Source organism: Plecotus auritus (assembly GCF_963455305.1).
Source record: "Plecotus auritus genome assembly, chromosome: 1".
NCBI lineage: Eukaryota > Metazoa > Chordata > Mammalia > Chiroptera > Vespertilionidae > Plecotus > Plecotus auritus.
Window position 1 is genome coordinate 123811927 of NC_137770.1, and position 288358 is coordinate 124100284.

Below are 288358 nucleotides of genomic sequence, written 5' to 3' on the forward strand. Positions count from 1 at the left end.
TAACAAATAATTATTGAGCACCTAATCTGCGCTTTGATTTCCTGTAAGGTCTTTCAAAGTCTGTCCTTTATTGTCCTTCTACACAACCTGCACCTTATTCCTAGAGGCTGTTTGTAGAGTCTTTGATGCGTGTGGTTGTTTCCAGATACTGGGATTTATGTAGTAAAACATCATCAGAAGGAAGGAAGTTTCTCTTGAAAGCTAGTGTGTGTACAGGTAACCTGGAATCCTTTCTGGGACCAGGAGGAAGGGCAGGAAGGGAACTTGGGGAAGAAGCACGTGGGTGGGAAGAGGAGGGGAGTCCTCAAAGAGGAGAGAGGGCGTAGGCTGGACTGCACACTCACTGCAGACCTGAGGCTCCACCACCCAGGTAGCCGGGCGCCGGTGGTCTGGAGCCTGGCGGGTCTCCCCACGCCGCTAGCCGCCCATCTTCACGGCTCCCCCAGCTGAAGTTCCAAACTTTTCCTCCAGCAGGGAGAGGAAGGGTGTTAAGTGAGTAAGGGAAGTCCCGCCCCCTTCCAGGATTCCGATTGGCCAAGGCCAACGAGACCCCCGGCGGGGCCGCCGGCCGATTGGCTGCGGGCTGCGGGGCGCCGCCGCTGGCAAGGGGCGGCCGGGCGCCGGGGGCCCTCAGGTGGCAGGTGGGGCCGGGACCGCCTGCTCCTCCGCGCGCTCTGATCCTTCAGACTTTAAAGTTGGCTGGCGGAGCCGGCGCGCCGCGCTTGCGGGGAGCGGGACTGCCCAGCCTTGGCCATGAAGAGCCTCAAGTCCCGCCTGAGGAGACAGGACGCGCCCGGCCCCTTGTTGTCCGGCGCCGCCACGAGCGCGGTGAGTCCCGCCGCCCGCGCGTGTCCCGGCCTCCCGGTTCTCCCCTCCGTGAGTCCTCCCGGCTCCGAAGCGCGCGCTCCTCCCTTGGCTTTCCCTCAGCGCGCCCTCTCCGTCGGCCCGGCGACTCCTCCTCCTCCAGGCCGGGGCTCCGCGTTGGCCCTGAGACCCTGGGGACCCTTCCCACCCGACGGGCCCTTTCCCGCTTCTCTTCCCCAGGTCTCTGAGCTCCTGGCGCTTCGGGATCAAATCGCCCCCTTTTCCTCAATCCGGCGTTTCTGGGTGGCCTCCACCCCGGCCCTTCCTCGGCGACCCTCGGGGCTTGCCCGGCGCCCCTCGCGCACTATCTCGGCCCGGCTCCGCGGGCTTCTTGGCGGGCACCCCTCGGTCCCGGGGGTTCGCGCCCCATATCCAGGTGGTCAGGGCAGCGGACCGCGCCTGCCCGCCCGGACTCCGCACCTTCTGTGAGTCAGTCCAAGAGGATTGAGCGCTGCTTGGCTGGGTGGATTTTGTTCTGGCCGCTGTCTCCTGTCACTGGGAAAGTTGGATTTCTGACTGAGGCAGATGTAATCGCCAGTAGTTGGGAAGACATTGCGCCAGTGGGTGATAACTCTGGAAGTGGTGATGAAACTGGGAAGGTGGTTATCTGTTGGGCCGTGTCTCACCCGTGGGACAGACCTCCATTCGGTGTGGACAGGCAGCCTGCCCTCAGTGCATACGCTAGGAAGTACTCAGGGCCTCTCTTTAGTTGGCAGGAGAACAGAAATCTTGAGAAACAGCCTGTCTGCAGATGTTGGGGTTTAGATAATTTGGCAAATTCGAAGAATGGCTATAGCATCAAAATTTTATATTATTGAAATAAACATTTAAAAACCTTGAAGAGTTAGAAACGAAAAGATGTGCTCGAACTGTTTAGTTGCTCATCTGAAGTAATTAAAACAGACTTATATTTTACATAGATTCTTACCAAATGATTATATGCTTTTTATGAGAGCTATTTTAATTAAAATGCTTTTGCTTTTGAGTTAAATTAGAATTGTGCCTTTCTCTCCACCTATTTATAGGATGGTTTTTCTTGGACTTAAAGGAAATTATGGTGAAACTAGGCTCTTTAATTCCCAATTTTTACAAAAGGAATAACTTCAGGTGGTATATTTGATGTTTTTTTTTTTTTTTTAATATATTTTATTGAGTTTTTACAGAGAGGAAGGAAGAGTGATAGATAGTCAGAAACATCGATGAGAGAGAAACATCGACCAGCTGCCTCCTGCACACCTCCCACTGGGGATGTGCCCGCAACCAAGTTACATGCCCTTGACCGGAATCGAACCCGGGACCCTTCAGTCCGCAGGCTGATGCTCTATCCACTGAGCCAAACCGGTTTTGGCATATTTGATGTTTTGATGTTGTTTATTAAAGCATGAATTTGTTTTATAAGGGCATAAAAAGAGATTACTTTGTTTCACATTTTTTAAAATAATTGGAAGAAATGTCATTTAGTGATTTCACAAGTCACTATAGTTGAGTTAAAGATTCAACTTCTTTGTAGTACAGGTTGTGTTTTCAGTTTTAGAGATGTATTCTTCTAGGTTTATTTGCTATATTTCCCATTTTAACTTCACTAAGGATTCACATCCGACTTGGAGGTTTATACACCTTAATTGTGTCTTTTTTTTCCTACTAGAAATTCAGAGTAGTTATTGGTCTTATCAGCATGCCAGTTTGCATTTTATACATTTGAAACATGAAGTGCATCTCTTTGAGCCTAAATCTTTAGCACTTGCTAAACTGAGCATTTTATTATTTTTCTTAAAATAACAGCATAAAGATAAATACATGGTATGAAAAACAACCTATCTGATTAGGAAAGTGAACATCTCTCAGTTTAAGTTAAATATTTTGTAAAGTATTGAATGAAAATAAATGAGTGTGAAGACTAATAAAATCAAACCATTGATAGAAAAATAAATAAATGTACAGGAGAATAAGTTCCTTTCTGCTTTTTAGTCTATAAATTATAATCACTGTTGTCAGGTTTAGTCACATACATGCATATTGTTGTGATGGAGCATTTTTTTTCATTTTTCTTCCAAAAATATTTAAACTTTTATTTATTTGCTTTGAATAGATAATATAGCATATGGCTTAATATTTGAAAGAAACAAAAATATAGATAACAAATGGTGCTTTTTTTCACCCCTGTCCTTCAATTACCTGTCCCCTTTCTTCAGGGGCTACTGGTGTCAGTTGCTTGCATGTCACTCCAGAGAATGTTTAGCAGTTACAAGCAAATATAAATATTTCTATATATTCTTTATAGAAATGGTAGCACACTGTACTCACTATTCCATATCTTTTTTTAAAACTGTAAATATGTAGGCCCATTCATAGCATCCCCATTCAAATCTTTTGCTGTAATATACAATGCTGTGATGAATAAGCCTGTATGTATTTCAAGTGTGTGTGTATGTACACTTGTAGGGTCAATTCCTAAAAGTGGAATTGCTGGGTTAAAGAATACGTGCATTTGTATAGAATGCTGTTGAATTTCCTTTCATGCATCACGTACCCAATGGGTGAGAAATTTTTTTTTTTCATGCTTCTGTTTAGAGTCTGTATAGATTTTTTGATCTGTGTGAGCCAGATAGGTGAATGTGGTATCTCAGGATAGTTTGTATTTCTCTTTTTTGACAGTTTTAAGGTCCCTTATGTTTTTTTCTGAGAACAATTTATCCTTTCAATTTTTCTATTGGGTTGTTGTTTTTTTCCTATTCATTTATATATACTTTATTTATATTAGAGAAATTAGTCCTATTAATCTGAATAATCTTTTTGTCTTAATTGTCTTATGACTTTGTTTATGGTGGCATTTGCTATGCAGAAGGTGGTTATTTTTATACAATTGAATTTATCAATCTTTTATTTTGTGACTTTTAGGTTTATATTATATGTTGATCTTTCCACTCTGGAATATTAAGCAAAAAAGAAAGCCCCCCTTTCAATTGTTTTCTTTCAATTGTTTCATTGTTGTTTGTTTTTTTAACATTTAAAGTTTTTCTCCATCTAGAATTCTGGTATAAGGTAAGAGGTATACATCTTTCTTTCTTTCTTTCTTTTTTTTTTTTTTTCTCTCTTTGCTCCATTGCTACCTGATTGATATCTTAGAACATTTAATTGTCATGGAAATGAGCACAATATGTTCTATACAACTTTGATTTGAGAAAAATATTTAAAATACCTATTTTATAAATATTTTTATTTAATCTTTTTTTTTTTTTTAATATATTTTATTGATATTTTACAGAGAGGAAGGGAGAGGGATAGAGAGCTAGAAACATCGATGAGAGAGAAACATCGATGAGCTGCCTCCTGCACACCTCCCACTGGGGATGTGCCCGCAACCAATGTACATGCCCTTGACCGGAATCGAACCCGGGACCCCTCAGTCCGCAGGCCGACGCTCTATCCACTGAGCCAAACCGGTTTTGGCATAATTTTTTTTTTTTTTTTAATATATTTTATTGATATTTTACAGAGAGGAAGGGAGAGGGATAGAGAGCTAGAAACATCGATGAGAGAGAAACATCGATGAGCTATTTTTATTTAATCTTTTTATCTGGAGACAAATTAGAAATAGATTGAGGTATGTGAATATTTTATGACATTATAGTCTGTGAAATATAGTATGTTAGTTTAACAGGTAAATTATAATTATATGCAGACTATGTACAGAAAAAAGATATTTAAAATATCCAGAATAGTACCATGGTTATAAAAAACTAGAGGCCCGGTGCATGAATTCATGCACGGGTGGGGTCCCTTGGCCTGCAGCGATCTGGGCCTATTGGGGCTGTCTCGCCCCAATCAGGGCTGATCAGGGCCGGCTAGCCTGGGGGAGGGGTTGCGGGAGGTTGGCCAGCCGCAGGAGGTTGGCTGTGGGAGCGCACTGACTACCATGGGGAAGCTCCTGCATTGAGCTTCTTCCCCTGGTGGTCAGTGCATATCATAGTGACTGGTCGACCGGTTGTTTGGTCGACTGGGCGTAATAGTCGCTTAGGCTTTTATATATATAGATGCCAGTGGGTTGAAAGCTTACTAAATGGATGTGTGTTTGTACACATATAAATAAACTAGAGGCCCAGTGCATGAAATTCATACATGGGTAGGGTCCTTAGGCCTGGCCAGTGATCAGGGCTGATCAGGTCCCCACCTCCCTGCCTCCCCACCTCCTCCTTCCCTCACGGCCCACCTGCACGCTGCCACCACATGGTTACTGCCCCCCTCCCCCGTCTCCCCGCCTCCCTGCCTCCTTCCCCTGCTCCCTCAGCAGCCGCTGCCGCTGATCGCCCGCCACATTCCATGCCCCCCCCAGTGGTCAGTGCATGTCATAGCAAGCAATCGACTCACGATCTCCCTGTCGAACTCCCGAAGGGACACTTTGCATATTAGCCTTTTACATATATAGATCACAATTACCATTTGTGGGTAAATACATTTGAGAGTCCTTTACTAACCTCATCTGGAGAAAACTCATCTGGAGATAGCTGCATATTTTAATCCTAAAATAAGACAATTTTTGCTTTTATATTTTTTTAAATTACTAACTGGAGCTTTAGAGTTCTGAAAGGGATAATTAAGTGACTGTAAATGCTATTTTAGATCTAGTCAATTATAGATACAGTCATAAAAAGTATAATTATGTTTATAATTGAAGTATAGTGAGAATAGGCGTGTTCCATTTTTGCCTAGTTCAGATTAGGAAATTTGAGTAATTAAAATTAAGGGACTCTAATTCCAGAACTAGTAGTAATACTGCAAACCAATATTGTAAGCAGACATTTTGGAAGAGTTTCCCCTTTAAATTGTACCTATGCTGAACATTTGTAGCTGAGAAAATAATTGCTTTAAAGTAGTCTATGACCTGGGATGTTCTGTAATGATTATTTTGCTGCTCTTTCTCTAGATTACTTCAAAATAGTGTAATAAATTTTTTAAATGAAAAACCAAATATGTTCTGAAGTATCTTATTAATGTCTCAGTACCTTGAAAAAATGTTGGTAATTCAAAAGGCACTTAGAGTTACAAATATTGCAACTGAAAAAGATCTTTAAAAAAACTTATTTTGGTTCCTACTAAGCACAGAGGTTTGAGATATTTAGAAAGCATACAAGATTAAATTTGATTTTGTTTCAGTTGTGATTTGGTGAATAAGGATTTTGTTTTCCACTCAGGAATTCAGTTGTGTTTTAAAAGATGCTAATGTCATTATTATTATAATGATTTTAGGGTAATGTGAATAATTAAGATCACAAATTGTTGTGTTTAAAGTCATGATACTTTGGCCCTGGCCAGGTAGTTCAGTTGGTTGGAGCGTGTCCAGATGCTCCAAGGTTGCTGTGGGTCCCTGCTTTGAAAGCATGCAGGAATCAACCAATGAATGCGTGGGTGGGTGGGGCAACAGATCTATTTTTCTCTCTTTCTCTCCCTCTCTCTCTCTCTCTAAAATTCAATTTAAAAAAATCTCATGATACTTAATTGAGACTGTTTACTTATTTATATTGAAGATGCCAACCTTTAATTTAAAATGATTACCTTAACTTAAAACTTTATTCAGACAGTTTCTTAGGTTTATCCCTACATTGTATTTCTTGTAGTTCTTGAAAGATCACAGTCAAGAGGCCCTCTTTTTATACTTTTGGATTTCAGCCCAGCCAGAGTTTCGCTAAGGTCTTCATGCTGATTTGAATTGCTAAATCTATAATAATAAAAGCATAATATGCTAATTAGACCAGATGTCCTTCTGGATGACTTTCTGGACAAAGCCAGGGCTGCGAGGACCAAGGCAGCCACCGCAGCTGCAAGGGCCCAACCCCTTGCACGAATTTCATGCATCGGGCCTCTACTTTTATTATAATACTAAAACGAAAGGGTTGAGTTGCTTTGGTATGTCTTTTGGTACATGATGAGTCCTACAATTTAGATGATGAGTAATTAAGGATATTAATTACTTCTTTTAATATTAGTAAGAGTGGAGTAATGATTATGTGTCTTTATTTATTGTGCACATACGCATTTTTCAAATTTAAAATTATTCAAGAATTGGACCTGGCTCAGCAGTGGTCTTACTTAGTTTGAAAAACACTTAGGGAACACATAAGTTAGGTTTAAGAATCTTATATAATAAAAGCCTAATATGCAGGTTGTCCCTTTGGGTGGTCATTCAACTGCGAGTTCAACCACTCGCTATGACGTGCGCTGACCACCAGGGGGGCGGCATGGAACATGGCGGGCATCAGCGATGTGGCGCTAGCAGCGTGTGGCAGTGGAGGCGCTGCTGGCCCCGATGGGCTCCGATGAGAGCGGGACCACGGCAAGATGGTGGAGCAGGTGAGCGGGTGGCGCCAGGCCAAGATGAGTGCGAGTGGGTGCCCAATTGCCCCACCAATCACTCCGCAGACGGTGACCAGCGGCGGTGGCTGGGGGTCGGGGGCCCGGCCCCGATTGATCATCCCGCAGGTAGGATGGTGGAACAGGTGAGGGGGTGGCACCAGGTCACAATGGAGTGCCAAGCAGGGCTGTGGGGCTGTGAGGCTGGGGCTATGAGCCTGGGGGCACAAGCTGGGGCTTGATCTCCACAGGCCACCCCTAGGGACCCGTGCATGAATTCGTGCACTGGGCCTCTAGTGAATTAATAAGGTCATCTTTGAAGAAATGGATAATTCCACATTGGGAACAGAAAATGTGCAAGATAGGTTTGGAATCCTTCGTCAGCTAGAAAGCAAGGAGGGTATAAAAGATTAGGACTTGGGGATCACTTGAAGCAGCTCCCACTTGATCATTGGTGGGATAGTTTGATTACCAGTAAAGATAATACAATAGGAGACTGAAATATTTAAATCACAATTTCATAATAATGATTACCAAAAAGAAGAAAGAAAGAAAATTGTCATTTTTTGAGAATGTTAGGGAACTGATGTACTTTTTAAAAAATATATTTTTATTGATTTTTCACATAGAGGAAGTGAGAGGGATAGAGAGTTAGAAACATCGATGAGAGAGAAACATTGATCAGCTGCCTCCTGCACACCCCCTACTGGGGATGTTCCTGCAACCAAGTGATGTACTTTTAATATTCAGAAAATCAAGAGAAAGAGTAAACATCATGCTTTTTCTCAGGTTAGCCAAATACTCAATTAGGCGAAGTTTCTCTTTTATAAAAGCTATTGTATCCTAGCTAATATATGAAGATGGGATGATATAATTAGTATGTCACAGTTTTGCAACTCCTAATGATTAAATGGATCTGGAGTCTAGACAGTGATTATTAGTGGCTACTAATCTCTCAAAAAGAAAACCAGACATAATTTATCTCCTGATGGAAATTTCATTATTATTTACAGTCTTGACCAAAGTACCAAGCCTGAATATGATAGGCCTCTAGATCTAACCACCATTTTACAGAAAATACAGGGGATAGAGTAATGTGGGATGCAATGAGCAAAATTCTGATCTTAGGAAACTCTATAAAACAAATGGCCTGTATTTTTTGTTTTTTTCTTTAAAAAAAAAAAAAAACTTAAAAGAAGGAGAAGAAAAGGAGGCAAACCATTTAAGAGACTACCAGTTGCAATGATAGACTTCTTTCAGACCCTGATTAATGGTAAAAAATAAACATTTAAAAACCAATTGAAGAAATGTAAATACTAATTTAGATACATGGTGATATTATAGAATTATTATTTTGAAAGATTTAAATGTGACAATGGTAGTTATGTTGGTTAAGTTTATAAAATGTTTTGTGTTTCAGAGAAATTTTAGAAGTATACTATTTTCAGGTGAAATGATGTGAAGTCTGGGGTTTACTTCAGAATAATCTGTGGGTAGGAAAAGTAAGTGGGGAGTATAGTTGAAATAGATTGGTCATGAGTTAATAATTGTTGTAGGTATTGTATTTACTTTTGTGATACTATTGTATTTTTCATATGTTCTAAAATCCTATGTAGTAAAAGCCTAATATGCTAAGTGTCCAATTGTCCATTCAACCAATCAAAGCATAATATGCTAAGGCCGCTCAACTGCTTGCTATGATGTGCACTGACCACCGGAGGCAGACAGTCAACCGGTTGACCAGTCGCTATGATGTGCACTGACCACCAGGGGGCAGACGCTCTGACCAGTAGGTTAGCTTGCTGCTGGGGTCCGGCCGATTGGGACTGAGCGAGACAGGCCGGTCATGCCCTGGAGCCCTCCCGCCGTCCTGCCCCGGCTGGCCAACCTTCTGCGTCTCTCCCCAGCCCCGATCATGCACCAGTGGGGTCCCTTGGCCTGGCCTGCGCCCTCTCACAATCTGGGACCCCTCAGGGAATGTTGGAGAGCCGGTTTTGGCCTGATCCCGCAGGCATAAAAGGCTAATATGCAAATTGACCAAACGGCAGAATGACTGGTTGCTATGATGTGTACGGACCACCAGGGAACAGACGCTCAATGCAGGAGCTGACCTCCGGTGGGAGCGCCACTCAGCCAGAAGCCGGGCTCATGGCTGGCGAGCGCAGAGGCAGTGGTGGGAGCCTCTCCCACATCTGCTGCAGCACTAAGGATGTCTCGGGGCAGTGGGCCTAAGCTGGCATTTGGACATCCCCCAAGGGCTCCTGGACTGCGAGAGGGTGGTGCAGGCTGGGCTGAGGGACCCCCGCCCCCTACACACAAGTGCACGAATTTCATGCATTGGGCCTCTAGTTTATATAATAAGAAAGATCAAGTCATAGCCTTCAAGAATTTTAGTATTAACATACATTACCTCACTTAGTAAATAATTTTTTAATTTTAAAAAAAGAACTTTAGGAGAGCTGGACATTAAATAACAATAATACAATACTTTAAGAGCCATAATAGAGGTGTGTATAAATTGCTATGGGAGCATGGATGGGATTGGGGAAAAAGAAAGGTAAAGCTTGAACCTGGCCAGAAAGACTGTAGGGCTTTCTACACAAAAGCACAGCAAGTACAATGGTGTGGAGCTATGAAATTATATAGCCCAGGAAGGGAGCACCAGGTTTGGGAAGGAAGTTTAGTGTTATGGTAGTGGATGTCACAGGTGAGGTATGGCAAAGTGACAGTAAGAAGTTAGAGGGTGGCAGTTGGGGGGTATGGTCAAAGCAAGGTTTTTCTTTCTTTTTTGTTATTTTTTTAACTTGAATTAAAATTTTGAAATCCTTTACAAGTTTAAACCATTGCTTAGAGAGATCACTGGCTGGAGCTATAAAGTTTCTTCTTAAGAAATTATCCTGTTAGTGAGTTAACAAGCTCATCCTTCTTTTCCCTTTCCTGCCAGAATTAGCTAATAGTCAACAAAATTTTGTTCTCATTAGCTCTGTTTAACTTAATTGTATCCTTGGTGAAGAAATCTAGGTCCAATGATATTAGATTTAAATATTATAACTCATGTTTTCTCTGTCATTTCTATCATATGGAAGCCTTTACCATCCTGTTATAGATTGCACAAACATTTGTCTGTCCTGAAAACCTAAGGGATATAATAAAAAATTGTTGAAAATTTCTACCTGCATGAGCTTATTCATGCAAGGGAAGTCAAATTGATTTCTATAGGGAACTTGCCTAAAAATGGATGGTTGAAATGTACTTCCTGAAATTATAAATGGAATGATAGGATAGTATGTGCCTGTTACCTCATTTTCCTAAATCATAAAACAATTGAAAGCATTATTTGCTTTTCTCTTCTAGGTTTAACAATATATCACAAAAATACAAGAATAAATTCACGTGTTTGTAGTTATAAAACAGTTTTGTCTTTTGGACTTCTTATTCTTAGGAATCCTGAATATTGTTGACCGTGATTAATTTATATTCAAATGGTATAGTCTCTGAAATGATGTGCAAAAGATGAACTGATATAGTTGTATAACCAAAGCTCTGGAAAAGGATGGGATATGATGAACTGGCAAGTGCCCTTTGGAGACAGTAGTGCATGACTGAACCAGTTAAGAGAAATGGCTGCCTATTGTTTTAAAAATCTTTTTCCCCCCATTAAAGGCATGCAAGCGTATTGTAGAAAAGAAAATATAGTTGAAGATAAAGAATAAAACAAGTACCCTAATGCTATTTCTCATGCCATAAACCACTGGTTATGTTCATTTTAAAGATTGCATACTGCCTCTTTGTTATTCAATTAGCATGTAATTACCTTGATGCCACACTAAATGATACATGTATAATTTTTTGAGTCATTTTATGCTAATAAACTTTGTACTTAAGATGATAAGTAATTTGAAATGATTTGAGCAAATACAAATGTCCCTTTAGGAATACTCAGTAAATGGTAGTGAATTACTTAAAAAGGAATTACTTATGAGAAATCCAAATACCAGCAGCCAATTTTTATTAAGCATATATGTCATAGACATTGTTCTAAATGCTTTACATTAACTCAGTCCTCATAGCAACCCTAACAGTGGGTACTATTGTCATCATTTTGCCGATGAAGGTAATAATTTCCTTGTCCAAGTTGCCATAACTGATGTGTGGAGAGCCAGGTAGCCTTACTATAGAATCCATGTCCTTAACCATTGTGATCTGATATAATTTAAAATTTAAAGCTATGGAATTTGTACCTTAAGCTATATGCCAAAAAATTCGGAGAGAGGGGTGTTTGGGGGGAAGGAAGGCTTTTTTCTGTCAGTCTGAAAACCAATTTGTGTTCCTTCCAGCTATGCATAAAATTATTGCATTCCCTTATATTCAATTTGATGGATACTATTATTTAAAACATATTTGTCAACCTGATAGAAAAAAATTATTGCTTTAGTCCATTGTTTTTTATTTCTGGGGATATGAACATATTTCCATGCTTATTGCTACTTTCACTTCTTGTTTTAGGAATTACCTGTTCATGTTCTGTGACCATTATTTCTATTGATGCCTCCTAGTGATTTTTAAGAGCTTTACATGTTTATTTTTACTGCTTGGACAATTGTAAATAAAAGAGTATTGGGTGGCCCTGGCCGGTTTGGCTCAGTGAATAGAGCATTGGTTTGTGGACTAAGGGGTTCCGGGTTCGATTCCAGTCAAGGACACATGTCCTGGTTGCGGGCTCAATCCCCAGTAGGGGGCACAAGAAGCAGCCAATCAATGATTTTCTCTCATTATTGATGTTTCTGTCTCTCCCTTCCTCTCTGAAATCAATAAAAATAAAAAAATTTATTAAAAATACACAAAAAAGTAGTGTGTGTGTGTGTCTCACTATAGTTGTGTTTCTGTCACCTCTTATATTTCAAATCGTTTTTTGATGTACTTAATTTTGTGATAATTGGCACATTAAGGTTCATGTCTGTTTTATATTTACTGTAGAATCTAATGGTATAAAAGTCTCTGATTTGTCTCATAACTTTTGTCTTGAATTCTATAGTGTTTCTCATATTATCTGTCATATTATCCCTTTTGCCTTCTTGCTTTTGTGTGATTGTGTACTTTTGGTACCCATTTGAGATACAAATACACTGAGTGGCCAGATTATTATGTGTTCAGAGATCATAATCTGGCCACTCAGTGTATATATATATATAAATATATATATATATATATGTGTGTGTGTGTGTGTGTGTGTGTGTGTGTATATATATATATATATATATATATATATATATATATATATATTTCTTGTTAATCCTCACCTGAGGATGTTTTTTTAAATTGATTTTTTTTTAGATACAGTGGAAGGGAGGGAGGGAGGGAAGGGGAAGGAGGGAGGGGGAGAGAGAGAGAGAGAGAGAGCGCGAGCAAGCGCGTGCAATGTGAGAGAAATGCATTGATTGACTGCCTCCTGAATGCCTTCCAGATTGGGGCCAGGGATCAAACCTGCAACCATGACTTGCCCCTGACTGGGAATTGAACCTGCCACCCTTTGGTACGCGGGTCGATGGTCCAACCACTGAGCAATACCAGGCAGGGCACAAATATATATATTTTTAATTTCAGAGACTTTTGGTTAATTTTTTTACCAACTCGCCACGCATCAGGTTGTACCATTATTAAAGAGAGAGAAAAGGGGGATTGGAAAGAGGAGGAAATATACATCCATCATGCTTGCTAAACTAAAAAAGCCAGTGTGTAATATTTCTTCCAGTGTGTTTTTGTTACTCTGTGTTTTTCTCATCTGCAGGGTACTTACCTGTGCAGAGGTTGGTGTACTATGAAAATGAGTCTCCATTGGGGAAGCCATGTGGGTATGGTTCTAGTGAGGCTAGCACATTCTGATCTTTTGAGCTGTGTGCTAAGGAGTAGTCCACAAACACTTGCTGATTTAGTGTTTTTAATGGGAGAGCTTTTTTTTTTTTTTTTTTCTCACCTGAGGATATGGTCTTCTTTTAAATTTGATTTTGGAGAGGAAGGGAGAGAGAGAGAAACATCAATTGCAACCTGGGTATGTGCTGTGACTGGAAATCGAACCCACAACCTTATTGTGTATGGATGATGCTCCAACCAACTGAACCACACCAGTCAAGGCAATGGGAGAGCTTTGTAAGGAGAGAATTTTTAAATGGGAGATCTTTTTTATGATTCATCTCTATAAAAAAAATTTTGTATTTTTAAAAAGTACTTTATGATATATAGACAGCATTCATGGCAATGGATAAGTAGACAAATGTGGGAAAGGAGTGTTTTTTCAGCCTTGGAAAAGGCAAGTTGTGGGCCAAAGAATGTCCATTCACAGCTTTTGAGCAATATGAAGGGGCAGGGTGAAATCTTAAGTGTTACAGGGTCAAGCTTGCAGTCTAGGTGACTTGGATATAAATCTTGCTGCTCCCAGTAATCAGCCTCGTGAACCTAGGCAAGTTACTTAAGTATATTTGTTTCCCCATTTGGAAAAAGGTAAAGTAGTTAAGAACTCAATAAATGTTATTATTAGTAACTGAAAACCTCACCAAAAGTCATTTCATTTTTGTTCTTTATAACCAGATAAACTGCAGTCTTTCCTGATCTTTTCCTTTCTTATTAATATACTAGTAGCCCTGCGCACGAATCTGTGCGCCGGTAGCTCGCCAGTAGCTTGCCGCTCCCCTCTTGTAGCTCTCTGCCCACTGCCCTGCCCTCCTGTAGCTCCCTTCTCCCCCCGCCACCCCCCTATAGATTGCTGCCCTGCCCCCGCCTATAGCTCTCTCCTGCCCGCTTGTAGCTCGCTGCCTCACCTTCCTGCTGATCCATGATCCGGTCGTTATGCAGTCGGTCATTACGCTTCTTGGCGTAACAACCATTTGCATATTCCATCTTTATTATATAGGATACCCTCGTAGGCTTTTATATAATAGATCTTCAAAACTTCATCTGCTCTAGCCTCCTGCCCCAAGGGAGATAAGTGGTATTTCTATTTTTCACTTATTTAGAAAAACATTTCTTGAGGGCCTAGACCCATGGTCAGCAAACTGTGGCTTGCAAGCCACACGTGGCTCTTTGGCCCCTTGAGTGTGGCTCTTACACAAAATACCACGGCCTGGGCGAGTCTATTTTAAAGAAGTGGCATTAGAAGAAGTTTAAGTTTAAAAAACTTGGCTCTCAAAAGAAATTTTAATCGTTGTACTGCTGATATTTGGCTCTGTTGACTAATGAGTTTGCTGACCACTGGCCTAGACTAAGCACTTGGGGATGAGAAGATGAGGAAGATAAGAGGTTCAAAGTATTATGGGGAAACTCTATAAAACAATATAAAGTAATAACTGCTGTGATAGCAATGTGCAAGGTGCTGATTCAGTCTGCTGCTGCTGCTGCTGTAGCTGCTTTTTGAAAAATTGAAGTGAAATTCATACAACATAAAATTAATCCTTTTAAAGTGAGTAATTCGGTGGCATCCTATCTAATAAAGAGGGAATATGCTAATTGACCCTCACACCGTTACAAAGATGTCAAGGGAGCTATGGGACAACATGAAACGAAGCAACATATGAATAATAGGGGTGCCAGAACAACAGGAAGAGGAACAAGGGTTAGAAGACCTATTTGAAGAAATAATGTCAGAAAACTTCCCTGATGTGAAGAAAAAAGTCACACAAGCACAAAAAGTCCCAAATAGGAAGAACCCGAAAAGACCCACACCAAAACACATCATAATTACGATGGCAAATATTCAGGACAAAGAGAGAATCTTAAAGGCTGCAAGAGAGAGAAAGAAAGTTACATACAAGGGAGCTCCCATTAGATTATCAAATGATTTCTCAACAGAAACACACCAGGCCAGAAAAGAGTGGAAGGAAATTTACAAAGTGATGCAAACCAAGGGACTGAATCCAAGAATACTCTATCCAGCAAGGCTATCATTCAAAATTGAAGGGTAAATAAGGAGCTTCACAGACAAAAAAAAGGCTAAGGGAGTTTATCACTACCAAGCCAGCAATGCAAGAAATGCTAAATGGACTGGTGTAAAAATAAGAAATAAAAAGGTAAGAAGGAACACAAGCACAAAAAATAAAAATGGCTACAAACAATTACCTTTCAATAATAACTTTAAACGTAAACAGACTAAATGCTCCAATCAAAAGACATCGAGTGGCTGAATGGATAAAAAAACACAACTCACAACAGACCCACCTCAGAACAAGGGACTCACACAGACTGAAAGTGAAGGGATGGAAAAACATCTTTCAGGCAAATGGAAATGAAAAAAAAGCTGGGGTAGCAGTACTTATATCTGACAAAATAAACCTCAAAGTAAAGGCCATAAGAAGAGATAAGAAAGGCCACTTCATAATAATAAAGGGATCAATACAACAAGAGGATATAACTCTGGTAAACATATATGCACCCAATGCAGGAGCACCCAAATACATAAAAAATCTCCTGGAAGATATCAAGGGAGGGATCGACAACAATACAATTATAGTAGGGGACTTTAATACACCACTGACATCACTGGATAAATCCTCTAGACAAAAAATCAGTAAAGAAACAGCAATTCTAAATGACTCACTAGATCAGATGGACCTAATTGATATCTTCAGGGCATTTCACCCCAAAGCCATGGAATATACATTCTTTTCAAGTGCACATGGGACATTTTCAAAAATAGACCACATATTAGGTCATAAGCAAAGTCTCCCCAAATTCAAGAAGATTGAAATCATATCAAGCATTTTGTCAGACCACAATGGCATAATATTAGAAATAAACTACAATAAAAACATTGCAAAAAATTCAAACACTTGGAAGCTGAATAGCATGCTTTTAAACAATGATTGGGTTACCCATGAGATCAAAGAAGAAATTAAAAACATCCTGGAGACTAATGACAATAAAAACACAACAATGCAAATACTATGGGACACAATGAAAGCAGTCCTGAGAGGGAAGTTTATAGCTCTATAGGCCTACCTCAAAAAAACAAGAAAAAATGGTAATAAATCATCTAACTCTACAACTCGAAGAATTAGAAAGAGAGCAACAAGAAAAGCCCACAGTGAGCAGAAGGAAGGAAATAATAAAGATCAGAGCAGAAATGAATGACATAGAGACCAGAAAAACAATACAAAAGATCAATGAAACCAAGAGCTGATTCTTTGAAAGTGTAAACAAGATTGATGAACCTCTAGCCAGGCTCACCAAGAAGCAAAGAGAGAGGACCCAAATAAACAAAATCAGAAATGAAAGTGGCAAATTAACAACTGACCCCACAGAAATACAAAGGATTGTTAAGGAGGGAATATGCTAATTGACTGCCCTGCCCTCAAAGATGGTGGCACCCACAGCCACAAGATGACGGTGCCCAGTCCTCTCAGCCCTGCTTGGGTGGCAGGCGCATGGCAAGGTGGACCCGGCCGCTCCGCGCACCTGCCTCCAGAGTCCCCCAGTCTCCTCAGCCCCCTAGCCACCCAGGCCTGACCTGAGGTGCAGGCAAGCCTAGGATGGCGGCTGCCTAGCCTCTCAGGGCCACCCGAGGCTCAGTATAACCAGGACCATCCAAGGCTTGTGCTGCCGGCAGTGGCAGCAGCAAAGATATGATGCGGCGTTGCCTTCCCCTGATTGCCGGGTTTCCTCCCGCTTCTGAGGGCTCCGGACTGTGAGAGGGGGCAGGCAGGGCTGAGGGATGCCCCCTCCAGTGCATGAATTTTCATGCACCGGGCCTCTAGTATAGTATATTCATAATGTTGTATAACCACCATCTCTATCTAGTTCCCAAACGTTTTCATCAACCTCAAAGGAAACTCTGTGCCCATTAAGCAGTTGCTTCCCAGCTCCCCTTCTTCTAACCCCTGGCAACCACCAATCTGCAGGCTTGGGAGTGATCACTAAAGGATGAAGTTTCAGAGGGAAGAGCAAGAACAAAGGCATGCAGCTGAGAAATGTCACAGAGTTGGGGGCAAGGGCACCTCAGCTCTGGTGGATTCTAGAATAATAGGCAAGGGGATTGGATGGGAGATAGGCAGGAGAGGGAAGGGTGGGGCTAAATCTTGGGGTGGCTTACATTTTTCCCTGTTTTAAGAGTGTTGGACTTTGTTCTGTGTATCCAGAAGTGGGGAATTGCATGGTCTGATGTGTTTTATTAGATGAGTTACTATGGTAGCTCTGTTTGGATAGACTTGAGTGAGGTCAGGTCTGGGGGTGGGTAGATCAATTTATAATACTGCTGCAATCAATAGTAGAGGCAAAGAGTATTGAATGCTGGAAGGATGGAGAAGAGGACACATGTTAGAGAAACATGAGTCACCTGAGACCCAGAGAAGTGATTTGTGAAAGTAACACAGTCAACAGACAAATTGTCAGAGCCTTTGCCTGTTAGCCCTGAGTGATTCCCACTAAGGCCCCTGGGCTTGATATAGAGTGTGGAATCTCAGTCCCTGAATGGAGGTAATTATGTTCTAAGTGTGAGAGAGAAAACACTGTCTCCCTCTATAAGCTAGAAACTTATTGTTGCTGTAAAGGGCATCTATAATCAATTTGTATGAATAGCTCATTGTCCTGATGATGGTGGTAGAAAAAATACTTTTGAAAGTTTAACTCACTATACTAATCCTATATAATAAAACCCTAATATGCAAATCGACTGAATGGAGGAACGACCGGTCACTATGACATGCACTGACCATCAGGGTGCAGATACTCAACACAGGAGCTGTCCCCTGGTGGTCAGTGTGCTCCCCCTGTGGGCTGGGCTCATGGTTGGCGAGCACAGTGGCAGTGGCGGGAGCCTCTCCCGCCTCCACAGTAGTGCTAAGGACCCCTCGGGGGATGTCCGCCTGCCAGCTTAGGCTCGCATGGGGAGCGGGCCTAAGCTGGCAGGTGGACATCCCCCGAGGGGTCCTGGACTGTGAGAGGGTGCAGGCTGGGCTGAGGGACCTCCCCCCCCCCCCCCAGTGCACAAATGTCATGCACCGGGCCTCTAGTAATCATTTTAATCACAGACATCAGACATTAAACAGATACCTCATTTCTTTTATTATAAAAAATGGAAACATAAATTGAGAAAGAATAGTGCAATGAACTAGGATCCATCTGCTCACTACTTAGATTCAAGAGTTAGCATTCTGCTGTATTTGTTCTACATGTGTATACACATTTTCACTGAATTTTTTGAAAGTAAGTTGCAGACTTTATGTTTTACCTTTAAGTACTATAGCATCCTTCACATAAGAATAAGACATCTTTTTACTTTCCTATAATATAATAGTGATATTTTAAACTAAAACTTGGATTTATAGGTGAGGAAACTTAAGTGTTATATGACTTATGAAGGTGAAATGGGGTTGGGAGAAATAATATTTTCTAGTTCTTCAGATTGCTGCATCTTATATTATACATGATAATACTATCTCTCAGACTTCAGTAATATTGATGTATTATCTTAATGATTTCTGTTATATTCATGGAACACTGCACTATTAATATATTTTTTAAATGACTTACTTAAAAACACTTAAATGTCAATATTTATTTAGAAAAACCTGTATGAAGAACAGGAAGAGAAAGGGGTCCTAGTAGTCTTTTGAGCTGCAGAAGTGATCTCTTTGAGATTAGCATCTCTATGGAAGAGGCAGTGGTAAAGGGGTGGGGGCAGGTGGGAGGAAGAGGCTGGTATGCAGTCATGTGGCTGCAGGCTCTATGTGAGTATTTGCATTCTGCTGGCCCTATCACGTGGTTGAGCCGTGGACCAGGACTTTGGTGCTGACTTATGTTGGGCATTTTCCGTTTATTTCTCACTTCATGTTCCTGGCCCCACTGTTGTACTTATCCGTGCTGCAGGCTGATATTAAATGATCTGGAACCTTCTCAGGGGCTGCCAGTAGACTGTGTCACCCACATTTGTCCTGTGCCAGTGAGGTCTATACATCTGCATAGTGTTGTATAAACCACACTTTGAGAAATGCTCAATTTCAATATTCTGCTATTAAGTAAATACTTTCTGTGTGTGGATCGATAAAAGTCAGCACTTATTCTTTAGGTACTGTATGCCAGGTACTGTGTTGCCTAGTGAATGTCAACAACAACAAAAAAAAGTGTATATTCAAGATTATTAGAAGCTTATTTTTCTTCGATTTCCTTTTTTTATATACACTTAGAATCACCTGGAATCGTATTTAAGTATATAGCGACACCATTTTTGAATAGCATTTATGTTGTTAAATATCCAAAATAGCTTATATGATGTGGAAATTATTGTGTCCAATATTTTTATTTGACTACTAAATAAATATTCTAGTTTAGAATATTAGATACATTACCATTTTTATTTTCCTTTATTGGTTTATTTTATTAGGAATTTTATAAAATCAGTGATTTTCTGTAACATAAACTGTTATTTTACTTTTTCCTGTATAAATAGAAGGAAAAACATGGTACAATTTTAAAAGTTTTTTTTTTTTTTTTTTTTTTCATTTTTGTGCCAATACCATTTAAGTAGGCAAAACAGGCAAAAAGATCAGGAATATCAAGATGTCAGAAAATCTGGTTTGAGTCCAGGCACTTTCCGTTGAAAAGCTCTGTGACCTTGCGCAAATCACGTTATCTCAATAAATTTCAGTTCTTCCTCTTGGAAGATGATGGTACCAGAGATTTTAGGTACTAAAAAGAATGAAAACATTTTAGAAGCTGTAGAACAATATAAGTAGACATTGAAGCAATGATCTTTGTTTATCAATTAAACCGTTAAATTAGTTTTTATTAGGTGTGCCTAAAGTTGTACTGATCCAGTCCTGAAAATATAGAAAATGTTTCACATCTGTAATACTATCAGTAATAAAGATATATATATATATATATATATATATATATTAAAAAAGAAAATGTTTATGAGGTAAAGAATAAAGTTTATTGTTTATATGTAGAATGAAAATATTCTGAATTGTAATTTGAATTGCTTTTTATATTGATTGCATGAGTGGGGAATAAGAAAAGTACAACTTTTGTTTTTGTACAAAGGAGTTATGAATTGGTTAGCTAAATATAGTACAGTTGGGATGAAAAAATCCTTTGTAAGGTGACAAAATACATATTTTTCCCCACTGAGTTTTCACCACAGAAGAAAGCAATGAATGAGGAAGAGTGTTTTGCAAGCTGTGGAAAACATTGTGCTTATGCATTTGATAAAGTGTTAAAGCTGTGTTAGTGTTTTATAGTTATGGCTTTTATGAGCTTCTTTATTCCATGGTGTCATCCATAGCTGTCAATGTACTCTTTCTACTTACTGGTTAATACCAATAGGCAGAATCCTGGCTTATTTTCTTGGGAACAAGTTGAGTTCGGTTGAGGGACACTTCTATCTTTGTCATTGTAGAAGTTGTAATTACTAAAAATTTCAGTAAAATTCAGTTCCACTAATATATGGCAGATTTTTTTTTTCCTTTTTTCTTAACATTTTCTTCTGTGACTCCTAGGAACTGTTATCCAGCCCCCTTGTAAACTGCCCACCTTGGATTCAGTGTCTCCCTATTGGCAGGTTGTTGGTAGTTTTTAGCCCATTGGTAGCTGAGATTTATAAAGAGTTCTCTTCTTCGTTTGGGGGGATGGGGGGAGTTCCTGAAGGTTAACATTTATGGTCTATTACATTTTATTTAAATTCAACAAATATTTATGTGGCACCTACTATATGACTTTTTTCTTCATGAGAGGTTATGACTAGAAAATTGCCCCCTCCCCCCTAAAAAAAGGTGACAATTTTGCAAAAACACGTTTTTGTTTAACTAGGAGAAAATTAAGCTCCCTTTTTGATTTAACTAATTTTTAAATTCATATAGTTTTATATTCTATCCAAGTTTTAAAAAAATCTTACATTTTATTTCTTTTGTGTTTAAATATTAGATTTTTAGCATTTTAAGATTTGAAAGGGCCTTACAATTTTTTAGTCCAGTGGCTAGATGACTAAAACTTTTGACTACCACCCAATTAGAAATACAGTTTCCACTGTGATGCAGAGGTGTAATAGGTAGAATTCTAAAAATGCACCCCCCTCCATGATTTCCCACCCTAGTCCCTAGGACTTTGAATATGATGAGAAAATATGCCCAGGATTATGTTATACTACATGGTAAATGAGATTTTATGGATGTAATTAAGGTTACAAATTGAGTTAGCCATAAAAGGGAGGTTGTCCAAGTTGACCTATTCTAATTGCGCAAACTGTTAAAAACAGATTTCTCTGGCTTGCTGTGGAATGGGAATAGCCAGAGAGATTTGAAGGACAAGAAGGACTTGGGTTGTTGTTGCTGGCTTGAGAATGGATGGGGCCAAGTGAGAAGGAATTCGAGTAGCCTTAAGGAGCTGAGAGAGAGAGAGGCTCTGCTCTGACAGCCACCAAGGAAACAGGGACAGGACCTCAGTCCTATAGTTGCAGGGAACTGAATTCTACCAACCACCTGAATGAGGTTGGAAGCAAATTCTTCCCAGATAAGAGCCCAGCCTGGCCGGCACCATAATTTTGGTCTTGAGAGACCATAAGCAAAGAACCCAATCCACTCCACTTGAACTAATGACCTACAGAACTGTAAACTGTTATCCAGCCCGGTTGGTTTTAAGCCTCTAAGTTTGTCGTAATTTTTTACATAGTAATAGAACACTAATATGCAAGACTGTTTTGCAACCATATGAAGAACTTCTGTGGAAGAAATGGAACTCTTATAAGTGAAAAAATCAATTAAAAATATAGATATAACCTATATTTATGTAGTCATATAAAACACTCAAATGGGAAAAAACCAGCAGGGGATATACAAAGATAATCATAGTTATGAAGTTTTTATTGTCTATTTCTTTATTTTGTTACCTTTCATAATTAAAATAGATTTATATTAATATAATTTGTAAAAGTATAATTTAAATTAAGAACTTTATTACTGGAAGCATGCATATTCATAGTCCTGAAAGACTGCTGGCAAGTGTTACACATGAAAAACTTACGAATGTTTTCCCTAAGATTGCTTAACATATTATTTAGATAATTGGTATCAAGAACCTGTAGGTAATAAACTAAAAATCCTATATTCCTTAACACACCAATTCCCTAATTTGCTGAGGAAATAGCTTTTGCTGTTCTGTGTTGAGGAGAATGCACAGGCCTGCATGTTTTTTTTGTGTTATTGTTGATGGTTTTTTTTTTTTTTTAAAGCTCTGTGTAAAGGTCTAGGAGTGGCTGTTGGAAAGATAGATTTAAAGTTTCTTACTTATGGCCTTTAAAATAAAGATGCCAAAGGACTTGTGCCTATTATTTTTGTCTTCAATAATAAGACACTTTATTTAAGTTGGCCTTCTTAAAGAGCTTTTTGCAAAGATCAGGTTAAGCTTTATTAATCACACATTGAGGAAATAGAACAGCAGGTTTCCTAATTGCTTAGATGTAGTTGCATTCCTGCTGTTTAACTGTTTTGATAGCTTGGGAAAGGGTGAGTCACAAAGGAGGAAGGAACTACACTTATGACACATTATAAACACTTTTGGGTGTGGTGGTGTTTTTGCGTGAACTCTGAAGACAAATGAAGTGTCTCATTTAAAGCAATGAGGCTATCTCTAGGTTTTATTTTTTTAAATTGTTGTTGATATTAAGCTATAGGATAAACTTTTCCTGTGTCTTCTCCTGACTGCTTAGCATTAAATATACACCTTAAAGAGGACCATTAAGTAGGGAAGATATAAACTTGTATTGTGAAGCTGAAACCCTATCCTGCTGTCATTTTTGTATGAAACTGAATTATTAAAACTAACATTCCTAACCACATAGTATACTATTGCTATTCAGCATTCCTGGGTGATAACATTGATTCAGTTAAATAGCAATAATTAGAAGATTGGCTAGAATAACATTCCCATTAAAAGTGTGAATCCGCACACTTCAACATTATAAACCATTTTAAAACACTTTCAACTTTTTAAAGGGCAAGAGTTTTGGAGTTCCTAGAATTCCCATGTTTCCACTGTCACAATTTTAAAACTTTCATGCAGCCCAGTTGTATACCTGTAGTGACCCTTTCTTTCTGCTGGGCTCCCCATTCCCTGTTTGGTACCATCACTCTAGCAGGCTAGGCAGGCCCTGTGTTTCTTTAAGGGGACATAGAGATGATGATGAGTAAGGTGTAAGTGCCGAGGCTTAGTATAGGACAGGCCTTGTGGATGTGAAAATCTGGGTGCTGTTTTCTGCTGTGAAGTGCAATTCCTGCTGGATTGGAGATGGGATTAAAACAGCTGGCTTCTTGCCTCATATTTTGGCCCATTGCCCAGCCCTGAGCATGAGTCCTTCCTTAAATTTGGTGACCTAAGCACTTTACTCCTCTTACCCTGGTCCCAGCTCTGCTTGTTGGTACAACACTGGGTTAACAAATTATCCCATTTCCTTTTATTTTCTCTGAAGGAGAAATTATTATTTTTCATCCACAGGATCCATGAAGAGGGTCTTTAAATAGGTCCTTGTATATATTACTTTACTTGGCTAGTGCTATTACAGATTTATACATTATTATAACCTAGAAAATATTTAGTTTACAAAGTTTCTCAAGATTTCCTATGCATTTGAAGTTATATGTAGCATTTAAGAACGTAAGTATTATGAAAACAGTTTAGATCAATCAGTATTTCATGACTATGACTGCCAGGTTTTCCCATGTTTCCTAGTTTTCTTAATACTCTGATTTGTTGTTTTCCTCCTTTTAAAAAACAAATTAATGCTTTATACTCCTGCAATTTAGTACAGAGGCTTTCTGAGGTATCGTTTACATTTATGATTGTTGTCAGAGTTAGAGGTGAAATTGGGAGGTCATTGCCATTATCATGAAATGGGAAGAGAGGAGGATTGGACATGAACTATAGTTTTGAGACAGTTTTATATTTGGAGGTTGCAAGAGAAACATTATTGATATTTACTTATGTACTTATTTATTTCTTTAAAACAGACCAATTTGGGGCTTACATATGCACCACCTACCAAATTCTAGAGCCAATCGTATTAATTTAGTTTAACTTTTGATACAATTATCTTTTTTTATATTGAATTCAAAATGTAATATTTTTGGTTAAATTATATAATTATATATTGAGGAAGCATCTTAGGTCCCCATTGATATATGAATGGATAAAGATGATGTGGTTTGTGTGTATGTAATATTACTCAGCCATAAAAAAGAATGAAATCTTGCCACTTGGGACAACATGGATGGTATTATGCTAAGTGAAAGAAGTCAGACAGAGAAAGACAAATACCATATGATTTCACTTATATGTGGAATCTAAAACAAAACAAAATAAAAGAAATGAATAAATAGAATAAAACAGAAACAGACCCATAAATATAGAGAACAAGCTGATGGTTGCTAAAGGGGAGAGGGAATATGGGATGGGTGAAAAGAAAAAAATATATTTTATTTAATATATATTGTTGACTCATTAACAAAAAGTATATGAATTAGCAGAAATCTAAATTGTCATTTGTAATTTTGAATTTTTAATACGTTAACTGCTAAGAATTTGGTATACATCTTACATATATAAAGTTTTCATTTTAGAATTACTTGAACAGCCTTTTAAAGTGAAATTAGTTTATATTGGCAGGAATAAGATCAAGTTGTCTTTACGTTAATTCATTCCTAGCAGTGGTTCTCAACTATGGGTGATTTTGTTCCCTAGAGAACATTTGGAAATGGCTGGAGATGTTTTTGGTTTTCACAACTTGGGGGGTACAACTGGCATCTAACCAGGCAGGGATGCTGCTAAACATTCTGCAATGCACAGAATTCCAACAAAGAATGATCTGTCCTGAATATCAGTAGTGCTAAGGTTGAGAAACCCTGCCTTAAAATTCATAACAAAGTATAGTTTATGCTACCCTTTGTGCTTTTTTATTTTTCTCTCGTTAGATGAATCATCATTCTAAATGTTCTTATCATGTTATATGGTAGATTGATTACAAAAATGGCCTAATTATCTACCCTTCCTATCCATATCTTTGCAATGTGACTGTGTATTTTCTAGCTTCTTCATTCTAGGTTGTACTTGTGCCTTACTTTGGACAATAAGGATGTGTTGGAAATGATGTTGAGCCTAGGTCTTATAAGGTCTTTCCTGCTTCTGTTATGAACAAGCCCATACTACCCTGGCTAGCCTTCTGGTTACCAATTGCCCCTGTTGCCTCAGCTGACTACTAGCCAATCATAAGACATGGGAAAGAGGCCATCCTAGACCAGCCTGCCCCCAAACAACTTGGCTATTTCACTGTTGACACATACCAGGGTTTAACACAGATCACTCAGTCTGGCCCAGCACAGCAGAACTGCCCAGTTGACCCATAGACTCATGAACAGTAATAAATGGTAGCTGTTTTAAATCACTATATTTTGGTTTTGCAGCAATAGAAAATAGAAACATTATGATACTAGAAGCCCGATGCACGAAGATTCGTGCCAGAATGGGCCTTCCTTTCCCTGACGGCTGGCACTGCTTTCGCTTTGGTCCGGAGCCGCCTTTCTACCTTCCTACGCTGCCCAGAGGCCCAGAGCGTCCGCATATGCAAATTAACTGCCATCTTTGTTGGTTACTCCTGATTGGCTGTGGGCATCGCGAAGGTACGGTCAGTTAGCATGTTTGTCCATTATTAGGTAAGATAATAATGCTTTTTTGAGGGAAGGACATACCTGCTTTTTCCTATAAAGAGTTCAGTAGGCCAGTTTTTTGTTTATTTTTGATAGAACATCCCACAAATTTGGTTTGTTTGATTGCTTCTTTATTATTTATTTATGGCAAGAATACTAGCTACTAGAGAGTTAGAAGCAAGGGAGTGACATGATATGACTAATGTTTTAAAAAGTATTCTTACTGCTGTGTGGAGAATAAACTGTAGTGGGGGAAAGGGGTAGAAGTGGGGAGACCAATTAGTAGATTATCATAATGGTCCAGGATACAGGAACAGGAAAAAAAATAAATTAAATAGTTCTTTTTGCCATTGATTAATATAAAATATTTTTATTGTAGGCTATTTTTAAAACATTCTTTTGCATTTTTCATATATTCTCTTGATAAATAATGAAATTTTTAAAAATTAGTCTTTTAAAATAATACACATATGGATCTATTTAAAAACTCAATTTCCCCAAAAACATTAATAAGTTCAGGAGAGATGTGAGAAAGGAATAACAAATTACAAAATGTGTGAGGATGTGTTACATCTATATTACTAGAAAAGTATAAGCAGATTATTTATTTATAGGCATGGACCTCTAAATGTGGCTTGATTTCTGTTTAAGTACTATGGCTGATGCTGTTCTTTAAATTTTTTTTTTCGCCCTGACCGGTTTGGCTCAGTGGATAGAGCGTCGGCCTGCGGACTGAAGGGTCTCAGGTTCGATTCCAGTCAAGGGCATGTGCCTTGGTTGCGGGCACATCCCCAGTAGCGGGTGTGCAGGAGGCAGCTGATCGATGTTTCTCATCGATGTTTCTAACTCTCTATCCCTCTCCCTTCCTCTCTGTAATAAATCAATAAAATTTATTAAAATTTTTTTTTCATTCATTTTAAGTAAAAGGTTGAGGTTGAAATATAAAATGTATTCCTTAAAAATCAAAATGTATACAACAAAATATTTATATTGTATAAATACATGTAAGCAAATAGATAAACGTAATTTTAAATATAGGGATAAAACTGCAAATTTAAAACTGAATAAAACTTATTAGAAAGAATCTAACATAAATTTTAAGATTTTGACCTCAAGATAAATAACAGGTTTTTTTTTTCTTTATTGTATACATTTATTCTGGATTAAATATCTCACTCTTCTTAATTTTTTCACAGTATAGGAGTGGTTCTCAAAGAGGGTACTGCTACACCCAAAAGGGATTAAAAAACTTCCAAGACATTTTGCCCCACACTCTCAGCTCTGATAGCCACCTATTTAAATTGTCTACAACAAGCATGTCAATCTCAAAGGCTAACACAGGCCAAATAAATAAGATTTAAGTTTATGTGGGCCGCAAAAAAACAAAAGCTTCAATTTTCATAGAAACGTAGGTTTATTTCAGTAGAGACATGTTGAATACAAAGGGCTGAAATAAATGAGTAATGGTTAACATAAAATAATAGAACATTTTAGTACAAATTAATATTTTTTTCTTGAACATGAACTTACCAGACACTGAATAACTGCACAAATTAATAAGCACAATGCAAATAAACCTATTTTTCTTGTTCTCCAAAAGCGAAATATTTCCTGTTGCACACACCAAACAAGTCAGTCCAAGACTAATGACGTGGCAATCGGCTGCTAAAATATTCACTGCTAGCATTAGTGGAGAGAAATGGTGCTCCTGCGCATAAGGCGCGGTAAGGGAAATGAATGCAATACAGTTATAGTAATCAGTTACTAGCGAACATTGTAGTTCTTTATTAAAAATTAGTATAACAGGATATTGCAAAAATGAAATTACAATTTTTTTGTTAAAACGTTTGTTACATACCGTTATATTGGCTGGGCCACAAAAATGTTTGTTGTGAGCAGCATGTGGCCCGCGGACCATGAGTTTGACATGCTTGGTCTATAAGCTCAGAACAGTAATGATTTTAAAGCTCCACAATTGTTCTAGATCTCACATCTGCTCATTATTGAATATTTTCTACATCTTTGAATTTTAGAAGAATAATATGATGGATAAGCGATACCCCTTTATTTCTCACAATACTTAAGTGTACCACTAGTTAACATTTGAGAACAAGTGAGTTGAAACTTGTTACCCACAAAGCCTGGCTCTGCTCTGTCACTACCAGCAAGACGTTGCAAGCATAAGAATTTATTAACTATGATTAGAATAATCACCTCAATACAAATAACTATAATCCCCTGTTAAGATGATTATAAAAATATTGAACTTTAAGCTCCATAATTTCTCAAGTACAGAAAGTATTATTTGAAAGCATGTTGAATATGTCAGCATTCTATTAAAATCAATACAAAATATTTTAATTCCAATCATATAGTAAAATATAAATTTTTATAGTAGCTGACTATAAAAATATAATAGTTAAAGCATATTATTAATATGGAAACTACTTACATGCCATATTCAATTTATTCTTCATATACAGCTACTTGACTGATATAAAATATAATGTGAAACATTCAAAATTATTTTTAATAATCATTAAATATTTTTAAAACATGAAAGGTAATTTAATTAACCAGTTTATAAGTCTGGCAATTAATTTCCAAACCCCAAACCAAGGGTGTTTCTCATAAAGGTATCTATGAGTGCAATATTCATATTATTATCCCCAACATTTAATTTTAAAATCAATTGAGAGTACACAAAGTGACAAAAATGGCAAAACTAAAATATTTGTTATTTATCCCTTAAAAATCTGTTTTCTCTGATTATAGAAAATTATAAATTTTTAGAAATTATTTAGAATGTGAAAATTTTTCGTATTTACATACATGTGACATGTCAAGATTTAAGTTTATGTCCAAGAAATATTTGTGATGTGAAAAAGCTAGTTGGAGGACAGTTTATTAGTATAATGCCGCTTCATTAGTGGAATGTTTTACAAAATTTATCCTTACCGATGATATGCTCTTACTGATTTGAGAGCGAGAGAGAAAAACTTCCATGTGAGAGAGCAACATTGATTGGTTGCCTCTGGTACATTCCCTACTATGTCCCCTGACTGGGAATCAATCCTGCAACACTTGGTGCATGGGATGACGCTCCAACTGACTCACCCTGCCAGAACAGTGGAGAATTTTTCTTAATTGGAAAAATATACACCAAATTCTTCACCAAACTCTTAAAAATAATTTCCTAAGTGTAAGGGCTCCAGAAATATGGGGTTCTCAGACATTCCTGGACCATACTTTAAGAGATGGTTTTAGAAGACTGAATGTGATGTCAATTTGCATTTTGAATAAACACACTCGCCAGGTCATTTTGATGTAAATGGTTGCTTAATACCTTCTGTCTGAAGGGACCCTACCCTCAATAGAGCAGCTCCTCTTTGTTCATTTCAAAGAAAAGTAATGACTTCTGCCCCACCTGCTTGGCTCAGTGGTTGAGCTTCAACCCATGAACCAGGAGGTTGTGGTTGGATTCCAGGTCAGGGCACATACCCGAGTTGCAGGCTCCATCCCCACTATGGGGTGTGCAGGAGACAGCTGATCAATGATTCACTCTCATCATTGATGTTTCTATCTCTCCCTCTCTGTAACCAATAAAAATACATTTTTTAAAAAAGAAAAGTAATGACTTCTTTGAAAAAAATGTTGAAATGAAAATGGTTTGAAAACTATCATCTGAGATAACTGTCTGTAACAAGTAGAAGTTCTAGGACAGTTTGACAACTTTAAACATCAATACCAGGAGCACCAGGCCGGAAGGAGGCAGCGGAGGGAGGGGAGGGCAGGAGGAAGGATCGACCAGAGCTGCTGGGCCAGAGCGGCAGAACCGCCATGTCAGACAGCTAGAAGCTCAACCTGGACTCTATCATTAGGCACCTGTTGGAAGTGCAGGGCTCAAAGCCTGGAAAGAATGTACAGATGACAGAGAATGAAATCTGTGGTCTGTGCCTTAAATCCTGGGAGATTTTACTGAGCCAGCCCATTCTTCTGGAGCTGCAGGCACCCCTCAAGATCTGTAATGACATCCATGGCCAGTACTATGACCTGTGGCTGTTGAAATACAGGGGCTTCCCTCCAGAGAGCAACTACGTCTTCCTGGGGGACTATGTAGACCGGGGCAAGTAGTCGCTGGAGACCATCTGCCTGCTGCTGGCCTATAAGATCCAGTACCACGAGAACTTTCTGCTACGTGGGAACTGCAAGTGTGCCAGCATCCACCACATCTATGGCTTTTGTGATGAGGGCAAGAGACGCTACAACATTAAACTGTGGAAGTTGTTCACCAACTGCTTCAACTGTCTGCCCATAGCAGCCATCATGGACAAGAAGATCTCTGTCCAGACCTATAGTCCATGGAGCAGATTTAGCTCATCCCACGCAGCCTGCAGATGTGCCTGACCAGGACACGCAGGGCTGGGGCAAGAACAACCGTGGTAACACCTTTACCTTAGGGGCTGAGGTGGTGGCCAAGTTCCTGCACAAGCATGACTTGGGCCTCATCTGCCAGGCACACCAGGTGGTAGAAGATGGCTATGAGTTCTTTGCCAAGCAGCAGCTGGTGACACTCTTCTCAGCTCCCAACTACTGTGGCGAGTTTGACAATGCAGGCATCATGAGTGTGGACGAGATGCTCATGTGCTCCTTTCAGATCCTCAAGCCTGCAGACAAGAACAAGGGGAAATATGGGCAGTTCGGTGGCCTGAACCCTGGTGGCCGGCCCATGACCCCACCCCATAACTCCACCAAAGCCAAGAAATAGCCTCCGTGTGCCCACCCTCTGCCCTAGATGGTGGATTGTACAGAAATCACACAGCCATGGGGGTCACGCTGGCCTAGGCCTGATTGTCACGGGGAACATGGAGCCTTGGTGTATTTTTCTTTTTTTTAATGAATCAGTAGTAGTGTCCATTCCCCAGGGCTCCCTCTGCATGTGCCTCAGTGGCTGCAAGCAGGATCCTGGGGCTGAGGCTGCAGCTCAGGGCAAAGCAGGGCCAGATTGTGGGTCTCCAGCCTTACTTGGCCTCAGGGCTGGCAGCTGGATCCTGGGCAACCTATCTGGTCTCTTGAATAAAGGTCAAAGGTGGAAAAACTCACACACACACAAAAGAGCCCCCGTCAGTACCTTATGTATATTTGGTGGTTTTAAATTTTTGTTGTTAATCCTCACAGAGGATATTTTATACTTTGCTTTTTATTTATTACTAGAGGCCCAATGCATGAAGTTCATGCAAGAGTAGGCCTTAGCAGCTGCAGGCCGCTGCCTAAATCTTTCCCTCACAGCCATGGTGGCTGCAGCCCCGGTTTAGTCCGGAAGGATGTCTGGAAGGACATCCAGTATAATTAGCATGTTACACTTTTATTATTATAGACTAAAGGCCTGGTGCACAAATTTGTGCATGGGTGGGGTCCCTCGGGGTGGCCTGCGGGGATCGGCCCCTAACTCACGCCCCCAGGCTTGCAGTCCAAGCTCATGCCCCCAGCCTTGCAGCCTGGCAGCCCCGCCTAGCACCCCACCATGGCCTGGCGCCACCCCCTCACCTGCTCCATCATCCTGTGATCGATCAGGGCTAGGCCCCCCACCCGGCTCCCTTAGCGCCTGGGAACCGGGCAGTGGCCCTGCCCCCTGCTGCCGCCACTGGTTGCTGTCTGCGGGGTGACTGGTGGGGCGATTGGGCCCCTGCTTGCACCTGCCTTGGCCTGGTGTCGCCCGCTCACCCTCTTCACCATCCTGCCGTGGTCCTGCTCTTGTCGGGGCCAATCGAGGCTGGCAGCACCTCCACTGCTGCCCACTGCCAGTGCAGTGTGGCTGACGCCTGCCATGTTCCGCGCCGCCCCCTGATGGTCAGCCCACATCATAGCAAGTGGTCAAACTCCTGGTTGAACAATTTGCATATTAAACTTTTATTATATAGGATTTTATTTATTTTTAAAGTATATTTTTATTTATTTCAGAGAGGAAGGGAGAGGGAGAGAGATAGAAACATCAATGATGAGAGAGAATCATTGATTGGCTGCCTCCTGCACGCCCCCTAGTGGGGATCAAGCTGGCACCCTTGATCCGGAATAGAACCTGGGATCCTTCAGTCTGTAGGCTGACACTCTATCCCCTGAGCTAGTTGCTTTTTAGAGAGAGTGAAAGGAAGGAAAGGAGGGACAGAGAGAGAAACATTGATAGGAGAGAGACATATCAGCTGATTGCCCCCAGGCTTACACCCTGATCAGGGGATGGGGAGCAAACCTGCAATCCATCACTCACTAGTCCTTGACCAGAAATTGAACCCAAGACCCTTCCCTACTAGGGCATTGCTCTAACCACTGAGAACACCATCCAGGCCCGGTTTTAGTTTTTGAGAATGCTTTCTTAGTTATTTTTATTTTAGCCAATCTAACCTGAGGAGGATAAATGAAAAGTATAGTAGTAATTAAAATATTTCTACCATGACAGAGTATTTCAAATAATTTATAAATAGATTAGAGGCCCAGTGCACGAATTTGTGCACCAGTGGGGTCTCTTGGCCTGGCCTGCAGGATTGGGCCAAAACCGGCTCTCTGACATCCCCGAGGGGTCCTGGATTGCGAGAGGGTGCAGGCCAGGCCAAGGGACCCCACCGGTGCATGATCAGGGCTGGGGAGGGACACAGGAGGTTGGCCAGCTGGGGAGGAACCACAGGAGGGCTCCAGGGCATGTCTGCCTGTCTTGCTCAGTCCCGATTGGCCAGACCCCAGCAGCAAGATAATCTACCGATAGGAGCGTCTGCCCCCTGGTGTTTAGTGCACATCATAGTGACTGGTCGACCAGTCGACTGTCTACCCCCTGGTGGTCAGTGCCCATCATAGCGAGCAGTTGAGCGGCCTTAGCATATCATTAGCACATTATGCTTTGATTGGTTGAATGGCTGACCAGACACTTAGCATATTAGTTCTGAATTTATCTGCTCTGTGGACAGTAAAGTTCAGGAAAATGTCTATTTAAACTGGAATCAACCAGTTAGAGTGCTTCATATTATTTCTATGTGATAAGATATCAAATAATTTTAAAGTATTCTATTTGTTTTATGTCCATTTTCTAGGCTTACATAAAAATTATCTGGGTAATAAAGAAAAACTTTATAGATATTGTGCTTTGTTAAGTAATAGATCTATGGTTTTTAGAAACATAAATAACATATTTTCCTTTCATAGATTACTTCTCCCCACCCCCCACCCCCCCCCCGAAAAATGCCAGGTAAGAAGAGGGAGACTTTCCCTTTTTATATATCCTTCTCTGTACTGTTTGACCTTTTACCATGCATATGTATTCAATTTGAAAATGTAAAATTCAGTCCTTAAGCAAAAGCTGCCTGGCTCTAGCTGGTTTGGCTCAGTGGATAGAGTGGTGGCCTGGGGACTGAAAGGTCCCAGGTTCAACTCTGATCAAGGGCACATGCCTGGGTTGCAGGCTTGATCCCCAGTAGGGGCGTGCAGGAGGCAGCCAGTCAATGAATCTCTCTCATCGTTGATGTTTCTCTCTCTCTTTCCCTTTCTCTTCCTCTCTGAAGTCAATAAAAATATACTTAAAAAAAAATATATATATATATATATATATATATATATATATATATATATATATATATATATATATAAAGCTGCCTGTTTTCTTAACCTCAGCCATATACTTAAAGTGGAAGAAGTTTGGAGTGGAAGAAGCAAAAAAAGAACATTTATAGCTGGTTATGATAGTGGAAGGATGTAGATCAAGCATGTCAGACTTGTGGCCCACAGTGAATATTTTTGTGGCCCAGCCAATATAACAGTATGTAAGAAACGTTTTGATAAAATTTTCGTAACTTAATTTTCATAATATCCTGTTATACATAATCTATTTATATAAAAGCCAAGTGACTGGAAGGACCAGTTGCCATGACGCGCACTGCAGTGGCCAACCTACCCGATCCGGGCCCCGATCAGCCCCACCCCAACCTCCCTCGGCTCCTCTCCCCGGCTGGCCCCCCTGGTTGACCCCCCGACCCCAATTGGGGGTGGGGCCAGCTGGCCAACCTCCCGTGACCCACCCCTGCCCCCGATTGGCCCCCCCCCACCCTGATGGGGACGGGACTGGCCGACCAACCTCCTGCATTCCTTCCCTCCCGCCAGCCCCGCCCCCAATCAGCCCCCATTGGGGCGGGTGGCTGGACCCCACCCATGCATGATTTTGTGCTCCGGGCCTCTAATTATTAATAACGAACTACAGCATTCACTAATGACTGATTACTATAATCGTGTTGCATTCATTTCCCTTACATGCCTTACATGCCTTATGGGCAGGCACACCATATCTTTTTTTTAAATATATTTTTATTGATTTTAGAGAGGAAGGGAGAGGGAGAGAGAGATAGAAACATCAATGATGAAAGAGAATCATTGATTGGCTGCCTCCTGCACGCCCCCTACTGGGGATCGACCCTGCAATCCCAGGCATGTGCTCTTGGCTGAAATCGAACCTGGGACTCTTTAGTCTACAGGCCGGCGCTCTATCCACTGAGCCAAACCGGCTAGGGCGGCACACCATTTCTTTCCACTAATACTAGCAATGAATATTTTAACAGTCAATTGCCACATCATTGGACTGACCTGTTTGGTGTATGCAACAGGAAATATTTCGCTTTTGGAGAACAAGAAAAATAGGTTTATTTACGTTATGCTTATTAATTTGTGCAGTTATTCAGTGTCTGGTAAGTTCATGTTCAAGGAAAAATATTAATTTGTATTAAAATGTTCTATTATTTTATGTTAACCATTACTCATTTATTTCAGCCCTTTGTATTCAGCATGTCTCTACCAAAATAAACCTACGTTTCTATGAAAATTGAAGCTTTTGTTTTTTTGCGGCCCACATAAACTTAAATCTTGTTTTATTTGGCTCATGTTAGCCTTTGAGTTTGACACGTTTGATGTAGATGGACTAGATGTGAGAAGTGTATCAGGCAGAGCACTGGCAGGCAGCTCTCCTTCTACTCTCTTCATGGGGTTCCTAGAACATAATTGACTCCAGGGACACCCTCTTGCTCCAGAGTTTGTAGGGATCAATTCAATTGTGGTCCTATTACTTGATTTCTGTGAGATTTTCCTAGTGGCACATTGTATAGTTCTATGATAAATATGTTTGTTTTTAAGGCAACTTGAAGGATATTTGTTTCTTGCAAGAAGCTTGAACAGAACAATATTCATTGTAGAAAATTTAGAAAACATTGAAAGTATAAAGAATACAAGGCTTTTCTAATCCCACATTCCATAGCTGTTAACTCTTTATTTCCTTCCATTATTTTTCTTAATTTTTTTTCCTTAAAATTGTCATCTTACAAACTTGGTAAATATTTAATATTTGCATGTCTTTTTTTTTTTTTTTTTTACATTTTAGAAGTTTGTTTATTGATCTATTTACAGAAAAATATACAAAGTTGAGCACTTATACATATTTTATATAACTTTGTTTTTGTTCTGCCCTTTTTTTTTATTGTCTAAAGTTTTACATATATCTCCGATTTCCCTGATTCACCCCCCTTCCGGGCCATTCCCACACCCGAGGGCAAGCCCCCTCTGCCCCAGTGTCTGTGTCCATTCGTTATGCTAATATGCACGCATACAAGTCCTTTGGTTGATCTCTAACCCTCCCACCTCCTCTGCCATTTGTGTCTGGATCTATTTTTGTTCATCAGTTTATGTTGATCATTATATCCCACATATGATTGAGATCATGTGATATTTATCTTGCTCCGACTGGCTTATTTCGCTTAGCATAATGCTGTCTAGTTCCATCCATGCTGTTGCAAATGGTAAAAGTTCCTTCTTTTTTATAGCAGCTTAGTATTCCTTTGTGTAGATGTATCACAGTTTTCTGATCCACTCAACTGCTGATGGGCATTTATGTTGTTTCCAAATGTTAGCCATTGTAAATTGTACTGCTATGAACATAGGGGTGCATATATCCTTTTTGATTGGTGTTTCTGTTTTCCTGGGATATATTCCTAGAAGTGGGATTACTGGGTCAAATGGAAGTTCCATTTTTAAGTTTTTGAGGAAATGCCATGCTGTTCTCCACAGTGGTTGCACAGTCTGCATTCCCACCAGCAATACATGCGGGTTCCTTTTTCTCCGAATCTTCTCCTGCACTTGTCCTTTGTTGATTTGTTAATGATAACCATTCTGACGGGTGTGAGATGGTATCTCATTGTTGTTTTGATTTGCATTTCTCGGATGATTAGTGACTTTGAGCATGTTTTCATATGTCTCTCGGCCTTCTGTATGTACTCTTTCGAAAAGTGTCTGTTTAGGTCCTTTGACCATTTTTTGATTGGATTGTTTATCTTTCTTTTGTTAAGTTGTATGAGTTCTCTGTAATTTTTGGAGATTAAACCCCTATCTAAAATAGCATTGGCAAATATGTACTCCCATTCAATGGGCTTTCTTGTTGTTTTGTTGATCGTTTCTTTTGCTATGCAGAAGCGTTTTATTTTTATGTAGTCCCATTTGTTTATTTTCTCCTTAGTCCCCATTGCCCTAGGAGATGTGTTGGTAAAGATATTGCTACAACACATGTCTGCTATTTTGCTGTCTATGGAGGCTTGTAGAATTTTTATGGCTTCCCATCTTACATTTAAGTCCTTTAGCCATTTTGAGTTTGTTTTTGTGTATGGTGTAAGTTGCATGTATCTGACCAAATTTCCAAGCACCATTTATTGAAGAGACTGTCTTTACTCCATTGTGTGCTCTTGCCTCCTTTGTCAAATATTAATTGAACATAATGGCTTGGGTTGATTTCTGGGTTCTCTGTTTTGTTCCATTGTTCTATATGTCTATTCTTGTGCCAGTACCAGGCAGTTTTGAGAACCATGGCTTTGTAATATAGCTTAATATCTGGTATTGTATTCCCTCCAACTTTGTTCTTATTTCTCAGGATTACTGTGGCTCTTCAGGGTCTTTTTTTTTTTATTCCAGATGAATTTTTGGAGAGTTTGTTCTAAATCTTTGAAGTATGCCATTGGTATTTTAATGGGGATTGCATTGAATCTGTAGATTGCTTTGGGTAGTATGGACATTTTAATGATGTTGATTCTACCAGTCCATGAACATGGTATGTTCTTCCATTTGTTTATGTGTCTTCCTCTATCTCTTTTTTCAATGTCCTGTAGTTTTCCAAGTACAGGTCTTTTACCTCCTTAGTTAAGTTTATTCCTAAGAATCTTAATTTTTTTGGTGCAATGAGATTTTTTTTTTTTTAGTTTCTCTTTCTGTGGTTTCATTATTGGTGCATAAAAAGACCATAGATTTCTGGGTGTTAATTTTGTATCCTGCTACATTGCCAAATTCATTTATTAGGTCTAGTAGTTTTTTTATGGCGTCTTTGGGGTTTTCTATGTACAGTATGATGTCATCTGCGAATAAGGACAGTTTTACTTCTTCTTTTCCAATTTGGAGGCCTTTTATTTCTTCTTCTTCTCTGATCGCTATGGCTAGCATTTCTAGTACTATATCAAACAGGAGTAGTGAAAGTGGACATCCCTGTCTTGTTCCCGTTCTCAGGGGAAATGAGTTTAGTTTTTGCCCATTGAATATGATGTTGGCTGTAGGTTTGTCATATAAGGCTTTTATTTTGTTGAGGTATGATCCCTCTATTCCCACTTTGATGGGAGTTTATATAAAGAAAGGGTGTTGGATTTTGTCAAATGCTTTTTCTGCATCAATTGATATGATTCTGTGATTTTTGTCTCTCAATTTGTTTATGCGATGTATCACATTTATTGATTTGCGGATATTGTACCATCCTTGCATTCCCGGAATACATCCCACTTGGTCATGGTGTATTATCTTTCTAATGTAATGCTGGATCCGATTTGCTAGAATTTTGTTGAGGAATTTAGCATCTATGTTCATCAAGGATATTGGCCTGTAGTTCTCTTTTTTTGTGGTGTCTTTATCTGGTTTTGTGACTAGGGTAATGCTGGTTTCATAGAAAGAGGTTGTAAGTGTGCCTTCCTCTTGAATTTTTTGGAATAGTCTGAGGAGGATAGGTTTTAGTTCTTTGAATGCTTGTTAGAACTCCCCTGTAAAGCCATCCGAACCATGGCTTTTTTTTACTGGATGATTTTTGATTACTGCTTAAATTTCTTCCATAGTTATTAGCCTATTCAGGTTTTTTTATTCTTTCTGATTGAGTTTTTGGAGCTTGTATTTTTCTGTGAATATGTGCATTTCATCTAGGTTGTCCATTTTGTTGGAATAGTGATGTTAATGGTATTTTTTCATAATCCTTTGTATATCTGTGGGATCTGTTGTTACTTCACCTCTTTCATTTCTGATTTTGTTTATTTGGGTCCTCTCTCTTTGCTTCTTGGTAAGCCTGGCTAGACGTTCATCAATCTTGTTTATCCTTTCAAAGAACCAGCTCTTGCTTTTGTTGATCTTTTGTATTGTTTTTTGGTCTCTATGTCATTTATTTCCACTCTGATCTTTATTATTTCCTTCCTTTTATTCACGCTGGGCTTTTCTTGTTGCTCTCCTTGTAACTCTTAGAGTTTTAGGGTTAGATCATTTATTACCATTTTTTCTTATTTTTTGAGGTAGGCCTGTTGAGCTATGAACTTCCCTCTCAGGACTGCTTTCACCGTATCCCATAGATTTTGGATTTTTGTGTTTTCATTGTCTTTTGTTACCAGGATGCTTTTTATTTCTTCTTTGATCTCTTCGGTAACCCAATCATTGTTTAATAGCATGTTATTTAGCCTCCGAGTATTTGATTTTTTCATTGTTTTTATTGTTGTTGATTTCTAATTTTATGCCATTGTGCACTGAGAAGATGCTTGATATGATTTCTATCTTGTTGAATTTGAAGAAACTTTGTGTCTCAATATGTGTTCTGTCTTCGAAAATGTCCCATGTGCACTTGAGAAGAATGTATATGCTGTGGCTTTGGGGTGAAATGTTCTGAAGATGTCAATTAGTTCTATCTGACTTAGTGAGTCATTTAGGATTGCTGTTTATTTGTTGATTTCTTGGTTAGAGGATTTATCCAGTGGTGTTAGTGGGGTATTAAAGTCCCCTACTATGACTGTATTGCTGTCAATCTCTCCCTTGATATCTTCCAGAAGTTTTATTATGTATTTGGGTGCTCCTATATTGGGTGCATATATGTTTACCAGAGTTATATTTTCTTGTTGAATTGCTCCCTTTAGTATTATGAAGTGGCTTTCCTTATCTTTTGTTATGGCCTTCACTTTGAGTTCTTATTTGTCAGATATAAGTATTGCTACCCCAGCTTTTTTTTTTTTTTTTCCATTCGCCTGAAAATATTTTTTCTATACCTTCACTATCAGTCTGTGTGAGTCCTTTTTTCTGGGGTGGGTCTCCTGTTGACAGAAGATATATGAGTCATGTTTTCTTATCCACTAAGCTACCCTATATCTTTTGATTGGGGCATTTAATCCATTTACATTTAAAGTTATTATTGATAGGTAATTGTTTGTTGCCATTTTTATTCTTCATGCCTGTGTTCCTTCTTCCCTTCCTATTTCTTCTTTTTGCATCAGTCCCTTTAGCATTTCTTGCATTGCTGGTTTGGTGGTAATATACTTTCTTAGTCCTTTTGTTGTCTGTGAAGCTCCTGATTTCACCTTCAATTTTGAGTGATAGCCTTGCTGGGTATAGTATTCTTGGATTCAGACCCTTCTTTGCATGACTTTGTATAGTTCATTCCATTCCCTTCTGGCCTGATGTGTTTCTGTTGAGAAATCAGTTGATGGTCTGATGGGAGATCACTTATAGGTAACTTTCTGTCTCTCTCTGGCCACCTAATTATGATGTGTCTTGGTGTTGGTCTTTTTGGGTTCATTTTGTTTGGGGCTCTGTGAGCTTCTTGGACTAGTGTGAGTTTTTCCTAATATCAGGGCAGTTTTCTGTCATTATTTCTTCAAACAGGTTTTCTATTTCTTGTTCCCCTTCCTCTCCTTCTGGCACACCTATTATGTGGATGCTGTTTCGTTTTGCATTGTCCCAAAGCTCCCTTTGGCTCTCCTCCTGTTTTTCAAGTATTTTAAGTTTTTTTTTTTTTTTTTCCAGTTGCTGCTCACTTAGGTATTTTTTCCTACCTGTGTTCTAGTTCACTGCTGTGGTTCTCAGTTTCTTCTGTTCTACTGTTGATGCTTTCTATTGTGTTCTTTATTGCTGCTATGTCATTCTTCATTTCTTCTTGGTTCTTCTGCATTTCCTCTTGGTTCTTACACATGTTGTTGAATTTGTCTTCCATCCTTTTCACCATCCTTATGACCATTGCTCTGAATTCTTTCTCTGACAAATTGCTTGCCTCCATTTTATTTACTTTCTTTTCTGGTGATTCCTCCTTTTCTATCATATGGGGAATTTTTCTTTGTCTCCCCATGTTCGCTTCTCTCAGGGTGTCCAGTTATATAGGTCACTCTCTACCCCTTTGACTTAAAGGCACAAAATACAACATGACAAGACACAATGCAGAGGACACCAAACATGACTGTATTCATGAAACCAATAACCCCAAATAAAGGTGACCTCCAGAGAAAAGAGAATTTGGGGAGAGAAAAGAGTGCAAAAATGATATTGAGAAAAGGAAAAAAGGTAAGAGAGAAAAGAAAAGAGAGAAAAAAAGAAGGGGAACAAAATCTATGTATATGGGGAGAAAACTCCACAAAACCAACAACTAATCCAAAAAATGCAAAAACAAACACCCAGAAAAGAAGGAGGAAATCTGAATCTGAAGAGGCAGAGGTTATTTCCAGAAGGTAAGGTCAAGGAATTGAATGAATGGGGAAATGGCCATGACTCAGTATAGAGGAGGATTCAGACCCTCCAAGTGAATGAGTGTATAAGAAGAAAAGTAAAAATAAAATACTAAAAAATAAAAATAAATGTAATTGAAAAATATATATTAAAATATATATAAAAGAAAATTTATACGTATATAAATTTTTCCCTTTCTTTAATCTATCTATCTATGTATTCATCTATTTTTGGAAAAGGAGAATAGAGAGCAGATAGGCCTGAGTTGGTTTTTGAAACTAATTAAGCTATTAGTAGAAGAAGAGAACAAGCGAGGAATAGGAAAAACAGAAGCTTAAGAACACACACAAAAAAAACCTATTAAACAGTGAAACAAACAACAAGAAGAAAGAAAAAGTGAAGTAGTGAAGTTCATTCGCTTCAGTGGAGCTTCAGTGACCCATGGGGGCTGGTTTAAGACCCCTCTCTATTTTTCTGCCTGGCACGTCTGTTTCCTGTCAGGTAGTCAGCACAGTGTTGAAGTTCCCAGCGATCTACCACTCCTCTGTGTCATAAACCACAACCTTGATTTCTAGCAGGCAGGATCACTCTGCTCACTTTGTTTCTCTGCCTGCCTTCAGTTCTATTTACACCAGCGTCTATGACACAGCCCCTGAGTGGCGGTGTTTTTGTATTAATTTCGAGGACCAAATGGCCCCTCAACCCAGTCCCCCAGGGCTCCCTGGGGGTGTTTATACTCTTCCTTTCCCTGCTGCACTCAAGACTGGGTTGGAGGGACAGACTGTTTCCTGCTCATCTCTCCCTATTCTGCTCCCCAGTTTCCACAAAAACCACCTTCCCCTGAAGTCTTAGTGAGTGTTTTTAATTGAAAGATCCTATGCACTGGGTTTAGGAAGTAAAAGCAAAGAAATTATAAAGACAAAGCAACTGCATCACCTCCCATCTTTCTACCCCCAGCACTGCACAGCTGGTATTGAACTTCAGGCTGCTTTTCTGGGCACAGTTTCCCATGGCTATGGGCTTTGATCTAGAGTCCTCTGCTGCCAGCAGCCCTGTGGACCCCCTTCCACATTTGAGGGCTACACCGACCCTAAGGGCTGCGGATTTGTTGCAGTGCAGTCTCCCTCTGAGATTCTAGTCCCAGCTGTGGTGTTTCTTCCTCCAGCCCGGAGCCCAGATCCCACCCCTCTCCAGGAAATGTCTGACATTTCCATTCACAGATTGCCTCATCAGCTGTATTTAATTCACCAATTCAAGGTGGTGTTATTCGATTCAGCTGTCCCTTCTATCTTCTCTGTGAGAAGGCACAGGACCAGTCTGCGTATTTGGCCGCCACCTTGTCTCCCTCTGGACAAACTTTTTAGATGCCCGCAGCCAGGGAGGCTGGCGTCTCAGTGTTGGTGGATTTGCAGCTGAGGCAGCTAGTCCCTGGGCAGCATTGTGGCTATAGTGTCCTGGGAGGTATCCGAGGTCTCCCTGGTTGAAGGTAAGGCTGGGCTTCCAATCACAGCCGCTCTCCCCTTCAAGATGGTGTGGTCTCTGCAGCAGAGCCAGCTGCTCCAGGAGAGATTTCAGCAGTAGTAGATGCTTCCATGACCAGTGGGGCCTGGTCCACCAGTCCCCAACAGTCCTGTGGAATATAATTGTCCCTCAGTCACAAATACACATTCCCAACACATCCACACACTCTCCTTTCACTCTCACACTATCTTGCTGACTGCCATCTCAGATCTCTCTGCATGTCTTTTTGATATACTGAGCTCTGTAATCATTCCACGTTTTAGCCGTTCGGTCAATTTGCATATTATGCTTTTATTATTATAGATTATTATAGATTATTATAGACTGTAGGCCAATGCACAAAATGTGTGGAAGAATAGGCCTTCCTTCCCCTGGCTGCTGGCACTGGCTTCCCTCTGGCACTTGGGACCCGGGCTTCCCTCCAGCCATCAGCAGGCACCTGGGACCACAGCTTCCCTTGCAGCCCCAGCTTTGTCCGGAAGGTCGTCAGGAAGGTCATTCAGCTGTCCAGTCTAATTAGCATATTACGCATCATTCCGGATGTCCTTCCAGATGAAGCTGCGGCAGCAGGGGTGAGGCAGAGGTGGTTAGGGGTGATCAGGCAGGCATGCAAGTGGTTAGGGGCGATCAGGCAGGCAGAATGGTTAGGGGTGATTAGGCAGGCAGGCAAACAAGGGCAATCAGGCGGGCAGGCAGAGTGGTTAGGGGTGATCAGGTAGGCAGGCAAGCAGTTAGGAGCCAGTGGTCCCAGATTGTGAGAGGGATGTCCCGGATTGTGAGAGGGTGCAGGCCAGGCTGAGGGAGCTCCTCCCCCCATACATGAATTTCATCCACTGGGCCTCTAGTGTATATATATAAAGATCCAGGGTCTATAACATCCAAAACGACCAAAGGCTTGACCTAACACCGGAAGTCAGTCCTGCAGTCAGTGCTGGGTCGTCATGGCAACCCAGCACTGACTGCTGTGCTGTGGGCACCTCAGCAACCCAGCACTGACTGCTGAGGGGGCTGCGATCAGGTCCACACAGAGTCCGGGAGAGAAAAGCAGGGTCTGATCGCAGCCCCCATGGCAGTCAGTGCTGGGTTGGTGTGGCAGAAGTCAGTCCTGCAGTTAGTGAACATAGGGTCAATTAATATTAAGTGAACATAGGGCCAATTAATATCTCTTTGAGAGGAGTTGAGAATATAAAGTACAGTGTAGAGCAATTACTTATATTATTTCACATAAAAATCTTTTCAACTAAGATATTTTCCTTTATTTAAAATGTATCTTTATTGTTGAAAGTATTACAGATGTCCCTTTGTTTTAGTTTTTTTTTTCCCCCATTGATCTCCTCCACCCTGCACCCGCCCCTTCCCGGCCTTTGCCAGACTATTGTCTGTGTCCATGGGCTATTCCTATCTGATATATAAAAATCTAGAAAGATTTAGAGAAAACAAAATAAAAGATATGCCAGGTAAATATTGAACAGAAGAGCAGAAGTTGCTGCATGAATACTGGATACAGGCTTGAAGCCAAAACACAACTCATGAGATAAAGTTAGTCATTGTAACATAACAAAAGGTTCCTTTCACTAAAGAGATAAGATGGTTCCCAATACTTATGCACATATTAGAACAGTGTGGGGGTTCAGAATGAGCCTTACCAAGATGTGTCTCAGTGGTATGCAGATTTTTGAGCTAAGGGCAATTTTAGCTTCAGGCTCAAGTGAAAATTCTGCCCCTCCCTTTAACTACCTAAAAAAAATTGAATTAGAGGCCATGCTCATAATAAGACATTATCCAAATAATAAAAGGCTAATATGCAAATAGACCAAACAGCAGAATGACCAGTCGCTATGACACACACTGACCACCAGGGGGCAGATGCTCAATGCAGGAGCTGTCCCCTGGTAGTGTGTTCCCACAGGCTCATGGCTGGCTAGTGCAGCAGCGGTGGTGGGAGCCTCTCCCACCTCTGCGGCAGTGCTAAGGATGTCCGACTGATGGCTCCCAGACTGCAAGAGGGTGCAGTCGGGGCTGAGGGGGGAACCCCCCCCCTCCGAGTGCACGAATTTCATGCACCATGCCTCTAGTAGATATATAAAATTAAAGCCATAGTGTTTTGATGACTTGGTGGTTTTGATGACTTGATGTCCCGATTATCTTCCTTGGACTGTTCCTACATGGTCAGTGTCAGAATTCCTGAAATGCACCTCTGCTCTTGTTCAGGTACATTCATAGGTATTTCAGTTGTTTCCCCACTCTTGGTTCCTATTTCTTGATTAAATGATAATGTTTAGTCAGATCACAGCCCATCCACCTCCATGAATGTGGTCGAATTTAATAGATCTATCACCAGAGGTTCTCCTTAAATTTGGAAGGACATTGTAAAAGTGGAAAGTTTTTCTTTTCAAACAGGGAGAGGGGATGTTTACCAGTTGTTGGCTACCTCCTTGCACAACCATTGGCAGCAAATCTTCCTTGTGGCAATTAAGATGACCTTGCTTTTGTTACATTATTGACTGCTACCTTATTCTCAGGGACCAGGAGGTCTGTGTACATTTTTCTTGATAAAAAAGAGAGTTCTAAGATTAATTTATCCATATTCACTATGGAAGTGACCAGATAGAATGTTACGTATTTACCATTACTGGACTGGTTGATCCCTCAAGGGCTTGTTTCTATTCTATATGCAGTGTATTTTAAATTTTAATTTCCTTTAACAAAGGAAGAAATTAATTTTTAGGTTTTTTTATACAGTATACTGCAGCTTTTGGGGAAAATGAGTTACTGTTTTAGAGTCATAGGATTTGCTAAAAATCTATCAAATAAAGATAAAAATCTATTAAATACCCTATCAAATAAAGATTTGACTCAGAGATATTGTAAATCTTGTTGCTTTTTTGGTTTTGTAAATGAATAGAGGATAAGTCATTGGGGCCAGAATATACTATATATGATACTTGGAAATACTATGTAAAAAATGAGTGAACTCTTTAAGTTCATACTCTTTAAGCAATCATAGGTTTAAAATGCTTTGGTTTTAAATAGTGCTATTGCATACTTTCCAAGAAACCACGAAGCACATATTTTAGCTCTACTAGTTTATTTACCACTGATTTCCTGGAAATGTAAATCTCTGTACAATAGTATGAAACACTCACTTTTAGACAAATTTTTATTTGAATATTTGTTACGAAAAAAAACGACACAAACATTAAAATTTAAATCAGAAGTGTGTAAATGACTATCATATTTAGGTTTCTATCTTCTTAAAGGTGTTTTTTTGAAGGGCACAACTTTTTCAGTGAGTTCATGTGTTGAAGATGTTTCTGTGATTTTTAACCAGACTTTATGAACACCAGCTGGCCTGAGAAACAATACAAAGCAAAATACTTGTAATGCTATTTTACACTTATATGGCCACCTTTAATTGAAGTAGTCATGTTTAGAAATAATTCTTCAATTTCAGTATTTGTTAATTTCTATTTGTTCAGTCACTCTCCAGATACTTAAGTACCTACTCCATGCAGACAAGTGGCTGGATTGTGAGGATACAGTGTACTCTCTGCTCTTGAGGAATTTGTAGACAGCCAAATGGGGGAGACAGTATTACCATGCTAACACATTTAAAACTAAAGCTACAGCTCTATGTAATAAGCTGTATGAAGGAGAGGTATACCAGAATATATCATAGAGAAGGACTGACTTGGTCTGGGAAATCAGAGAAAGTTTTCCTGAAAAAGTTGAGATATTTAAAATGGACCTATTTGTTAAGTAGCATAAAAAAGGGGAATGGTGTTCCCCAGGCACACTGTGAGGGAACTTGGTACTTTTGAAGAACTTCACTATGAAAAGAGATTGGAGGGTTTGAGAGAGGGTATCTGACTTCAAGACTACACTTCTGAGGTCAATAGGGGCCGGACTGTGAAGGATCTTAGAAGTCATATTAAAGATTTTGATCTTGAGAGCATTAGGAAGTTATTAAAAGAGTATAAGTACAGTAAGTTTATATTTTAAAAGTTAATCTATTTGAATTTGATAGCTGTATTATAATTCTTTTTTATTTATTTTTCTTTATTGATTAAGGTATTACATATGTGTCCTTATCCCTCCATTGTCTCCCCCCCCCTCATGTCCTCACCCCCCTGGTGTCTGTGTCTATTGGTTAGGCTTATATGCATGCATACAAGTCCTTTGGTTGATCTTTCCCCCTTACCCCCATCTTCCCCTACCTTCCCTCGGAGGTTTGATGGTCTGATCTATGCTTCTCTGTCTCTGGATCTGTTTTTGTTCATCAGTTTATGTTGTTCATTATATTCCACAAATGAGTGAGATCATGTGATACTTATCTTTCTCTGACTGGCTTATTTCGCTTAGCTGCTCTCCAGTTCCATCCATACTGTTGCAAATGGTAAGAATTCCTTCTTTTTTACTTCATAGTAGTATTCCATTGTGTAGATGTACCACAGTTTTTTAATCCACTCATATGCTGATGGACACTTAGGCTGTTTCCAAATCTTAGCTATGGTAAATTGTGCTGCTCTGAACATGGGGGTGCATACATCCTTTCTGATTGGTGTTTCTAGTTTCTTGGGATATATTCCTAGAAGTGGGATCACTGTGTCAAATGGGAGTTATATTTTTAACTTTTTGAGGAAACTCCATACTGTTCTTCATAGTGGCTGCACCAGTCTGCATTCCCACCAGCAATGCAAGAGGGTTCCTTTTTCTCCACATCCTCACCAGCACTTGTCCTTTGTTGATGATAGCCATTCTGACAGGTGTGAGATGGTATCTCATTGTCGTTTTGATTTGCATCTCTCGGATGATTAGTGACTTTGAGCATGTTTTCATATGTCTCTTGGCCTTCTGTATGTCCTCTTTCGAAAAGTATCTATTTAGGTCTGTTGCCCATTTTTTGATTGGGTTGTTTAGCTTCCTTTTGTTAAGTTGTATGACTTCCCTGTAAATGTTGGAGATTCAACCCTTATTGGTGATGATGTATTATAATTCTTTAGTAGTTATGCTATCTAACCACAACTCATCATCTTGATAGGGGTATGGTAGTAATAGCAGTAATAGTTAATTGCCACTTATTTTGCACTTACTCTGTATCAATACTTTGGAGCATACCTAAATATAAGTATATTAACTCTAATTCTTATAATTCATGAGATAGTTGATACTAGCTTTATTTTGCAGATATGGAAACTAAAGCTCAGAAAGATTAAGTAATTTGACCAAGTCTTTAGCAAATATAAGATCAAGCTGGAAATTCAGTCCAGGTTTTCTCATGCAAATTCCTTGCTGGCTAATAGGAACTCACTAAAAAACTTTCCACTGTAAACTTTCTGACCGAATTGTACATTCAGACAGGTTCTTAAAGATGTTTTTAATGATAAATTAGTGCTTCCCCTGAATTTGATTTTTTCCAAACCAAATTGACTTTTGAAAAAGCTTCTCTTGGTTACCAGCAGAGGGAGCCGAGAAGATTATATTAATCAGCTTTGGAATTCTCCAAGTTGAGAATATTCATTCATAATCAGTTCTCTTGAACTCATATTAAACATAATTGTTTACATGAAATACAATATGTATGGAGTATGTTATTTTGAGATGAAGTAAATGTGTATTTAGTTATTGAAAAGAAATCTGGAAAGGCGTATAACAAAATAAAAAGTTATTAACTCTTTTTAAAAAAATATTTTTATTGATTTCAGAGATGAAGGGAGAGGGAGAAAGAGATGGGACATCAGTGATGAGAGAGAATCATTGATCAGCTTCCTCCTGCGTGCCCTGCACTGGGGATCGAGCCCACAACCCAGGCATATGCCTTGATCGGGAATCGAATATGTGACCTCCTGGTTGATAGGTCGATGCTCAACCACTGAGCCATGCCAGCTGGGCTATTGTTAACTCTTAATGGTAGTTTTGGTAGGTTGTCTTTTTTTTTTTAATATGTATCAGTTTTGTCTAATTTTTTTCTACTATTAATATTTATTATGTAATTAAAAATAACCCCTCTTTGTAGTTTACATGAGCAGTGTAAGAGCTATTAAATGGTTTAAAAACTGTTTAAAATGTTTGTTCTCTTAGTCTAAAATGCATCACCCACCATATAATGCATTATTAACTTGCTTGGGAAATCTTTTTCATATTGACAAGGTAAATTTAGGTCATCACTTATTTGAATCTTTAAAATTCTCAATTACTATAGTTGAATTTTAAAAAAATTTAAAAATAAAAAATACATTGTTTTACATTTTTGTTTGCAACAATAACAAGAATATTTTAGAGTATAAAAGAAAAATTCATTATGAATAATACATTTAATAGGATTCAGACTTAGAACTAAGTTCATGGTGTCAGCTTTTTCTGCATCTATCTTGTAGAATTGATAAATAGTATAAAATTAAGTTGATACTTTAATAGAACAATCCTATCTATTAAAGAGGGAATATGCTAATTGACCATCATATCCTCACAAAGATGGCGCCCACAGCCAATAAGGAGGGAATATGCTAATTGACTGACACACCCTGAAAGTGGCATAACCCACAGCCACAAGATGGCGGCACCCAGTTCCCTCAGCCCCGCAGGGGCAGCAGGCACGCGGCATGGCCAGGTCCGCCTGCTCTTCTGCGCGCCTGCCTCTGGAGTGCCCTAGTCCCCTCAGCCCCTCAGCTGCCCAGGGCCAGCCTGAGGGACGACCAAATGACTGAACAAGTAGGCTGCATGGGACGACCAGGCCGGCAGGGGGGTTAGTGAAGGACGACCAAATGACTGTAAAAGCAGGCTGTGTGGGGCGACCAGGCTGGTGGGGGGTCCACGAGGGGTGACCAGGCTGCCGGGGGCGGGGGAGTTGGGGGTGACCAGGCCAGCAGGGGGGGCGGTAGGGGGTGACCAGGCCAGCAGGGGAGTTAGTGAGGGACAACCAAACGACTGAACAGCAGGCTGTGTGGGGCGACCAGGCCGGTAGGGGAGTTAGTGTGGGACGACCAAACGACTGAATAGCAGGCTGCGTAGGGCAACCAGGCCAGCGGAGGGGGGGGCACGTGAGGGGCGACTAGGCTTGCAGGGGGGCAGTTGGGGGCAACCAGGCCAGCAGGGGGGCTGTTAAGGGTAACCAGGCTGGCAGAGGAGTTAGTGAGAGACGACCAAACAACTGAACAGTAGCTGCGTGAGGTGACCAGGCTGGCGGGGGGTCTGTGAGGGGCGACCAGGCCAGCAGGGGGGGCATTTGGGGGTGACCAGGCTGGCGGGGGGGGGCAGTAAGAGGCAACCAGGCCAGCGGGTAGGGCAGTTGGGGGCAATTAGGCTGGCAGGGGGGGCAGTGAGGGATGACTAGGCTGGTGAGGGGGGCAGTTGGGGGCGACCAGGCTGGCAGAGGGGGGTAGTTGGGGGCAACCAGGCCAGCGGTGGAGGCAGTTAGGGGTGGCAGGCAGGCAGGTGAGCGATTAGGAGCCAGCGGTCCAGGATTGTGAGAGGGATCCCGGATTGGATAGGGTGCAGGCTGGGCAGATGGGACCTTCCCTCCCCCCGCCCCGTGCACAAATTTTGTGCACTGGGCCTCTAGTTACTAAATAATCTGTACTTTTGTTGACATCATAATATAGAAAAAAATTGAAGTTAATAATTAGATAGTCTTGAATTTGAATTTTACTTGGTCACTTGGTAACTGCTTAATGTTGGCAAGTTACTGAACTTCTCTAAGTTTCTTCCTTTTTATATGGAAAATTAAGATGGTAATAAAAGTCTCATTTTTGAATATAGTTGAGGACTATGTGAAGTTCGTATGAAGTGTTTTTTATTATTGTAATTATTATTGCTGTTATTATTTTAATCCTCACCTGAGGTCATGCTTAGAGAGAAGGAGGAGGGGAGAGAGAGAGAGAGGGAAGGAGAGAGGCCCGGGATCAGGCCTAAACCAGCAGTGGGGCATCCCTCTCACAATCCTGGACTGTTGGCTCCTAACCACTCACCTGTCTGCCTGCCTGATCACCCCTAACTGCCCCCCTGCCAGCCTGATCACCCCTAACCACCTCTGCCTGCTGGCATGATTGCCCCTCACTGCCCCCCTTGCCGGCCTGGTTGCCCCACGCAGCCTGCTGGTCAGTCATTTGGTTTCCCCTTACTAACCCCCCTGCCAGCCTGGTTGCCCCACGGAGCCTGCTGCTTGGTCCTTTGGTCGCCCCTCACTAACTCCCCTTTCGGCCTGGTTGCCCCATGCAGCATGTTCGGTCGTCTGTTCAGTTGCGATGGTCGCTTAGGTTTTTATATAGATAGATGGCCAGGTTTGTGTAAACCTCTTCTAAGGATGGAGGTGGTAAATAGTGAAAAATAACATAATATACCACAATCTGACATCTTGATCACAATTATTGACATTTTTCCCTTCTGTATACAAAATTTATTTATCCTTTTCTCAAGGAAACTACCTCAAGAATTTCAATCACAGGGTTGAAGTCTAGAACCTTATTAGAATTTCTACATTTATGCATGTAAATTTTCTTGATCCAAAGACCAGTTATCTTATACCTTCCATCTCTACAGCCTGTAGGAATGGAACAGGGATAGGATATCCACAGTAAATGTGCCTGTTAAGGAAGGGGAAGAATGGAGGCACATAGCAATCACTGGTGCCTGGTGCTTCTAAAAATCTGCTGGGTAAATGTAATGAAGGCTCATTTTCTTGGCACTAGAGGGATGTTCATTGAAGAGGCCCTGATTTTACTCCTGTGTGTAGCTCCACAGTCCATTGTTTTCCATGGCTCTTGGCTGTATCCTCCATGGGTTGTTTCCTTTAATATATCATCTTTGTCCATATTTGAATAGAGTATTGGAGGATATGCCCTTCTTGGCTGGGGAATGAGGTAAGGGTTGAGCAGCTTTCCCAGCCTGCTTCTTGCCTGTAGAAATCAGGCCAAGAATGATCAAGAAGAGACCAGATCCTCAGCTTAGGCTAGGAGTGGTTTTGGAAGTTGTCTTTTTATCTATTTGATATGAGTCAGGTCCACTTGCTAATAATTATATTCTCAATTCTTTGAGGTGTGTATTTTTCTCTAGACTTCTATACAGTTCTCTTGAGTTATTTGGCCTCTGTAGGACGACATCCTGTCTTTTCCTGTGGGGAATTCCCCTCCAAGTCATTCTGTTTCACCGGAAAGGGCTTACTGGGTGAAAGGAAAACACTTGTTTCCTTTGCTCACTATTCACCGAATACTTTTGTACTCCAAGTGTGTGTGAGTTTTTCCATACCAAGTAATTTTCTGTGGTCATCAACTGAGTGTCCTACAATTTAACTCAGTTCTGACACTTAACTACCCAGAATTAGCTCAGATCCCATGGGTTAAGGGCTCAGCCTCACAATACTATCTCTCACCTACTTCAGACACCAATCATAAGTCTAGTCTTTTCTCCAAGTTATCTAATTTTTTACACATGACTAGTAGTTTTGTTTACTACTATGTTATGTGGTTTATCAATTTTTTAATCTCCAATAATGGTTTCTTTGCTGTCTGCCACCTGGTTTCAAAGCTTACATCACAAAATGTTTTTATTTTTGGAGATGGTAGTTGTTAAGAGAGCTCCCCACTTAATATACCAATTTCTGCAGTGTTCAGTCTTGTTGTAGTAATTGCCTCCAAATTTCAGTGGCTTCTCAAAATAACAAAGTTTTATTTCCTACTAGCTTTTTGTTGTAGACTGTGGTCAGCTCTGTAGAAACAGCCTGTGGCTCCCCTCCAGAAACAAGGCTGAAGGAACAGCCCTTATATGATGTATGCCAGTCTCTTGACAAAGTACTGAAGCAAGAATTCATATTGGCCCAAATTCAGATTGCTGCTTCAAATTTTTGCTTAGATATGATGTATAGGACATCTGTTCACAGTCTGTTGGCCAAAACATATAAAAAGGGTGATCCAAATTTGGTAACATAGAGCTGTCCATTCTTTCCCTGTGAAATATTCTTACACAAGTCAAATGTTTATATATGGATATCTATGTCTGTATCTATCTATCTATATAGATATAATAGAGGCCCGGTGCACAAAATTTGTGCACAGGGTGGGGGTTGGTGTCCCTCAGCCCAGCCTGCACCCTCTCCAATCTAGGACCCCTAGAGGGATGTCCGACTGCCCGTTTAGGCCCGATCCCGGTAGTCGGACATCCCTCTCACAATCCAGGACTGCTGGCTCCCAACTGCTCACCTGCCTGCCTTCCTGATTGCCCCTAACAGCTTCTGCCTGCCAGCCTAATCACCCCCTAACCACTCCCCTGACAGCCTGATTGATGGCTAACTGCTCCCCTGCCAGCCTGTTTTCCCCTAACTGCCCTCCCCTGCAGGCCTGGTTACCCCTAACTGCCCTCCCCTGAAGGCCTGGTCACCCCTAAGTGCCCTCCCCTGCAGGCCTGGTCCCCCCCAACTGCCCTCCCCTGCAGGCCTGGGTCCCTCCCAACTGCCCTTCCCTGCAGGCCCGGTCGCCCCCAACTTCCCTCCTCTGCTGGCTTGGTCACACCTAACTGCCCTCCCCTGCAGGCTTGATCGCCCCCAACTGCCCTCCCTTGCAGGCATGGTCCCTTCCAACTGCCCTCCCCTGCTGGCCTGATCGCCCACAACTGCCCTCCCTTGCAGGCCTGGTCCCTCCCAACTGCCCTCCCCTGCTGGCCATCTTGTGGTGGCCATCTTGTATCCACATGGGGCCAGGATCTTTGACCACATGGGGGCAGCCATCTTGTGTGTTGGAGTCATGGTCAATCTGCATATTACTCCTTTATTAGATAGGATAGAGGCCTGGTGCACGGGTGGGGGCCAGCTGGTTTGCCCTGAAGGGTGTCCCGGATCAGGGTGGGGGTTCCCTTGGGACGTAGGGCGGCCTGGGCGAGGGGCCTGTGGTGGTTTGCAGGCTGGCCACGCACCCTGGTGACCCAAGCGAAGGCCCTGGTATCTGGGATTTATTTATCTTCTACAATTGAAACTCTGTAGCCTGGAGCGGAGCCAAGCCTTCTGCTTGCTCTGTGGTGGCAACCATTTCTGTTAGGACTTATGTATCTTCTATAATTGAAACTTAGTAGCCTTAAGCGGAGGCCTGGGCCGGCCAGGGTGTGCGGAAAGCTTGGCTTCCTCCATCGCCAGGGGCAACCCTAGCCTCCTGCTCTTTCCAGCTCCATGGCTGCCGCCATTTCTGTTTGGATTTATGTATCTTCTATCATTGAAACTTTGTAGCCTTGAGTGGAGGCCTAGGCCAGCAAGGGCAGGCGGAAAGCTTGGCTTCCTCCATTGCCGGGGAAACCCAAGCCTCCCTCCTGCTCTCTGTGGCCATAGTAATCTTGGTTGGGTTTATTTGCATATTGGCTCCTGATTAGCTGGTGGGCGTGGCTGGTGGGTGTAGCAGAGTGATGGTTAATTTGCATATTACTCGTTTATTAGGATAGTCATCATCTTGCAAGGAAGCAGGGGAATGAATAATCCTATATAATAAAAGGCTAATATGCAAATTGACTGGACGGCGGAACGACCAGTCGCTTTGATGCATACTGACCACCAGGGGGCAGATGCTCAATGCAGGAGGTGCCCCCTGGTGGTCAGTGCACTCCCACAGTGGGAGCGCCACTCAGCCAGAAGCCAGGCTCACGGCTGGTGAGTGAAGCAGCAGCGGCCTCTCGCCGCCTCCATGGTAGTGCTTAGGACCCCTCGGGGGATGTCCACCTGCCTGCGAACGGGCCTAAGCCGGCAGTCAGACATTCCCCAAGGGTGCGCAGGCCGGGCTGAGTGACCCCCTTCTTCCAGTGCATGAATGTTATGCACCAGGCCTCTAGTATCAAATAATAATACAGTCTACCACAACTTTCTCACATAGTTTTGGATGATGCATGAAAAATCAGAGTATATCCTTTTTTAAATTTAAGGGCATATTACATTAAAGTATATATTAATATATCTATATATCTCCACTTATGAGAGAGATGTTTACAGGAATTGGCTTACATATTGTGGGGCCTGGAAAACCTGACACTTGTAAGGCAAATTATTGTTACAGTCATGAGGCAGAATTGTTTCTTCTTTGGGAAACTTCAGTTTTTGCTCTTAAAGTCTTCAAGTGATTGGATGAGGCTATTCATTTTATCATGGGTAATCTCCTTTATTTAAAGTCATCTGATTTTAGATGTTAATCATATCTACAAAATACCTTCATAGCAACATCTAAACTTGTTTGACTAAACAACTGGGCACAATAGCCAAGCCAAGTTGACACATAAATTTTACCATCACCTATACATAGTGTTATTTTGCAGATAGTAGACTATGAATACAGAGAATACTTTTTTAAAAAATATAGATGTCAAATTGTTTGGTGTGAATTCTTTTTTTTTAAATTTCCTTTATTGATTTTTTAGAGAGATAGAAACATCAATGAGAGAGAAACATCATTGATTGGCTGCCTCCTGCATGCCCCCTACTGGGGATCGAGCCTGAAACCTGGGCATGTGCCCTGACCAGGAATCAAACCAATGACCTCTTGGTTCCTGGGTTGACACTCAATCACCAACTGGATGAGAGTACTTTCTAATATATCTCATACTAGGGCAGCAGATTGGCTTGATCACAGATAATAAACTGGGTGTGTTTGGGCTGAAGATAATTGAGCACCTAAAACAAGGGTTGGCAAACTATGGCCCATTGCCTGTTTTTGTAAATAAAGCTTTATTGGAACAAAGCTTGCTTATTCTTTACATAGGATTTATGGCTGTTTTCATTCTACAATGGCAGAGTAGTAGTAACAAGACCAAATTGCTGACCCATGGTCAGAGTTGAGTAGTTAAAACAGAGACCATATGACCTGTGAATCCTAAAATATTTACTATCTAACATTTTATAGAAAATGTTTGCCAACCCTTAGAGAATACATAGAAAAGGCGCTGTGGTTCTTGCTCTGCAATGGTGCTAGTTTAGTGTTTCCATTCAAATATGAATGTATACTCATTAAACATTATAGTAGCAATGTTTTGTTGTTTAAAACCATACATTTTCATAATTCAAACAGTGCAAGTAACCATGGGATCCATTCTTCTTTTACATCTCATACACACAACAGACGTTCAGTTGTTCTTAACCATTTTTTGTCATTTGTTATTTGGAGTAGTTTTGAAAAGTGTTTTATATTGAGTACACATCTATTAATTTCCATTGCTGCTTATGTGAAGCTTTAGCTGAATATAGATTTACAAGTCAGTTTAAGCTTTCCTAATATATTTAATATCACATGCAAGATTGATATGTAGTTGGCCACAGTCTACCTTATTTAAAGCTTCTATTTGGATAAACTTTAGCTTCTTATTCAGGAAAGTATACTGTATTGCACTATTGTCACAGAAGCATAGATATAACTGATCATTATTTTGAAAAACAAATAATGAAATTGATGTGGTTTGAAGTCACTGGGACACTGACCTTTTTCTAGTTATTGTATTGTTCTAACTTAAATATTAAAACAAATAAGAGGTTCCTTGAAAAAAAAAAGATTCAAAAAAATTAATTTCTAAATTTTTTTTGCATAGACATTCAGATTTCCTTTTAGATTACATGCTAAGTTCAGTTTTTGTGGATAAAATATATATGAACATTACTAGTTTTGAAATGAATACTTGTGTATCTTTGGGAATGAAGAGAGAAAGTACTTTTTCTATAAAATGTTACCAGCTTCCACTGATTACAATTAGAGAGTTCAATGTATGTATCTATTTTCTTCTTATAAGGCAACATAAAGGTATATTGCTTTTTTTAGATAATGCATCATAAGTGTATACTATCATTTTTAAATTTGATTGCTCTTGTATAATATCTTTAAAATTGAATTAGACTACAAAATGTATTTGTTTTTAAACAAAAGAGTAAATTGTAGCTTTAGTTAGTGGAGAGAGTCTAGGCTCAAGATTCCTAGGTTTAAATTCAGTGGCTTAAAATAACAGCTATTTTATTTGTTGCTAACTTCATGGGTCAGGAATTTGGTCTGGGCTGAGCTGGTGGTTGTGCCTCTACTCTTATTTGAGGTTACTTACATTTGCTTCTTCCTCTAGGGTTGGATGATCTAAGATAGCCACACTGTAATATCTGGCACTTTATGCTAGCTGGCATGGCCTGAGGCTCGGCTCTTTCTCTCTCAAAATCTCTAATGCTCTAGAAAGCTAATTTGTTTCTGTGCAAGCAGCATCTCAAGAGCATGCTGAGACCTATCCTCAGAAGTCCTACTAGGTCACTTCTGCTGCAATCTGTTTGTCAAAATAAGTTACAAGGCCAGCCCAGATTTAACTGGTGAGGAAGTAAATGCCATCTCTTGGTAGCAAGCATGGCAAAAATCACATTGCAAAGTCATGGACTTACAGAAGTGAAAGGAATTAATAGCAGCTGTGCAACTCACCACTGTAAATTGCTCACTTACTTTATGCTCCATTTGGAAAGTAGAAATAACAATATGACCTGAAGAGTTCTTTTTAAAGTTTAACAATTATGTATATAAAGTACTTTTAATTCTGAAATTGAATTCTAATTTTAATTGCTGTTTTTTTATTATAGACCTAAATATCATGAGATTATGAATTCTTTCTCATTATTAATTTGGCCAACTCATAGTGACCAGTCGTTCAGCTGTTAGGGTCAATTTGCATATTACCCTTTTATTATATAGGATTGTGGTCAAACCCCATCAGAGGCTCTTTTATAAGTGTATCTGTTTTGCTTTGTCAGGAACATAGAATGCTTCCTAAATCTGTCCTGTTTTGATATATATATATGTATCAGACATTGGCAAAAATGTTTGTTAAAATTCACCAGAAGTATTCTGTTCATTGGTGTATGTGGCGTGGGGTATGAAGCATAATAGGCCCTCCTTTGTTTTTACCTTAGTTATTGTAAAAATTTCACTCATGACATTTAGGCATTTTAAGAACTCTAGAATACCTTTTTCTATAAAATTTTCTAAGGACAAAGCTTGTATTTATTTTTCCGGAATAACTAGTTGCTTAACATTTTAAAGGGAATGTTAAACAAAATCTTAACTTACCAGTCTGAGAGCTCTATTCTTATTTGATATACATTATAATTTGTTGTGTTTAAGATTCATGTATATATTTAATTTGGAATTTAATGCTTCTTCTAGTGAGGAAGGGTTAAATAAGTAATATTACAGGACAAATGACACATTAAAATTGGAGAGACAATTTCCTGTCTATGTTTTTAATAAACTTTTGGGTGTCTAGACAGTTCTACTAAAGGAACAAATACCTGCACTAGGGAGGGATAGACAGTCTGGTATTTATACAATAGACTAGAATAGAATCAAACTGCGTGGTTAGAAAGTCTTATTAAAACAGTGCTTTCTGAGTCTTTTTTACTCTAGTTCTTTAAAGTTTTTCAGATTTCATAGCCACCTTCAGTCCTGAAGATGTTAGATTTATTATTTAAATAATAATCATTATTATCTTTTTGTCCTTGAAATTTTTATGTAAAAAAATACAATAAAGCAGGATGAAGCCTGTTATTGTCTTGGTCAGAAAAACGATTGATATGATATAATTTTCCCTTTCTTCTATTTGTTCCATTGAGTCCTAACTACATACTTCCAGATCATATAGTGGAAGGCTTGAAAGGATAAGAGGAGTTAATGGGGCATAATTGAATGAGGATAAGGAAAAAACAGAAAGGGGTTGGTGACAAATAAGCTGGGTATACATCTTTTGTTTTCCTGGTTTATTTTAACTTTTTTTCTTTTTCTATTATGTAAACTCAAATTTGCTGTTATACAAAGAGGGAGGCGTAAATAACATTTGGACTAAATGGAGTGGGGGAGCTATTTCTAATTATCATCAATGCAATGAACTGTTTAACAGTTCTAATTGTGCAGCCTAATCTTCAAGGAATGTTTATGCTTGGCCCGCATTGCTTTCTGTTGTTTGTTCAGTGTTCAGTTGTGATAGAGCTTGTCTCAGATTTAGTAAAGAAAGGGTAATGTTGATAATTGTAGGGTACTATAGAAGCCTGTTGTACTTTGTTTCAATTAGACTTTTAGGTGATTTGCCTACATGTACATGTTGTATAGTTTTTATTTAGGATAGTTTTCTCCTTGGAAAAGACTTTAGTTCTTTTTCTTGAAGAACCTTATCTTGAGGATGTGATTGTGAAATTCTGTCTTTTGGGGTGCTATTTTTTATGATGGATAAAATGTAGTTCATTGTGAAGTTTGTTTAGGTTTCTAGTCTGAGGAGGATGATGGAGATTAAGATATCTATTATGTTAAGATAATTGATTAATTTTATAAACATTTCAAGGCAAGTTAAGATTCAGCGGTTATTATTCAATAAAATTTTTAGAAGTGAGAAAAAGAATAGTATGTTGGGACAAATAATTTTTTTAGACTTGATTCCAAAGTGGGCAAAAGAACCTTATGAAAAAGAGCTGCCTTAGTTCCTGAAGAAGTCCCCTTTGAAAAGTTTTTTTCTGAGACAACTGGGAAATACCACATTTTAGTGCCAGCCCTTCCCATGCCCTCACATCTCATTCTGTGCTCCCTCTTACTCCTTATGTGTCAGCTGTACTGGCTTTCTTTCAAACATGCCATCCTCCTTTCACTAGTTGTTCCCCTAAAATGTAAATTATCACTGGCTGGCTCTTCCTTTTCGTTCAGATACCATCATCAGTATCACCTTCTCAACACTTCCCAGGTTACCTAACCTAACAGTTTATCCAAGCATTCCCATCACATCTTCTTCCCTATTCTTACCTCATAGTTGCTTGTTTTCCTTAGTTATTTATCATATCTTTCCCCATTAGAACATCAAATTCCATTGGAAGAGATACCTTGATATGTTTATGGCCTTGATCAAGGTGGTGATGGTTTCCTCAAACTCATTAAATATGTACATCTTTTTATATAACAAACGATCTCAGTAAAGTGCTTAAAAAAGGAGACTTTGTCTTATTCATTGCTATATCCCTGGTGCCTTACATGACATTTAGTAGGTGCTTCATAAAGGTTTGCATATGCAGATATGGAAGCTTTCATCTTTTTTTTTTCTTTTTGCTATAAACTTATAATGTTTAATTTTTTTTAAGATACTTGCATTTTTACATCAAAGACTTATTTTCAGATGATTAGAGAAATGGAAATAGCTTAATTAGTGTAAAGCACTGGACAAGAAATCATAACAATAGGATTCTCTAATTATTCTGCAACTAACTGCAATTGCCTTATAGTAGACAAAATCCCATAATCTCTTAGTGACTCAATTTGTGTATCTATATCATGAGAAACTGTGTTGTTTTATATGATGAGGCTAAGGAGGTAGTAGGGGCAACAGTGTTCAGGAACTGTAGAATCTGTTAAGGAATTTTATTTTTTTAATATATTTTATTGATTTTTTACAGAGAGGAAGGGAGAGGGAGAGAGAGTTAGAAACATTGATGAGAGAGAAACATCAATCAGCTGCCTCCTGTACACCCCTTACTGGGGATGTGCCCGCAACCAAGGTACATGCCCTTGACCGGAATCGAACCTGGGACCCTTGAGTCCGCAGGCCAACACTCTATTCACTGAGCTAAACCGGTTAGGGCAAGGAATTTTGTTTTTATTTTGCAAGAAGAGAGAATGGCTAAAGGATTTTAAGTTAAATAGGACAGGTTATATGGAAGGGAGTGGTAGTGGTGGTGGTGTGATGAGGTTTACATTTTGGAAAAATCATTCTGGCTGCAGGGTGGAGGACACAGAGGAAGGGACTGGAATGAATATGGATAGACCCTTCATTCAGTAGATGAATACAGTCATCCTGGTGAGGGATGGTGCTAACTTGAAATAGAGTAATGTTGGTGGGCATGGAGCTAAGCAGGTGGATGTGAGTAATAAAGGGGAGGTGAAATCACCAGGACTTAGTGATAGAAGACCATGAAGAGGAAAGACTGATTTCTAGGTTTCTCTCTTGTACAACTATATGGATCATGGTATCATTTACTGTACTAGTAAAAGTTAGAAAAAGGATCAGATTTCAGGAAGAATGTGTTTTGCATTGGGACATGGAGACACTTTTAGGACACTAAAGAAGAATTGTCAAGAAGAATTGAATACATGGACCAGGAACTTGGAGAAGCCTGGGTTGCAGATGTTTGTCATTCCTGTATAGATTTTAACTGACATGTCATGAATATGAAGTTCTTTGTAGTTTTATAATTTTTGGTGCTATTTCAAATCTGGAGATTTCCTACTCATTTTTTAGTAGGTGCTTTAGTCATTTTTTCTACAAAACTTCTGATTTTCTCTCTTTTGAAGTACTTTAATACTTTAGACGTAATTATCATGGTATTATTGCAGTGTATTATGATTACATGCATGTGTATATATGTCTTTCTTTTTATATTGTGAGATCAGTTGAAGACTGAGTTTTATTCCTGTAAACTGCCTGAAGCCACAGGAATAAATGCCTGCTTTGTTTTAAATGTCTGCTTTGTTTTCTATGGTGTATCCAGCACTCAAAATGTGGCATAGCACATATCAAATGACCATACATATTTACACGTTGAGTGAAGTATTTATATTCTTTACACATAGAGACTCAGTTAATTTTTATTGAACAAATAAATTATCCAATTGTCTGACAGTTATTTGTTACTTATTTTATAAACTATATAAAAGACAAAACTCTTGTTCTCTTTATTTATATTAGGGGTCTTTTATCGTGGGGTTCATTCATGGACTCCATTTTTATAGAGAGATCAATGAACCTCCCTGAAAATAAATATCAATTTGTAAGAATATGTACTCATGTATAATTTTTAAAGAGGGTCCATTGCGTTCATCAGATTATTTTTTAAAAAATATTTTTTATTTCAGAGAGGAAGGGAGAGGGAGAGGGAGATAGAAACATCAAGGATGAGTGTGAATCATTGATTGGCTGCCTCCTTCACCCCCCTTTTGGGGATTGAGCCCATAACCCGGGCAAGTGTCCTGACCGGGAATCGAACTGTGACTTCCTGGTTCATAGGTCAATGCTCAACCACTGAGCAACACTGGCCTGGCTCATCAGATTCTTGACTGGGTTCATGAAACTATAATTATTAAGATCTATGCATTAGGTACTTTTTTTCAGCATGACTCCTCTTGGTTTTAAGCAGTTTTCTATGAAAGTTTTGCTGTCATCTTATGTATTTCTCTTCTGGATAATGTATCAAAAGTTGCTGGTCATCAACTTATTGTAACTGTGATCTATTGACTCTACCCTGTAAATATAAGTATTTTATATGGATTTGCATGTATTTTAAAGTCTACTTGTTTATTTGTATCTATAAATATTTTCTCGGGAGACCTTCTATTCTAAATAGTGAATAAATAAAGCAACTGTTGAACTCATTCAAGTTAAAAACATCTTAATTAGACCTTTTAACAGAAAAGAGATTAGAGTTGAATATAAACATTTTTAATAATGGTCTTTTCTGCATGGTAGAATTATAGGTCATCTCTATTTTCATATATAAATTTAAATGTATTACAAATTTTCTACACTTTAACATTTTTAAAAATTTCATTATTTCTGAAAAAGTTATGAATTTTCAATTGATATTAATATGAGGCATCACTGTTAAAACTTTTAAGTGATTTGCTTTATGTTGATTTAGAGTTTTTATTATTATTATTATTTTGCATTTTAATTTCTTTATTGATTAAGGTATTACATATTTGTCCTCATCCCCCCATTAACATTCATTTAGGTCTACCTAGTGAAATAACTGTCCTGTGTTTGAATGTTATATTTATTCTCTTCTCTAGAAACAGTATTTCGACTCTTCCCAGAGGTACTTTGGCTTGCTGCTTCTGAGTTTGATGAATTTCTCCTTTTCAAACCAATGCAGTGCCCTAGTATAGAAATGTATTCATTATAATATACTAGAGGCCCAGTACATGAAATTCGTGCATGGGTAGGGTCCCTAGGCCTGGCCAGTGATCAGGGCCAACCGGGGCCTTCCTTCCCCCAGCTGCCATCTGCCAGCTGGGGTCTTCCTTTGTTCCATGCCACACCCTGGTGGTCAGTGCACGTCATAGCAAGCAGTCGAACTCCCGAGGTGAAAATTTGCATATCAGTCTTTTATTATATAGGACTAGAGGCCCGGGGCACAAATTCAGGCACGGGTGGGGTCTGGCCAGCTCACCTCGACTGGGGCCGATCGGGCCGGGCTGGCCGGGGGAGGGGACGTGGAGGTTGGCTGGCTAGGCCTGCCCCCGATCAGGGTGGTGGGGTGGAAGGGGGGGGGCTGGCTGGGAAGAGGGGCCGCGGGCGTTTGGCCATCCAGCCCCACCCCCTGGTTGAACTCCTGGTCGAGGGGACAATTTGCATATTAGCCTTTTATTATATAGGATAGTTCCTTTTTAGAATGCTTTCTTTTTATATCATGGGGCTTATAAGTATATGACAATGATTCACATAGATATGGTGAAATGTCAATAGCTTCATTTTAATCCAGAGTGAATTAAGCACATCCTTTGCTGCATTTCCTACCATATTAATGAATCAGTGAAGAGCCTTGGTTGATCAGCATGTAATGTAGTTTAAAATTTTATACATCAACTAGATTTATTACAATACTAGAGGCCCGATGCTTGAAATTCATGCATGGGAGAGGGGGGTGTGTCCCTTAGCCTACCCTGCACCCTCTCCAATCTGGGATCCCTCTCACAATCCAGGACTGCTGGCTCCCAACCATTCGCCGGCCTGCCTGCCTGCCTGATTGCCCCTAATCACTTCTGCCTGCCAGCCTGATCACCCCCTAACCACTCCCCTGACAGCCTGATCGATGCCTAACTGCGCTCCTGCTGGCCCGATTGCCCCTAAGTGGCCTCCCCTGCTGGCCTGGTTGTCCCTAACTGCCCTCCTGCAGGCCTGGTTGCCCCCAACTGCCCTCCTCTGCTGGTCCGGTCACCCCTAACTGCCCTCCCCTGCTGGCCTGGTTGCCCCTAAGTGTCCTCCCCTGCAGGCCTGGTTGCCCCCAACTGCCCTCCCCTGCTGGCCTGGTCACCCCCAACTGCCCTCCCCTGCAGGCCTAGTCCCCCCAACTCTCCTCCCCTGCAGGCCTGGTCCCCCCAACTGCCCTTCCCTGCAGGCCTGGGTCCCCCCAACCGCCCTCCTCTGCCAGCCCGGTTCCCCCTAACTGCCCTCCCCTGCTGGCCATCTTGTGGCAGCCATCTTGTGTCCACATGGGGGTGGCCATTGTGTGTTGGAGTGATGGTCAGTTTGCATATTACCTCTTTATTACATAGGATTATTATATAGGATGTATCAAAATTGTGAAATATACAGAAGGTGAGAGTTTAGTAGAACGATCCCTCATGAACCTATAATTCAGCTTTTATAGTTGTTAACCTATGGCTAATCTTACTTTATCTATACCCTGATCCATTTGATTTTGTTTAAAAATTTTTTTAAATTCATATTAATCATGATAATGATACTGTGAGGGATTGCGTTTCTTTTGTTTCATTATTTTTAATTATGGTAAAAAACATAATTAACCATTTTAACCATTTTTTCTTGTTTAACAGCTTTATTGAGATATAATTCACATCTTTATTATTATTATTATTTTTTTAATCTTTATTGTTGAAAGCATTACATATGTCCCTTTTTTACCCCAATGACTCCTTCTAGCCTGACCCCTCCCTCTGCTCCAGGCCTTTATCTCTTATTGTCTGTGCCCATGAGTTATGCATATATGCATACAAGTTCTTTGGTTAATCTCTTCCCACCCACCCATGTCCACCTTCCCTCTGAGATTTGACAGTCTGGATCTGTTTTGTTCATCAGTTTATTTTGTTCATTAGATTCCACATATGATCATGAGATCATGTGGTAATTGTCTTTCTCTGACTAGCTTATTTCGCTTAGCATAATACTCTCCAGGTCCTTCTTTTTTTACTGCTGCATAGTATTCTATGGTGTAAATGTATCACAGCTTTTTAACCATTTTAATCATTTATGCTATTTTAACCATTTTATGTGTACAGTTCAGTAGTGTTAACTATGTTCACATTGTTGTGCAATTGATTACCAGAATTTTTTCATTTTGCAAATCTGAAATGCTATACCCATTAAACAACAACTCCCCATTTCCTTCTTTTCCTAGACCCTGGTAACCACCATTCTACTTTTTGTTTCTATGAATTTGACTATTAGTGGAATCATACAGTATTTTTCTATTTGGGACTGGTTTGTTTCACTGTCCTCAAAATTCATTCATGTTATAGCATGTGTCAGAATTTCCTTCCTTTTTTATGGCTGAATAATATTTCATTGCATGTGTATACCACTTTTTGTTTATCTATTCATCCATCTATGGACATTTGGGTTCTTTCTAGTTCTTGGTTATTATGAATACGTTGCTATGAACCTGAACGTGCAAATACTTCTTCGAGACCCTGCTTTCAATTCTTTCAGATATATACCCCAAAGAGGGATTGCTGCATCATATGATAATTCTATTTTTAATTTTCTGAGGAATTGCCATTCTGTTTTTTATAGTTGTTGCACCATTTTTCATTCCCAGCAACAGTCCATGAGGGTTCCAATTTCTCCACATCCTTGTCAGTATTTGTTATTTTCTGTTTCTTTTTATAGTAGCCATCCCAATGGGTATGAAGTGATAACTCATTATGATTTTGATTTGCATTTTTCTAATGATGAATGGTGTTAAGCATACTATCTAATAAAAGAGTAATATGCAAATTAACCATCACTCTGCTACACCCACAAGCCATGCCCACCAGTCAATCAGGAGCGAGTATGCAAATTAACCCAACCAAGATGGCTGCAGCCACAGAGCGAGCAGGAGGCTTGGGTTTCTCCGGCAATGGAGGAAGCCAAGCTTCCTCAGCCCTGGCCTGCCTTGGCCTCCGCTTAAGGCTACAAAGTTTCAATGATAGAAGATAAATAAATCCCAAATCCCAGGGCCTCTGCTTGGGTCATCGTGGGGGGGGGGGCATGGCCGGCCTGCAAACCACCACAGGCCCCTTGCCCAGGCCACCCCACACCCCAAGGGAACCCCCACCCTGATCTGGGACACCCTTCAGGGCAAACCAGCCGGCCCCCACCCGTGCACCAGACCTCTATCCTATCTAATAAAAGAGTAATATGCAAATTGACCATCACTCCAACACACAAGATGGCTGCCCCTATGTGGTCAAAGATCCTGCCCCCATGTGGACACAAAATGGCCACCACAAGATGGTCAGCAGGGGAGGGCAGTTGGGAGGGACCAGGCCTGCAAGGGAGGGCAGTTGTGGGTGATCAGACCAGCAGGGGGGGGCAGTTAGGGGTGACCAGGCTGGCAGAGGAGGGAAGTTGGGGGCGACCGGGCCTGCAGGGAAGGGCAGTTAGGGGGGGATACAGGCCTGCAGGGGAGAGCAGTTAGGGGTGACCATGCCTGCAGGGGAGGGCAGTTCAGGGTGACCAGGCCTGCTGGGGAGGGCAGTTAGGGGTGACCAGGCTGGCAGGGGAGCAGTTAGGCATCAATCAGGCTGGCAGGGGATTGGTTAGGGGGTGATCAGGCTGGCAGGCAGAAGCAGTTAGCGGCAATCAGGAAGGCAGGCAGGCGAGCAGTTGGGAGCCAGCAGTCCTGGATTGATCCCTACTGGGATCGGGCCTAAACGGGCAGTCGGACATCTCTCTAGGGGTCCCATATTGGAGAGGGTGCAGGCTGGGCTGAGGGACACACACCCCCATGCACGAATTTCGTGCACCCGGCCTCTAGCCTATAATAATAGAAGTGTAATATGCTAATTAGACCGGACAGCCAAACGACCATCTGGACGAAGCCAGGGCTGCGAGGGCCAAGGCAAGTGCCATGGCTGAGAGGGCCTAAGCCCCTTGTACGAATTTCATGCATTGGGTCTCTAGTCTTTTTATATGTTTGTTGGTCATTTGAATGTCATCTTTGAAGAAATGTCTATTCAAGTCCTTTGTCCATTTTTTAATTGGGTTGTTTCTTTGTTATTAAGTGTTGGACTTCTTTTTTTTTTTTAATCTTTATTGTTGAAAGCATTACATATGTCCCCTTTTCTTCCCCATTGGCCTCTTCTAGCCCATCCCCGTCCCCCACCCCAGGCTTTCACCACCCTATTGTCTATGTCCATGGACTATGCATATATGCATAAAAGTTCTTTAGTTGATCTCTTCCCACCCACCCACCTTCTCCCACCTTCCTCTGAGATTCCATAGTCTGTTGCATGCCTCTATGTCTCTGGATCTATTTTGTTCCTTAGTTTATTTTTTTCATTCGATTCCACATATGAGTGAGATCATGTGATACTTACCTTTCTCTGACTGGCTTATTTCACTTAGCATAATACTCTCCAAGTCCATCTATGCTGTTTGGAGTTATGTATATATTCTGCATACTAGCCCTTTATCAGACATGTGACTTGCAAATATTTTCTCCCATTCCATAGGTTGCCTTTTCACTGTGTTAATGATATCTTTCGATGTGCAAAGTTTTAAATTTGATGTTGTTCCATTTGTCTATTTTTACTTTTGTTGTCTGTAAGGGTGTCATCTCTAAGAAATCATTGTTAAATCCAATGTCATGAAGCTTTTACCTGTATTTTCTTTTAGGAGTTTTATAATTGGATCTTAAATTTAGGTCTTTAATCATTTTGAATTGTTTTTGTATATGGTGTAATGCAACTTCACTCTTTTCAATGTGGATATCCAGTTTTCCCAGCACCATATGTTGAAGAGACTGTCCTTCCCCCATTGAGTGGCTTTAGCACTTTTGTTAAAGATCATTTGACCCTATGTATCTGGGTTTATCTGTGGGCTTTCTATTCTATTTCATTGATCTGTGTATCTGTCTTCATGCCAGTGCCACACTGTTTTAATTATTGTGCCTTTCTAATATGTTTTGAAATCAGAAAGTGTGAGACATCCAATCTTGTTTTTCTTTTCCAAGATTGTTTGGCTGTTTGGGGGTCTCTGAGATTCAATATGAATTTTAGGATGAATTTTTCTACTCCTGCAAAAAAATGAAATTTTGGTAGGGATTGTATTGAATCTGTGGGTCACTTTGGGTAGTGTTGACACATTAACAGTATTAAATCTTCCAACCCATGAGCACAGATGTATTTCTATTGTGTCTTCTCTAATTTCTTTTAGCAATATTTTGTAGTTTCAGTGTACCAGTCTTTCACCTTCTTGATTAGTTTTATTCCTAATTATAATTTTTTATGCTACTGTAAATGAAATTGTGCTTTTAATTTTATTTTTTGGATTGTTCATTGTAAGCATATGGAAACACAATTGATTTTTGTGTGTTAATTTTGTATCCTACAACTTTGCTGAATTTATTTATTAGTTCTAAGAGTTCTTTTTCTCTGTGGTATTTTTAGGTTTTTCTACATACATATTATATACATATCAGGTTATCTGCACACAGATAGTTTTACTTCTTTTTCAATTTGGATGCCTTTATTTCCTTTTCTTGCCTAACTGTTCAGGTTAGGACTTCCAATACTATGTTGAATAAAATTAGTGAGAGTGGGCATCCTTATCTTGTTTCCGACCTTAGAGACTTAGAGAAAAAAAATTTCAGTCTTTCACTATTGAATGATTTTAGCTCTATGCTTTTCATATATGGCCTTTATTATATTGAGATAGTTTTCTTCTATTTCTTGTTTGTTGAGTGTTTTTAAATCATGAAAGATGTTGAATCTTGTCTAATGCTTTTTCTACACCAATTGATATGATCATGTGATTTTTGTCCTTAATTCTGTTAATGTGGTGTATTACATTGCAATTTAAATATGTTGTAAATCCCATTTGTCATGGTGTGTAATGCTTTTAATGTGCTAGTGAATTCATTATTTTGAAGCAAATATCAGACATGGGTAGTAAGCTAATAAACAGATAAACATATGATATAATGGCAGATACTGATTAGCATTGTAAAGAAAAGTAAAACAGGGCAGGAAGTTAAAGAGTGCAAACACTGGAGTTTGCAGTGGGGCTGGGGCTTTTTAGATAGAGGTTTGAGAAGCCTTTTGAGGGAGTGACATTTAAGAAGAACCTGAATGAAGAACCTGAAGGAGGAATCTTGTAGGCACAGGGGACAGCAAAGGTGGGAATTTACCTAGAGTTCTTGGGGAATATGTGGGAAGAAGAGTGTGAGAATAGGAACAGGCGATTAAGTCACAGGGGCTGTGGAGGCTCAGGACATCTGTAGGACAAGAGGGCATGTAAATCCTGTCTCCTGAGCCTTAGCAGGGATAGCTCCTTATTTGGCTTTGAATACTTTTACAGGTTTCCCCTTTTCTTTCTATTTCCTTTGCCTTTGCTGTCCTATTTCTAGAAAGAATGTGCTTGCTTTGTTAACCAAAGGACAGATCCTGAGTTCTATTCCAGATTTCCTTTCAAGAAGGGTGTAATACAGTGGGTGGAGTCTCTAGATCCAGCCAAGAATTCATTGTGATGTCTAATGTGATTTGAGGGGGTGGGGGGGGGGGAATCATTGTTTCAGAAATAATACATTGTTTCAGAAATAATACATACTTATTATATATTTTAAATGTAAATAGTAGGAAATTGACTTTTTTATAAAGTTCATAACAATTTTTAACTGGTAGCATGCATGTTCTGTAGTAAGTATAGCAATTACCTCCTTCATAAAAACAAGGTGTTGGAATGTTTTGAATTCTTATGAAACACTTTTCCCAAACTTGTCTTTTTGTAGGAAGTATAAATTACTCTCATACTGTTGAAGTAACTAGAAGGTAAAAAACACCCTGGAGCTTGCAGATGTTATGGTCCTTGATAATGTAAGGAATGTTGGTATAAATATGCAAAACATTATCAGAATGTGGAGAAATTATTTGCTTTGTCCCCAAATAGAGTTTTATTTACAGTCTAGCTCAATGTTTAATATACATTTGCCTCCTTTAGTATTTAATCAGTTTGTTTTTTTAATCCCAGAATCCTGATAATTTGATTTTCCACTGATAAAATATTTACTTGTCATATCAGGCAGGGGTCTAAACTTGGAAATTAAGAGTACTGAGTTTAAATTTAAAATTTGTTGAGTATTCATCATGATGCAGTCTATTTAATGTCTTGGCAGTGCCTCTTGCTCTTCTCATTTAACATGTTAGGAGACAGACTGGCAGCATTTGTAAACTGAAACCTGGTTGTGTGCAGGAGAGTGACAGGGGAAGGAAGGAAAATGGACAAAATTTGAAAGTGTTAGTATGTGTGTTTCCTTAAATTAAAGTGTGACACATTTACTTAAAATAGAATTTTATATTCTGTTTATCAAGGTTATTATCAGTTCACCATAGATGATCCTAAGACTGAATGAAGCTGATTTTAAATATTATTTTGTAGAATAACCAAATTTGACTCAATATTGTCATAATGTCATACAAGTTGTTTTGATATAATAAGCATGTTTTACAATATGTTTGAGTCATTGGTCCCCCAGTAGACCTGAAATTTATTACTCAGAGGAGAAGCATGCATTTATAGTATATTCTTAGCTACTGCTTGCTTTCTGTCACTCAGCTGTCAAGTCCTATGGAATCTAAAATAGACCTGACCAATGGGAGAAAGCCTTCACACTGTTTACAGAAGATTCGGATGTGGTCAGTTTTATCATGCATTACAGCGTCTGTGTTGCAGTGTTGAGGCAGCAGGATGCAGAGTGCACTTCAGATTGTCCACCAGAGTCCCTGAAAGGGAAGCTTTGAAGGACAGCTTCTAAAGAATAAGAAATAGGAGGAGTTACAGTACCTGACTTAGGGCTGCTCTTATTCAAGTTCTGCACAACAAGGAAGATAATTTTCAAGTGTTATGAAGGCGGAGAAGGATCCCGAAGATGAAGAAAATACCATTAGAGATCCAAGCTAAGTGTAGCACAGCATGAGGATTGGAGAACAGGAATAGTTGTAAAGAGAGGGCCAAGTCACTGATTAGGAGTTTGTCTGCCTGCTTGCTTTGTCAGTTACAGAGATTTGTAACTTAATTTGTAGTAGTTTGCTGTTAGCAACAAAAACTAAGTCCTATCTATGATGAACTGTTGGTTTTCTTGTGCTCCTAAGAACAAAGTAGGTGTCCCGGTATCCCGGTGTAACAAAAGATTCTGTTAGGCTTTGTGAACTGTATTCGTTTAAAATGTACTACTGTTTTATTAATTTTGGTTTCTTTGTCTTACTATATTCTTTCTGATTTATCTGATTAACAGATTGGGGTTAGTAATAGAAAACAAAAAGTTCTTGTTTCTTTTTCAAGGTTTAAAAAACACATAGTAGAATTTTTTTTTCCACGTAGTAGAATCTTAATAACTGAGCAGTATATCTGTTAACTGACAGTTGAGCCGAAGGGAAAACTGTGCTTGGTGGCATAGAAGTGAAAATCACATGATAATATGAGACTAATCACCTTTAATTATCTTTTTATAAGTCTTTTGGATTTTACCATTTTTTAGTGTTTTAAATAGCTCCTTTCTCTACCAGTAAATTTACCTGGAAATAAATTTGAGATTGCTTTAACTGCAAGAAAAGCTTAATCAATTTAGTGCAAGTATTTGTGTGACTTAATCCCTTAGGTGTTTGAAAACATAGTATCCGAGACCTACATCTACTACTATTCTCCAATTTAGAATCAGTAAACTGTTTGTTTTGTTTTAAAGCTAAAGAAGCAGATACCTAAAATATAGTTTAGCCTTTGAGTCAATAAGTAGAACTATCTCTACTCATAGTTGTCAGTTTGAATTTTTGAAATTAGAAGAAAATGGGTTCATCTCCAAATTTGATGAATTTAGAGACAACAATTTTGAAGTCTGTGTAGGTACTTGAACCAGATTTTATTTCAGGAGTGGGTTAAAATGTAAGGTATTTATCTTTTTTCATATTTATTTTTTACTTCAAGTATTTCATAAATACATTGCTTATTTAGCTAGAAAATTGGCGATTTTTTTCTTTCAGTTTGGAGGGGATAGTAGATATAAAATAATTATATTGCTCAAACACTTAAAGGATATGCCTCATATAAGTGATTAATTTCCCTGCCCTCCAGAAATTTGTTATGGTATTTATTATGACAAAGGAATTGCTTTGTCAGTTAAGTCAAAAACATGTATATTATTTTTTGCCCTAGAAATAATACTGGACTTAACACAGAATTTAGCAGTAAGTTTACTCTATAATATTTTAAAAGGCTAAAATAATGTATATTTTAGTTTTGGGTTCTACATTTCTGCTTACTAAGAGAAGATCCAAGTTTTTCGTTTCAGAATGTCTTGAATGTGTTTTCTCCAATCAAAGCTAGCTTTGATTCAGTTAGACAATATTTTAAAAATTGCCATTGTTCTTCCTTATAAATACAGGTACAGTGAGCTTTTGTTAAAATTAAAAATCTTTTTTTAAAACAAAAATAATGTATGTTGAAGGTAAATAAGAAGGAAGAAAATGAAAGTCACCTGTAATGTATTATTTTAGGATTTTTAAGTAGTTACTACTTCAGAGTCCTTGTAGAGTGTTTTTCTATGTAGAAGTTTCTTTTTACCCTAATATAAGCATAATGAATTGCTTTCTCTTTTGAGTGTGTGTCTGTATAATTTGCCTTTTACTCAAGTTGGGAAGGAGGTTTTTGTTGCTGTTGTTTTGATTTTTAGAGAGAGAGGAAGGGAGAGGGATAGAGAGATAGAAACATCAATGAGAGAAGAATATCATCGATCAACTGCCTCCTGCACATCTGATCCCGCAACCCAGGCATGTGCCCTGATCAGAAATCAACCTTGACCTCTTGGTTCCTGGGTCAATGCTCAACCACCGGACGGGAAGGAGTTTTTAAAATGTGTGCAGAATTCTACTGCATCTAAAAGGTTTTGAAACAGATGTAACCAGAACCAAATCGGAAAGCATGAGTTAGAGAATAGGAAAAGCACACTGTGGAAATCATGAGAAGTCATGGTTGGGCTTGGCCACTTAAGTCATTTAATGTTCCTGGAGCCTTGACTTCTCATCTGTTAATTGGGGATGATAGTTTTAGTTTACTAGGGTTGTTTAAGTAATTTATGCCTGGCACAGGGTAGGTGTTCAACAATTATTTTCTTTCTTTGTTCCGAAGGCAAAGAAAACAGCAGAGAACATGAGAAACATGCTTTTTCTCAAAAGTCTAATTTAATATAGTTCTTTATCATGTTTTTGAAAGGTTCTCTCTGTGAAATTAGCACAGCAGGGAGAAGGAAATTTGGGATGCAATTGGAAACTGAGTGATGTATATGCAATATTGCTTTTCCTTTCTTCTTTAGTATGCTATGTTTACTATTTTTTTAATTTTGTAGCATGCAGCAGATTGGAACAAATATGATGACCGATTGATGAAAGCAGCAGAAAGGGGAGATGTAGAAAAAGTGTCCTCAATCCTTGCCAAAAAGGGGGTCAATCCAGGCAAGCTAGATGTGGAAGGCAGATCTGTGTAAGTATTATTGATGATAATTTCCTAAAGGGAATTTGGGAAGACCCTTGGGAAACAAATGAAGTTTTTGAATTGTGGTTATCAACTTTTTAAATTAAAAAGTATTTATCAAACCTGACATTATAAAATCTTTTGAACATCACTTTTAAACATTGTTCTCAATTTGAAAGATTTCTAAGATAGAGAGAGAATACTAAAGTACTACCTGTAGTCTAGTTCTTTAGGCTTTGTGGCAAACCACAGACTGCATTATTTAGTGCATTTGCTCTATAACCTTTTTTATGTTCCTTATCATATTTAATCCTCGCAGTGGCCCTCTAAAAGAAGTAGGAAATGTTTACAGAGCTGGGATATGAAACCAAGTTTCTATCTTGAAAAGAGTTCTATAAATTGCACTGCCTTTTCCTCACAACCCCCAATTCATTTGTATATTTGGGGAAATGAGAATTAAATTTAGTTTAAATGAAAATGTTTATTGTAGAAAGGAAAGCAGAGTAACTTGTGTGGCTTAGGGTGACAATAGGTAGTGATCCTTCCCTTTGTTGCTGTGTTACTAAGGACTACTGGCTTGTTTACATGTTTATCTTTTCTCCCATTCCTCCTCAGTCTTCATCATTTCCCTTTCTGTTTAGGATGGGGGTCAGTTGAGTTAAAGGGTAAACTCTAGGTTCTGTTACTATCATCTATAATTATAGCAGTTAAAACCAAATCTGGGAAACCTTCCAAAGTTAGAACTGAAAAGTCTCATTTCCTGAAATTTCTCTCCGTCTGATACGTGCATGAGTCTATTTAGAATATCATGACTGGCAAGCACATATTAAATATAGCAATGAATATTAAGAAGTGAACAGTTAATTCTTTTTTTTATGTCTTTACATCCTTTTATTTATTTTTAAATCTTTATTGTTGAAAGTATTACATATGTCCCCTTTTTCTCCCCATTGACCTCTTCTAGCCTATCCCTGCCCCTCACCCCCTACCGCAGGCCTTCACCACCTATTGTCTTTGTCCATGGGTTACAGTTGATCTCTTCCTCCTCCCACCCCTTCCCTCTGAGATTCCACAGTCTGTCCCATGTTTCTATGTCTCTGGATCTGTTTTGGTGAACAGTTAATTCTTGATATGGATCACTATCTTAGAATGCTTAGATATTTGAGAATAGTAAAAATAACAAAGCATGACTTAAAAATTAAATAGTTTTTAAGAGCAATAAAGTTTGAAAAGTTTGTTTTTCTCTATTCTTTTAATTTTATCCAGTAGGCAATTTGATAGCTACAGAAACATTGGTTATTTTGAGTCCTATTCCTATTTTGGCTGAATTTTAAGCTATTTATAGGGTTCACAGTATAAATGGTGAAACCTTAATATTTAAAACTGACTTTGTTTTTCATTTTTCTTTTTTTCCCCCAAACACCAAGATGTTAAAAGATGAAAGGAATCTTCTTTGTGATTGAAAATCTTCACTGAAATCTTTCTTCAGTTTTGCCTGTCCACACTTTCAGTGTTTTGAATTAATGGTTGCTTGAGTTTTTGCCTAGATTTTTTTTTGATCTAGATCAATTTTGAGTGAAATTATTTATATTTAAGGTCAAAGTTATAAAAACATGATATAATTTGATGAACTATGAACATAATTTTGTGAAATATTTGAGTTACTAGTTTTTGAGGTTTTCACTATAAGAAATAGAGTTCTTTCTGGGATCTATAGGATAAAATATTTTCCTTTTGTTATTCACAAATTGTATTCTCCCTTAATTAAAGCATTTTATACTTAGATACAACCTGTTACAAATATATTTTCTTTATTATGTATAATTATAAAAATAATTTTATTTTGGATGATTTGGGGGAGGGAGTTTAATTTGAAAATTTAAGACAAAAGCAACAAGTGCTCCTTGAACTCAATCTAATTTCAAAAACGAGATATTTGGAGCCTGGACGTAGTCACTGCAAGGATCTGTTTTCTTCCTGTTCACCTCTCTCCTAGGTTGCAGTCCTTTGCCAATGGAAAAGGGTCAGATTCACCAAGAAACCTCCCTACCACTTGGAGAGCTATGGATTCCAATTCCCATCTCCCTAACCCCTCAGGCTGTCAGATATGCTGTTCAGCTTTTCAGATGTTTTCTCTGCAATCAGCAGTTGCTCCTTGCCCAAAATGGCCTCAAACACCAAGCCCTCCTCCTCTCTGGGCCTCTGGCCTCATAATTTTTCACTATCTTGTTAGCTCACTGCTGACTTCATACATATGTCTTATATTTTATGTAGCTTTTCTAGTTGTCCTCAGAGGTAGGGATTGTCCAAATTATCTGCATTTCTGTTATGGAAGTAGAGTACATGTCTTGTTTAAAAAAGAAATTGTATTGCCGTTTTTAATTGCAAAACGGTATTTCTGTAATGCAGTTTTTTTCAAATTTCCTTGACAACTCTGCATACAATTTAGTGATTGCTGTATCTTCTTTCTGATGCACATCTACTTTTAGCACACCAGGATTAATAATGCATTGTGGATTGTTGTGATTTCTGCCCTTTAGTACATCATTAGTGTATAATATTGAATTATTTTGAAGAAAGAAGTCTTCCAAATTTTATAAGCCAAGAAATGAAAACAAGCAAACAAAAAATATCACTAAGATTGTTGGGAGAATAAAAACCTGGGCTTGAAAGAAATTACCATTCCTCAAGAGATTCTAATGGTGCATTCCAGAGGATAATTCCCCACTGCTGTGCTGCAAAGAGATTAATACCCTCAACCTTATAGCATTTTAATTCTTGTAAAATGAGAATTTATCCAACCCTTAAGAATACTATATTCCTTTTATCAGAAATACCTCTTTCTCTCTAATTCAAATTGTACCAAATCTGTTTAATTAGTAGTTCTTGGTCTCTAGTTTGCATTTATATCCATCATAGAGATGCATGACTGAATGTTATATCTTGAAGTGAATTTGTAAACTCCAGATTTTGTCTCTAAGCATTTAGTTATTCAAATATTTGAGGGCTCATCATCTGACTAGGTTGCATCTGGGAATATAATAGGAAACAAAACAGATGAAAATCCTTGCTTTTATGGAGTTTATAGTTGAGTGTGAAGAGATTGATAGACTATAAAGAAAATAAATCCTGAATTTATATGTTATATTACAAAATGTGTAATTCTATATAGAGTAATAAAGGTGGGGTTGGGAACTGTAGTGCTGAGGTTTCAGGGAATGGGGAAATATAAATCCTTTAAATGATGTGGTCAGGAAAGACCCCTGATGAGAAATTCGGAGTGTTTCTGTATCCAGGCACGTTTTAAGCACTTACTCATCCTTTATCTCCTGCTATCTCCACAGTGGTTATTGTTTAGGGCCTCAGTTCTATTAAAACCTGATGTATCACTTGCCAACAAGTCTTATTGTATTTACTTACCAGTTTAAATTTGGTGGAGTACAGTCAATCTAAGTTCTCCTATATATTTAATACAAGAAAAAAAAACTATCAATCAGTTATACAGGTCCATGAGCAAAAGGAACAATTAGTGGTAGTCAGTACTTTTGGAGAAGAAGATGCCAGTTCTTTTATGGTTTTTAAGTGTAATTTAGTTTGTTGTTTTGAAGACTTTTCTATTCTAGGTTTAATGTGATAATTCTAAAAAGAAGGGATAGGTTTTTGATGAGTCTTTGGCCTTAGTATTCTGCTGTAACTTTGTTTGTTTGGGCAGTTTCAGTGTATTTGAAACTAAGCAAAGTAGATATTTATTATATTTACTAGTATATCACTGCTGATAGGAAATTTTCAGTGTGTTTATTAAGTTTCAAGCACCAGTGCCTTCTACTGAAATAATAAACTATAGAGTTAATGATTTGCAGTACATATTTTCTATTATTAAGACTATTGAATATTAGAATATTCCATTGGTTCTAAGGAGGTATTTCTAGAAAGTATTGGCCCCTTATATATATTTGGGTTAAAATGAGTTTTTCAGTATATGGGATAGGTTTTTTTCTTGTATTAAATATATAGGAGTTCCAGTGTAACATTTCAGTTGACTTTTGGTAGTTTTATGGTATAATAAATATTTTCTTTTTCTTTAGCTTCCATGTGGTGGCCTCAAAGGGTAATCTTGAGTGTTTGAATGCCATCCTTGTAAATGGAGTTGATATTACAACCAGTGACACTGCAGGTATGTTTGCCTCCATAGTCAATTACAAAACAGAAAGATGCAAGCATTGTCTAATCCTAATTTTCTTATTCAGACCTAATTGTGATTTTAAAAGAGAAGTCCTTAATCTTCTGTTTGTTTTTTTAAGTAGTTGAGAAAATATTTACTTCTGAGGTATCATGAGGGAGAGGTCAAGTATAGTAATCCTTTATAGAAAGGACTAGAGGCCCTGTGCACAAAAATTCATGCATGGAGCCAGGGTGTCCCTCAGCCCAGCCTGCACCGTCTCCAATCTGGGACCCTCTCACAATCCAGGACTGCTGGCTCCCAACTGCTCACCTGCCTGCCTTCCTAATTGCCCCTAACTGCTTCTGCCTGCCAGCCTGATCACCACTAACCACTCCCCTGCCAGCCTGATTGATGCCTAACTGCTCCCCTGCCAGCCTGATTGCCCCTAACTGCCCTCCCCTGAAGGCCTGGTCACCCCTAACTGCCCTTCCCTGCAGGCCTGGTCCCCCCCAATTGCCCTCCCCTGCAGGCCTGGTCACCCCTAACTGCCTTCCCCTGCAGGCTTGATTGCCTCCATCTGCCCTCCCTTGAAGGCCTGGTCCCTCCCAACTGCCCTCCCCTGCTGGCCTAATCTCCCACAACTGCCCTCCCTTGTAGGCCTGGTCCCTCCCAACTGCTCTCCCCTGCTGGCCATCTTGTGGTGGCCATCTTGTGTCCACATGGGGGAAGCCATCTTTGACCACATGGGGGCAGCCATCTTGTGTGTTGGAGTGATGGTCAATTTGCATATTACTCTTTTATTAGATAGGATAGAGGCCTGGTGCATGGGTGGGGGCCAGCTGGTTTGCCCTGAAGGGTGTCCCGGATCAGAGTGGGGGTTCCCTCGGAGTATGGGGTGGCCTGGGGGAGGGGCCTGTGGTGGTTTGCAGGCCGGCCACGCCCCCCGGCGACCCAAGCAGAGGCCCTGGGATCTGGGATTTATTTATCTTCTGTAATTGAAACTTTGTAGCCTTGAGTGGAGGCCAAGGCAGGCCAGGGCTGTAGAAGCTTGGCTTCCTCCATTGCCGGGGGTAACTCAAGCCTCCTGCTGTCTTCAGCTCCGTGGCTGCCGCCATTTTTGTTGGGATTTATTTCTCTTCTATAATTGAAACTTTGTAGCCTGGAGTGGAGGCCTGGGCTGGCCAGGTGTGCGGAAAGCTTGGCTTCCTCCATTGCCAGGGAAACCCAAGACTCCTGCTTGCTCTGTGGCTGCAGCCATCTTGGTTGGGTTAATTTGCATACTCCCTCCTGATTGGCTGGTGGGCGTGGCTTCTGGGTGTAGCAGAGGTATGGTCAATTTGCATATTACTCTTTTATTAGATAGGATTACTGAACTGATGAGCAGTTGAAGACCTGAAGTCCAGTATTGGTCTTGTGTTACAGTATCTTAAAATCTCAGGTTTTGAGGAACCATTCGGGGCCATTTAGTTTATATTCATTCTATTCAGTATACAATCCTCTATATTGTAAGGTCATTTGGCATTTGGTTGGATATGCTGTGTGATGGGGAACTAACTGCCTTATAACAATAAGAGCATTAACAATAATGATCATAATAAGAACGGCTGACACTTACATAACATGCAAGTGCTTTACAGGTACTAACTCCTTTTATCCCTGCATCATCCCAATGAGGCTGTGAGGCACTGGGTCCTTCAGTGGATACATAGCTGTCAGAGTCTGTGTTCTTAATTATTATGCCTCACAAGGAAACCTGTTCTATGTTTGGCTAGCTAAGTACATAAAAAAATTATTTTTTATAGATAGTTTAAGTCTATCCTTTATTACAATTTCTTCCTAAACTTAGTCGTACCTATATCTGTCTTTTAACATCTTACAATGTAAGTCTTTGTGCACATCACTGGGTAGACCTTTAAGTATTTAAACATAACTATTGCTTTTCTTCAATGAGTATGTTAGTTTTCTATCCATTAGGATGATCGTTCTCAGTTCTCTGGGACTCTTGATATCTTATTTCTCTGCATTTCTACTTTGTTATTCATTTAAATATGAGGTGACCTAGAACAGAGAATTTCCTTAAAAACTGTAATATTTTATTCTATGAGGTCATGCTTGGACAAATAAATACATTCCTATTGTGCCAGGCAGTTTTGAGAACCATGACTTGATAATATAGCTTGGTATCTGGTATTGTGATTCCTCCCAACTTTTTTCTTCTTTCCCAGGATTGCTGTGGCTATTCGGGGTCTTTTTTTATTCCAGATGAATTTTTGGAGAGTTTGTTCTAGATCTCTGAAATATGCTGTTGGTATTTTAATGGGGATTGCATTGAATCTATAGATTGCTTTGGGTAGTATGGACATTTTAATGATGTTGATGAACATGGTATGTTCTTCCATTTGTTTATGTCTTCCTCTATCTCTTTTCTCAATGTCCTGTAGTTTTCCGAGTATAGGTCTTTCACCTCCTTCATTAAGTTTATTCCTAAGAATCTTAATTTTTTTTGGTGCAATGGTAAATGGGATTGTTTTTTTCGTTTCTCTTCCTGTGAGTTCATTATTGGTGTATAAAAAGGCCATAGATTTCTGGGTGTTAATCTTGTATCCTGCTACATTGCCGAATTCATTTATTAGGTCTATTAGTTTTTTGATGGAGCCTTTGGGGTTTTCTATGTATAGTATCATGTCGTCTGCGAATAAGGACAGTTTTACTTCTTCTTTTCCAATTTGGATGCCTTTTATTTCTTCTTCTTGTCTGATTGCTATGGCTAGCACTTCCAGTACTATATGGAACAGGAGTGGTGAAAGTGGTCATCCCTGTCTTGTTCCCGTTCTCAGGGGAAATGAGTTTAGTTTTTGCCCTGGAACAGAACAGAGAACCCAGAAATTGACCCAAGCCATTATGCTCAATTAATATTTGACAAAGGAGGCAAGAGCATACAATGGAGTCAAGACAATCTCTTCAGTAAATGGTGCTGGGAAATTTGGTCAGATACATGCAAAAAAATGAAAGTAGATCAACTTACACCATACACAAAAACAAACTCACAATGACTAAAGGACTTAAATGTAAGACAGGAAACCATAAAAATCCTACAAGATTCCATAGGCAGCAAAATAGCAGACATATGTTGTAGCAATATCTTTACTGACAAAGCTCCTAGGGCAATGGAGACTAAGGAGCAAATAAACAAATGGGACTACATAAAAATAAAAAGCTTCTGCACAGCAAAAGAAACCATCAACAAAACAACAAGAAAGCCCACTGCATGGGAGAACATATTTGCCAATGATATTTCAGATAAGGGTTTAATCTCCAAAATTTACAGGGAACTCAAACAACTTAACAAAAGGAAGATAAATAATCCAAAAAATGGGCAAAGGACCTAAATAGACATTTTCGAAAGAGAACATACAGAAGGCCGAGAGACGTATGAAAACATGCTCAAAGTCACTAATCATCTGAGAGATGCAAATCAAAACAACAATGAGATACCATCTCACACCTGTCAGAATGGCTATCATCAACAAATCAACAAACAAGTGCTGGAGAAGATGTGGAGAAAAAGGAACCCTCGTGCATTGCTGGTGGGAATGCAGACTGGTGCAGCCACTGTGGAAAACAGTATGGCGTTTCCTCAAAAAGTTAAAAATGGGACTTCCATTTGACCCAGTAATCCCACTTCTAGGAATATATCCCAGGAAAACAGAAACACCAATCAGAAAGGATATATGCACCCCTATGTTCATAGCAGTACAATTTACCATAGCTAACTTTTGGAAACAGCCTAAGTGCCCATCAGCAGATGAGTGGATTAGAAAACTGTGCTACATCTATACAATGGAATACTACACTGCTATAAAAAAGAAGGAATTCTTACCATTTGCAACAGCATGGATGAAACTGGAGAGCATTTTGCTAAGCGAAATAAGCCAGTCGGAGAAAGATAAATATCACATGATCTCACTTATATGTGGGATATAATGATCAACATAATTTGGTGAACAAGAATAGATCCAGAGACAAATGGCAGGGAGGGGGGTTAGAGAGCAGCCAAAGGACTTGTATGCATGCATATTAGCATAACCAATGGACATAGACACTGGGGCAGTGCAGGCTTGCCCAGGGTGGGAATGGCTGGAGGGGGTGTGGGTCAAGTGGGGAAAATGGAGACATATGTAAAACTTAAGACAATAAAAAGAAAAAAAATACACTCCTATTATCCAGCCCTGTGTTTAGTAATACAAGGGAGTGAGGAGAGTGAGAGATATCACAATTGAGTTAATTAGGAAAATCTTTACTTAACCTAAATTTATATTAAATTCTAAATATATTCTTAATTGAAGACCAAACTATTTATTTACCACCTTTGAAGGAACAAAAGAATTTGTCTTACTTATATATGCATTCCATGGATGTAGAGGAATATTTATTTTTAGAAACTTGGACTAACCATACCTCTGTAGAAATCTTAAGACTTTTTACATTTGTGCTGATTCAAGTATCTTGACAGGTACTAACTTGTTTTTTTAAGTAGCTTTTAAGTAGTTTTTTTTTTTTGTTTTGTCTGTGATTCTTTCCTTTGTGGACATTTTTGCCTAGTGGTCAATCTAGTAACTTTTGCCCTCCCTCCTTCTTTGCTGGTCAGGCTCAAATGCCTTCCCAAGCTCAGCAGATATAATTTCATACACTCTGTTCCAGCATACCCGGCTTAACTTTGTCTTTTGCTTTTGTTGTTGTTTAGTTGTACTTTTATTTGCTCTGTTTTATTGTGCTTCTCCTTAGAGTTGTTCTTTCCTGAGGACACGGACCTTGTCTCAGTTGTTATTATATTGTTTGTTATAATCTAGATGTGGATATTTGATTTTAAAATTTTTGACTAAAATATGTTTATGTATTTTATCTTAATTGCTTTATTTGTGAGCAATGTGAAAGTATGTTTTAAAAAAAGGATTTCAAGTTAGTGTGGTTTTGAGGTATTTTGGACCCAGGTCTTACCAGGTATGTACCTTTAGTACAATTCACAGTAGTGAACTTTAGATCTCATGGTTCCTTGATTTTTCACTGCTCTGTCTCAAGTGGCTGGATTTGAATTTGTCTAAGAAAAGACCTGATCTGACATTTTTATGTGACTAAGTTTCTGTGGCATTTTGTTGAACACCAGGGACTGTTAGCATTGTGCCTACTCCCACCATTCCAGTTCATATTCTTTCTTATTGACAGTTATTGTAGTTACTTTTTACCATGTAAAATGTTTTTAGGAAACTTGTCCATAAATAGTAGCAAATTAAAATTTGAAATCATCACTCTGACTTATTTGTAAGTAGAGAATCTCTTGTATCTGTACCTGTATAAACACATGGACTCATTGTTTTTTGTTCTTCAACTTGGTTAGTTAGCTGCTACCCAGAAGTGATCAGACCCAAGAAAACTTAACCACTTATCTAAACTTATATAAAACTGAATGAGAGTTAAAAGTCAATTTATTTATTCAGGATGAACAGAACATAAAATACTTTTTTTCTAGCAGAAAGTTCTGTTTGTGAAGTGCAATTGTTTGTAAGGAAGTTTGTGAATTTAGAGAGAAATTGAGAGCTTTAAAGATCGAAAGGTGAAATATCCTGGTGAAACCCTTATAGTTTTCACTGTTAAAGAGAGATGTATGGGTAAAGAAATATAATTAGGAGGTAGAACATTCTCTGCAAATTTACCTTTTTCAGTATTCAGAGTTAACCTTTCAGATTATCTGGTAACCACTTCCCTGCCCTCCTCCTTATAATCTTCTTTAAATTGCACATTTTAACACACATAGTTGAACAATACTGATTTTCAGAGACAAAGCCTTTTAATGAACTTTGAATTATAGTTGAAGCATGGAAATTACAGAATACCCTTTCTTTGACTTATATCTCTTAACTTTCTCTATTTTAGAATCCATGCTGCCTATATGGAAATGTTATGAAAAAATCTAGGTATCTTTCTCTTCTTTTTTACTCATCCTCTTTTTCCTTTTCTCTTTTCTTCCTCTTTCTCTCTCTTCTTTGCTGTGCCAATATTTAATTATTTACTCTGTCTCAGGCACTGCTAGAGATATAGGGCAAATAAGACAAAGTGCTTGTTCTTTATGCATTTGTATGTTTAATTTTTCTTTCTACCTTCATTGTTTTGGTGTGTACAATTATATCTTATCAAAATATCAACCCAGATGAAACATCTTAGAAACTGAAAACATGCTTACAAATTAAGTATCCTGTAAATTACTTTTGAAAAAATGAGTCATATTTCTATGGAAAAATTCACATGTATTTTAAATTATTTCTTTTATAGGAAGAAATGCTCTTCACCTGGCTGCAAAGTATGGACATGCATTATGCCTACAAAAACTTCTACAGGTAGTAAAAGTGGTTAATATTTTGGCTTTATTATTTTAATTGCAAACAATAGATGTGCTTTTGGAATTTGAGATCAAAGAAAATAGTAGGCTAACTTTGACTATTAGCTTACATAATATTTTCTTCATCTTTTGTGAAAGAATGTGAACAATAAAGAGCAAAAACTCTGAGGGAAGTGAATTGCATAACTCAGTGTATTAAAAATAAACAAAAGACATGGCCTTCCTGTTGACTTTAGTTGGAGATTGGAATTTTCTGTTGTCTGGTATATGGCATAAGATAAAGCGAAACAACATAGGATCTATCTATTTTTAATAAACATCCATAACTTAAAATAAATAATATAACCACTAGTTAAACATGTAATCAGGCAGCCACAAAATTCTCTGAACTAGTGGGCTGAATTTTCAGATAAAGGGTCCAGTCACACATTTTCATAAACATTTTATGTGGGAACCCCTTTCACGTCCCGCGTGGTTCAGGGTTCCTGTTCAGGGTTCAGGTTCTGGAGAAGGCCGCACACAAATGAAAAGAGACTTGGAAAAGTATTAATTTGGGAATATTGGGGGCCAGGCGGGAGCCCAACTCTAGTGGAAGGACTACCCCTTGCTCTGGCCTTGCAATCCCTTTTATTGAGACTATGGGATACGCCCATAACCTTTAGGCAGGAAATTCCAATAACAAATTTACATGAAACAAACAGAGGTGGAGGCTGCTTCAGCTAACAATGTTTCAACTAAACCGTGAGTGATCAAAACAATTAAGGTTGTTGACCAGCCTTCCCAGTTTCCTGTCCACATCTTTCTATTAGTGGTAGAATGATTGGTTTCCGGCAATTTTAACCACTAAGTTAAGCAGCAAAACTCATTTGTTTTTTTTCTGATTCAGTTGTGCAAGTTTTAATCCATGCTGGAAAAAAACATACAAAATCCAAAGGAGATATATGTACTAATATATGTAATATTTTAAACAATAAAAAATATTTAAAAAAATCCAAATTATAATGTAGTTTATATGTACCAGGCTATTGTAATGTACCGTATGTTTTCCTGTTTGGTGAAATATTGTTAAATTTACAGTATAACATTATGTTTGTTTCATGTCAAAATATTTAGTGGCTTATCTAGAGTTTTTGGTGTTTTTTTTTCATAAATGGAATATTTTAAGATTAAATAACAGCTGTTCATTGGATTTCAGATATTTAATTTTAAAATAAAACTCTTCTCAATGACTAAGTTTTTGTATTTTAACAGTACAGTTGTCCCACTGAACATGCAGACCTGCAGGGAAGAACTGCACTTCATGATGCTGGTAAGCAAAGATTGCGCTTGGACAGAAAGAAATATTTGTTAAAATGGCTAGGCACTAGCCTTAACCAGTTTGGCTCAGTGGATACAGCGTTGGCCTGCGGACTCAAGGGTCCCAGGTTTGATTCCGGTCAAGGGCATGTACCTTGGTTGCAGGCACATCCCTAGTAGGGGGTGTGCAGGAGGCAGCTGATCGATGTTTCTCTCTCATCGATGTTTCTAGCTCTCTATCCCTCTCCATTCCTCTCTGTAAAAAAAATCAATAAAATATTTTTTTTTAAAAAATGGCTAGGCACTTATATTAATTTGAAAGTTTTAACATGCATATATATTTGTATGGAGAAATAGAATATTATAATTTTTTACTCAAATTTGAATATATATATTTTTAGATTATACAGCTTAGATTCATTCAGTCAGTATTTACATCAGTTTGCTAGATACTGCAAGTCCAAAGATGAATAAACTTGATCTCAGGGATCTCCAGTGGTAGGGATGGGGGTGGGAGGTGGGGGAGAGAGAAAGAGAGAAAATGAATGAGAATGAGTGAGTTAGTTTGGGAATTGGCAGGAGAAATGGGAGGAAGATTTTTCTCTTTCATGAAAACTACATTTACCTAATTAACATGTCTGAACTTCATTTTTCGCATCTTCAAAATGAACTTAAGCCCAAGCCAGCAAGGTTCAGTGGTTTGTTATGCCCAGATTTCGTGATTCCCAAAGACCACCAGGGAGCCAAGTCCGATGCAAAAGCAAAGAGCCTTTTAATCGAGCTAGCTCGAGCTCAATCCCACACACACACCGACCGGCGCAGCGGTGAGGTGGAGAGAGAGAGAGTCAGTCCCCAAACGCGCTGATTTATAGGGGGCCTGGGAGAGGTAGGAGGGGTGAGGTAGTGTGGCCTCCGCTGATTGGTCGGGATCAGGTTGCACATGGGGGCAGGGCGTGGCTTACCTTCCCCTTGCATTTCTATTGGCTAATTCAAAAGTGTGGGTTGGGCTCTTGGAGAGGTTCTAGGGCGGGAACCTGACTCCACGAGGTGGAAGATATGGAACAAAGGGAACATGGAGTCGGTCTCTCCCCGCCCTTTCAGGTTAAGCATCGACCAGTGAACCTAGAGGTCACGGTTCGATTCCTGGTCAGGGCACATGCTGGAGTTGTGGGCTCGATCCCCAGTGTAGGGTGTGCAGGAGGCAGCTGATCAGTGATTCTCTCTCATCATTGATGTTTCTGTCTCTCTTTCCCTCTCTCTTCCTCTCTGAAATCAGTTTTAAAAAGTGAAGTTAATACTACTGCAGTAAGTGGTTATGATTAAATAATGAATACAGCCTGGCATGTAGTAATTTCTTAATTAAGGGTGGTGGTGATAATTTGGTTAGAGGTGTTAGTGCTGAATTTTATATCACTATAATGTGCTATATTTTTTAAACGATTTATACTAATCATTTCACAGACTTTATTACTCTTAGTTATATATCTAAATTTATCTGTATTCTTTAGGTGTCTTAAAATACTTAGAAAAAAGTTGGATATTAAGTATTTTTGGAATGTAATGTTTGACCTGCCGTCTGACTCTTCTAAGCCTGACACTCCTACAGTTTATTAGAAGGCCAAAAGAAAGAAAGAAAGAAAAAAATACTTACCTTTCTTCGCACATATATGGACTATCTGCAGTAGATTAAAATGTTTTGCATTAAACATGCATTGTACTTCAAATTTCCTTCAAACTTTTATTCCTAAATTTTCTTTCAATTTTTTCTTTTTATGTTTTTTGTGCTTTTATAATAGTTTAATTTTTACACAATGCATTTTTGTATAGAATGTTATTATTTGCAAAGCATTTTTACATACATTATTACTTAAGCCTCGTAATGACCTCTGTGAGTTACTATAGATTTTATTTTTGTTAATCCTCACCAAAGGATATGTTTTTCCATTGCTGTTTTAAAGACAGTGGAGGGGAGGCAGGGAGGGAGGGGAGGAGGGAGAGAGAGAGGGAGGGGGGGAGAGAGAGAGAGAAAGCTAGAGAGAGAGAGAGAGAGAGAGAGAGAGAGAGAGAGAGAGAGAGAGAGAGAAGAAACATAGATGTGAGAGAGACACATTGATTGATTGCCTCCTACCTGTGCCCCGACCAGGGCCAGGATCGAACCTGCAACCCAGGTATGTGCCCTTGATGAGGAATCCAACCAGAAACCCTTCAGTACATGGACTGACACTCTAACCCCTGAACCACACCGGCCAGGGCACTATAGATTTTATTTTTGCTGATAATTTTGTATTGCTACTTAAATCAAAACAGAAACTTAGATTCACAAGTGATATGCTATCAAGCTTTTACAGTTATGGAATCATCAAGACAAATTCACAAATTAAAATAATTTTAAAAATTTATATTTGTAATGCTAATTTGCTATGCTTGATGGAATTTAAAAAATGATCTTGCTGCTTTCTAAAGTATGAATATGACACATGATATTTCTGTTTTCTTACCACCTTTTCCTAGTTTTTAAAAAATTAATCCAACATTATTGATAATCACTTTTTAAAAATTATTTTAACTATTTATTGTGGAAGATTTCAAACATGCATAAAGTTAGAATATTATATTAAAACACCTATACGCTTTTTGTTGGTTTTTTTTGTTAATCCTCACCTGAGGATATTTTTTCCATTGATTTTTAGAGAGTGGAAGAGAGAGGGAGAGACAGAAACATCAATATGTGAGAGACACATCAATTGCTTACCTCCCACACACACATTGGCCAGGGCTGGGGATCAAGCCTGCAACCGAGGTACATGCCCCTGACTGGAATCGAACCTGAGACCCTTCAGTCCACAGGGCTGATGCTCTAACCACTGAGTACCAGCCAGGGCAAACACCTATACTCTTTACTCAGCTTAGACAGTTATTAATACACTAGAGGCCCAGTGCACAAATTCGTGCACCAGTGGGGTCCCTTGGCCTGCCCTGCAGGATTGGGCTGAAACCGGCTCTCCGACATCCGCCAAGGGGTCCCAGATTGCAAGAGGGCTCAGGCCAGGCCGAGGGACCCCACCGGTGCACAATCGGGGCCGGGGAGAGACACGGGAGGTTGGCCAGCTGGGGAGGGACAGTGGGAGGTCTCCAGGGCATGTCTGGCCTGTCTCACTCAGTCCCGATTGGCCGAACTCCAGCAGCAAGCTAACCTACTGGTCAGAGCATCTGCCCCTTGGTGGTCAATGCACATCATAGCGAGCAGTTGAGTGGCCTTAGCATATCATTAGCATAGTATGCTTTGATTGGTTGAATGGCGGACCAGTCAACCAGACACTTAGCATATTAGGCTTTTATTATATAGGATGGTCAATTTTGGTTCATCTATATACCACCACACATTATTCTCCCACTCCACTGGCATTTTTTTGTTTTGTTGTTAATCCTTACCCAGGGAGAGAGAAAGAGAAAAGGAACATTGATGTGACAGAGACACATCAGTTGGTTGCCTCATGCACTTGCTGTGACTAGGGCTGGGGATGGAATCTGCAACCGAGGTATGTGCCTTTGACCAGGAATAGAACTCAAGCCTTTCAGTACCCTGGCCAATGCTCTAACCACTGAGAGCACCGGCCAGGGCTCCACTGGCATATTTAATATTAAATTCAAGACATCATAAATTTTATCCATAAATAATTCAGTTTGTATCTCCAAAAGATAACTCTATAACTAAATATAATACCATTATTATGCTTAATATATTTGAAAATGTTTCAATGTCATCTAGTCAGTGTTCAATTTTTCCCAATCTTTTTTATTTTTAGTTTATGCTTTTTTGAGGTGTAATTATATACAGAAATTGCATATCATCAATACATAATTAATGTGCACTTTAAGATACAATAAGATGTTAAATCTCATGTTACGTTTTTTTTTGTTTACCATACACAGAAAAAACAACCAAAAGTAAAACACATACACACGTACGATAGAATTTTGGGATGTGATTGAGTATATTTAGTACCTTGATGTGGTCACAGTATTACCATGTATGCATATGTCCAAATTCTTCAAAATGTATGCATTAAGCATATGCAATTTTTGGTATGCTGTAGATTTTACTGTCCCTGTATTTAAAACTGGTACAAATTAACCAATTGAAATTTTCATATTTGTTCAGTAGGTGTATGAATGATGCTAGAATGAAGACTAAGTTAATGTGATAAAATAAATCTAATATCAGCTGCTTATTAAAAAAAAGTTGAATGGTAGAGGATGGCAGATGACTCAAGGTCATTCATGTACTGAACTCTTTCCATCTTGTTGCTCCACTTTGCATTCACGTTCATGTTCCAGCTAGCAAGAATGGGAGAGGGAGCACGAAGGAGGGAGCACATGCCTAAAGTCTATCACCTAGATTTGGAAGTGGTAGGTAACCCTCTACTCATATTACATTAAAGCAAAGTGAATTGGCTGTACATATCTGAAAGGAAGGCTCAGAAATAGAGTGTCTAGGGGACCAGTAATGGCCAAGCTGCTACACTATAGAAGAAAGGAAGAACAGATTTTGGTAACAAATGACATTTTCTGCCATGGTCCAACCCTCTAACCTCCAGATATTGCTGCAGCTCCTACTTTCCAAACATAGAACCCTTTATCCCTATCCCCAAGGGAGAGGATACACAAGCCAACCCAGTTACTGCAGCTTGCTCAAATTCTTGGATTCCTGGGCAATATGTGGTTTTTGTTTTTTGTTTTTTGGTTCTGATGTGGCTCTTCATGTTTCAGCAATCTGTAAACTAATTCAAAGAGAAGAGATCTTGCTCCTCACAATGTAGAGTCCCTTTCAGAAAGGGAGAACCTGGCTCTGGCCCATGTGGCTCAGTTGGTGGGAGTGTTGTCCCATGCATCAAAAGGTTGCTGGTTTGATTCCCAGACAAAGCTCATACCTAGATGGCGGGTTTGATCCCTGATAGGGGTGCATACGGGAGTCAACTGATCGATGTTTCTCTCATACATAGATGTTTCTCTCTCTCTCTCTCTCTTTCTCCTTTCCCCTCTCTCTAAAATCAGTAAAACATATCCTCAGGTGAGGATTTTTTTAAAAAAGGAAAGAAAAGGTAGAACCTGGAAACACACAGCAGTTAGTAGTAAATAGCAGGTATCAAATGCTGCTGAGCAAAACTTGCAAAGACTTCCTACTGGGGTCTTGGAGTAAATTTTTTGGTTAGCTCCTCTGGATGCCCCCCTGCTTCTGTTTTCTGGGAGAAACCCTTTATCCATTGTCCTCTGTAGGCCCTAGCTCTGCCTTCTAGGAGGTTCTTACTTGTCCATTGTCCTCCAGGATCAGAGATAAATTGGATTTTGGAGAGTATGCTTTCTGTAGAGGCAGCTTAAGGACTGGGACAATCCTGAATTTTCGCCAGCTGGACTTTTGGGGTCTTGAGTAGTATAATTCTCTCCAAACTTTGGTACCTTTCTGGTCTCTTTGTTGCCAACCACTTCCATATGTCAGGAACCATCTCCAAAATTATTTTCTGGACATAAAGTTCTTAATCCTCCTCTATTTCTTGTCTTTATTTCTAGACTCATGATTCTCTACCTTTAATAGCTGCTACCTCAAAGCCTCTTGAAATAATAGTCTTAAATGGGAATATAATATGCTTATTTTGATGTTTATTCAGGGATTGGATCATTTTTTTCTTTTTTCCTTATTGGGAGGTCTTTGGGACAAGTTGTTACCAACAGTAGTTTTATAACTTGTTTGATATAGAGGAACAATTTCCTCTCTACACCTGTGAAGTCCCAAATATCTAGATATTCTCTATTTCCTTCCATCTTTGTTCATAAATTGGCTAATTCTTGTTTGACCTAATCTCGTTCTTACAATAACTTATTAAAAGCAGTGAGCACCTGCCAGTATGCACTAGAATTTGGGCTCTTTTCTGTTGCTTCACCTAGTAAGCTCCATAGTCACATGGTGTGCCTTCAAATTATCACAGATGATAGACAGCTTTACCCAGTGTTTTGCCACAGCATGAGAAAAACCACAAGGTTTCTAGCCTGAAATATATTTATTTACTACCTATACCCAGCCGCTAAACTAGTGCCCTATAACTTAGGTATTTGTTAAAGCAGTACCTGAATCCTGATAGTGATACTTGTTTTAGGAATAAGGCTAGGCTGTTGTGTCAAAGACACTATAAAGTTACATTGGCTTAAACAAAAACAACACCCACAGGATTAACTAATCCCTCCCTCCTTCCCTCCCTCCCTCCCTTTCTTTTTTCTGACTTGTGAAGGTTTTGTTTGTTTGTTTAATACATCTGAAAAATGCATATACAAAGAATTGAGACATGACAAAGCATTGGTTCAACACTAATGAATCTACAAGAACTAGGATTTTATAAAGGTGGAGATTACCTAAACATTTAAAAATTGGAAACGGCAACCAAAATACGCTGTTCAAATCCCTATTGACACTTATAAAGAGTTTTCATAAGACTCTCTCCATGATTTTTATTAAGCTCTTAGAGAGCTTCAGTTAGCTGTTCTAGGGTTCCTTGTGCAAAGCAAAAATAAGGGGATTCTCCTGACTGGACCCCATGTCTTTAATGTTCTTCCCACCCCTACCCCACTCCTAATGAAGCAGGTCTCCATCCTCAAAACTTGAAAGAGGATGAGAATCATTCCACAAATATCTTCCAACGCCACCCCTTGTATATACCTGGTCTTCAGGTGTGTTCTAGGAACACCACATTGTACAGTATGAAGCTGCACATCTATGCTAAGATCATAAAACAATGACTGATAGGGCAAAACATTTTTTTAAAATTATGTACTAAATCCATTTGGTGTATTTCAAAAGTACATTACTTTTCTTCATTTGTCAGTGAAAGGAGTTAGAAATTAACTTCAAAAAATTAGTAAATGGCTAACAAATTTCCTTGAAAGTCAGTCATATATTTAGTGCATGCTAGAAAAGAGGAGGGACAAGACAGCTCTACCCACTATCATGAAGGGTGTCAAGAAAAGGCAACTTTCAAAAAGGAGCATGTTGTTAAAGAGTACCAGGTGGGGAACATGATTTCTAAACTAAATCTAGGAAGTGGAATGTGGAGTAATTACATCCTTCTAAGGGCTGGTTAATGAATTTTTTAAAAAATGGTTAAATAAAAGCAATCCCCCAACACCCCCTCCCAAAAAAAGAAAAAGTACTAAATGTCCCAGATCACTCTCCAGAGTGGAACCCAGGAGCAGCTCTAACAACCTGAATTAGACTGTTAGAGTCAACACAAGCATGCCTTTCTTTTAAACAAAGAATAAAATAAGTGTTTGAAACAACAAAACAAAAGCTAGTACTGATTACTTTTCTGACAATATACAATTACTCAAAGTTAACTAATATTGAAAAGTGGAAAGGGCAATTCCTATGGGCCTTGTCTCACATGAGTGCATATGGATAAGTGCAGGGCATTTGTCATTGCAAAAATGAATTTTAATTTTTCATCTTTAGTTTGATTTAAACATTGCTTTTAGGATGATGCTGACACCAGCTGTACAGAAAGGGCTCTGGAGAGATGTTCATAGCAGCACACACCTGCAGCTATTCTCCAGTTCTGGAGACTCCAGGGTAGCCAACATTGTTTTGTCAAATACATTGTTTAAGCCTTTCTGTGTAGGTGCAAAACACTCTACATACTTGATGACCTTCAGGTCGCGGGCCAGCTTTTCAGGAGTCTCTGGAGCGATAGGGTTCTATTTGTTCTTAGCAAGTTTCTCAATAGCAGAGGGGTCATCTCTGAGATCATTTTGGGTCCTAACAAGCAAGAAAAGAGTCTTTGGACAGGCACCCACTTTCTTTCACATTTTCAGATGAGGATGGAGAGAGCAGTGAAAAACAGATTAAAATATATCTGTTTGTGCATAACTCAGTGGGGGTAATCATAATCCTCTTGCCCTGCAGTATCAAAAAGTCCAAGAGTAGATGGCTGTCTACCAATTATAACTGTGACTGTATAGCTGTCAGAAACTCAGATGGAAATTTGTTGTGTAGGATATCAGGTGACATGTTTTACTAATGGCACCATTGCCCACAACTCACTTAATTGTCTGCATTGCTAAAACAGTTTTCTATCCACTTCAAATATTTCAAATCCGATAATTACCTCAGCTTCTCCGCTGGGGTGTTGACAGTACTCCCGAATTAATTTCTTGCATGTTATAGCCCTGACAGTCATATTGACTTGTGCCTCTGTTCCATATGGTCATTCAGAAATCCAGATTTCTTTTCTATTTTGTAGTTCTACCATTGCCTAGGGCCGTGGTTGGCAAACTGCGGCTCACGAGCCACATGCAGCTCTTTGGCCCCTTGAGTGTGGCTCTTCCACAAAATACCACGGCCTGGGTGAGTCTATTTTGAAGAAGTGGCGTTAGAAGAAGTTTAAGTTTAAAAAATTTGTCTCTCAAAAGAAATTTCAATCGTTGTACTGTTGATATTTGGCTCTGTTGACTAATGAGTTTGCCGACCACTGGCCTAGGGCATTGTCCTCATCTTTAAGACTGATGCTGATAGCATGCACCTCTGTTTTCCTGGTAACAGGAAGAAGAATGATTGTGGAGGGATTTATAACCATTCTATTAAGTCCTAGACTGAGAGGTAGCACACATCACTCCTGTCAAGTTCCATAGGCATGATCTAACTCATGTGGTGATACATACACGCAGGGGACACTGGGAACTATAGGCTCTAGGTGAGCCACCTTGTGCCCAGCACAACTTAACTGCCATGGAAGAGAGGGCCATCAGAGTTTGGTGAACAGCTGGCACTCTCCATTTTAGTGCCTTTAATAGTGACTTTATTTGTTCACTATGTCATAACTCTGGAATTTATCATGCTTTACATTTTTCATTCTTTTTTTTTTAATTGGGCCTGAATGGTTCTTAAATTTAGAATTTCTGAATTAATGTATCCAGTTTCAGTTTATCTTTTTTAAAAATTGATTATGGATTTTATATAAAAAGACTTGCTTGATTAAAGAGAGACAGAAATGAACATTTACTTGATTTTCTTATACTAGAGGCCCAGTGCACAATATTCATGCACAGGGGGTGTGTGTGTCCCTCAGCCCAGCCTGCACCCTCTCCAATTTGGGACCCCTTGAGATCGAGCCTAAACGGGAAGTCGGACATCCCTCTCACAATACAGGACTGCTGGCTCCCAACCACTTGCCTGCCTGCCTGCCTGATTGACCCTAATCGCTTCTGCCTGCCAGCGTGATCAGCCCTTAACCACTCCCTTGCCAGCCTGATTGATGCCTAACTGCTCCCCTGCTGGCCCGATTGCCCCCCTAACTGCCCTCCCCTGCAGGCCTGATTGCCCCTAACTGCTCTCCTCTGCTGGCCCGGTCACCCCTAACTGCCCTCCCCTGCTGGCCTGATCGCCCCCAACTGCCCTCCCTTGCAGGCCTGGTCCCTCCCAACTGCCCTCCCCTGCTGGTCATCTTGGGGTGGCCATCTTGTGTCCACATGGGGGCAGCCATCTTTGACCACATGGGGCAGCCATCTTGTGTGTTGGGAGTGATGGTCATTTTGCATATTACTTCTTTATTATATAGGATATGTTTTGTTTTGTTCTATTGAATTCTACAAAAGAAATGAATGCTGACTTTGTCAGTAATTTTTGTACTAATAATCTAGACTTTTAAAAAATTCATGGGGAGTACAAACACAATCCTATTTAATGAAATTAGCAATCATTTTTTTCCTAATGTAAATATGAACTATAGTATTGGTCAGAGAATACACATCATGCAATTTTATAATTTGTAGTAAAACAACCCTGCTTTGTGTCATTAAGAGTAGACATTGCAGTCTGCTTTTGGAAGGGAATATGAGTCATACTTTACCATGGCTCTTCTATAAAAAAGTGAATATGATCCTATCTAATAAAGAGGGAATATGCTAATTGAATGTCATACCCTCACAAAGATGGCAGTACCCATAGCCAATAAGGAGGGAATATGCTAATTGCCACACCCTCAAAGATGGTGGTGCCCACAGCCACAAGATGGCGGCACCCAATCCCCTCAGTCCCCCAGCCACTCAGGACCAGCCTGAGGAACGATCAAATGACTGAACAAGCAGGCTGCGTGGGGCGACCAGGCCGGCAGGGGGGCCGTGAGGGGCAACCAGGCTGGCGGGGGGGGGCAGTTGGGGGCGACCAGGCCAGCAGGGGGGGCTGTTGGGGGTAACCAGGCCGTCGGGGGGGGGGCAATTAGGGGCATCCAGGCCGGCAAGAATGGGGCAGTTAGGGGCGATCAGGCCGGCACGCAGAGGCAGTGAGGGGCGATCAGGCCAGCAGGGGGGGGCAGTTCGGGGCAACCAGGCAGGCAGGCAGGTGAGTGATAGGAGCCAGCAGTCAAGGATTGTGAGAGGGATGTCTGACTGCCGGTCTAGACCGAGGGGTCCTGGATTGGAGAGGGTGCAGGCTGGGTTGAGGGGACCCCCTCCCCTCTGTGCACGAATTTCATGCACCGGGCCTCTAGTTCTTTAATAAAAACTCAGCTAACATTTTATTGATCAAGCCAGTTAAAGCCAAGTTAAGAAACTTACTATAAATAGAAAATTTAAGTTTGATTTTTATTATCTGTGTTTACCCTTAGAAGAGCAGTATATTCTTGTCTACTACAAAGATGATAATACTGGTTGGTCCTAATAAATTATATAATATTTATAATAAAAATTTTGTCTAACCCATTTTCAGACAGAAAATTGATGCTTATAATGCTAAACTGAGAGTGAATGATGTGAAGCTTGGTAGTCTAGAAAATTAAGAATTTATCCCTTATATGGACCTAGCAAAACACCACATGTCTTACCAACAGCATTTATCATTCTCCTTTGTTCCTCAAAGCTATGGCAGACTGTCCTTCTAGCATACAGCTGCTTTGCGACCATGGGGCCTCGGTGAATGCCAAAGATGTAGTAAGTCAATTTATGTTTATTCTTATTTTAACTCGTGTGTTCTAGCTTTTATGTTTTGGGTAATTTGTTGTCTTAATACTTTTTATTTTTCTTGTTGTGTAGGATGGGCGGACACCACTTGTTCTAGCTACTCAGATGTGTAGGCCAACTATATGTCAACTGCTGATAGATAGAGGAGCAGATATTAATTCCAGAGACAAACAAAACAGGTAATTTTCTTTTTTTTTTTTATCATAGCTCCCCACATACCAGCTGCATGCACAGTGATTCTGAAATTCTGCTGTGATAGCCTTTCCATCCCTTTTGGTTCAGCCCTTCCTTGGAATTGGCACCACTTATTTTTCTTCAAAGTATGCTGAAGAAGGATGGAGAGGCACATAGGGGAAGATGACGGGTAAATGCTAAATATAAGCAATGATTAGGGCCTGTCTGCCAGTCAAAGAATTCACAAAAGAGGATCCCAATTATTTTAAGCTTTATGAAACTGTTTAATAAAATAGGTTCAAATAAGATACAAGAGAGAACAATAAAAAATCAGATCTACAGTCTACTTTGTTAGTGAGTCTTTTGGTTCCTGGAGCTTGACATGTTCCATCCAGTACTGATTTTCTCAAGGTATTTTTTCTCCTTATCCTACTCAGGCACAATGCCACCTCCTTCTGTGATACTGAGTTCATTCTCTATCCTACGATTCCCTTAGTTTATTTTTGTTTCTGTATTTTATGCTATGTTAGTTGGTGTGCACTTATAATTTCTGTCTGTGATTCTCTCTTTCCCCTTTTCCAGGTCTGATATTTCATAGTGCTTACTATATTATAATTCTGGGGTTTATGGTCATAAAGTTTTGGACAACAGGTATCTGAAAAACAGCCCCTCCACTAGTTGAATAATTTAAATCATTGACGTGATTATTAAGAAAGTGGCTTTTTGTATTACTTTGTTTCTGAAAATACTATAATTTGGTTCCAAGTATGTCTTAAAAATAAATTTTAGTATCAGAGAGAGGGATGATCTGGTTGATCCATGTATAAGGCTTTATTTTTTATTGCTCTTACATTTTTCCAAGCATGTTTGTCTCTGTTTTCTTTTTTTCAAGTTGTAATTTCTCTCCCCCACCCCCCCAAAAAAAAAATCAATGAGGTAGGGCAGTGTGTATTATATAGAGTAACTAGTAGATGGTTTTAAAAATAAATTAAAATCTTAGGTTCTGATACTGTGTTCAAGTTTCTTTTTATTCACTGCCCTATCTATATTTAGCATTTCCTTCCAATAACAAAAGTTTTGTTAATGCCTGTTTTATATAAAATTATATACCAGTAACTATTAGAGAGTATAAAAGAGAATTAGAACATAACTAGTGGAGTAAAGCAAGAATCAGTTTCCTTATGAAATTCAATATTCACAATTGAAGACAGTTAGATATAAGATAACTCACTTCATTTCATTAGGTGTTAGTTTCCTCAGCAATAAAAATAGAGAATTGCACACAATAATTGCTGGGATCCTTCTAAATTTGCATGATGATTTAATTATTTTGTTACGTTATTACTATTTGCCGATATACTGTTAAGTGTTTAGTGCTGATGATTCTATGATGGCAGGATAAACCAGTAGTCCATGTTAATGGGGTTAGTCGAGGAAGGTTTATTTGAGGAGGCAAGTTTTAAAATTAGGTGTTGAAGATGTGAAAGTCTCCAGGTAGGAGAAGCAAGGCTCTTCTAAAAAAATAAATGAGGAACAGGAATTTGTTTGGTGTAGAAGGGATTCATTGGGGAAGTTTGCTTGTTGTGGTTCAGTTCATGAAGGGACTTGAATACTTTGGGTTTATTGTTGCAGGTTTTGAGCTGGTGGGATGACAGTACCAGTTGTGGATGATATCTGTGGTAATTTACTTGTAGGACAGGAATAAAGGGAGATAGTTTGGGAGTAGAGGTAGGTAACAAATGTATATAAAGTGATAAAATACTTTAGCTCTGCAAACTAAAACACAAAGCAAATGTTTTTATAAATGCAGTGAAGTAAAAATATAAGATTAAAACATAGAGTGAAATTTGAATCTTTAATAAAGATGACTTTTTAAAGTAGTGATTGTTCTTTAGAAATGGGGCTCTGGAAGAAGATTTCTAAAGTATTTTCTTAGATCTGTCTCAAGGCTTTTTATTCTCCATCTTCCCTTTTAGAACCGCTCTCATGTTAGGTTGTGAATATGGTTGCAAAGATGCTGTAGAAGTCTTAATTAAAAATGGTGCTGATATAAACTTGCTGGATGCCCTTGGCCATGATAGTTCTTACTATGCAAGAATTGGTGACAATCTTGACATTCTAACCTTATTGAAGACTGCATCGGAAAATACCAACAAAGGTACCAGAAGTTTTCTCTAACTAGAAAAGTCCAGAATAATAAGGAGCAGCTTTTAAAGATTTAGGTGGTAGAACTACAGTTTGTAAGAAGCAAAATATTCGTTACTGAGGCAGTATGTGTTGCAAATATTGTTTAGTTTATCAGTAAAGCCTACTATACTGTGGAATAATTTATGAACTGAGTATAAAGGTCAAATCAAGTGTTTTAGTTATATATATATTTGGGGGGATGAAACTCTTAACTTTCATAATTACAATTTTAAAGAATCATTGTTCAAGCCTGTATATAAAATATTCACCTCATATTTATTGAATACTTGTGCCAAGTATTTTTCTGTGCTTATTAAAGAGAAATTGGAAAATTCAGAAAAGTACAACAAATAAAATTAGTCACTCATGCTACTACATTGGAGCCTCTATTGACATTTTGAGGCCTTCTCCCTATGCATAAAATTGAGGTCACCTGGAGTGAACTGTAGATTACTATAAGTGTAATATATTTTATAGGCTTTTCCCTCATAAATATTTTCTATGATATGATTTTTATTGATGCATAAAATTTCATCTATTTAAGTTTAATTATGCAATTTTCTATAGGTGTCATTAAAGTTGTTTTTATTTTTTACTAATATAAATAACAATTTAGTGACTGTCCTTATGCATAATTATTTAAGCATATTTTTATTACAACCTTAGGATCAATTCCTGTAAATTGAATCATGGGGTATCAGGGTATCCACATTTGTTTAAGCTTTGATTGTATATTGACAAATTGCTTTTCAATTAAGGAGTGTTTTTAATATTGCATTTTTCACCTCCCTAGCATTGAATATTATCTACCTGGATATTGTCATAGCAAAAAAAAACACCAAACTTTGCCAATTTGAGATGCAAAAATGATATTTCACTATTATTTGAACTGTAAAGTATTAAGCATTAGAGGAAACTTAAAATTTAGTTTTTTTCATATGAACTCAATTGTATAGTTAGGAAATTCATATCCACCTGAGTTAACCTGCTGTTTCACTGTTTCTCTTCCACATCTCTTTAAATCTTCAGGGAGAGAACTTTGGAAGAAAGGACCATCAATACATCAGGTAGATCTTAAGATTATACATAACTGTTTTGAGTTTAAATGGGTTCTTCTCTCTCTGCTCAGTTAATCATGCCCATATAAAACTTAGGTGTTAAGATCTGGAGGTTTAATCTAAATACTATCACTCAGTTTGAGACAATGGATTTTAATTACAATGAATATATCCAATGAGAAATAAGTAACCTCCTGATTGCTGACCTTCTTCAACATCCAGCCCTTTGAAGTATGAGATACTGCACTTCGTTGAGATTCTTAAATGATATATTTTAGCCTGGCAGGTCATAGCCAATTTTCCCTATTCTCCCTTAATAACGGATCATGTGTTTACTGTTTTGGCAAAATTCTTCCAACGTAATAAGAAATGAAAACAGAGCTCAAAATTGATTATATATTGTGATTTCAATAGTACTCTTCACATTTTGATTCCCTTCTTCTCCTCTGTTTGTATTTAACTTAATGAGGGTTTTTCTTAAAAAAACAACACCAGACATGAAATAATTCATACCTCTCACTAATTTTATTATCAAATCACTATTTAACACTGGTTTTGTGACCTAGTCTCAGTAAATGTCATCAGTTTTGCCCTAATCTCTTCGAGCTACAGTGGGGTTGGTTTGCGGCACTCTTTCCATCTTGCTCAAAAGCTAGTGTAGGCAGCTTTCCTCTTCTGCTGGCTGTTTCCTTCCAGGCTTTCAGCTTTCCTCTAGTGAGAGGAACCTGAGCACTTCCAAACCCTGAAGAGAAAGTAATCAGGTACTTTCTGAGCAATTCTGATCATCATTCTGCATCATTTCTCTACCTCTCACCTGAATCTGAAAGCTATATTAAAGCATGTTTCCCATTTTAATCCATCAGAATTAAGTAATACATTCATGCATGGGTCTTGTCTGCTGTCACTTTTCTTTTCCATCTGGAGCAACTGGGTCATCCTTCTTTCTTGTTCCTCAGATAACCTAAGTGGGGGGTAGAGTGAAATAAAGTGTGCAGTGTTGTGGCTGTACCAGCCATCTTACATAGAATCCGAGAAAAATGATTTCTGAAATATACAGATCTTTAAAGAACTATTGAATGTTAATTTAATATATGAATGATATTCTTCTTAGTGTTCATCTAAAAGAATACATGGAGTTAATATTCTGCTAGGAACTATAAAACTCATTTATTTCCATTTTTATTGAATACATTAAAAATATATTCTGTAAATAGAATATATTCCAGTACTAAAGGGCATATAATCCCTGTTACCAAGAAGTCTACTGGATAGTTTAAAAAATAAAACTTAATTTCAGTTTACTTAACAGATATTTGTAGAGCACCTGTTATATGCCAATTACTCTTTTAAGTGATGGGGAGATCATAGTGTTAAAGTTTCTGACTCATGGAACTAACTCTTAGCCTAGTGAGAGAGATGACTGATAGGTAGACAAGTATTTAGGATCATAGCAGATGCTTTGAAGAACAGTGGAACAGGGTTAGGAGATGAAGAGGAAGAGGCAGGGAATTGTTTTAGATTGTGTGGTCAAACAAAGGCCTCTTCCAGGAAGTGACATTTGAGCAGAGATCTGAAGGAAGTGAAGAGGGAGCCACAGGGCTCTGTTGAAGATGTCTCACTGAGAGAGGAAATGGCAAATGCACACCCCTGATGAAGATGCTTGTTTAACAAGGCCAGAGTGACAGGAGTGATATGCACTTCATGGAGCAGGAGAAGTGACAGGGCAGGTGACCAGGTGCCAGGTTATGAAAGGACCCTCTGAAGGGCCTGGATGAAAGTGGTATGAGACTGGCTAGATTCCACATCAAGAACAGTCCTTTGGTAGAAGGACAGAGGCTAGAAATGTACTTTGGGCCAAATTGTAATTACAGAATATTTTTTTAATGGGAACTTGTCCCTGTAAATCTGAATCCAAACTTGTTAGAACGATAGTTTAAACACTTGGTTAAATAAAACTCAATAAATAATATAAAACATAGAAAACATCATCTTACGGAATTAAAGCATTAGCTTTTTTTTTCTTTTTCCTTAGCTCTCAAATAGAAGAAATGGCGGTCTAAATTATTGTGTTGATTTAAAAGTCAATTTGGGTGAAAAAAAAGGTGGTTGTTCTCTTGTTTAATAATTATGTTTTTATTAAAGCAGATCTCTAAGCTGGAATAAGGTTTGAAAGCAGTAAGTGTACAAAACAACACATACCCAACCAAGTCACTAGAGATCTTTTATATAGCGCTGGTCAGAGTATTGTCTGTCTTTTACGTACCACGCCATTGGTATTTTATTTCATACCTGGGTAGTGTTAAAGTGCTCACAGAAAGAAATAATTTCCATATTTTCTTTCAACATTATGTATCTCCTCCTCCTTGTTTTAAAGTCTAAATCAGGGGTGGGCAAACTTTTTGACTCGAGGGCCACAATGGGTTCTTAAACTGGACCGGAGGGCCGGAACAAAAGCATGGATGGAGTGTTTGTGTGAACTAATATAAATTCAAAGTAAAGGAGCGGAGGGGAGAGCAAGAGAACCGGATAGAACAGCCGGATCCGGCCCGTGGGCCGTAGTTTGCCCAAGGCTGGTCTAAATTCTTTCTTTGGGAATGGTTAATGGTGTTTTTATGGCACAACTCTAGCTTTATGTCTAGTACAAAGTCTCTCTTTCACATTTTGGTGACTTTGGTTAAAATAAATCTTTAACAATAGGATTTTAAATTGTGTGTTTTATAGTATCTTAAAATTGATTTATTTAAAACCAGTATCCTTAAAGATGCTTTCCACTTGGAGTTTTAAATGTAAACACTGCTGCCTTGCATTATGTATACCAAAATTTAATGTTAGTTAAACTGAAAATCACTAATTGGCTTTATTGCCTATTGAGGAAAATGTATATTTCTGTATTCTCATACTTGCTAACCTGTGTTCTCTTTTGTTTTATCAAAGCGAAATTTGACACACATGCTAGATGAAGTAAATATGAAGTCAAATCAGAGGGAGCACCAAAGCATTCAGGTAAAAAAGGGAAAAAAAATTGGTAGCTTCTTTTGCAAAGAATTTCAATGTGTGTTTTTTTGTAGTGGGGTGTGTGGGGAGACAGAACAAAAATGGGGGGAAATGAATGAGGGAAGCAAAGGTAGCTTGGTAGGTTTTGTGATTCTATTTTCTTTTTCATTTATTATTATTATTAATCTTTATTCAGATTATTACAGTTGTTTCTCCTTTTTTCCCCCATAGCTCCCCTCCACCCGGTTCCCACCCCACCTTCTGCCTTTACCTCCTCGCCACTGTCCTCATCCATAGGTGTATGATTTTTGTCCAGTCTCTTCCTGAACCCCCCTATACCCCTTTCCCCCTGAGAATTATCAGTCCACTCCCTTTCTATGCCCCTGATTCTATTATATTCACCAGATTATTCTGTTCCTCAGGTTTTTAATTCACTTGATTTTTAGGTTCACTTGTTGATAGATATGTATTTGTTGCTCATAGTTTTTATCTTTACTTTTTTCTTCTTTCTCTTCTTAAAGAATACCTTTCAGCATTTCATATAATACTGGTTTGGTGGTGATGAACTCCTTTAGCTTTTTCTTATCTGTGAAGCTCTTTATCTGCCCTTCAATTCTGAATGATAGCTTTGCTGGGTAGAGTAATCTTGGTTGTAGGTTCTTGCTATTCATCACATTGAAAATTTCTTGCCACTCCCGTCTGGCCTGCATAGTTTCTGTTGAGAAATCAGCTGACAGTCGTATGGGTGCTCCCTTGTAGGTAATTAACTGTTTTTGTCTTGCTGCTTTTAATATTCTCTCTTTGTCTTTTGCTCTTGGCATTTTAATTATGATGTGTCTTGGTGTGGTCCTCTTTGGATTCCTTTTGTTTGGGGTTCTGTGCGCTTCCTGGACTTGTAAGTCTATTTCTTTCACCAGGTGGGGGGAGTTTTCAGTCATTATTTCTTCAAATATGTTTTCAGTATCTTGCTCTCTCTCTCTTCTTCTGGCACCCCCATAATTCTGATGTTGGTACGCTTGAAGTTGTCCCAGAGTCTTCTTACACTATCTTCAACTTTTTGGATATTTTTTTTTCTTTTTTGCTTTTTTGGTTGAGTGTTTTTTGCTTCTTTGTATTTCAATTCTTTGACTTGATTCTTGGGTTCCTCTAGTCTGCTGTTGGGTCTCTGTATAATATTTTTTATTTCAGTCAGTGTATGTTTAATTTCTAGTTGGTCCTTTTTCATATCTTCGAGGGTCTCGTTATATTTATCGGCCTTTTCTAGGATATTCTTGAAAAGCCTTATAACCGTGGTTTTGAATTCTATATCCAGTCGTTTGTTTTCCTCCATTTCTTTCGTTTGTGATCTGTTTCTTCGTTGCCGCATTTTCACTGCTTCCCTGAATTGGTAGGGTAGCTTTGTGTGCTAGGTTTCCTATATGGCCCAGTGGGTCAGCCTCCCCAGTTAACCTGAGGTGGACACTCTTGGTGCACCCCTTTGTGGACTGTGTGTACAGCCTTGTTGTAGTTAAGTCTTGATTATTGTTGGTATTACTGGGAGGAATTGACCTCCAGGCCAGTTGGCTGTGAGGATCAGCTGTGTCTACGCTGGGAGAAGTTTGGTGCTGGAGACAGCCTTAATAGGATTAGACTTGCCAAATTGCAAAAGCCTCTGTGCTCAGCTTGGATGGGGTGGAGTCTCAGGGCGGAGCAGACAGTCTTGGCTTCCCGTCAGCCTTGCCCTTGTGCGCGCGCGCCTCCAGACCTCTCCCTTCCCCGGCTCCCGAGCCTCTGCCCGAGAGTCCAGATTTTCCCCCGTAAGAGCGTGGTTCCCCAGGGGCTTGCCTGGAACTGGGGTTCAGTGCAGTCAGGAGCTTCTGACTCCCTTCTGCTAGGGAAAGCCTGTGGCAACCTCCATAGTCTTTGTGCACACTGGCGTGCGCGCCTCCAGACCCCTGCCCGCCGGGGCTCCCCCGGGTCTCCCTCGGGTCTCCGAGTCTCCGGGTGCCTTTCTCTCTACCTGACAGTCCAGACTCCCCCTGTATGAGCCTGGGTACACGGGGTTTCGCCCGGAACTTGGGTTCAGTGCAGTCGGAACTGGGGTTCAGTGCAGTCAGGGGCTTCCTACCCGTTCCTGCCAGAGAAAGTCAGCCAGGCTCTCAGCCGCCCTTCCTCTCTGCGTGCACAAAGACCCTTTGTCATACCTCCAATTCTCTGTGAGCTTTTCTCTTTCCTTCTAGTTGTAGAATTTCCACTCAGCCAGCTTTCCTGTGGTTCTGGATGGTGTCCGTTCTGTCTTTTAGTTGTAGTTTTGAAATTGTGCGAGGCAGCAGTTCAGGTGCTTACCTATGCCGCCATCTTGGTTTCTCTCTGATTCTATTTTCTTATCCAGTTCCTTCTGAAAGAATTGACTTTTGATATGAAAGTTTGGGTCAGTATTATCTTACAGAAAGTATTGGTTTAATATAGAATAGGAAGCAAATAATTTAACAGCTTCACATAATTTTTTGTTCATTTAAATATGTCAGTTTTGGGCCTAAATCATAAATTGTTATTTATTTTAGGTAATTGATTATAGTGATAAAATGATGGTTGTTAATGTAAATAAATAAAATTTGAACTTCTGAAAGTATTTTTATATTGATAATGAAAAATAATTTTGTTAATGACATAGCACTTTTTACCTTTTATGTTTGTCAGTGTTCAAATAATTATTATGTGGCTTACGTTGGAAGAAAATCCTATAATTGAATGGTTTATCTTACGACTGAAATACCATTAGAATATAATGGTATTTGAATGGCTATTTTCCATATGCTAAAACAAAAGTGTTTTATTTGGGTTTTATCATTTACTATGTAGTGTTAAGAAAGTGGAACCATAACAAAAACATAAAGAATAGTCTTGTATATGTGAAGGGTATTAAACAAAAGTTAAAATGGCATATTCTTCTGCTATATCCTTTTTCCAGATGATGCTTTTACTTTTTATTAGAATTATAATGGTTTGCTGTCTTGTATATACTTGTATTTATTGGATATCAGACTGCAATTTTCTGTGTTATTATTTTTGATCTATGGATTTAAATCATTTGAATGTCATTGAAATTACTGAATTTTGTAGTTAAAGCCCTTTTATATATGTATACTAGAGGCCTGGTGCATGAAATTGTGCATGGGGTGGGGGGAGAGGGTCCCTCAGCCCTGCCTGCACCCTCTCCAATCTGGACCCCTCAGGGGATGTCCGACTGCCTCTCGCAATTCGGTACTGCTGGCTCCTAACTGCTCACCTACCTGATCGCCCCTAACCCCTCTGCCTGCCTGATCTCCCTAACCACCTCTGCCTGCCTGCCTGATTGCCCCTAACTGCTCCCCTACCGGTTTGATCGTCCCTAATTGCCCCCTTGCTGGCCTGATCACCCCTAACCACCTCTGCCTCGCCCCGCACCCGGGACCCAGGATTTCCTCCTCTGACCAGTCGCAGGCGCCCGGGACCTAGGCTTCCCTCCCTCTGGAAGGCCACAGGCACCCAGAACCCATGCCGGCTTCGCCCGGGCCAGCCGCAACTGCAGGGGATCGTGGGTGGGTGGCTTTACCCGAGACTGTGGGGCGGGTGGCTTGTCCCTCTCCCAGGCCGCAGCCTCGCTGGTCCCCATTCCTCTCTTGCAAGCTCATTTTTGCCTGTCTGGTCCCCATTCCTCTCTCCTCAGTGTTTAGTGTCTGAGCAGTTCTGGCGGGAGGGCGGAAGGGTGTGACGACCATTTGCATATTAGCTCTTTATTATATAGGATATAGAATAAAAGAGAAAAATTCTTTCATAAGAATTGCTCTTTTAAGGTTGGTCTAGCACTTACTATATTTACTATTTAAGGATCTGCAGATTGAAAATGGAGATTTGAAAGAAAAGTTGAGAAAAATTCAGCAAGAACAGAGAATATTATTGGATAAAGTCAATGGTTTACAGCTACAGCTAAATGAGGTAAATATTTACAGCTACAGCTAAATGAGGTAAATAATCTGCATAATAAGAAAATCCAAAACTATTTTGCTACCAGTAATTACCATTGGTAATAAATTGTTAATAATTGCCTGTCACATCAAGTCAGAGTGCTGGGTGCTAAGGGAACTAAAATCAGGTCATTGCCTTGAGGAAAGTTCTATCTCACTGGGACCTTTACATGAAACTTTTAATGTCTGATATAAGAACAGAGAATACTGTTTGTATGTAGTAGTAACAAACAACTGAACTATTAGTTGGGGCTGTTGGATTGGAGAGGAAGGAGTAGACAGAAAATGTGAGAAGGAAGAGCAAGTACGTGTTGATAGTTGATGGTGCTCAGAAGAATCAGAGATGCTCCCAAGCCTGCAGAGTGAGAAATTGACTCACATCTCAGACAGCAGACAGTAAGGATGGGCATCCTTGTTCCACTCTTAAAGACATGTGCCAGTTCTTTTAAAAGATATTGGCCAAGCTCAAGTTTTTTCAAATAAGCTGTAAAAAATGAAAATACATTTATTCTTTTTTTAATTTAGGAAGTAATGGTTGCTGATGATCTGGAAAGTGAGGTAGGAGGATAAATTCTACTTTAAAACTGTGCGATGTTATATAAATTGAAGATGATACTTCAGTATAGGTTTAAATCGTGAATTGAGATGGAGACCAGGATTCTATTTCTGTTTATTGTTCAAAGGGCAAAACAAAACCTACATATGACCATAAAAGTATATTTTAAATATAGTGGCATGGATTATCATTGACATTTTGTTGTTAATGCCTCTGAATATCTCATTTTCTGTGAAGCTTTCATGAAAAGATGTGAAATTCAAAACATTTTAAAGGAAATAAGATTTAAGACAAACAGAAATTTGAAATTTTCATAATATTGTTTGTATATATTATATATTTTATTAGTATATTTATAGAAATTTCAACTCTACTAATAGTTATAAATCTACCAGGCTAGAGAATTCATTAACTGCAGTCCTCAAAGTAATTCTAATTCATGTTTTCTAAAACATATTTTTAACCCAGTTTCAAGCACAGTGTGATTTTGTTCTGTATTTATTCCTTTCCATTTCAGAAAGAAAAGCTGAAGTCCCTTTTGGTGGCTAAAGAAAAGCAACATGAAGAAAGTTTGAGAGCTATTGAGGCTCTGAAAAATAGATATAAATATTTTGAGGTACAGAAAGCTTAAATTATTTCATATAACTCATAATGGGTAGTGTTAAAGGACTTTGAGTCAGACTTGAATTTGTATTATCATTCTTTTCTTTATAGTTTAAATAAATTGACGTTGGGCAGTTTTTTATTAAAAATTTCTGAGGTTGTTACATTTTGACAGAATTGTAGTAATTATGCCTTTTTCCAGAGTTGTTGTAAAGGTTAAATGAGATCTTTGAAATTGACTAGCATGTAACAGACATTTAGTTCAGTTCTAGTTTCTCATTTTCATGCTAACCATTTAAAGACTTTATACATTTGCCTATAAATTTGCAATGATTATAATAGCCATAATAACAAAGTATCATATCAATGAAGAGTGGTATTAAGATTATCTCAGAAAAAATTTTGCACAAATGTGGATTAAGTAGAACACATTGGTGAAGAATAGCGTGTTAATAAAGCTCAGATCACATACTTGTCTTTGTTTGGATAAGTTAACTTTTAGTTTCTGCAAGGCCATGTTTTTTTTTAAAGACTTTTTATTGAAATATTAAAAAGCACACATGATCAAGTGTATAAGTTAATAATTGCCTGTCATATCAAGTCAGAGTGCTGGGTGCTAATTTTATAAATTCTTAGGATCAAGAAAAAACATTATCAGTATCCAAAAGCCTCCTCACACTTGCAGAATGCACCAAGGGTGACCACTCTCCTGACTTTTAACTACATAGATTCATTTTGCAAGGTCATAATATATATTTTATAAATGTCATTCATCACTGGGGTTCACTGAAGAGGGTGACTTATTTAGTGTGAATCTTCATCTTTATTGGGGAATATAGCTCCAAAGAACATAGCAAAGGTAATTTTTTTTCTTTTTTGATTTTTTAAAAATTATATTACTTTATATTAGTTTCAGACATACAGCAAAGTGGTTAGACAATTATGTAATTTACAAAGTGATCCCCCTGATAATTCAAATACTCACCTAGTACCATACATAGTTATTACAATACTATTGACTTATGCTGTACTTTACATCCCCATGACTATTTTGTAGTTACCAATTTATAATCACCTTTTTCACTGTGCCTCCCAGCCCCTTTCCCCACTGGAACCATTAGTTTGTTCTCTGCATCTATGACTGTTTCTGTTTTGTTTGTTTATTTTGTTCTTTATATTCCACATACAAGAGAAATCATTTGGTATTTGTCTTTCTCTGTCTGACTTATTTCACTTAGCACAATACTCTTTAGTTCCATCCATGTTTGTCATAGACAGTAAGATTTCATCCTTTTTTATAGCCAAGTCATATTTCATTGTACATATATACTACATCTTTTTTATCCCCTCCTCTACTGGTACTGATGGGCACTTGGGTTGCTTCCATATCTTTGCTATTGTAAATAATGCTGCAGTGAACATAGGAGTGCATATATCTTTTCAAATTAGTGTTTTAGGTTTCTTTGGACATATAACCAGAAGTGGAATTGCTGGGTCATAAAGTAGTTCTATTTTTAATTTTTTGAGGATTCTGCATGCTTTTTTCAGAGTGGCTACAACAATCTGCATTCTTACCAAGAGTGCATGAGGGTTCCCTTTTTTCCATGTTCTCACCACCATTTGTTGTTTGTTGATTTATTGATGATAGCCATTCTGACAGCTGTGATATCTCATTGTGGTTTTAATTTTTATTTCTCTGCTGATTAGTGACATGGAACATCTTTTCACATGTCTGTATATCCTCTTTGGAGAATTATCTATTCAGGTCCTCTGCCTATTTTTTAAATAGATTGCGGGTTTTTGTGGGTTTTTTTTGTGTGTGTGTTAAGTTACATAAGTTCTTTATCAATTTTTGGGTATTAACCCCTTATCAGATGTATCATTAGCTAATATCTTCTTCCATTTAGTTGCTTGTCTTTTCAATTCTTTGATGGTTTCATTTTAGTTTGATGTAGTCCCATTTCCTTATTTTTCTTTTGTTTCCCTTGCCTGGGGAGATGTATAAGTATTGCTAAGAGAAATGTCAGAGATTTTACTGCCCATATTTTTTTCTAGTTTTATGGTTTTGAGTCTTACATTTAAGTCTCTAACCTATTTTGAGTTTATTCTTGTATCTGGTGCAAGAAAGTGGTCCAGTTTTATTTTTTTGCATGTATCTGTCACATTTCCCCAGCTCCATTTACTGAATAGACTGTCTTTGTATGCTCTTGCCTCCATTTATTGAATAGACATCATTGTATGTTCTTGCCTCCTTTCCATATATTAGTTGACTATGTAGGCATGGGTTTATTTCTGGGCTCTCTATTCTGATTCCTTGATCTATGTGTCTGTTTTTATGGCAGTACCATGCTTATATGATTACTATAGTCTTGTATACCAGGTACCACGTCACCTTCAACTTTATTCTTCTTTCTCAAGATTACTATAGCAATTCGGGTTCTTTTGTGATTCCATGTAAATTTTTGGATTATTTGTTATAGTTCTGTGAAAAATGCCATTAGTATTTTGGTGGGGATTGCATTGAATCTATATATAGCTTTAGATGGTGTGGACATTTTAATGATGTTAATTCTTCCTTTCTATTAACACAGTATATACTTCCATTTATTGGTATTTTCTTCAATTTCTTATAACCTTTTGAGTACTGTTCTTTTACCGCCTTGGTTAACTTTATTTCTAGGTATTTTATTTTTTGATGCACTTGTAAGTGGGATTTTCTTAATTTCTCTTTCTGATAGTTCATTATTGGTAAATAAAAATGCAACCAATTTCTAAATATTTATTTTTGTCTTGCTACTTTACTGAATCATTTATCAGTTCTGGTAGTTTCTTGAAGGAATCTTTAGGGTTATCTATATATAGTATCATTTCATGTGCAGATAATGAAAGTTTTCTTCCTTTCTAATTTGGGTGTCTTTCCAATTTATCTCTTTTTTTTGTCTGAATGCTGTGACTAGGACTTCTAATACTATGCTGAATAAAATGAAAGTGGACATCTCTGTCTTGTTCCTTTTCTTAAGGAAAATACTTTTAGCTTTTCCCCATTGAATATGATGTTAACTGTGGGTTTGTCATACATGGTCTTTATTATATTGAGGTATGTTTCCTCTCTTCCCACTATGCTGAGAACTTTTATCATAAAAGGATGCTAGATTTTATCAAATTCTCTTTCTGCATTTATTGATATGATCATGTGATTTTTATCCTTCATTTTGGTTATGTAGAGTGTCATGTTAATTGATTTGCAATTATTGAACCAACCTTGCATCCCAGAAACAAATCCCACCGGTAATGGTGTATGATCTTTTTTATATATTGCTGGATATGATATGCTAATATATTGTTGAGGATTTTTGCATCTCTGTTCATCGTGTATATTGTCTTAAAATTTTTTTTGTAATGTCTTTGGTTTAGAATCAGGATAATAATGGCTTCATAAAATGAGCTTGGGAGTCTTTCCGTCTCTTGAATTTTTTTGGAATAGTTTGAGAAGGGTAGGTGTTAATTCTTCTTTCAGTGTTTGGTAAATTCAAATATGAAGTCATTTGGGGACTTTTGTTTGTTGGGATTTTTTTGATTATTGACTTGATTTTATTGGTTGTAATCGGTGTGTTCAGATTTTCTGTTTCTTCTTGAGTCAGTCTTGGAAGATTGTATATTTTTTTGGAATTTAAAGATTTCTTCCAGAATGTCTAGTTTGTTGGCATATAATTGTTCATACTATTTTCTTATAATCCTTCATATTTCTGTGGTATCAGTTGTAACTTCTCATTTCTGATTTTATTTGGGTTCTCTTTTCTTGATGAGTCTGATGAACGGTTTATCAATTTTGTTTATCTTTTCAAAGAACCAGCTCTTGGTTGTATTGATCTTTTGTGTTGTTTTTGAGACTGCACTTTGTTTATTTACACTCAGATCTTTATTATTTCCTTCCTTCTGCTCACTTTGGGCTTTCTTCATTCTTTTTCTAGTTTCTTTAGATGGAAGGTTAGATTGTTTATTTGACATTATTCTTGATTCTTGAGGTAGACCTGTATTGCTATGAATTACCCTCTTAGGACTGGCTGCCTCGTGTTATTTGATTGGACGATTTAACCATTTACGTTTAAAGTGATCATTGATAGGTGTGAAGTTGTTGATATTTTATTATATTTACGTTTCTTTTTATCCTTATTTTTAAAGAAGTCTCTTTAACATTTCTTGTAATACTTGTTTCTCTCTCTCTCTCTAAAAAAAATCAATAAACATATCCTCAGGTGATGATTAAAAAAAGGACTATTTTTATTGTGATCTCCTATATCAGAGTTTGACCTATAGTTATTAGTATAATACACACAAATATACCACATGAACTACATCTGCATATCTTCACTCTTGAAGGTATAATTTTTAAAATTTATATGCTAGATTCTTTGTATTTGGCTTACTTGAAAAAAAGAGCAATCCTAATATATTTTGATTCAGAGCATCTTAAGTTTCTTTATTTTTCTTTTCCTGTTGCATTGATGGGTTTATTACTGAGTGTAAGTCTTTGCCTTAATTTCATTTCCTGCTATCTGTCTCCTTTTGCTTTCAAAAGTAATGGGTATTCTATAAATTCTGAAAGAAGAAGTTAACATTAATATTTCACAGTTAATGAGGTAGGATTCCCTCCCTGCTCCCAACAGTGTTAAAGTAATATTGTGCAAATGTGGCATTTCCTTCTTTGGAGGAAAAAAAGCAGCAAAGAATATCAAAGAAGCAGCATTGAAAGTTGTTTTAATTCATTTGGACCTCACTTTTTTTTTTTTTTTGAGCAATACAGTTTTTCCTTGAAACACTTTGCTGCTTTTATTAAAATGCTTAGTGAAATAGTTCATTCCCAACCTATCTCTCTAATTGTTGCTAGTGCTCTGTCTTTGTGGTTCTAGTAGAATAATACTCAGGAGAAACAAGAAATGTTGAAAATGTGGTTTTAGTGACTACATGGTTTAGAGCTAAAGTAGATATAAAATATAACAAAATGAAGAAGTATTCACCTAAAATGTTTTAATTTATACTTTTGATTTCAGAGTGATCATGTAGGATCAGGAAGTCATTTCAGTAACCGTAAGTATAAAAATGTAGATTATCATTACAGTTCACCCAGTTTGATCAGAGAAGAATGCTTATGCCTATTTATTTTGTCTAACTGTATATTCTACTCCTGCTGCTAAACGTCATCCAACTACCTGTGTGTTATACCTCAACACCTGGAACTGTTACAGCCTCTAACATAAAATCTGATAATCTCTGAAGCTCTGACTTTCCTTAGCCCCTGTTTTAAAAACTGTATATAATATGAATTACCAAATTTGCCTTGTTGGTTAATATCTTGTGATATTTGGGATTTGTTTTTTATGGAAGTAAACATAGTTTTCTGATTTGGAGAAATCTTTGGATATAGTCCCAATGCAGGTAATTTTAAAAATAGTTAGAAGTTCCATAACAATTACTTATTTTAAGACTATACATAATTAATCTTCACTTTTATGTATTGTTTTTCAATTTTAAACAGTTTCTCTAGAATATCTATTTTTTGCTTCCCATTGAATATTAATATTTATCCTGTAAATTGCAAGAACATTTTTATTTTGATTAATTATAAGATACATATTTTATAATAATTACTAGAGGCCTGGTGCATGAATTTGTGCATGGGTGGGGCCCCTCTGCTTGGCCGGCGATTGGGGCCGTCTCACCTAGTCCCGATCGGGGCCAGTCTGTTGAGGCCGGCCAGCCGGGGGGAGGGACCATGGGAGGTTGGCTGTGGGAGCTCACTGACCACCAGGGGGCAGCTCCTGCATTGAGCGTGTGCCCCCTGGTGGTCAGTGCGTGTCATAGCAACTGGTTGACTGGTCATTCGGTTGACTGGTCATAACAGTTGCTTAGACTTTTATATATTTAGATGTAGCTTATTTAGTCAACAGTTTTTTATATATATACTAGAGGCCCAGTGCACGAAATTCGTGCACGGGGGTGTGTGTCCCTCAGCCCAGCCTGCACCCTCTCCAATCTGGGACCACTACTGGGATCGGGCCTAAACGGGCAGTCAGACATCCCTCTCACAATCCAGGACTGCTGGCTCCCAACCACTTGCCTGCCTGCCTTCCTGATTGCCCCTAACTGCTTCTGCCTGCCAGCCTGATCATCCCCTAACCACTCCCCTGACAGCCTGATTGATGCCTAACTGCTCCCCTGCCAGCCTGTTTGCCCCTAACTGCCCTCCCCTGCAGGCCTGGTCACCCCTAACTGCCCTCCCCTGCAGGCCTGGTCCCCCCCAACTGCTCTCCCCTGCAGGCCTGGGTTCCCCCCAACTGCCCTTCCCTGCAGTCCCAGTCGCCCCCAACTGCCTTCCCTTGCAGGCCTGGTCCCTCCCAACTGCGCTCCCCTGCTGGCCTGATCGCCCACAACTGCCCTCCCTTGCAGGCCTGATCCCTCCCAACTGCCCTCCCCTGCTGGCCATCTTGTGGTGGCCATCTTGTGTCCACATGGGGGCAACCATCTTTGACCACATAGGGGCAGCCATCTTGTGTGTTGGAGTGATGGTCAATTTGCATATTACTCTTTTATTATATAGGATATGTATATACATATATACATATACATATGTATATCTAATTGACTTCAGAGAGGAAGGGAGAGGGAGAGAGATATAGAAACATCAATGACGAGAAAGAATCATTGATTGGCTACCTCCTTCATGCCCTCACACTGGGCATCAAGCCTGCAACCCTGGCATGTGCCCTGACTGGAAATCAAACCAGGACCTCCTGCTTCATAGGACGACACTCAACCACTGAGCCACCCTGGTGGGGCACAGTGTTATATGTTTCTAAAGGGAACTTATTATCTATTCAGAAGAATATGGATACTTCCCTTGTATACAAGGTAAAATATGAATATTTTAGAACAAGGATAATTTTATACTGTAACTCATGCTTCTCTTTTGTTTGAAAAATAAAGGATAGATAATAACACCAAATTAATACTTAGCCTACTTTGGTATGGATAATGAAGTTCATATCATTTATTTGGATTTATTTAGGAAAAGAAGATATGCTTCTTAAACAAGGTCAAATGTACTTGACAGACTCACAGGTAATACTATTTTTTAATTAAAAAATGTATTAAAATATATAAGCCTTTTATAAAAGAGAACAACTTGTATATTTACCAAGAATATGCATTGGCTATGGTTTTCATTGTAAAAAAGTAAGTTGGTCTTGGGATTCTTAATTTTAATAAAAGTAGATATTGCTGTTTCTGGTGCCCCCTAGCGTGTTTTTGATGACAGTGGCTTAAATGAGAGATTTGAATTACAACTTCTTGGTCTTTACAGTAAGCCTCTATTACAGCAGATGGTTAACTCTTCATATTTTCCCATTAAAAGGGGAAGACAGGTATGAATAACTAAAAAGTCATTTGTTTTGACTTTGCAATATAATTTTCCTTGCTTTCAAAAATGCTGTTTTAGAAATTCTCCTCAAAACAAATAAAGCTTCCATGAAGGAATATTGTCTGATTTTCTTACTTGTTTATCTGTTTCTCACTTTTAGTTTGCAGTAGAAACAAGGTTTACATTCCTAGTACATCCTATGGACTGTAAATACTTGAGCTTCAAAGGCTTTTTTTCATACCTTCATCTGTGGGCAGAGTGAATTAGTGTACATGATGTCTACGATCATTTTAGATCTTTCTAAGATTCTAAGTTGAGAGAATGAATATTAGTCAACTGAATAGTACTGAAGAAGATTAGGTAATATTTAACTGTAATAAAATAAGTATGGAAATTATGAAGCTGTGTAAATAACTTGTTGGTAAATTATAGTAGTCTCAGTCTAAAGATAATTGGTAAATTGAATGATAATGAGAAGCAAACTGAGGCTGGGAAATTATTTCATATTGTTAATTTTCTTCTTGATCCAGAGGAAGGCAGTGTAGATTGAACTAACAATACTAAAATAGTGGAATGTACTCATAGCACATCGCTTTTATCAATGAATTAGTACTTGTAATGAGTCCTTATTGTGTGGTAGTGTAACCCCCATCTTACAAAGGATGCCTCAAAAAGTTGAATTATGGAGTCATTTTTAAAAGCCGGCGGCATATGAGGGAGCAAAAGCGCTCCAGACCTTGCAGCCCCGAACAGCTTGCCACTTCTGGCTTATATGCAGAATATCACAAAAGTATCGATTACATCTTTATGTCTGGAATGAGGAACCTGTTTCGCGAAAAGCATTCTTTACAGAAGCAAAAATTGAGCAAGTTAGTTACCTAAAGTATTTACGAATCACTGAATCAACAGAAACGCATTATCTGGGACCACCTGGGCAATTTAGAATAATTGTGCTGTCCAGATTCTGGGATCACTGAGTCAACAGGAATGCACTATCTGAATTGAACTGTCCTGGGTCCCAGAAGAATGTGCTTCGGTGACCAGTGAGATCACAATGAATGGGATATTCAAACCATCATCAGTGGAGTATTGGGATAGCATACATAAGTTCAGAAAACCAAAATAACTTTTAAATGAGTACAGAACCCAAAACAGCAAGGGTAAAATACTAAACAGCAATTTTTACCCAAGTATGGTTGCTACCATACTTCAATTGTAATTGGCTGTATGGGAAAAAATACAAATAAATTTAATCTTTCATGATTATATATTCTGATATTTATGAACTGTTTCACTGAGTTTAATTACGTTTCTTTTTTGTCAACATTTAATAGAGGGAACAAGATGTCAATCAAATTTTATAGTAAGATTATATGCAAAGTTCTAATTTATCTCTTTATTTCAGAGAAGAAAACTTGTGGGCTTTTTGGGGGTTGATTAACATCATTCTCTTGACCACGCTCACACTAGCTGGATTTATTTTGGTGGTATTTTTATAACTTAAGAACCTTACATTGCAGTTAACAATGAGGGTACTCAGAAGTCAGATACTTTATTAGAAATTAAATAATATCACTTTTTTTCAAGGGTTCTGATGGCTTCAGTTTGAAGTTCTAAGCATATTATGTGCCATAAAACATAGCAGTAACAAATGTGTTTTGTCTGAGTTGATATTCATGTGTGGGGTAGGTATTGTGAATGGGGAAAGAGAAAATAGTCTCCAGAGGCCACAACTGTTTTCTTTATTCTGCTAGAAGTACACTTAATGTGAATAGACTTTCAAAATGTCACTGCATAAGTGTGTATTAGGAAATCATACCCAGAAATGTTTTTTTAAATTCACAAATCAGTCCTATATTTGTCCAAAATACTAGTCTGAAACCCTTTGACTACTGATGATGTGGGTACTTTATAAGTATCTTCTTTAGGCTTTTGTAATTGATATCTTTTTGTTTTTCTTTTTTCAGTGTACTTACACAGGTGTGCCAGCTCATATGCAAAGCAGATCTATGTTACGACCACTGGAGCTGTCCGTACCCAATCAAACTTCATATTCTGAAAACGAAATTTTAAAGAAAGAGTTAGAAGCAATGAGAACTTTCTGTGAATCAGCAAAACAGGACCGACTCAAGCTCCAAAATGAACTGGCTCACAAGGTGGCTGAGTGCAAAGCATTAGCATTAGAATGTGAAAGGGTCAAGGAGGATTCAGATGAACAGATAAAGCAATTAGAAGATGCATTAAAAGATGTGCAGAAGAGAATGTATGAGTCAGAAGGGAAAGTTAAACAAATGCAGACTCATTTTCTTGCCCTTAAAGAGCATCTTACAAGTGAAGCAGCTTCAGGGAATCACAGACTAATGGAGGAACTAAAGGATCAGTTGAAAGACATGAAAGCAAAGTATGAAGGTGCTTCAGCAGAAGTAGGAAAATTAAGAAACCAAATCAAACAAAATGAGATGTTAGTAGAAGAGTTTAAGCGGGATGAAGGCAAGCTGGTAGAAGAAAATAAGCGACTACAGAAGGAATTCAGTATGTGTGAAATGGAGCGAGAGAAGAAAGGGAGAAGGGTCACAGAGATGGAAGGCCAGTTAAAAGAATTGTTAGCAAAGTTGGCCCTTTCCATTCCAAAAGAAAAATTTGAAAACATGAAGAGCTTATTATCGAATGAAGTAAATGAGAAGGCAAAAAAATTAGTTGATATGGAAAGAGAAAATGAAAAATCACTTAGTGAAATTAAACAGTTAAAGCGAGAGCTTGAGAATTTTAAGGCTAAGATTTCTCAGCATGTCAAACCAGAGGAACATGAGCAGCTCAAGAGCAGATTAGAACAAAAGTCAGGAGAACTTGGGAAGAAGGTCACTGAGTTAATATCCAAAAATCAGACCTTACAAAAGGAAATCGAAAAGGCTTATCTGGATAATAAGCTCCTCAACCAACAAGTACATAACTTAACAACTGAAATGAAAAATCATTACATTCCTTTAAAAGTAAGTGAAGAAATGAAAAAGTCATATGATATAATTATTGATGATTTGAATAAAAAGCTTTTAGATGTAACAGAAAAATACACAGAAAAGAAGTTGGAAATGGAGAAATTGCTGATGGAAAATGACAGTTTAAATAAAGATGTTAACCGCCTAGAAACTATGTTCATACCTCCTGAGAAACATGAAAAAGAGATGATGACTCTGAAGTCCAATATTGTTGAACTTAAAAAACAGCTCTCTGAACTTAATAAGAAATGTGGTGAAGACCAAGAGAAAGTATATTCACTCATGTCTGAAAACACCAACTTGAAAAAGACTATGAGTAATCAGTATGTACCAGTTAAAACCCATGAAGAGATTAAAACTGCACTAAGTAGCACATTAGATAAAACTAACAGAGAATTGTTAGATGTGAAGAAAAAATTTGAACATGTAAATAAAGAACTTGTGAAAATAAAAGATGAGAATGAAATATTAAGAAGAAACCTGGAAAACACCCAGAACCAAATGAAAGCTGAGTACATCAGCCTAAGAGAGCATGAGGAAAGGGTGAGTGCTGTCAGTAAGAGCATGAGAAAGGTACAGGAGAATAGTGCAGAAATACTGGCCAACTACAAGAAAGGCCAAGAAGAGATTGTGACACTGCATGCTGAAATTGAAGCCCAGAAAAGGGAACTTGACACAATACAAGAATGCATTAAAGTAAAATATGCTCCAATTGCCAGCTTTGAAGAGTGTGAGAAAAAATTTAAGGCAATAGAGAAAGAACTAAAAGAACAGTTATCAGAGCAGGCACAAAAGTATAATGTCAAGGACGAAGAGACCAAGAAGTGCAAACAAGAGAATGACAAGTTAAAGGAGGAGATTTTCACTCTTCAGAAGGATTTAAGGGACAAGAATGTTCTCATTGAGAATTCTCATGAAATGGAAAGAGCATTAAGCAGAAAAACAGAAGAGCTGAACAGACAGTTAAAAGACCTGTTACAGAAATACACAGAGGTAAAGAATGAGAAGGAGAAGCTAGTAGAAGAAAATGCTAAACAGACTTCTGACATCCTTACAGCACAGACACTTTTGCAAAAGCAGTATGTTCCATCGGAACAGGTAGAGGCCCTGGAAAAATCTCTTAATGGCACAATTGAGACTCTAAGGGAAGAATTGAAGAATAAGCAAAGGTATTATGAGAAGGAGCAGCAGACAGTGACCAAGCTGCATCAGTTGCTGGAAAACCAAAAGAACTCCTCAGTGCCCCTGGCCAAGCATTTGCAGATGAAGGAAGAATTTGAGAAAGAAGTTGGAATTATAAAAGCTACCTTGCGAGCCAAGGAAGAAGAAAACCGAAACAAAACTGAAGAAATCTCCAAACTTCAGTCGGAGGTTCAGAATAGTAAACAAGCATTAAAAAAATTAGAGACAAGAGAGGTAGTTGATATGTCTAAATATAAAGCAACAAAAAGTGATTTGGAGACACAGATTTCCAACTTAAATGAAAAGTTGGCCAAACTGAATAGAAAGTATGAAGAAGTATGTGAGGAGGTTTTGCATGCCAAAAAGAAGGAACTATCTGCAAAAGGTGATAAAGAATTACTACATTTTAGCATTGAGCAAGAAATCAAGGATCAGCAGGAGCGATGCGATAAGTCCTTATCAACAATCACAGAGTTGCAGACAAGAATACAGGAATCTGCTAAGCAAATTGAAGCAAAAGATAATAAGGTAGGCCCTGAGTCATCTTCGTGGCTTTGCATTGGAAATCTCAGAGCAGAACAGAGCACTATTTTAGCATCCTACAGACAGGTTTACAGAAGCATAGTGACCATTAAATGCCACCTTTCTGTTTGACTACTGATGTGCAAAAAATTTCAGAATTGGAAAAAAAAAAGTATAGTCACAGAAAAATGAAAAGCATTTTGCATTTTGTTTCCTCAGCTGGTATAGCCAAGAATTGAGGAAATATGGGGAGATTCAAGGTTCACGTACCTCATAATGGATCCAGTGGGTTTGGGGTACCTGAAGAATGGTGAGGAGGGGAGAGAAAAACTATGTTTCTGGCCTGCAAGAAACCAAGGACGCTGGGGAGCATCCCAAACTTAATCTTGGCACTCACCCATATCAGTATGCCAAGCCCTCCAGTTGGCTGTACATTCTGTCCCCATATCTTTCTACAGACTGGTTCCCTTGCCCAGAATGTGCTGCCCTCCTTTGTACTGAGTCAAATTCTGTTAATTCCTTAATCCTCATGTCAGCTCTTGTCCTCCTTCCCAAATCCTTCCCTGTCCAATCTAGTCGACAGTAAACTCTTCCTCTTCCAAAATACATCTTTTCTTTTGGCTTTGCCATCCTCCTAAAACATATATGTTACAGTATCAAAATTATGTGTTTGATCTTCCCAACCAGTTTTTAGGAGAAAAACTGTAACTTGCCTTTTCTTCTTATCATTCATTCTCATGTTATAATTTGCATGATAGGTGCTCAACAATATTTGCAGACCTGAGAGTTGCATGAAGTGTTTACTATGAAGATGAGAAATCAGGGAGACTGAATGCAGTTTTATCAGTTCAACAAATAATTGTTAAATGCCTTCTACATGCCAGGTGCTATGCTCAGTGCTGGGGACACAGCAGAGTGAAAATAGACACAGCCCCAGCCCTCCTCAGCGTAGAGATGTAGATACTGACACCTCTGCTCAGATGACGCAGACTTTAAATGGTTAATGAAAGGTAGTTGTGAATATAATTATATATCATTATAATAGCAAATTATTAATATCTAGTTATAATTGTTGACATTAATTGAACATGTGCTATATACCAGGCATATCTTTATGATAGCATTTGATTTTTTTAACTATAAAAAATTTTCCCTCTTTCACTGTTAATGAAATTAAAGCTTAGAAAAAGAAAGGAAATGAGCCAAGCTCGCACAGCTAATAAACATCATATCTAATTTAAAGGCTTAACAACCATTATTCTAAACAACCTCCCTATTTTTTCCCTTTTTAAGACAAAGTAGTCTAAAATCATATGTTCTTGAAAGGAACAGGACACATAAGTTAATGCTAGATATACATGAGCCACTTTTTTTTTTTTTTTCAACTTTGTTGGAGAGAACCTCCTCTACCTTCCTATATTTCAAATGACCTGGAATATAGTCTATCTGACTTCATAGGTACTTACGTGTTATCTAAAAATAAAACTGGGGTCACACTCAAATCTTAGTATATACCCATATTCATTCTTAATTTTGTAATGCTTTTATAAGGAATTCCTAAGAGAAAAATAATTAAAGAAGTTAAGTATATTGTATATGCTGTGTAAAAATGTTCATTGTAAATGAGTAATACATGTTTTTCCCACAACTTTTTTCTTTTTTTTAATAAGATAACTGAGCTGCTTAATGATGTAGAAAGACTAAAACAGGCACTGAATGGCCTTTCACAGCTCACCTATACGAGTGGGAGTTCCAGCAAGAGACAGAGCCAGCTGATTGACACTCTGCAGCACCAAGTGCGGTCCCTGCAGCAGCAGCTGACTGTAAGTACCCCAGGCCCTCAGGGCTTCATGCTGCTGTATGCAGGGTCATGTTAGCTTGTTTGTTTATAAAAGCTTATTTAGAAATCAGATTGATTTGTGGCTGTGTTCAGATCCAAGAAGGTAATCTTTTTTCCTAAAAGTTACTTTTACTAGTGGTATAATATACCTTATTTAGTGCCTACGACATGCCAAGCACTGTACTACATGCTTTACATACTTTACACTTTATCTTCATCAAAATCTTTAAAGTTTTATTCCCCCATTTAACATCCTTATTAAGGAAACAAAGATGGAAATACTTGATCCCTGGGGTCATACAGCTAGGATTTAATCCTGAGATTTGCTGACTCCAAATCTGGTAACTGTAGCACACTCTCTAAAGTAATGGTCCACTGAACTAAAGGGAGTTTTTAAATAATCTTTTATCTTTATTAGTAAAGATAGGCATTTCTATGGTTTTATGCTCTATATCATTATATATTAAAATAAAATATCTGGATATGTAGTATATCCGTATAGGTATATATATCCTTATAAATACCTATATGGATATGTGTGTGTGTATGTATATATATATATATATATATATATATATATATATATATATCCTTTATATATTAAAGAAAATATCTGGATTTAAAAGCTGAAGATGGGAGCTCAGTTCTGAGCCCTGCCATTTAAAAGCAAGTGACATGAACCCTAGCTGGTTTGGCTCAGTGAATAGAGCGTTGGCCTGCAGACTGAAGGGTCCTGGGTTCGATTCCAGTCAAGGGCACATGCTGGGGTTGTGGGCTTGATCCCCAATGTGGGGCGTACAGGAGGCAGCCAATCAATGATTCTCATCATTGATGTTTCTATCTCTCTCTCCATCTTCCTTCCTCTCTGAAATCAATAAAAATATATTTAAAAATATAATAATAAATAAAAGCAAGTGACATGAAACATTTCCCTTAACACTTGGCTTCTTCATCCATAATTGGATAGTTAAAAACTGATTACTTGTTTGTTTGCTTTTTAATTGAATGAGCTAATATAATATGCATGAAAATGCTAAGTAAAACATAGCATAATCAAATGTAAATTGTTGCAAATATTTTCCTATTCTACAGGTATTTGCTATGAATTGTTTTTGAACAGAAGAAAGTTTTTCTTTTTTTAAGTTTTCATTTTTATAACACTGTTGGCCTATAGCAGTTTGTCAGAATTGCTGATTTGCATCTTATCAAAGGGATATGGTAGTCTCTTGAGTAATTGGAAATATTTATTATTATGTTCATGACACTGTGCTAAACTCTGCCAGGGACAAAGAGAGCATACAGTTCTTGTCCCCAAGGAGTTATGGGTAGTTATGAAGCAAAATATAGATCCAACAAAAGTAAAATAACATGGCAAAAATACCAAATATAGAATTGTGAATACAGTTCCAGATTCTAAGTGATAATTAAGTCCCAGGAAGGAAAGATTACTGGTATGGTAGGAGCTAATTTCAAAAAGGAAGGGACTAACTGGCCTGAACTTGTAAGGTAGGTGGTGTTTGGGTAGGTGAGAGGAAAACACAATCTCCCAGGCAAAGGCAATAGTGTGAAGCAGCCATGGAGATGGAATGCAAGTGGCATGCCCTTGGAGTGCAAGGCCCATCAGCCTGGCTAGTACCAGGAGCTATCTTTGCAGCCAAATCGTGGAGACTCTTGAGAACCAAGCTGATGAGTTTGGATTCTCTCTTATATATGTACTGAGGTGACACCCAAGATTTTTAAGCCAAAAGGATATGAGGAAAGGGCTGTCTCTACCTCCAAAGCTTGATAGGGAGTCACATTTAGAGATGGGGACAAGATGAGAAGCTTTTGCAATAATCTAAAGCATAAGTTGATAAGTGTCTGGATTATTTCGTGACATTAGATGTCAGTTAAGGAAATCATTTCATGTGACCTAGGATAAGTATAATTGCTTTCACTATGAATATTCCCACACATTCATGAGAAAAGTTCATGCTATTGTTATGCTGTGAAATTTTGCATGTGGTCGGTCCAAGGTGGTTTGTTACAAAAAGCATCAGGAGCATTTTAATAATACTGCTGTTTTGTAGCCTCAAGCCCCAAGGTCAGCAGTATCACAAGCCTCATGCTTGTGAAAACATGAATGCTGATATTCTGCTCTGCCCTTCTTCCCACATTTCTAGGATGCCCACAGACAGCACCAAGAAGTAATTGGAATTTATCGGACACACCTTCTTAGTGCCGCACAGGTAAAGAACTATTTCTCCTTTGGAAAGGACATTATTTTAGAGAAAATAAATTTTTCATGTTCAAGTAAATTTATGTGAAAATCATGTTTAAAATAGTTGAACCCCATATGCTTATTTAAAAAACAATTTTGTTTCTTTTAATCATTGCTTGCATATCTCCCAGAGAAATTTACAAAGCTATATGGCAACACACCATCTTAAACTTAATGTTATCTCCATCTGCTTGTCACTCATTTTATAGACAGTTTGACAACATATGATGGCAGCACACATTAATGCTACTGCTAGCTGAGATGATTCCTTGACAGCCACACATGGCTGTCACCAAAAAAGGAGAGTGGGAAAGACATCGTTGTTTCTTTGTAGCTTAGGAGTATTTCTTTGAAATGTAGAGAACACTATAAAGTACAGAAATGCTGAGTAAGGTGTGCACAGAATTATAATAATTTAAGGGAAAAAGTTGGTTCTGTTAGAAGATTATCAATAATATTTATTTACTAGTGGCCCGTTGCAAAAATTCGTGCACGGCGGGAGGCGGGGGGGCGGGGGATCAGGCCTAAACCGGCAGTCGGACATCCCTCTCGCAATCTGGGACCGCTGGCTCCTAACCGCTCACCTACCTGCCTGCCTGGTCACCCCTAACCACTCTGCCTGCTGGCCTTCTCACCCCTAACTGCCTCCCCTTGCCAACCTTATCACCCCCAACTGTTCCCTCCTGCCGGCCTGATTGCCCCCAACTGCCCCCCTCCCTGCCAGCCTGCTCACCCCCACCTGCCCCCCTCCCAGCCTGCTCACCCCAACTGCCCTCCCTGCTGGCCTGCTCGCTCCCAACTGCCCCCCCCTGCTGACCTGATTACCCCCAACTGCCCCCCACTGCCGGCCTGATCACCCCCAGCTGCCCCCCCACCAGCCTGATTGCCCCTAACTGCCCCCCACTGCCGACCTGATCACCCCCAACTGCCCCCCCTGCCAGCCTGCTTGCCCCCAACTGCCCCCCCCGCCAGCCTGATTGCTCCCAACTGCCCCCCACTGCCGGCCTGATAGCCCCCAACTGCCCCCCCTGCTGGCCTGATCACCCCCAATTGCCCTCCCCTCTTGGCCTGATCGCCCCTAACTGCCTCTGCCTTGGCCCTGCCACCATGGCTTTGTCTGGAAGGCCGTCCGTCCGGAAGGTCTCCTGGTCTAATTAGCATATTACCCTTTTTTTTTTAAATATATTTTATTGATATTTCACAGAGAGGAAGGGAGAGGGATAGAGAGCTAGAAACATCGATGAGAGAGAAACATCGATCAGCTGCCTCCTGCACACCTCTCACTGAGGATGTGCCCGCAACCAAGGTACATGCCCTTGACCGGAATCGAACCTGGGACCTTTCAGTCCGCAGGCCGACGCTCTATCCACTGAGCCAAACCGGTTTCGGCCATATTACCCTTTTATTAGTATAGATTGAGCCTTAAACTCAGTCAAGTATAAGATTAAGAATTCCCTTCTTTGACCTAACTGGTTTGGCTCAGTGGATATAGCGTTGGCCTGTGGACTGAAAGGTCCTGGGTTCAATTTGGTCAAGGGCATGTACCTTGGTTGCGGGCACATCCTCAGTGAGAGGTGTGGTGTGCAGGAGGCAGCTGATTGATGTTTCTCTCTCATCGATGTTTCCAACTCTCTATCCCTCTCCCTTCCTCTCTGTAAAAATATCAATAAAAGAAAAGAAAAAGAAAAGAATTTCCTTCTTTGGATGTGTAATGAGGAAGCTGTTTTGTTTTTTTCAATAAATCACACCAAGAAAATGTTTAACATATGAAGGATGTCATATTTAATGTTCTGCAGAAACCCTATGATCAGCATCTCCAAAGTTCTCAGAATAGGTTTTTCAGGAAGATGTCCTAAAGGAGACAATATTAGAATAGCAAGTGAGATGTAAGAGGATTGTTTATGATTTGAAGCGTGTCAGGCCACATGGTTAAAAGAAAAAGCATAGCTTGTTGAGAGAAAACTTCAAAGAAAGATCTTTTAAAAAAAAGAACTAGGTAAAATAATACAAAGGAAGAAACTATGATATCAAATTCTTAAAATAAAAAAGCTGGCCTGTTCTATAAGAGATGAATGGGAAACCAATGGAAAAGAATGAATTGGTATGATGAAAGAAAATATCTTGGGCTACTTTCTTTTGAGTAGGTAAAAGATAGGCCAGAATTGGGAAGTATATTACAGTTATTGGAGAAGACTGTTGAGGGACCATGAATGGGAAGTTTAGGAGGGGAAATAGTAGAAGAGTATAGATCTGTATTGGAGAGGGTGAGGAACTCACTCAGCTCTTATATTGGCCAAGGGAGGAAGAGCGTGCTTTCCCGAAAGACACTGCAAACTAACAAACTTTTCAACTTTGAATGTATGCTTCCGAAATTATTTTCTACTGACTCCTAATTAAACATAACAAAAGCAATTGGCATCTGAAATAGTCTTGCCTTCTGGCATCATAAAGTTAACTAAGAAATTCAGTTTAGTCAACTATGGATAATGTTTGAAATTTAAACATCCTGCTGTTATAGAAACAAATTTCGGAAAGAAAAATTTTTGTATAAATAGGAAGCATTATGCTGAAACCTATTCAAGTGCTCCAGTACAGAAAAAGAAGGGAGAGCTGTAATAAGCTCTCCACGTTGCCTTGCATTTATTCAACCCTCTTGCCCTCTGTTTAAGTTTAAAATGTTTCTTTCTATATATGAATGGCTAATGTTTGTGTAAAAAGATCTCAACCTGACCAGTAATGGGGGAAATTCAAATAAATAAGAAGATACCATTTTTCACTTATGGGATTGGCAAATATTAACTAAGATGGTGGGCTATAACATTGGCCTGGGTGTTGTGGGAAATGGGCATTTATACCCTGTTAGTAGGAGTGTAAATTGTTATAATCTCTATAGAAGGAAATTTTATAGTACTTAGCAAAATTGAAAATTGAGCTTGCTTTTTGACCCATCAATTTGTTTTCTAGGAATCTGCTCATAAGATTGGAAACACCTTTAAATGCCCATATTGGGGGAATGGGTAAAGAAATTATGATTCATCCACACAGTGGGATATTATATAATATTTTTAAATAGTTAGGCATATAACTTGGGATAGATTTCTATAACACTGGGTGAAAAGGCAAGTTGCAAAATTATATGTATGATTTTATTTATGTAAAATATGGGGATTTTTCATTAATTACTTTTCTCATGAAAAAAAAATTCTCAACAGGAGCAAAAATAAAAATTTCCTTGTAGTTTACTTTCCTCATTTATAACTCATGCTGTCCCTTATTATCCGAGCTGTTAGAAGAGAGATGTGTGTCCATCTGTTTTCTAATAATAGATGTTAAGAGCAACTGGTGAGCACTATGGTTTTTTTAAATATTAGTATTATTTCAATCTTCACCTGAGTACATGCTTAGAGAGAAAAAGGAAGAAAGAGAAGGGGTGTGGCAGAGAGCGAAACATTAATTGGCTGCCTTTCGTAAGTGATTCCACCCAGGTATGTGTCCTTTCGGTGCACAGGATGACACTCAATTAACTGAGCCACTCTGGCTGGCAGTGAGCACTACTTTTAAATTGAGTTTTAAAAATTCCAATGTATTTTCCAATAAATCCTTCAGGCTGTAACCAAGGTAGTGAGGATTTGGCATTTGGTGAATCACAACTAATTAAGCCCTATTATATAAAGCCTTTGTCTTTAGTTAAAATTATTATGTAAATGAAGATGACATAAAATATTTCTCTCCTTTCTTCTTTGTCTCAAGGGTCACATGGATGAAGATGTGCAGGCAGCCTTACTCCAGATTATACAGATGCGGCAGGGTCTTGTATGCTAGTGGTCGGTACTGACCCGCCAGAGTCTGCTTCACCAGCTGGTGCTGAACATTCTGTTGCAATTGCATGGCCTTTCTGGGCCTTCCTCTTCTAGTATAAATGAAATAAAATTTATTTTGTTCCATCAGTAGGTTTTTAAAAATTAGATAAATATGTTACTGAGTTTTTCAGTATCAGTTCAAATCTTATGTTCCATATATGTTAATTTTACAGTTAGGCAAACAGCATAACACTTTGCCTTGGACTGGCCACATACTTTTAAACTGTTGAGTCCCTAATAAAGCATGAGCCATCTGAGTGGGTTGAAGAGGGGTTAGGCTGAAAAAATTGTTTAAAGATTTCTCTCAGAGAAATTGATTTGGTCAGTGGCCACTTTAAATTGATCAAAAGATCTTTCACATCTTTGGTCTGAGCCATGAGACCTAATGCGGTTTCAAGGAATGCATTATAACTTGGCTGGCCAAGTTGTATTTTTTATTGAAGTAACTTAATGATTGCCTTTGACTTCTTTTGGAGGTACATTTTTTTTCTTCTTCACACTAGTAACTTTTATGCCTTTTAAAATAAATTTCTTTTCATACTGGTTTGCAGTGCTAAATTACATTTAGATTAAGAACAGGCCAGGGTGGACTATATCAGGAATTTATAATAAAATTGCCTTATAATCTCCACAACAGTATCTTAATTTTCATTGTGATGACTTTTCTTCCTTCAGTATTTAGAGAAGTATAAATGCTATGCTAGATTTTTCAGTGTCGAAAAATTTAGACTTTTTTAGCTACTTTGACATTTGCTACTATAGTAACCAAGCACTCATTATACATGCATCCTCCAAATGTTTGTACTTATTTATAGGAAAATTGCACTAATGAGATTAATAATGTGAAATGCAGCTTTCTTGCAAAATTAGCATGAGAGAATTGGTTTTAGAAAACAGATCTTTAAGATTTTAGACAAAAATGCAATAATATAGTAAACTTTAAGAATATAGATAGTGAGAAAATAATAAAATTGGACATGTTTTTGGTAAATACTCTGTTGTAGCCAACCATTTTTATTAACTACATCTCATTAGAGAGTTTATATGTTTTGTTATTTTTATTAATTTTTTACCATTGAAATTGAAAATTACTAATTTGACTGTTAGCAAATAAACTGAACAAATTATTTTCACCAACATTTTTTAAATTGCAAAATGTGCCTTAGCAATAATAATCTTTGAACATCCTGAATCAGACTTTTGATCCCATTTTTGTATAATAACAAGGATACTATCAAAATAGCTTTTCCCACCAAAGAAGAAGTCCTCATGTTTCTTTAGTGTAGAAACAACAGGGAAAAGTCAGAATTGGATTTATTCTTAATTCTTTAGATAGATATACACAGTTTACATAAGCAATATAAAAAGCAATGTTTTTTTATATTTAATATGTTCTACAGCATGGGTTCTGTTTCATGAGTATGATGTCACCTACTGGAGCTCTGGAGTGGAGAAAGTTCTTAACTGAATAGTCACATTTCAGTGCTGTATTTTCCGTATTAGGGGTGGGAAGGGAACCTTATGTATATTTTATTTTGTCTTCAGCCATCAATAAAATGTTTTCTGTGAAATACTGTTTTGAGCATCCTTGTAAGTAAACAAGTCCATTTGCTATCCTTAGAGAATTTGGTGTAGAGAGCAATGGTTTCCAAAGAACAGATGGTGATATCCATCTTCAGTTACTATGTAGAATAAAGGAAGTTTCAAGTAACCTTGAATTCATCCCATCCTCTCATTCACTCACCTTTCAATATCAAAGGCAGAGACTGCATTTACAATACTGAAGGCTAAAGTTTTTAGATAGTGAACAAGTGGAACATAGATAATGAGTGATGCTGGTGTCTGCTATCCTGTGTTCAGAAAGACTATGGGGGCTGAACTTCTGGCCAGGAGGAAGGATGCTGGGTTGCTATCTAAGAAGTGAGTGCACTCTGCAAGAATCACTGCGATCCTGTGGGAGTGTAGTCCTTTGTTGAAAGCTTTATTACTATTCCATTGTATAGCCCTTTTTCCCACTCCTGATTCATCAGAAAAGCTCATTCCTTTTGACAGAGAATCTGTGTTATAAAGAACTATTAACATAAAATCAAATATTCATCTAATGAACATCTTAAATTTTCATATTATAGTCATTAATCACTCGCTATACCTGTGCTGTCCTAAAACTAGTTTAATCTTCCGTATGGCTTGTTTTTTGTTTTAACCTTTTGGTCCCAACCAAATGTTATACAGTTCAAAATGTTCTGTTATTCTAAATGCATGGGATTATTTCTGCTAAAAAAAAATCTTGCAGCTTTAGAACATGAGCACTTATTTCCTCCAGTGTTAGCAGCTATCTGCTAATAAGGACCTAAACACTGTTCTCAGACATATGCTTCATACCTATCTGAAGGGCCCATGTTCTTGATTCACTTGTTTCAAAGTAGAATAGGGCAGAGTTTTAAATGAACTGTTCGTGTCCATAATGACTGCTCACACTGATGCCTAGCAGTAGTTACAAGCATCTCTTGACATCTGCTTCACCACGGTGGAGGAAAATGACTTCTTACTGTCTCTTTATTTTCCTCATCACTGGATTCTTCAACCTTATCTTTTTTCCTCTTACATGGTCTGTGCATCAAAGTCTGTGCACTACCTCTGGCTCTAAAATAAGGATTGAAAGAGGGTTGCCTATGATGAGCGTACAAAGTGTGGTTGCACATGTCTGGCAGAGAAAAGGAACCTAGACTTTACTCCTGGCTACTAAATGTCTTGAATAATTTTTCCTTTTTTCAGAAAGGAAAAAACGAATGGCACCATAAAATATATCATGTGCAGACTACACCATGCACAAAATAAAAAATGAAAAAATGGGAATTCCTGCTCTTATTTCATTCAACATCCTTGACCAAACTGGATCTGACATTCGTTGTTGGAAATTCTTTCCCATGTTTTGGGCCTTGGTTATTTGAAACAGCCTCTCTGGGTAGATACTAATCTGCTTCTTAGCATGGCTTCTGTTTCTTATTGCACACTAGAGGCCTGGTACACGAAATAAGTGCATGGGGTGGGGGTGTCCCTCAGCCCAGCCTGCAGCCTCTCGCAATGTGGGACCCCTCGGGGGATATCTGACTGCCGGTTTAGGCCTGATCCCACAGGGGTCCCTATGGGATCGGGCCTAAACCGGCAGTTGGACATTGCTCTCACAATCCAGGACTGCTGGCTCCTAACTGCTCGCCTGCCTGCCTGCCTGATCTCCCCTAACCACTCTGCCTACCTGCCTCATCAACCCTTACTGCCTCTGCCTTGGCCCCCACCACCTTGGCTTCGTCCGGAATGACGTCCAGAAGGTTGTTCGGCTGTCCAGTCTAACATATTATGCTTTTATTATTATAGATAGGGGCCTTTGGCTGACAAGAGACATGCAGAGGTTTAAAAAAGATGAAGCTGCAGCAGAAATGGCATTCCAGTGAGACTCCCTGGGCAGTGAGAACACTTGCATTTAGCATAATTGGGCATGTGGCATCTCTTATGCATTAAGAGGGCATTTTCATTATTTATGCTTGCATGAACAAACATTGGTGATAAGTGAATTTAACCAAAGAGGGAAGGTTACAAAAGTGTCATATGTAAATGAAAAAGCCAATTTTGTGTGTGTGTGTGTGCACCTACATATATTCCATTCAATGAAATAAAAGAGACATCAATAAAAATATGCCCCTGATAATTGATATTTAGAATCAAATTGTACTTAATGGGCCCAATTTTTATTTTATATTTTAAACAGATTTGCAATTTTTTTTTTTGAAATAGCAGTCTTGGGAATATCCTGAATTCAGGAAAGAGTTTAGAGAGGTTATTGCCTTCTTAATAATTTAGAGCTTCTATTACTCTGCCAAGTCAGAAGATTAACATTTAATAGAAAAAAATTACATATCTATAATTCAGTCACAGGTATTAGATCAGATGGATTTCACATTAAGTGAAAAAGATGTTGAGCATTTAAAGACCATTAAACTACAGGACTCTTTTATTGGGTTTTAAGGCCTCTGAGCCTGGGTCCTGCTGCAAGGAGTATTTATTTTATATATATATATAGAATGGATTAAGGGTGGGGAAAGGGCATGCATTTTAAAAGAAAATAGGCCATGAAAAAGTGTCATTTTCCACATTGTGAACAGCTACCCTATAGGTTCAGCCTTATTTTATAATAATTAGTTTTATGCATCATTAAGTTGCTTTTTTACAGGCTAGCAGAATATGGTGAAGGCTGCTTTAAAAGTGGTACCTACCTGTTGATATTTCATTTCGAGAAACCACATTTCTAATAGTTCCCAGATCACTCTACCTTGTAAAGAATTCGAGTTTGAGCCGAAACCGGTTTGGCTCAGTGGATGGAGCGTCGGCCTGCGGACTGGAGGGTCCCGGGTTCGATTCCGGTCAAGGGCATGTACCTTGGTTGCAGGCACATCCCCAGTGGGAGGTGTGCAGGAGGCAGCTGATCGATGTTTCTCTCTCATCGATGTTTCTAGCTTTCTATCCCTCTCCTTTCCTCTCTGTAAAATACCAATAAAATATATTTAAAAAAAAAAAAAGAATTCGAGTTTGAAAATGCCTTCTCCAGTGGTCCTTAAAGACCATGGAGGAGGGCACCTAAGGAGGAGGTGTTACTTCTAATAAGTGTCTGCTTTTTTTCTAGTGATACCCAAATGATCAAGAACAGACTGGAATTCCACACTGAGGAGAACCACTCGCCTGTGGGGGAGAACATCTGTGCCATTCTGTTTATTAAGTGCTTGTAACACACTTTTCATAGTTGTACTTAAAACATGACAAGCAATAACTTTTCTTATTATTTACCCACTAGAGGCCTGGTGCACAAAATTCGTGCATGGGGGAGGGGGGTGTCCCTCAGCCCAGCCTGCACCCTCTCCAATCTGGGACCCCTTGAGGGATGTCCGACTGCCCGTTTAAGCCCCATCCTAGCGGGATCAGGCCTAAACGGGCAGTCGGACATCCCTCTCACAATCCAGGAGTGCTGGCTCCCAACTGCTCGCCTGCCTGCCTTCCTGATTGCCCCTAACCACTTCTGCCTGCCAGCCTGATCACCCCCTAACCCAGCCGTGGGCAAACTATGGCCCGTGGGCCGGATCCAGCCTGTTTGGCTGTTCTATCTGACCTGCGGAGCCGAAAGGGTGGAGGGTTCTCTTGCTCTCCCCTCCGCTCCTTTACTTTGAATTTATATTAGTTCACACAAACACTCCATCCATGCTTTTGTTCCGGCCCTCCGGTCCAGTTTAAGAACCCATTGTGGCCCTCGAGTCAAAAAGTTTGCCCACCCCTGCCCTAACCACTCCCCTGACAGCCTGATTGATGCCTAACTGCTCCACTGCCATCCTGTTTGCCCCTAACTGCCCTCCCCTACAGGCCTGGTCACCCCTAACTGCCCTCCCCTGCAGGCCTGGGTCCCTCCCAACTGCCTTTCCCTGCAGGCCTGGTCGCCCCCAACTTCCCTCCTCTGCTGGCTTGGTCACCCCTAACTGCCCTCCCCTGCAGGCTTGATCACCCCCAACTGCCCTCCCTTGCAGGCCTGGTCCCTCCCAACTGCCCTACCCTGCTGGCCATCTTGTGGTGGCCATCTTGTGTCCACATGGGGGCAGGATCTTTGACCACATGGGGGCAGCCATCTTGTGTGTTGGAGTGATGGTCAATCTGCATATTACTCTTTTATTAGATAGGATAGAGGCCTGGTGCATGGGTGGGGGCTGGCTGGTTTGCCCTGAAGGGTGTCCCGGATCAGGGTGGGGGTTCCCTTGGGGCGTGGGGCGGCCTGGGCGAGGGGCCTGTGGTGGTTTGCAGGCCGGCCACTCCCCCTGGTGACCCAAGCAGAGGCCCTGGTATCTGGGGTTTATTTATTTTCTACAATTGAAACTTTGTAGCCTGGAGTGGAGCCAAGCCTTCTGCTTGCTCCGTGGCGGCAGCCATTTTTGGGGGGGATTTATGTATCTTCTATCATTGAAACTTAGTAGCCTTAAGTGGAGGCCTGGGCCGGCCGGGGTGTGCGGAAAGCTTGGCTTCCTCCATCACTGGGGGCAACCCTAGCCTCCTGCTCTTTCCAGCTCCATGGCTGCTGCCATTTCTATTTGGATTTATGTATCTTCTATCATTGAAACTTTGTAGCCTTGAGTGGAGGCCTAGGCCAGCAAGGGCAGGCGGAAAGCTTGGCTTCCTCCATTGCTGGGGAAACCCAAGCCTCCCTCCTGCTCTCTGTGGCCGTAGCCATCTTGGTTGGGTTTATTTGCATATTCACTCCTGATTGGCTGGTGGGCATGGTTTCTGGGTGTAGCGGAGTGATGGTTAATTTGCATATTACTCTTTTATTATATAGGATACCTCCTGTCCCATTCCCATCTCCAAAAACGTGATGAGTTTCATGTAGGAGTATAAAAGCAAATAGACTCAGGGAACATGTGGGAAGGAATCTACACTAATAAAAGAGAAACATGCAAGTTGTCCCTCCACTATGCCCACCAGCCAATCAGGAGTGAGTATGCAAATTAACGCAACAAAGATGGCAGCGGTCATGGAGCTGGAGCAAGCAAGAGGCTTGGGTTGCCCCCAGCGACGGAGGAAGCCAAGCTTCCCGCCCACCCTGGCCACTACTGAAGGAGTGGCTGGCAACCCAGGCTTCCAGCCCGCCCTGGCCTCCACTCAAGGAGGTGCTGGGAGCCTGGGTTACCAGGGGGCATGGCCAGGCTGAAGACAGCCCTCAGCCCCTTACCCAGGCTGGCCAAACCCCCATGGGGTGAAGGTCCCCGCTGGGGGGCCTGGCCAGCCTTCAAACAGCCATCAACCCCTCACCCAGGCTGGCCAGGCACCCCAGTGGAGACCCCCACCCTAAAGGGGGTGTGGCCAGCCTGAAAAGGGCCCTCAGCCCCTTACCCAGGCTGGCCACACCCCCATGGAATAAGAGTCCCCGCTGGGTGGCATGGCCAGCCTGCAAACAGCTATCAGCCCCTCACCCAGGCTGCCCCATGGCCCAAGAGAACCCCCACCCTGATCCGGGACACACTTCAGGGCAAACCAGCCAGCCCCGATCCGTGCACCAGGCCTCTATCTATACTAATAAAAGGGTAATATGCTAATTAGACTGGGAGACCTTCCAGATGTCCTTCTGGACAAAGCCATGGTGGCGGGGCCAAGGTAGAGATGGTTAGAGGCCAAGAGGGGATGGCAGTTGTTGGTGATCAGGCCAGTGGGGGGGGGGGGGGCATTGGGGGTGATCAGGCCAGCAAGGGGGCCAGTTGGGGGCAAGCGGGCCATCAGTGGGGGTCAGTTGGGGGTGATCAGGACAGCGGTGGGGGGGCAGTTTGGGGTGATCAGGCCAGCAGGGGGGCAGTTGGGGGCGAGCAGGCCAGTGGGGAGGGCAGGTGGGGGTGAGCATGCCAGCAAGGGGGGCAGTTGGGGGCGATCAGGCCGGCAGGGGGGCAGTTGGGGGTGAGCACACTGGCATGGGGGGCAGTTGGGGGTGATCAGGCTGGCAGGGGGGGCAGATGGGGGCGAGCAGGCCAGCAGGCAGAGTGGTTGGGGCAATCAGGCAGGCAGGCAGGTGAGTGGTTAGGAGCCAGCAGTCCCAGATTGCGAGAGGGATGTCCGACTGCTGGATTAGACCCGATCCCTGTAAACCGGCAGTAGGACATCCTTCGAGGGGTCCCAGATTGGAGAAGGTGCAGGCCGGGCTAAGAAACACCCCCCCCCCCCCCACGAAGTTCGTGCACCGGCCACTAGTGGAATTAATATAATTTGTAACATTTTCCCCTACAATGTCCAAACAAACTGATTTTCTTTCTTGCTGTTATAGGCTTTTTTAAATTGCCTTGAACTAAAGTGGCACCTTATGGGCCACCTCAGAAATTCTCTTCAGGATTTAAAAATGAAGCCCATTCACATTCAGAGTATTCCTGCTAAAATCTGTTGAGCCAAAATAAAAATGACAGCTACTTAAATTTTTTTCTCATTGTTGTTGCTAAAAACATTGTCTCACGGGAGTTTCAAGTTGCCATAAACAGACAATGGAGGATTATAAGCTTTGTGGAAAAGGAGAGGGGGGACCTTCCAGGATTGCAAGCACAGCCCTAAGGTTTGAAGTGTATCTGCCTCAATCAAATAAAGAAAGGGAAGCTGTTCTCTGGCTTGGAGGTTTTTATATCTTTTTAAAGTGAATTGTTCCTTTTGGCCTTAATCTCTAAGCAATATAGCTCTTTTAAAACCATCTGTGTTCTTTCACACCAATTGACCCTTTAAGAAATTCTCCAAGCTTCTGTTAGTCTAAGTCTAAATATATCTGTTAGAGTTGAAAGCGTTTAAGATGATTTGCAATCTGTGATTATTCAAAATACTATTCATTGTCAATATTTTTGCTGTGCCATAGCCAATCTTGTGATTATAAGGGACATAGCCTCAATGTCAGCAAAGCCCAAATACATCACAACAATTGGGATAACTGCAAAGAGGGCTTTTCTCTGACTCCGTGCTGCCATCTGCACAGCTTGCTGTGTGGTTATGAACATCAGAAAGAATTTCTTAATAAGCTCTTGCTCTCCTTCCAGACCCTTTTGGGCAAGTTCAGCCTCTATGTTCTCTAAGTAAAGAGCAGTTACCAGGACAACAGAATTTGAGGAAGATTTCATTGTGATCTGATGTCTAACGAGAATAAGGAGCTAGTGCCTTGAATTTATATTCTAGGTTCCCAAGCAAATGTCAGTATGCATATTTAGTGTTTTTGCCCTACCTTGTTGCAGAATGGATTTTAAGGGGCTTGCAGGTTTTTCTTAATATGGGAGATGAGAAGGAGGAGGTAAATACCAAAAGGAGAGGAAAAACAGGCAGCAGCTTGGGATGCAGAAAGCATGCCATGAACACCAAAATATCCTGTTTACTTTTTGGTAGCCGACCTCAATTTGACTCAACTTGCTGGCAGTCAATGCAAGGAAGAGAACATCACACGTGTGAGGCACAGCATCTGCTGGGAAGAGCACAGTTATTCCTGCTTCTGAGGCGGTCCAGCCCCCAACCCCCATGTGGCTCCAGCACATCAGTGGGGACACGCCTCACACGAGTGTGCACTCCCTCCAGGACACGTGTATCTTCCTAAGTGCTGTCGGACTTGATGGTAAGAAACAAACACTTTTAAATAACCTTTATATTTAGGACTAATTTGTAGCCTATGAGATCATTGAACCAGAGTAATAGTATGTACATTTTAGATCTTTTGGGTCCATAAGGAAGAATTCTTCTTTTCCTCTTGCCTTACTCTTGGTCTTCAGATGTTTCAAACAATATTTTAAAGTAGATGTCTGTCTCTGGCAGTTTCTGCCTTCCTTTCTCTCTTTTTGCATTCACTTTCTGTGCCCCTTCAGACCTTCTATGCTCTTACCATTTCCCCCATTTTTGCACCCCTACCCCCATCTGGGCCTGCCCTGTGCTTCTGTTTTCCCTCATTGCCCTTACCTCCATTCCAGGACAGAAAATGATGTAGCTTTTTGAGGCAGGAGTTAAAAACCAGTTGACCAAATTAATTTACACCAGTTGTAAATTGTTATTATTTTTTATTTATTTTTTTAATATTTTTATTATTGTTTAAAGTATTACATATATTAGTACATATATCTCCTTTTTTTCCCCATTGACCTTCCCCCAGCCTCCCCTAACCCCTGTCACATGCCCTCATCCCACCTCCCCAGTGTCTTGTGTCGTTGGTATGCTTATATGCATGCATACAAGTCCTTTGGTTGATCTATTTCCCTCCCTCCCCAGCACTCCCCAGCCTTCCCGCTGTAATTTGACAGTCTGTTCGGTGCTTTACTGCCTCTATATCTATCTTTTTATTCATCAGGTTATAATGTTCTTTATTTTCCATAAATGAGTGAGATCATGGGGTATTTTTCTTTCATTGCCTGGTTTATTTCACTTAGCATAATGCTCTCCAGGTCCATCCATGCTGCTGCAAATGGTAAGAATTCCTTCTTTTGATCTTTGGAGAGGAAGATGGCGGCTGCCAGGACAGAGGTGAGGGAGAGGAAGTGAGTGAGTGAGGGGATGAAAGGAGAGTGTGTGGATCTGTGTGGTGTGTGTGTGAGTGAGTAAGGGGCAGTTAAATCTTGCAGGAGCAGCAGGGGCTGGCAGACAGGCTCTCCTTGACAAGGAGAGACAACCACCACTGCGGGTACTACCCAGACTGCGGAACTCCAGCATGGAGCCCACGCCATCTTGAAGGGGAGAACGGCCTTTCTTTAGGAACTCATCAACACCACCAACCAGACAGGCCTTGGAACTGCCCTGCGACCCAGCAGCCACTCCAGCCAAAATCCTGCTGCCCCACCCGCAGACCTGCAGACCCTGGGACCTCCACCTCCAAAGGTGCACTGCTCCGGCAGCAGTAAGTGCAACCTCCCCTCCCCAGCGGCAGAACTCCAGACAAAACATTAGTGTGTTTCCAGTGCGCAGGCAGCCAGGGCAATCCACTCCCATAGGCAGCACCAGGGAGCCACTGGGAGCCCTCGCATGTGTGATTTTGTACAGACAAGGGCATGCAGCCCTGCAGTAGAAATTCTGAACTCCCTCTTCCTGAATAACTGCCCACGGACACCCCAGCTGTGCAACATCAGTGCCAAGGCCCCTCAGAGTGCCTCAGAGCTCTGCGCAGGCAAACTCACCACCACAGACAAGGGCAGGCAACCTGAGCCCATATATCCACAGGGTCCTCTGGGGAGCTGCTTTGAGCCCCTGCTGGGTGTGATTCTGTACAGATAAAGGATGCGCTGCCCCTCAGTAGAAATTCTGAACTCCCTCTTCCTGAATAACTGCCCACATTCACCCCAGCTGCTCAACCTCAGTACACCAACAGTGAACTTAAAGAAAGAGAGGCTAAGAAAACAATCCCATTTACCATTGCACCAAAAAAATTAAGATACCTAAGAATAAACTTAACTAAGGAGGTAAAAGACCTCTACTCAGAAAACTACAAGACATTGAAAAAAGAGATAGTGGAAGACATAAATAGATGGAAGAACATACAATATTCATGGATTGGTAGAATCAACATCATTAAAATGTCCATACTACCCAAAGCAATCTATGGATTCAATGCACTCCCCATTAAAATACCAATGGCATATTTCACAGACCTAGAAAGAACTCTCCAAAAATTCATCTGGAATAAAAAAGACCCCCAATGGCCACAGCAATGCTGAGAAAGAAGAACAAAGTAGGAGGGATCTCAATATCAGATTTCAAGCTGTATGACAAAGCCACTGTTCTCAAAACAGCCTGGTACTGGCACAAGAACAGGCATATAGACCAATGGAATAGAATAGAGAACCCAGATATCGACCCAAACCACTATGCTCAATTAATATTTGACAAAGGAGGCATGAATATACAATGGAGTCAAGACAGTCTTCAATAAATGGTGTTGGGAAAATTGGACCGATACATGCAAAAAAATGAAACTAGACCACCAACTTACACCATACACAAAAATAAACTCAAAATGGATCAAGGACTTAAACATAAGATGGGAAACCATAAAAATACTAGAAGAATCCACAGGCAGAAAAATCTCATACATATGCCGAAGGAACTTCTTCACTGATACCACTCCTAGGGCAATGGAAACTAAAGAGAAAATAAACAAATGGGACTACATCAAAATAAAAAGCTTTTGCACAGCAAAAGAAACCATCAACAAAACAACAAGAAAGCCCACTGTATGGTAGAGCATATTTACAAATGTTATCACTGATAAAGGTTTAATCTGCAACATCTACAGGGAACTTATACAACTTAATAAAAGGAAGATAAATGATCCGATAAAAAAATGGGCAACAGACCTAAATAGAATCTTTTCAAAAGAAGACAGAAAGCCAAGAGATATATGAAAACATGCTCAAAGTCAATAATTATCTGAGAGATGCAAATCAAAATGACAATGTGGTACCATCTCACACCTGTCAGAATGGCAATCATCAACAAATCAATAAAGGACAAGTGCTGGTGAGGATGCGGAGAAAAAGGAACCCTTGTGCACTGCTAGTGGGAATGCAGACTGGTACAGCCACTGTGGAGAACAGTATGGAGTTTCCTCAAAAAACTAAAAATGGAACTCCCATTTGACCCAGCCATCCCACTCCTAGGAATATATTTTAAGAAACTAGAAACACCAATCAGAAAGGATATATGTACCCCTATGTTCATAGCAGCACAATTTACAATAGCTAAGATTTGGAAACAGTCTAGGTACCTGTCAGCAGATGAGTGGATCAGAAAACTATGGTACATATACACAATGGATACTATACTGCCATAAAAAAGAAGGAATTCTTACCATTTGCAGCAACCTGGATGGAACTGGAGAGCATTATGCTAAGTGAAACAAGCCAGTCAATGAACGAAAAATACCACATGACCTCACTCATTTGTGGATAATAAAGAACATTATAAACTGATGAACAAAAAGATAGATACAGAGGCAGTAAAGCATCAAACAGACTGTCAAATTACAGCGGGAAGGTTAGGGAGAGGTGGGGGAGATAAGAGATCAACCAAAGGACTTGTATGCATGCATATAAGCATAACCAATGGACTCAAAACATTGGGGGGTGAGGGCATGTATAGAAGTGGGGTGGGGGAGGGGCAATGGGAAGATATGTACACATATAATACCTTAATAAAAAAATGGGGGAAAAAAGAATTCCTGTTTATTTTCTCTTTAGCTTCCATTGCCCTAGGAGTGGTATCTGTGAAGAAATTGCTTCAGCATATGTCTGAGATTTCTCTGCCTGTGGATTCCTCTTGTATTTTTATGGTTTCCCATCTTATGTTTAAGTCCTTGATCCATTTTGAGTTTATTTTTGTATATGGTGTAAGTTGGTGGACATCTGGAAGGTCTCCCAGTCTAATTAACATATTCTATTCTATGGTCTATATGCCTGTTCTTGTGCCAGTACCAGGCTGTTTTGAGAACAGTGGCTTTGTCATACAGCTTGAAATCTGATATTGAGTTCCCTCCTACTTTGTTTTTCTTTCCCAGGATTTCTGTGGCTATTGGGGGTCTTTTTTTTATTCCAGATAAATTTTTGGAGAGTTCTTTCTAGGTCTGTGATATATGCCATTGGTATTTTAATGGGGAGTGCATTGAATCTATAGATTGCTTTGGGTAGTATGGACATTTTAATGATGTTGATTCTACCAATCCATGAACATGGTATGTTCTTCCATCTGTTTACGTCTTCCTCTATCTCTTTTTTCAGTGTCCTGTAGTTTTCCATGTATACGTATTTTACCTCCTTAGTTAAGTTTATTCCTAGGTATCTTAATTTTTTTTGTGCGATGGAAAATGGGATTGCTTTTTTAATCTCTCTTTATGTAACTTCATTATTGGTGTATAGAAATGCCATAGATTTCTTGGCATTAATTTTGTATCCTGCTACATTGCCAACTTCATTTATTAAGTCTAATAGTTTTTTGATGGAGTCTTTTGGGTTTTTTATGTACAGTATCATGCCATCTGCAAATAAGGACAGCTTTACTTCTTCTTTTTCAATTTGGATGCCTTTTATTTCTTCTTCTTGTCTAATTACAATGGCTAATACTTCCAGTACTATGTTGAACAGGAGTGGTGATAGTGGGCATCCCTGTGTTGTTCCTATTCTTAGGGGAAATGATTTTAGTTTTTGTCCATTGAGTATGATGTTGGCTGTGGGTTTATCATATATAGCTTTTATTATGTTGAGGTATGATCCTTCTATTCCCACGTGTTGAGAGTTTTTATCAAGAAAGGGTGTTGGATTTTGTGAAATGCTTTTTTCTGCATCAATTGATATGACTGTGTGATTTTTATCTCTCAATTTGTTTATGTGAAGTATCACGTTTATGGATTTGCGGATGTTGTACCATCCTTGCATTCCTGGGATAAATCCTGCTTGATCATGGTGTATGATCTTTCTGATGTACTGCTGGATCTGATTTGCTAGAATTTTGTTGAGGATTTTGGCATCTATATTCATGAGGGATATTGGCCTATAATTCTCTTTCATTTTGTTGTCTTTATCTGGTTTTGGTATTAGGGTGATGCTGGCTTCATAGAAGGAGCTTGGAAGTGTTCCTTTCTCTTGAAATTTTTGAAATAGTCTGAGGAGGATAGGTTTTAGTTCTTCCTTGAATGTTTGGTAAAACTCCCCTGTGAAGCCGTCTGGCGCCGGCCTGTTTTTTTGGTTTTTTTTTGCTGGAAGTTTTTTATGACTGCTTTAATTTCTTCCATAGTTATTGGCCTATTGAGATGTCTAGATTCTTCCTGATTGAGTTTTGGAAGGTTATATTTTTTTCTAGGAATATGTCCATTTCCTCCAGGTTGTCCAGTTTGCTGGAATAGAGTTGTTCATAGTATTTTTTAACAATCCTTTGTATTTCTGTGAGGTCTGTTGTTATTTCTCCTCTTTCATTTCTGATTTTGTTCATTTGGGTTCTCTCTCTTTGCTTCTTGGTGAGCCTGGCTAGAGGTTCATCAATCTTTTTTATCCTTTGTTGATCTTTTGTATTGTTTTTTTTGGTCTCTATGTTGTTTATCTCCACTCTGATCTTTATTATTTCCTTCCTTCTGCTTACACTGGGGTTTTCTTGTTGCTCTTTTTCTAACTCTTTGAGTTGTTGTGTTAGATAATTTATTACCATTGTTTCTTGTTTTTTTGCAGTAGGCTTGTAGAGCTATGAACTTCCCTCTCAAGACTGCTTTCGCTGTGTCCCATAGATTTTGGATTGTAGTGTTTTCATTGTCATTTGTTGCCATGATGTTTTTTATTTCTTCTTTGATCTCTCTGTTAACCCAGTCATGGTTTAATAGCATGCTATTTAGTCTTCATGTGTTTGATTTTTTTGGATTGTTTTTATTGTAGTTGATTCCCAGTTTTATGCCATTGTGATCTGAGAAGATGCTTGATATGATTTCTGTCTTTTTGAATTTGAAGAGTATTTGCCTTGGACCCAACATATGGTCTATCTTTGAAAATGACCCATGTGCACTTGAGAAGAATGTATATTCTGTGGCTTTGGGGTGAAATGTTCTGAAGATGTCAATTAATTCCATCTGGTCTAGTGAGTCATTTAGGATTGATGTTTCTTTGCTGATTTTTTGTTTAGAGGATTTGTCCAGTGGTGATAGTGGGGTATTAAAGTGTCCTACTATGATTGTATTGCTGTCAATCTCCCTTGATATCCTCCAGGAGTTTTTTTTATGTATTTGGGTGCTCCTGTATTGGGTGCATATATGTTTACCAGCATTATATTTTTTTGTTGATTGCTCCCTTTAGTGTTATGAAATGGCCTTCTTTATCTTTTGTATGTCCTTCACTTTGAGATATAATTTGTCAGATATAAGTATTGCTACCCCAGCTTTTTTTTTTATTTCCATTCGCCTGAAAAACCTTTTTCCATCCCTTCACCCTCAGTCTGTTTGCGTCTTTTTTTTCTGAGGTTGGTTTCTTGTAGACAGCAGATATATGGATCGTGTTTTCTTATCCAGCCCGTTACCCTATGTCTTTTGATTGGGGCATTTAATCCATTTATATTTAAAGTTATTATTGATAGGTACTTATTTGTCGCCATTCTTATTCTTTATCCCTGTGTTCCTTCTTTGCTTCCTATTTCTTTTTTTTTAACAGCAGACCCTTCAGCATTTCTTCCATTGCTGGTTTGGTGGTAAATAATTCCCTTAGTCCTTTTTTGTCTGTGAAGCTCCTGATTTCACCTTCAGTTTTGATTGATGGCCTTGCTGGGTACAGTATTCTTGGATTCAGACCCTTCCCTTGCATGACTTTGTATATTTCATTCCATTCCCTTCTGGCCTGATGAGTTTCTGTAGAGAAATCAGTCGGTAGTCTGATGGGGGTTCCTGTGTAGGTAACTTTCTGTCTCTCTCTGGCCACTTTTAAGATTCTTACTTTATCGTTGGTATTTGCCAATTTAATTATAATGTGCCTTGGCGTCAGTCTTTTGGGGTTCATTTTGCTTGGGACTCTGTGAGCTTCTTGGATTTGTGTGGGGTTTTTCTTCCCTATATCAGGGAAGTTTCTGTCATTATTCCTTCAAACAGGTGTTCTATTCCTTGCTCAGTTTCCTCTCCTTCTGGGACCCCTATTATGCAGATGTTGTTTTTTTGTGTGTGTGTTGCCCAAAGTTCCCTTAGGCTCTCCTCCTGCTTTTTAATTTTTTTTCTAGAATCTGCTCTTTTTGGGTATTTTTTACTACCTTGTCTTCTAGCTCACTGATGCAGTCCTCTGCTTCTTCTAGTCTACTCTTGATGCTTTCTATTGAGTTCTTTACAGCAGCAATGTCATTTTTCATTTATTCTTGGTTCTTCTTCATTTCCTCTTGGTTCTTACACATATTGTCGAATTTGTCTTCCATTCTTTTCAGCCACCTTATGACCATTTCTCTGAATTCTTTCTCTGACAGGTTGCTTTCTTCCATTTCATTTACTTCCTTTTCTGGTGATGCCTGCTTTTCTTTCATATGTGGGCTGTTTCTTTGTCTCCTCATGGTCTCTCTTCTCCAGGTGTCTGGTTATATAGTTCTCTCTCTCCCTTCTGTGGTGGAGTGTAGAGCTCCTCTGAATCCATGTGTTTGTGCCAATTGGGGACCGGTGTTCTGGGGTTTGCAGCTGTTCGGTGGGTGCCATAGTTGTAGATTTTCAGGCTTCCAATAACATCCACTTTCCCCTTCAAGATGGCGCGGTCTCCACATCCGAGCCGGTCGCTCCGGGAAGGAACCCAGCAGCCGTGGGGGCTGCCCAGTCAGGGGAGCCCCGTCCAGCAGTACCCCACCATCTCCTGGAGTATAGCTGTCCCTCAACTCACCAACAAACACTCCCTGTGCAACCCTCAGCTGTTCTTTCTCTCTGCTCCAGGACAAGGCTCAGGACACATCTGTCTTTTCCACCGCCGTTTTTTCGATTCTGTCTCACACCAGTTATAAATTATAATGTTAACTTACAAATGAATTTTCACTTTAAAAAAGCATGTTTAACCCTCAATGTATTAATCAGCAGAGACTCTTAGGAAGAATAATAAAATTAAGAGAAAATCATATTTTAAGGGGAAAGAAGATAATTTACAAAAAGTGGAGGCATCATTTCTGCCTGAATTATGCTCACCCTGTCTTCACAATTCCCTCTAAACTATTGCGGCTTTTCACAGATTTCTCCTGCTATATTTCTGATGAAACTATTTTTTTTAAGTGTATTATGTAGTGGACTATGTATTATCTTTTTGTCGTTGTTAATACTCAACTAAGAACATTTCTTTTCCCATTGATTTGTTTTCTTTTCTTTTTGAAGAGTGAGAGTGGAAGGGAGGGAAGTGGGGGCGGGGAGAGAGAGACATCGGTCAATTGGTTGCCTCCCACATACGCCCTGACAGGGCCGAGGATCAAGCCTGCAACCTTGGTACATGCCCTTGACCCTTTGGTGCATGGATCAATGCTCTAACTGCTGAGCAACATCAGCCAGGGCTGTATTCCTTTCTTGACCACCCAGCATAGGAACCACTTTTCTATGTTTAGGGAATCCTCTGCCTTACCAGTCTTTTTATTTCATAGAAAACATTGTAGCTTATTAAAAGTTGCAAGCATGCCAACATAAAGACAAAGTTTTCCATTTGATGTTTCTATTCCATTCACCTGGAATTCCTTTGGGCTCCCTCCTGAGAACTACATGTCATGCACTGTAACAAAGGCAGGCCGGGGAGTTTCAAAGCAGCACAGAGCAATCAAGTGCCCTGGTCCAAAACTGGGCAATAATTATCTTAAACATATACAACTTGGTGTCACATTAATAAAACCCTACCTCTAAAATACCTTTTCTTTCACATGAGTCCTAAGAAGCAGAATCAGTCTGTTTTGTCTCTTCCTGAAATGAAGTTCTCTCAAATTATTTGCTAGCATGCTTCCTTTGGATGTAAACTTGGCCCTCTTTTGGATCTGACTTTTCAGAAGCATTGCCAGAGGTGTGTGAAGAAGCTGGCCCTCGTGCATATCAGTGCACACCCACACCCATGCACTCATAGGCACACACCTACCTGCAAAGGAAAGTGGGCAGCCCTGCAGTGTGAAAAGCAATAGTATTCTGCATTTTTCACTTTCTTTGTCTAAGCTGTTTAATATTATGTCAGAACCTTTTCCTGACTTTGTCAACATGGACATCATGTTTAAGTCTGTATCCCCTACATGCCCACTGCCCCAAATGACTTCAACCCTTTCATTGTCCAAGCAGCACCAGGAGCATGAAACTTAATTCTCTTAAATAAAGGAGGGCATGTTTTCATCACACATGTGGGCTCAGCACAGCCTGCAGCAGCAGCCACATGGGCCCGCCCCACAGTCACCCCTGATATGGGGGTCAGTGTGATGCCTGTCCCACAGGTCACACCTGCCAGAGACCACCCACTGGGGTCTTTAAAAGGGCAAACTGCTGGGATACAGTTCTTTGTCTTTCCTAAGGAGATCATTGTATATCCCCAATTTGGAGTGCGGTGAAAAAGGAAACTTTATTCAGTACAAAACAGCTCCACTGTGGTACAGCATGACTGAAAAGAGCACAGCCGTGAGACAACACTGGAGCCAGGCCCCTCTCTGGCTAGACAGCTCTGCTCTGTTCCATTCTGATCTGCTTTGCCTTGCACTCTGCTCTGCTCCATTCTGTGCCAGTCTTCTCTGGCCAGCATTTGTCTGTTCTGGTCTGCTCCTGCTAGACATCTTCAGTATTTCAGTTCAGCCCCAGAAACACAGTCTTCAGTCTTCTGTGGAAAAGGAATATGAAAGTGGGGAGCTGGCTTATATAGACAGAAGTTCCAGCCCCTTGTCCCTGATTGGTCCATTCTCATGCAAATGAGGACTACAGATCCTCATAGTTTACTTGGTCCAAAAAGCACTGTCCTGTTTGGTCAGAGTGGATCTGTTCTGACTGGTTGGTGAAGATGTTGATGGGGATATAGCTGGGCAGCTCTGATGGGATGAGAAATACTATTGGTTGAAATAAGATTCCAGGAACTCCTCTATAAGGGGCTAGCTCAGATGTAGGTAAGCAGTTCAGTGCAGGTGTCTCACTAAAGTGCAGTATGCAGGAGAGGTCCCTGTGTAGAAATAGCTGCTAGGCTTTGTCTTTTTTTTTTTTTTGCCCAATTAGTCACCAGGAACCCTTAGTAGTTATCTTCTTTCTCAGGCTCCACACAGAGGTGGTACTGACCTCTCTCTCTGGTAGCAGGGATAGCTGGCTTTGCTCCAAGATCAATTTCCTGGTTGCAGAGATGGAGGTGGCCCAAAGATGACCATCTAATGCTTGATGGGACAGCTGCTGTTTTCCCACAGACAGACTTCAAGTAGGATTTGAAGCTTTTTCTGTCTACTCAGGCACAAATCTGAATTTCCACCTTCTCTGTAATTCAGTGAGATATCCAGTACATTCTTAAAGTAACCTGTATGTTTAAAACAGCCAGAAGTCTTTGTTGCTTGCAAATAGGAACCTGGGCTAATGTAAATATTTTCTCTTTAATTCCAAAGCAAAGTGTATTCAATTTAGAAACTTGTAGAGAAGAAAAAACATAATTCACTCCAAACCTAGATATAATCACTAATTCTTGGTATGACTTTTCCAATACTATTGCACACATCCCTTCCAAGGAAGACTATCCTATACAAAAATAATGGCACAGGATTTGGGGGCCACTTCCTTCTTTGCCCAAGGAATCCAATAACTAGACTTCCTACCCTTGTTTTAAGAGCTTAGGGTTGAGTGCTTAATTGAATTGGACTTTGTGGGGAAGAATTACTCTTAACTTCTGTAGCTAATTTAAGAATCACCTATAAAGGATGTTAACTCTGCCCCATATAGGTGGCAATATTTTCCCTCTGATTTTGTTATTTGTCCTGTAACTTTGTTTTTCTTTCATTCAGAAGTTTAAATTTTGTATAGAATAAAACTTGTCAATCTTTTATGGTTCTGGCATTGGTGTCATATCATAAACATTTTTCCCAACATGTGTACCTATAATTTACTAGTACTTTTATGGTCTTACTGTTTATATTAAACAGTCCATTTGGAATTTGTTGTATGGTATTATGTGAAGTACAGATTCAGTCTAATTACTGTCCACATTGTTAATCAGAGTGTTTAATTATTCAATTACCTTTATCTTTAATTTAGTAATCTTTGTTTTCTCCACTTATTTGTAATGCCATTTTGAGGAGGTATGAAATTCCTATATTAGGCTATTTTTTTTTTGACTTTTCATTGTGTGTCATTGGTCTACCTATCTCCACTTGAAAACCTATATATTTATCAAGTTCCAAACCTTTCTGCAATTGCTTGTGAAAAAATAAAAGATGATCTTGGATAATAGGCAGGGATTTGGGGGAATCTGTCAGTTGGGTATTGCCATTATGAAAAACTGTTTTTTATTGTGGGCAGGGAATGGAATATTCTGTTTAATGCATATTTCTTATAAATAAACATCTGTATTTTTTTAATCTTTATTGTAGAAAGTATTACATATGTGTCCCTTTATCCCCCATTGACCTGTTCTATCCTGCCCCCACAACCCACCCCAGGTCTTCACCACACTTGTCTATGCCCATGGATTATACATATATATGCATACAAGTTCATTGGTTGATCTCTTCCCACCCACCCACCCTCTTCCCCGCACCTCTCTGAGGTTCAATAGTATGTTCCATGCTTCTATGTCTCTGGTTCTATTTTTGTTTATCAGTTTAATTTGTTCATTAGATTCCACATATGAGTGAGATTATGTAATATTTATCTTTCTCTGACTGGCTTATTTCACTTAGCATAATACTCTCCAGGTCCATTTATGTTGCTGCAAATGGTAAGAATTATTTCTTTTTTATAGCTGTATAGTATTCCATTGTGTCAATGTACCACAGTTTTTTATCCACTCACTTGCAGATGGGCACTTGGGCTGTTTCCATATCTTAGCTATTGTAAATTGTGCTGCTGTGAACATAGGGGTGCATATATCCTTTCTGACTGATGTTTCCAATTTCTTAGCATATATTCTTAGAAGTGGGATCACTGGGTCAAATGGGAGTTCCATTTTTTATTTTTTCAGAAAACTCCATACTGTTTTCCACAGTGGCTGCACCAGTCTGCATTCTCACCAGCAGTGCACCAGGGTTCCCTTTTCTCCACATCCTCACCAACACTTGTCATTTGTTGATTTGTTTTTGTGTTTTGTTTTGTTGTGTTTTTTTTTTCCTTAATCCTCACCCAGGATATTTTCCATTGATTTTTAGAGAGTTGAAGAGAGAGGGAAAGACAGAGAGAAATATTGATGTGAGAGAAACACATTGATTGGTTGCCTCCTGCACACCGCCTGACCAGGTCCCAGGCTGGGGAGGAACCTGCAATCGAGGTACATGCCCTTGATCAGAATCGAACCTGGGACGCCACCAGGCATCCTCAAACTACAGCCCGTGGGCCACATGCAGCCTGCTGAGGACATTTATTCAGCCCGCTGGTGCCGCTTCCTGTCCTGCTTAGCAGCCGACTCGTCCCGGGCCCGCAGTGCACATAGGAATTTGTTCATCGTTTTTTTTTTAAACTATAGTCCGGCCCTCAAACGGTCTGAGGGACAGTGAACTGGCCCCCTGTTTAAAAAGTTTGAGGACCCCTGCCTGAGCCAAACTGGTTAGGCCTTGAGTTTTTTTTTTATTAAGGTATTATATGTGTACATATCTTACCATTGCCCCCCCCCACACACCTCACTCCCATACATGCCCTCACCCCACAATGTTTTGCATCCGTTGGTTATTCTTATATAGCCATTCTGACAGGTGTGAGGTGAGTCCGAATTGACATTTTGATTTGCTTCTCTCAGATGATTAGTAACTTTGAGGATTTTTTCATATGCCTCTTTGCCTTCGGTATGTTCACTTTGGACAAGTGTCTATTTAGGTCCTCTGCCCATTTCTTAATTTGATTATTTGTCTTCCTTTTGTTAAGTTGTATGAGTTTTTAAAAAATATTTTGGAGATAAACACCTTACCGGATGTATCATTGACAAATATATTCTCCCATGCAGTGGGCTCTCTTGTCATTTTGTTTCTTTGGTTGGTGGTTTCTTTTGCTGATAGTGCAGAAGCTTTTTATCTGATGTAGTCCCATTTATTTATTTTCTCCTTAGATTCCATTATCATAGGAGATGAATCAGTAACATGTTGCTACGAGAGATGTCTGAGATTTTGCTTCCTATGGTTTCTTCTAGGATTTTTATGTTTTCATGGCTTATATTTAAGTCTTTTATCCATTTTGAATTTATTGTGTATGGTGTAAGTTGGTGGTCTAATTTCAATTTTTTGCATGTACCTGTCCAGTTTTCCCAACACCATTTATTGATGAAACTGTCTTGACTCCACTGTATGCTCTTGCCTCCTTTGTCAAATATTAATTGAGCATAATGATTTGAGTCAATTTCTGGGTTCTCTGTTCTGTAACATTGGTCTATATGCCTGTTCTTCTGCCAGGACCAGGCTGTTTTGAGTACAGTGACTTTGTAGTATAACTTGATATCTGGTATTGTGATCCCTCCAACTTTATTCTTCTTTCTCAAGATGGCTATGACTATTCAGGGTCTTTTTTGGTTCCATAAAAATTTTTAGAGTGTTTGTTTAGATCTGTGAACTGTGCCATTGGTATTTTAATAGGGATTGCAATGAATCTATAGATTGCTTTGGGTAATATGGACATTTTAATGATGTTGGTTCTACCAATCCATGAACATTTTATGTTCTTCCACTTGTTTATATCTTCATCTATCTCTTTTTTCAATGTCCTATAGTTTTCTGAGTATAAGTCTTTTCCCACCTTGGTTAAGTTTATTCCAAACTAACTTAATTTTTTGTTGCAATGGTAAATGGGATTGTTTTCTTAGTTTCTATTTCTGAGAGTTCATTATCCTATATAATAAAAGCCTAATATGCAAATTGTCCCCTCGGGAGGTCATTTGACCGGGAGTTCGACTGGGACACCGGGAGTAAGATGGCTCACTATGACGTGCGCTGACACAGGGGGTGGTGTGGAACATGTGGGGCTTTGGTGACACGGTGCTGGCAGCAGACAATAGTAGAGGTGCTGCCAGCCCTGATGGGCCCCAATGAAAGTGGGACCGTGGTGGGGTGGTGAAGCAGGTGAGCGGGTGGCACCAGGCCAAGGCGGGTGTGAGCGGGGCCCAATTGTCCCGCTGATTGCCCCATGGACGGCGACCAGTGGTGGTGGCAGGGGGCATGGTGACTGCCTGGGTCCCAGGCATTGAGGGAGCCAAGAGGGGGGCCTGGCCCTGATTGATTGCCCAGCAGGCAGGATGGTGGAGCAGGTGAGGGGGCGGCGCCAGGCCAAGGCAGGGTGCCAGGCAGGTTTGCAGGGCTGTGGGGCTGTGAGGCTGGTTGCAGGAGCTGGGGCCTGATCTCTGCAGGCCACCCAGAGGGACCCCACCCATGCACGAATTTGTGTATTGGGCCTCTAGTTGGTGTATAAAAAAGCCATAGATTTCTGGGTGTTAATTTTGTATCCTGCTACATTGCCAAATTCATTTATTAAATTTAGTAGTTTCTGATGGAGACTTTAGGGTTTTCTATGTACAATGTCATGTCATCTGCAAATAATACCAGTTTTACTTCCGCCTTTCCAATTTGGATGGCTTTTATTTCTTCTTCTTGTCTGATTGCTATGGCTAGGACTTCTAGTACTATGTTGAATAAGAATGGTTAAAGTGGGCATCCCTGTCTTGTTCCTGTTCTTAGGAAATGGTTTTAGTTTTTGCCCATTGAGTATTTTGTTGGCTCTAGGTTTGTCATATATGGCCTTTATTATGTTGAGGTTTTGATCCCTCTATTCCCACTTTGCTGAGAGTTTTTATCCAAAAAGGGTGTTGGATTTTGTTGAATGTTTTTTCCGTATCAATTGATATGATCAACTGCTTTTTGTCTTGCAATCTGTTTATGTGATGGTTCACATTTAATGATTTATTAATATGGTACCAGCCTTGCATCCCCAGAATAAACCCATTGATCATGTTGTATGGTCTTTTTAATGTGTTGCTGAATCTGATTTGCTAATATTTTGTTGAGGATTTTAGCATCTATGTTCATCAGGGATAATTCTGTTTCTTTGTAGTGTCTTTATCTGGTTTGGGTATTAGGATAATGCTGGACTCTTAGAAAGAGTTTGAAAGTGTTCTTTCCTCTTGAATTTTTTGAATAGTTTGAGGAGGATAGGTATTAGTTCTTCTTTGAATGTTTGGTAAAACTCCCCTGTGAAGTCATCTGGACCAGGGCTTTTATTTGCTGGAAGTTTGTTTTATTACTGCTTCAATTTTATCAGCCATTAACAGCCTAGTTAGGTTTTCTGATTCGTCCTGATTGAGTTTTGGAAGATTGTATTTTTCTAGGAACATGTCCATTTCATCTAGGTTGTCCAGTTTGTTGGAATAAAGGTGTTCATAATATTTTTTATGATCCTTTGCATTTCTGTGGTGTCAGTTGTTACTTCACTTCTTTTCTGATTTTGTTTATTTGATTGATAAATCTGGCTAGAGGTTCATCAATCTTTTTTTAAATATTTATATTGATTTCAGAGAGGAAGGGAGAGGGAAAGAGAGATAGAAACATCAATGATGAGAAAGAACCATTGATCGGCTGCCTCCTGTATGCCCCTTCTGGGGGTTAGGCCCACAACCTGGGCATGTGCCCTTGACGGGAATCGAACCTGGGACCTTTCAGTCCATAGGCCGATGCTCTATCCACTGAGCCAAACCAGCTAGGGCTTCATCAATCTTATTTAGCCTTTTGAAGAACCAGCTCCTGGTTTTATTGATCTTTTGTATTGTTTTTTTTCCTCTGTGTCATTTATTTCCACTCTGATATTTATTATTTCCTTTCTTCTACTTATTCTGAGCTTTTCTTATTGTTCTCTTTCTAATTCTTTAAGTTATAGGTTTAGTTTATCAGAAGTTTGTCTTGTTTTTTGAGGTAGGCCTATAGTGTTATGAATTTCCCTCTCTGGACTGCTTTCACTGTGTCCCATATATTTGGGGTTGTTGTGTGTTGATTTTCATTTGTTTTCAGGATATTTTATTTCTTCTTTGATCTCTTTGATAATCCATTCATTAATAGCATGCCATTTAGTCTCCATATGTTTGAATGCTTTTGAGTGTTTTTATTGTATTTTATTTCTAATTTCATGGCTTTGTGATCTGAGAAGATGCTTGACATTATTTCAGTCTTCTTGTACTTGTAGAGATTTAGTTTGTGTCCTAACAGGTAGTTTTTGAGAATGACCCATGTGCACTTGAGAAGAATGTATATTCTATAGCTTTGGGGTGAAATGTTCTGAAGATATCAATTAATTCCATCTGATATAGTATGTCATTTAGCATTGCTGTTTTCTTGTTGATTTTTTGTCTTAGAGATGTATCCAGTGATGTCAGTGGGTGTTAAAGTCTCCTACTATGACTGTATTGTTGTCGATCTCTCTCTTAAACTTCTCCAGAAGTTATATATATATATATATATATATATATATATATATATATATATATATATATATTTAGGGGCTCCTATACTGAGTGCATATGTGTTTACTAGAGTTATATCCTTTTGTTGTATCGATTCCTTTAGTAATATGAAGTGGCCTTCATTATTTTGTGTTATGGTCTTCACTTTGAAGTCTATTTTCTCAGATATGAGTATTGCTACCTCAGCTTGTTTTTCATTTCCATTTGCCTGGAAACTTTTTTTCATTCCTTCACTTTCAGTCTGTATGAGTCCTTTGTTTTGTGATGAGTCTCTTATAGACAGCATATGGGTCATGTTTTCTTATCCATTCAGTCACCCCATATTGTTTGATTGGAGCATTTAATTCATTTATGTTTAAGGTTATTATTCATAGGTACTTGTTTGTTGCCATTTTTATTCTTTATAGAGGCCCGGTGCAAGAATTTGTGCACAGGTGGGGTCCAGCCAGCCCACCTTGATCGGGGCTAATTGGGCCGGGTCGGCCAGGGGAAGGGGCCGCAGGCAGTTGGTGGGCCAGCCCAGCCCCTGATCAGGGTGGGAGGGTGATGGGGGTGGGGCCGGCTGGGGGGAGGGCCCATGGGCAGTTGGCCAGCTGGCCCCACACTCGATTGGGGTGGGGGTGCCGATTGGGGGCAGGACCCGCCAAGGGGAGGGGTCGAGGACAGTTGCCTGGGTCGTCCCACCCCCTGGTTGAACTCTTGGTTGAATTCCCAGTCAAACTTCCATTTGAGGGGACAATTTGCATATTAGCCTTTTATTATATAGGATGCCTGTGTTTCTCCTTACTTCTTTTTACAACTGTCCTTTAGCATTTCTTGCATTGTAGATAATAAACTCTTTATAACCATTGATGGTAATAAACTCTTTTAGCCTTTTTGTCAGTGAAGTTCTTTATTTCACCTTCAAATTTGAATGATAGCTTCGTTGGAGAGAATATTCTGTGATTTAGTACCTTGCTTTTCATTACTTTGTATACTTCATGCCACTCCCTTCTGGCCTGAAGTGTCTCTATTAAGAAATCAGCTGATAGCCTATTGGGAGTTCCCTTGTAGGTGACTTTCTGTCTCTCTTGCAGCCTTTAAGACTCTGTCTTTAGCCTTTGCCATTTTAATTGATGTGCCTAGGTGTGGGTCTTTTGGGGTTCATTTTGATTTGGACTCTGTGCTTCCTGAACTTGTGTGACTTTTTTCTTTCCCAAGTCAGGGAAGTTTTCTGTCATTATTTCTTCAAACAGGTTTTCTATTTCTTGCTCAGTTTCTTCTCCTCTGGCACCACTATTATGCATATGTTGTTTTTTTTCATGTTGTCCCATAGCTCCCTTAAACTCTCCTCCTGCTTTTATTTTTTTTTCCATTTGCTGCTCTGAATGGGTGTTTTTTTCTCTACCTTGTCTTCTAATTCACTCATTCAGTCCTCAGCTTTTTCTAGTCTACTGTTGAATCATTCCAGGGTGTTCTTTATTTCAGCTATGTCATTCCTCTTTTCCAATTAATTCTTATTTATTCTTTCAACTTCTTTTTTAATATTGGTGTAGCTCTCATTAAGTCCCTTCATGTTCATATTAATTTCCTTAAAATTCTCATTAACTTGTTTGCAGGCCTTATAAATTGTTTGAACACCTTTATTACCATTACTCTAAATTCTTTATCTGACAAATTGCTTGCCCCCATTTTATTTAATTCCTTTTCTGGCAATTTCTTCTTCTTTTCTTTTTTTTTTCATTTAGAAGTTGTTTCTGTGTCTCCCCATTTTTGCTGTCCCTTTATATCATTTTTCTATGTACTAGATAAAACTGCTATACCTCCCAGATTTTGGGAGGTGGTTTTATGTAGTAGATGGTCTGTGGGATCCAGTGGTGCAGTCTAATAGATCTCCTGAGCTGGGTGTTCTAGGACAGCCCATTGCTTGAGTTATTTGGGTTCTCCTGTTGTAATTGGGTCTTGAATGGTGTTGTTCCATTCGTGGATGGAGTCTCCTCTCATGCCGGCTGATTATGTGGCTCACCCCCAACCATGTCGTTCAAGCTGTTGTGGACAGAATAGAATGAAATACAAGACAAAAAATGAAACAGAAGAAACAAAATATGAACATACCCCAAACTCTATAGCACCAACAGAAGCAACCCCAAGAGAAGAGAGAATTAGGAAAGAGAAAAGAGAGCAAGAATGGTAGAAAAAAAAAAAAGAAAGAAAAAAATATGGGTAGGAAACAAAACAAACAAGAAAAAGCACACACACACACAACAACAACAACAAGAAAAGGGGAGGCAGAATATGCAGATGCAGAACTGAAATGAAGAAAGTAAGAATAAATAGAGGAATAGGGGAAGGAAAACAGTTTAGAATAAAGGGAGAAAAGAAATGAAAAGAAAAGAAAAAATTTGTGAAGGAAAGTAGAGGAGAAAGCAGCTAGACCTAAAATAATAAGAAGAAAAAAGATAAGAAAGCAGGAGAAAAAGAAAAGGGAGAGAAAAAAATTGAGTAGTGAAAAAAAGGAAGAAAAATTAAGTAGGAGAAGGGAAGAGGAAAATTCAATATTTGAATGGAACAACAGAAACTAGAAGAATAACAAATCATTAAAGCAGATAGATAAATACAATACATTTAAAGGAGGGGAAAGGAATGAGAAAAACTGGAAAAAACAAAAAGAGGAAAGGGAGAAAAATAGAGAAAGGAAGAAAAAAATGAAACAAAAAAGTGAAGTGGCATTCCTTTCAGCCACGTTTAATGCCCCATGGGCGCTCACTTTGGATCCCACTCTTCTGTCTGCTAATTCTGAGCTTCCTGTTAGGTACTTAGGTGTTAACCACTGTCAGGAACTGTCTTCTGGCTTTCAGCAACCTGCTTGATGCTCCAATCCACAGGTCTTGACTACAAGCAAGAGGGGCCAATCTACCCCCTACAGTAGGTTTGTTAGCCACTTGGGGCCCAGGACTGGGTCAGCAAACTTCCCCTGGTTCCCCAAGCTCCACTTCTGCCTGCCTTTGCCTGCTAGCCAGCTGTCAATCTTAATCACTCAAGAGTTTATTTCTGAAAGGGCTTTAGGTGGGGGAGGTACTGTTTAGCTTTCAGGGAATATGGTGGGTGTATTTCCCTGTTCCAGAGCTACTCCTCCATGAGTGGCCCAAAATATTACTCTTCCCTTGGCTGGACAGAGATTCTTGTATGGAGAACAATTGGGTTGGCTGGGAATCTTGAGTTATTGTCAGTTTGGTTCCCAGAATAGTGAAGCGGATAGCCCCTCCTCCAATTTAGTCACTGAGGGTTCCTTAAGACTGTTCAGACCCATAAGCTTGGTCTCTGCTCTTCTTTCCTCTGAAAAGCTTAAAATGCAGGGTATGGCATGCAGAGCTCCTGAAGGTGAGACAGGCTATATCACTTGCCCTGAGGCTACTGAGAGTGGCTAGCTCCTTTCAGGAAAAATGGCTGTTTAGGTTTGGACATGTATGAATGACTAACTGCAGGACTCCTAGCTACTGCTTTTCCACATCTCCCTGCCCTGCTTCCCACCACAGTCTTTCTTCAGGCACCTCAACTCCGCTCCTCCCTCCCTGAACCAAAGCCTCAGGTGAGTAGTTGCAAATGAAAACTCCTGTGCTCTGGGTTTAGAGCAAAAAAAACAAAAAAACAAAAAACAAAACAAAACTGCAGCTTTCTCTCCGACCAGCTCTAGTCTGCAGGCTCCAGACTCTCTGGAAGCCAGCAGCCCTGCTGCCTTTCACAGCTGCATGTTACATGGTCTGCAGGTCTCGGCTCTGGTGCTCTGGGCTGTGGAGCCCAGCCTGGAGTTCCCTCTTCTGAGGTAACAGACCCTCCTGTAGCCCAACACTCCCTCCTCTCAGCCTGTCAGCCTGCTGGCCTGCTGCCCCTGGGAACTGGGTCATCTTCTCTTGTGACATCGCTCTTCCTACTGGTCTCCAGGTGTTTTGTGTTCTTTCTTGATATGTCTCCTCCTCAGTTGGACCTCAGTTGGTAATTCCAGGTGAATGTTCTCCAATTTAGTTATATTTCTAGTCTGGCCCTGGGATGAGGTGCAAGAAAGGTCTGCCTATTCGGCCGCCATTTTTCTCTCTCCTCAATAAGCAACTGTATTAAAGTAATTTACTTTGCCTTTGAGAATTCACAAGGCCTGTCAGACCTTGTATTATCTCAGGATCATAAGCAATATTACAAACACTATCATCATGCTGCTAATGTGCTCATTGACAGAGCTTGAGCAGAATATTGGATGAAATAGACTTAATCGTATTTTCTTCTTAGATGCTGGGAGTGAAGTGGGTGTCAAGGCCCTTGGAGACAGATGACATGTGCATCGGTTAGCTTTGTGAATTACCACAGCCACACTAAACTGATGAATGGACTTGGTGAGAACTGTTATAGACAATGATACACAGTTAGTCAGTAATTCATGGGGCCATTTTCCAGAGGAAGGAAAAGGTTCTTTCTATCCTACTAGGCTCCAAATAGCTTCCTAGCAGGGAAGCCAAGAGGACCTACTGAGGTGGGATTTTTACAGCACACCACAGAATACCACTGCTTAGGCTTGGGTCTTCGAAGAATAACCTGTAGAAGTTTCCCACATTGGTAGGATTATTGCATTGGGGAAAGCCAATGAAAACCCATGTCTGGGTTGTTAAAGGAGGGAGCAAGACATTTGTGCTGCAGTACTTTACCCACTTTTTTCAAAAAGGACCCCTCTTCTATCCCAGCCAAACTGGACCAGTGTCCTTGACCTCATAGTCGTAGGCTTACCTGCCTCCTTGCTCCTTGGACAGTTATTTTCACCATTTAAAACCATCTCTCACTCCATTTCTTCCTATTATAATTCACATAATTTTTCAAGGAACAACTCAAATCCTACTTCTGTGTTACCTTCCATAGTCATCAACATTTTACTCTTGATGGCATCAAGTCAGTTTCCGAATTCAAAGCACAGCCATATGGCAAGGGATTCCCTTTTGGATGAGTTTTTCCTTTTATTCTGAACTCAAAGAAGTTTGTAAAACATATCTTGAATGCTTGCCATGTATCATAAAGGCACTGTCCTAATTGTTGGGGAGTGTATTAGTTTTGTAGGGCTGCTGTAACAAATTACCACAAATGTGGTGGCTTAAAGCAACAAAAATTTATTCTGTCACAGTTCTGGAAGCCAGAAGTCCAAATTCAGTTTTACTGGTTTTGTTTTTATATCTCCGAAGCTAAATTAAAAGCTACTGGACAGTAGGGGTACTTAGAAAGCTTTGAATCTCTCCAGAACTGGCCACCCTAGCCCAGACTTCCACGTGAATAAGTGAATGTATGAATAAGATAGAAGATGAAAATGATATAGAAAAAAGAGTTGAGTGAAACAATAAATGTACTTCAAAAATATATTCACCTTCACATACTGCATGAACCCATTTATATAACATTCTCAAAATTCCAACATTATAATGATGGGGAACATATTAGTGGTTGCTAGGGGGTTGGGATAGTGAGGTTAAGGGAGTGGAGTGGTATGAATAGGAAGGATAGTATAAAGGAAATCTTTATGCTGATGGAGTAGTTCTGTATCTTGGTTGCAGTGGAGGTTACACAGTTACATGAAATTATTCATGTGGTAACATGACTAAGAAATATACACAACCACTGTACCAATATCAAGTTCCTGGTTTTGATAATTTATTGTATTTATGTAGTGTAACCATTGGAGGAAACTAGGCAAACAGTATGGGGGACTTCTCTGTAACATCTTTAAAACTTTCAGTGACTCTATAATTATTTCAAAATGTAAAGTGGTAAAAATTACCTTGTTCTTCAGAAAGTAAGCAATGGTAAAAGTAATTATATTAGAAAGTTAAGGCTTAAGATAAAGTAGAGATAAAGTCCTCATATCATAACTAAACTTGGACTGCAAAGTCAGCTCTGAGCTTCTTAAAGTCTAAGAAAAACGTGAGTCTGTTAAGGTTTTCTATGTTTGCCCCTGAACTGCTGCTTCTTTAATCCAGAGAACAGCACCTTTAAAATCTGAGTGAATCAGAGAGCTTTTTCTGGAATTTTATGTTACAATGAAAACATTGAGCAGCAGCCCATCTTAATCTTCTCTCTCTGCATTTGTATCTGGGTGTATTCTAAAGCTTGGTCTGCCTAATTTATGCTTTGGCTATGAAGGTCAATAGGAAAAGCCAGGACCCATGGTCGAAAAACTAGCACAGTGAATTTCCAAAGTGCAAAGCTTACTGAGAACTTTCGAAAATGGCCCTGTGCAGGAGAAGAGATTAATGTCTTGGGGGGATAAATTAACTTTAAATCAAGTGAAGGGGTGTCTTTAGTGCTGAGTGCATGGGATTGGAAGTTGGGACTTGTCTTTCTATAGAAAAATCTCTGAGAGTGAGAGAGAGAGAGAGAGAGAGAGAGAGAGAGAGAGAGAGAGAGAGAGAGAGAGAATCATGTTTGACAATATCTATGGACCCTCCTGGACATATTTAATGATGAGAATTTATGAAGTTTTGTGAAATGCACAGCTGTGACAGGGTTTGGTTCTGGCTCCTCTGCATGTTCTTGATAATGGGTATAACCTCAGATAAATAACTAAACTCCAATATCTAGACCTGAATAGAGAGAGAGAGAGAGATGTTTTGATTATTACAAAAGTACTTCTGAGCACAAAAGTTTTATGAGGTTCTATTCTTGGAATGGTTGTTGGTTTGTTTTGGCATATGGACCACTCGTGTTCTTACTGTTTTCTTTGAGTTATGAATTTTGGGGTTGCTTTTTTTGACACTAAGTTTGGTTGAGATGTATGTGTGCCTGCAAACATGTCCATTAGCCCCTTACCACTGCTGTGAGGCAGTCAGTCCTTGCTTACATGCATTAACAAAGCAAGCAAAAAATATAGGGAGAATCAAGCTGCTATGGATATAAGAGCTCCTCTCCTGCCTCTATAATAGTGACTGGAAGACAAGCCATAGGAAAGAAGGAGAGATTAATGGCAGAGGGTTCAAAGAGCTCACCAAAGAAGTAGCAAATTGATGCTGGAAGTGGACTTATTCAAAAGGATTCCATAGTTGTTCAAAGTAAATCATCATTTCACTTCAATTCACTGTGTGCCCAGAACTCTTAGTGGGTAGCCCTATTTCCTGGGTCACTAGTCCAAAAGTTAGAATGAGACTGCTACTTCCCCTTAGAAATTAGTTATATAGTATCAACCAGATTTTATTACAAGAACAGTTGTCTGATTTAAGAAGAAAAGTAGTTTATTGAAAAAAAAAATAGGAAGCTCATGCCTGGCTGGCGTGGCTTAGTGGTTGAGCATCGACCTATGAGCTAGGAGATCACAGTTCAATTCCCAGTCAGGGCACATGCCCAGGTGCAAGCTTCATCCCCAGTGGGGGGCATGTAGGCGGCAGCCAATCAATGATTCTCTCTCATCATTGATGTTTTTATCTCTCTCTTCCTCTCTCTTCCTCTCTGAAATCAATAAAAATATTTTTTTTAAAAAAAAATAGGAAGCCAGTGGAATCACTGGAAAGATGTTTCAAAGGTATGCAGCCAAACCATGTGACAGAACCTTGTATATCATTCAATGCCAGATCTTAGGCAGGTGTGCATCTGGCTACACCTAATTGTACTAACAGTGGGGGAGCTGGGAATGTGAGTACAGTATTGGGCATCATCAGCTCTGCCTCATACAAAGACTCAGAAGGTGGGAATTTCCCAATGATAGAAATGGACTCAAATTCAAAGCCAAAAATCAAACAAACAAAATACAGTTTTTCTCTAACTTCCCTTTGTTGTTCCATACCCTAAACTTGAAAGGAGTTTTAGGGATAAAATAGGCAGGTTTAGGGAGTTTTAGGAATAAAGAGGGTCCATAGGGGAGGAATACATAGGTGAGTGCTTGGAGCCGCCGAAGGCATACACTAACAGAGGGTGAAAAAAAGGTGCCATAGGATAAGGGGAGAGGAAGGCATCCATTAACAGAAGATAAGGAAAAGCCACAGGGTATGGGGGAAAGGAAACAAACTTTCACAGAGGATAGAGAAATGCAGACAAGTGGCAGAAAGAAGAAAACAGATTTTCACAGGAGACAGAGAAATGTTACTAGATAAGGGAGAGAGTAAGAGAGGAGTGCAATGTGGGGTTTAGGCTTTGAAGCTGATATTCTGCAAAAAAGAGTGACCATTTAGAAGGGAGCATGAAGAAACAACTACAGCCTTTATAAACCTCAGCAAAAAAAGAGCTTACTGGGACCCTCCCCATGCTTCCACATGAACCTCAAAACACAGTGCTGGATGAAAGAGCACATATTGTATAATTCCATTTACATGAAATGTCTAGAAATGGCAAATCTAGAGAGAAAGCAGGAAAGCAGGCTTGGGGTAGCAATGGGGATTGACTACAAATGCACATGCTTTGGGTGATAGAAGCGTGCTAACACTGGATTATGGTAATGGTTACACAACTCTGTAAATTTACTAAAAATGATTGTATTGTACACTTAATAAAATCTGGCACATATACAGGCCAAAGGGAGGGGTTGATGAATATGGATATGCAGTGTTTTGGTGTGCTCTAGAAGGTGTGCTGTAAGTTGGTGGTCTAGTTTCACTTTACCTGTCCAATTTTCCAAAACCATTTATTGAATAGACTGTCTTGACTCCATTGTATGTTCATGCCTCCTTTGTCAAATATTAATTTAGCATAATGGCTTGGGTCAATTTCTGGATTCTCTGTTCTATTCCATTGGTCTATATGTCTGTTCTTGTGCCAGTACCAGGCAGTTTTGAGAACAGTGGCTTTGTAATATAGCTTGATATCTGATATTGTGATCCCTCCAACTTTGTTCTTTTTTTTCTCAGGATTGCTGTGGCTATTTCAGGCCTTTTAAAAATTCCATATAACTTTTGGAGAGTTTGTTCTAGGTCTGTGAAATATGCTGTTGGTATTTTAATGGGGATTGCATTGAATCTATAGATTTCTTTGGGTAGTACAGACATTTTAATGATCTTGATTCTACCAATCAATGCACAAGGTATATTTTTCCACTTGTTCTATCTCTTCCTCTATCTCTTTTTTTCAACATCCTGTAGTATTCAAGTATAGGTCTTTTACCTCCTTAGTTAAGTTTACTCCTAGGTATCTTAATTTTTTTGGTGCCATGGTAAATGGAATTATTTTTTTTTAGTTTCTCTTTCTTTTTTAAAAATTTCTTTATTGATTAAGGTATTACATATGTGTCCTTATTTCCCCATTACCCCCCACCTCCCATTCATGCCCCCACCCCCCTGTTGTCTGTGTCCATTGATTAGGCTTACATGCATGCATATAAGTCCTTAGGTTGGTCTCTCCCCCTTACCCCCACTGTCCCCTACCTTCCCTGAGGTTTGACGTTCTGATTGATGTTTCTCTGTCTCTGGATCTATTTTTGTTCATCAGTTTATGTTGTTCATTATATTCCACAAATGAGTGAAATCATGTGATATTTATCTTTCTCTGCCTGGCTTATTTCGCTTAGCATAATGCTCTACATCTCCATCCATGTTGCTGCAAATGGTAAGAACTCCTTTTTTTACCGCAGCGTAGTATTCCATTGTGTAGATGTACCACAGTTTTTTAATCCACTCATCTGCTGATGGGCACTTAGGCTGTTTCCAAATCTTAGCTATGGTGAAGTGTGCTGCTATGAACATAGGGGTGCATATATCCTTTCTGATTCCTGTTTCTAGTTTCATGGGATATATTCCTAGAAGTGGGATCACTGGGTCAAATGGGAGTTCCATTATTAGTTTTTTTGAGGAAACTCCATACTGTTCTCCACAGTGGCTGCACCAGTCTGCATTCCCACCAGCAGTGCACGAGGGTTCCTTTTTCTCCACATCCTCGTCAGCACTTGTCATTTGTTGACTTGTTGATAATAGCCATTCTGACAGGTGTGAGATGGTACCGCATTGTTGTTTTGATTTGCATCTCTCTGATGATTAGTGATTTTGAGCAGGCTTTCATATGTCTCTTGGACTAATTTCTGTCTTCTTTCGAGAAGTGTCTATTTAGATCAGTAGCCCATTTTTTGATTGGGTTGTTTATCTTCTTTTTGTTAAGCTGCATGAGTTCCCTGTAAATGTTGAAGATTAAACCCTTATCGTTGATATCATTGACAAATATGTTCTCCCATTCAGTGGGCTTTCTTGTTGTTTTATTGATGGTTTCCTTTGCTGTGAAAAAGCCTTTTATTTTGATGTAGTCCAATTTGTTTATTTTCTCTTTAGTTTCCATTACCCTAGGAGCAGTATCAGTGAGGGAATTGCTTTGGCATATGCCAGAGATTTTTCTGTGTATAGATTCCTCAAATATTTTTATGGTTTCCCATCATATGTTTAAGTCCTGTATCCATTTTGAGTTTATTTTTGTGTATGGTGTAAGTTGGTGGTCTAATTTCCTTTTTTTGCATGTATCTGTCCAATTTTCCCAACACCATTTATTGAAGAGACTGTCTTGACTCCATTGTATGTTCATGCCTCCTTTGTCAAATATTAATTGAGTATAGTGGTTTGGGTCAATATCTGGGTTCTCTATTCTATTCCATTGATCTATATGTTTGTTCTTGTGCCAATACCAGGCTGTTTTGAGAACAGTGGCTTTGTAATACAGCTTGATATCTGGTATTGAGATCCCTCCTACTTTGTTCTTCTTCCTCAGGATTGCTGTAGCTATTCAGGGTCTTTTTTTATTCCAGATGAATTTTTGAAAGTTCTTTCTAGGTCTGTGAAATATGCTGTTGGTATTTAATGGGAAGTGCTTTGAATTTATAGATTGCTTTGGGTAGTATGGACATTTTGATGATGTTGATTCTACAAATCCATGAACATGGTATGTTCTTCCATCTGTTTATGTCTTCCTCTATCTCTTTTTTCAGTGTCGTGTAGTTTTCCGCGTATAGGTCTTTTACCTCCTTAGTTAAGTTTATTCCTAGGTATCTTAATTTTTTTGGTGCAGTGGTAAATGGGATTGCTTTTTTACTCTCTCTTTCTGTAAGTTCATTATTGGTGTATAGAAATGCCATAGATTTCTTGGCATTAATTTTGTATCCTGCTACATTGCCAACTTCATTTATTAAGTCTAATAATTTTGTAATGGAGTCTTTAGGGTTTTCTATATACAGTATCATGTCATCTGCAAATAAGGACAGCTTTACTTCTTCTTTTTCAATTTGGATGCCTTTTATTTCTTCTTCTTGTCTAATTGCAATGGCTAGTACTTCCAGCACTATGTTGAACAGGAGTGGTGAGAGTGAGCATCCCTGTCTTGTTCCTGTTCTTAGGGGAAATGGTTTTAGTTTTTGCCCATTGAGTATGATGTTGGCTGTGGGTTTGTCATAAATGTCTTTTATTATGTTGAGGTATGATCCTTCTATTCCCACCTTGCTGAGAGTTTTTATCAAGAAAGGGTGTTGGATTTTGTCAAATGCTTTTTCTGCATCAATTGATATGACTATGTGACTTTTATCTCTCAATTTGTTTATGTGATGTATCACGTTTATTGATTTGCAAATATTGTACCATCCTTGCATCCCCAGGATAAATCCTACTTGGCAATGGTGTATGATCTTTCTGATGTACCGCTGGATCCTATTTGCTAGAATTTTGTTGAGGATTTTGCATCTATGTTCATGAGGGATATTGGCCTGTAATTCTCTTTCATTTTGTTGTCTTTATCTGGTTTTGGTATTAGGGTGATGCTGGCTTCATAGAAGGAGCTTGGAAGTGTTCCTTCCTCTTGAATTTTCTGGAATAATCTGAGGAGGATAGGTTTTAGTTCTTCCTTGAATGTTTGGTAAAACTCCCCTATGAAGCCGTCTGTCCCCGGGCTTTTGTTTGCTGGAAGCTTTTTGATGACTGCTTCAATTTCTTTCATAGTTATCAGTCTACTGAGATGTTTAGATTCTTCCTGATTGAGTTTTGGAAGGTTGTATTTTTCTAGGAATGTGTCCATTTCCTTCAGGTTGTCTAGTTTGTTAGAATAGAGTTGTTCATAGTATTTTTTAATAATCCTTTGTATTTCTGTGGTGTCTTTTGTTATTTCTTCTCTTTCATGTCTGATTTTGTTTATTTGGGTCCTCTCTCTTTGCTTCTTGGTGAGCCTGGCTAGAGGTTCATCTATCTTGTTTATCCTTTCAAAGAACCAGCTCTTGATTTCATTGTTTTTTTGTATTGTTTTTTTGGTCTCTATGTCATTCATTTCTGCTCTGATCTTTATTATTTCCTTCCCTCTGCTTACATTGGGCTTTTCTTGTTTCTCTCTTTCTAATTCTTTGAGTTGTTGAGTTAGATGGTTTATTACCACTTTTTCTTGTGTGTGTGTGTGTGTGTGTTTTTTTTTTTTTTTTTTTGAGGTAGGCCTTTAGAGCTATAAACTTCCCTCTCAGGACTGCTTTCATTGTGTCCCATAGTATATGCATTGTTGTGTTTTTATTGTCATTAGTCTTCAGGATGTTTTTAATCTCTTCTTTGATCTCATTGATAACCCAATCATTGTTTAATAGCATGCTATTCAGCTTCCAAGTGTTTGAATTTTTTGGAATGTTTTTATTGTAGTTTATTTCTAATATTATGCCATTGTGGTCTGAGAAAATGCTTGATATGATTTCAATCTTTTTGATTTTGGGGAGACTTTGTTTGTGACCCAATATGTGGTCTATTTTGAAAATGTACCATATGCACTTGAGAAGAATGTATATTCCATGGCTTTGGGGTGAAATGCTCTGAAGATGTCAATTAGGTCCATCTGATCTAGTGAGTCATTTAGAATTGCTGTTTCTTTGCTGATTTTTTGTCTAGAGGATTTATCCAGTGATGTCAGTGGTATATTAACATCCCCTACTATGATTGTATTGTTGTCTATCTCTCCCTTGATATCTTCCAGGAGTTTTTTTTATGTATTTGGGTGCTCCTGCATTGGGTGCATATATGTTTATTAGGATTATATCCTCTTTTTGTATTGATCCCTTTATTATTATGAAGTGGTCTTTCTTATCTCTTCTTATGGCCTTTACTTTGAGGTCTATTTTGTCAGATATAAGTACTGCTACCCCAGCTTCTTTTTTCATTTCCATTTGTCTGAAAGATGTTTTTCCATCCCTTCACTTTCAGTCTGTATGAGTCCCTTTTTCTGAGGTGGGTCTCTTGTAGACAGCATATATATGGGTCGTGTTTTTTTTATCCATTCAGCCACTTGATGTCTTTTGATTGGAGCATTTAGTCGGTTTACATTTAAAGTTATTATTGAAAGGAACTTATTTGTAGCAATTTTTATTGTGTCTGTGTTCCTTCTTACCTTTTTATTTCTTCTTTTTACACCAGTCCCTTTAGCATTTCTTGCATTGCTGGCTTGGTAGTGATAAACTCCCTTAGCCTTTTTTTGTCTCTGAAGCTCCTTATTTCCCCTTCAATTTTGAATGATAACCTTGCTGGATAGAGTATTCTTGGATTCAGTCCCTTGGTTTGCATCACTTTGTAAATTTCCTTCCATTCTTTTCTGGCCTGATGTGTTTCTGTTGAGAAATCATTTGATAATCTAATGGGAGCTCCCTTGTATGTAACTTTCTGTCTCTCTCTTGCAGCCTTTAAGATTCTCTCTTTGTCCTGAATATTTGCCATCGTAATTATGATGTGTCTTGGTGTGGGTCTTTTCGGGTTCATCCTGTTTGGGAATCTCTGTGCTTGTGTGACTTTTTGCTTTGCCACATCAGAGAAGTTTTCTGACATTATTTCTTCAAATAGGCCTTCTAACCCTTGTTCCTCTTCCTGTTGTTCTGGCACCCCTATTATTCGTATGTTGCTTCGTTTCATGTTGTCCCATAGCTCCCTTAGGCTCTCCTCCTGTCTTTTAATTTTTTTCTCCAATTGCAATTCAGTTTGGCTGTGTTTTGCTTCCCTGTCTTCTAATTCGCTAATTCAGTCCTCTGCTTCTCCTAGTCTACTGTTGTAACTTTCCATGGTGTTTTTTATTGCAGCTATATCACTCTTCATTTCTTCTTGATTCTTACATAAGTTGTTGATTTTTTCATCCATTTCTTCTTGATTCTTACATAAGGTGTTGATTTTTTTCTTCCATCTGGTTTATGAACTCTATGATGCTTAACCTGAATTATTTTTTGACATATTGCATGCCTCTGTTTCACTTAGCTGCTTTTCTGGCGATTCCTCCTTTCCTTTGGGGGTTTCTTTGTCTACCCATTTTTGGTCTCGTCAACTGATCTAGATGTCAAGTCGTGCAGGGGCTGTTCCTTGGGTGGCAGTGGCTCCTCGGGCTGCAGTTGTTCCTCGGGCAGTCACAGTATCAGCTGCTTCTCAGTTGGCAGCAGCTCCTCTGGTGGGTGCTGTTCGCAGCAGTGGTGTCTCCTCTGGCTGGTGGGGGAGGCTGCTCACACAGCTGCTGTTCCTTGGATGGCAGTGGGCTGATTATTAGGCTGCTGCTCCTCAGTTGGGGATGGGTTGCGTGTGGCTGCTGCTCCTTGGACGAGGTCTGACTGCTCACGTGGCTGCTGCTCCTTGGACAGGGGTGGACTGCTCATGTGGCTGCTGCTCTTTAGATGGGGGCTGGCTGAGTGCTGCTGCTGTTCCTCAGATGGGATGGGCTGCTCTTGATGCCACCGCTCCTTGGACAGGGGCAGGTTGCTTGGAGGGCTCTGCTCCTTGCACGGGTGTGGGTTGCTCGTGCAGCTGCTTCTCTTCAGACGGGGGCAGTCTGCTCATGCAGCTGCTGCTCCTCATGTGGGAGTGAATTGCTTGAGCTGTTGATGCTCCTCGGACAGGGACAGGCCGCTCACCCAGCTCCTTCTCTTCGGACACGTGCAGGCTGCGTGTGGGTACTGCTCCTTGGACCAGTGTGGACTGCACAGGGCTGCTGCTCCTTGATGCTGCGTGGGGCTGTTGCCCCTCAGTAGTGGGTGGGCTGCTCAAGTGGCTGCTGCTCCTCGGATGGGGCGAGCTGCTCGCGTGGTTGCTGCTCCTCAGACGGGGGAACTGGCTGCTCACACAGCTGCTGCTCCTTGGACAGGGGCAGGCCATGTGAAGCTGCTGCTCTTAGGCCTGTGGTAGGTTGCTCCTGGGGCTGCTGTTCCTTGGACAGGAGCGGGCTGCTCACGTGTCTGCTGTTCATGTGGTTGCAGTGCCCTGGGATAAAGCATTGGGCCAGTCAGAGGGGAGCCTGCTTCTGAATTCACAGGAGCCTGCGCCCAGGGTGGCTGGAGCCTCATTGACTGTGGGATCACAGCCTAGGTAGCATATCCCTGGCAGGGGTGGCTGTAGAGTCCCAGGTGTTATCTGAGGGCACTCTGGGTGGAGTTGAGGCTGGGAACCCAGTTACAGCAGCTCTCCCCTTCAAAAAGGCTAGGCCTCTAAGGACAAGCTGGCCTCCCGGTACTGTTTGCAATGGTAGCAGAAGCTGCCTAGTTAGGTGAGCCTGATGAGCCTGCCCCTGAAGGTCCTGTGGGATCTAACTGTGCCTCTCTCTTTCTCTCTCTCTCTCTCTCTCTCTCTCTCTCTCTCTCTCTCATACACACACACACACACACACACCACCTGACCACACGCTCCTCTTTACTCCCTCACTCACTCATGCTCTTTCCCTCACTGCCGCATTCTTCCTGCCTCTATAGTTGGGTCTGGGGTGTTATTGACCCATTTGTGGGTGTTCAGGTGTCTGGTTATGTGGCTTGCTCTCAAGCTCCTTGGCCAGACAGGATAAAATTCACCTCAACAAGACACAACACAGAGGGAACTAAGCACAAATGTACACACGACACCAATAACCCCAATATAAGTGACCACCTGAGCAAAGAGAGTTAGGGCAGAGAAAAGAGAGCACAAATGCTATCAAAGAGAGAGAAAAAGATAAGGGATAAAAGACAAAGGAATAAAAAGGAGAATATATATATGTATGTGGGGGTAAGACACCACAGAACCAATAGATCAGGGGTCCTCAAACTATGGCCCACGGGCCACATGCAGCCTCCCTAGGACATTTATCTGGCCCACCGGATGCCGCTGCCTGTCCTGCTTAGCAGCCGACTCGTCACGGGTCCGCAGTGCGCATAGGAATTTGTTCATAGTTGTTTTTTTTAAAAAAACTATAGTCCAGCCCTCCAACGGTCTGAGGGACAGTGAATTGGCCCCCTGTTTAAAAAGTTTGAGGACCCCTGCAATAGATAAACCCAAAAAAATACAAACACCACACAGCCAGCAAAGAGGATTGGGGCAGAATCTGTAGAGGCTGAGTTTATATAGTAAACATAAGATTAAGAATTGGATGAATATGGGGAGGACCTCAATTTAGTATTGAGGAAGTAGAAAGGGAATAAGTGGATGAGAAGAAAGAGAATGAGAAGAAAAAATAATAAATTTACAAAAAAATTGTTTTAAAAAATGGTATAAAAAATTAAAAATAACAAATAAAAATAGTGATGGAAAAACTAATGCGAAAAGAAATAGAAAAAAGCAACAAACAAAAACAGTAAACAAAGAAGAAAAGAAGAAAAAAAGAAAAAAGGGATAATAAAATAAAAATAAAAATAAAAGTGAAAAAAGTGGAGTGTCATTCCTTTGGCTGGCTTATGATTCCAGTCGTCTGTACTGTACTGTTTCTCAGTTTCCCATTGCTGGGGCTAAAGATTTCTTTTTAGGCTAGTTCCTATGACCTCAGGGAGTATTCAGATTCCTTTGTATTATTCAGGGTGGGATCTGGGTGTGGCTATATTGGTTGCCTGGAGACTGAAGGGAGGGGCTATCTCTCAGGAGAAAATGGCAACTGGGGCTTAGATATGACTCAGCACCAGACTCGCTACCACCTCTCCTGGACTGCCACCTACTCTCCCCAGATTCCACAAGTCCACACCTTCTCCTGCACCTCAGCCACGGGTAAGTGTCTGTATCTGGAAGGTCCTATGAACTAGGTTCAGTGGAGAAAGGCACAGGCCCCAGCGTGAGGAGGGACTGTGTCTCTGCAAGCTCCTCTCTTGCCGGCACTGCATGGTCCGGCCAGCCCTTCAGGACTGCCACTGAGCTCAGATCCAAAATACAGACTCCAAGGTCCAAAATCCCCTACCTCCTGCAGTACCATGGTCCCTTTTTATTCACAGTCAGATGCTTTGCCTGTCCTCAGGGATGCAGCTTGGCGCCCTGTAGTTTCTCCCTGACCCTCTGGGCACAGAGGTCAGCAGACTCTCTTGCCTAGATCCTTGATTTCACCTTTATCCAGGGACCTCTGCTCTTCCCGGCTGCAAACTTTCTCACCAGCTGTGTCTCCTTTGCCAATTCGGGCTGAATTCCACTCATTTCAGCCGCTCACTCTATTTGCTCCGGGACAAGGCTCAGGACACATCTGTCTATTCCACCGCCATTTTGTCTCGCCCTAGTTTCTCTTTCTGTAAGTTCATTATCTACACTAATAAAAGAGAAACATGCAAATTGACCATCACTCCGCTATGCCCACCAGCCAATCAGAGTGAGTATGCAAATTAACCCAACTAAGATGGTGGCCACCACAGAGCTGGAGCAAGCAGGAGGCTTGGGCTGCCCCCAGCGATGGAGGAAGCCAAGCTTCCTGCCCTCCCTGGACAGCCCTGGCCTCCGCTCAAGGCTACAAAGTTTCAATTATAGAAGATAAATAAATCCCAGATACCTACTTCCAGCTGGCCCTGGCCTATGCTTGGGCCACCAGAGGGCATGGCTGGCCTGCAAGCCACCACAGGCCCCTCACCCAGGCTGCCCCATGCCCCAAGTGAACCCCCACCCTGATCCAGGTCACCCTTCAGGGCAAACCAGCTGGCCCCCACCCATACACCAGGCCTCTATCCTATCTAATAAAAGAGTAATATGCAAATTGACCATCACTCCAACACACAAGATGGCTGCCCCCAAGTAGTCAAAGATGGCTGCCCCCATGTGGACACAAGATGGCTGCCACAAAATGGCCAGCAGGGGAGGGCAGTTGGGAGGGACCAGGCCTTCAAGGGAGGGCAGTTGGTGGTGATCAAGCCTGCAGGGGAGGGCAGTTAGGGGTGACCAGGTTGGCAGAGGAGGGAAGTTGAAGGTGACTGGGCCTTCAGGGTAGGGCAGTTGGGGGGTACCCAGGCCTGCAGGGGAGAACAGTTGGGGGGGACCAGGCCTGCAGGGGAGGGCAGTTGGGGGGGACCGGGCCGGGAGGGGAGGGCAGTTAGGGGCAATCGGGCTGGCAGGGGAGTGGTTAGGGGGTGATCAGGCTGGCAGGCAGAAGCAGTTAGGGGCAATCAGGCAGGCAGGCAGGTGAGCAGTTTGGAGCCAGCAGTCCTGGATTGTGAGAGGGATGTCCGACTGCCCGTTTAGGCCCGATCCTACCGGGATCGGGCTTAAACGGTGAGTTGGACATCCCTCGAGGGGTCCCAGATTGGAGAGGGTGCAGGTTGGGCTGAGGGACAACCCCCCTGGATGCACGAATTTTGTGCACCAGGCCTCTAGTTGGTATATAAAAGTGCTATAGATTTCTGAGTATTAATTTTGTGTCTTGCTACATTGCTGAATTCATTTATTAAATCTAGTAGTTTTTTGATGAAGTCTTTAGGGTTATCTATGTACAATATCATGTCATCTGTGAATAATTACAGTTTTACTTCTTCTTTTCCAATTTGGATGCCTTTTATTTCTTCTTCTTGTCTGATCGCTATGGCTAGCACACCCTGTAATATGTAGAACAGGAGTGGTAAAAGTGGGCATCCCTGTCTTGTTCCTGTTCTTAGGGAAAATTATTTTAGTATTTGTCCATTGAGTACGATATTGGCTATAGGTAGGACAATTAAAACTAACAAGAAAATAAACAAATGGGACTACATAAAAATAAAGTGCTTCTACACTGCAAAAGAAACCATCAACAAAATAACAAGAGAGCCCACTGCATGGGAGAACATATTTGCCAATGTTATCTCCGATAAGGATTTAATCTCCAAAATTTATAGGGAACTCATGCAACTTAACAAAAGGAAGATAAACAATCTAATCAAAAAATGGGCAAAGGACCTAAATAGACACTTTTTGAAAGAAGACATACAGAAGGCCAAGAGACATATGAAAACATGCTCAAATTCACTAATCATCAGAGAGATGCAAATCAAAATGACAATGAGGTACCATCTCACACCTGTCAGAATGGCTACCATCAACAATCAACAAATGACAAGTGCTAGAGAGGATGCGGAGAAAAAGGAACCCTCGTACACTGCAGGTGGGAATGCAGACTGGTGCAGCCATTTTGGAAAACTGTATGACATTTCCTCAAAAAATTAAAAATGGAACTTCCATTTGACTCAGTAATCCCACTTCTAGGAATATATCCCAAGAAATCAGAAACACCAATCAGAAAGAACATATGCACCCCTATGTTCATAGCAGCACAATTTATAATAACTAACACTTGGAAACAGCCTAAGTGCCCATCAGCAGATGAGTGGATTAAAAAACTGTGGTACATCTACACAATGGAATAATACATTGCTGTAAAAAAGGAGTTCTTACTATTTTCAACAGCATGGATGGACCTGGAGAGCAATATGCTAAGCAAAATAAGCCAGTCGGAGAAAGATAAATATCACATGATCTCACTCATTTGTGGAATATAATGAACAACATAAACGGATGAACAAAAATAGATCCAGAGATATAGCATCGAACAGACTGTCAAACCTCAGAGGGAAAGCAGGGAAGGGGGGTGTGGTAAGAGATCAACCAAAGAACTTGTATGCATGCATATAAGCATAACCAATGGACACAGACAGTAGGAGTGTGATGACATGTGCTGGGGAGCGGGAGCAGGCGGGGAGAGGTCAATGGCGGGGGGGAGGAGACATATGTAATATTTTCAACAATAAAGAATTTAAAAAATGATGGGAAATTCTCTCGCTCTGTGGGTGGGCAGCATTTTTCTATGGTGAAAGGAAGATAGACTGTACATTTTATCCAATGGCAGGAATGTTGAGGGCTCTGCCAATGTGGAGGAGCCCAGTAGGGAGGAGAAATCTGGATTTTGTAAGGGAAGTGGTGCCTTCCATAGCCTGTCCTCTCCTGCTGGGTTACTCCAGGTTCCCACAGTCCTGACCACAAGGGCCAGGGCCACTTGTGGGCGATGCTCAAGCTCACACCTGAGGCAGGACATTCGGCATGCCAGGCTGTGGCTGGGCAGACCCAGAGCCTCTCTCCCTCCCCCTCTGAAGCTTGTGACATTGAGGACCTCAGGCTGCAGCCCTCTTTCATCTTCCTCTTGCTGCCCTCCAGCTGTCACCTCAGCAATGTAGCCCAGAGAACACATGACTGAGCCACTATGATGTCCTGAGCACGTGGCTCTGCGTGATGCCATTGCTCTGCTCACTGGATGCAGTGGACATGGGTTCAGCCTGGTGGGAGACAGACAAACACCTATACTGGTGTGCAGAGCACTGGGGTGGGGGAGCAGAGATGTCCTGGGGACTTAAGGGAGCCTCCTGACACATGTGGGGTGGGCTCTGGGGCTCTGAAAAGCTCCAGGTGTACATGGTTAGCTGAAGAGTGAGCAGAGGGGGATGAGAGGGAGGAAAAGAAGAACATACAGGACAGAGTGACAAGCTGATGGGACAGCTTGTGCAGCAGCCCAGAGGCAAGAGAGCCACATAAAGCTCCCAAGAATCAGGCAGGAAAGTGACAGGTTAAGTGGCCAAAGCCTGGCTGTGCCTATGCTGGGGCAAAGCTGTGCGTGGCCTGGAAAGCCATGTCAAGAGGCTGGGGTTTGGTGTTGAAATGATGGGAGTCAGGGAAGGGTGTTAAGCAGGAACCTCAGGAGCAGATTTCTATTTTAGAAAGAGAGGTGGGCTGCTGTGGGCACATTGGTTTTCAGAGGGAAAGGATGGAAGGGGGAATACTTTGTCAGGAGGCTGTCTTGGTCATCCAGGTAAGAGCTGCACTAGTCGGGCAAGAAGGGAGAGGCTGGACAGATGGGGAGGGAATGCTGAGGAGTTACACCAGGAGGGAGAGGGGTCTGGGCATCCTGTTTCATCTTCTTGGTAGGGAGTTCGGGAGGAAACTAGATTCTTGGGGGAGGTCACCATGTACTAGTAAAACATGGGTGGACATCATGAGAGCCACCTGGTACCCCTTAAGTGAGACCTGTTCCAGGCAGCCTTCAGGGTCAGCCCCTCCAGGTGTATGAAGTCCTAGACATCTTAGCCCACCTCAGTACGTCTCTAAAGGGGCATTTTACCTTTAACACTTCTGTGGCTTAGGCCCAGGTTCTCTTTGGACCTGATCACAGCTCACCATCTCCCTCCACCCCTCCTGCTTTCTTCTTTTATTCTCCACAGCTGTCCATTCTCCTTCATAAATTTCCTGCTCACTACAGTCCACCGAGACTTTGATTCCCAGTGGCTCCCAATGAATCACATCCTTGTGTTCACACCCTTTTGTAGTGACATGCAGGGCTGCAGCCTATTTCTTCACCCCTTGAATCTGAGCTGGCCTCATGTCTTGTCTTGTTTTCACCCAGAGAATGTGTAGAAATGACTTTCTGGGAATTCTGTGTCCAGGACCCTATGGACTTGAAGTTCCACTTTTGCTCTCAGAACCCAGCTACCATGTAAACACATCAGGCTGTCATACTGCAGGAAGGCTGTGTGGGGAAAACTGAGGCATCCAGCCACAGCCAGCACCCTGGCCCCAAAGGTGAGTGAGGCCACCTTGGATCCGTAGTCCCAGTTGGGCCACCACAGTCAACACAATGTGGAGCTTTCCCCGCTAGAACCATCCAAATTTTGTCCCATAGAATTATGGGTAATAAAATGATTGTTGTTTGAAGGCCCTACATTTTGTGGTAATTTGTGATTCAGCAACAGGTAAGTAGAACAGCATGTCTGTACCACCAGGAAAGTGGCATGGCCTGTGATCCAGTAGGGTGGTTACCCACACATTGGAAAACCTTGGAGGGGAGGGCCTTCCACCAACTTCTGCAGGGTTAAACACAGCTCTTGTCTCCCAGGATGAGGTTCTGTTTTGTTCTATCTGAGCCTATCAATGCTCATCTATCTCTACTCCTGGAATAGGGAAATGATAGCACTATTACCTCTTAAGCATGTGTCTGTAGAGAGAAGCAACTAGCTGCCAAAGGAGAAAAGGCCCAGCCTCTGCAGAGACATCCGTTGTCCGGTTCTGCTCCAGGCAGAATCCAAGTGTAGTATAATTCCCTTCTGTGAGAACTGGCTCAGAGTGCTCCACACGCTCGTTACTCATCGATTATTTTCATGCCATCCCAGTGGAAAATAAAAGCCATCAATAAATCACAGTGTTGCTGTCGATTATACTAAATGATCTGGGCAGAGCACTGGCTGTACCAATTGCTGTGACCACAAGGGCCAAGGCCACTCGTGGGCGGTGCTCCTCCAGGGCTGAAGAACACATGCTCTGCTGTTATTCCAGATGTGAATCCACCTCCCCATTGCCCTTGATATCTGAGTGGGATTAAAATCCATGCTCAGAGAAGCCCTGAACTTGTCAGAAGGCCTGGGTTCAGCCTCTGCATTAGCTGTGTACTATTGGGCTGGCTGCTGGCCCCTCTGAAGCTTTGGGATCTTCATCTGCACAATGTCCAGAAATTCTTGTTGTGAGAACTAAACGAAAAAATGAACATGAGATTTGCACACCAAAAAGTGCCATGTATGTGCATTTGTGGCATCATTATGGCCATTGTTTCAGAGTAACCATAACATGTCGAGGGTACCTTCAGAGAAATGTACTAGATTGGACACTGAGGTACCATGAGCAATCAAACATGATTTTTTTTTAACTTTAGTTCTTCATGGTTCAAATATATCCAGTAATATTTGCCCCATCAATTTCATAGAGCTATTGTGAGGCTCAAATCAGATAATAGTTGGGGGAGCCCTTTGGCAAAGGATTAAGTTGCACAAATGTGGGATGCTTGATGAAATCACTCCTTTTCTAAAGTCTATTGTTTGTTTGTTTGTTTGCCAGTCTTCTTATTTCTCAGGCTTTTGGTATTATTGAGAATTTTCCCCATCACTTGCTAAAATAATCAAGAAAATTTAGGCCAGTTGGTTTTTGGAAGGAAAAAACCATTACTGAGTACTCACTGCATTCTTTCCAATATGTTAGCTCATTTAACAATCCTTTAACATGGGCACATTTGTCTCTGTTTTCACAAGGGAGGAAACTGGGGCCAAGTATCTGCTCAATGACACAGAACTGCAATTTGGCCTCAGTTCTGTCTATCACAGCACACTAGAGACTCAAGATCACTGGTTTTCTCTCATTAGAGATGTTCTCCACTTATGCACATTTTTACTACTTCCTCCCCATTATTGATCTTTCCTATCACAAGACTCCTTTAGTTAAAATCAATTTATGGATTCAAGTATCACATGAAGCTACTGATAGTCCACGCAATCAGTGGTGACAAAAATATGTTGAGCTGATTCATGATGCAGAAAAGCTTTTCCATAGATGCATTATCTCCATGGGCCTCTGCACCGTGGAACCACAGGCTCTCTATGGAACGTTTGAGAACATGAGAATGTTTTCTTTTAAAGCAAAGGAAGACAATTGGCTTGCATATCTACTGCGCTCAAGGGAACCTAGTAAGTAGTGCCCTCTTACCCTAACCTAGTTTCTGAGTGGACTGAGAAATAAGACAAGAGAATAAGGCAGACAAACATCAAAATAGCTCCTTAATTATTGATGAACTTGACATTTTGTATTTTTGATCCTGAACTTCAATTTTTTATAAATGTATCCATCCAGAAATACTGGCTTGGGGATTTTTGCTCTGGGAGGAATGAAACAGAGGGTGTGCTTCCTTAGGGCAACCTGTTCCCAAGAGAAAAGGAAGGATAGATTGGACTGCGCATCCCAGTTTGTCTTTTCTCCTTTCTGAGTGAGGCCAGAGTGTGACAAAACATGGACCCTAGCTGGTTTGACTCAGTGAATAGAGCATCAGCCTGTGGACTGAAGTTCCTGGGTTCAATTCCAGTCAAGGGCATGTACTTCAGTTGCAAGCTCCTCCCTGGCCCGGGGCCCTGGTCAGGGCATGTGCAGGAGGCAACCAATCGATGTGTTTCTCTCACATCGATGTTTTTCTCTGTCTTTCCCTCTCTCTCTAAAAAAAAAAAAAAAAAAAATCAGTGGAAAAATATACTCGTGTGAGTATTAACAAAAACAAAACATGTGCCCCTACATGTAGAATTAGACATGGGTGGGGAATAAACTTTTCCTCCTAACAATTACATTAGGTTCTAAGGAAAACTGTAAAACTGGCTAGAGCACTGTAGAATTCGAGAAAATATTATATTGTTGAAGAGGAAGGCAGTCCAAAATAAGTCTCTTGGAGTGATAAAACCAAGGGATCAAGGAATAGAAGAAGAGTAAAAAAATAAACTTTCTCCTTCCTCGGAAGTCACCACTTAATAAGTGTCAAAGACTGATTAGGCAATGAAAAATGGTTGAGAACATACTGGTTGAGAGGATGCCAATTTTGAGTTCCTCTTGGAAGTCCTTATATAAAAATGCTTAAGTTTGATTCTGAAGGTAGTTCTGGGAGAAGGAGAAAATACCTTTGACCCAAACTTCATTTATGTTTCAAAAAGTGAGCCAGTCTATCCCATGTAGAAAAATTCCACCAAGAGGATTTATGGCATAGATTTTATGCTAAGTGACTGATTTTGTCTGAATTTTATCAAAGCAATTACAGTGACATCTGGTAATGAAGAACTAGGTATTTGTATTAGTTCTTCCACTTAGTACAGTAAAAAGAAAGAACAGATAAAATATTATTTTTAAAACTCTGCTTGAAGACTCTAATCAGCTGATATAATGGTGAAGAGTATTGGAGGATAACAGAAACCTGTAAAGGTAAATTCAGAATCTAGGGTTTCACTTCTTGAGCAGTTTCACAAGCAGGAGGTGGAAACCGACAATGGGTTTGCCAACACCATCTCCTGCTGCCTGGAAGAGGAAGAGGAACCGGAGGCCAGAGGGTCTGCAGAATTCACGTGCTTCTCTGAAGATCCTGTGGCAGAGCAGCTGACCTACATGGATGCACAACTATTGAAGAAAGTAGTGCCTCACCACTGCCTGGGCTGCATTTGGTCTCAAAGGGATAAGAAGGAAAGCAAACATTTGGCTCCTACGATCCGCGCTACCATCTCTCAATTTAATACCCTCACCAAATGCGTGGTCAGCACCATCCTGGGGAGCAAAGAACTCAAAACTCAGCAGAGAGCCAGAATCATCGAGAAGTGGATTAACATTGCTCATGAATGTAGGATCCTGAAGAATTTCTCCTCCTTGAGGGCCATCGTCTCAGCACTGCAGTCTAATTCCATCTACCGGTTAAAAAAGACGTGGGCTGCTGTCCCAAAAGAGCGAATGCTAATGTTTGAAGAACTTTCCGACATCTTCTCGGACCATAATAATCATTTGACCAGCCGGGAACTGCTGATGAAAGAAGGAACCTCAAAGTTTGCCAACCTGGACAGCAGTGTAAAAGAAAACCAGAAGCGGACACAGCGGCGGCTCCACCTGCAGAAGGACATGGGGCTGATGCAGGGCACTGTGCCCTACCTGGGCACCTTCCTGACTGACCTGACCATGCTGGACACCGCTCTCCAGGACTACGTCGAGGATGGGCTGATCAACTTTGAGAAAAGGAGAAGGGAATTTGAAGTGATTGCCCAAATAAAGCTCTTACAGTCTGCCTGCAACAGCTACTGCATGACTCCAGACCAGAAGTTCATCCAGTGGTTCCAGAGGCAGCGGGTCCTGGCAGAGGAGAGCTACGCCCTGTCCTGTGAGCTAGAAGCAGCTCCTGACGCCAGCGCCACCTCGCCCAAGCCTCGGAAGAGCATGGTGAAGAGGCTCAGCCTACTGTTTCTGGGGTCAGACATCATCATCAGGAGCACTCCCAGCAAAGAGCAGCCCAAGTCCACGGCCAGCGGGAGCTCTGGCGAAAGCATGGACTCCGTGAGTGTGTCTTCCTGCGAGTCCAACCACTCCGAGACCGAGGAGGGCTCCATCACCCCCTTGGACACACCCGATGAGCCTCAAAAAAAGCTCTCCGAGTCGTCCGAGTCGTGCTCCTCCATCCATTCCATGGACACAGATTCCTCAGGGATGTCATCCTTAATCAAGCCCCTCTCCTCCCCTCCGACCTGCAACAACAACCCCAAGATCCACAAGCGCTCCGTCTCCGTGACCTCCATTACCTCGACTGTGCTGCCTCCTGTTTACAACCAGCAGAACGAAGACACCTGCATAATCCGCATCAGCGTAGAGGACAACAACGGCAACATGTACAAGAGTATCATGCTGACGAGCCAGGATAAGACTCCCGATGTGATCCAGAGGGTGATGCTAAAGCACAACCTGGATGCGGACCCGGCTGAGGAGTACGAGCTGGTGCAAGTCATCTCGGAGGACTAAGAACTCGTGATCCCAGACTCGGCAAATGTCTCTTAAGCCATGAACAGCCAAGTGAACTTTGACTTCATTTTACGCAAAAAGAACTCCACGGAAGACCCAGTGAAACCTCGCGCAGCAGGACGATCTTGACCTTGCCCAGGTCAGCTAAACGGGGCTGCTGGAGCAACAGACACAGCAAAATCACCCTCTGAAAGGAGGGACCACTGGCCCCTTGCTTGCCCACGGCAGAGCTGGGCTAAGGACAGGTCATGGTGAGTGCATCTACCATCCAGTGTTAGAGGATCATTGGTAAAGTCAACAGCTATTTATTGAGTACCTGTGGTGTGACAGGCACCATGGGGAGATCGGAGATGAATCTGAAATGAAAAGAATGGACGATTCACTGATTCTCTTTGACCAATTTGAAACTGAAATGCAAAATAACCCACATTTATAAATACATATGACACATATTTGGTACGTATGTGTGTATGTGAAAATACATGAGGGACTTAGAGGATATTCTGGACTGTGGAGAAACAAATTTGCACAATGGCCTGGGGAGCTGAGGTCACTTTTTACAGGGAAATAGAAGGAACTGAGAACCCAGTTTCCTACCTGCCAAGTAAGTGGATCCAGTCCCAGGAATGCAGAGTGTCTTCGTGCCAGTATTATGAGGAGTCCACACCGTTTTACAGGGAGAGGAGGGCTTTCCCGATTAAGTGCCACCAGAAGAGAACAGCTGCAGAGGCTGCGGCACCACGGGTTCCATGAGAAGCCACTTGGGAAAGGGTTTGGATGAGCCCGTGGCTTCCCCGGCCAGCCTCTGCCTTCATCCCACCTCCTCGACCTCAGGGAGGCAGGGAGGCCCAGCTGACCCACTAGTCCAGTGTCAAGACACTTCTGGAATCAATGAGAGACCATTTTGATGTCTGGCAACCGCATCATATTTCTGTTTCCCCCTAACTTGCATATCACAGTCATCACTGCACAAGCAGCCGTGTTCTTTGGTAACTGGTGGGCCTCTTCCGATTGCCTTTTGCGTGGAAAGCTCTGTGTCTGGAGCCTTTTGCATCTGGGTGGTCGCACCTCCACACTACGTGCAATTTGTTCCTCAGGTGTAGAAAGTTCTACTGCGTTAGACTCTCATTTGATCATTTTGAGCCTGTGAAAGATTTCTAAGCAGCGACTGTGCCATTAGCAGCCCCTGGGAAGGGGTTCCCTGCTGGCAGCTGTGTCCTGTTCTACGTTTAACTTGTAGCATTAAGTGCCTTCTCACGGGGAGAGAAGTAGGCTGCGCGTGTCACCTAAAGCATTTCTAAAGAGGTACATTCTTCCACATGGAATCAATGAGGGTTATTTTGTTTGTTTGTTTTTTGTTTTTGCTTTTTTAGGTCCCCATTCTTGCTATCACAGTGTCCCTGTTAAGTGACTTTTTTTTTTTTTTTTGTCTCTAGTAACACCATCAACCTCTCCCTTCCAAATCTGAGCTGTGCTGGGGTTTGAACTAAAAAGCCACATGTGGGATGTTGACATGTGTAAAAAGCACTTTTAGAATGTTGTCCTTTTTAAGAAAAAATTCTCAAAATACCAGATTGCATTCCAGAAATAGAGAACAAAACCATACATGAAGTGTAGACTGTAGCACGGAGCTTCTTTTTTCCCCAAATCCTGTAAGAGGGCTCCCAAAGGTTATGTGAGACTTATGCTACGTGAATGACTAAATGAAATCTGCAAGAAACACCAGGGAAAGTGTAGAGCAGTGGTCAGCAAACTCATTAGTCAACATAGCGGCAAACTGTGGCTCGCGAGCCGCAGTTTGCTGACCACTGGTGTAGAGCCTGGGGCAGAGGACCAAAGAATGAGCCGGGAAGGGGTCGCCATTCCTCTATACCTTTCTATGAGACCAGTCTGTGCATCGCAAGGACCGACCAGGTTCCAGCTAGTTCGAAGCACTTTCTTAATGCGAGGCTTGTCCCGTCGTGCCCCTGCGCTGGGAGGAGATGGCCAGGGTGCTGGACAGCATGGACACTGGAGTAAACGTGGCCTCCACCTGGATTTCTTGGTCTGGAGGTCAAAGAGGAAGTAGAGAACTGCCAGCCTCATTTCGAGTGCAGCTACCGAGACACACGTGTGCCCATGTGCTCGCCCTGTGTATTTATACTGTACATGTAGAGTATAGATTTGTATACTGCAATGTCAAAATATATTTTCCTTTTATAAAGATTAAAAAAAAGAATCTGGGGTTTCAGAATATGTTCTCTAACCTAAAGGGAATTAAATTAGAAATCAATAACAATACAGCATCAAGAAAAACTATCCACATATTTGAAATTAAACAACACAGTTCTCCAAAAAAATAACAACTAATCCAAAAAATGCAAACAACAAACACCCAGAGAATGCAAACAACAAACAATAACTAATCCAAAATATGCAAACAACAAACACCCAAACAACAAATACCCAGATGAATCTGAATAGGCAGAGCTTATTTCTAGAAGGTAAAGTCAAGGAATGAATGGGGAAATGGCCACAATTCAGTATAGAGGAGGTAGAAAGAGAATGAGTGTATAAGAAGAAAAGTAAAAAGCAAAATAAAAAAAAGAGAAAATATATTAAAATATATATGTAAAAGAAAGAAAATATATAATTATTTTCCCTTTCTTTATTCTATCTATCTATGTATTCATCTATTTTTGGAAAAAAAGAATAGAGAGCAGATAGGCCTGAGTTGGTGAATGAAACTAACTAAGCTATTAGTAGAAGAAGAGAACAAGCGAGGAGAGGAAAAACAGATGGAAAAAAAAAAACCCAGAAAACAGACAAACAAACAACAACAAGAAGACAGAAAGAAAGAAAAAGGAAAGAAAAGAAAATAAATTGGCTAGCGAAGAAAGAAAAGAGAGAAGTGTGCATGGACTTGGAGCAGGGGAGAGGAAATTAGATATGAGTAAGATCAATTTTTAACAGGGAGTCAAAAGAAAGATTAGAGAAAAACTAAAGCAGAAACAGGGTAAGAGAAACAGGATGAAAAAGGGGAAAAGTGGGGAAGAGAGTGTTGGCATAAAGGAAAAATTGAGATAGAGTAAAATAATGCTAAAATTAAAATAAAAATAGAGTGTAGAACACTAATCCAAAAATAAAATAAAATAAAGAAAAAATAAAATAAAACTTTAAAAAGGTAAAATAATAGTAATAATAAAAATTAAAAGTAAAAATATAATAATAAAAAAGTAAAATCAAGTGAGAAAAAAGAAAACAAAATTTAGTCTCTTAAGTAAAAGATAAAAAAATAAAAAAGTGAAGTAGTGAAAGTTGTTCACTTCAGTGGGGCTTCAATAACCCAAGGGGGCTGGTTTAAGACCCCTCTCTACTGTTCTGTCTGGCACATATGTTTTCTGTCAGGAAGTCAGCACAGTGTTGAAGTTCCCTGTGATCCACAACTCCTCTGTGTCATAGGCCACACCTTGTTTTCAAGCAGGCAGGATCTCTCTTCTCACTTTGTTTCTCTGCCTGCCTTCAGTTGTATTTACACAAGAGTCAATTTCTGATACAACCCCTGGGTGGTGGTGTTTCTGGATTAGTTTCCAGGACCAAATGGTCCCTTGACCCAGTGTTTAGACTCTTCTTTCCCTGTGAACTCAAGACTGGGTTGGGGGAGGAAAATGGCAGCTGGCAGGATGGAGGTGAGGGAGAGAAAGTGAGTGAGTGAGGGGTTGAAAGGAGAGTGTGTGGATCTGTGTGGTGAGTGAGTAAGGGACAGTTAAATCTCCACAGGAGCAGCAGGGGCTGGCAGACCAGGGTCTCTTGGACAGAGAGAGACTACCACCGCTGCAGGCACTCCCTGAACTGTGGGACTCTGGCACGAAGCCCATGCCATCTTGAAGGGGAGAACAGCCTTTTTTAGGAACTCATCAGCACTACCAATCAGACAGGCCTTGGAACTGCCCTGTGACCCAGCAGCCACTCCAGCCAAAATCCTGCTGCCCCACCCGCAGACCCGCGGACCCTGGGACCTCCACCTCCAAAGGTGCACTGCTCCAGCAGCAGTAAGTGCAACCTCCCCTCCCCAGCGGCAGAACTCCAGACAAAACATTCGCGTGTTTCCAGCGCGCACAGGCAGCCAGGGCAATCCACTCCCATGGGAAGCACCTGGGAGCCACTGGGAGCCCCTGCAGGTGTGATTTTGTACAGAGAAGGGCACGCGGCCCTGCAGTAGAAATTCTGAGCTCCCTCTTCCTGAATAACTGCCCACGGACACCCCAGCTGTGCATCTTCAGTGCCAGGGCCCCTCAGAGTTTGTCAGAGCTCTGTGCAGGAAAAGGCACCTCCACAGATGTGCATTTCCAACAGGCAGGCACCCTGAGCCCATCTATCCACAGAGCACTGAGGGGAGCAGCTGTGAGACTCTGCTGTGTGTGATTCTGCACAGACAAGGGCACACTGCCCCGCAGTAGAAATTATGAACTCGCTTTTCCTGAATAACTGCCCACAGTCACCCCAGCTGCTCAACCTCAGTGCCAGGGCCCCTCAGAGTGCGTCAGAGCTCTGCGCCAGCAAACACACCTACACAGATGTGCATTTCCAACAGGCAGGCACCCTGAGCCCATCTATCCACAGGGCACTCGTGGGAGCCACTGTGAGCTCTCCCTGGGTGTGATCTTGGACAAACAGGGACACACTCCCCTCCAGCAGTTGAAATTCTGAATTCACTCATCCTGGATACCTGTCCACAGATGACTCAACTACGTGGCTACACTGCCAGGGCCCTTCAGAGTGCTTCAGTGTGCCTCGCTGGCAAAAGTACCATGGGTGCCCCTGTAAGCCGCCACTGGGAGCGAGCGCCTATCCACCACAGGTGCAGCAGCAAAAGCTGAGTCTGCCCACCCCATAACTACAGAACTCTGGACACCACGGTCACACCTTTCCAGAGTGCAGGCCCCCTGAGCCCAATCACCCCAAAAGACAGTTCCTTGGTGCCACTGTGAGTCCCTGCTAGGCACGCGTGATTTCAACTAAGGGTGCAAGACAGCAAAAATTGGGACACCCTCCTCCATGGCTGCTGACTTCTAGAGACCACAGTTGTGCCTCTCCAGCTTGTAGGCCTACACCAAAAGAACCCAGATAGCTCAAGTAGGGAGCTACACTAGATTACAAAGCCCAGGAGACCTGAGAGATCACACCAGTAGCATCATCCCCAAAAGAACCTGGGCAGTAAAGCAATTGGATCTACAATTAAAACATTACAGGAAAACATGGGGAGACAAAAAAACAATCCCCAAAGGAAAGAAAAAGAGGAATCACAAGAAAGGGAGTTAAATGAAATTGAGGCTACCAACATACCTGAGAAAGAATTCAGAGTAATGGTTATAAGGATGCTCAAACGGCTGGATGACAAATACACACAACTCAGTGACAAATATACACAACTCAATGAGAATTATAAGGAGCTGAATGAGAATGACGCCAACATGAAAAGGAACCAAGAGGAGATGAAGAACAACATAGCTGCAATAAAGAACACATTGGAAGGCTTAAATAGTAGACTAGAAGAGGCTGAGGACCGCATCAGCGAATTAGAAGACAAGGTAGGAAAAAACACACAAACACAGCAGCAACTGGAAAGAAGACTTAAAAAGCAAGAGGAGAGCCTAAGGGAGCTGTGGGACAACACAAAACGAAACAATATTACAATAATAAGGATACCAGAAGGAGAGGAAGAGAAGCAAGGAATAGAAAACCTGTTTGAAGAAATAATGACAGAAAACTTCCCTGATACTGGCAAGAAAAAAACCATGCAAGTTCAAGAAGCACATAGAGTCCCAAACAAGATGAACCCTAAAAGACCAACACCAAGACACATCATAATTAAATTGGCAAACACCAACAACAAAGTAAGGATCTTAAAGGCTGCCAGAGAGAGACAGAAAGTTACCTACAAGGGTTCTCCTATTAGAATATCAACGGATTTCTTAACAGAAACACACCAGGCCAGAAGGGAATGGAATGAAATTTACAAAGTGATGCAAAGCAAGGGACTGAACCCAAGAATACTATACCCAACAAGGCTATCATTCAAAATTGAAGGTGGAAGCAGGAGCTTCACAGACAAAAAAGGGCTAAGAGAGTTTATCACTACCAAGCCAGCAATGCAAGAAATGCTAAAGAGACTGTTGTAAAAAGAAGAGAAAGGCAAGAAGAAACACAAAAATTAAGGAAAAATATGACAACAAATATGTACTTATCAATAATAACATTAAACGTAAATGGATTAAATGCACCAATCAAAAGACATAGGGTAGCTGAATGGATAAGAAAACATGACCCATATATTTGCTGTCTGCAAGAGACCCACCTCAGAACAAAGGACTCACACAGACTGAGAGTGAAGGGATGGAAAAACATTTTTCAGAAAAATGAAAATGAGAAAAAAGCTGGGGTTGCTATACTTATATCTGATAAAATAGACCTCAAAGTAAAGGCCATAACAAGAGATAAGGAAGGCCAATACATAATACTAAAGGGAGCAATTCAACAAGAAGATGACTTTGGCCAATATCCCTCATGAACATAGATGCCAAAATCCTCAACAAAATTCTAGCAAATTGGATCCAGCAGTACATCAGAAAGATCATACACCATGACCAAGTAGGATTTATCCCAGGGATGCAAGCATGGTACAATATCTGCAAATCAATAAACGTGATACCTCACATAAACAATGTGAGAGATAAAAACCACATAGTCATATCAATTGATGCAGAAAAAGCATTTGACAAAATACAACACCCATTTTTGATAAAAACTCTCAGCAAGGTGGGAATAGAAGGATCATACCTCAACATAATAAAAGCCATATATGATAAACCCACAGCTAACATACTCAATGGGCAAAAACTAAAACCATTTCCCCTAAGAACAGGAACAAGACAGGGATGCCTGCTTTCACCACTCCTATTAAACATAGTAGTGAAAGTGCTAGCCACAGCAATCAGACAACAAGAAGAAATAAAGGGCATCCAAATTGGAAAAGAAAAAGTAAAATGGTCATTATTCACAGATGACATGATACTGTACATAGAAAACCCTAAAGACTCCATCAAAACATTATTAGACTTAATAAATGAATTCGGCAATGTAGCAAAATACAAAATTAATGCCAAGAAATCAATGGCATTTCTATACACGAATAGTGAACTTACAGAAAGAGAGACTAAAAAAACAATCACATTTACCACTGCACCAAAAAAATTAAGATACCTAGGAATAAACTTAACTAAGGAGGTAAAAGACCTCTACTCAGAAAACTACAAGACATTGAAAAAAAGATAGAAGAATACATAAATAGATGGAAGAGCATACCATGTTCATGGATTGGTAGAATCAACATCATCAAAATATCCATACTACCCAAAGCAATCTATAGATTCGATGCACTCCCCATTAAAATACCAATGGCATATTTCACAGACCTAGAAGGAACTCTCCAAAAATTTATCTGGAATAAAAAAAAAAAAAGACCCCGAATAGCCACAGCAATCCTGAGAAAGAAGAACAAAGTAGGTGGGATCTCAATACCAAATATCAAGCTGTATTACAAAGCCACTGTTCTCAAAACAGCCTGGTACTGGCACAAGAACAGGCATATAGACCAATGGAATAGAATAGAGAACCCAGATATCGACCCAAACCACTATGCTCAATTAATATTTGACAAAGGAGGCATGGACATACAATGGAGTCAAGACAGTCTCTTCAATAAATGGTGTTGGGAAAATTGGACAGATACATGCAAAAAAATGAAACTAGACCACCAACTTACACCATACACAAAAATAAACTCAAAATGGATCAAGGACTTAAACATAAGATGGGAAACCATAAAAATACTAGAAGAATCCACAGGCAGAAAAATCTCATACATATGCTGAAGCAATTTCTTCACAGATACCACTCCTAGGGCAATGGAAGCTAAAGAGAAAATAAACAAATGGGACTACATCAAAATAAAAAGCTTTTGCACAGCAAAAGAAACCATCAACAAAACAACAAGAAAGCCCACTGTATGGGAGAACATATTTGCAAATGTTATCACTGATAAAGGTTTAATCTCCAACATTTACAGGGAACTCATACAACTTAATAAAAGGAACATAAATGATCCAATAAAAAAATGGGCAACGGACCTAAATAGAAACTTTTCGAAAGAAGACAGAAGGAAGTCCAAGAAACATATGAAAACATGCTCAAAGTCACTAATCATCCGAGAGATGCAAATCAAAACGACAATGTGGTACCATTTCACACCTGTCAGAATGGCAATCATCAACAAATCAACAAACGACAAGTGCTGGCGAGGATGCGGAAAAAAAGAAACCCTCGTGCACTGCTGGTGGGAAAGCAGACTGGTGTAGCCACTGTGGAAAACAGTATGGAGTTTCCTCAAAAAACTGAAAATGGAACTCCCATTTGACCCAGTAATCCCACTTCTAGGAACATATCCCAAGAAACTAGATACACCAATCAGAAAGGATATATGCACCCTATGTTCATAGAAGCACAATTTACAATAGCCAAGATCTGGAAACAGCCTAAATGCCCGTCAGCAGGTGAGTGGATTAGAAAACTATGGTACATCTACACAATGGAATACTACACTGCTATAAAAAAAGAAGGAATTCTTACCATTTGCAGTAGCATGGATGGAACTGCAGAGCATTATGCTAAGTAAAATAAGCCAGTCAATGAAAGAAAAATACCACATGATCTCACTCATTTATGGAAAATAAAGAACATTATAACCTGATGAACAAAAAGATAGATATAGAGGCAGTAAAGCATCAAACAGACTGTCAAATTACAGCGGGAAGGTTGGTTGGGGAGGACGGGGGAGATAAGAGATCAACCGAAGGACTTGTATGCATGCATATAAGCATAACCAATGGAAGCAAGACACTTGGGGGTGAGGGCATGTATGGGAGTGGGATGGGGGGGCAATGGGAAGATATGTACACATGTAATACCTTAATCAATAAAAAAAAATTGGGGGGGGGGGCAAGACTGGGTTCGAGGGATGGACTGACCCAGAGCTTGTTTGTTGCTTGTCTCTCCTTATTCTGATCCCCAGTTTCCACAAAAACAACTTTCCCCTGCAGTCTCAATGAGTGTTTTTAATTGGAAGATCCTGTGTACTAGACTTAGCAAGCAAGGAAGTAAAAAAGACAAAAGAACTGTGCCAACTCACGTCTTTCTCCGCCCACCCCCCTGGCCTCCTTGACACTGTGCATCTAGTATAAAACTTCAGGCTGCCTGTCTGGACAGTCTCCCACAGCTGTGGGCTTAGATCTAGAGTCCCCCACTGCCAGCAGCCCTGTGGATCCTCTTCCACATTTGAGGGCTACACTGACCCCAAGGGCTGCAGATTTGGTGGGGTGCAGTCCCCCTTTGAGACTCTAGTCCCCACTGTGGGTGTTTCTCCCTCCAGCCTGGATCCCAGATCTCACCTCTCTCCAGGCGATCTCTGACCTTTCCATTCATAAATTGCCTCACCAGCTGTGTTTATTTTGCCAATTCCAGGTGGGTGTTATTCAATTCAGCTGTTCCTTCTATTTGCTCTGTGAGAAGGTGCAGGACCCGACCATGTATTCGGCTGCCACCTTGTCTCCCCCTGGACAAACTTTTTAGGTGCCCATGGCTGGGAAGGCTGGAGTCTTGGTGTTTGTGAGTTTGCAGGGTCCCTGGGCGTTGTGGCTGTAGGGACCCGAAAGGTATCCGAGGTCTCCCCAGTTGAAGGTAAGGCTGGGCTTCCAATCACAGCCTCTCTCCCCTTCAAGATGGCGCAATCTCTGTGGCAGAGCTGGCCACTCCAGGAGAGATTTCAGCAGTAGTAGATGCTGCCAAGCCAGGAGAGCCTGGTCCACCAGTGCCCAACAGTCCTGTGGAATATAACTGTCCCTCACTCACAAATACAGACACTACCCATATGTCCATGCACTCTCCTTTTGCTCTCTCTCACACACTATCTTGCAGCCTGCCATCCCGTCAGTTGCCATCTTGGATCCCTATTGCATGTAACAGTATATTTAAAATAAAAAGAATGTGAAAGACCTATATACTAAAAATGACAAAGCATTATTAAAAGAGATTGAAAAGACACAATAAAATGGGAAAATACCCCATGTTCATGGATTGGAAGAACCAATAGAGTTCAAATGGCCATATTACCCAAAGCAATATACAGATTTAATGCAATACCCATCAAAATACCAATGTCATTTTTAAAAGAAATAGAACAAGAAATTATCAGATTTGTAGGGAACCACAAAAGATCCTGAAGAGTCAAAGCAATCCTGAGAAAAATGAAGGAAGCTGGAGGTATCATGCTACCTGACTTTAAATTATACTACAGAGCTATAATAATCAAAACAGCATGGCACTGCCAGAGAAACAGACCCACAGATCAATGGAACAGAATAGAGAGTCCAGCTATAAAACCACATGTATATGGATAGATAATTTTTGACAAAGGAGCCAGAAACACACAATGGAGTAAAGATAGTCTCTTCAATAAATGGTGCTGGGAAAACTGGAAAGCCACATGAAAATGAATGAAACTGAATTACAGTTTGTACTAAAATGAATTAAAAATGGATCAAAGACCTAAATATAAGACCCAAAGACAATAAGTTACATAGCAGAAAATATAGGTAACAACCTTATGGACCTTGATCGTAGAGAACATTTTATGAAGTTGACCCCAAAGGCAAGGGAAGTAAATGAAAAAATAAATGAATGGAACTATATCAAACTAAAAACTTCTGCACAGCAAAAGAAACTGACAACAAAACAAAGAGGTAGCTATCCAGATGGGAGATGATATTTGCAAACAGTAGCTCTGACAAAGGTTTAATTCCAAAATATATAAATAACACATAAAACTCAACAACAAACAAACAAACAACCCAATCAAAAAGTGGGCAGAGAACCTAAAAATATACCTCTCCCAAGAAGACATATGAACAGCCAATAGATATATGAAAAGATGTTCAACCTCACTGGCAATTAGGGAAATGCAAATCAAAACTACAATGAGATTCCACCTCACACTTATTAGAGTGGACATTATCAACAAGACAATCACTGCTGTTGGGAATGTAGACTGTTAAAACCACTATGGAAAGCAGTCTGGTGATTCCTCAAAAAAATTGAGAATAGAGTTACTATATGACCCAGAAATCCCTCTCCTGAGTATAAACAAAACAATCTCTAATGGAAAACTCAAAATCATATATTTGCAAAGATATATGCACCCCTATGCTTATTGTAGCATTATTCAGGTGGCCAATACATAGAAACAACCAAAAGGTCCTGCAATAGAGGATTGAATAAAGAAGATGTGGAATATTTACACAATAAATACTACCCAGCCATAAGAAAGAATGGAATCCAATACCAAGATACAACAACATGGATGGATCTTGAGAACATTATGCTAAGTGAAATAAGTCATTTAAAAAGTTAAGAACTATATGATTTCACTTATATGTGTGATACAAAACTAAAACTCGTGAACACAAACAGCAATGTGGAGGTTGCCAGAGGGAAGAGGGTAAGAGGAGATAGGGGTCCTAATATATGGTGACAGGAGAAGATTTTACTTCGGTGGTAGGCACATGGTGCAATATACTGATCTTGTAACATAGAAACCCACATCTGAAACATATATGTTCATGTTGACCAATGTCACCTCAATCAATTTAATAAGTACATATTTAAAAAAAACAGAAATTGACAATCTGATTTTTCAAATTTGAAATTGCAAACGACTATTAATAGCAAAGACAATTTGAAAAAGAAGAAAAAGGAAGACTTAAACCACCTGATGTCAAAACTTACTATGAAGCTATAATAAACAAGATAATGTAGTATATATACATATAGATCAGCAGAACAGAAGAAAGTCCAGAAATGGACCCATCAATATATGAGTAAATTACTTTTTGACAAAGCAACCAAGATAATAGAGAAAGGATAGGTTTTTCCATAATTGGTGTATATACCTGTCAACACTCACCCAACTATACACTTAAAATGGGTTCTTACACTTAAAAATATAAAAAATTCTTACAAATCAATGAAAAGTAAACAAACAAAACAATCTCTAAGGGAAAAATGAGCAGGAGACTAGAATAGATACATGCAGATGTGATCAACCTTATTATCAATACAATGCAATTTAAAATCCAAATGAGAGAAACAACAGTTTGGGTCCTCACTGCAGACACCATTCTGGACTGCTCAGTGACACAAAAGCCAGCAGGACCCTAGAGCAGATGTCAGCTGCAGGACCAGCTCTGGGGAAGGGGGGTAGAGAAGTATAGCTCAGAACAGGATCAGTCAAAGTGTAAGATTCAAGGCAGATCCAGCTTTTGGACTAAGGAGTCCCTGATCACTGGACAGATGTCACGACAACATTGGGGTCAAAACTCACTGGCAGCAAGTTGGACATCAACAATCAAGTCACAATTACAACAGGAGAGCCCAAACAATGCACATGAGGGGAATTCCTAGAGCATCCAGCTCAGATGAACAAACTACACCACTGGACCCCTCAAGACACTTTCTACATAAGGACATCCCACAAAGACTGGGAGGCATAGCAGTTCTATCTAATACATATAAGCAAATACAAAGAGACAGCTGAAATAGGGAGACAAAGAAACGACCCCCAAATGAGAGAAAAGAAGGAATCTCCAGAAAAAGAACTAAATGAGATGGAGGCAAGCAACCTATCAGACATAGAGTTGAAAACAATAGTTATAAAGATGCTTAAGGAACTTAGTGCAAATTTCAAAAGCACGAAAAGGCAAATAGAGGTCATTAACAAGAACCAGACAGAAATGAAGAATGATATATCTGACATGAAGAACACACTGGAAGGGATTAAAAGTAGATTGGATGAAGTAGAGGACCAAAACAGTGAATTGGAAGACAAGATAGAAATAAATACCTTGTCTGCAAATAGAAAAAAGAATTAAAAAGCAGGAAGCTAGCTTAAGGGAGCTCTGGGACAACATGAAACATAACAACATCTGCATTAGAGGAAATACCAGAAGGGAAAGAGGTTGGGCAAGGAACAGAGAACCTGTCTAAAGAAATAATAAAAGAAAACTTCCCCAACCTGGTGAAGGAAAATGCCACACAAGTTCAGGAGGCACAGAGAGTCCCAACCAAGCAACCAAAGGACTTGTATGCATGCATATAAGCCTAAACAATGGGCACAGACAACAGGGGGGTGGGTGAGAGCATGAGTGGGGGTTTTGGAGGGGATATGGGGAGATAAGGACACATATGTAATACCTTAATCAATAAATAAATTAAAAAAATAAAGGCTATCACATGCAAAAAAAAAAAAAAAAAAAAAAAAAGAAAGATGAACCCAAAGAGCCAAAGAGACTGACACTTAGACACATCATAATTAAAATGGAACATGTTAAAGACAAAGAATCTTAAAGGCAGCAAGAGAAAAAAATTACATACAAAGGAGTTCCCACTAGAATGTCAACTGACTTCTCAAGAGAAACACTTCAGGTCAGAAGGGAGTGGCATGAAGTACTTGAAGTAATGAAAAACAAGGGCCTAAATCCAAGACTACTGTCTCCAGCAAGGCTATCATTTAAAATTGAAGAGGAAATAAAAAAGCTTTCCAGACACACACAAAAAAAGGTTAAAGGAATACATTACCACCACACCAGCAATGCAAGAAATGTTAAAGGGACTGCTTTAAGAAGAAGAAAAGGAGAGAGGGGGGATCATAGTCATAAAGAAAATAAAAATGGCAATAAATAAATACCTATCAATAGTAACCTTAAATGTAAATGGATTAAATGCCCCAGTCAGAAGACATAGGCTGACTGAATGGATAAGAAAACATGACTCATATATATGCTGTCTACAAGAGACCCACCTCAGAACAAAAGCTACACAGAAACTGAGAGTGAAGGGATGGAAAAATATATTCCATGCAAATGGAAAGGAAAAAAGCCTAAAATATCAATATTCATATCCGACAAAATAGACATCAAAACAAAGGCAAGCACAAGAGACAATGAAGGTCACTTCATAATACTAAAGGGAATGATTCAACAAGAAAATATAACCCTTGTAAACATATATGTACTCAATATAGGAGGACCAAAGCACACAAAAAACTCTTGATAGACTTTATGGGAGAGATTGACAGTGATATAGTTATAGTGGGGGACTTTAACATTTCACTGACATCACTGGATAGATCTTCCAGACAAAAAATTAACAAGGAAACAGAGGCCTTAAATGACACACCAGATCAGATGAATCTACCCGATATTTACTGAACATTTCACCCCAAAGCAACAGAATATACATTCTTCTCAAGTGCACATGGAGCATTTTCAAAGATAGGGCACACATTAGTACACAAAACAAGTTTCTACAAATTCAAGAAGGTTGATATAATACCGAGCATCTTCTTGGGTCACAATGACATGAAGTTAGAAAACAACTACAATAAACAAACTCAAAAACACTCAAATACATGGAGCTAAATAGCATGTTATTAAACCTTGAATCAGTTACCAATGAGATCAAGCAAGAAATTAAAAACTTCCTGGAAACAAATGAAAATTAACACAGAACAACCCAAAACCTATGAGACACGGTGAAAGCAGTACTGAGAGGAAAGTTCATAACACTACAAGCCTACCTCAAAAAACAAGAAAAACTTCTTATAAACTATCTAACCCTACAACTAAATGAATTAGAAAGAGAACAGCAAGAAAAGCACAGAGGAAGTAGAAGGAAGAAAATAATAAAGATCAAAGCAGAAATAAATGACAGAGACTAAAAAAAAAAAAAAGTACAAAAGATCAATAATTCCATGAGCTGGTTCTTTGAAAAGATAAACAAGATTGATGAACCCCCAGCCCAGTGGTCGGCAAACTCATTAGTCAACAGAGCCAAATATCAACAGTTCAACGATTGAAATTTCTTTTGAGAGCCGAAAACCGACTTCTGCGCATGGGACATGAAGTTTCAATCGCACTGTACGTGCGCACCCGCACGTGGTATTTTGTGGAAGAGCCACACTCAAGGGGCCAAAGAGCCGCATGTGGCTCGCGAGCCGCAGTTGGCCGACCACTGCACTAGCCAGGCTCATCAAGAAACAAAGAGAGAGGACCCAAATTAATAAAATCAGAAATTAAAGAGGTGATATAACAATGGATACTACAGAAATACAAAGGATTGTAAATAAAATACTATGAACAACTATATGCCAATAAACTGGACAACCTGGGTAAAATTGACAAATTCCTAGAAACATACAATCTTCCAAAACTCAATTAGGAAGAATCAGAAAACCTAAGTAGGCCAATAAAAATTGATGAAATTGAAGCAGCAATTTAAAAAACTTCCAGCAAACAAAAGTCCTGGGCTGGATGGATTTACAGATGAATTTTACCAAACATTCAAAGATGAACTAACACCCATCCTCCTCAAACTATCCTGAAAAATTCAAGAGGAAGGAACATGTCCAAACTCTTCTTACAAAGCCAGCATTATCCTAATTCCAAAACCAGATAAAGACACTACAAAGAAAGAAAATTATAGGCCAATATCCCTGATGAACACAGATGCTAAAATCCTCAATAAAATGTTAACAAATTGGATCCAGCAATATATTAAAAACATCATACACCATAATCAAGTGGGATTTATTCCAAGGATGTAAGGCTGGCATAATATTTGCAAATCAATAGATGTGATACATCACATAAACAAATTAAAAGCTAAAACCCACATGATCATATCAATAGATGAAGAAAAAAAATTAGACAAAATACAACACCCATTTTTGATAAAAACTCTCAGTAAAATGGGAATAGAGGGATCATACCTCAACATAATAAAGGCCATATATGACAAACTTACAGCCAGCATAATACTCAATGGGCAAAAACTAAAAGTGTTTCCCTTAAGAATAAGAACAAGATAAGGATGCCTGCTTTCACCACTCATATTAAACATGGTATTGGAAGTCCCAGCCACAGCAATCAGACAAGAAGAAGAGATAAAAGACATCTAAATTGGAAAGGAGGAAGTAAAACTGCCACTATTCAAAGATGACATGATATTGTACATAGAAAACCCTAAAGACATCACCAGGAAACTACTAGACTTAATACATGAATTCGGCAAGGTAGCAGGATACAAAATCAACATCCCGAAATTGGTGGCATTTTTATACACCAATAATGAACTCTCAGAAAGAGAAAATGAAAAAGCAATCCTATTTACCATTTCAATAAGAAAAAATAAGATACCTAGGAATAAATTTAACCAAGGAGATAAAAGACCTGTACTTGGAAAACTGTAGGACATTGAACAAAGAAATAAAGGAAGATACAAATAAATGGAAGCAGATACCATGTTTATGGATTGGAAGAATTAACATCTTTAAAATTTCTATAATACACAAAGCAATCTACAGATTCAACACAATCTCTATTTAAATACCAATGGCATACTTCACAGAGCTAGAATAAATACTCCAAAAATTTGTATGGGACCATAAAAGACCCTGAATAGCTGCAGTAATTTTGAGAAAGAAGAACAAAGTAGGAGGGATCACAATACTGGATATAAAACTATACTACAAAGCCATTATAACCAAAACAGCCTGGTACTAGCACAAGAACAGACATATAGACCAATGGATCAGAACAGATACCCCAGAAATTGACCCACGCCATTATGGTCAATTAATATTTGACAAAGGAGGCAAGAACATACAACAGAGTAAAGACAGTCTCTTCAAAAAATGGTGGTGGGAAAACTGGACAGACACATGCAAAAAGATGAAACTAGACCACCAACTTACACCATACACAAGAATAAACTCAAGGTGGATAAAAGATTTAAATGTAAGGCATGAAACCATATAAATCTTAGAGGAGAACATAGGCAGTAAAATCTCAGACATCTCTCATAGCAATATGTTTATGGATACATCTCCTAGGGTAGTGGTCAGCAAACTCATTTGTCAACAGAGCCAAATATCAACAGTGCAACGATTGAAATTTCTTTTGAGAGACAAGTTTTTTAAACTTAAACTTCTTCTAACGCCACTTCTTCAAAATAGACTCGCCCAGGCCATGGTATTTTGTGGAAGAGCCACACTCAAGGGGCCAAAGAGCCGCATGGCTCGCGAGCTGCAGTTTGCCAACCATGGTCCTAGGGCAAAGGAAAATAAGGAGAAAATAAACAAATGTGATACATCAAAATAAAAAGCTCTGCACAGCAAAAGAAACAACCATCAAATTGAAAAGGGGACCCATTGAATGGAAGAACATATTAGCCAGTTATACACCTGATAAGGGGTTAATATCCAAAATATATAAAGTACTCTTACAACTCAACAAAAGGAAGACAAACAATCCAATTTAAAAATGAGCAGAAGACCTGACCAGACATTTCTCCAAAGAGGACATGCAAATGGCCAAGAGACACATGAAAAAATGCTCAAAGTCACTAATCAGAGAAATGTAAATTAAAACTACAATGAGGTATCACTTCACACCTGTCAGAATGGCTATCATAAAAAAATCAACAAACAAGTGCTGGAAAAGATGTGGAGGAAAGGGAATCCTAGTATACTGCTGATAGGAATGCAGACTGGTGCAGCCATTATGGAAAACAGTATGGAGTTTCCTCAAAATATTAAAAATGGAACTTTTGTTTGACTCAGTGATCCCACTTCTGGGAATATATCCTAACCACCCCCCCCCCAAAAAAAAATAAGAAATAATGTATGCACCACTATGTTCATAGTGGCATTATTTACAATAGCTAAGATTTGGAAGCAGCCTAAGTGCCCATCTGTAGATGAATGAATAAAAAAGCTGTGGGACATTTACACTATGGAATACTATGCAGCTGTAAACAAGAGGGATCTCTTACCTTTTGCAACAGTATGGATGGACTTGGAAAATATTATGCTAAGTGAAAGAAGCCAAACTGATAAAGACAAATATTACATGACCTCACTTATTGGTGGAATCTAATGAACAAAATGAATTGACCAACAAAATAAGACCTGATGTAGGGAGCATGAAACAGACTGACATACCTCGATGTGGGGATGGGGGGATGAGAAGAGGTAAACCAAAGAACTTATATACTTACTAGAGGCCTGATGCACAAAATTCATGCAAGGGCCTTGGCCCCAGTCCCCTCCCACTGCCGCCATGGCTGGGGCCTCTGTGGCCTCTGCCACGGCCCCCACCCACTGCAGCTTTGTCCGGTCTAATTAGCATATTACACTTTTATTATTATAGACTAGAGGCCCGGTGCATGAAATTTGTGCACGGGGGGGGGGGGTGCAGGGGGAGGGAGGCGTGTCCCTCAGCCCAGCCTGCACCCTCTCCAATCCGGGAGCCCTCAAGGGATGTCCGACTGCCCGTTTGGGCCCGATCCTACCGGGACTCACAATACAGGACTGCTGGCTCCCAACTGCTCACCTGCCTGCCAGCCTGATCACCCCCTAACCACTACCCTGACAGCCTAATTGATGCCTAACTGCTCCCCTGCCAGCTTGGTCACCCCTAACTGCCCTCCCCTGCAGGCCTGTTCCCCCCCAACTGCTCTCCCCTGCAGGCCTGGGTCCCCCCCAACTGCCCTACCCTGCAGGCCCGGTCACCCCCAACTTTCCTTCTCTGCTGGCTTGGTCACCCCTAACTGCCCTCCCCTGCAGGCTTGATCGCCCCCAACTGCCCTACCCTGCTGGCCATCTTGTGGTGGCCATCTTGTGTCCACATGGGGGCAGGAGCTTTGACCACATGGAGGCAGCCATCTTGTGTGTTGGAGTGATGGTCAATCTGCATATTACTCTTTTATTAGATAGGATAGAGGCCCGGTGCATGGGTGGGGGCCAGCTGGTTTGCCTGAAGGGTGTCCCAGATCAGGGTGGGGGTTCCCATGGGCATGGTCTGAGTGAGGGTCCTGTGGTGGTTTGCAGGCCAGCCACGCCCCCCGGCGACCCAAGTGGAGGCCCTGGTATCTGGGGTTTATTTATCTTCTACAATTGAAACTTTGTAGCCTGGAGCAAAGCCAAGCCTTCTTCTTTTTTTTTTTTTTTTCTGTGCTTTATTTTTATTTTTTATTTTTTTTTATTTTAAATTTTTTAAAATTGTTTGACGTATTACAAATAGTAGTACATATGTCTCATTTTTATTTCCCATTGACCTCCCCCCAGCCTCCCCTTCCCCCCAGTACATGCCTTTACCTGCCCCCCCCCCCAGTGTCTTTTATCCATTGGTTATGCTTATATGCATGCGCACAAGTCCTTCAGTTGATCTCTTACAGCCCCACCCCCTCCCAAAACCTCCTCTGCCTTCCCGCTGTAGCCCGACAGTCTGTTCAATGCTTCTTTGCTTCTGTATCTATTTTTTCCCCTTTTCTTTCCTTTAAAGAATCTTTCCTCTGCAGACTAGGAATAAACATATAATTACAAAAAATGTTTGAGTCCCAATTTCAATGTCTAACAGTTCTGAGTCCCCGTTTCAATGTCAAACAGTTCCTTATGTGTACATGTCAGCAATGATATCTGGATGGTGGGCACATGGTGGCAATGCAGGTCCGACCCTCTCTGGTTTGGTCCTAGGCAACCTGCTGCGTCGCACAGCTTCTGATTGCTAGCGTGGCAAGGCGTCGTCAGCGTCTCCCATCTCTGGACTGTTTCTCCTCTTGTCTTCCTGGTTGGAGCAGACCTGTCAATTCCTCTCTGTTGCAGGAATCCACATGGTCTTGGAGCTGTTTTCTGAAAATATACAAACATATTCTCGACCAAAAGTTAATAAAGGAATCTTTTCTATATAATTGATTTGGGATCCTTTTTATTTTTGCCCAAACGATTTTCCTTTGTCTTATTTAGACACCATGTGTGTTTTTCATGGGTGTTTTGCTGTTGTCATTACAAATAAAAATTAATCTTGTAAAGTTAAAATTTTCTAGATGTAATTTACTTATAGGATATTTTTCCTTACATGATATTACCCTACTATCCCCCCTTTTTTTGATTAATGGAGGCTTTTGTAAATTTTATAATGCAGTCTTGATAACTTTAAATTTTAATTTTTTTGCACAAAAATATGGCTGCTTTAGTTTCATTGCATGTTCAGGAATTTTACCATGAGATGAACTACCAATAGAAATTTTAGTTAACACTTTAGGAACAGCTTTTTGTCCAGTACAATTAAATTTTCTTGAATATTCACTTATTTGAATTAGCCTATTTAATTTAATCTGAAAACTTGATTATTATTTTACTGTCAAATTTAATACTCTACCATCAATCTTAGTTTACCCTGTAAATATTAGTGGAAAGGATTATTTGCATTCTTGAGTAGGCCCTGAGCATTCCTGGTGCTAGGCTGGATTTAGATATAGGGCAGCTGCTGTCAGCCAAGTCTCTGTCTGTTACCTGGGTCCCAATCTGAGCTGGGCCAAGTCACACTGTCTGTCACCTGTGTCCCGATCTGAACTGGGCGTGGGAAGCAAAGCAGCCATGGGAGCAGGAGACCTCCCTCAGACGGGGCGAGGGTTCAGGCCCCTGTAAGGGTGGGAGGGTGGGGGTCTGTGCCCCACCTCTGATGATCTCCAAGTTGTCTCCTGATGGCCCCTCTGCGACTGTGCCTGTCTTAGGTTGTTCCTTCCCTGAGGAATCTTACCCGTCTCTGGCTAACCAGTCATCCTCCAGGGCCAAGCAGGGTGATGTGAGGTTCAGTTCTGTCTCCTTGGTAGCCTATGCCCCCGTGGCCTCCACGCCCAGCACCTGCCTTGGGATCCCCTGGCCTGCTGGCGGGGCCCCAGAACTGATCACATATCTCGGGGAACTCAGGTTTCTTCTCCAGGGAGGGCCCAGCTCACACAATTGGGCGAGAGACAGATCCATGGTACCAGCCACCACGAGGCTTCAAGCTCAGCATGAAAAGAAAGCTCAGGCAACAGCTGAGGGCAATTGGATTGTGAGAAGAGGGTCCCTCTTCTCACAATCCAATTGTGAGGCAAGAGGGGCCAATATAAAATGCTCAGGTGCCTTCTCAGCGCCTTAATTCCTTCTGAAAGGGATTAAGTCCTTTCATGTCCTCTTTATTTTATTTTATTTTTTTTAAATTGCTGTCAAACATTCCAAGAATTAGTTTGTAAGTTTGTTTGGGATAATTGTACAATATGCTGTTGTAAAATATCTAAAATTATAATGACATTGTAGAATAATATCATGTAAGGATATTTTTTGCTCTAGGCCATGGCAATTCAATTTCAAACTGGCTGACAATTTCTTTTTGTAACTTTATATAAACTTTGTCAGGGAGGCAAAAACACAAATTATTCCCCCATTCCCCCCCACCCCCCACTTATGCCCCACCCTCTTGTTGTCTGTGTCCATTGATTAGGCTCATATGCATGCACACAAGTCCCTTGGTTGATCTCTCCCCCTAATCCCCACCCTCCCCTACCTTCCCTGAGGTATGACGTGCTGTTCGACGTTTCTCAGTCTCTGGATCTGTTCTTGTTCATCAGTCTATGCCGTTCATTATATTCCACAAATGAGTGAGATCATGTGATATTTATCTTTCTCTGCCTGGCTTATTTCACTTAACATAATACTCTCCATCTCCATCCATGTTGTTGCAAATGCTAGGAACTCCTTCTTTTTTACCGCAGCATAGTATTCCATTGTGTAGATATATCACAGTTTATTAATCCACTCATCTGCTGATGGGCATTTAGGCTGTTTCCAAATCTTAGCTATGGTGAATTGTGGCAAAGCCAAGCCTTCTGCTTGCTCCATGGTGGCAGCCATTTCTGTTGGTATTTATTTATCTTCCTCTTTTTTTTTTTTTTTTTTGAATTTTTGTACGTTTATTTGAGCCAAACTGTGGACATATGCTGGGAAGCAGAACCTCAACGAATTGAGATAATGCTCCGGAGAATGGCAGGTTACATTTGTATTTATACATTGCCATCAAAGGAAGGACAAAGGTGGGTTACATTAAATTCATGGTGATAGATTAAGGAGGTGGGACAAAGCAAAGTGGTGGGAAACCCCTGGGATTGGATAAAAAGTAAAATGATGGACACATATTTAGGTGGGTACAGGAATGATTAACATGATAATGAAGGAATTTGTGGTATCTGTCCTGGGGCCCACCACATTTGGTTGTGCCCCAGGGGCTCCAGAAAAAGGGAAGTTACAAGTTACCCAGATAGCTCACAGATATGTTATCTTAGAGGCAAAAAGGCAAATGGGCTCAGTAAAGATCTAAGTTGATCTTTGTCAGGAAAATATCAGCCTAGGACATGACTACCCACTATAACCTGTTTGTAGTTAAATATTTAATTTTCAGACCATTTTTTGTGGTTATTTTAGGTCTCTGAGTTTGCAAGACTGCCACACAGGCCTCCCCCGAGCTTGTCAGGTTAGCATGTGGCTCCTTTCATCCACACATCCCCCTTTTGGTCATAAATCAATCCAAAGGATGCATTGATGACCAACCTTTTGGTTGGATAATGGAATCCCACGGTGCTAGGAAGCCTGATTCCTAGGATGTCTCAGTGTCAGCATGTCTTGCTGAACAGGTGGACCACTGGGGATGGGGCAAGACCTATATATATATATATTAAAAGGCAGGTAAATGGGAGGCAGTCAGATCCTATATGTCCTTGTTAAAAAGTATTATGGATCATTTCTAATTTTTGAGCCACCATGATCCGAGTCTTTATGCTGTTTGTCTTACGTTTTGCTTTTCTGCATCTAATATAACATTTACATATCATGAACAAAAGTAACAACACTAAACCAATAACAGTGATTAGGAACAGAAAATGTCTAATACTAGACAAGGAGGCAGTCAGATCCTATATGTCCTTGTTAAAAAGTATTATGGATCATTTCTAATTTTTGAGCCACCATGATCCGAGTCTTTATGCTGTTTGTCTTACATTTTGCTTTTCTTTATCTAATATAACATTTACATATCATGAACAAAAGTAACAACACTAAACCAATAACAGTGATTAGGAACAGAAAATGTCTAATACTAGACAAGGAAAAGTCTAAGGGGAACAAGCATCATTGTGTAGTAGGTAGGAAAGATTAGCAGGTATCCAAGTTAAATTTTTCATATCTAATAAGGGTGGAGGTCTGGGGAGGCAGATATTATTTCCACTAGGGAACCATAAGGATAATAATAATATGAGAGTCATTTTATATACATTTAATCAATAACAATCAGATGATATAAAAACAAGGTTCAAGCAGTATCAGTTTATGAGCATACAGGCCTTGTTGACATTGTCTTGGGATAGCTGTCTGCCTCCGTGGTCAGCGACTTCTCGTCCTTGAAAAGTCTTTGATCTCCGCTGCAGATGGAGATGGGTGTCAGAGATGGGAGTAGACGTCCATTCACAGACAGGTGCCTTTTTTAAATGAGAAATGTGAATCCATGAGCTAACTCCTTTAAGTTTAGCTGCACATGGGTTAGTTAGTAATACCTGGTTAAGTCCCCTCCAACAAGGTTAGAGAGTCTTTTATTTGGTGTCTTTTCCAATACAGCAAATCTCCTGGTTGTAAGCCGTGATCTTTGAAATCTTCATCTCCCGGGAGCACACTGTGAAATGAATCTGTTACCAATTTGTTAGTTCCTACAATGCAGAATGTCTGCTCCTTACTTTTCCTTGTATTCGGGAAACAAAAGATTTAAAAGTCAACAATATTTTTTATTTATTTATTTTTTTATTAAGGTATTATATGTGTACATATCTTACAATTGCCCCCCCCCACTCCCATACATGCCCTCACCCCCCAATGTTTTGCATCCGTTGGTTACTCTTTTTTTTTTTTTTAATATATTTTTTTTTTTTTTTTAAAGAATATATTTTATTGATTTTTTACAGAGAGGAAGGGAGAGGGATAGAAAGTCAGAAACATCGATGAGAGAGACATCGATCAGCTGCCTCCTGCACGCCCCCCACCGGGGATGTGCCCGCAACCCAGGTACGTGCCCTTGACCGGAATCGAACCTGGGACCCTTGAGTCTGCAGGCCGACGCTCTATCCACTGAGCCAAACCGGTTTTGGCTTTAATATATTTTATTGATATTTTTACAGAGAGGAAGGGAGAGGGATAGAGAGCTAGAAACATCGATGAGAGAGAAACATCGATCAGCTGCCTCCTGCACACCCCCTACTGGGGATGTGCCCACAACCAAGGTACATGCCCTTGACCGGAATCGAATCCGAGACCCTTCAGTCCGCAGGCCGATGCTCTATCCACTGAGCCAAACCGGTTTCGGCCGTTGGTTACTCTTATATACATGCATATAAGTCCTTCAGTTGATCTCTTATTTCCCGCACCTCTCCCTAACCTTACCGCTGTAATTTGACAGTCTGTTTGATGCTTTACTGCCTCTGTATCTATCTTTTTGTTCATCAGTTTATAATGTTTTTCATTATCTCCAAATGAGTGAGATCATGTGGTATTTTTCTTTCATTGACTGGCTTATTTCACTTAGCATAATGTTCTCTAATTCCATCCAGGTGCCTACAAATGGTAGTAATTCCTTCTTTTTTATGGCAGCATAGTATTCCATTGTGTAGATGTACCATAGTTTTCTGATCCAGTCATCTGCTGACGGGCACCTAGGCTGTTTCCAAACCTTAGCTATTGTAAATAGTGCTGCTATGAACATAGGGGTGCATATATCCTTTCTGATTGGTGTTTCTAGTTTCTTAGGATATATTCCCAGGAGTGGGATTACTGGGTCAAATGGGAGTTCCATTTTCAGTTTTTTGAGGAAACTCCATACTGTTCCCCACAGTGGCTGCACCAGTCTGCATTCCCACCAGCAGTGCACGAGGGTTCCTTTTTCTCCGCATCCTCGCCAACACTTGTCGTTTGTTGATTTGTTGATGATAGCCATTCTGAGAGGTGTGAGATGGTATCGCATTGTCGTTTTGATTTGCATCTCTCGGATAATTAGTGACTTTGAGCATGTTTTCATGTGTCTCTTGGCCTTCCTTCTGTCTTCTTTCAAAAAGATTCTATTTAGGTCTGTTGCCCATTTTTTTTATTGAATCATTTATCTTCCTTTGATTAAGTTGTATAAGCTGCCTGTAGATGTTGGAGATTAAACCTTTATCAGTGATAACATTTGCAAATATGTTCTCCCATACAGTGGGGTTTCTTGTTGTTTTGTTGATGGTTTCTTTTGCTGTGCAAAAGCTTTTTATTTTGATGTAGTCCCATTTGTTTATTTACTCTTTGGCTTCCATTGCCCTAGGGGCAGTATCAGTAAAAAAGTTCTTTTGGCATATGTCTGAGATTTTGCTGCCTGTGGATTCCTCTAGTATTTTTATGGTTTCCCGTCTTATATTTAAGTCCTGTAACCATTTTGAGTTTATTTTTGTGTATGGTGTAAGTTGGTGATCTAGTTTCATTTTTTTGCATGTATCTGTCCAATTTTCCCAACACCATTTATTGAAGAGACTGTCTTGACTCCATTGTATGTTCATGCCTCCTTTGTCAAATATTAATTGCGCATAGTGGTTTGGGTCGATATCTGGATTCTCTATTCTATTCCATTGATCTATATGTCTGTTCTTGTGCCAGTACCAGGCTGTTTTGAGGACAGTGGCTTTGTAATACAGCTTGAAATCTGGTATTGAGATCCCTCCTACTTTATTCTTCTTTCTCAGGATTGCTGTGGCTATTCGGGGTCTTTTTTTATTCAAGATGAATTTTTGGAGAGTTCTTTCTAGGTCTGTGAAATATGCTGTTGGTATTTTAATGGGGAGTGCATTGAATCTATAGATTGCTTTGGGTAGCATGGACATTTTAATGATGTTGATTCTACCAATCCATGAACATGGTATGTTCTTCCATCTGTTTACATCTTCCTCTATCTCTTTTTTCAGTGTCCTGTAGTTTTCCACGTATAGGTCTTTTACCTCCTTGGTTAGGTTTATTCCTAAGTATCTTAATTTTTTTGGTGCGATGGAAAATGGGATTGCTTTTTTAGTCTCTCTTTCTGTAAGTTCACTGTTGGTGTATAGAAATGCCATAGATTTCTTGGCGTTAATTTTGTATCCTGCTACATTGCTGAATTCATTTATTAAGTCTGTTAGTTTTTTGATGGAGTCTTTCAGGTTTTTTATGTACAATATCATGTCATCTGCAAATAAGGACAGCTTTACTTCTTCTTTTCCAATTTGGATGCCTTTTATTTCTTCTTCTTGTCTAATTGCAGTGGCTAATACTTCCAGTACTATGTCAAACAGGAGTGGTGAGAGTGGGCATCCCTGTCTTGTTCCTGTTCTTAGGGGAAATGGTTTTAGTTTTTGCCCATTGAGTATGATGTTAGCTGTGGGTTTATCATATATAGCTTTTATTATGTTGAGGTATGATCCTTCTATTCCCACCTTGTTGAGAGTTTTTATCAAGAAAGGGTGTTGGATTTTGTCAAATGCTTTTTCTGCATCAATTGATATGACTATGTGATTTTTATCTCTCAATTTGTTTATGTGACGTATCACATTTATTGATTTGCGGATATTGTACCATCCTTGCATTCCTGGGTAAACCCTACTTGGTCATGGTGTATGATCTTTCTGATGTACTGCTGGATCCGATTTGCTAGAATTTTGTTGAGGATTTTGGCATCTACATTCATGAGGGATATTGGCCTGTAATTCTCCTTCATTGTGTTGTCTTTATCTGGTTTTGGTATTAGGGTGATGCTGGCTTCATAGAAGGAGCTTGGAAGTGTTCCTTCCTCTTGAATTTTTTTGGAATAGTCTGAGGAGGATAGGTTTTAGTTCTTCCTTGAATGTTTGGTAAAACTCTCCTGTGAAGCCGTCTGGCCCCGGGCTTTTGTTTGCCGGCAGCTCTTTGATGACTTCTTCAATTTCTTCCATAGTTACTGGCATGTTGAGCTGTTTAGATTCTTCCTGATTGAGTTTTGGAAGGTTATATTTTTCTAGGAATATGTCCATTTCCTCCAGGTTGTCCAGTTTGTTGGAAAAGAGTTGTTCGTAGTATTTTTTAACAATCCTTTGTATTTCGGCGGAATCTGTTGTTATTTCTTCTCTTTCATGTCTGATTTTGTTTATTTGGGTCCTCTCTCTTTGCTTCTTGGTGAGCCTGGCTAGAGGTTCATCAATCTTGTTTATCCTTTCAAAGAACCAGCTATTGGTTGTGTTGATCTTTTGTATTGTTTCTTTGGTCTCTAGGTCATTTATCTCTGCTCTGATCTTTATTATTTCCTTCCTTCTGCTTACACTTGGCTTTTCTTGTTGCTCTTTTTCTAACTCTTTGAGTTGTTGGGTTAGGTAATTTATTACCATTGTTTCTTGTTTTTTGCAGTAGGCTTGTAGAGCTATGAACTTCCCTCTCAAGACTGCTTTCGCTGTGTCCCATAGATTTTGGATTGTAGTGTTTTCATTGTCATTTGTTGCCATGATGATTTTTATTTCTTCTTTGATCTCTCTGGTAACCCAGTCATGGTTTAATAGCATGCTGTTTAGCCTCCATGTGTTTGATTTCTTTGGGTTGTTCTTATTGTAGTTGATTTCCAGTTTTATGCCACTGTGATCTGAGAAGATGCTTGATATGATTTCTATCTTCTTGAATTTGAAGAGACTTTGCCTATGTCCCAACATATGGTCTATCTCTGAAAATGACCCATGTGCACTTGAGAAGAATGTATATTCTGTGGCTTTGGGGTGAAATGTTCTGAAGATGTCAATTAATTCCATCTGGTCTAGTGAGTCATTTAGGATTGATGTTTCTTTGCTGATTTTTTGTTTAGAGGATTTGTCCAATGGTGATAGTGGGGTATTAAAGTGTCCTACTATGATTGTATTGCTGTCAATCTCTCCCTTGATATCCTCCAGGAGTTTTTTTATGTATTTGGGTGCTCCTGTATTGGGTGCATATATGTTTACCAGAGTTATTTCTTCTTGTTGGATTGCTCCCTTTAGTATTATGAAGTGGCCTTCCTTATCTCTTGTTATGTCCTTCTGCCGGGAGCCATAAAGGCAGAGTTCAGTCTCACTTCCCGGTCAGCGCTACTTCCTGATTGAGCAAGAACAAAGAAAGCCCACACGTGCCAAAGAAGCCCGCACGCGCCAAAGGCCAGAAGAACCTCCCACATCAGAGTAACCAATCAGCTAGGACAGATACCCAGTCCCCAACCAATCATCCCATGGCAACTCCTTATCCTACCCCTCCCCTCCTGAGTGCTTATATACCGCAACGCTCAAATAAAAAACGAGGCTTGATCAGAACCCTGTCTTGCCTCCATTCTTCGCGTTCCTTGTTTGTTTCATTCTCTTAGGTGGTTCCTGCGTGCCCTGGTTGTTGCCCCGCAGGCCGGGGCAAATTGGCGCCCAACGTGGGGCACCCTGGGGACCCCCGAGGAGAACGTCTACCGGAGAAGCCCTGGCCGGACACCCCCCCAGAGTCGCCGCGAGGACCCGTGAATGAAGACTCAGCACTAGATCGCCACGGTCCCACCCGCTGTGAGACAGATCGGAGTAAGGTAGGTAGACGATTTTTCAAACAAGATTTCAGAACATTTCACCCCTTTTTGCTCGACTGCTATTATTGGCTCTCTTGGTCGATTCCTTCCTTCCCACTAATAAGCCCTCACTTGTCGATTTGGGGAAGAGTGAAGGGTACCCATCTCTGGCTGTGAGAACTCTGATTCACTTGAATTAGTATCGTCGCCCGGCCTTCTTGTCGCAAATTCTCTCCAATTAGACCTACTCTTAAAACCTTGAGCTTGCTTTGAACAAAAGGTCATTCACCTCACAGACTCAACAAAGGGAATTCCTACTCGCCTGACGAGGGCAAAAGGGGTCTTCCCGTCTGTGCGGATCCGTGTAGGCGGATTATACCTACCGACTGTTTCACGCAAGCAAGGGAGTAAAGGGTAGAGTCGAAAAGAGAGTAATTCCGCCTGAATCCTTGGGTTGACGGGAAAATTCAGGCTGACCTGGACGGGGATTATACGTCCCGGAGGCTTACGTGGGGGAGAAAGTCACTCGGAGAGCCATCCAGTCGACCAATAATGGGGAATTCTTTGAGTACCCATGAAATGTTCCTTGACGGTCTCAAGATGTCCCTCAGAGCGCGAGGAATAAGGGTTAAAAGAAAAGACCTTAGGCAGTTCTTTGAGTTTGTTCATGATACCTGCCCTTGGTTTCCCCTAGAAGGAACTATTAATCAAAAACACTGGGAACGGGTAGGAGATGCCCTACAGGATTTTTATCGGGCCTTTGGCCCTGAGAAGTTTCCCGTTACTGCCTTTTCTTATTGGAACCTAATTCATGACATTCTAAAAATCCATTCTCAGGACCCTGATGTTAAAGAGGTCATCAAAACAGGAGAGGAGATTCTTAAGGAAAACTCCCGTCCCCCCTCAACATGCCCTTCAGTCGTTATAGATCTCCCAGGAGAACCCCCAGAGACCCCTAGAGACCAAGAACCTTTAAATATTAATAAAGAACCAGACAAACCACAAGAAAAAATCCCCAATATCTACCCCTCGCTTACCTTTAAAAAAGATCACTCGGATCACCTAACCCCCGAAAAACAAGAAACCTTAGATGAGGAGGCGGCTCGCTATCATGATGACCCTTGGCGCCTAACTGCCCCGGCGCTTCATAGACCACCCCCTATAATCCCAATTCCCTAGTTCATCCTTCTCCTCTTCCAGATTTTAACTCCCGTCCATCTGACCCCATCAGACAAGCTAAAATAACCCTTGCTCGAGAAGTTTCTTCTTTAAAGGAAATTTTATAGCAGAAACGAGAGCATGTCCAACTTATTAAAGAAATTCAAGCCCTCGAGGCTGAGCTTTCCACCCTAAGTCCTACCCAACAGAATACTCCTCCCTCAACAAAATCACCCCCCAACAGACAAAAAATTAAAACTAAAGCCCCGCCCCAGGCTCTATCGGCTAAAAACAAACCCCCTCTCCTTGCCTTCCCGGTCACCAGCAGTTGTGGCCCTAAACCCCCCCTCAAAAGATATAGGGGAAGAGGAAGAAAACTCCCCTGATGAAGATGATACTCCCCCAGACTCCCAAAATCCTGATCAAGACCCTACAGATAATGACTCTGAAACAGAGGACCCAGACCCCGAGCCCCAACACAAGAATCAGAAATACCGTCGCCTAAACCTTAAACACATAAAAGATTTAAAGGCGGTGGTTACTAATTACGGGCCCACGGCTCCTTATACAGTAGCTATACTCGAAAGCCTGAGTGATCGCTGGCTAACTCCTAATGATTGGATCTCTCTAGCCCGAGCGACACTCTCGGGGGGTGAATATGTCCTCTGGAGAACAGATTTTGTTGAAAACTGCCGAGAAACCGCCCAGCGCAATAGTGAAAGCAAAACCTCGCGCTCTTGGACGAGAGATAAGTTACTCAGCCAGAGTCCCTATGACTCCAATGAGGCACAGGCGGCCTTCCCCGCTGGGTTATTAGCTCAAATTCAAAACGCAGGCCTTAAGGCCTGGCGCCGACTCCCCCCAAAGGGCTCAGCCACAACTTCCTTGGCCAAGGTCTGACAGGGCCCTGATGAGCCTTATAGTGATTTCATCAGTCGCCTCACTGATGCCGCGGAACGGCTGATTGGCGAGGGCGAGAATGAGAGCACATTTATTAAACATCTTGCCTATGAGAACGCCAACCCGATATGTCAGGAAACCTTAAGACCGTACCGGTGTGGGAGCCTTTCTGATTATATCAAGTTATGTTCAGGGATTGGTACTTCCCACTCTCTTGGCCTAGCTATAGGGGCAGCTTTAAAGAACTTCGGCCCGGAAAAACAAAGAACCTGTTATAACTGTAAACAACCTGGCCATTTTGCTCGTGACTGTCCTACAAAGGAGCCTCAGACGCCAACCCTCCAGAAACCCCCCTCTAACAACTCATCAGATCGAAAACCCCCTAGAACCCCCTGCCCACGCTGCTGGCGCGGCCTTCACTGGGCTAAGGAATGCTACTCTAAAACGGATATAGAGGGCAAGCCTTTACCACCAAAACAGGGAAACTTCCAGAGGGGCCAGCCCTCGGCCCCAAACCAGGGACTGAATCAGGGGGCTATCTGATTCGTCCCACAGACGCTACCCCCTCAACAGATCCTTCACACTCAGGAGTCAGTTCCCTCCTCCGGGCCACCCCTGGCAGTGCAGGATTGGACCCTCTGTGCCGCCGCCAACTCAATATTAATTCCCGATCAAGGCATTCAACTCCTCCCTACAGAAACGTTTGGACCCTTACCTCCCGAGACCTTTGGCTTAGTATTAGGCCGAGGAAGCTCCACATTAGCTGGCCTCCACATTACCCCTGGGGTCATCGACAATGATTATACAGGCCAAATCACCCTCCTAGCTTCAGCCTCATCCGGGCCTATATCTATTCCCAAGGGAAACAGAATAGCCCAACTTATCTTACTCCCCCTAAAACCTACTAATAAAAGTCACTCCCAATGCCCCAGACAAGAATCCGCCCTTGGGTCATCTGATACCTACTGGGTACAGCAGATTACTCCAGAGAGACCGTTATTAACCCTACAATTAGATGGAAAGACCTTTAAAGGCCTAGTCGACACAGGGGCCGATGCCACAGTAATTTCAGACCAACACTGGCCACCAAGCTGGCCTTGCGAGGTCTCCCTGTCTCACCTTAAGGGAATTGGTCAGTCCACCAACCCAAAACAAAGCTCAAAAATATTAACTTGGAAAGACAGCAAGGGTAATTCCAGACAGGTACAGCCCTACATTGTTCCGGGCCTACCTGTCAACCTTTGGGGGCAGGATATCTTATCCCAATTAAAGCTCATCATGTGTAGCCCCAACGAAGGTATTACTCAACAGATGCTCAACCAAGGGTTTTTACCAGGGCAAGGACTGGGGAGAAACAAACAGGGAATAAAGGCCCCATTATCCATAACACCAAGGAACAATCGTTCAGGCCTAGGGAGTGAACATTTTCCTTAGCGGCCATTGACTTTCCTGTACCCCACGCGGACAAGATAAAATGGAAATCTGATTCCCCCATTTGGGTAGATCAATGGCCTCTAAATAACGAAAAACTTACAGCTGCCACTAAGTTAGTACAGGAGCAATTGGCTGCTGGACATTTAGAACCCACTACCTCTCCTTGGAATACTCCCATATTTATAATTAAGAAGAAAACAGGAACGTGGAGACTTCTCCAAGACCTCAGGGAAATCAACAAAACCATGTTCACGATGGGAGCCCTCCAACCAGGCCTTTCCTACCCTATTGCCATTCCCGCCAACTATTACAAAATTATTATTGACCTCAAGGATTGTTTTTTCACCATCCCCCTGCACCCCCAAGACAGAGAACGTTTTGCGTTCAGTCTCCCCGTTACTAATTTTAAAGGACCTATGCCCCGGTACCAATGGAAAGTACTCCCTCAAGGCATGGCAAATAGCCCCACCCTATGCCAGAAATTTGTGGCCCAAGCTATAGATCCTCTCAGACCTTGCTGGCCTTCCATCTACATTATACATTACATGGATGACATTCTCCTAGCAGGAGCTTCATGCTCTGAAGTCCTCAAATGCAGCCAAGAACTGATCAATTACAAACCCTCAATGATTTCCAGAAATTCTTAGGAGATATCAACTGGCTTAGACCCTACTTAAGACTAACTACGGGAGATTTAAAACCCCTCTTTGATATCCTACAAGGAGACCCTGATTCCCTTTCCCCCTGTAAACTCTCTTCAGAGGCTAAATCTTCCCTTTCCAAGGTTGAAATTGCCATCCAGCAGCAACAAATTACCTTCCTATCCTATAATAAACCTTTTTCGCTTATCATTTGTGCTACTACCCACACACCTACAGGAGTTTTATGGCAGGACAACCCCTTACTCTGGATCCACTTACCCTCATCCCCCTCCCGAGTTCTTATTCCATATCCATCATTAATAACCAAAATCCTCCGATTAGGCAGGGAACGGAGCTGTCAATATTTTGGTCGAGACCCCGATCATATTATACTTCCCTATACAAAAGAACAAATTAATTGGCTCCTCCAACAGGATGATGATTGGGTTATTTCCCTCTCCGAGTTCCAGGGAATAATAGATAATCATTACCCTCCTAATAAATTACTCCAATTTGCGCAAAAACACCCTTTTATATTTCCAAAGATCACATCTAAGAGCCCCCTTAAGCAAGCATCCCTAGTATTCACAGATGGATCCTCTACTGGCATGGCAGCATACACCATTGATAGTCAAGAATTCACTATTAAATCCCCTTTCAAATCTGCACAGCTTGTTGAACTATTTGCTGTTCTACAAGTCTTCTCCAAATTGCCCACCACCCTTTTTAACCTTTATACTGATAGCTCCTATCTAGCGTCCTCCATTCCTCTACTAGAAACTGTCCCTCACATTAAACCCACCACCAATGCAGTCCCCCTTTTTCAGCAATTACAAACGCTAACTACAAATAGACTAGCCCCCTTCTTCATTGGACACCTAAGGGCCCACTCAGACCTTCCCGGCCCCCTTTCTCAAGGCAATACCGTGGTAGACCAAAACACCCGACTTATATACTCCCTTTCCTTAGATCCCCTTTCCCAGGCCCAACAGGCCCACAATATCCACCACCTCAACGCTAACACCCTCCGCCTTCTGTTCAAAATTACTAGAGAACAAGCCAGACACATCGTTAAAAGCTGCCCTGGATGTGTCACTCTCTTACCCCTCCCTCACCTGGGAGTCAACCCTAGAGGTATACTCCCCAACGAGATCTGGCAGATGGACGTTACCCACATCCCTGAATTTGGCAACCTTAAATATGTCCATGTCACCATTGACACCTACAGCGGGTTTATTTTCGCCACCCTCCATAGCGGAGAAGCCTCTAAAAATATCATAGCTCATGTCCTCCAATGCCTTACCGTTATGGGGAAGCCTCAAAAAATCAAAACTGACAATGGACCTGGATATACCTCTCAGGCATTCCAAAATTTCTGCCATCAATTCCACATTAAACACACCACTGGCATTCCTTATAACCCCCAAGGACAAGGAATAGTAGAACGAGCTCATCAAACCCTAAAAAACACCATAAATAAGCTAAAAACAAATAATATTTATCCCACCAGAGGCTCCTCCCGTAACCTTTTAAATCATGCGCTATTTACATTAAATTTCTTACAACTAGACAAAGAAAGAAACTTGGCTGCCGACCGGTTCTGGCACCAGGAAACAAAAAATCAATATGCAAAAGTCATGTGGAAAGATCCTTTAACCTCAAAATGGCATGGTCCAGATCCGGTCCTCATCTGGGGACGAGGCTCCGCATGTGTTTATGACACGCAAGGAGAAGGACCCCGATGGCTACCCGAACGACTTATAAAACCCATAGACCCCCCTTCCCCCGGGAAATAACCAAATCTCCTCCAGGGAAAGAAATCCCTGAGATAAACCCTTCTCTATCCACAGACACAGAAAAATACAACGCCTAGCCAGACTGAGAAGTGACCACTGGAAATGCTTTGGTATGTCTGGGTGATCATCATTCTTCTCCTGCTTATCATCTCTATCACTGCCCTCTACGAGTGCCGCTGAGACCCAAGGCTTGTTCCAGGAGGCAACCTTTTCTGCCCCTGCTGGGATCCAGAAAGACAGTAGATTTATCACCCAATGGCTACATCAATGGCTACATCCCTCACCATCCTCCTAACGATCGCCTCTGTCAGCTGCAGTCGTCATCAACCCTTCAACCAAACATGGTCTGTCACCTCATATATCGACGGTAAAGTACTATATTCCACCACACGCATTGCCCCATTGAACACCTTTTTCCCCACTCTCAACTTCGATCTCATGGATATTATGGAACCAGGGCCTGCCAGGAACCCCTGTAGTCAAGGCAAGGTAGACTTTTACATCTGCCCCAGCACCCGAGGTAATAGAGCAAAAGTTAGACAATGTGGAGGCACTGAATCCCACTTTTGTGCCGCTTGGGGATGCGAATCACAGGCACCTTGGTTAAACCCAAGGCCTGATGCCCTTGTAATATTCTCCAGAGATCCCCTGACCCTAAATAATTGTGATAATTATCCACTTAGAGGTCATAATCCAAAGATGCCACAAAAACCCTGCAACAGACTCCTCATTACCTTCACAGATAAAGGCAAAACTTATTCAGGCTGGACTTCCGGAGTAGATTTTGGAATTAGACAATATCTTTCCGGGACAGACTATGGAAGTGTCCTCACTATTAAACTACGAGCCACACCATCCACACCCCCGGTCAGTATTGGCCCTAACTTAGCTATCCCCCTAGCTGACAAGAATAAGCCTTCTCTGAAACCACTACCTACCAAAACAAACTCCAATACTCCCCCCACAACTTCGGCTCCCATACTGCCTCCCATTAGACCTCCATCCACCAAGGACTCTATGTTATCCTTACTCTCTGCTACCTTCCACACCCTAAACCAATCTAACCCCGATATCACCCAGTCCTGTTGGTTGTGTCTCTCCGCCATCCCTCCCTTCTATGAAGGCATAGCAATGTCCAACAATTACTCCATTGTTCAGAACATCACTCAATGCCGTTGGCAACACAGTGGACAGGGAAAAATAACACTCCAGGCTGTCTCTGGATCGGACTCTGCCTAGGGCCCGTGCCTACTTCACATCGGCACCTCTGTAATCAAATAATTACCCCTCAGAATAATCAAGAATATTTAATTCCTAACAATAACACGTGGTGGGCCTGCAGTGATGGCTTGACACTGTGCATCTATGCCCCCCTCCTCAGTAACTCCTTTTGTGTACAAGTTTCCTTAGTTCCTAAAGTATCCTATCTTAGTGATGACCAATTTTCCCACTCGTTATTCCCCGACAATGCCTCCCCTGATCCTTCCCTCAGACAGAAAAGGGAACTTATTACAACCCTCATGGTGGCCACCCTCTTAGGCCTTGGCGCCACGGGTACAGGGGTCGGAATAACCTCTCTTGTTCTTTCCAATCAATATTACAACCAATTACAAGAAGCTATCGATGAGGACATCAAAAGTCTAGAAGGTGCCATTTCTCATCTACAAGAATCCATGACGTCTCTAGCCGAGGTGGTACTCCAAAACCGACGAGGCCTGGATCTACTTCTTCTACAACAGGGAGGCCTCTGCGCCGCCTTAGAGGAACAATGCTGCTTTTATGTTAACCATTCTGGGGTTATTAAAGACTCACTGACAAAAGTTAGAGATAGATTAGAGAAAAGGCGAAAGCTAAGAGAACAAAATCAAGATTGGGTAGAACGATGGTTTAACACCCCCCCCCCCCCCCGGCTTTCAACCCTATTACCCTCTATCCTAGGCCCTCTAGTCAGTCTACTCCTACTCCTTGCTTTTGGACCGTGGGCCTTTAGAAGGCTCACACATTTTATCAAACAACAAATAGATTCCCTCATAGCCAAACCCATACAAGTACATTATCACCGCTTAGCTGAGGCTGACCGTGAACAGGACTATGACCTCTACCAGCGCTCCCTCCCTACGGGGACAGCATGATGACCAGAGGAATGCTTACCTACTCCCCTCCAGGAGAAAGATATGGGCACCGAGCTGAGTGCAGAGCAAAGCACTGCAAGGGAAGGTCCCATAATCTTTCGATCCCCTCTGGTTTTCCCTGAGAGTAAACCTGGATTACATAGAGGTTGGTATCTATCAAATTTTTTTTCTCTTAGATGGCCAACAGAGATGCCCATACCGCATCCTACTCGGATGCTGTCTAATGAAGCAAGCCCTGGTGAGCTTGGCTGGTGGCCAATGACGGGTAAGAGGAGATGGTATACGCTGAGGGGCTCTTCTATAGGCCCTACCTGCAACCTAAGACAGGCACTGGATCAGAGCGATTCAGTTAGGCCGATGACGGGTAATGCAGGCGTTAAACCAGGTATCCCGAGTCTCCTGACCTAAGACAGGCGCAGCCACCGCAGGGAAGGCTCTCTGGCCTTAATTCCAGGCTCTACCTCTCCTCCCCAAAAGATACCGAGAGCCGTTACCTGTGGGCTTGGGAAACCCATGGGAGGAGCCGGGTCACTACTCCCTCACTCGGTTAAAGCCCACTCCCGCTTAAAAACAGAAAGGGAGGAGATGCCGGGAGCCATAAAGGCAGAGTTCGGTCTCACTTCCCGGTCAGCCCTACTTCCTGATTGAGCAAGAACAAAGAAAGCCCACGCGTGCCAAAGAAGTCCGCGTGCGCCAAAGGCCAGAAGAACCTCCCACATCAGAGTAACCAATCAGCTAGGACAGATACCCAGTCCCCAACCAATCATCCCATGGCAACTCCTTAACCTACCCCTCCCCTCCTGAGTGCTTATATACCGCAACGCTCGAATAAAAAACGAGGCTTGATCAGAACCCTGTCTTGCCTCTGTTCTTCACGTTCCTTGTTGGTTTCATTCTCTTAGGTGGTTCCCTCATTGTTGCCCCACGGGCCAGGGCATCCTTCACTTTGAGATCTAATTTGTCAGATATAAGTATTGCTACCCCAGCTTTTTTTTCAGTTCCATTTGCCTGGAAAACCTTTTTCCATCCCTTCACCCTCAGTCTGTGTGCGTCTTTTTTTCTGAGGTGGGTTTCTTGTAGACAGCAGATATATGGGTCATGTTTTCTTATCCAATCCGTTACCCTATGTCTTTTGATTGGGGCATTTAATCCATTTACATTTAAAGTTATTATTGATAGGTACTTATTTGTCGCCATTTTTATTCTTTACCCCTGTGTTCCTTCTTCGCTTCCTATTTCTTTTTCTTTTTTTTTTTTTTTTATAGCAGACCCTTTAGCATTTCTTGCATTGCTGGTTTGGTGGTATTAAATTCCCTTAGTCCTTTTTTGTCTGTGAAGCTCCTGATTTCACCTTCAATTTTGATTGACAGACTTGCTGGGTACAGTATTCTTGGATTCAGACCCTTCCTTTGCATGACTTTGTATATTTCATTCCATTCCCTTCTGGCCTGATGAGTTTCTGTTGAGAAATCAGTTGCTAGTCTGATGGGGGTTCCTTTGTATGTAACTTTCTGTCTGTCTCTTGCCGCTTTTAAGATTCTTACTTTGTTGTTGGTGTTTGCCAATTTAATTATAATGTGCCTTGGCGTCGGTCTTTTGGGGTTCATTTTGCTTGGGACTCTGTGAGCTTCTTGGATTTGTGTGGGGTTTTTCTTCCCTATATCAGGGAAATTTTCTGTCATTATTTCTTCAAAGAGGTTTTCTATTCCTTGCTCAGCTTCCTCTCCTTCTGGAACCCCTATTATGCGGATGTTGTTTTGTTTCATGTTGTCCCAAAGTTCCCTTAGGCTCTCCTCCTGCCTTTTAATTTTTTTTTCTAGAAGTTGCTCTACTTGGGTATTTTTTCCCATCTTGTCTTCTAGCTCACTGATGCGGTCCTCTGCTTCTTCTAGTCTACTCTTGATGCTTTCTATTGAGTTCTTTACAGCAGCGATGTCATTTTTCATTTCTTCTTGGTTCTTCTTCATTTCCTCTTGGTTCTTGCTCATATTGTCGAATTTGTCTTCCATTCTTTTCAGCCACCTTATGACCATTTCTCTGAATTCTTTCTCTAGAAGGTTGCTTGCCTCCATTTCGTTTACTTCCTTTTCTGGTGATGCCTGCTTTTCTTTCATATGCGGGCTGTGTCTTTGTCTCCCCATGGTCTCTCTTCTCTGGGTGTCTGGTTATGTAGTTCTCTCTCTCCTGCATCGTTTTAAAGGCACAAAATACAGCACTACCAGGTACAACACACAACACACTGAACAGAAATGTATTCACGATATTAATAACCTCCAATAAAGGTGACCACCAGAGTAAGGCAAATTAGCGGATAGGAGAGAAAGAAGAAGAGGAAAAAGAAAGAAAGAAGAAGAAGAAGAAAAAAGGAGTGTCAAAATGAAATTGGGAAAAGGGAAAGAAAAAAAAAGAGAAAAATCTAAGAGAGACAAGAAAGAGACTAAGAGACAAAGGGGAACAGACTATATATATTGGGGATAAAACTCCAATAGAACAATCACTAATCCCAGCAAATGCCAGGAACAAGTGCCTGGGGATTAATACAAACTACAACACCAACTAATATTGAGTGACGCAAGGTAAAGCTGAAGCACAAAACAAACAAAAAAATAAACAAAAGAAGAATAAACAAAAGTATCTCACAAAAGAGCATAAAAATTCGATATAATCTACATTCAAGCAAACAACAACACAAGGACAGAGAGAAAAACAATTTTTTGGATAGTTAAGACAGTGAAGAGAGAGGTGTGTATGGACTTGGAGCAGGGGATTGGAGATTAGATATGTAAGTAGGGTGAAATTTTAACAAGAGGTAAACAGAAAGAATAGGGAAAATCTAAAGCAGGAAAGGGGTAAGATAAACAGGACACCGAAAAGGGGAAGGTTAGGAAGAGAGTGATGGCATAAAGGTAGAGTTGAGATAGAGTAAAACAATGCTAAAGGAAAGATAAAAATAGAATGTAGAACCCTAATCCCAAAATAAAATGAAGAGAAAATAAAATGACACTTAAAAAAAAAAAGATAAAATAGCAGTAGTAATAATACGGATTGAAAATAAAAATGTAATAATTAAAAAGGTAAAATCAAGTGATGAAAAAAGAAAAAAAAGTTAGTTTCTTGAGTAAAAGATGGAAAAAATGAAAATAAAAAAAATAAAAAAAAATAAAAATAAAATGTGGAGTAGTGAAGGTCATTCACTTCCTCTGTTGTTCTGTTTGGCACGCCTGTTTCTCAGTCTGGACAGTATTGCAGTTCCCTGCATTCCACTGCTCTTCAGTGTTGTAAGCCAGTCCTGATTTTAAGCAGGAGGTGTGTCTTAATTTCTCGTATTCCTTTATTTTTGTTTACACAAGAGTCAATTTGTGATTCAGCCCCTGGGTGGCAGTGTTTCTGGATTGACTTCCGGGTCTATCTATGGCCTCTCTAGGGGGTGTTAGAGCCTTCTTTCCCTGTGGCACTCACTACCGGTTTGTGGGAGTGGGCTGCCTCAGAGCTGGCTCTCCGATGGTCACTCCCCGCTCTGATCCCCAGGTTCCAGAAAAACAACTTTCCCCTGCAGTCTCCCAGGGTGTCCCCAACTGGGTGATCCTATGTATTGGGCTTAGTAATCAGAAGCAAGAATTTCAAGAGAAAAAAGCCCAAGTGTGCGAACTTGGGGTCTGCGCGTAAGCCTAGGCGCCCGGGGAACTCCGGGGCTGCGTGTAAGTCTGGGCAGCCTGAAATTCTTAGGGTGTCCCTGCACTTCAGATCAAAATGGGTTGCTTTTTAGAGAGCCCTTCTGTTAGCAGCTCTGAGGACCCCTTTCCACATTCACAGATCACGTCAGCCCCAACAGCCACGGATTTTTCTAGGCACAGACTTCCCTGGTCCTCCAGCTCCCGCAAAACGCGCGTTCCTCTCTCGCGCTGGGACCAGAGACCTCACCTTATCCCAGGCGAAATCTGACCTTTCCGTGGTGGAGTGTAGAGCTCCTCTGAACCCGTGTGTTTGCGCCAATTGGGGAGTGTTTTTCTGGGGCTCGCAGCTGTTCCGTGGGTGCTGCAGTTGTGGATTCTTAGGCTTCCGATAAGCTCCACTTTCCAGATCAAGATGGCGCAGACTCCGTGTCCAAGCCTGCAGCTTTGGGAGGGGACCCAGCCGCAGTTGGTGCTGCCAGGTCAGGGGAACTCCGTCTAGCAGTCCCCCACCTTCTTCTGGAGTTCAGCTGTCTCCCAACTTGCCAACAAACACTCCTTGTGCGACCCTCAGCTGTTCTTTCTTTCTGCTCCGTTGTACTGTTGATATTTGGCTCTGTTGACTAATGAGTTTGCCGACCACTGCCCTAGCTGGTTTTAAAGTCAACAATATTTTAAACAGAGTCAGAAGAGTAATTATCCTCAATTCATTTAGTCCCATAGTTATTTTTGTTTATCCTGATTATTTGCCAGTAGTTTTTGAATTAAGTTATTCCTTGAAGTTCTATAAATCTTCATCCAGTTAAAAAATATGAGCTGCTTAGAAGCCTGCAATTTAGAATAAGTCTGAGTTTTTTTCATGGATTTTTCTAGACAAATAATATACCTACAAATGCATCAGAATAAAGCTGTCCACAAATGACAATAATTTAAAAGTGGCATGGTTATAGATTTGATTAAAAAAACACTTTGCTTTTCTATAAAATATAACATTCCAAGACAACAATTTCTTGGTAAGTAATAATACCTGTAAAATGACATAGAGAATAATATAAACTTTGTATACCTTTAGATTCAATTATAATTTCAACATATAAAGAATAATATGTAAGATTTTAAAATGAGGTACACGGCTTATTGCAAGCAGTGTATTGAGCATTGAAAATAATTCATAAACTCTCAATATGTGAAACTCAAATACCCAGAGTATCACTGGCAGAGGCCCCCATAGGGAATCATGACACTTGGCTTGCCCGTTGTCCCTGACTGGACACATGCTACCCCCCTAAAGTTTCCTGTTTGAACTTGGCTCTGAGAATCTTTGCAAGTTCTTTGCTGAAACACAGTGCCTTAACAATGCATGTGACCTGTCCCTTGCTCTTGATTGGAGAACAGGTGCACGGTCTTTCTCGATTGGCTAATTCAAAGGGAGGGGTTGGCCTTTGCTGTTTCAAGATGGCGGCCCCCAGGGGAGCCAACATGGCGGCTGCCAAGTCACACAGTCCAAATGGAGGCTGTCTAAACTGTTCTTTGACAGAAAAGATGATTTGTTTATTCTCACAATAAACAAGGAAAGAGCAAACCGAAATCCCTAAAAGATAGACAGCCAAAACTACACTGCAGACAAACAGAAATCTCACTAGCTATTTCTGGAGGCTGAACCCTGAGAGGGAGAGCAAGAAGAGCCCCCAAGATGAAGAATTCTTGGCAGCTGCCGGGATGTTCTTGAAATCTCTCTCACACTTTCAACCCCAGCACACACAACTAGGCTTCCCTAGAGCGGGACTTGCCTCTTCTTTCAACAAATTAAACAACAACAGAGACACAAAAAACAACACTCTTATACAGGCGCGCAGAACACACTAAAAGTTTACACCAGAGAATGTCCAGCATTAAAAATTACCAAAGCAGTGTCTTTTGTCCCCGGTTCGGGAACTGTCCCTCTCTAGAATTTCAGAATATTCCCAATGGACTATTCAAAAAATGGGTTGGGTCTTTTCATTTTGCCTCTAAATCAGAGGCATGCTTCCTACGGGGAAAAACAGGGTGTAGACATTTATTAACTTCAGGATAGTTCTGAGACAGTCTCTAAATTTTTTTTATTAATTTCCATCTTATTGGTAGAAAAAATTGTTTCCTATTCTTTTCCTTAGAAGCTTCTAATTTCCAAATCAAGATATGCTTCCCATATACTCATTCAGTTTAATTTCAGAGCCAGAATTTTCTAATTTCTGCATGCAAAATATTAACATAGGTACCCCAAACAAACTGCATTTTTGGCCATTTCTCAGTTAATATTTTCTAGTTAAATCTTCCCATTTCTGTAAAGTACTGGCAAGTAAAGGCTTCCTATCAGGAGTATTAAATGAGGGCTGGGGTCTTGGGAGCTTCTGGCCTTGGAGGCACAATTTCCCATGTTAAATTTTTTTTTTTTTTTTATATCTGTAGTCTGAGCAAACTTTAGATATGTTATGTAGTGGGTCAAATGTGGCCTCAGTTTCTCTCCCGGCTTTCTAAAACCACAGGAAAGTTTCAGGGCCCGGGCAGAGCTAAATGAGTTCAGCTCATTTATATGGTGAAGGTTATTTTTGCTCAGCCTCTCAGCAATTCCAATTGAAAAGCCAAAATCAAAACCAGCCACCCATTTTTTTTCCCTCCAGTCCCCCCTCAGCCTGGGTTCTGTCAACCCTTAACCTGGGTTCTGTCAACCCTGGTTCCACCTTGAGGACTTTAAAACACAGCTCAAATAAAGTCAGACCCTCTACCAAAGCAAGGGAAGGTCCTGGATCCAAGAGACAACTCACCCACGTTCACTCAATGGGCGGAGAACAGCTGGCTCAATGGGCCCTTTGCTGGATCCTAGCACCGAGTCCTAGTCCAAGGGATGATCCTGGGTGAGTTTTCTTTGGAATCCTGCCACGACTATGCCAAGTAATGTTAACGTAAAAAAACATTGAAACCTGTAAAGAATTTTTGTGAGTTTATTTGAGCCAAACTGTCAACATATGCCGGGAAGCAGAACCTCAATGAATTGAGATAATGCTCCCTATTTATCTTCTATAATTGAAACTTTGTAGCCTTAAGCAGAGGCCAAGGCAGGCCAGGTCTGCAGAAGCTTGGCTTCCTCCATCTCTGGGGACAACCCTAGCCTCCTGCTCTCTCCAGCTCCATGGCTGCTGCCATTTCTGTTGGGATTTATTTATCTTCTATAATTGAAACTTTGTAGCCTGGAGTGGAGGCCTGGGCTGGCCAGGGTGTGCGGAAAGCTTGGCTTCCTCCATTGCCGGGGAAACCCAAGCCTCTCTCCTGCTCTCTCCGTGGCCGCAGCCATCTTGGTTGGGTTAATTTGCATACTCATCCTGATTGGCTTGTGGGCATGGCTTGTGGGTGTAACAAAGTGATGGTTATTTTGCATATTACTCTTTTATTAGGTAGGATATGTGGAGCACATGGACATCTAAGGATGCCTGTCTTCTCAATGATATTGAGGACTTAATAGATCTCTTCCCTTCTTTTGAAGTCTTGGTTCTCTGTAAGTCCTTTAGTACTTTAATGTCAATCCAGAGAAAGTGGGAAGAGTCCCCAGATTAACAGGAGTTAAGTTTCCGCTACCACAGCAGGATAGGGGCTATAAAAAGAAATTCAGCTGAGTTTTGAGGTATTAGAAAAAGTGTCCTTCTTTGCACATCTGAACTTGTGAAGTGGAATTCACAACCACTTCACAAATATTTGATTTATTTTGCCTATTTTCAAGATAAGTTTTGGCATTTTTGTGGTGTCTGAAATGAGTTTTCAGAAATAGGACCCTCATTTGTAACTTTGCTGCTTAGTGTCACAAGCCAGCTCTTATTACAGAGCCTGGCTATGGGCAAAATGAGGAATTTAAATTTAAAACTGGGGAGGAGAAAAATGGCGGCGGAATAGACAGACGTGTTCCGAGCCTTGTCCCGGAGCAGAAAGAAAGAACAGCTGAGGGTTGCACGAGGAGTGTTTGTTGGCAAGTTGGGGGACAGCTAAACTCCAGAAGAAGGTGGGAGACTGCTAGACCGGGTTCCCCTGACCTGGGAGCTCCCACTGCGGCTGGGTCCCCTCCCGGAGCTGCAGGCTTGGACGCGGAATCTGCGCCATCTGGAACCGGAAAGTGGAGCTTATCGGAAGCCTGAGAATCCACAACTGCGGCACCCACGGAACAGCTGCGAGCCCCAGAACAACGCTCCCCAATTGGCGCAAACACACGGGTTCAGAGGAGCTCTACACTCCTCCACGGAAAGGTCAGATTTCGCCTGGGATAAGGTGAGGTCTCTGGTCCCAGCGCGAGAGAGGAACGCGCGTTTTGCGGGAGCTGGAGGACCAGGGAAGTCTGTGCCTAGAAAAATCCGTGGCTGTTAGGGCTGGCGTGATCTGTGAATGTGGAAGGGGGTCCTCAGAGCTGCTAACAGAAGGGCTCTCTAAAAAGCAACCCATTTTGATCTGAAGTGCAGGGACACCCTAAGAATTTCAGGGGTGTGCTAGACTTACGCGCAGCCACGGAGTGCGCACACTTGGGCTTTTTCCTCTTGAAATTCTTGCTTCTGATTACTAAGCCCAATTCATAGGATCACCCAGTTGGGGACACCCTGGGAGACTGCAGGGGAAAGGTGTTTTTCTGGAACCTGGGGATCAGAGTGGGGAGTGACCATCGGAGAGCCAGCTCTGAGGCAGCCCACTCCCACAAACCGGTAGTGAGTGCCACAGGGAAAGAAGGCTCTAACACTGCCCAGAGAGGCCATAGATAGACCCGGAAGTCAATCCAGAAACACTGCCACCCAGGGGCTGAATCACAAATTGACTCTTGTGTAATCAAAAATAAAGGAATACGAGAAATTAAGACACAACTCCTGCTTAAAATCAGGACTGGCTTACATCACTGAAGAGCAGTGGAACGTAGGGAACTGCAATACTGTCCAGACTGAGAAACAGGCGTGCCAAACAGAACAACAGAGGAAGTGAATGACCTTCACTACTCCACATTTTATTTTTATTTTTTATTTTTTTATTTTCATTTTTTGCATCTTTTACTCAAGAAACTCATTTTTTTCCCTCACTTGATTTTACCTTTTTAATTATTACATTTTTATTTTCAATCCGCATTATTACTACTGCTATTTTATCTTTTTTTTTTTAAGTGTCATTTTATTTTCTCTTCATTTTGTTTTGGGATTAATGTTCTACATTCTATTTTTATCTTTCCTTTAGCATCATTTTACTCTATCTCAACTCTACCTTTATGCCATCACTCTCTTCCTCACTTTTCCCTTTTCAGTGTCCTGTTTATCTTACCCCTTTCCTGCTTTAGATTTTCCCTATTCTTTCTGTTTACCCCCTATTAAAATTTCACCCTACTTATATATCTAATCTCCAATCCCCTGCTCCAGGTCCACACACACCTCTCTCTTTGCTGTCTTAACTATCCAAAAAATTGTTTTTCTCTCTGTCCTTTTGTTGTTGTTCGCTTGAATGTAGATTATATTGAATTTTTATGCTTTTTTGTGAGATACTTTTGTTTATTCTTCTTTTGTTTATTTTTTTGTTTGTTTACTGCTTCTGTTTTCCCTTGCCTCACTCAATATTAGTTGGTGTTGTAGTTTGTATTAATCCCCAGGTACTTGTTGCTGGCATTTGCTGGGATAAGTGATTGTTCTATTGGAGTTTTATCCCCAATATATATAGTCTGTTTCCCTTTCTCTCTTAGTCTCTTTCTTGTCTCTCTTACTTTTTTTTCTTCTTTTTTTCCCTTTTCCCAATTTCATTTTGACACTCCTTTTTTTTTCTTCTTCTTCTTTCTTTCTTTTTCCTCTTCTTCTTTCTCTACTCTCCCCTAATTTGCCTTACTCTGGTGGTCACCTTTATTGGAGGTTATTAATATCGTGAATACATTTCTGTTCATTGCCTTGTGTGTTGTACCTGGTAGTGCTGTATTTTGTGCCTTTAAAACGACACAGGAGAGAGAGAACTACATAACCAGACACCCAGAGAAGAGAGACCATGGGGAGACAAAGACACAGCCCGCATATTAAAGAAAAGCAGGCATCACCAGAAAAGGAAGTAAACGAAATGGAGGCAAGCAACCTTCCAGAGAAAGAATTCAGAGAAATGGTCATAAGGTGGCTGAAAAGAATGGAAGACAAATTCGACAATATGAGCAAGAACCAAGAGGAAATGAAGAAGAACCAAGAAGAAATGAAAAATGACATCGCTGCTGTAAAGAACTCAATAGAAAGCATCAAGAGTAGACTAGAAGAAGCAGAGGACCGCATCAGTGAGCTAGAAGACAAGATGGGAAAAAATACCCAAGTAGCGCAACTTCTAGAAAAAAAAATTAAAAGGCAGGAGGAGAGCCTAAGGGAACTTTGGGACAACATGAAACAAAACAACATCCGCATAATAGGGGTTCCAGAAGGAAAGGAAGCTGAGCAAGGAATAGAAAACCTCTTTGAAGAAATAATGACAGAAAATTTCCCTGATATAGGGAAGAAAAACCCCACACAAATCCAAGAAGCTCACAGAGTCCCAAGCAAAATGAACCCCAAAAGACCGACGCCAAGGCACATTATAATTAAATTGGCAAACAACAACGACAAAGTAAGAATCTTAAAAGCGGCAAGAGACAGACAGAAAGTTACATACAAAGGAACCCCCATCAGACTAGCAACTGATTTCTCAACAGAAACTCATCAGGCCAGAAGGGAATGGAATGAAATATACAAAGTCATGCAAAGGAAGGGTCTGAATCCAAGAATACTGTACCCAGCAAGGCTATCAATCAAAATTGAAGGTGAAATCAGGAGCTTCACAGACAAAAAAGGACTAAGGGAATTTATTACCACTAAACCAGCAATGCAAGAAATGCTAAAGGGTCTGCTGTAAAAAATAAAAGAAATAGGAAGCGAAGAAGGAACACAGGTGTAAAGTTTAGGAATGGCGACAAATAAGTACCTATCAATAATAACTTTAAATGTAAACGGATTAAATGCCCCAATCAAAGACATAGGGTAATGGATTGGATAAGAAAACATGACCCATATATCTGCTGTCTACAAGAAACCCACCTCAGAAAAAAAGACGCACACAGACTGAGGGTGAAGGGATGGAAAAAGGTTTTCCAGGCAAATGGAACTGAAAAAAAAGCTGGGGTAGCAATACTTATATCTGACAAATTAGATCTCAAACTGAGGGACATAACAAGAGATAAGGAAGGCCACTTCATAATACTAAAGGGAGCAATCCAACAAGAAGAAATAACTCTGGTAAACATATATGCACCCAATACAGGAGCACCCAAATACATAAAAAAACTCCTGGAGGATATCAAGGGAGAGATTGACAGCAATACAATCATAGTAGGACACTTTAATACCCCACTATCACCATTGGACAAATCCTCTAAACAAAAAATCAGCAAAGAAACATCAATCCTAAATGACTCACTAGACCAGATGGAATTAATTGACATCTTCAGAACATTTCACCCCAAAGCCACAGAATATACATTCTTCTCAAGTGCACATGGGTCATTTTCAAAGATAGACCATATGTTGGGACATAGGCAAAGTCTCTTCAAATTCAAGAAGATAGAAATCATATCAAGCATCTTCTCAGATCACAGTGGCATAAAACTGGAAATCAACTACAATAAGAACAACCCAAAGAAATCAAACACATGGAGGCTAAACAGCATGCTATTAAACCATGACTGGGTTACCGGAGAGATCAAAGAAGAAATAAAAATCATCATGGCAACAAATGACAATGAAAACACTACAATCCAAAATCTATGGGACACAGCGAAAGCAGTCTTGAGAGGGAAGTTCATAGCTCTACAAGCCTACTGCAAAAAACAAGAAACAATGGTAATAAATTACCTAACCCAACAACTCAAAGAGTTAGAAAAAGAGCAACAAGAAAAGCCAAGTGTAAGCAGAAGGAAGGAAATAATAAAGATCAGAGCAGAGATAAACGACCTAGAGACCAAAGAAACAATACAAAAGATCAACAAAACCAAGAGCTGGTTCTTTGAAAGGATAAACAAGATTGATGAACCTCTAGCCAGGCTCACCAAGAAGCAAAGAGAGAGGACCCGAATAAACAAAATCAGAAATGAAAGAGGTGAAATAACAACAGATCCAGCCGAAATACAAAGGATTGTTAAAAAATACTACGAACAACTCTATTCCAACAAACTGGACAACCTGGAGGAAATGGACATATTCCTAGAAAAATATAACCTTCCAAAAATCAATCAGGAAGAATCTAAACAGCTCAATATGCCAGTAACTATGGAAGAAATTGAAGCAGTCATCAAAGAGCTTCCGGCAAACAAAAGCCCGGGGCCAGACGGCTTCACAGGAGAGTTTTACCAAACATTCAAGGAAGAACTAAAACCTATCCTCCTCAGACTATTCCAAAAAATTCAAGAGGAAGGAACACTTCCAAGCTCCTTCTATGAAGCCAGCATCACCCTAATACCAAAACCAGATAAAGACAACACAATGAAGGAGAATTACAGGCCAATATCCCTCATGAATGTAGATGCCAAAATCCTCAACAAAATTCTAGCAAATCGGATCCAGCAGTACATCAGAAAGATCATACACCATGACCAAGTAGGGTTTATCCCAGGAATGCAAGGATGGTTCAATATCCGAAAATCAATAAATGTGATACATCGCATAAACAAATTGAAAGATAAAAATCACATAGTCATATCAATTGATGCAGAAAAAGCATTTGACGAAATCCAACACCCTTTCTTGATAAAAACTCTCAACAAGGTGGGAATAGAAGGATCATACCTCAACATAATAACAGCTATATATGATAAACCCACAGCTAACATCATACTCAATGGGCAAAAACTAAAACCATTTCCCCTAAGAACAGGAACAAGACAGGGATGCCCACTCTCACCACTCCTGTTTGACATAGTACTGGAAGTATTAGCCACTGCAATTAGACAAGAAGAAGAAATAAAAGGCATCCAAATTGGAAAAGAAGAAGTAAAGCTGTCCTTATTTGCAGATGACATGATATTGTACATAAAAAACCCGAAAGACTCCATCAAAAAACTAACAGACTTAATAAATGAATTCGGCAATGTAGCAGGATACAAAATTAACGCCAAGAAATCTATGGCATTTCTATACACCAATAGTGAACTTACAGAAAGAGAGACTAAAAAAGCAATCCCATTTTCCATCGCACCAAAAAAATTAAGATACTTAGGAATAAACCTAACCAAGGAGGTAAAAGACCTATATGCGGAAAACTACAGGACACTGAAAAAAGAGATAGAGGAAGATGTAAACAGATGGAAGAACATACCATGTTCATGGATTGGTAGAATCAACATCATCAAAATATCCATACTACCCAAAGCAATCTATAGATTCAATGCACTCCCCATTAAAATACCAACAGCATATTTCACAGACCTAGAAAGAACTCTCCAAAAATTCATCTTGAATAAAAAAAGACCCCGAATAGCCACAGCAATCCTGAGAAAGAAGAATAAAGTAGGAGGGATCTCAATACCAGATTTCAAGCTGTATTACAAAGCCACTGTCCTCAAAACAGCCTGGTACTGGCACAAGAACAGACATATAGATCAATGGAATAGAATAGAGAATCCAGATATCGACCCAAACCAACATGCGCAATTAATATTTGATAAAGGAGGCATGAGCATACAATGGAGTCAAGACAGTCTCTTCAATAAATGGTGTTGGGAAAATTGGACAGATACATGCAAAAAAAATGAAACTAGATCACCAACTTACACCATACACAAAAATAAACTCAAAATGGATACAGGACTTAAATATAAGACGGGAAACCATAAAAATACTAGAGGAATCCACAGGCAGCAAAATCTCAGACATATGCCAAAAGAACTTTTTCAGTGATACTGCCCCTAGGGCAATGGAAGCCAAAGAGAAAATAAACAAATGGGACTACTTCAAAATAAAAAGCTTTTGCACAGCAAAAGAAACCATCAACAAAACAACAAGAAACCCCACTGTATGGGAGAACATATTTGCAAATGGTATCACTGATAAAGGTTTAATTTCCAACATCTACAGGCAGCTTATACAACTTAATAAAAGGAAGATAAATGATCCAATAAAAAAATGGGCAACGGACCTAAATAGAATCTTTTCGAAAGAAGACAGAAGGAAGGCCAAGAGACACATGAAAACATGCTCAAAGTCACTAATTATCCGAGAGATGCAAATCAAAACGACAATGCGATACCATCTCACACCTCTCAGAATGGCTATCATCAACAAATCAACAAACGACAAGTGTTGGCGAGGATGCGGAGAAAAAGGAACCCTCGTGCACTGCTGGTGGGAATGCAGACTGGTGCAGCCACTGTGGGGAACAGTATGGAGTTTCCTCAAAAAACTGAAAATGGAACTCCCATTTGACCCAGTAATCCCACTCCTGGGAATATATCCTAAGAAACTAGAAACACCAATCAGAAAGGATATATGCACCCCTATGTTCATAGCAGCACTATTTACAATAGCTAAGGTTTGGAAACAGCCTAGGTGCCCGTCAGCAGATGACTGGATCAGAAAACTATGGTACATCTACACAATGGAATACTATGCTGCCGTAAAAAAGAAGGAATTACTACCATTTGTAGGCACCTGGATGGAATTAGAGAACATTATGCTAAGTGAAATAAGCCAGTCAATGAAAGAAAAATACCACATGATCTCACTCATTTAGGGATAATGAAAAACATTATAAACTGATGAACAAAAAGATAGATACAGAGGCAGTAAAGCATCAAACAGACTGTCTAATTACAGCGGTAAGGTTAGGGAGAGGTGGGGGAAATAAGAGATCAAGTGAAGGACTTGTATGCATGCATATAAGAGTAACCAACGGATGCAAGACATTGGGGGGTGAGGGCATGTATGGGAGTGGGGTGGGGGGCGGCAATGGTAAGATATGTACACATATAATACCTTAATAAAAATTTGAAAAAAAATAAATCTAAAACTGATACAGAAGAATAAAAGTCCCCAAATAGTTGTCAAGTTTGGAAATAAGAGCAAAGAGAGAGAAAGTTGATCAGACAGGAAGATGTGAAAGCATATGGCAAAGCCCCTGGTGGTTCCTGTGCAGGAATGGGCATAAAAATACATAGAAAGAAGAGGGAGTCTGAAAACAGACCTTTATGTGCGGGGCCTGATGTATAACAGAGTGCCACAATCACCTGGGCAAGAACAGCTTGCTCATTAGATGGTGGTGTGGAAAGCCTTGCTTATTCTATGAAAATAAAGTTGAATCCTACTCTTACCCTATAAAATGATGAACCCTACTTAGATTTAATAACTAAATTTGAAAGGTGAAACTATAAAACTAACAGGAGAAATTGTTAGAAGATATCTTTGCTATTTGGGGATTGCCAAAATCTTCTTAAATGAGACCCTTAAAACCCATCTCGTTAGGGAGAAAAATTAATGCATTTGATGATATCAAAATTAAATATTTTGTTAAGTAGTCTTCATAGATGACATTAATAAATCTATAACAGATTGGGAGATATTTTTACAATGTCAAAAATTATTGGGACAGGTGAACATTGAATATGAACCCAGAATTTGACATTAGTATTGTATAAATGTTAAGTTTATTGAGTGGGGGAATTGTATTATGGCTTGTGTAGGAGGATGTCTTTGTTCTCTGGAGATACACACTGAAATATTTAGTGGGAAAGTGTCTGAATGTCAGCAACTTTCAAATGTTTCATCTAAATATATTTATATATCTATACACTTATGTCATAGAAACAGAGATAAAGCAGGCATGGAACAATTTTAACAACTTAAATCTATTATGATCAGGTAAGTTTTTTGTTAGTTTGAAAATTTTAAAAATAGGAAGTTGGAGAAAATAGCAATAAAGTAACATTCAGAATATAAACAAAACTCTTAAAAACCAACAATAAAAAGGTCAAGACCAATTTAGAAAAATGGGCAAAGGATAGGAATAGGAAATTCACAGAAGAGAACCTGATTATATCAAGTACACAAAGAAATGCTGAGTCTCACTGGTAGTCACAGAAAGGAAACATTAAAGCAAAAATGCGATAGATACACATTACACCTATCACACTGACAAACATTAAAAGCTGGATAATGGTAAATGTTGGGGAGGCCATGGGGAACCAGGAGCCATCATTATGCTAGTCCAGTGATCTTGGAGAATAATCTGTCAATGCAGAGTGAAGCTGGGCAAACATGTACCCTAGGACCTAGCCATCTACTCTCAAGTGCCAGAGAGCCTAACTGGGACACATGCACCCAGATGGTCATCGTAGTGCTGCTTATCTTAGGAGGAGGTGAAGCCACCTAGGATTGGATCACCAGAGGATTGGATTAGGCAAATGAGGTAGACACCCACCAGTGGGGTCCACTTCCTACCCAAGTCTTAGGAGAATAAGGAACCAAAACTTCAGCAAGACCCCCAGAAAATGGGGCAGAAATCAGAAGAATGAGAGGAAACTCTGAAAGGGTTCAAGACTCAGGTGTCTGGAAAAAGTTTGAACTGAGGAAAAGAAATACAATTATATGTTTTGCATGTTAAATTATTGCACATGAGTAGAAGTTTACTCCTGCTATCTTGTCATTTGCAACTACAGTATTATGCTCCCTAACTGCCTAGGAGCCAAGTGAAAGATAATGCTTAACCCAAAGTATTGGATCCGTGGTGGAAACATTTGGAGAGGATAGTCTACTAAGAGGATGTTTCTGCATGTAGTAGGGGAGTGGGAAACCCATGCTACAGTACAGCACATAGGAGATTTTATGCGTGGTCTAGAGAGATTTTCCTAAATCCCAGAACTTCTTTTCCTTAAGAGAAAAGTATAATTGTATCACAGTAGGCAGTCAGCTAGTGAGATGCTAACCAAAGAGAAGGGCACAAAACTTGCTAAGCCTAAGCTTGATTGAGTCTGTAAGTTATGGCTTCAGACATCCCAGGGGACAGCCACATGCTATGTCAAAAGGGACTTAACTCCCGGGGCCGGCAGAAAGATTGGCTTTCCAATCTCCTGGGAAAACCAGCCATTTGCCTGGACTACTGGGGAGAAGGGAGAGGGATAAAACAGTAAGAGGTACATTCCTCTGCTGAGACATAAGGGGAGGAGTCTAACCTGGGGAAAGGATAGGATAGGATAATGGCATAAAACACCCTCCCCCCTCCCCGCCCAAAGATCCAGGAAAAAGATTGAGTAGGAGGAGGGCCTAGCTAGCACAAGCCCATGAAGAATCAGGAAAGAGATTGGTTAGTTTGAAAGAAAGCTTACCCTTTCCCAAACCTAAGAAGACATAATCAAATCTTAACAAAGGCCCGAGGGTGGTTGGTTCATGTGCTCTCTCTCCATAGCAGCAGGCCGGTCTGGGTGTGGCAGCCACAAGGCCCCAAGCTCAGCGGAGGACGGAAACAGAGACTAAGCTAGACTAGAGCTTCGGTTGCCCTGGTAATGGCATAGCACCTCTGGGCCCTGGTCCTCCTGAGCTTGGTGAGGACGGTGTGGGTGGTTCCAGAGGCTGGACTTCTTTTGCAGTGAGAGGGAGCTGAGCCATCTGGTCATGGATGAAACATCAGGCACCTGGAGGTAGTCCTTTGTTTTTGTTCCAATAAATCTTACTACTGCACCTCATCCTCCTATGCATAGGCCCCCCAAATGCTTTTCTCATGACTCCGTGGAAGAATCCAACTTTCACCAGCAACAATTGTGTCCTAGAAATAAATATCCACTATTTGAATGGATGCTAGCAAGGACAGAGGTCTTTTCAGGGAAGAAAAACCAATGTGTTGATTTACTATGTAGGAATAATCTCTCAAGGTTTTAAAGATTAATCTATCAGTTCTTTTTGCAGGTGTTGATTTACCTCTTCTTTTTTTTTTTTAGCTATATCCCCATTTTAGCCTTCACGGGAACTTAAATTGCAGTGCCGTAGTCTTTCTTGAGGTAAAGCAGAGGTTGATATTGGAATTGCTATAACCAAAGGTGAGACTGCAGAGAAATTTTCTGTTGAGCAGCAAAGGAGTCTTAGCTTGTTGAATTTATGCAGGGCCAATACCTTGAGAGTAGAACTCTTCTGAGCAGAAGACCCTGTTCTGACCCCTCAAAATCCCTAGGAAGAAGGCCAGGGTGGGAGGGAGGAGTGGACTTGGATTGAGTGGCCACCACGTGTCAGGGGCCAGGCCAGGCATCCTACACGGCGTTTGTGTGTTTCATATGTCCCTTCACGAAGCAGGCATCTTCCCTGCCAAGCTTACAGGTGAGAACTCTGAGGTCCTGAGGTCAAAGCTAGTTTATGGGAATGCTAGGGTTCCAACCCCAGGTGCCTTTCCTACCACCCTGGGCTGCCACACTCAAACAAAAACCGAAAAATATTTTGAAGCAATGATACCTGATCCTGAGGCCTCATAGGGCTCCAGCTGGTTTATCTGAGTTCATCTTAAAAGTGTCCTAACCCTTCTTAAGATGCTTTGGCAACCTAACACCATCAGCAGAAAACACCTGCAGGAACAATTACTCTTCCAAATTGAGTCTGTACATTTCAGGTCACACAGCTCTCCATTCCATGTGCAGACTTTATTAGTACCCCAGCTTCAGGTTCAAAATGTCTTGTCCACTGAAAACTGGAAGGAAAGAAAAAGTCCTCCATAGACACTGGGGCCGGTACGAAGTGGAGTGAGGTGCAGCTTCCAGGGGACACACCAATTGCCCAGAGAGATGAAGCAGGAGGAGAGACAGTCTGGTTTCCAAACCCCTAAGAGGCCGTGATTTCGAGGTTGTTTGCTTCTAATCCTTTGAAATTCCTGCTCTGCAGGGAGGAAGAGGCATCAACTAGATATCAAGGTTGATGAAAAGTTGAATATTCAAACTGACATTTACCAAGATTGATGAAGCAGGAACCTTAAGAACATAACAGCCCTAGCTGGTTTGGCTCAGTGGATTGAGTGTCGGCCTGTGGACTGAAGGGTCCCAGGTTCGATTCTGGTCAAGGGCACATGCCCGGGTTGTGGGGTCGATCCCCAGTGGGGGGTGTGCAGGAGGCAGCCGATCAATGATTCTCTGTCATCATTGATGTTTCTATCTCTCTCTCCCTCTCCCTTCCTCTCTGAAATCAATAAAAAATATATTTAAAAAAAGAACATAACAAATGATTCTCCTGAAATAAAATGTCAAGCATGCTATATTTTTTTCTTGGTCTTTTTTTCTTTATCCTGACTCCCATCTACCCTCATGCACTTAGATTTTTGGCTTATTTAAACTTTAGGAGAGTTGCCAGTCAGGCAGGAAGAAGTGAAATTAGGACCGTTCCAAAGCTTTGGTTTTTAGACTTTATACAGTAGGTGAATGATAAGGTACTGGTGAAAACCTGCAAGGGGCCAATTTTAAAGTAATTCTTCCTGTCTGGGTCAGCACTGGCTCTGGTGGGGCTTGGGATCATGGAAGGAATCTCCTGGGGTGTGTGGGCTCTGAGCTTTGGCATATCTTGGGATGGAGTGATGAAACCTGATCCTGAATTGGATTTACTGTAATTAATTACAACAGAATTGTTCTGCCTCCAAATGAAATGTTTGTTTCAAACAGACAAAGATGAGTTTGCAAGCATGTTGCCGAAAACCTGACTGTCCTATCAGGAGGTAACAAGTCTGCATGCAGGTAGTTGGTGGCTTACTTAGTTTTGCCTGGTGTTGGACTCTGTGATTTTGGGGTCCTCCTCCACTCTTTTTTTCTCCAAAGAGAGCAATGACTCACTCACTAAGGCCCTGTTATTTACAGGAGTGTGACTAGGTCTCATAAAGAAGTTTCTAAATTTTAATGTGTCAAATTGAGACTAAAATTTTACAGCCAGTTCTATCTACTCATCTATGTTCTTTCTCTCTCATCCATCTATCTGTCATGGTCTAAATGCTTGCTATCCCTCCCCCCAAATTTCTATATTGAAAACCTAACCCCCAAAGGTGAGAGTATGAGGAGATGAGGCCTCTGGGAGGTGCTTAAATTATGAGATGGAGCTGTTTTGAATGGGATTAGTGCCTTATAAACGAGGGCCCTTTGACCACGTGAGGACACAGTGAAAAGGTGCCGGCTATGAACCCCAAAGAGGGCTCTCACCCAATCATGCTGGTGCCTTTATCTTGGACCCCCAGCTCCCAGACTGTGAGAAATAAATTTCTGTTGTTTATATGTACCAGTGTGTGTTACCTTGTTATAGCAGCCTGAATGAACTAAGACACTATCTTTCTTTTCCTTCTTCTTACCTACCTACCTACCTACCTACCTACCTATTCAATTACTCAACAAGTCCCTGGGGCCTTTAGAAACACTTGAATCATCTCCCAGAGCCTATTAAAAATATGGATCCCAGCCCGGCCGATGTGGCTCAGTGGTTGAGCATTGACCTATGAACCAGGAGGTCACAGTTTGATTCCTGGTCAGGGCACATGTCTGGATGGTGGGCTTGATCCCCATTGTAGGGTGTGTAGGAGGCAGCCAATCAATAATTCTCTCTCATCATTGATAGTTCTATCTGTCCCTCTCCCTTCCTCTGTGAAATAAAAATATATTTTAATAAATACAAATAAATAAATAAAGTCTCCCATCTTTAGACAGAATTAGATTTAGGTTGGATGATTTTTGAAGATTGCAAATTCATGCTCTAGGACAACAAGAAGAACTTCTTTTTTTTTTTTTAGCTATATCCCCAGAGCTTATAACCTTGTTAGGTACTTAGTAGATGCTCAATATATACCAGTTAAACAAATGAGACCTCCAACCCCTCTCTTCATCTTGGTAGGGTGAATGTGATAGAGACTTCTCCAAGTTGCATTTAAAGGAGAAAGTAGCCAGAGGGATAGGAGAACTGGTCTGGTGCTGAATGTGCTGGGTTCCAGCTGGTGGCTCCATATCCAAGAGACTGCTGAGGCCTTGAGAAGAGCGGCAGCCACCAGTCAGCACACCTTTCCCTACTTGAATGAGCTGTTACCAAAGGCAAGAAAGAAACATCCTCTGCCATCCTCTTGGTCACCATTTCTGATCATTGCAGAAAACACCACTTTCAAACTCTGGCTCACCCTGTTGCATGGTGCACTTGAAATGACCAGGCTGAAGCAGCTTGGCAGGGCATCTGGCTTTCATGTTGAGACTGAGTCCAGAAGCTCCAAATATATGTGATCCTGAGTTCATAAAATAGAATTGAAGGTTTCCTGGCAGGCATGGCTGATGGCTGCCTTCTTGAATCCCTGCACCTGGGCCACCACTAAAGCAGAAAGAGGTAGGAGCAATCTTTAAATTCAGCCTGTAGACTACACTCACCCTCTAGACTTGCTCTTTGATTTGGACACTTCCTTTGGGCGCATACCAGCTCCCGGGCACCAAGGGTTCCAGCTTAGGAAGCCAGCAAATCCCCGCAATGGCTGCCTCCCCACTGAGGACACAACATCAGCCCAAAAGCTGGGCAAAGCTTCTAGAGCTGCTCTCCATGCAAACATCGCAGTGGGAGTTTACAAGCAGAGAGTGCCACCTGGGCCTGGTTGAGCTTCTGGGAAGCCCTGGCATGTCCACCAAAGACTGCTCCAATGCTCCTTCTGTACATCTCCTCTCCATTCCCTCCCCTTCCTTCCTCTCTCCTCAGCCTTCTCTTCTTTGGCCTTTGACTATGATTTTCTTTAAAAGGAAGAGTTTATTTTGCTCTATGATACTCATTTATAGCAAAACTAGAGGCCCGGTGCATGAAACTTGTGCACGGTGTGTGTGTGTGTGTGTGTGTGTGTGTGTGTGTGTGTGTCCCTCAGCCTAGCCTGCACCCTCTCCAATCTGGGACCCCTCGAGGGATGTCTGGGACTAAACGGGCAGTCGGACATCCCTCTCACAATCCAGGACTGCTGGCTCCCAACTGCTTGCCTGCCTGCCTGCCTGCCTGATTGCCCCTAACCACTTCTGCCTGCCAGCCTGATCACCCCCTAACCATTCCCCTGACAGCCTGATCAATGTCTAACTGCTCCCCTACTGGCCCAATTGCCCCTAACTGCCCTCCCCTGCCATCCTGGTCACCCCTAACTGTCCTCCCCTGTAGGCCTGGTCACCCCCAACTGCTCTCCCTTGCAGGCCTGGTACCTCCAAATTGCCCTCCTCTGCTGGCCTGAGCGCCCACAACTGCCCTCCCCTGCTGGCCATCTTGTGGTGGCCATCTTGTGTCCACATGGGGGCGGCCATCTTTGACCACCTGGGGGCGGCCATCTTGTGTGTTGGAGTGCTGGTTAATTTGCATATTACCTCTTTATTATATAGGATTTATGATATAGGATAAGGGAAAGGTCTGGCACCTGGCCCACATGGGGCGGGTTCTCGGGTAATTGCTTTTATGCACCTTCATTTATTTGGCCACTGGAGCTTGGAACCTGTCCCCGCCGACATCACACCAGCTTCAGCTGGAAGGGGAAGGACTTCAGCTTTTCATCTTCTGGGCCTCTTTGTTATTACTGGATCCATGGTTTGGCCTGGAATTAGAGAGGGGGGGTGTGGGGGTTGGGAATTGGATCTGGAAACTGTCGGGGGGTGGGGGGAGACACCTTGGAATAGCTGCCCACCTGGCTGGTGTGGATGACCTGCAGCCAGCCAGGTGAAGGATGGAGCCTCTGGCCATTGGGTCTTTGCTGGTTTTAGATCCAGGAATAAAGGCCTCTGAGGCCCCTTGTGATGAAGGATTTAAAGTCATTTGGCACAAGTGAGAGATGCATAAAAGATGTGAAAAGCTAAATGGTTGAGCTGGAGAACCACATGCTCAATTTCCTTAGTAGGAAAGAGATTGCTTTTGGGGATAGTTTTTAGGTTAGTGGTTAATATTTCCTTAAAAAGCTGGCTTATTTCTATACCTTATTATTATTATGTTTTAAATGTAGCTTTGAGAAAAACCAAATTATACTTCAGCATGCCTAAGAGGATTCTGTCTGTCATATGTTTCAGGATCTCTATGGTGCCCATATCAAGCACAAACCCTTTCCCATAAAAATACCAAGGGAGGGCATTTTGATAGGATTTTAAGCTTATTTAAAATTAATTGCAGATTCATTTCAGTGCACATTCATTGAGGGTTTTTCTTTTTTCATTATTAGCATGAAGAAATGGTGCAGTCTCTGCCAAAAGTCTGGGAGGAGAAGACGGCTGCTATTAAAATTTCTTCAAGGCAGCAGACATCCACCTATGGTGCACATTCTCAGCTTCATCAGGCTCTGGCCCATCTCTGAATCAACTGACCCATGGCCTGGATTGAGAGCCTGACCCTTGGGGCTTCCTTCTCCCCTCCTGCCTAGCCAGTAAAAGGCATCACAAGGAGAATGCAAATGGCACATTTGGGGACCCCTGAAGGCAGAGACTGCATGGGAGAAGAGCAGTGTGCCTGGGGGGAAATGGATGGTCCATGGATTGTCCTAAGGCAAGAGTCCCATAGGCCTCTTAGCTCTGAGCTGTGTGTACCTGAGAACTTGGAAGGTATCTACCAGCAGAAACAAGTTGGGCATTTGTGTTAGATAAATAGAGCCTTTGAAGGTCTTTGTGAGATGACAGTTAACTAGCATGAGTTTCTTTGAACTGCTGAGACCCCAAAGACATATTCACCAGGATTTGGACTCAGTAAGTCCATGGTTCCTGGAGATGAAGAAGCTTTGGGGCAGGGCGGGGGTGAGGGGGGGCATCCAGTCCACCCACCAACTGGGAAGCTGGATGAAGTGTGATGGACTTTCCCAAGGTCAAGTAGCTGGCAGGGAAGAACCAGAATTAGGGACCAAGCTCCCGATCCCTAGTCAAGTGTGCTCCATTCCATGCTGAGGCTATGGGGAAACCACCTCTTACACTGGAGAGCAGTTTCTTCGAGGCAGCAGATGATTATGTGGTCTTTTCCCAGGAGCAACTCAGCTAGTTATCATAGTCCTGAGGCCGGTGCCATCACGATCACCTTTGCAGAGGAGGCCAAGGGCAAGATTTCAAAGTTCCACTCCTACTTCTGTCCCGTGGTTCCTACTCTCTATAAGTCCCCACTCTACCTAGACAACCACAATGGCATTTCAGCTCCCCTGGTATCAGTGCCAGCTCAGTCTCTATGTCCAGAATTCCCTGAAATGTTTCGTTGGCTGTTCTTCTTTCCTAATGCACAGTTATCATAGTAACTGGATGCAGGACTCTTGGGGAGGGGATCAGGAAATGAGTCCTTTCTTGAGGATATCTGGCCTCCTCTTCAACTAATGGGTCCCAGGCCTGTGAACTGGCTTAGATCTGGAAACTGTATGTAGAACATTGCATTCTCATGTGGCAGCTGACAGCAGCCTCTGCTTGTTAGCTTTCAGTGTTATTTATTTATTTAGGCTTTATATCGTGCCCCCAGAACAGCATGGTCAATTAGCAATCATGAAGATCCCCGCAAGTCCAGGCAGCCTGATTGCCGATCCAGCCTGCTGCCTATTACAGTAATCATCTACCTCGCTGCTGCTGATTAAATGCTCTCCTTAGCATCAGCCTTTCTGGAATCCCATCATCCCCACGAGGGATTCTGGGGATCCCAGTTCCATGGCAGCATCTCCTACTTTCAACCCTGTCCTGCAGAGAACAGTCACCATCACTGAGCTTCTAAAAGATGCTGGTGGACCCCTTTCCTGTGCCATCTTTATGCCTTATCATGGGAGTGAGCTGTGGTTGTTTTGAGGAAACAAAGTGAGGTCTGTGCTTTTACACAATACATCCATTCTAACATTTTCACCTTCCCGAGAATTCACCCCTTCCTCAATCTCATGCCAAACATCCCAGCATCTCCACCTCCTGATCACAGGCCTTCATTGAGTCCAGCCTTGAAGAAGGCATCAGCAGTGTCTTAGGCTGGCTCCAAAGGTCCTTGCCAAGATACTGGGCCATGAGTTATGGCACGCTCCAATGTCAATAAATATAAAAGATATTCAATCTTTTCTTTAGCCAACTGTAGTGAGCTCAAACTCAAAATCCACTCCCACATGTGTTCCCATGGTTCTTGCAGGTTCACCAGCCAGATACTGCCATTCTTCTGATGTGTAAGCTCTCTTCTCCCAGGGAAGGAAGTGTGTTTCTCTTCTTGGGCTGTGCTGAGTCCTGACCCTGGTTTTTGGGCAACAAGTGATGGTGGGGAAAGATCTTGAGAAGGTCAAAATCATAGAAGGTGCCTATCTCAGGTGAGCTTTGTGCATAGTTTCTAAGCCTTGGGGAGGTTGTTCTTCTCAAGTAAAGAGGAGGGAGATTCTTCTAGTCCTGAGGACTCAGGGCATCTGAGGGTTCAAGATTCTCAGGTTTGTTTATCCAGTGTCCCTGTTCCATATCTCAGGGTCTCTCTTCTCCCATGAAGACTTTGATTTTGATATGGGAGACTTGTCTTCTTAGTAGCATTACCACCTTTATGTGGTGCCTGAGTTTCAGCCCAGGAGCCCTGTGGGTAAAAGAGATGAGAGTCTCCACAGGGGCCCTCTGGCTTCCACAGTGAACCTTGAGTTGATCACTACCTAATCTGGGCCTGTCATTTTATTTTATTTTATTTCTTTAAATAGGCTAATTTTAGAGCAGTTTGAGTCACAGCAAAACTGACCTGTAAGTACAAAGAATTCCCAGATACTTACTGTTTTAATTTTCACTTCCCTGATGACATATGATGTGGAGCATCTTCTCATATGCTTATCTGTATATCTTTCTTGGTGAGGTGTCTGTTCTTTGGCCCATTTTTAAATCAGGTTGTTCATTTTTCTTGTTGATGAGTTTTAAGAGTTCTTTGTACATTTTGGATAACAGTCCTCTATCAGATGTGTCTTTTGTAAATATTTTCTCCCAGTTTGTGGCTTGTCTCCTCATTCTCTTGACAGTGTCTTTCACAGAATGGAAGTTTTTAATTTAATGTAGTTTAGCTTATCAATGATTTCTTTCATGGACTGTACATTTGGTGTTGCAACTAAAATGTCATTGCCAAACCCAAGGTCATCAATTTTTTTTCCTATGTTATCTTTTCAGAATTTTATATTTTTGTTTTTTACATTTAGGTTTATAATCCATTTTGAGTTAATTTTTGTGAAAGGTGGAAGGTCTGTGTCTGTATACATTTTTTTATATGTATACAGTTTTCTAGCCCAATTTGTTAAAAAGGCTATATTTTCTTCACTGTATTGTCTTTACTCTTTTGTCAAAGATAAGTTGACTATATTTCTGTGGGTCTATTTCTGGGTTCTCTTTTCTGTTCCACTGATCTATTTGTCTATTCTTTTGCCAATACCACACTGTCTTGATTACTATAGCTTCACAATAAATCTTGAAGTTGAGTAGCATCAGTCCTTCAAGTTTGTTCTTCTCCTTCAATATTGTATTGATTATTCGGAGTCTTTTGCCTCTCTATATAAACTTAAGAATCAGTTTGTCGATATCCATGACATAACTTGCTGGGATTTTTATAGGATTGCATTAAATAGATCAAATTAGGAAGAACTGACATCTTAAAAATACTGAATCTGAAAGAAGGTGAAGGGATTAGCCATAGAACATATATGCATAACCCATAGACACAGACAATAGTGTGGTGATAGCCAGAGGGAAGGGGGGAGGCTGGGTGGAGATGGGCAAGGGGGGACAGAAATGGGGACATTTGTAATAGTGTCAACAATAAAAAAGGAAAAATTGAGTCTTTCTATCCATCAACATGGGATATTGCTCCATTTAGCTTTCCTTTGATTTCTTTCATCAGAATTTTGTAGATCTTCTTAAAGCTTCCAAAGCAGTTAACAAAAGCCATATAACTAACACAATCTTTATAATTACCATTATCCGTATACTGTTCAAACGTTAGAGCTACTGCATAACCCAGCACTTTATTGTCCACTATAGGTGAGAGTCTTAGAAACTATTATCTACTGATTCCTAGGGGCTATCGACACCTTACTCACCACCAACACCAGGTTCTTATTGCTGTAGGACTGGGAAGGGATCAAGCTCCAAAATGCCATACAGGGAGTCTGTGTGCCAATTATTATTGCCAGGTGAGCAGGCTCTAGTCAAAAAGTTCCTCTAGATAAGCCCAGTCATCAGCTAAAGTGTCTTTCTTTCCCTATGAATATGTTTTTGGGGTCCCTGGCTGACCTCTACCTGCATTGATTGGTCTCTCTGATTCTTTCTTCTCCCACGCAACTTTAAGACTAGTTTCTTACTCCATTGTTTCTTCATCTTCAGTATTATGTAGAAGAGAGATAGACTAGAAATCAGACTGTCTGGGTCTGAACCCCATGCTCACACAGGGTAAGTCATTTAACTTCTCCGAGCTTCAGTTGCGCCATCTGCAAAATGTGGTGAGAATATCCATTTTACAGGATTGTTGTGGAAGCACCCAGCTCAAAGTCTGGAACATAATAGGTGCTACATATAATGGTAGTTTTCTTTCCATCTTGCATTGCCAGCAGTTCTGTGCTGCCATTCACACAAGTAAAGGATTAAAGACACAATGCCTTCACCTAAAAGGATGCATCTCTAGCTTTAAGGGTGTCTGAAGGCTGAATGCTCTGGGATGGGTAAGTTTTGGGGCCTCTTCAGCCATGCATTTCTGCCTGTACCTTCCATGCACTCTGTGGCTATTGGTCATCATGGCCAAGGAGCCATTACTCAGACAGTCATCAATAGCTCTGGTTCTGAATTAGACAGAACCTGTGGTTCAAACTTCAATCCTGCCTCGCCTTGGGTGATTTACTTAATTACTTAGACATCAGTTTCTTCATATTTTAAATGAGTATGGAAACAATTGTTTTACTTCATCAGGCTGTTGTGGGGATTAAGTGGGATTATGCATAACACAAAGCATTTAGTATAATGGCTCGCATGTAGATAAGTGTCCCACTAAAGTAAACTATCATTATTATCATTATCAAAAGATGACCTGAAGAACATCTATTACTTCTGTAATTTCAGTACTGTTCTGGGCTTCACATACACAAAATAAAAGTCACTTGGCATTATCCACAGGGTCTGGTGTTGCTAAAGGTGAAGGGGGCATAAAAGCAAGATAGTGAAATCACTGGAGTATTTGTGGGACTCAGGTTTGTAGACAATATGATCTCCAAAACTTGCAAGTAGAGAGGAGTGACCAGAGCTAAATATTTTAAAGTCAATGGATTGTTCAGGAAAAGGTAAGAATAATAATGATTAACTTTAAAAATATGCATATGAGGAGGAGGAGAGAATGTGGTGGCCCAATAGGCAGAACTTCCAGACTGGAAATAAAGCTAAAGTGGGGAACATACACCCAAAATTACCAACTGAGGTCCAGGTGAGGAGGAGACTTATATCTAGGAATGGCAGAAAACACCTGGATTCTAGTAGGAAGGGCGAGGTCGAGAGAGGGACAGATGTCCCAGAGTGAGGGGGGATCACTATGGGAGGGCCTTTTCCCTCAGAAGATAGAGGCCCTGGAACCCAGGCTGGGCTCCACAGCCCCCCCACTAGAGCTGAGACCAGCAGCCCATATAACATCCAGCAGTGAAAGGTGTCAGGGCTGCTGGCCGCCAGCAGTCTGAAGCCAGTGGACTAGAGCTGGTTGGAGAGAAAGCCTCAGTTTCTATTTATTTTTAAACCCAGAGCACAGAAGTTTTCATTTGCAGCTACTCACCTGAGACTTTGTTGCAGGGAGGGCGGTGTGGACTCCAGGTGCCTAAGGAGAGGCTGGGGTGGGAAGCATGAGGAGAGACTTGGAAAAGCAGCAGCCAGGAATCCTGCATCAGTCATACCCTCCCAAACCTAAACAGTCATTTTTCCTGAGAGGAGCTAGCTGCTCCCAGTAGCCACAGCACAGGAAAAGAAAAAAACCCCTTCCTACATGCTACAGCCTGCCCCACCCTCAGGAGCCCTGCCTGCCACACCCTGTATCTTGACCTTTGCAAAGGAGACAGCAGCAGAGGCCAAGCCCAGGGTTTGAACAGTCTCAGGAAGCATCAATGACTGGGTTGGGGATGAAGCCATCTGTCCTACTATGCTGGAACCCTGACTGCTGCCTCCCCCTCATAGGAGAGCTGATAGAGACTCCAGGTTTCCAGCTGGAGTGCATATGAGGATTTCTGCCCAGCCAGGGGCAGAGTAATATTCTGGGCCACTAGCAGAGGAGTAGCTCTGGGACACTTACCCTGAAATTTGAACAGCATTTCCCCTTCATGTCTAGACTTCCAATTCCTCCTAACGCCCTTTCAAAAGAAACAGAATTCTGAGTGGTTAAGATGGACAGCTGGCTGGCAAGCAAAGGCAGGCAGAGCCAGAGCCAGGGGAACCTGGGGAAGCTTACTGACCCAGCCCTGGACCCCATGCTACTAACAAACCAGCCTTAGAGGGCAGCTTGGCCTCTCCTACATGCAGCCAAGTTCTGTGGAGACAGACACAAACAATGGATTGCATGGTTACTGAAAGCCCAAGGAGGACAGTTTCTGACAGTGGTTAGCACCTAAGTACCTCTTTGGAAACCCAGAATCGGCAGACAGAACAGTCAGCCTCAGCCATCAGAAGAGCAGGATCCAAGGGAGCTCCCAGGGGGCACTTGATTCAGCTGAGACAAATGCCACTTCACTTTTTTCATTTTTTCTCTCTTCCCTTTTTTCTTTATTTTCTTTATCTACTTTATTGATTTGTTATTATTTTAATCTCTATTGTTTCATTCATATATCTGATTTTTTCCTTTCTCTTTCCTACTTATTTTTTTTTTCTTTTTCGCCTGCTTTCTCATCTTTTTTCCTTTTCCTATTTTGGGTCTATTTACTTTCTCCTCTATTTTCCCTTTCAAATTTTTTCTTCCTCTTTTATTTTAAGTCATTTTTCTTCCCCTATGTTTTATTTTTATTATTTTATCTCTGCCCCTCCTCCCCCTACTCTTTTCTTCTCATATTTTTTTCTTTCTTTCTTTTCTTCTATCATTCTTGCTCTCCTTTTTCTTTCCTATATCTCTGGTGGTTGCTACTACTCTTGTTGTAGGGGTCTTGTGTATGTTTCCTTCCTTCCTTCCTTCCTTTCTTTCTTTCTTTCTTTCTTTCTTTCTTTCTTTCTTTCTTTCTTTCTTTCTTTCTTTCTTTCTTTCTTCCTTTTTAGTGAGTGCAGCCAGGTAGTCTGGTGTGCTGCTGCACCAGGGTCTGGGCTGGCAACACAAACTACTGCTGCTGCTTCTTGGTGGCTGCCTTGCTGGCAAGGTTCTTGGCTTTCTCTGTAGCTGCCAGTGCCATCTCCTTTGCCTTCTCCTTGACTTCCTTGGCTGGCTCAACAAGGTATTGGGAGGGGCCTCACCAACAGCCAGCTGTGGTTGACATTCGAGGTGAAGATGGTCATGGTGTGGTTCTGTGGGTCCACAATAGAATCCTCCAGGATAGACATCAAGTGAGCAACAATGGCAGGAAGTAGTCACTCGGACCAGCAGGGCATCCTGTTTGTCTTGGTCAGGAGTCTCCTCCTGGTGAACTATGTCTTCTGTTAAGACATGTTTGCTATAGGGATTCACGTGCTGCTGCCAGAAGGCAGTGAACACGTGGTCCCAGGATCTCCAGAGCATGCTCTGGCCCAGGAAATAATTCACCATTTTTCCTGGCCAGGGCAGGATGTCTGGTGTTTTGTTTCTTTTCTTTCGTGTTTTGTTGTGTTGTATTTTGTTTGGTTCTGCCAGCACCACAATAACTCTCACGATGTGGTCAGAGGTGAGCCTCATAGTCAGCCAGCCTGAAAGGAGATTCCACAAATGGGACAACAACATTCAAGACCCAATTACAACAGGAGAACCCAAATAACTCAAGCAAGGAGCTTTCCTAGAGCAGCCATCTCAGGATATCTAAGAGACTGAACCACTGGGTCCCACAAAACACCTACTACATAAGACTACCTCACAAAGTCTGGGAGGTATAGCAGTTTGATCTCATGCATAGAAAAGAAAAATAGAGAGGGATAGTGCTGGAGACAATGACCAACAGTAATTAATATACAAATTTGAGAAGTCTGTCAGTAGGCTGAATGGGGCTTTGATATTCAGCAGGGCTGAAAATCTGCATATTATTACCTGCTGTTGAATGAATGGCCAAAGGCAATCCCCTAAGCCCGTGGTTGGCAAACTGCGGCTCGCGAGCCACATGGGGTTCTTTGGCCTCTTGAGTATGGCTCTTCCACAAAATACCACGGCCTGGGCGAGTCTATTTTGAAGAAGTGGCCTTAGAAGAAGTTTAAGTTTAAAAAATTTGGCTCGCAAAAGAAATTTCAATCGTTGTACTGCTGATATTTGGCTCTGTTGACTAATGAGTTTGCCAACCACTGCCCTAAGCTGATAATCTTTTACTGTTTACCAAACTTTACCTTTGATATGCCTGTTTGCATTCCTAAAGGGCAAATGTGTATTTTAGTAAATAAAAAGGATATGGGTCCAGAGATTCAGCGAGCTTAGTCACTAGAACTAAGTATCCGTCTGGCTTCCCCCATAATTTCTAAATTTATATTTCTTGTCTTGTGTATTCATTTTGTGCGTCAGCCCTTTCTCCAGACCTTGAACGCAAGCTGCGTGGGTTGTGGCTTCACATCTGGCACCTTTGGACACAGGGACCTGGAGAAAAAGATTTCACTGGAGTGAAAAATGAAGGAAAATCACCCAGAAGAGGTGGAGGATCACTGGAACAGTGGGGAGATTCACTGCGTGCAAAGCTCGTGCCAACTTTGGAAGTCCACAGATCCATAAGTGGGCGAGTACACTTTTATTTCAGCCAGACCATAATGGGGCAGAATTTGATGAAAGGGGAGAAATTTTCTTGTAGACTTTTTGCTTGCATGCTCAAGGATAAAGGAATTGAGGTGTCAGAAGATCTTCTTTTACAGTTTTTGCAGATTATTATAGAACATAATCCTTGGTTTCCTGACGAGGGTACATTAGATGTTGAATGTTGGGAAAGAGTAGGTCAGAACTTGAAAAAATCTCAACAGCAGGGGTAAAACTTGCCTCCGAATTATTTCTCCTTATGGAAAACAATATTGCATTTGCTAGAGCCTTTTATAGAGAATAAACCTCCTCCCTTTGCACCCTCCGCTCCTAAAGAGGAATGGAAAGAAAAATTGGAGGAGTGGCTTTCATGCCCCCCTCCACCTTCGTGTCCTGATCCTGAAATACTTAAATTGCCACTAATAGAATCACTTGTGTAAAGAGCTATCCGAGAAGGATTAAAGGACATGACAGTGGAGGAGAGACTTGCTTTTCTTATTATACAGGTAGCTGACCCACAGCTCCCAAATCATATAATAAGAATTACATGAAAAATTTGACTTTAAAATGATAAAGGCCTAGCGTGATAGCATAGTCCAGAATGGTCCTACCTCTCCTTTACCAGAGAAATTATGAATAACATTTCTGAAGCATTCTTAGCTCCTTATGATTGGTATTCTCTGGCTCGCGCAACTCTAGATGGAGGAAATTATTTATTATGGAAGGGAGAATTTTTGGAGAAATGTCAGGAGCAAGCCCACACAAACTGTGGGCTGAATGATCAGATAACTTATGAAATGTTAGCAGGGCTAGGACACTATAGTGACGTGCAAAATCAGCTAAATTTTGCGCAACAGGCTTATGAGCAAATTAGACTTTGAGGAAGAAGAGCTTGGTGGGCTTTACCAGCCAAAGGAGACCCTGAGGGAGCTTTTAGTAGATGTATGCTGGGGTTTACAGAGTCATTTTCTGATTTTGTGGCTCGCCTCACTGGATCAGTGAGACAACAAATTAAACATGAAACAGCAGGAGACATTTTAATTCAGCAATTAGCTTATGAAAATGCCAATGCTGATTGTAAGAAATGCCTGACACCTCTGAGAAAAAAATAGTACCACTGTAAAAAAAATTTGAGCATGTCAAAATGTGGGATCAGGCATTTCTCAAGCAAGCTTACTAGCTGCCACTATAACAACGGGGAATAGAAAATGCTTTAATTGCAGACAGCAAGAACATTTCAAAAAAGAATGTAGGCAACCAAAAAGGACAAAAGGTGGCGCCCAAGGGAAAGGTGTGAGCATTTCGCCTCCCAATTCAGATAATGCAGATTTAGCCTCTTTATGTCCTAGATGTCAGAAAGGAAACCATTCTGCTAGTGTCAATGTAGATCTAAATTTCATAGAAATGGGCAGCCATTAAATGGAGACATAGGGAATGGCCAGCCACAGGGAAATGGCCAAAGGGGATTTACACACTTCAAGGCCCAAAGTGGATTCCCTCATCCGAGCCACTCCAGGGAGCGCAGGCTTAGATCTCAATAGCAATCACCCTGACCCCGATATGGCTAGACAAGTTGTTCCTACAGGAATTTGGGGACCTGTGCCACCAGGAAAGTCAGACTTAGTCTTAGGAAGAAGTGGAAACACTCTGAAAGGACTGTTTTTCCTGGAGACATAGATTCAGACTATGAGGGAAAAATCAAGGTAATATTAGAATGCAAACATATTATGCAAATTACTCCAGGACAAAGAATTGCTCAGCTCCTGCTTTTACCTTATATTCAGCAGGGTGAAGCTACAAATAGGAAAAGAGGAACACAAGGATTAGGAAGCTCAGATATATATTGGATACAGGAAATTAGCAAAACCTGTCCCATGATTAATTTAAGAATAGAGGGAAGACTGTTTAAAGGTTTAGTAGACACTGGAGCAGATGTTAGTGTAATCAGTCAAGAATTCTGGCCTCCAAGTTGGTCCATGGTAGAAGCTATGGGCTCTTTTACAGGAGTTGGATTTCCTGATAATATGCAACATAGTGCTGCAGTGTTAAGGTGGCAAGATGAGGAAAGACAAACAGGATGGTTTCATCCCTATATAGTCTCTGGAATTGCAGTCAACTTATGGGGCTGGGATGTTTTCGAAGGTTTACAAGCTTGTATTATTACCAGCAAGGGACAGCAGTTAATAACTCAGATGAGATATCAAGCTGGTTAAGGCTTAGGAAAAGATAATAAGGGGATTAAAGAACCTGTTCAGGCTAAAGGAAACACAGGAAGACAAGGATTAGGATATCAGCCTTTTTAGGAGTGGTCACTGCTCAGTCTTCTCACCCCCATGCTGATCCTATACAATGGAAAGATGTTAGGCCTATATGGGTGGATCAGTGGCCATTAACTAAGGAGAAATTAAATCATATTCATGAATTAATACAGGAACAAGTAGAGGCTGGCCATATAGAGCCTTCCAATAGTCCTTGAAATACTCCTATGTTTACAATACCTAAGAAGGCGACAGGAAAGTGGTGATTGTTACATGATCTTAGAGTGGTTAACACTACTATGCATACCATGGGAGCTTTACAGCCTGGACTCCCAGCACCTTCACAAATCCCTCTAGATTGGTCTCTTATAGTAGTAGATCTTAAGGATTGTTTCTTCACCATTCCCTTGGCACTGCAAGATAAACAAAGATTTGCCTTTTCAGTGCCATCTATTAATAATATAGAGCCTAAGAAAAGATATCAATGGAAGGTTTCGCCTCAAGGAATGGCAATAGCCCTCCCTACCTTATGTCAAAAATATGTAGCTCAAGCTATTCAGCCTTTAAGGGACAAATATTCCCTAAATTATATTGTCCATTACATGGATGACTTGATCCTAGCGAGTCCACAGGAAGAACAGACTTTAGCAATGTTTTCCCAATTAGAAAAGGAACTTCCTAAATGGGGCTTAAAAATTGCTCCAGAAAAGGTACAGAAAGAAATGCCTTTCAAATATCTAGGAACCATAACTGAAAACCAATGTATTAGGCCTCAAAAGGTGGAAATACGAAAAGATTGCCTTTAAACCTTAAATGACTTTCAAAAATTATAAGGAGACATTAATTGGTTAAGACCTTATCTAAAAATGTCTGCAGGAGAAATGACAAATTTATTTAATATACTTAGAGGTGATTCTAATCTTTCCTCACCCCAAGTATTGACAGATGAAGCTAGGAAGGAGTTACAAAGACTTGAGCAAGCAATCTCCTCAGCCCAAGTAGCACGGGTACTACCTGAATTACCTTTATTGGGACAAATTAATCCTACTACAAATAATCCCACTGGAGTCATCTTCCAAAATAAAAACTCTCCTGCTATTATTGAATGGGTCCACCTAGGGCAGTGGTCAGCAAACTCATTAGTCAACAGAGCCAAATATCAACAGTACAACGATTGAAATTTCTTTTGAGAGCCAAATTTTTTTTTTTTTCCCTCCTCGAGAGCCAAATTTTTTAAACTTAAACTTCTTCTAACACCACTTCTTCAAAATAGACTCACCCAGGCCGTGGTATTTTGTGGAAGAGCCACACTCAAGGGGCCAAAGAGCCGCATGTGGCTCGCGAGCCACAGTTTGCCGACCACGGACCTAGGGCATTAATCCTCTAAAACTGTAGTTACATATATAGAACTTATGGCTCAGTTGATATCTCAACTTAGGCAGCTTAGAGGAGAAGAACCCCAAACGCATCTATCTTCCCCTTACTGGGAAGCAATTAGAAATGTTATTTCAGACTGATTTAAATTGGCAAATTGGACTAAGTGGATATTCAGGGGAATTTAGTTGTCACATACTAAAAAACAAATTATTACAATTTTTATATTATACCCCTATTATTATACCAAAAAATACTAGGCAGGAACCTACTCCTGGAGGATTAACTGCTTTTACTGATGGATCATCTAATGGGAAAGCTGCCTATCATACAATGAATTCAGACTGAGTCATCCAAACCAGTCATACTTTTGTACAAAGAATTGAATTAGAAGCTATCAAGGCTGCATTGCAGGATTTCCAAGAGCCTTTTAATATAATTTCTGACTCTGCTTATGCTGCAGGCCTGGTGAATAGAATTGAAACTGCTTGATTAAGATGGCTCAGTGACCAAAGTTTATTTATACTATTTAAACAAGTTCAGCAGATTGTGCAACAGAGACGATATCCCTTTTATATTACTCATATCAGGGCTCACAGTGTATTACCTGGCCTGTTAACAAAAGGAAATGCACATGCTGATCAATTGGTTGCTTTATTAAAACAGGCCTCAAAATCTCATCATCTTTTACATGAGCCTGCCAAAATGTTGTCTAGACAATTCTCAATCACTCGGCAGCAGGCAAAACAGATTATCAGAGAATGTCCCACTTGCTTGTTACATCTGCCTCAAGGGCCTAATACAGGAATTAACTCTTGAGGTTTGATAAGGGACCATATCTGGCAAATGGATGTAACACATTATACTCCTTTTGGATGCCTTGGGGCATTGGACGTCTCTGTAGACACCTTTTCAAAAGTCCTATGGGCTACTGCATCTACAGGGGAAACAGCAAAACAGGTTATTAATCATTGCCTAGCTGCTTTTGCCATCATGGGAATTCCAAAACTTATTAAAACTGATAATGGGCCTGCCTACACAAGCTGTCATTTCCAGCAATTTTGTAAAAAGTGGAAAATTCAGCACATTACAGGAATACCATATAATTCCCAACGACAGGCAATTATTGAACACCAACATCAGTGGCTAAAATCCCAACTTGAAAAACAAAAAGGGGGGTTTATGATGGAGAAATCACCTGTGGGTAGGCTGCACCAAGCCTTAATTACTTTAAATTTTTTCACTTGTAATGCTGATGGCAAGATACCCATGGAGTTACACTGGTGTCAGAATAAGACAAAGGAAAATGGTCTGGTTAAATGGAAAGATCCCGAGTCTGGTTTATGGAAGGGCCCCGACCCCTTGCTAACATTTGGCCGAGGATATGCTTGTGTGTTTCTAGAAAATTTCTCCAAGCCCGTGTGGATTCCCACAAGAAATATTAAACTTCAACATGGATCTGAGAGAGGAACTGGCCAGATTAATGAAAACCTTGCACCTGGAACCACACCTTGCAGCTGCAGACAATCAGCTACCCCAGCCACAGACAGCAGCAGCTCCAGGCAACACACTGAAGATAAGGAGTGGGAGGAGAATGAGGCAGATGATAAACAGCCCAGAAATGACTTGGGGGATGATAAAGAAGACGGTCCAGGAAGCTGAGCGAACTTGTGAGGAGACGAGAACCCCAGGAACACATGAGAACGTCTTTCTTGCCATGCTAGCAGCCATCAGTTGTGCGGTAATACTACTAGGGACAAAACGGGGAAGTATATTAGACTTACGTTTCCTGACCCTCCATGGGTAAGACCCCTTAAAAGCCCAAATACATTTATCATCACTACTTGCTCCTGGGAGAGGCAAAGAAAATTAAACATTACTAAGACATCCCCCCACTAATATGAATGGCACCCCACCAAGGGACAGTTTTTCATTTTTTAGATTGGAGCCCCTATGGGCCTGCATATAGTAATAATCGCACCCTGAAATGGAAGGGTACCATATTCTATCTATATATTAAAGTTACTCACTCCATCTCATGGTATGGAGGAGGATTTGTTGAGAAATTAGCTGATGCATTTGCACCAATAAAATGATATAGTTTTACCTATAGCTTAGATAATTCCATTCATACATTATAGGGAACTCCCAACAAGACAGTATTTACAAACACTTGTGTCAATAAAAAAATCACCTTCTTGGTGCTTGGGGTAAATGTAACACCACCCTTAATATTTTAGAATTATAACAGCATATTGTATAAATATCCCAGGCAAACTTACAAACTAATTCCTTATATGCCTGGCAGCAATTTAAAAAAGGACATAAAAGAATTTAATCCTTTTCACTGGATCTCCTTATATTTGTCTTTTAGCATAACCACTATTGCCTGTCTCATTCTTGTTCTTATATGTTTAATTCTAGTCTGCAGATGCAGAATAAAAATCATAAAAGGACCTGAGCTCTGCAAGCGGCATGTACTCCTTTCCACATCTACTGAAAAATCAAAAACATGGAATTGCTGGGGGCAATGACCAACAGTAATTAATATACAAATACAAGAAGTCCGTCAGAAGGCTGAATGGGGCTTTGATATTCAGCAGGGCTGAAAATCTGCATATTATTACCTGTTGTTGAATAAATGGCCGAAGGCAATCCCCTAACCTGATAATTGTTTACTGTTTACCAAACTTTACCTTTGATATGCCTGTTTGCATTTCTAAAGGGCAAATGTGTATTCTAGTAAATAAAAAGGATATGTGTCCGGAGATTCAGCGAGCTTAGTCACTAGAACTAAGTATCTGTCTGGCTTCTCCCATAATTTCTAAATTTATATTTCTTGTCTTGTGTATTCATTTTGTGCGTCAGCCCTTTCTCCAGGCCTTGAACCCAAGCTGTGCAGGTCGTGGCTTCACAGGACAGCAAAAATGGAGAGATAAAGAAACAACCCCCAAATAAAAGGAAAGGAGAAATTGCCGGAAAAGGAACTAAATGAAATGGGGTCAAGCAATTTATCAGATAAAGAATTCAAAGTAATGGTTATAAGGGTGCTCAAACAATTTAGTGAGAGTTACAAGCAACTTAATGAGAACTACAACAACATAAAAAAAGAGGGAGAAACTATCAATAAGAAGCAAGCAGAAATGAAGAATGCCATAGATGAAATAAAAATGCCCTGGAAAGAATCAACAGTAGACTACTAGAAGCAGAGGACTGAATCAGTGAATTAGAGGACAAGGTAGAAAAAAAAAACACCCATTCAGAGCAGCAATTGGAAAAAAATTTAAAAAGCTGGAGGAGAGTCTAAGGGAGCTTTGGGACAACATGAATTGGAACAATATTCACATATTAGGGGTAGAAAGAGAAGAATCTGAACAAGGAATAGAGCATCTGTTTGAAGAAATAATGGTGGAAAATTTCCCTAACCTTGGGAAGGAAAAAGTCACTCAAGTTCTGGAAACACAGTGAGTCCCAATCAAGATGGACCCCAAAAGACCCACACCTAGGCACATCATAATTAAAATGGCAAATGTTAAAGACAAAAAAGGATCTTAAAGGCTGCAAGTGAGAGAAAGAAAATTACCTACAAGGGAGCTCCTATTAGCCAGAAGGGAGTGTCATGAAGTATACAAAGTAATGAAAAGCAAGGGACTGAATCCAAGGATAATCTATCCAGCAAAGCTAACATTCAGAATTGAAGAGTAAATAAAAAGCTTCACAGACAAAAAAGGATAAAAGAGTTTATTACCACCACACCAGCACTGCAAGAAATGCTAACAGGACTTCTGTATGAAGAAGAAATAGAGAGAGAGGAACACAGGCATAAAGAGTAAAATGGCAACAAATAAGTACCTATCAATGACATCTTAAATGTAAATGGCTTAAATGCTCCAAACAAAAGACATTGGGTAGCTGAGTGGATAAGAAAACATGACCCAATATATATGCTGTCTACAAGAGATCCACCTCATACAGAATGAAAGTGAAGGGATGGAAAAAAAATTTTTTCCATGCAAATGGAAATGAAAAAAAACCTGGGGTAGCAATACTTGTATATGACAAAATATGCTTCAAAATGAAGGCTATAATTTTAGAGAACCAAGATGGTGGCATAGGTAAACACCTATACTTGCTGCCTCTCACAACCACATCAAAATTACAACTAAAAGGCAGAAAAACTACTACCCAGAACCATGGGAAAGCTGGCTGAGTGGAAGTTCCACAACTAGAGAGGTGAAGAAAGTGTAGAGACTGGTAAGAGGTGCAGGGGAGCGGAAAGTGCTGGCACCTGGATGTGCTGCTCTTTTAATCGGGAGGGAAATAGGAGCTCCCGCTTGCTCTGAACTCCAGTTCTGGGCAAGACTCTGGGGGACCCAGACACATATGGGGAGAAACTGGACTGTCTGGCATCGGGACAGGAACGCGTGGGCGGCTTTCTCGGTGCTCGCAATGATCATTGTTCCTGCACAGGGGTGCGGCACGTGGAGACCCAGGGACCTCTCTGGTGCAGGGCTGACTAGCAGCCATTGCTGTTTGCTCTGCCATGGTGATTCCCAGAGACCCCGGCCCACCTGATTTACAATCCCACCCAAGCCCACCCAATTTATAATCCCACCCAAGCTGTGTGCATCGGCTTTTGCATATGAATGGCCTGGCCTTTCTCCACCTAAAACCTGTCAAACTGCAGCTGGGTCAGAGATCCCCAGAGCTTCCAAAAGAAGGCCCAAGGCCCAGCAGCAGCAGCCTGCCTTGCTTCACAGCTGGGCCTGGTCTGGCCACTTCCAAACCCCACACAAAGAGGAGGAATCTGCAGATGTCTCTGTAGCTCCTGCTGGGTGGCCCCAGACAGTGGCTGACCTTGCACCTCCTTAGAAATCCAAGAGCCAGTGTACCCAGTGGTCAGAGTGAGACCATCCAGATTACAACCCTTCACATCCATAAGAGACACACTCAAGGGGCAGACTCAGTGAGCACCAAAGCCACACTGAATCAAGTCCTGCCTCATAAGAGTGTCTCCTGCACAACAGATCTTCCACTGAGGACACAGCTGGCCATTACAGCAAATTGGCCTGGAGGTCAGTTCCTCCAAGTGATACCAATAGCAATCAAGGTTTAACACAACAAGACTGTGCAAACAGCCCACAAAGGGGGTGCACCAAGAGCATCCACCTCAGGTGACTGGGGAGGCTGAGCCACTGGGCCCTATAGGTCACCAACCACACAAGGCCACTCTGTCAACTCAAGGAGACTTAGCAGCTACCCAGTACATAGAAACAAATACAGGGAAGCAGCCAAAATGCAGAGACAAAGAAGTCACAAATGAAAGAAATGGATGAAAGCAAATTACTGAATATAGAGGTCAAAACCATGGTTATAAGGTTACTCAAGAATCTTCCTGAAACCTCTGAGAAATGTAGTGAGACCCTCAAGGATATGAAAAAGGACCAACTAGAAACTAAGCATACACTGACTGAAATAAAGAATAATATATAGAGATCCAACAGCAGACTAGAGGATCCAAAGAATCAAGTCAAAGATTTCAAATCCGAAGAAGCAAAGAACACCCAACCAGAAAAGCAAAAAGAAAAAATAATCCAAAAATATTAAGATAGTGCAAGGAGTCTCTGGGACAACTTCAAGCGTACCAACATCTGAATTATGGGGTGCCAGAAGAAGAGAGAGAGCAAGATATTGAAAACTTATTTGAAGAAATAATGACAGAAAACTTCCCCTACTTGGTGAAAGAAATAGACTTACAAGTCCAGGAAGCGCAGAGAACCCCAAACAAGAGGAATCCAAAGAGGACCATACCAAGACACATCATAATTAAAATGCCAAGGGCAAAAGACAAAGAGAGAATCTTAAAAGCAGCAAGAGAAAAACAGTTACTTACCTACAAGGGAGTACCCATACAACTGTCAGCTGATTTCTCAACAGAAACTATGCAGACCAGAAGGGAGTGGCAAGAAATATTCAAAGTGATGAATAGCAAGAACCTACAACCAAGATTACTCTACCCAGCAAAGCTATCATTCAGAATTGAAGGTCAGATAAAGAGCTTCACAGACAAGAAAAAGCTAAAGGAGTTCATCACCACCATACCATTATTATATGAAATGGTGAAGGATATTCTCTAAGAAGAGGAAGAAGAAGAAAAAGGTAAAGATAAAAAATTATGAACAACAAAGTGACAACAAATACACACCTATTAACAAGTGAACCTAAAAATCAAATAAATAAAAAACCTGATGAACAGAACAGACTGGCGAATGTAATAGAATCAGGGGTATGGAAAGGGAGCAGACTGACAATTAAAGGGCATGGGAAGGGGTTGTGAGGTGCAGGAAGAGATTGGACAAAGAGCTTACACCTATGGACGAGGTCAGTGGGGCGGAGGGAGGGCTGGAGTGGAGTGTGAACTGGGTGGAGGGGAGTTATGGGGGGAAAAAAGAGTAATATCTGTAATAATCTGAACAATAAAGATAAAAAAAATGAAGGCCATACATAATAAGAGAAAATGAAGGCTACTTCATAATACTAAAGGGATTGGTACAATAAGAAGATCTAACTCTGATAAACATATATGTACCCAAAACAGTAGCACCCAAATATACTAAAAAACTTCTGCAGAATTTTAAGGGAGAGACCAACAATAGTACAATCATAGTAGGAGACTTTAACACCTCACTGACATTACTGGATAGATCTTCTAGAAAAAAATCAACATGGAAACAGTGACTCTAAATGACACACTGCATTAGATGGAATTAATTGACAGTTACAGAACATTTCATTCCAAAGCTATAAAATATACATTCTTCTCAAGTGCACATGGGTTATTCTCAAAGATAGACAACATGTTAGGACACAAAACAAGTCTCTACAAGTTCAAGAAGATTAAAATCATATCAAGCATCTTCTCAGATTACAATGGCATGAAATTAGAAATCAAATACAATAAAAACACTCAAAACCATTCAAACACATGGAGGCTAAATTGTTAGGTCTGATCAAATAATTGAATTGATACCTCCTCCCCTGGGAACTGACCTTTAGGCCACTTCACAATGGACATTCCACTTGCTTAGACCACATTCCACTTGCTAAGACCATTATCTCTCCCTTCTGGAGTTTCCCATAATCCGGACCTGCACAGAGAATTCCCCACCCAGCAAAAGCCTACCTAAGTCCTTAAAAAACCTTTGACTCTCTGTCTTTGGGGGCTGGCACCATTTTAAGGCTCAACTCATCTGGGTTTTCAGATGCCTTAATAAATTCATAATTCTTTACCCCTTTTGGCCTCGTGCATTCCTCCTTTGGCGACTCTAAAATAAATAGCATGTTATTAAACAGTAAATGGGTTACCAAGATATCAAGGAGGAAATAAAAAAAACTTCCTAGAAACAAATTAAAATTAACACAAAACAACCCCAAATCTATGGGACACAGTGGAAGCAGTCCTGAGAGGGAAGTTCATAGCACTACAGGCCTACCTCAAAAACCAAGAAAAACTTCTGATAAACTATCTAACCTTACACTTAAGGAACTAGAAAGAGAACAATAAGAAAAGCCAAGAGTAAGTAGAAGGAAGGAAATAATGAAGATCAGAGTGGAAATAAATGACACAGAGACTAAAAAAAAAACAAAACAAAACAAAAACCACACACACCAAAAAACAAACAAACAAAATATCAATGAAACCAAGAGCTCTTTTTAAAAAATATATATTTTTATAAATTTCAGAGAGGAAGGGAGAGGGAGAGAGAGATAGAAACATCAATGATGAGAGAGAATCATTGCTTGGCTGCCTCCTGCACACCCCCTACTAGGGATCAAGCCTACAACCCGGACATGTGCCCTTGACCAGAATTTAACCTGGGACCCTTCAGTCTGCAGGCCGACGCTCTATCCACTAAGCCAAAGTGGCTAGGGCAGGAGTGGGCAAACTTTTTGACTCGAGGGCCACAATGGGTTCTTAAACTGGACCGGAGGGCCGGAACAAAAGCATGGATGGAGTGTTTGTGTGAACTAATATAAATTCAAAGTAAAGGAGCGGAGGGGAGAGCAAGAGAACCCTCCGCTCTTTCGGCTCCGCGGGCTGGATAGAACAGCCGAACGGGCCGGATCCAGCCCGTGGGCCGTAGTTTGCCCACGGCTGGGCTAGGGTGAGAGCTGGTTCTTTATAAAGGTAAACAAGATTGATAAACCATTAGCCAAACTTATCAAGAAACAAAGAGAGGGGCCCAAATAAATAAAATCAGAAATGAAAGTGGTGAACTAGCAACTGACCTCACAGAAATATAGAGGATCGTAAAAAAAAAAAAAAATGGCTATGAACAACTATATTCCAATAAGCTGGACAACCTGGATGAAATGGACATATTCCTCTAAAAATACAATCTTTCAAAATTCAATCAAGAAGAATCAGAAAACCCAAATAGTCCAATAACAACTGATGAAGTTGAAGCAGTAATAAAACAAACAAACAAACAAACAAACAAACAAGCAGAAACACCTCCCAGCAAACAAAAGTCCTGGTTCAGATGCCTTCACAGGGGAGGTTTACCAAACATTCAAAGTAGAAATAACACCTATCTTCCTCAAACTATTCAAAAAATCCCTAGAGGAAGACAAATTTCCAGGTTACCACCACTCCAGGTCAGTATTAGCCTAATTACAAAACCAGATAAAGACACTACAAAGAAAGAGAATTACAGGCCAACGTAGATGCTAAAATCCTCAAAAAAATTTTAGCAAATTGGATCCAGCAATATATTAAAAAGATTATACACCATGACCAAGTGGAATTTATTCCGGGGATGCAAGGTTGGTAGAGTATTTGCAAATCAATAAATTTAATATATCTCAAACAGATTGGGAGACAAAAATCACATGATCAGCCGAAACCGGTTTGGCTCAGTGGATAGAGCATCGGCCTGCAGACTGAAGGGTCCCGGGTTCGATTCCGGTCAAGGGCATGTACCTTGGTTGCAGGCACATCCCCAGTGGGGGATGTGCAGGAGGCAGCTGATCGATGTTTCTCTCTCATCGATGTTTCTAGCTCTCTATCCCTCTCCCTTCCTCTCTGTAAAAAATCAATAATATATATATTAAAAAAAATCACATGATCATATCAATTGATGCAGAAAAAGAATTTGACAAAATCCAAAATCCTTTTTGGATAAAAACTCTCAGCAAAGTTGGAATAGAGGAATCATACCGCAACAAAATAAAGACCATATATGAGAAACCTACAGCCAACATCATACTCAATGGGCAAAAGTAAAACTATTTCTCCTAAGGACATGAACAAGACAGGGAGGCCCACTTTCACCACTCCTGTTCCACATAGTACTGGAAGTGCTAGCCATAGCAATCCTATATAATAAAAGATTAATATGCAAATTGACCCTACCTCTGCTACACCCACAAGCCACGCCCACTGGCCAATCAGGAGTGAGTATGCAAATTAACCCAACCAAGATGGCTGTGGCCATGGAGCAAGCAGGAGGCTTGGGTTTCCCTGACAATGGAGGAAGCCAGGTTTCCCCACACACTCTGGTGGGCCCAGGCCTCCACTCAAGGCTACAAAATTTCCATTATAGAAGATAAATAAATCCCAACAAAAATGGCTGTGGTCACGGAGCAAAGCAGGAGGCTTGGGTTTCCCTGGCGATGGAGGAAGCGAAGCTTTCTGCCAGCCCTGGCCTTTGCTCAAGGCCACAAAGTTTCAATTATAGAAGATAAATAAATCCAACAAAAATGGCTGCAGCCACGGAGCAAGCAGGAGACTTGGGTTTACCCGGCAGCGGAGGAAGCCAAGTTCCTGGCCTGACCTGGCCTCCGCTGAAGGCTACAAAGTTTCAATTATAGAAGATAAAAAAATCCCAGATACCAGGGCCTCCACTTGGGTCACGGGGGGTGTGGCCGGCCTGAAAACCACCACAGGCCCCTCACTCAGACCACCCCACACCCCAAGGGAACCCCCACCCTGATCCAGGACACCCTTCAGGGCAAACCAGCTGGCCCCCACCCATGCACTAGGCCTCTATCCTATCTAATAAAAGAATAATATGCAAATTGACTGTCACTCCAACACACAAGATGGCTGCCCCCATGTGGTCAAAGATGGCTGCCCCCATGTGGACACAAGATGGCTGCCACTAGATGTCCAGCAGGGGAGGGCAGTTAGGAGGGACCAGGCCTGCAGGGGAGGGCAGTTAGGAGTGACCAGGCCTGCAGTGGAGGGCATTTAGGTGCAATCAGGCTGGCAGGGGAGCAGTTAGGCATCAATCAGGCTGGCAGGGAAGTGGTTAGGGGCAATCAGGAAGGCAGGCAGGCAAGCAGTTTGGAGCCAGCAGTCCTGGATTGTGAGAGGGATGTCCCACTGCCTGTTCAGGCCTGATCTTAATGGGATCGGGCCTGAACAGGCAGTAGGACATCCCTTGAGGGGTCCCAGGTTGGAGAGGGTGCAGTCTGGGCTGAGGGACACCCCCCCCCCCATGCACGAATTTTGTGCACCGGGCCTCTAGTTAGACAATAAGAAGAAATAAAAGGCATCCAAATTGGAAAAGAAGAAGTAAAATTGTCATTATTTGCAGATGACATGATATTGTACATAGAAAACCCTAAGGACTCCACCAAAAAACTACTAGATTTAATAAATGAATTCGGCAATGTAGCAGGATACAAAATTAACACCCAGAAACCAATGGAATTTTTATACACCAATAATGAACTCTCAGAAAGAGAAACTAAAATGATAAATCCCAATTACCATTGCAACAAAAAATTAAGATACTTTGGAATAAACTTAACCAAGAAAGTAAAAGACCTACACTCAGAAAACTACAGGACATTGGAAAAAGAGATAGAGGAAGATATAAACAAGTTGAAAAATAAACCATGTTCATGGGTTGGTAGAATCAACATCATTAAAATGTCCATACTACAGAAAACAATCTATAGATTCAATGCACTACCCATTAAAATACCAATGGAATATTTCACAGATCTAGAACAAATATTCCAAACATTTATATGAGGAACCAAAAAAGACCCTGAACAGCCTCAGCCATCTTGAGAAAGAACAAAGTTGGAGGGATCAAATACCAGATATCAAACTATACTACAAAGCCACTGTAATCAAAACAGCCTGGTACTGGCACAAAAACAGGTATATAGATCAATGGAACAGAACAGAGACCTCAGAAATTGACCTAAGCCATCACACTCAATTAATACTTGACAAAGGAGTCAAGAACATACAATGGAGTAAAGATAGTCTGTTCAATAAATGGTGTTGGGAAAACTGGACAGGTACATGAAAAAAAAATGAAACTAGACTACCAACTTACACCATACACAAGAATAAACTCAAAATGGATAAAAGACTTAAATGTAAGTCATGAAACCATAAAAATCCTAGAAGAAACCATAAGCAGCAAAATCTTAGACATACATCAAAATAAAAAGCTTCTGCACAGCAAAAGAAACCATCAACAAAATTACAAGAGAGCCCACTGCATGGGAGAACATATTTGCCAATGGTACATCTGATAAGGGGTTAATTGCCGGGGGTCTTGTCCAGCATATTAGAAGGGTTCAAGAATCTGGAGAAGGGCTGCAGTAAATTATTAAAGAGTCTAGAGACAAAACATAAATTTGGAAGGCATTTGTGGGGGGGGGGGGGCGCGCAGAGGAGATGTAGCTAAAGAAACCAAGTCCTCCTTGTCTCAGGTCCCCTTGCTCTTTGTTAACACAAATTGTCCTCAGGCAAGGTAGATATATACATCAAGGGCTAAGGTTTAGTATACTGTGGCATTGTTAGATTGGAGGAACTGCCTACGGCTGTTCAGGTGTTTGGCCAGCAGGAGGCAATAACATGTATATTAAAATGCCCTCTGCTGTCTGGCAGCAGGCAATCATTTATGCATCCTTTCCAGGTTTGGGGAAATGCCCTCAGCCATTCCAGATGATTCAGCCCCGCTGACATGCTGGTATTAGCTTCTAGCATATCACTCTTTTTGATTTTATAAATTTAACAAGAATGTATGTTTTAAGATTTTTTTTTTAATAATTTTGCTTATGTTTTTATTTTTATTTATTTATTTATTTATTTATTTTATTTATTTTTATTTTTTTTTAATATATTTTATTGATATTTCACAGAGAGGAAGGGAGAGGGATAGAGAGCTAGAAACATCGATGAGAGAGAAACATCGATCAGCTGCCTCCTGCACACCTCCCACTGAGGATGTGCCCGCAACCAAGGTACATGCCCTTGACCGGAATCGAACCCGGGACCTTTCAGTCCGCAGGCCGACGCTCTATCCACTGAGCCAAACCGGTTTTGGCATGTTTTAAGATTTTTAAATTCAATGGAAAGGATAGAGTTCTATCATGTCCCTTTAAATTGCTGTCAGGCGTCAAAGGAATCAGTCTGCAGTAAGTTCTTTTCTGGGCCAACAGTTCTTTGAGTCCCAATTTCAATGTCCAACAGTTGTTTATGTGTACATGCCAGCAATGGTATTCTAGTTCTGGATGGTGGACAAATGGTGGCAATGCAGGTCCGACCTTCTCTGGCTTGGTCCTGTGCAACCTGCAGTGACGCACAGCTGCTGACTGCTAGTATGGCAAGGCGTCTTCACCATCTCCATCTCTGGACTGTTTCTCCTCTTGTCTCATCAGCGTGTTGCTTGGGCCACTGCTATTCTGTGGCTGGAGTAATCCGGTCAGTTTCTCTCTCGGATCCATTGTTGCAGGAATCCACATGGGCTTGGAGGAGTTTTCTGGAACTATACAAACATATTCTCGACCAAAGGTTAATATACAGATCTTTTCTATAAATATCCATGGGATCCTTTCAGTTTTGTTCAAACTATTTTCCTTTGGTTTATTTTGACACCATGTGTGTCTTTATGGGTGTCTTGCTATGAGCATTACAAGTGAAAATATTTTTAAAGTAAAAAATTTCTTGATGTAATTTACTTACAGGGAATTATTCCACTATCCCCCCTTTTTTGATTTAAATATTATGAGGCTTTTGGAAATTTTGCAATCAATCTTGATAAATTTTACTTTATTTTTTTTGCACAAAAATATGACTGCTCTGGATTCATTGCATGTTAAGCAACTTTTACTATGAGATGAACCATCAATAAAAAATTAGTTAATGCTTTAAGAATAGGTTTTTGTCTAGTATAACTAAATTTTTTGAATATTTATTTATTTAAATTTGTCAATTTAAATTAGTCTGAAATAAAGTTTATTTTTAAATTTTATTTGTTCTTGGTTATGGACAGTAAATTACATTAATTAAATTTCTGCGATTAGCCTTTGAGTAATTTTACATTAGCTTTGTCAGGGAGGCAAAAATATAAATTACTTATTTTTCTTTTTAAGCCTAATATGTTGATTTTTTAAGTACAGTTTTCTAGACATTTGAAGGAAACCTCTTTTTATTTCCTTCCAGAGTAGTTTCTGGGCTAGCTTTTAGAGAATTTCTTTTTAGAAATCTTTGTCTTTCTTTTATACACCAAGCAACAACATAGCAAACATAGTTGCTTTTTGGATGCTCACCAATACTGCCAGGTCATGTAGTCACATTAAACAACTCCCCTTATATATCATGGTGACTACTACTAATGATGAGATTTAGTGCCTGAATAATAATTTTCAGTCTACCCTTTAAATGTTAGCAGAAGAGATTTCAAAATTTTAAAATTTCTCTTTTTATTTAGTTTAGATTTTACTTTTAAATAGCATTTCCTTTTGGTGTATTTGCATATACAGAGGGATTATGGGAGGTGTTAGTAACTTTTTCAGAGGACTTTATAAGAATTGATTGTTTATAAAAATATTGGCTTCTCATATAACTTAATTTATATGAGACCTTGATTATATTTAAAAAGCTAATTTATTAAGTAATTAAAGTAGGTATTTTTATTAAAAAAGCAAAGTTAGTAAATTTATACATTTGATTTATGAAGCAGAAATGCTGTCCCACCCCCACCTGTCTGAAAGGCAGCGGCTGCCTGAGGCTATTGTCTTAAAATTTTGCCTTAAAATTCCACTGCTGTTGAATTTTAAGAAATATTTTTTAAAATAAATCTTTATGGTTCAGATTATTACAGATGTTCCTCTTTTTTCCCCCATAGCTCCCCTCTGCCTGATTCCACCCCCCCCCCCGCCCCATGCCCTCACCCCCTGCCACTGTCCTCATCCATAGGTGTAAGATTTTTGTCCAATCATTTCCACACCCCTCACACCCCCTTCTCCCCAAGAATTGTCAGTCCACTCCCTTTCTATGCCCCTGATTCTATTATATTCACCAGTTTATTCTGTTCTTCAGATTTTTTATCCACTTGATTTTTAGATTCACTTGTTGATAGATATGTATTAGTTGTTGCTTTGTTGTTTATAATTTTTATCTTTACCTTTTTCTTCTTCTTCCTCTTCTTAAAGAATACCCTTCACCATTTCATATAATACTGGTTTTGTGGTGATGAACTCCTTTAGCTTTTTCTTGTCTGTAAAGCTCTTTATCTGACCTTCAATTCTGAATGATAGCTTTGCTGGGTAGAGTAATCTTGGTTGTAGGTTCTTGCTATTCATCACTTTGAATATTTCTTGCCACTCCCTTCTGGTCTGCATAGTTTCTGTTGAGAAATCAGCTGACAATTGTATGGGTGCTCCCTTGTAGGTAACTAACTGTTTTTCTCTTGCTGCTTTTAATATTCTCTCTTTGTCTTTTGCTCTTCGCATTTTAATTATGATGTATCTTGGTGTGGTCCTCTTTGGATTCCTTTTGTTTGGGGTTCTCTGTCCTTCCTGGACTTGTAAGTCATTTCTTTCACCAAGTGGGGGAAGTTTTCTGTCATTATTTCTTCAAATAGGTTTTCAGTATCTTGCTCTCTCTCTTCTCTGGCACCCCCATAATTCGGATGTTGGTATGCTTGAGGTTGTCCCAGAGGCTCCTTACACTATCTTCATATATTTGGATTATTTTTTCTTTTTGCTTTTCCGGTTGGGTGTTTTTTGCTTCTTTGTATTTCAAATCTTTGACTTGATTCTTGCGATCCTCTAGTCTGCGGCTGGATCTCTGTATATTATTTTTAATTTCAGTCAGGGTATGCTTAATTTCTAGTTGGTCCTTTTTCATATCCTCGAGGGTCTCACTAAATTTATCAGTTTTTTCTAGAAAATTCTTGAAAAACCTTATAACCGTGGTTTTGAACTCTATATCCAGTAGTTCGCTTTCCTCCATTTCTTTCATTTGTGATCTGTTTCTTTGTCTCCACATTTTGGCTGCTTCCCTGAGTTGATAGAGTGGCTTTGTGTGCTAGGTGTCCTATAGGGCCCAGTGGCTCAGCCTCCCCAGTTACCTGAGGTGGAAACTCTTGCTGTACCTTTTTGTGGGCTGTGTGCACAGTTTTGTTGTAGTTAAGCCTTGATTGTTGTTGGTATCCCTGGGAGGAATTGACCTGCAGGCCAACTGGCTGTGAGGATCAGCTGTGTCTACGATGGGAGAACTTCTGTGCTGGAGACACCCTTATGGGGCAAGACTTGCTTCAGTGGGGCTTTGGTGGTTACTGAGTCTGCCCCTTGAGTGTGTCCCTTATGGATCTGAGGAGTTGTAATCTGGATGGTCCCACTCTGACCCCTGGGTACACTGGCTCTTAGATTTCCAAGGAGGTGCTAATTTAGTCTCTGCCTGAGGCCACCCAGCAGGAGCTATGGAGAGAGCTTCAGATTACTCTTCTTTGTTTGGGTTTTGGAGGTGCCCAGATAAAGCCCAGCTATGAAGCAATGCAAGCTGCTGTGGGGCCTTGGGCCTTCTTTTGGATGTTCTGGGTCTCAGTGACTCAGCTGCACTTTGTTAGGTAAGTTTAGATTTCAAAGACCAGGTCATTCATATGCAAAAGCCTCTGCGCACAGCTTGGATGGGGCGGAGTCTCAGGGCAGAGCAAACAGCAATGGTTACCCATCAGCCCTGCCCTAAGAGACCCCTGAGTCTCAGTGTTCCATGGTAATCGCTGCAAGCACCTCTGAGAGAAAGCCGTTCTCGAGTTCCTCCCACTGCCAGACAGTCCAGTTTCTCCCTGTATGAATCTGGGTCCCCAGAATCTTGCGTGGAACTGGAGTTCCGAGCAGTCGGGAGCTTGTGTCTCCCTGTGGATTGAAAAAGCCAGCCGCATACTCAGTTGCCAGTCCTCTCCGAGTGCGCGCACCTCTATACTTCTGCACTTTACTTCTGCAGCTCCTCTGAGTCTCAGTGTGCTTTTCTCTTTCCTTCTAGTTGTAGAATTTCCACTTAGCCAGCCTTCCTGTGGTTCTGGATGATGTTCATTTTGTCTTTTAGTTGTAGTTTTGAAGTTGTTGTGCGAGGCAGCAAGTTCAGGTGTTTACCTAAGTTGCCATCTTGGTTTTCTCCAAATTTTAAAAAATATTTCAGCTACTTTATTTTGCCCTCCTGAGAGGCCAAAACCTTCATAACATTTAAAATATATGTATATAAGTAGAATATAGTTATTAATTTTTATTTGATAAAGCTTTCCATGAGATTTTAAGTATATTAGATCGGTTTAATTTCAAAAATATTTCTCTTAAGAAGAGAGGGCAAATTCTTTGAATCACTCCATGTCCTTGGAGTTTTCCAAAAATCATCCCTCAGTTAAAGTCTTGAAATTTAACTTGGAAAGACTATCAAATATATATATATTAGAGGCCCGATGCATAAAGATTCATGCAAGAATTGGCATTCCTTCCCCTGGCTGCCGGCACCACCTTCATTCTGGACCGAAGCCACCTTTCCGCCTTCCCACACTGCCCAGAGGCCCAGAGCAGCTGGGGCGGTGCAGAACACCTTCGTCCCACCCTGCCCCCGGCCACTTGGCACCTGCATATTCAAATTAACCCACCATCTTTATTGGGTTAATTTGCATACTCACTCCTGATTATCTGGTGGGTGTCACGAAGGTAGGTCAATTTGCATTTTTTCTTTTATTAGTGTAGATATATATGATTTAAATATTATATACTTTTTATAATTATTAAAAGATATCAATTAAATTTAAATTGGTTTTTATATTAAAAATTTGGTTCAGATCACAGAATTAATCCTCCTTTTTAATTAAACCAATGTTGAAATTTTACCACACATATATTTTGAAATACTAATTTCTCTAGAGAAAATACAAGAATTATTTTCTCAAAAGTAAATGTTTATACTTTATGCATTTTGTTGCCACAACTATATGATTTCTTCTAACTTAATTTGAACCTTAAACTTCTAGAGCTGGCAAGTCAAATATTTAGCATTTCTCAGATTAGTAACACCTTTATATTTTGAAGAATAAATTTCAAAAATATAGACATACTCAATTAATAGATTTAATTCTGTCCTCTAGATTTTTCATAAGATAAATTCAGATTAACATTTCAGTATTTTGTTATTTCAAAATACCTAGATATTCAATAAGTTTTATTATTTATTTAATTCAGCAAACTCTAAAGTCCCAAGCTGCTAGAGTTCAGTAGCAGGCCTGTAGCCATTTAAATGTAAATTGGCACCTTCTTCCCACTGGGTTGCTTACCGGTGGGAAAAACTATGTTTTTGGCTGGCAAAACAGGTTTGATTTGGCCTAGCCACTTGACTTTAAAATAACCACATTTTTTCTGCTGGGAGAAGCCAGCCTTCTTAATTAACAAAGGGTGTAGCTAGTCTTCACCTGGGCTACTAGAACCTTTATAATTAATATATTATTATCTATGTTTCAACAATTTTGAGATTTAAATCCAATTATAGTTATTCAAGGCATTTACTTTGGCAAGTTCTGTTATAGATAATTTACTGATTTTCTTGGTGGCTTTAAGGTTAATTTTTGAATGCGGTCCATTATTATTTTAAAAACTACTTTTTATTATGGAAGTACCAATCTTGTTGCTAGACCAGCCTGCATCTTTCTTTTTGGGTCCTTTCTGCCATCTTTCTTTTGCAGGAAAAAAAAAACAGTCTTTTGGGTTTTATTCTGTAGCATCCGTAAAGAGATTAAATCCAGCTCAAAAACTTATCTAAAGTCCAAAAATCGGACAGAGCGCTCATTTTTGTTTTTAGCTAGCTTCTCTCTTTACAAGCACAGAAATTCAAGACACATTTCTAAATTTTGTAAAACTTTTAAGTTACTAACCGGACTTTCTTGGGCAGTGGGCATCCATACAGTATCACCATGTGCCTCCCTTCCCCCACCTCCTGCTTGCTTTGGGGGAAAATTCAGCAACTGATTTGGCCACGTTTCTTTTCCCAATTAAATTAAAGGCATGCTTAATAGACAACAATAAGCACATTAAACCAAATAAAATGACAGATTCTGATTTTTTTCTTATTTCACTTTCCATAATAATGATTAGCTTTTAGAGTTATTTTTGCTAATATTTGCTTATCCCAGGTGTTCTTCAGTAGTTTTTAAACAAAGCATTAAAGAATCTCCTGGGGAGAGAGGTAACGGCTTTAATCTCTCTAGCTGCTCAGTCTCTCCTCTCCAGGGGCAGAGGATCTTGAGGCTTTTTAGAAATTATAGATTTTGGATCCTCAATACAAATGAGGTATTTTATGATTTGAACAAGAAGCCACATTAAAGATGACCACAGCACTCTTTTTTGAGCCTGATTTTAAAAAGTGCCTTTTGAAATTCCAATTTCTTTATAATTTTGCTTTTGAACCAAATTCTTCCCCATTATGTTCTGGCTTAAAACAAAACACTTTTCTTGCCCACTCTGGTTCGAGACTTCCAGAGCTTGGTACAAGCTTTACACACAGTTCATTTTACCACCATCACCGGTGCTGTTTTCCGCTCAGACAAATTCTTCTTCTCCAGAGGTGCCTGAGTTCAGGGTGCCATTAATGCCAGGTGTCTTGTGCAGCATCTAGAAGGGTTCAGGAATTTGGAGAAGGGCTGTGGTAAATTATTAAAGAGTCTAGAGACAAAACATAAATTTGGAAGGCATTTTGGGGGGCCAGAGGAGACTTAGCTAAAGAAACCAAGTCCTCCCTGTCTCAGGTCCCCTTGCTCTTTATTAACACAAATTGTCCTAAGGCAAGGTAGAGATACACATCAAAGTCCAAGGTTTAGTATACAGAGGCATTGTTGGATTGGGGGAACTGCCTACGGCTGTTCAGGTGTTTGGCCAGCAGGAGGCAATAACATGTAGATTAAAATGCCCTCAGCTGTCCGGCAGCAAGCAATCATTTATGCATCCTTTCCAGGATTGGGGAAATGCCCTCAGCCATTCCAGATGATTCAGCCCTGCTGACATGCTGGAATTAGCTTCTGGCAGTTAATTTCCAAAATATATAAGGAACTCATACAACTTAACAAAAGTAAGACAAACAAGCCAATCAAAAAATGGGCAAAGAACCTAAATAGACACTTCTCCAAAGCAAACATACCGAAGGCCAAGAGACATATGAAAAAATGCTCAGTCACTAATCATCAGAGAGATGCAAATTAAAAGGCCAATGAGTTATCAGCTCACACCTGTCAGAATGGCTATCATTAACAAACCAACAATTGACTAGTGCTAGTGAGGAAGTGGAGAAAATGGATCTCTAGTACACTACTGGTAGGCATGCAGACTGGTGCAGCCACTATGGAAAACAGTATGGAGTTTCCTCACAAAATTAAAAATGGAATTCCCATTTCACCAGGGATCCTACTTCTAGGAATATATCCTAAGAAGTTGAAAACACCATTCAGAAAGACTATATGCACCTCTATGTTCATGGCAGCACAATTTACAATAGCTAAGATCTGGAAGCAGCCCAAGTGCCCATCAGTAGGTGAGTGTATAAAAAGCTGTGGTACATTTATACCATGGAATACTATGCAGCAGTAAAAAAGGATCTCTTATCTTTTGGACAGCATGGAGGGACCTGGAGAGTACCATGCTAAGTGAAATAAGTCAGTCAGAGAAAGGTAAGTATCACATGATCTCACTCATATGTGGAATCTAAAGAACAAAATAAACTGATGAACAAAATAGATCTAGAGGCATAGAAACATGGAACAGACTGATAAATCTCAGAGGGAAGGTAGGGGTGGGTGGGAGGGAAGAGATTAACCAAAGAACTTATATGCATGTATGCATAACCCATGGACTCACACAATAGTGTGGTGAAGGTCTGGGTGGGGGGATGGGGTGGACTATAAGGGATCAATGAGGAAAAAATGGTACATCTGTATTACTTTCAACAATAAATATAAATTTTAAAAGCAAGCAAACAAAAAATATGAACATTAAACTTTCTAGAGTAATTACTAAAATACAGAGGTTAAAAAAACTGAATAAGAAAAGTAATTAATCAACCCCCCCAAAAAGAAATGACAAGAAAAATTTTAAATGAGAAAGAGAAAATGTGGGATGAATATACTGTACAAAATAAGATAGCAAAATACATAAAAATATGCCAATCCTATATAATAAAGAGGTAATATGCAAATTGACCATCACTCCAACATACAAGATGGCCGCCCCCATGTGGACACAAGATGGCTGCCACAAGATGGCCAGTAGGGGAGGGCAGTTGTGGGCAATCAGGCCAGCAGGGGAGGGCAGTGGGGAGGGACCAGGCCAGCAAGGGAGGGCAGTTAGGGGGAACCGGGCTGGCAAAGGAGGGCAGTTGGGGGGGACCCAGGCCTGCAGGGAGGGCAGTTGGGGGAGACGAGGCCTGGAGGGAAGGGTGGTTGGGGGTGACCAGGCCTGTAGGGGAGGGCAGTTAGGGGCAACCAGGCCAACAGTAGAGGGGGGACCAGGCCAGCAGGGAAGGACCAGGCCAGCAGGGGGGACCAGGCCAGCAGGGGAGGGCAGTTAGGGGGGACCAGGCCAGCAGGGGAGGACCAGGCCAGCAGGGGAGGGCAGTTAGGGGGGACCAGGCCAGCAGGGGAGGGCAGTTAGGGGCAACCAGGCCTGCAGGGGAGGGTAGTTGGGGGGGACCAGGCCTGCAGGGGAGGGCAGTTAGAGCCAATCAGGCCAGCAGGGGAGCCGTTAGGCGTCCATCAGGCTGGCAGGGGAGTGGTTAGGGGGTGATCAGGCTGGCAGGCAGAAGCAGTTAGGGGCAATCAGGCAGGCAGGCAGGCGAGCGTTTGGGAGCCAGCAGTCCTGGATTGTGAGAGGGATGTCCGACTGCCTGTTTAGGCCCAATTCCACCAGGATCAGGCCTAAACAGGCAGTCGAACATCCCTTGAGGGGTTCCAGATTGGAGAGGGTACAGGCTGGGCTGAGGGACACCCCTGTACCCGTGCATGAATTTTGTGCACTGGGCCTCTAGTAATCATAATAAATGTAAAGTAGCTAATATCTCCTGGTGAAAGACAAAGAGTTTTATGAATTGATTTTAGGGAGAGGAAGGTAGAGAGGATGAGAGAGAGGGAAACTTCAACTTGTTCCACTTATTTTTGCATTCATTGGTTGCTTCTTATATGTACCCTGACCAGAGTTTGAACCACAATCTTAGCGTATCAGGTTGACACTCTACCAACTGAGCTACCCAGCCAGGGTCCAAAGTTGATTATTTTTTAAATAAGCAAAATTTAGCTCATATGCTGTTTACAACAGACTTGCCTAAAGCATAAGGATATACAAAAGCTAAATGTCAGAGCATGGCAAAATATATGCCAGGTAAATACTAAGCCAAAGAAAAGAAATGGTGTGGTGATATCAATATCAGACAAAATAGTATGTAAGGAAAAAACAGAATATCACTACCTAGTGATAGAACATTCTTCTCCAGAAAGATGTAACAATTATAAACTGATATGAATCTAAATACATATATATGAAAGAATTATAAGGGTAAATCAATAAATTCATGATCAAAGTAGATTTTAACATTCTTCTTTTGTTAACTGATTTTCCTAAGAAAGAAAAAATTAACAGAGATACAAGCACAAATGGAACATGTATGAAAATTAATCCTGAGAAAGGCCATGAAGCAAGACTCAAAATTTCCAGAAGGATTATTGTCATACAGACTAATTATCTAATTACAATGTAATTAAGTTAGAAATCAACCATCACAATGACAAGAAACTACAAACTCCCCCTTATTTTGGAAGTGAAAGAAAGAAATACTTTTCAACAACTCATGGGTTAAGGAAATCATAATAGAAGTTAGAAAATACTTAGAATTAAACCCCAATGAAAATATTACACATCAAAACATAATGATGCAGTATGTATAGGGAAGTTTATAGCCTTATATATCTATATTGGAAATGAAGAAAGCCTAAAAATTAATGAGCCAGGTATTAAACTTAAGAACTTAGAATAAATATAGAAAGTAAAGGATACTAAAGATATGTGAAGGAAAAAGAGTAGAAGTAACCTAAAAAAGAAAACCAAAGTTAGTGTTTTAGAATTATTAATAAAATAAACATTTGCCAAGGTTGATCAAGAAAAAAAAAGTCATGGTCTAAAGCAGGGGTGGGCAAACTTTTTGACTCGAGGGCCACAACGGGTTCTTAAACTGGACCGGAGGGCCGGAACAAAAGCATGGATGGAGTGCTTGTGTGAACTAATATAAATTCAAAGTAAAGGAGCGGAGGGGAGAGCAAGAGAACCGGATAGAACAGCCGGATCCGGCCCGCAGGCCGTAGTTTGCCCACGGCTGGAAAGAATGCAAAATATCCCCAATTTACATAGGGATCTTGTATCATTCTTAGTTTTTTTCAAGATGAGATTTAAAATTATTTCTAACTTCAGTCTAAGTTCTTCATGGGAAACTTGGGCCCAGAGACTAAATGTGACTTGGACACAGACAGCCATGGGCCTGCTTCCTATCTTGCATTTGTCTTACCTTAGAACTGACGGTTCCTCTTTCTTGGCCTGACACTTCTGGTAGGAGAATTATTTGGTTGAATCAGAGGCTGTAGCACCTCTTAAAATAGGTGGGTGAGTATTAAGGGGGGGTGGGGAGGTGTATCTCAGGGTTCCCTGCTGGCCCAGTCAATTCAACCCATCTTCATGGAGCCCCTATATGTGAAACTGGTGGAAAAATATATGTAGTGAGAGTGAAAAATTAATGATCTTAACCGCTATTAATTCCTCTTAGAGAAGAATAATATTTTGGCAAGCCACTGGGTCAGTAGGTAAGGGTGCTCCGAGGAGCCCAAGCCACGGATGTGATAATTAACATATAGTAGAGGTACTAAAAAACAATGTTGAGTGAGAACATGAGAATAATTTGTTTTTGTTCCTTCGAAGATCCAGGAGGGAAGATCAGAGGAGAGGGAAAGGGAAGAGAGAAAGCAAGAGGGTGTGAGGCTGGGGAGCATGTGGACTGACATGGCCAGAATATATTCCCCAGGGGAATGGGGAGTGAGTGGATGAAGGACTTCTGAAAATAAGGCTTACTACTCTTTAGTCTGAATAAATGTGAGATGTTACAATGTAGCATGTCTATATCTTTACTATAAAATACTTTCAGTTCATCTACTTCCCACTGGGAAGTGTGAAGATGGAAGGATGGTAGTTTGTCACATCATGCTCCAGGATGAAAGAGAAAAATGAGTAGGAGCTTAATGTCAGTGGTGACTGTGAGCATGTGGGCCCACTGGGAATTGGCCGACACCTTGTAAGAGAGGACTTTGTAGTTCTCCTGGGTGAGGAAATGGTGTTTGTAGCAGTTATGATTACATGTGGGTGCAAGTAAGAGAAAACCCCCCAAGAGCGGTTTAAACAAACCAGGGTTTGGTGCAGTGTTTCAAGGTTGTCAGCAAAGACCCAAATTCCTTCTGTCTTGCTGCTCTAACTCAGTGTGGCTCTTGCCCTCTTGGTTGCTTGATGGCGGCTGCTCCTGAAGATATCTTGCCCATATTCCAGGAAAAGAAAAAGGGGATAAAGGAAGGCCAGATGCATGAGTCTTCTTTTGAAAAGCTTTCCCAGAAGCCCTGTCCAGTGACTGCTGCCAGGGATGGGTCAAACTTAGCTGCAAGGGAGTCTGAGAAGGAGACTATTTTAGCTGGACATATTGCCTCTCTGAACAAAATCTGGGTTCCTTCATTAAGGAGGACTTGCGAAATGGCTGTTGGGAAAGCAATTAGCTGTGTCTGCCATGAAGCTCATCTAAGCTAGAGCTAAGTGGGCTGGGAGATCCCAGGAGCCATCTGGGTTATTTGGAAATGAATAAGACAGCCCTTGTGGAGTTCACAATTTAGAGGGGAAGACAGACACCTAATTGGAATAACAAGGACACTGAATTACATTTTAATATAATGTGGTTAGGGGAGGCAATAGAAGTAAGCACAGGGGGCTCTGAAGCACAGAGGCAGGAAGATAGTTGGCTGGGGAGGGAGAGGCACCAGAGCAGAAGTTAGTCTCATGATAACATTGTGTGGGTGTGGTGGGGTAGGGCCACTTCCGTAAGTGAAGTGCAGGAGTGCCAGTTGGTATGATGGAATCACATGCAGGTTTGTATATGGAGACTTTCAGGTCTAAGGTGGGAAGGGACAAGATGTGACTGAGCAGAGTGTCAAGGGCTCTCTCTGCTAGTGTATGGACCCTAGCCTGCATCCCAAAGGCTCTGGGGAGCCATTGGAGAGTGTTAAGCAAAAGAATGACATGTTTTGGATGGCCATCTGGCTGCTACATGGGTGTAGCTTTGCTCAAGCAGGAAGCAGAGGCAGGGATGACTGAGAGGAGGCAAAGGCTGCACCTGCGGAGAGATGGAGAGAAGAAATGGTCTCTCAGGACTCTCAGATGTAGGGAGAGCCTATGCTGCTCCCTCCCGGGTGTGTAGTCTGCATGTTGAGCTTTTGGAGGTGCCCCTTATTAATTCATCCCAGGAGAGGGGCAAGGGGGTGGGGTAGCATTGGGGGACGGGAGTAGAAATGATGTCCGCCCAGAATGTGTTGATTTTGGAAAGAGAACTTTAATCAAGGAGTATCAGGCCTAAACAGATCCTCTCCTTTTTAAATGTTGAGGAAAAGGCCCTCAGAAGAGCAAGTGAATTATCCAAGGGCACACAACTAGTTTGCTGAACTGACTGGAATCAAGTCTCCTGACTGCCAATCACTTGTTAGCTGTCACCTTAGAAGAGAAATCCTTGTCCTGGGAGATGGCATTTATTCTAGGAGGGAGGTTTTGAGGTTTAGCTGCACTTGGGCTTGGTTGCACAGGTCAGTGTTTGGGGGAGGGTGCTGGGAGAGGGTCAGAGGTAGTTCCAGAGGAGGAGAGGTGAGGCCACCTGCGCATCAAAGCAGGGCATAGAGAGAGGGGGGTGGGGGGCAAGACACTGTCAAAGATGTCACCACAATTGCTTGAGGTTCTCGCAGCAGCTCCGAGGTTGGGAGTCCTTCATCTGTGGACGGAGTGGCGCTTACAGCTGACTAGCGTTTCCCAGGCACCAGTGTTCAAGTGGTCCAGGCTGTTCTAGAAACTAGAGCTCCATGACTCTGAACCCTGTGTTCCTTGAACCTAATATTCAGGTCCTCACCAATCGGGTTGGGCCTCTGTGCTCCCTGATGAGGACTAGACCCCTCCGCTATAAGGGGACCCAACATCGGTCCGCAGGTGGCGCTGCGCACCCGTGCAAAGGCGCTGCGCGCCTGCAGGGGCTGGGGGTGGGGCTGCCTAGTTCGCTGGAGACTGCTCTGCCGGAATTATTAGCAAAAGCACAGAAATGAAAGGGCTTCCAGACTTCAAAGGAAATTCACTTAATTCGAGAGCGTCCAGGACCCGGGGGCGCGTGCTTTCATGGTCTAGCGGAGACCTGCTCGCAAGGGCAGGAATGGGAAGCAGCCTGGTGCTTGCGGCCTGGGAGCGTGCAGTCCCTCGGGGCGTCTCTCTCAGCTTTGGGCGGGGTCTGTGATGGGGGACCGCGCCGGATTCTGCCAGGCGCCACCTCCCAGTGACCCCAGCCTCTACGCAAGTCCAGGCGAGTAAAGCCCTCCTTTCACACGGAATCTGCCCTGATGATTCTCGTTAAAGGCCGCAGCCACAAGGGATTTCACTTAGGAAAGAGTTGCGGACGGGTTTATGACCAGGTTTTGCTGAAAAGCATGCTGCAGGTATTCAGGTGGAGTTTGTTTATTTTGCTGAGGGGGGGGGGGGGGGGGGGCGGGGCAGGATCAAGAGGCTCCTGGTCCCTTGCTAGCTTGTGATTTGGGCACATTCCTCCTTCTTTGGGACTCAACTTCCTCTTTGTAAGTGAAGGGAAAGGGCTAGGGTTTGGCCTTTATGCTCTGACCTTCTGAAATATTCTGGGAGAGACTTGAGCACCCCCCTCCCCACCCCCAACACACACACTGTTGAGGTAAGGGCAATTGATTCAGCAGAAGGTTGGGGGCACTTCTGAGTTGTTCTGGAGGTTTTTCTAGCTTAGTGTAAGGGAGGTGGAGAAGGCTCCAATGTCAGGCCTTAATGGGGGCAACAAAATTTAGACAGGTGGGATGGTGTTATGGAGGAAGGGGGGACATGGTGTCTTGGGTGCTGGTCTGGACCACCAGAGTTACAAACAACCAAAGGAGGGCTGCAAAGGTCCTACCCTCTGTGTGGCCCACCATCCTCAGGTTTCCTTGGGACACCTTGCTGCAAGCCCCTGGGCTACCTCTGGAAGTCACCCACATTGTTATAGCAAATGTTGGCCCCCAACCTGAGGTGTGACCTGTGAGATGGGGCCAGCCTGTCTGTTCTGCAGTTCATTGCCCACCATGTGCTGAGGTCCAGGGTGGAGGTGACTGAGTTCCCCTGAGCATGGTCTGTGAATGTGCCCAGGTCACAGTAGGTCAGGCGACCTTGGGAAGACAGATAAAGTTGGTGGGTGGAGGGAGGCCTGGAGAGCCAGCAGCAGGGTGAGGTACCTTTTATCAGAAATGTTGAGTCAAGGACTTGGAATCTCATTAGGGTCAGCTGCCCTTCACTTCATCAGCTGGAGACTAAGCCCTCTCTGAGACACTAGGGAGAGTCTTCATTATACCTAATTATTATTTCAACTATGATTATTAGTGTCCCCCTTTTATTGGGTGCTTCCTGCAGCATCTACATCAATCTTCATAACAATCTACGAGGTAGGGGCTGTTGTTATTCTCATTTTATGGATAAGAAAACTGAGGCTTAGTACTGAGTTACGTTACTGGCTCACCTGCCCCATGCCTATCTGGGTGCACACCCAGAGCTCATGCTGAGCTGGCAATAGCCCTGGAGGTAAGAAGGGCACTGCTGGGCTCCGTTGGTGTAATGGGAAAGTATGCTCCTGAGAGAGTGGGTGCTAAGTGGCTTACTCCTACAGATGGTTGAATTTCAGAGAATTGGGATAAAAGAGTAGTTTAGTTTTAAAAAAAGAAGATGAAAGAGAGGGACTTGAGCAAGTACTGAAAATGTAGTGTGGAACTTCAGGCATCATCAGGGTGGCAGTTTGATGACCCCCATCCTGCCTACCCAAAGGGCCAGTCTAGAGCATCCGTAGCCACACCCAACATCCTTGGCCTTGCCTTGTTTGTACCCTCTGACTTGGTACATGTCTTATAGAATCTAGCCTGGGCTGAGTCATCCAAACTCAGATGTGATCTGAGGGGACCCAATAAAGAAGCCACAGGCAAACAAGTCCTCTCTCCCTCCAAGAAGCACTATGGGCAAGGCGGCAGGTCCTCTGTGACCTGCTGAAGACATTTACAGAAATGATGGCCTCCTCCTCTTCACCTCCATCTTCCCTTCTGCCATAATGTTAGAAGGAGGTCTCTCTCTGGTTGACCTCGGAAATCAGGTTGGGCCCCAGTGTAGGATTGGAATTCCCGCCAAGGAAGGCTAAGAGAACCTTCTTGTACCACCTCATCTGTGTGCGATATAGGATAAGCCAGGCATGAACAAGGTCAGAAGCACTTCCTCTGCCCAGCTTGTCACCTGCTGCAACTCTTCAATCACTCATTTGACCCCCTCCCCCCACCCCCACCCCCAATTCTACTTCTCTGGACCTTATCCTGAGTGTTTTAAAGATACTTCTGTTTTGGGGCCCACACTGTCTTTAAAGCATAGGGTGTTGGGGATTTTCCACCCATTGTCTAAAGTTTTCTTTACGGAGAACGACCAGGTCCACTGTAGCAATGTGAATGCTGTGCTCTGGTTGGGAGGATGCGGCAGATCCGTGTGGACCATGTGGGCAGATCTCCAGACATGCTGTGAATGAGGAAAGGAAACTGGATGGAGGGCAGCTATTCACAGCAACAACAATACATAGGCAAACAAAACGCCCACAAAACAATATTACGTGCTTTCTGTGGGCACATTATCTGCACGCATAAATAAGTAGTGAGAGGCTTGGAAGCATACTCAGAAACCTGAGGAGGGTTGCCTCTGTGGACAGGGAAGAGAGGGACTAGAACTAGAGGTTAGTGCAAAGGGTCTTCAAGCCTTATGCTTTGATTTTTTATGAGAATTAGTTGTCTAATTAAAAATTAATATTTAAAAAACTTGGTCTTTCTTGTAGTCTCAAACTATTTGTTTTAAGCTCTGCGCCATGGAGAGCGAGCTGTGTTCCGCCTGTCCTGGAACCCCAAACATGTGCAGAACACCTTACATACCAGGGGCCTTACCTGCATGAGCTCATTTGTCATCGGCAGGCCTCAGGAGCCTTTGATCCGGTCCCTTTCAGCTCATGCCTTTCCAGACTCTGGACCTCATTTCTTTAGCCTCTCCACAGATGGCAGCCCTGCCAGCCCTGGCCTGTTTTGTTGTTCTGCCTGAGGTTCATCCCCTCTCTTTTTCTCTGCCTCTGTCTCTTCATCTCCCTCTCTCTGTCCCCATTCCTCACATTTGCCCAGTGGGGAGGACTGGGCAGGGAGGAAGGCATTTTTGTTTTGTTTCTAATCAGCTTCCTGAAACTGCCCCAGGGCTGGACACTGCAGGAATTTGCCGAGAGCCCCTCTGAAGCTGGAACCCATCCCCCAAAGATCCAATTGTTATACCCTATTCCCTTACTCATTCTTCAGATATTTCTGGGTAATCTATAGTGTGCCTGGAGCTGTGCTAATCACATCTGCTGTTCTGTGGACTTGGAGCCCATTCCTCCCACCTCCTACCTCTTCCTGTTCCTGATGTTACTCCTTAGGCCAGGCCACTGTGTCCAACTTTTCCCTTTCAATCATTTCTCCCCTCTCCAACCAGAGCTAGCTTTCTAAATCAAATCTGATTACACTCCTCCTTTGCTAAAAATTCTCAGTGGCTTCCCATTTTTGTAGGGTCAAGTCAAATGATTGATGTGACCCCAGCTTACTAGAACATCTCCAGTATCCATACTCCAGCCACACTGAACTCTCTCAGGCCCCTACCCCATGCTTGGGCCTCTCAGCCTTAACACATGCCTTTCCCTCTGCCTGCAACACTCACTCCATTTCCTCATTTTTTTTTCTGGCTAATTTCTAGTTAAGCTTCAGGTCTGAACTTAGGTAGCACCTCTTCCTAGAGGAAGCATCCCTAACCCTTACCCAGAGCTCTACTCCTGCCCCCTAAGGCTGTGCATCTGTCTCTCATGTCACTTACCACACTTTATTCAAATGCATGTTAAATTTGTCTGTTTCTCCCTCCAGACTACAATGTTTTGAATAATAATAATGACAACCCCACACCAGGGTGACCTCTTCCTTACCTTAGCCCACGCCAGACACTGTGCTAAGCATTTTTTACACCTTCTACCATGTAATTCTCACTTCTCTTTGAAGTGGGAGCCACCATTATTGCTGTTTTATAGATGAGGAATTTTGCCTTAGAGAGGTCAAAGTCACGGAGCCAGTAGATGGTGGATCCAAAGGCCAGCAGTCTGATTTCAGAGTCCACACCTTGCCCCACTGGGAAGGACAGGGCTGTGTCTGTGTGATTCACAGTTATGTCCATATGTCCAAATGCAGTGCCTGCCACTTGGAAGGAACTCAATAACTATTTGTTGAATGAATGAATAAATCAAGAGATGTTTGGCAATGGGCAGCAAATGTGATCTCGGCTGGAACTGGTTCCCTTTAAATGCACTGAGGGGAAGAAGAGCTACATTATCAATCCATGCCGGAAACCATGGGGTACCCAAGGGAGACTATTGGGAGACTCTTGAGCCAGGCTGTTCGCTGTGGCTGCTCACCAAGGTGGGCAGGGCTGCTTGGCTAATGGGATTTGATTAGATGGGGCTGGACACACAGGTAAGATCCTGGAGTCTGGGGAGGGGCTGGGGGCCCCAGGACCAGGTCTGCAAAGAGCTGTTTGGGGAGTTTCAGGTTAGCAGATACCTGATAAGACCTGACAAGAGTACTTACTGTGGGAAGAATGATGGGGAGAGAAACACTCCATAGGACTTGAATTTGTTTTATTCTGGCCAAAATGGGATTTCTGCCGATGATTTAAATTGGTGGCTCTCAATCAAGATGATTTTGCCCCTTAGGGATATTAGGCAACATCTGGAAACATTTTTGGTTGTAACAGCTGGGGGTAGTACTACTGGCATTGAAACCAGGGATACTATTAAACACCCTACGATACACAGGACAGCATCCCCAACCCCCACAAAAAATTATCAGGCCCCAATGCCATTATTGTCAAGGTTGAGAAGCACAGATTTCAGTCCTGGAATGGATGAACCTGGGGAGTAAGTGATGTCTGTGGAGCGCCTTCTCTGATGGCCCCTGACTCCTCTGTATTGCAGTGGCCTGTGACAGAGGAGGGACTGGAGGTGACAGATGCCTTCTCTGCTCCCCCACTCTTTCCCTGGAAAACACACCAGGAACTTGCCCCCTCTCTGTGGTTTCCCTTTCCTCCTCTCCAGTCCTCACAGTTCTGTTATCACTTTAAGATCAAAAGTTGGAAACATTTGTTGCCCATATTTCAGGGAAGTGGAGTGGGTGGGTCTCCGATGTGAGCATGCTTGGCTTGCTTCCTCCAGGGGGCTCTGAGGGAGGAGCAAGGCACTGTTCATAACTTAGGTGATCACTCCCAGACGGGGTGGGACTACAATGGGGTGGGAGAGGCAGTTGAAGACCATCATCAAGATTTGCACAGGCAAGTGTGACACGAGCCTTTCCTATGACCCTATTCCTGATGGCCCGACCCCTTCTTTGTCCCTATGCACACTCATGCTATAAATGTATCCTGAGTACTTAGTACTTCCTATGTTCCAAAGACATTGTCAGTGCTGTTTTGTTCATAGGGAAGCCTCAATCCTTGAGGAATACATACACACACACACACACACACACACACACACACACACACACACAGGTTCTACAAAAGGCAAAGTCCAAGATAGAATTAGATGTGGAAAATGTATTGGGGAAACACCTGTGAAGTATAAAGGGACAAAGCAGGCAGGAGTCTGACATCTGGGAAAGGAGACAGGGAAGGAAGGGGATTGGACAGGAAGTGTCAGCTGGGCTGCTTGCCTGTTAGAGGAGCCTGCATTTCACATGAATGATTTTGGTACCCATCATGCTGAGCCACTGGCTCCTCCTGACCCGTGACTCTGGCATTACTTCTGTGGGGTTTTCAGGCAGCCTCTGTAGGAACCCAGGACAGCTTCTCATCCTTTCTCAAATAGCGAAAAACCACTGAAGCCCTAATCCTGCCTTCAAGCTGTCCAGGCCAAGCCCAGCTCTGCGGTGGCCATTCCCCCTAGTTCTCTCTCCCCACTGGCCCATCACCCTTATCGGCTGGTGGGGTCTGTTGCCTCCAGAGCCAGGCTGCCTCCTTATCTCCATCTTTGCACATCTGCTCAAACCACCCTCCTGCCTGAAGCACCATTTTTTTCCCTTTAGTCTCAACTAAATCTGCCCACTGCCTGGGCCAAGCCGACTCCCACTTCTCCTAGGATTTCTTCAGTCCCCACTAATGCCCTACTTATAGGATTTCTGTTTTATACAGGAGCATTGCCATAATTTAGCATCTCGCTGCTCTCCAGTTGTTTCAGCTGTTTTGATCTTATTTCTGAAACTAGCTTACAAGTTCCTGGAGGGCCAGGGCAGTGATGAATCAGTTCCCTCTCCACCATTTCTTCTTTCCTTCTCCTCTGCCCTTATTTCTATTCATCAGGAATCAGGTTTTCCATCAGAAACTGATAGGACTTTTTAAAAAACTGATTGTTGCCCTCCAAAGTCCTATCTGGGCCCCAGGTTGGCTTGGATCTTGCTCTTTCTCATTCTTCCCTGGTCCCAGTGGCCTCCAGTGTCCCCTTCTCTGACCCCCCAAAATTAATCCTCACTCTCAGTGCCTGGATTCATGCTAAGGATCCAGTGACTCAGAATAGCCCCAAATGGGACTTCTCCCTATTTTTGACCAGGCCCCAAAGAGTTAAAAGGATCAAATTTAAATACAGTACATCTGATGCATGAGACTCTGCAGTGTCCAATACAGTAACCACTAGCCATGCATGGTTACTTAAATTAATTAAAATGAAAATGTAGTTCTTCAGTTATAGCAGCCACATTTATTTCTTTTTAAAAAAAATATGTCTATTGATTTTAGAGAGAGAAGAAAGGAGAGGGAGAGAGAGAAATATCAATCGGCTGCCTCCTGCATGCCCCCTACAGGGATCAAGCTGTAAACCCAGGCATGTGTTCATACGCCCTGACCTCTTGTTGCATGGGTTGATGCTCAACCACTGAGCCACACTGACTAGGCACGCCATATTTATTTCAAGTACTCAACAGCCATGTGTGGCTAATGCTACCATATTGGCCTGCACAGATATATTTCCATCATCACAGAAAGTTGTCCTGGACAATGCAGAGAGACAGAAAGGCAGTTTTTAAAAAGCATGTCTGAGGTTTATCATGAACTTCCTTTCAGGCCTGAATCACCACAGTTAGGAGATTTTTGCCTTGCCAGAACTGTGGCTTCGAAGCTTCCTGTTCAGCTAAGAGGTCATAGAAGCAGTGGTCTTGGGGTGTAATGACAGGTGTCATGTCCCAGGCCTGGGTCCCTGCCCTCTGGCTCTGGGTGTGCCTTTGGGGGCAGAGATTCCCACTCACAGCGGGGAGCCGGGCAGAGTTTCTCCCTCAGCCTCCAGGAAAGAGGGCCACAGCGGCCTAGGAGCAGAATTCCTAATGCACTCCACAATCGACATTCTGCAGCAATTGATATCAATTATTAAGCAGAAAGCCCAAGGAGAGTGTTTGGAAGAGTAAAGAGTATGGGAGGAGAGGGGGGCAGGAGAGAGAGAGGATTAGGGAGGGGTGATGCTGGGAGAGCAGAGGTGCGGGGCAGAGGGCTCCAGTGCTGACCTGCCCGCACAGAGAATATAGCCTCAGGGTCAGGGAGGGAGTGGTCTTGGTGGTCTAACTTGTTGTTGAGTGTTTGGGGGCAATGCTCTTCCTTTAAGAGAGCTTCTGGCAAACCTGAGCTTATTCAAGAGCTAGACACCAGGATGCTGAGGGGATTGAGGTAGATGGCTCAGTGGGCCTGGGGGGAGGGCAGGGCAGTGCTCTGCAAAGTCTGAAGGTCAATCATGGTGAGCAGGGGTCAGCAAATTCTGCCTGTAAAGGGCCAGCTGTTATAGGCTTTGTGGGCCTTACTGTCTCTGTTGCAATGACTGGACTCTGCTGCAGCACGGAGGCAGCTGTAGACAACTTGCAAGCAGATGGGCGTGGATGTATTCCAGCAAAATGTTCTCTACAGAAACTGGTGGCAGGCTGGATTTCACCCAATTCTGAGCCCGAATCTCAGTCCTAAATCCAGTCCCTGGACCAACCCTGAGGGCATCACCTGTGGGCTTGTGAGAAATGCGGCCCCAGACCAGATCCATGGAAACAGATCTGCATTTTAATAGATCCCCATGCTTGTTAAAGTCAGGAGCAGGAACAATGTCTAGGAATGACAGGAAGAGAAATTTCATCTCGATATCAAGATGAACTTTCTACCAAACAGAGCTGCCTCCAAAGGCAGCAGGGAGCTCTCTCTTCAGGGAGTGAGCATCCCCTCACTGAACTGTTCAAGCAAAGACAAGACAACCAGTTGCCCGGGATGGCAGAGAGCAATTGGGCAGGATAGCACTGTGGTTACGTGTCCTCACTGAGAGCGGAGCTTCCTGGGTTTGAATCCTGGTGGGGTAGGAGAGAAGGTTTTGCTGACCCTTATTTCAGATTCCTCCTCTGTCCAATAGGCTTATCCAAGACCTCCGAGAGTTGTGCTGAGGATTAATTCACTTGAATTCCTGCAACAGCACTTACCACACACTAGGTGCTCAGTGTTACCATAGATTACTTAATTCTGTAATAGATGTCTATATTTTTGGTTGGATTAAGGACCAGTCTTGTATCTAAAGTCTCTTCTTTCCAACTCTGAGATTCAAGGCTGGGAAGGGGGAGGATTTGGGGAGTAACAATCATAGCCAGTGCTTTTGGAGTATTTAATATGAGCCAGGCATTATGCAAGCATTGGCTAATGGCTTTCAAATTACTTTCTGATACTCATTGGCCTGTAAGAGCAGATGGATTATAATCTACTAGAGGCCTGATGCACGAAGATTTGTGCAAGAATGGGCCTTCCTTCCCCTGGCTGCTGGCACTGCCTTTGCTCTGGCCGGAGCCACCTTTTCGCTCTGCCTAGAGCCGCCTTTCCGCCTTCCCACGCTGCCCAGAGGCCTGGAGTGGCTTGGGTGCTTGGTGCCTATGTATGCAAATTAACCCACTATCTTTGTTGGGTTAATTTGCATACTCACTCCTGATTGGCTGGTGGGTGTCATGAAGGTATGGTCAATTTGCATATTACTCTTTTATTAGTGTAGATTGCCCAAACACTGTGCATGTTTCAACTTCAGAAAGTCAAATTGAGCCCAGACATGATGTACGTGGCTTTGTCACCAGCAGACTGATGCTGTGTTGTGGACCCTGAACTCCCTAAGGCTGGTCAAAGAGCTGCCTCTTTTGGCCATATCACTAGTTCAAGTCTCAAGACAGTGAGGCTAGAATACATTATTGCAGAAAAATAAGGTGCCCACTGACTCCAGTCCTATGCATGTGGAGGCACCCAAAGATTTAAAGCCCCTTTTGTCTTCATTGTTTTGTGCTTATGATTCAAACTATAGGCTTTAATGACAGACCTTGTTTGGATTCTTGCTTTATAGTTTCATAGCTGTGTGGTCAGGGGCAGCCTCTTGACCTCTCTGAGCCTTGACTCTTTCCCCTATAAAATGGACTGACAATGCTGCATGCTTCCCAAGGTCGTGGCAAGCTTTAGGTGGGAACATATGAATGAGACTGCCAAGAGTGATACAAAATTTGGGTGTCATTTAATGACACCTGTAAGCCTCTTGAAGGCTCTCCCTTCCCTCACAGTGCTTGCCCAGTAATAAGGGCTGAATGCATATGGAACAAATCACCTTCTCCTGCAGCCTGGAGGAGCGCTGCCCCTGGGGGAAGGGAGAGGGGGAGGTGAATGCCCCCCTCCTGCCATCCTTTCTTCTTGGGCATTCATTGTTTGTGGCAAAGGTCCCTCCCCATCAGCCAGTGGCGGGGCTACCTACCTTTTATCCTACTCACAGCTTTGGCTTGGCTTAGTGGAAACTGAACAGTTCTTTTCTTCCCAAAGAAACCTTTCAAAAAGCAACATACTGAATTTCTAATGGCGTATGTGCTTGTTTTAGTTTCAAAAGGTGGGTGGGAAGGAAAGACTGCCCTTTATACCTAAGGGCAGAATTTAGCCACGCATCCCTTCTTATTGCTTAAAACTCCTCCATCTCCCTCCTTGCCTCCTCCTCCTATCATATACTTTTTGGTGCATTTTGGTTAATTAATTTAAAGGGACGATAGTCCCAGATGAAGCTGTAAATTAGTTTCAAATGGCGCAGCCGGGCCACCCACTGTTGGCAGATCCTATTGCAGTGACAACATTAAAACTTGAACAACCCTCAACAAGGCGGAGGAGGGGAATCCTAAAACCTCAACTAAAAACACACTTCCAGCTCTATTCCTTGCTGCAGCCCTTAGGAAAGTGGAAACAGATGGATGGTGGCTTTGATAATGAGAGAGGCAATCAACTTTAGATTAAAAAAAACCTAAACTCTACCCAAAGGGATGAGTCTGACAGTAAAATCCCAGACACATAACGTTCCGTTTAAGAGGCTATTGACATATTAGCCGGGAACAGAGTGGGTTCTGAGCGAGGTCAGTCCTCTCCCGGAACCCCTCCATCCTCTCCACTGCTCCCTCCTCCAAGGCCCGAGCGCTCAGCTTCCCAACTGAAAACACTGCAGTGTCTTTGGAAGCTAGTGATGGTCAGATTTCCCCTGGAAATCGCTGTTCTAGGGAGGCTTGGCTGCTGCCTGCTGCCAGATTTTAAAGAGGAGAAAAGACATTTCTGTTTTTAATTTAACTTAATTATGTATTTATTTGGTTGGTTGCGGTGTGTGTGAGATTTTTTTTTGGGGGGGGTGAGGGTGGGGGAGTGCAGATAAGATGTGAGGAACAAAAACAAGCAGTTCAGAATCAGGAGAAAAGAAAACATTGAAATCATGACGTCTGGGCTCATGTCTCAATTTGACAGCCTGCCAGCTGTGTAACCTGGGACAAATTATGACATTTTTTGTGCCTATTAAAATGCAGGTGAAAAAGCCTACATAAAGGGTTGCCATGGGACTCAGGTGAGATGATGGGTGTGAATGCACTGGGTAAATGCCAAAGGCCCAACCGTAGTTCTGCGAGTGGAAGGCTCTCTGTGATTGAACTGGGCAGTGTGTGTGTGGAGGAAGGTGTTAGAATAGGAACCTGGGGTCTTCAGCTTTTTCCCCAGCTCTGCCATGGGTTTGGGGGCCGATTCCTCCGAGGGCTGACTCTTAGCTTTCTGCTGTCTGATCAGGGCTGTCTTCTACTCCCCTCCTTGGCCATGGCCAGGAGGAAGAGTGCATGGGGTGCACCTGCCAGGCTGCCAGCCTGATGTCCACACCTGGCACATGCTGGGCACTAGATAAATCATTGTCAAATGAGTGAATGAATGTGTGAGGAGCTCGAGCAAGGACAAAGATAATAGTGCTGGAAAGTGTGCCATTAAATTGGTTTCTCAGCAACCGCAGCACATTCCTCTGGGGGCTTCACTGGAAGAGACAGGCCACATGAGTGTCTCTTGTTCAGCAGGCTATTTGAGGCCTCAAAAGAAGAGAGGTTCAAATGGAATGGAATCTTGGTTTGGTCCAGAGAACATCTGCATGCTCGCCAGTCCAGTCGTTTTGGAAAATATGGAGATTTGGTTCTGATTCAAGCTTCTACTCAGTCTTCTTTCAAAGGCTGCTCATGAAAATATTGATAAGCATTATGAGGACAGGGACTGGTTTATTCAGCGAGTATTCTAAACATCTAGCAGGTGCCTGACACACAGGTCATG

At 41.0% G+C, this 288358-nt stretch overlaps 2 protein-coding genes and 2 pseudogenes across 5 annotated transcripts; 3 read left to right on the forward strand and 1 right to left on the reverse strand.

Annotated features, from left to right (window-relative positions):
* The first annotated feature begins 557 nt into the window (after positions 1 to 557).
* On the forward strand, positions 558 to 128724 carry UACA (uveal autoantigen with coiled-coil domains and ankyrin repeats). Of its 2 annotated transcripts, XM_080643486.1 has the most exons (19): positions 558 to 828; positions 72547 to 72680; positions 76757 to 76845; positions 83161 to 83225; positions 84479 to 84536; positions 95421 to 95491; positions 95594 to 95700; positions 97672 to 97853; positions 98912 to 98949; positions 101875 to 101943; positions 105784 to 105891; positions 106446 to 106478; positions 106994 to 107092; positions 112131 to 112167; positions 114146 to 114198; positions 116464 to 119202; positions 120867 to 121019; positions 123199 to 123264; positions 127047 to 128724. In XM_080643486.1, exons 1-19 carry the CDS (start codon positions 754 to 756, stop codon positions 127116 to 127118), a joined length of 4248 nt encoding a protein of 1415 aa, XP_080499612.1. In that variant the 5' UTR covers positions 558 to 753; the 3' UTR covers positions 127119 to 128724. The 2 variants fall into 2 exon arrangements, with proteins under 2 accessions (XP_080499612.1, XP_080499613.1); XM_080643487.1 differs by lacking the exons at positions 558 to 828; positions 72547 to 72680; positions 76757 to 76845; positions 83161 to 83225; positions 84479 to 84536 and adding an exon at positions 88887 to 88933.
* LOC308253818 (serine/threonine-protein phosphatase PP1-alpha catalytic subunit-like) lies at positions 29730 to 30657 on the forward strand (annotated as a pseudogene). Its single transcript has one exon. The product of its transcript is annotated as a serine/threonine-protein phosphatase PP1-alpha catalytic subunit-like (transcript).
* On the reverse strand, positions 92018 to 92745 carry LOC308255158 (cell division control protein 42 homolog; annotated as a pseudogene). The gene is made up of 2 exons: positions 92674 to 92745; positions 92018 to 92496 (listed from the first exon to the last, which is right to left on the reverse strand). The product of its transcript is annotated as a cell division control protein 42 homolog (transcript).
* Positions 128725 to 176274: 47550 nt separating the features above from the next.
* Positions 176275 to 179425, forward strand: LOC308241006 (ral guanine nucleotide dissociation stimulator-like 1; the record flags this gene model as incomplete). The annotated part of the gene is given in 5 exon segments (XM_080654533.1): positions 176275 to 176395; positions 177676 to 179231; positions 179235 to 179267; positions 179271 to 179339; positions 179342 to 179425. Coding segments are annotated over 5 exon segments (1863 nt in total).
* Positions 179426 to 288358: the final 108933 nt, after the last annotated feature.

What these genes read in the sequence shown, in the direction of transcription:
- UACA (XM_080643486.1), top strand. Translation starts at nt 754, where the DNA reads ATGAAGAGCCTCAAGTCCCGCCTGAGGAGACAGGACGCGCCCGGCCCC. An exon ending in TACAACCAGTGACACTGCAG is followed by an intron (nt 76,846 to 83,160) that starts GTATGTTTGCCT and finishes TTTCTTTTATAG; the next exon opens with GAAGAAATGCTCTTCACCTG. An exon ending in GCCTACAAAAACTTCTACAG is followed by an intron (nt 83,226 to 84,478) that starts GTAGTAAAAGTG and finishes GTATTTTAACAG; the next exon opens with TACAGTTGTCCCACTGAACA.